This window comes from Vulpes lagopus, chromosome 6 (genome assembly GCF_018345385.1).
Source record: "Vulpes lagopus strain Blue_001 chromosome 6, ASM1834538v1, whole genome shotgun sequence".
Classification (NCBI taxonomy): domain Eukaryota; kingdom Metazoa; phylum Chordata; class Mammalia; order Carnivora; family Canidae; genus Vulpes; species Vulpes lagopus.
The window spans coordinates 130,667,254-130,911,541 of NC_054829.1; the positions used below are offsets into that span (position 1 = coordinate 130,667,254).

Genomic DNA, 244,288 nt, shown 5'->3' on the forward strand with positions numbered 1-244,288 from the left:
GCTATGTTTCTCTTTCTAATCCCCCCCTACGTTTCTTTCTAAACTCTGACTGGGAAACCCGCCCTAGGTCCTCAGCTAGCATGCAGCCCCTAGCTCTCCCACCCAACATTTTGTGAGCCCAAAGCCTTGGCCCTCCTCTACAGCCTGCTATTTTTCAGGTGGTTGCCACTGGTTCTCTCGAAGCATTAAAACAGTAACTAAAACATGATTTATGAGATGGATAGAGCATAGGTCCTGAAGCACGGCTGACATACAACACGTTCCCCTGTGTAGGGGGAGTTTTGGAGTTACTTTTGTTCCAGATTAAATTATGATCACATTCATGGTGAATGAACCCTGAAGCCACCTGACGGCCAGCAGACAACATTTCAAACCAAAAGCTACATAACTGCAATGTCCACAATAGCCAAACTGTGGAAAGAGCCATGATGCCCTTTGACAGATGAATGGATAAAGAAGACCTGGTCTATATACGCAATGGAATATTCCTCAGCCATGAGAGAGCACCCACTATTCACTTCGACATGGGTGGAAGTGGAGGGTATTATGCTGAGTGGAGTAAGTCAGTCGGAGAAAGACAAGCATCATATGGTTTCATTATATGGGGAATATAAGAAATAGTGAAAAGGATTATAAAGGAAAAGAGGGGAACTGAGTGGGAAAAATTAGAGAGACAAACTGTGAGAGACTCCTAACTCTGGGGAACGAACAAAGGGTTGCAGGAGGGGAGGTGGTTGGGGGGGTTGGGGTAACTGGGTGACAAGCACGGAGGAGGGCAATTGATGGGATGAGCACTGGGTGTTAAACTGTACGTTGGCAAATCGAACTTCGATAAAAAAAATTAAATAAAAAAAAGCTACATAACTGTTTGAAAAAACAAAAGGGGGAAGGAACTCCTCGTTATTGAGTGCCAGAATGTTCTGCTATGCATTTCACGTGTTTTTTAATTCTCTCGGCGAGGTAAGTACTATTTCCCCCATTTCCTAGATGGGGAAATTTAAGCTCAGATGGATCATGTGACTTCTCCAAAGGTCAGAGAGCCAGTAAACGTCAAAGGCAGCCTAACGACACAGGTCTACTCTGAGTGCCAGTGCCTTAGATATCAATAATCCCCATAAGCACTGGTCATCCCTTCATGACGACCTCCCAAACCCCCTGCTTAAATGCAAAACTATCTAAAGCTTATCAAGTGTTTGCTGCAGGCCAAGCTCTGTTCTAAGCACTGACACCCAACGTCCCACCTCATTTTCATCCCAGTACTATCGTCATCCCAGTTCACAGAAGAGGAAACAGTTGATAGCTTGTTTCATGTCACAGATCCTGGAGGTGGAGCCAAGTAATTTCAGAGCCTGTGACCTTAAGCAGCAGGCTAGGCTTTACCCATAGAAAGAGGTTATGAGGGGATCCCTGGGTGGCTCAGTGGTTTGGCGCCTGCCTTTGGCCCAGGGCACAATCCTGGGGTCCCGGGATCGAGTCCCTCGTTGGGCTCCCGGCATGGAGCCTGCTTCTCCCTCCTCCTGTGTCTCTGCCTCTCTCTCTCTCTATGTCTATCATAAATAAATAAATAAATAATCTTAAAAAAAAAAAAAGAGGTTATGAGCATGGAAAATAAACCGAGTATTCTTTCCATAGCAACATGCTAAACTGGAAAGAGCACTGGCCTACAGACAGCTGATCTGGGCTCTAACTGACTCTCTGGGCAGGTAAGCGCTCAATTTCCTTCTCAGTAAACTAGAAAGGTTGCACCTGTGTTTGCTCTGCTGCTAGAATCTACGATTTACAGTGCATCCGCATAAATGTCATAAGCAAATCGGTAGAGAAAATTTCACTTGGCCATAGGCACTCTTCCTCATGAAAGAGACCACCCAAGACTTTGTGGCCGTTTGTTAGCCTTCACCTGAGCTAGACACTTGCTTTCAAACTCTTATTTGACCACCCTAGAGAATGCACTAAATATATTAATTTAGAGTTGATGTGTCCCCCATGTGAAAGTGATAATTCAGCATATGCAACATGGATTTTTACTCTCTGGGATAGGTAGATAAATAGATGATTTTAGATAGACAGACTGGTGTGACACCAGGGCCACATAGACATGTGTCATTAAGCTGCCTCTGACACTACTTGCCTGTCTGATCTTTGGAGAAGTCACATAACCTGAGCTTGAATTTCCTCATCTAGGAACTGGGGGAAATAGTGACTACTCTGCCAGAAGAATTAAATAACGAATATAAAATGCTTAGCACAACATGTTGTCACTCAATAAACATGAGTTCCTTTCCCTTTTGCTTATCAAAACAAGCAAAAATATTTAATTTTAAAAATTCATATTTTAATGAATTTCATATATAACTCTGATATAATTCATATATAATTCATATATAATTTCATATATAATTCTGATAAAGAAAAAATTTTAAATTTAATTAATTTAAGTTAAATTCATATTTAATTTAAAATTTAAATTAAAAAATTTAATAAATTAATTTTAAAAATTCATATACCGATAGAAAAAGGACTACAAAGATGGATATCTTAGGGATAGCCATCTAAATTCAAATGTATTTAAAATAAATAAATAAATAAAAAATAAATTCAAATGTATTCTCTAGGGATGCCTGGGTGGCTTAGTTGGTTAAGCCTCTGCCATTGGCTCAGGTTGGGATCTCAAGGTCCTGGGATCCAGTTCCACACGGATGGGCTCCCTGTTCAGTGGGGCACCTGCTTCTCCCTCCCTTTCTGCCCCTCCTCCCTGGCTGGTTCCCTCTCTCTCTCAAATAAATAACTAATTTTTTAAAAAAAATTCATGAGAGACACAGAGAGAGAGGCAGAGACACAGGCAGAGGGAGAAGCAGGTTCCATGCAGGGAGCCCCATGTGGGACTTGATCCCTGGTCTCCAGGATCACACCCTGAGCCAAAGGCAGACACTCAACCCCTGAGCCACCCAGGCGTCCCAATAAATAAAATCGTCAAAAAAAAATTTTTTTAATGTATCCTCTAGGAGGCAGGGGCAAGGGAGAGGACAAAGAAGCCACAGTAAGGTTGCAAAATGCTGCAAATCCACTTAGAGTTGTTTACTGACTTCTTCCCCACTGGCTTCCTCTCAATCTTTAGGGAACATAACCGAGAGCTCTAAACTCTCATTGTTTCCCCTCGTTGTGTTTCCCAATGGGAATTAGCAATCCACTAATATCCCTGTTGCCAATTTTAGCCAGAGGAGCCCCAGAAATCTGCTAAGGAAACGTTCTTGCAACTTCCCCTACAGGCTGACGAAGTGCAGTCCTCTCTGACACATTTGGAAGAGTCATCAGAAACACTTTCTGGAGAACTGACCCAGTGCCCCGGGCAGGAAGACGGTAAGAACAAGGCTTCCAGAACAAGGCCTCCCTAAGAGGTCAAGGCAAATGCCGACAAAGGGGAGCCAGAGAACAGAACGAGCAGATTTTGTCTTTTTTTAGTCATTAAATTTTTTGAGGTAATTACAAATTTAGATGCAGTTGTAGGAAATGATAGGGAGAGGCCTTGCGTAGCCGTTACGCAGTCTCCCCCGTGGTAACATCTTGCCACACCATATCCAGTATCACAACCAGCGTCCTGGCAGTGACGCGGCCAGGACACAGCCCCACCGCCACGAGCGTCCCTCATGATGGCCTTTCCTAGTCACATCCCCCTGCCTCCTACCCTAACCCGGAGCCACCATTGATCTGTTCTTTTCTAGAAGTCTCAGAGTACAGAATGTGACTTAAATGGAATCATACAGTATATAATCTCTGGGCTGTTGGGTTGTTTTTTTTTTTTTTAAGATTTTATTTATTTATTTGAGGGAGGGTGGAGGCAGGCTCCCTGTTAAGGGGGGAGACCAACACAGGGCTCCATCCCAGGACACTGAGATCGTGACCTGAGCCAAAGGCAGATGCTTTACCGATGAGCCACCCGGGCACCCCAATCTTTGAGGATTTAATGCTCTAGAGATTCATCTAGGTTGTTGTGTGAATCCTTAGTTCTCTCTTTGCGCTGCTAAGTATTATTCCGTGGTGTGGATGTAGCACTGTGTGTTTAACTATTTACCTGTTGGAGAACATCTGTGTTGTCTCCAGGTTTGGGCTATTCCTAACAAAGCTGCTATGAACATTCATGCATAGATTCTTGTCCAATAAGTCTTCATTTCTCTAGAATAACTGCTCAGGAGTACTATGGCTGGTTTGTATGGCAGCTGCATGTTTAGTTTTATAAGAAACTACCAAACTACTTTCCAGAGTGGCTGTATTTTATATTCCCACCAACAATGTATGGGAAATCCAGTCTCTCCCCATCCTTGCCAACATTTGGTGTTCCCACTATTTTTTTATTTTAGCCATTCTGATGGGTATGTGATAACATTTCATTGTGATTTTAACTTGCATGTCCCTAGTAGCCAATGCCGATGAGCATATTTTCTCCTGCTCCTTTGCCATCTATGTATCTTCTTAGTGAGATGTTTCTTCATATCTTTTGCCCATATACTAACTGGATTGTTTACTTTTTTGCATTTGAATTTTGAGAGTTCTCTGTGTATACTATATACTAGTCCTTTGTAGGATATATAGTTTGCAAGTATTTTCTCCTACTCTAAGTGTGTCTTTCCATACTTTTTTTTTTTAAGATTTTTTATTTGTTTGTTCATGAGAAACACACAGAGAGAGGCAGAGACACAGGCAGAGGGAGAAGCAGGCTCCTTGCAGGGAGCCCGACATGGGACTCGATCCTGGGACTCCAGGACCACATCCTGGGCTAAACCACTGAGCCACCCGGGCTGCCCATGTCTTTCCAACCTCTTAACAGAGACTTTCATAGAACGAAAGTTTCCATTTTGATGAAGTCCAATTTATCAATTTTACATCCCTGGGATTGTGTTTTTAGTGTCCAGTCTAAGAACTCTTTGCCTAGCCATAGATCTTGAAGATTTTCTCCTTTTTTTTTCCAAAAATGTTATACTTGTTTATTTTATGCATAAGTCTGTGATCTATTCTGAGCTGATTTTTATATAAGGTGTAAGACTTAGGTGGAGGTTTATTTTTTTGCCTATGGGTATCCAGTTCCTCTATTACCATTTGTTGAAAAGACTACCTTTCCTCTATTGACTTGTTTTTGCATCTTTGTCAAAAATTAGTTGGCATATTTCTGTGGGGTTTATTCTGGTTCCCTCGTTTTGTTCCACTATTCAATTGTCTATCTTTCTACCAGTACTGCACACTCTTAACTACTACAGCTACAAGTAGCTTGAAATTGGGTCAACTGATTCCTTCCTCCCACTTTATTCTTTTTCAAAAATGTTTCAGTTAGGAGCACCTGGGTGCCCAGTCAGTTAAGTGTCACCTTTGGCTTGGGTTATGATCCTGGGATTTGGGGATTGAGTCCCATATTGGGCTTCCTGCTCAACGGAGAACCTGCTTCTCCCTCTCCCTCTACTTCTCCCTCTGCTTGTGTACTCTCTCTCTCTGTCAAATAAATATCTTCTAAAAAAAAGGTTTTAGTTATTCTAATTTCTTTACCTTTACTCATAAATTGTAATTTCATGTATAGCTAAAAAAGAAAATCTCACTGAGATTTTGATAGGAATTGCATTAAACTTTTCTGTGGGTTTAGGGAGAATTGCCATCTTTGCTATGCTGAATTCTCCAATCCATGAACATATGCCTCTCCATTTATTTTGGTTTGCTTTGATTTCTTTCACCAACTTTGTGTAGTTTTCAGCATACAAATTCTGTACATGTTTTGTGAGATTTACACTTGAGTATTACTTTTTTTAACCAACTGTAAATGGTATTGTATTTTTAACTTCAATGTCTGCATGCTTATTGCTGGAAAACAGAAGTACAATTGATTTTTGCATGTTTATACTGTAGCATGTGAATGTGCAGAACTCATTTATTAGTTCTAGGAGGTTTTTTTTTTTTTTAAGATTTTATTTATTTATTCATAGACACAGAGAGAAAGAGGCAGAGACACAGGCAGAGGGAGAAGCAGGCTCCATGCAGGGAGCCCGATGTGGGACTCGATCCTGGGTCCCCAGGATCACACCCCAGGCTGCAGGCGGCACCAAACCGCTGTGCCACTGGGGCTGCCCCTATAGGAGGTTTCTTGTAGATTTCTTAGGGTTTTCTACCAAGAAAATCATGTTATCTGCAAATAGGGACAATTTTATTTCTGCATGCCTTTAATTATTTTTCCTGTCATATTGTCCTGGCTGAAACTTCTAATACCATAATAAGAATGGTGAAAGTGAGTATCTTTGCCTTGTCCCTCGACCTGGGGAGTATGATGGGCTGAAATTGTGGCCCCCCCCTCCCATCTATATGCTAAAGTCTTGCCCTCAGAACCTCAGAATGTGACTTTATTTGAAGATAGGGTCTTTAAAGTTGTAAATAAATTAAATGATGTCTTTAGGGTGGGCCCTAATCCAGTATGACTGACATCCTTATGAGAAGAGATTAGGACACAAACTCACAGAGGGAAGACTCTGTGAAGACATCATAGAAGATGAACATCTACAAGCCAAGGAGGGAGGCCTCATAAGAAATCACCCCTATTCACACTTTGCTATACCTTCTAGAATTGTGAGAAAGTAAGTTTCAGTTGTTTAAGCCACTGAGTCTAGTACTTTGCTATGGCAGTTCTAACAAACTAATACAAAGCTAAAGGATGCATGCACCTTTTCTCCATTAAGTATAATGCTAGCAAAAAGAAGAAAAGTATAATGCTAGGTGTAGAGGGGTTTTATAGATGTTCTTTATCAACCTGAGGAAGTTCCCATGTATTCCTATTTTTCTGAGAATTTTTATCACGAATGGGTGTTAAAGTTTGTGAAATGCTCTCTCTACGTCAATTAATATAATCATGTGATTTTCTTCTTTAGCCTGTTAGCATGGTAGATTATACTTGATTCCTTTTCAAATATTGAACCAGCCTTATATCTCTAGAATAAGTCCAATCTGCTTACAGTATAGAAGTCTTTGTATATGTTGCTGAAATCTACTTGCTAATATTTTCTTAAGAAGTTTTGTATTTGGGATCCCTGGGTGGCGCAGCAGTTTGGCGCCTGCCTTTGGCGCAGGGCACGATCCTGGAGACCTGGGATCGAATCCCACGTCAGGCTCCCAGTGCATGGAGCCTGCTTCTCCCTCTGCCTATGTCTCTGCCTCTCTCTCTCTCTCTCTCTCTCTGTGTGTGACTATCAAAAATAAATAAAAATTTTTTAAAAAAAGAAGTTTTGCATTTGTATTCATGAAAGATATGGGTCTGTACTTTACTTTTTTATACTCTCTTTATCTGGTTTTGGTATAAGGTAATATTAGCTTCATAAAATGAATTGTGAAATGCTTCTTCCTTTTCTACTTTCAAAAGAAATTACATACAATAAAAAAAATTGCTGAAACTTGGTGTTCATTTTTTTTTAATGTTTGGTAGAAATCTCCAGTGAAATTATCCAAGTTTAGGGGCACCTGGGTAGCTCAGAGGTTGAGTGGTTGACCTTTGGCTCAGGTTGTGATCCCGAGGGTCCTGGGATCAAGTTCCACATCAGGCTCCACACAGGGATAAAACCTAGTTGGGGAGCAGCCCAGGTGGCTCAGTGGTTTAGTGCCACCTTCAGCCCAGGGCCTGATCCTGGAGACCTGGGATCGAGTCCCACATCAGGCTCCCTGCATAGAGTCTGCTTCTCCCTCTGCCTGTGTCTCTGCCTCTCTCCCTCTCTGTGTCTCTCATAAATAAATAAATAAATAAATAAATAAATAAATAAATAAATAAATATCTTTAAAAAAAAAAAACCTAGTTGGGGATTGATGGTGGTAATGGTTGCACAATAATACAAATATATTTAATGTCACTGAAATGTACACTTAAAAATGGCTAAAGTAAACTTTATGTTATGTATATTTTAACACAACTGAAACATAACCCAGTTGGGGATGATACATACAGACACACAGAGATAGAGACAGAGATGTTATATATACACATACATAACTATATAAGAATTTTTACTGGGCAGCCTGGGTGGCCCAGCAGTTTAAGCGCCTGCCTTCTGCCCAGGGCGTGATCCTGGAGTCCCGGGATTGAGTCCCACGTCAGACTCCCTGCATGGCGCCTGCTCCTCCCTCTGCCTGTGTCTCTGCCTCTCTCTCTCTCTCTATCATGAATAAATAAAATCTTAAAAAAAAAAAAGAATTTTTACTTTGTTAGTTTATAATGAAAGGGTTGGCTCTATATGTACTCTCCTCAAAAGAAAAAAAAATGAGTAAAGAAAATGTGTCTAATATCTCACTTTTGTTTTCAATACTCTAAGAAACATGAGCTTCTTAAAAGGTTAAATCTATCTTTATCTTGAGATTTATATAATAGAAAGTCATGTCATGAATAATCTGGACAGGATGTCAAGGCCGCATCAGAGCAACATAAATAAATTATATCCTCATCCTAAAGACTGCTTATACTGCTGCAAATTTACTTCTGTGAAGGAAGTTATTTTATATTTAGCTTCATTTACATATCAAACTTCTGGGATGACAAGACTTTTTAAGTTCCCTTTATGTTTCTTTTCTGGGTCAAAAGACTTAGAGGTCCTCTTCCTGCTACTTGCTGATTTTTTTTTTTTTTTGGTAATTTCTTCTGGTATTTTGTTCATATTTCATTATTCACTGTCATTTTCGTTATCACGGACTGGTATTACCCCAGTTCCTGTGACACAGGTCCTGTGGCCGGATCATTGAGTCACCACCCATGCAACTGGCACTTTCCATTAGTCCAGAGAACCACAGACAAAGTCCAAAAACGTCTGGAAAAGGAGTTGAGAAAAGACCTCTCCCAGCCCGCAGGCCCTGAAGTCCAAGTCTTGCTGTCAATGGTGTGCTCTCCCCACACATACACAGGTCTTTTCCATAATGCTGGAATCCAGGGGAAAGGACTCCTGTGGTTATGAAGAGGGGAATTGAAAGTGGAGTTTCCTGCTCTTGCTGTTTGCATAGCACTTGCCGTCTTCTGCTAGGAAGTCACCAGGGAGATAGCAGAATCGGATTCCATTGTTACTCTGCCCCCTGACAACGCCTTCTCCACCCCACAGCCAAATGTTTCATATGCTATGTTTTTAAATATGTTTTATATTTAAGAACATAAATCATGGGGCACCTGGGTGGCTCAGTCATTAAGCGTCTGCTTTCAGCTCAGGTCATGATCCCAGGGTCCTGGGATGGAGCCCCACATCCTCGTCCTCATCCTGTCCTCGCAGTTGGGCTCTCTGCCCAGTGGGGAGACCGCTTCTCCCTTTTCCTCTGCCTGCCTCTCCCCCTGTTTGTGCTTTCTCTCTCTCTCTCTAATAAACAAATAAATAAAATCTTAAAAAAAAAAAAAGAACATAATCAGATAGTTTCTTTGTTGCTTAGCCTCTAATGGTTTTCCAGTGCTCTTAGAATAATATCCAAACTCTATATGGCAGTGTGACCTGACTTCAATCACATTGGCTCCTGTCCCTCAAAGTCATTAAATGATTTTCCCACCCCAAAGCCATTACCCTGGCAGCTCCCTGCCTCAGCTCTTCCCATACAGGGGTTCATTCTCATCCTTCAGTTTCAATTCAAATATTACTTTCTATCACATCATCTGATTTAGTTCCTTCATAGCACTGACCACACTATAACTGTCCTATATATTTTGCTGGCTTATATATAAGCTGTGTCTTTTCCCTGAACTCAAACGTAAACTCTCTACAGCACTGTTGTCGGTCTTGTTTACTGTCGTGTGTGCAGTACCTGGCACTGCCTGAGTAAGGTGGGTGCTCTGTGTAAGTGTGGATAAACAAATGAAGGAGTGCGTAAAGATCCGTACCTTCTGCCTCAAATCCTAGTGGCCATAAAACAGCTCCCCAATGTATACCACATCGTGGGACGATTATCCCGCAATCCAAGAATTTATAGTCTGAAGTTTGTTCTTAAAGAAAAAGGCAAATACTTAATGTGCTAAGAATTATTAAGAAGGTGTCTCTATCCCACCCCCAAAAGAGATAAAATTTTGATAAATTTACCATTTGCAAAGAGAACACCCAATGGCTAGTACCCACATCTTCCAGACGTTAAAACGATCACGTGCTTGCTAAGTCGCCACCTAGGGTGTATCCTCAGGAAGACAGGACTGGAATACAGAGATGTTAAGAAACTTAAACTTTTGGGTGCCTGGGTGGCTAGGCTGGTTAACTGTCTGCCTTTGGCTCAGGTCATGATCCCAGGCTCCTGGGACTGAGTCCCCCATTGCACTCCGTGCTCAGTGGTGAGTCTACCTCTCCCTCTACCCCTCCACCCTGCTCATGTGGCTCTCGCTCTCTATCACTCTCTCCCAAATAAGATCTTTAAAAAAGAAAGAAAGAAAGAAAGAAAGAAAGAAAGAAAGAAAGAAAGAAAGAAAGAAAGAAAGAAACTTAAACTTCTTTCGAGTTACACACAGGGGGGTGTGGTTCATATGGAGTCTAAAAAAAATGAGCACCAGAAGGAAGAATCTGCTTGTGTTTCTCAAACACTGTGTATTCTAGGAAAAAGCATATTTGCTTCTAAATAGCCAGTCCTTCTCTAAACATAATCATGCTGCAAAAGTGAAAAGCAATCCTTTCGAAGCTAGCAAGCCGAAGGAGCAACTGAGAAAGAGACTCGGTTGCTCCAGTGCTATTCCGCTCAGGTACCCCGTCTCCTTTCCACCCTGGCGGCCCAGGAACTGCTTCTCCCAGTTGCCTTGGGTAGGCTCCTCCCCAGGAAACTGATGTGAGTTACCTGGGAGGGAAGGAGGAGTCACAAGTGAGGGTTGTCCTTCTGTTGTTTGAACGATTTAATGTCTTAAAGTGAGCCTGTATTCATGCATCATTTATAATAAAAACAGAAGGGACATCTGGGTGGCTCAGTGGTTGAGCGTCTGCCTTTGGCTCAGGGAGTGATCCCGGACATCAAGTCCCTCAACAAGCTCCCGGCAGGGAGCCTGCTTCTCCCTCCGCCTGTGTCTCTGCCCCTCTCTCTGTGTCTCTCAGGAATAAATAAATAAAATCTTTAAAAAATATATATATAATAAAAAGAGAAAATAAACTTACTTTAAGAATAAACCTCTAACTTATCTTCTTAGAATGAGACTGTCTTCCTGGGAAACAGCCACTTGAAAAGTAATTTGTCTTTTTTCATGAATGTACATTTATCACACAATTCAGCAACTCCACTCATAGGCATTTATCCAAAGGAAGTGAAGACATATGTCCACACAAAGACTAGCGCATGAACATCCATAGCACTTTATTCTTAAAAGCCAAAGCTGGACACAATGCAAATGTCCAAAAACCAGTGAGTGAATAAACAAATTGTAGTGCACACAGAATACTCTCCAGTAATAACATGAAGGGACCTGAAGAGACACACAACATGCATGAAGCACAAAAGCATTATGTTGAAGAGTGTATACTACATATTTCACTTAACTCTAGAAAAAACAAATTGAGTCTATAATAATAAATAGGAGATCATTGGTTGCCCGAGGTCAGGATTTGGGGGGTGAGTTTTTACTAGGAAAGAGCACAAGGGAACTTTCCAGGGGGTTGGAAATGTTGTCATCTTCATTGTGTCAGTGATGACAGAAGTGTATACATTCGACAAAACTCACTTAGAAATGGAGGCAAATTTTTAAGACACTGGATTGTGAGAAGCTTAAGGAATTTGAACTAAACTTGAAGCCATCAAGGAAGTATAAGAGATTTTTAAGGTAAATTGAAAGGCAAGGAAATCATTTAAGAGGTAACAAAATATGCCAAGTATAAGCTTATAAGCACCTGCGTGAAATACAGTGAAGGGCAGTGGTGTGCTGGTAAATGTTTAACAAACAGCTCTGGTAGGGATGGGGAGCCCTGATTTGGGGGTACCTGTCCATTTCCCTGGTGTAAATATTCCCAGCACGGCATTTTTCAAGCAACCAATGTGATGTTATTGAACAGGGTCTGAAAAGAGACGCTCCCCATTGGCTCTCACAAGCCAATACAAGCAGCCCCAGCACACAACAGGGTAGAGGGCATTTAGATTTGAGAAAAACAGTTAAAATGTGTGTGTGTTAGCTAGAGTAAGGCAAACTGTACTAACAAGTTTGAACCACTAAAACTTAGTGATTCAAAAACAGACTTCTTTCCTTTTCAAATAACATTCAGGGCCAGAGATCCCAAGTTGGTGAGGGCTCTGGTTCACATAGTCATTCAGGGACCCAGGCTGACTGAGACTCCACATCTTGAATAAATCACTCCCCAAGTCACTCTGGCCACTTCTATCATTGGAAATTCAGCCCCTGAGAGGAGGAAAGAAAGAATATAAAGGAAAGCACACACACACACACACACACACACACACACACACACACACAAAAGGAAAGCACAGGGGATATTTTATGGAGCAGGCTTAGAAGTAGCACATACCATAGCCTGCTTATATTTCTTTGGAAAACTTAATAACCTGGCTCTATCTAACTTCAAGGGAGACTGAGAAATATGAAGCTGGAAAGCCAAATGGGAGACAGAGCATTCTGGAGCTCAGATAGCAGTCTGTGCTATTTTGAGAGATTCTAAGAAGGTAGGGCTGTCCGATAAAATAGAGGATGTCTAGTTAAATTTGAATTTCAGACCCAAACAAATGAATCATTTTGTGGTATCCATATTCCCAAATATTACACAGCACATACTTATATTAAAAAAATTATTTTTGGGGCGCCTGAGTGGCTCAGTGCTTGAGCATCTGTCTTCAGTTCAGGGCGTGACCCCGGGGTCCTGGGATTGAGTCCCACATCGTGCTCCCCACAGGGAGCCTGCTTCTCCCTCTGCCTGTGTCTCTGCCTCTCTGTGTGTGTGTCTCATGAATAAATGAGTAAAATCTTAAAAAAAAAATTATTTTTAGTTTATCAGAAATTCAGATTTAACTGAACACTTGCAATTTTATTTACTAAATCCAGCAAGAGTAATTACCAGGTTTCAGAATTGGATGAGATAGTAATTGGTAATGCTATTATCTGGAGGAAAGATGACAAGTACAGGATAATCAAACACACAAGAGATCCACTATAAGCCACCATGGCAGTTCACTAACTTAAAAATGGGACATGTACTTGGTAGTTTTGACTAATATTTGCCATTGGTCAGATCAGTCTGGGTACTTTTGGGACAGTCCAGTCAAGATACAATAATCATAGACCAAGAAAGTAGGATGGAAACAATAGCATTAGGGCAAAATATGGAAAGATTTCCAAGCTACATAAAGTAAAAAAGGCTAGGTGCTGAGTAATGTGTACATGTGTGCGTGCACATGCAGGCATGTGTGCTTGTATATGTGTGGAGTATCTGGAAGGAAACAAGAAACTGGTAACAGAGATGGTCTCTAGAGGGGAACTGAATATATGAGTGAGGGAACAATGGAAGAGGCTAATTTTTCACAATATCACCTCTGTAGGGGCCAAAGGCAGACCATTCCAAGATGGGCCACTTTGGCATGAAGAGTATTTTGAGTTAAAAAGCAACCAAGACCCACCAGATTCAGGAAAATCTCTACTTTCTCTACAGCTGCCTAAAATAATTTAGAGAGAGAATCTGCTCCAGGAAGAGAGCTGTCACTATTGCTAACTACAGTACGGTATGAACTAGGGATGATGGACAGGGAGCAAGCTAGCAAGGCTTGTTTGATCAAAGTCCTCTCTTTGTCCCATTGTTTCTGAGTGGTCCACCAAACATTCAAGTACCAAACATTTACCCTTTGTCATCTTCCTGAGGATTGCTTCCTTCCCTTTGAAGTCCCAGACCTCTACCCCCTCTCCTTGGCTCAGGATGACATATATATCTCATTTTGCTTGACTGTCTTTGGAATTTCCATGTCTGTGTGGGTTCCCCAGACATACATTATTATATTTGATTTTCTCCTGTTAATTTGCCTCATGTCAATTTGATTCTTGGTTCAGCTAGAAGAATCTTGAAGGGGACAGGACATCTTTGTTCCCTGACACCTTTCATGCTTTTTTATTTTTTATCATATGAATATATTCATCATTCAAAAAGTCAATCATTTTTAAAGATTTATTTATTTTAAAGAGAGAGAAAGTGAGCAGAGGGAGGGGCAGAGGGAGAAGGAGAGAATCTCAAGCAGACTCCCCACGGAGCACAGAGCCTGAGGAGGGGTTCTATCCCATGACCCTGAGATCAAGATGTAAGCCAAAATTGAGAGTTGGATGCTTAACCGACTCAGCCACTCAGGCAACCAAAAAATATTAATCTTTAAAAACAAATAATCCCAGGGCACCTGGGTGGCTCAGTGGTTGAGCATCTGTCTTCAGCTCAGGATGTGACCTCGGGGTCCTGGGATTGAGTCCCACATCGTGCTCCCCACAGGGAGTTTGCTTCTCCCTCTGCCTATGTCTCTGCCTCTCTCTGTGTGTCTCTCATGAATAAATAAATAAAATCTTAAAAAAAGAAAAAGAAATGATACCACTTCCCACTGAAAAAAAAACAAGCTTCTTTAAAAAAAAAAAAAAAAAAAAAAAACAGGCCTCTTTAAAGAAATGGATGCTTCTGGGGTTAAGGTATTGTGCCAGAAAATGAAGGTAAGCCCCCAAAATGGTAGGAACATGTGAAAAGGACACAAGAGCTAGCCTACTGGCAAAATACACTACAATATAATTATGAAAATAAATAAATAATAAAATGGCATTTAACCTATAAGAGTAAAATAAGTATCCATGAGTTCATACATAGAAACACACATATTCACTTACATACATACATTCATTAGTGAGGGAAAAGGGAAGGCTCTTCTTTAAAATGGAATGCCAGTTAATAAATATAGACAGAATGATGGGTCAAATTTATTGTTTACAACAATCACAGTAATAATTGATTTAGGACAAAATCATCAATAGATTCTACTTTACAGAAGTTATTCATTGAGCTCCAGATCTTGCCTGGTCTAGATAATTTATCTCCTTTGATTAATACTATACATGTAATATACTAATATGTTACATATAATAATTTTGTATGGGTGTGTGTGTGTGTGTATATATATATACATAGAGAGAGAGAGAGAGAAACAGAGACAGAGAGAGAGTTATCTGTTAGGATTAGGTTCAACTGATATAAAAGAACCCTTTCTCCCTCCTGTTGTATTTCATAAATCTCATTTTCTCTCATGTAAGAGATGACCTGAGGTAGGCGGTTCTGGAGTAGTATGCCAGTGTGTAAAGTGGTCCTGGGATCCCTGGGTGGCTCCACGGTTTAGCCCCTGCCTTCAGCCCAGGGTGTGATCCTTAAGTCCCAGGTTCAAGTTCCATATCAGGCTCCTTGGATGGAGCCTGCTTCTCCCTCTGCCTGTGTCTCTGCTTCTCTTTCTCTCTCTCTGTGTGTCTGTCATGAGTAAATAAATAAAATCTTTAAAAAATAAAAATAAAAAAATAAAGTGGTCCTTTCAGTTCCATTCCACCATCTGTAGAGTGTTACCCTTCTTCTCATGATTCAAAAGGACTTCCAGAGACACCTGGATGAGCATCTGCCCTTGGTTCAGGGCGTGATCCCGGGGTCCCAGGATCGAGGCCCACATTGGGCTCCCTGCATGGAGCCTGCTTCTCCCTCTGCCTGTCTCTGTCTCTCATGATTAAATAAAAAACAATCTTTAAAAAAAAAAAAAAAAGACTTCCAGAGTTCCAGTGGTCATACCCACCTATCAGAAAACAACTGCACTCTAGTGCAGTCCCTTCCACACCTGCTAACTTCGACTTAGTTATATGGCCCCATCATCACGCAAAGGCAGCTGGGAAATGTAGTCTTTGAACCCTGTGCCCTGCTAAAACCCAGGGTGCTGTTACTTAAGAAGGGGAAAATGAATAGCCATTCTATGATAGGCAGTACTGAGACCATCTTAGAGCTGAGGAAGCTGAAGCGCAGAGCTCAGACTGCTTAAATAACTTGCCCACATTCACGCAGCTTGTAGGAGTTACAGCTGGGACTGTTGCACCTCAGCTCTCTTGCTCTCTCTCTCCCCAAAACCGGCAGACTTCCCAACACCCACCCCCAGCCCAGCTCACTGCACAACAGCTTAGAGCTCAGCACCATGCCAGCTTCTCTGAAGCTAATGCAGGAGAGCCAGAGGAGAGGCAGGCAGGGACAGGAGGCCCCACCCTAAGAGGGAAGGAGCACCCCCCCAACCTTTCCCACGTGGTAGGTAGATGACAAAAACCTGATTGGGTGGCCGGCCCAGAGAGGGTTAATCGGATTAAAACAGCCCACCAACAAACCCATAAAACGCCTAGAGGTAGAAACTCTCTCTACCCTCTTTGGGAGCTGTGTGCTGGGGCTCAATAAACCTTGCTCTGCTGCCCACCTCTCTGTCTGGTCCACTTCTCCATTTTTTGAAGCAGCGTGGCCAAGAACCTCAGGAACAGAAGGAAAAGAAATCCTGTAACAAAGCCACACCATACACACAGCATATTTATGTGCTACACATTTTGCTCCAGGATTTAGGAATAAAACGAGTTTACTTAACACAAACATAGCCATTTATGGTGTACAACAAGACCAGATTCACTTATTTTTATGATTAAACAAGAGACCTGAAGAAATTTGATCACGGGTTAGTCCCTGTGGACTGGCCAAGCTTGAGAAGCACCCCCTTTCCCCACTGCCCAGCACCGTTCCCACCACACACCTGTTTGTTGTTACTTGTTGGCTCTAGTTACAGCTGTCTGTTTTCTGACCTTATCACCAATTACAGAGTTTACTCTGCTTGGAGCCTATAGCCTCTACATCCCAATAGTACTCCTGTCTTACATAGTATTGATTTGTACCAGCTGCTGTTATAAAGAAAACTAGGCCCCAAATGGTGTCACTTGGGCCAGGCCAAGTCACCAAGCCAGGGCTTAATACCTAACCTAATTGCAGTTTCAACCTCCCCCAGAAACGAGAAACCTTAATGGGTGAGTCAGGCATTTTCCCATAAATACCCATAAGATAATCCATCCCCGGGGCCTTCTCCATCCCCCCAAGGGAGATGAGGTCATCTGCATAGTAAGACCCTCGTGCTCCCCTGTGAGGGAAGGTGGGTGATCTGGCCTGAAACAAGCCTTTCTTTTCTCTTGCTAATAGCTTGCCAGCCCCACCCTCCTTCCTATTAAAACCTTCGATTTTGTACAACTCAGGAGCTGTCCTCTCCTTACTGATGGGATGCTGCCCAATACACTTAATTTCATTAACCATTTAATAATGCCAATTAGATCTTCAAAATTACTTGATTCCATTTTGTTTTTTTAACACTGCCAATTGATTTTTTTAATGATGATTTTTAATAGAAATGTTCTGATGTTTTTAAAAGTTGGAAAATGACTGGTGATCCCATTTAAATAGTCCCTATGTAATAATAATATTGCTGCTACAAAATATAATTTCCCAGCCATTTCACACAGCTTTAGGAATATCAGCTGATTTGCAAGGAAGGGTCTTGATTCTGATAAATAATTCTATGTGGCCCTAAAAGCATACAGTCTTAACTCGTGATTATACTTCCAGCCTAGCAGTTCCTTTGATGCTAAAGGTCCCAGAGTTTTCTGCAGATAGATCTTTCATGGATGGAAGTTTTAATTGCAGAGCTTCATGCAGCTGATGAGATCCTATTATAGTGTCTGCTTAAAGGTCCTGGTTCAATTTTAAATAAAGCTCCCTAGAATACTACCAATTTTGGTGTTTGCTCCCTACAATTATTATACAAGCTAATGAAAAGTTTAGGAATACAATTTGGAGGACTATCAAATTAGTTCCAGACATCTGACAGGGAGATCTGCAAATGATATATATAAAAAACATTTCTTTTTTTAGGGCACAGATAGCAAAGAGCTTAGCAACATGTACCAAAGTTTGATTATAATGAGATAAATGGATTATAGTTTATATGGACAAGTAGCTCAGAGACTTTCTAATGTTAATAAAAACCAGCTCAATCAGTTTGCCTTAGTACTAACACAGTTTTTCAGGGTGTTTGGGTGGGGAAAATAGAGGACGGAACATCTGAAATATTATATATGGGAAACTACACTTCCTAATGCCTTGGGCTCTTACAAATAGATGACATTTAAGCCAAATAAAAAAGTAAGGTTGGGACCCTTGCATCTGCTGCACTGGAAGACACAATTTTTAGACATTGGGAAAAAAAGTCTAAGACATCCTGAAAATTATAGAAGTTCTGTCCTTTGGGATCCAAGACTCTGGGTTCTATGATGACCTTGTCATAGGGTTTCCCAACCAGGATTTAGCAAAAGGCAGGAAAACCATAAATTTCCCAGTCAGCATTAGGTGAACAAAACCAGATCTCAAAAAAGATCTGGGAAAAGATTGGTTATAATTATACCTCTGATGAATGTACATATCAAATTTCATTGGATTTAAGAAACCATCTCAAATTCCAAGGTATTAAAATGTGAGGAAAAAAATCAAATCTGTGCCTTAGAATTTATGATACATGGCGTGGGAGATGAGGACTGGGCTGAGGCACACGTTTCCTTAACTGGGAAAGAGGCCAAAGAGAAATATATGTAAAACATAATGACCATGAGGCAGAAATGTTGTTGGGGCAAGACTCAGAACTGGATATGTGCTCAGAACAAACTGCAGGCCAGATTAATTAGGAGCTCTGAGTGGGAGGACTATTTTTATACAAGAGTCCATTAGGAAGAGGATCTGTGTCAGTATGTAGGCCCTGTGAAGTCATTAGTTTGGACTGAAATAGTCACATCTACCTTTCCAAGCCCACTGCGATGTCTTACAAAGATAATCACAGAGAAACTTTTCAACTGGTCTCTTATTCCCAAAACAACACCTCCAAGGACGTGTGGAACCCACACTTCCAATCCTTAAACCAATTGGAATGTTATAGGGTTTTTCTGTTGTTTTTGTTTTATTGTTATAGGTTTCACTGATGGACACTGGGGATTTAAATAAATTTTGGTTGCCATGGTAGGCTTGAGATTCAGTCAGCTGGAGACTAATAACTAGTCAAAAGGATCTATCCTATCATGTTTATATTCATAACTGCAATGTAATATTTTCTCTGCTTATTTATTTACATTTTGTTTTGTTTTATTTACATTTTGAATGGCTGGTTTGGACTATCGGTTTTAACCTTCTAAATTTCCAATCTTGTCAATCGTCTGTATAACTGAGTCTCTATTTTGCTACTTCACGATCAATAAAGAGGAGTTCTGCTTAATAATAGAGCCATGCAACCTGAAGCCTACAAGACAGAACGCTCTTAACTGTCTAGCTGCCTACAATTGTCCAAACCTGGTTTGTTGCCCACATATTGTGGAGATGGAGGGACAGATGTCTGTGGCAGAAAGCCCAAGATGGCATCCCAACTCTCTTTGCTTTCCTATATGACATAGAATCTCTGGTCTAATTTCTAGAGAGAGAAAACTAACCTGAATAGAATGCTGACAGGGTAGTGTGAGACCTGGAAAGTTGGAGATGTTTAGACTCTATAGAGAAAGTACCAGGGCAAAACTGCAAGCTATTCAACAGAGTATAATATAATTGGAAACGGTATTGTAGGAAATTGGTCTGACTACCACGGTGCAGAAAACAGACAAGAGTAGACAGGCCACTTACACTTTAAAAACAGGTCCACACAAAAATAAAACAATGACATCGATCAATCAGAAAGTAGATCATGAGGGGTGCCTAGGTGGTTCAGTTGGTAGAGCATGGGACTCTTAATCCCAGGATAATGAGTTCAAGCCCAACATTGGACAAGGAGCCAAGGAAGGAAAGAAAGAAGGAGGAAGGAAGGAAGGAAGGAAGGAAGGAAGGAAGGAAGGAAGGAAGGAAGGAAGGAAGGGTAACACCATGACCTGATGTAATGCTATGAGGAATTTCCCAAAGGAATTAATAATTTTTTAAGTGATTTTTAATTTTTTTATTTTTTAGGACCTGCTTCCAAGCCACACAAAAGAATAAATAAAAAAATTTAAATCCATCCTTTGTTTTTTGTTTTTTTTTAATCAATTAATTAATTTATTTATTTATTTTTATTGGAGCTCAATTGGCCAACATATAGCATAACACCCAGTGCTCATCCCATCAAGTGACCCCCTCAGTGCCTGTCACCCAGTCACCCCCACCCTCCACCCACCTCCCTTTCCACCACCTCTAGTTCGTTTCCCAGAGTTAGGAGTCTCTTATGTTCTGTCTCCCTTTCTGATATTTCCCACTCATTTTCTCTCCTTTCCCCTTTATTCCCTTTCACTATTTTTTATATTCCCTTTCACTATTTTTTATATTCCCCAAATGAATGAGACCATATAATGTTCGTCCTTCTCCGATTGACTTATTTCACTCAGCATAATACCCTCCAGTTCCAACCACGTCGAAGCAAATGGTGGGTATTTGTCGTTTCTAATGGCTGAGTAATATTCCAAAGGAATTAATATTATTGAATACCTACTATGTGCTGGACTCAATTGCTAAGGGTATTTTCCTTATCTAACCCTAACTTTAATGTAAAATAGGTTTGGCCATTCTCATTATTCAGATGAAAAATGTACATCCATGAAATTATGTAACTTTCCAATGTCACTGTTTCTGGGTGGTAAAATTGGGATTAAAATCCAGACCTGGGGCACCTGGGTGGCTCAGAGATTGAGCTGCTGCCTCTGGTTCAGGGCATGATCCTGGAGTCCTGGGATTGAATCCTGCATCGGGCTCCCTACAGGGAGCCTGCTTCTCCCTCTGCCTGTGTCTCTACCTCTCTTTGTGCCTCTCATGAATAAATAAATAAAGTCTTTTAAAAAAATCCAGATCTGACTAATCCCAAACCTACTGCTCTTTCCACGAAATCAGGTGGTCCTTATACTCTAAAAACTGCAAAAATATTGCTGAAAAAAATTAGAGAATATTTAAATAAAGGAAAGACACCCATGTCTATGGATCAGAATATTTATTATTGTTAAAATGGTGATACTATCCAAATTGATCTACAGATTTACACATTTCTTATCGAAATCCTAACTGGCCTTTTTTGCAGAAATTAAGTTGATCCTAAAATTCACATAGAAATTCAAGGAACCAACAATAGCCAATACAATCTTGAAAAAGAACAAAGCTAAAAAAAAAAAAAGCAACAAAGCTGAAGGACTCACAACTTTCTAATTTCAAAACTTACCACAAATCTACAGTAGTCAAGGCAGTCTGAGGGTTCTGGGTGGTTCAGTTGGTTGAGTGTCCATCTCTTGATTTTGGCTGAGGTCATGAACTTGAAGTTATAATATTGAGCCCAGTGTTGGGCTCAAAACTGGGAGTAGGAGCCTACTTAAGAATCTCTCTTTTTCTTTCCTCCTCTCTCTGGCCCTCCCAGCTCCCTCTCTCAAAAAAAAAAAAGAGAGAGAGAGAGAGAAGAAAGAAGAAGAAAGAAAGAAAGAAAGAAAGAAAGAAAGAAAGAAAGAAAGAAAGAAAGAAAGAAAGAAAGAAAAAAAGAAAGTTTGGTACTAGCAAAAGGATAGATATAATTCAATAGAATAGAATAGAAAGTCTAGAAATAAACTCCTATGTTCATGGTCAAATGATTTTCTTTTTTTTTTTTTAAGATTTGTTTATTTATTCATAAGAGACAGAGAGAGAGAGAGGCAGAGGGAGAAGCAGGCTCCATGCAGGGAGCCTGATGTGGACCCGATGCGGACCCAGATCCGAGTATCATGCCCTGAGCCAAAGGCAAACGCTCAACCGCTGAGCCACCTGGGTGTCCCATGGTCAAATGATTTTCAAGAAAAGTGCCAAGACAATTCAAAGTTGGACCCTTACCTAACACCATATACAAAAATGAACTCAAAATGGGTCATAGAGGAGTACTTGGCTGGCTTGGTTGGAAGAGCATGTGACTCTTGATCTCAGGGTTGTGAGTGTTCAAACCCATGTAGAGTGTAGAGATTATTAAAAAAAAAAAAAAATCATAGATCCAAATGTAAAAGCTAAAACTACAGAGCTCTTAGAAAAAAGTATACGGGTAAATCTTTGTGACTTTGGGTTAGGCAATGGTTTCTTAGATACAAAACCACTTAGTAACAAGTGATAAAAACAAATACTTTTTCATTTCATCAAAATTCAAAACTTTTATGCTTTAAATAATAGCATCAAGAAACTGAAAAGACAGGGACGCACGTGGCTCAGCGGTTGAGCCTCTGCCTTTGGCTCAGGGCATGACCCCAGGGTCCTGGGATGGAGTCCCTCATTGGGCTCCCTGCATGGAGCCTGCTTCTCCCTCTCCCTGTGTCTCTGCCTCTCTGTGTCTCTCATGAATAAATGAATAAAATCTTAAAAAAAAAAAAAAAAAAAGTAAAACTTAAAAAAAAAGAAACTGAAAAGACACCCTAAAATATAGGAAAAAAGTTGTGAAAATTATATCTGATAAAGGCCTTCTATAGAATATAAGAATAAATCTTACAACTCAATAATAGGGGTGCTGGGTGGCTCAGTGGTTGAGTATCTGCCTTTGGCTCAGGGTGTCACCCTCGGGTCCTGGGATCGAGTCCCGCATCAGGCTCTCTGTGGGGAACCTGCTTCTTCCTCTACCTGTGTCTCTGCCTCTCTCTCTCTCTCTCATGAACAAATACATAAAATCTTAAAAAAAAAAAAAAAAACCCTCAATAATAAAAAGACAAATCATCCAAATTTTTTAAATGGGCACAAAAATATGAATAAACATTTCCCTGAACATCATCAATAATTAGGGAAATGCAAATCAAAAACAATAAAACATCAATTCATACCCGCTAGCTAAAATGGCTATAAACAAACAGTAACACTTGCTGCTAAGGGGGTGGGGTGGGCGGATAGGAACTCTCCTACATGGCTGGTAGGATGTAAAATGGTACAGCTGCTTTGGAAAATAGTCTGACAATCCCTCAGGAGGCTAAATATAGAGTTACCATATGGCTCAGCCATTCCATTCTAATGTATAAATCCAAGAGAAAGGAAAACATATGTCCACACAAAACTTGCACACACATGTTCACAACAGCATTATTCGTAATAGCCAAAAAATGGAAACAACTCAAATATACCAACCGAAATGGTACACAACATGCAGTATATCCTTACAATAGAACTTTTTTGGCCATGACAATGAATGAGTACCTGAATCTTGAAAAGATTATGCTAAGTGAAAGAAGCAGCCCCAAAAGACCACATATTGAATGGCTCCACTTACATGAACTGTCCATGATAGGGTAATCTATAGAGACAGACAGGAGATTCATGGTTGCCCGGGGATAGGCTTGTGGAGAAATGAAGAAGTAACTGCTAGTGTCTATGGGATTTCTTTTTAGGATCATCAGAATGTTTTAAAATTGAGTGCCATGATGGTTGCACAATTTTGCAAGTGTATTAAAAACCACTGCATTGTATACTTTAAACAGGTGAACTGTTATGGTATTTATCTCAAAAAAAAGCTGTTAAAACGAAAACCTTAAATCATCTGTTTCCATATTGAAGCAGATGTCCAAATATCGAGTTGACAGCTAGTTATTCTGCTTCCCCTTACCATCAGCATTCTCAGATAGCTTGTGTTTTTTTTTTTTTTTTTTTTCTTTTCTTTTTAAATTATAGCCAGTACTGGGGAATTGAATCATGAAGCTCTGGTTGGACTTTAGAGATTGGCTTGATTTTTCAGAAAGTCAGTAACCCTAACTCCCGTTTCCTGTTTAGCTATTATCAGCCTAACCTTATGGGCCTCTGTTTTTTCCTCATTTGTGAATAAAAAAGATTGCACAGATAATCTCTGAAAGTTCTTCCTGTGACACTGAAGGAGCTTGGACTACTCCATCAGTGGAAGTGCTGGTTTTCTTCTTCTCCTTAGAACCAGTCAAAATCTGATACGATTTCAATTTACCTAGATGATTAGCAGGGCCGATTATGAAAAACTTATAGCAGATCTTTGTATAGACAGAAAGACAACAGATGCATAACAATGTGAGGTCAACACTTGTGGAGGTCAATTACTTAGTACTCACCTTAGAACAATAAATCAGTCTCCAGTAATTGTGTTCATTTATTTTTACCTGTTTATAAATGACCAATCAAGAAAATAAGAAAAAAATGTATCCAAGTAGGGGGATAAGGACCCCAACCTTCAAAGATAATCACTATTAATATTTCAGTGTATTTTCTTCCAATAATTTTGCACTGTAGGTGTTTTGGGTTTTTGTCACTAAACACTAGAAGCATTTGTCCATGCCATTTTTTTTTCTCCATGCCATTAAGTAGTTTTCATAAATATCATTTAATGCCAATGGAGGTATCAGTTTATTCAACCATTATCTTATCACTGGACAGATAGATTGCTTCCAGTTTTTCCCTATCTGAAATAATGGGAAAAAAAAAAGATTATTATCTTTATGCAGGAAGCCTTTGGTGTCTAGGATTATTTCCTGGGATAGATTCTGATTCCTGAGAATTAAAATTAATGAATTAAAGGATATGACCATTTCATAGCATTTGTCAAGAAGTTGTACCAATTTACACTTATATGGAGTAGTGATATCATTAATTTACTTCATATAACTGGACCCACAAAATGAAGGTTACCCAGTGGCCCAGTCCAAGTCACAAATCTAAACTCAAGTCAGCCTGCATGGACCAGAAACACCTGTCACGGAATCCCACCGTACACCAATCATAACCATCCAACCCAGCTTATCTAGCTTACCTTACCCTAGAAGACCGAACCTGCTAGCCTTATAAGGAAATCCCTGATCTCCTAGCCAATCATGCTGTTTCTCAGTTGCTCCTTCTAAAGCTCTGTGAGACTTGTTCTTGCCCCAAATCCCTCGGGAAGAGCACTCCATTGCTCTTGAGGCACTGTACTTCCCTAGACGTACAGATTGGTTTCCCTTAAATAATGGACATCAAATTGGTTACTAAATTGTAGTTTTGTCATTTGATAGAGATGGTTAAGATAGACTTAGTGTCCTACAAAGTATAATTTAAGACCTGAAATTTCTAAGTTAGGTCTTCATCATTGAAATATTTAGTGGGGCATATGCCGGTGGCTCAGTCAGTTAAGTGCCTGACTCTTGATTTAGGCTCAAGTCATGATCTCAGGGTTGTGAGATGAGGTCCCATATAGGGCTTATGCTCAGCGTGGAGCCTGCCCTCACTACCTTGCTCTCAATTTTTTTTTTTTTTAAAGAAATAGTTACTTATTGTTTATTATCTATATACCCTTTTTAGAATCTAAGCTCTACAAGGGCAGGAATCTTGGTTTATTGGTAGATCTCAAGCATCTCGAACAGTGCCTGACAGATGGAAGACACTTATATATTTGTTTTAAGAACAAATGAAAAAAAAAAAAACAAATGAAATAGAGCAGCCCGGGTGGCTCAGCGGTTTAGTGCTGCTTTCAGCCCAGGGCCTGATCCTGGAGACCTGGGATCAAGTCCCATGTCGGGCTCCTTGCATGGAGCCTGCTTCTCCCTCTGCCTGTGTCTGCCTCTCTCTCTCTGTCTCTCACGAATAAATAAAAAAGCCTTTAAAAAAATAAATGAAATAGGGGTATTTGGGAACCCTGGGTGGTGCAGCAGTTTAGCGCCTGCCTTTGGCCCAGGGCGTGATCCTGGAGACCCAGGATCGAATCCCACGTCAGGCTCCCGGTGCATAGAGCCTGCTTCTCCCTCTGCCTGTGTCTCTGCCTCTCTCTCTCTCTCTCTCTGTGACTATCATAAATAAATAAAAATTAAAAAAAGAAATAGGAGTTTTTTTTTTGATCATTATTATTATCAGTTCTGACACTCAAGCAGCTAGATTCCATAGCAGATTGTAACAGCACGGGCAAATGAGGATGTTCCTATATTCATCCCATCCTCTGGTATTATTTACCGTGACACAATTTAAGCTTTGATGACTTATCACATGCTTACTCCAAATATAAAAGTTGCACTTCCTCGGTTCTCATATGTAGCAGAAACTACTAGTTGCCAATCTAATGTCAGGTTCTCTTGCTTGTTTGAAGACCGTGCGCTCCACTAGAAGCCCTCATTTCTACTCTTCTCTACAGGCCAACAGGTGTGGCCAAATGACTAATGAGATCTACATGGAACTTGTTGGAAGTCCTTTAAAGAAAGCTCTTTGAAAATGGGAATAGCTGGTGTGGTCCTTTGTTTTCCTTCTGCTTCCTGCCTACAGTGTGAACGTGATGGCTCCAACAGCCCTATCTTGAACAATGAGGTAAACTGAAGGCTGGAAACTCTGTTCAGTGGGTGATAGAGCAGAAAGATACAAGGAATCATTGTAGGATTTTTAAAAAAATATTTTATTTATTCATGAGAGACACAGAGAACGAGCATCCCATTGCCACCAGGCATCCCATTGCAGGATTTCGTTTCCTTCGATGCCCGTGCTTCTTGGTCACGCTGCTTCAAAGAATGAAGAGATGGGCCAGACGGAGTGTGGGCCCCAGAACAAAGTTTATTGAGTGATAGTACAAAGCTCCCAAGAAGGGATGGACCCAAGAACGTTGCCATGGGGAGTTTCTACTTTAGGGGTTTTTATGAGCTTGTGGGTGGGGTGTTTTAATCTGATCAAACATGTGCCTGTCATCTGATCAGGTCTTTGTCATCTATCACGTGGGAAAGGGTGGAGGGCTCCTTCCAGGGTGGTGTAAAATCTTTTAAAGGATGAGTTCCTCCAAAGGCGGGGATCCTTGTCTTCCAACTATCCATCATCAGAATCACAATCTCAGGTGATGTGGAGATGTAAAAGATTTCAAAATGGAGCAAGCAAGCCTCGCTAAGAGTTTCTTTTAAATAGGACCAGGAGGGGGGGACACCTGCGTGGCTCAGTGGTTGAGCATCTGCCTTTGGCTCAGGTCGTGACCCTGGGGTCCTGGGATTTAGTCCCTCATCGGGCTCCCCGCAGGGAGCTTGCTTCTCCCTCTGCCTGTGTCTCCGCCTCTCTTTCTCTCTCATGAATAAATAAATCTTAAAAAGAAAAAAAAAACTAAACTGTTTTCAGTTTCTTTAAATAGATTAGATAGGCCATAAGGGAGGACTTTTTGCAAATCATCACCTGAGAAACTATGAACCCTTTGCCAGGGGCAGGCTCTCAGCCTGGACTTAACTCTCTTCTCACCAGGACACCTGAATGACTTTTCACATTTCTCACTTCAAAAGGAGCCAACTCAATCTGAGGACAAGTTTCAATTCCTCTTTTGCATATTAACCCAACCAATCCCAGTTGACCGACTTTCACATCCCTGTTTGGCTCACTGATCCTAAATAAGGATTGCATTCGTGACCTTTCATCTTCATAACTCTGCCCATTCTTCCTCTTCCTGGGAACACAAGTCAGGTTTCTACCTGCTACCTGAATCTGTCTCTGAATCACAATTCTAATTGCCCAAAAAAATCCCCGTTTGCTTAAATGGTCAGTGAATTCTTTCTTGGTCAACCACACCAACCCCTGGACTGCCGGCTTCTATGCTATTTTAAATAAGAAAAAAAAGGAAGCACTATCTTTCTGTTTTAAGCCAGTTACTTCAGGTTTCTTATCAGCTAAACACAATCTCAAACGGATGAACTAAATAGACTGTCCTCTTTGTAAAGCTTTGGAGATTTCAGTCATACTATGAATGTTCTTTAAAAACAGAGAAAAAAGAGGAAAAAAAATAAAAACACAGAGAAAAAAATTAAAAAATAAAAATACAGAGAAATGGGGACACCTGGTTGAGCGTCTGCCTTTGGCTCAGGGCGTGACCCCAGGGTCCTGGAACCGAGTCCCACTTCGGGCTCCCCACAGAGAGCCTGCTTCTCCCTCTGCCTGTGTCTCTGCCTCTCTCTCATGAATAAATAGATGAAATCATTAAAAAAAAAAGGGGGGGGGAGAAATGGACCACGCTTCCAGCCGCACCAGTGTCTCTCAGCATTACCTGCTCTGGACCTCGATCCTCACTTTGGCTCAAAAGGGTCTCCAACTGCTCCCACTCCCCCCGTGGCTCCTGCATCTGTGCCCACTCGTGCACATGCTGTAAGCAGAGCTGCTGCCCCTGCTGCCCCATAGGGTGTGCCAAGCATGCCCAGGGCTGCATCTGCCAAGGAGGCATCAGGCAAGTGCAACTGCTGTGCCTGATGTGAGGGAGAACCTGTTCCAGATGTAAACAGAGCAGCATGTAAGAACCTGCTGCTGTAACATTTCTTCACGTTACCCTGTTTGCTACATTCCTTTTTCTATGATATACGTGAATTATAACAAAAGTTGGTGATTTGAAAAAAGAGATATTTTGCTTTATGTACTTATTTTTTAAAGAATAAGAAGAGCTTCTTATTGAGCTAATCGCCATGTTTTAATTTTAATCATGAAAAAGAATATTTGGCCCATAAATTGGAAGCAGGGAATAATAATTTCATATGGCATAATTGGACCTTACCTCGCAAGAATAAGACCATGAAATAGCTTTGGATGTACAATTACAATTCAGGAATAAAGAGGAAATCTGATGATTCCTTGAGGCCATGAAGAATAAAAGATTAAAATCTAATTTCTGGTCATGGACTGCTACAAGAGTTTGTCCATTACTGAGACAAAGAAAGCAAGGAAAGGTTTTTGAAATTTGCTTTAATATTTGTAGCTGTGTAAGTCTGTCCTCCAAGAAGTAGAGGCCAAGTAATTAACCTAAAATGAATGAATGTGAAACCTAAACCAGCCACCACCACCCCCCAACCCCCAGTCTACAGTAACCTGACTTACTGTTCCATTGTCTTCATTGGCATAACTGTACTATTCCAGAAGCCTCTTGTCCGGGCAAATGACTTTATTGTTCATTCAGGAACTTGTTTGAAAAATCATCAACTGGGGGTGCCTGGGTGGCTTAGTGGATTAAGCATCTGCCTTGGGCTCAGGTCATGATCCTGGGGTCCTGGGATGGAGCTCTGCATTGGGCTCCCCACTCAGCTGGGAGTCTGCTTCTCCCTCTCTGTGTCCCTACGTGCTCACTCGATTTCTCTCTCAAATAAACCTAAAAAAGAAGAAAAATCAACTCTTTAATAGAAACCGTTGACATTTTTCCTACCACCACTCTTCTCCCAGCCTCGCTAATCCTTCCCCGTTTCCACCAATCCTAAATCACTATCATATCACAAATTGAACCTGACTGATCTCCTCCTTGGTAGACCTGCCTTAAATCAAACTTCAAAATCTCCATAGAAACAGGCCTCACCCTTTCCCCTTTGGGACACAACAAAGCTCTCTGGAGGTGGTAACTCTCCTGTGCAACAGTGAGCAACAAACTCAGTTTCATCTTGTTGTTGAGATTTGGGAGCTGGCATTTAATACATGCAAAAGATTTGTTAGGGCAAGGTCTGTGAAGGGAACAGGAAGGACTTGGAGGAGGCTGAGAGAGCGGTCATCCTACAGCAGGTCTGAAGCAAGATGCAGAGAAAGTGGGCAGGGAGGAAAGGAGGAAGGGATGGCAGGCAGCAGTGCTGTTCTCAGAGAATTTATAAGGCCTGTGTGGAGTTACCGAGCCAAATTCAGTTACTCCTCAAAGTAGTCCTACATTTTGCAGGAACCTGATTCCTTTGACCTTGGCGCGCTCAGGGCACGTCAGCTGCGAGCTGGACGCATGTTATGGGAAGCAAGACCCCAGCCCCACAGCAGTTATGGGGTCCAGAGCAATCAAACCTGCTTGCAGTTACAGGAGATGTGAGACACATTCTCCTGACTCAGGATGCCTGATGATCCAGCCTCTGAAAAGACAATTTACAAAAAGTGTGACCTTCTGAGAAAAAAGCGTATAATGAATGATAAAACTCCAAAGGAGTCTAACATAGATATTCAAATGAATTTATTAACTATAAAAAATCTAGTCAAAACAATTGGGATTTTTCTGCATTTTTAAATATGCTCAAGATAATATCTGTTATTAAATTCAGTTTATTGGGGCACCTGGGTGTCTCAGTCGGTTGAGTGTCTTTCTCTTGATCTCAGCTCAGGTCTTGATCTCAGGGTTATAAGTTCGAGCTCTGCATTGGGCTCCACATTGGATGTGGAGGCCAGTTAAAAATAAATTAATGAACTCACTTTATTAACTGTTAATAAAAATGAAAGAATAACTTAAAGTGACAACTTGAGTGTTGTTTACTTTGTTTCAGTTTGTTTGATTACTAACCAACTGATGTATTTCCGATCTTTGACAGTGCTACCGACTGGGGACCCCAAAATTCATATGCTGAAGCCCTAACCCCCAACATGACTGTTATTTGGAGATAAAGCCTTTAGGAAGGTAATTAGGGTTAAATAAGGTCATAAGGATAGTGCCCTAATCCAAAAGGACTGATGATCTTATTAGAAAAAGGAGAGAGGATGCCTGGCTGGCTCAGTAGATAGAGCATGTGACTCTTGATCTTGGGGTTGTTTGAGCCCCATGTTGAGCATAGAGATTATCTGGAAAAGAAAAAAAAAGAGGAAGAGAGATTTCCCTTGCCCTCCAGCCTTCACGCGTGCTTTTTGTGTAGCTTTGCTTCAGCTGATGTTAGTAAACAGAGATTAGCTAGTAGACAGAGTCACAGAATTCCCAGGCCAACAATGGCGCTAAGCAGAAAGTCTCAACAGCAGAAAAACTACGTCTCCTATGTTTCGTGGGCACCTTCTCCTCAGCTTGTTTTGAGGTTGCTCCAATATTCAGAAACAAAGAAAACTCACTTGGGGCTTTATCCCATTGTTTTTCATGGACCTCCAGCCTTCCAGCCCCACTAATCCGTGCAATCTGATTTCCTCCACCACTCCCATGCCTGTCCACAACTATTCACAGTAGCTAAAGACCCGCCTTCTGTCAAAGGATTCAGTCCCCACCTTGATTTCTTGGGAGCGTTCATCATTACTATATCCTTCTAGAAACTTTTTTTAAGATTTCATTTGAAAGAGAGAGACCAAGAGCCTATAAGCTGGAGGGAGGGGCCGAGGGAGGAGAAACAGGCTCCCCACTGAGCAGGAAGGGACTGGATCCCAGTAGCCTGAGATCATGACAGGAGCTGAAGGCAGACACTTAACAGAGCCACCCAGGTGCCCCAAAGCTTTTTGCCCCCTTACTTTTAGACACCGACCCCTCCTTGTTCTCCTCTGACCAGGTGTCGAGTCTCCCTTCTAGCAATCCTTAAAGGTACGTGTTTCCAGGGATCTCCTCCTTAACGCTTTTCCTGTCTCACTCAAAAGACTTTTTGTGGATGACCTCACTACCCAAGGCTTCAGCTCCGGAGCTCTAGAAAGTGCTTGCCCCTGACCCTATGAACTCCAAGTCCATAGTTTTTGTCTACAAAGTGACTCCACCTGGGAGTTCCATGAGCACATCACAATTATATGTGCTGACGACCTTCAGTGCTCCCTGGAGAGCAGCATTTCCACCTCTTTTCCTTATCTGGTACTGCTATCCACCCTCACCCAGGTCAGACCTAGACTCTGTCCTTTCCTCCCTCGACCATTAGATTTAACTTGCCACTCAGCCCTGTGGTTTCTGTTTCCATCATAGTTCTTAAAACCCTTCTCTTTTCCACCATCACTCCCCCAATTTATTGGCTGAGAGAGGAAGAGAGATGTGCGTCAGAATCACCTGTGTGTTGTGTTTTGTTTTTTAAAAATAGGCATGCTTGCCCCGCCTCTCCTCCTGGGATTCCGACCCAGCACATGCTCTTCCTTACCTGCATTTTCTTACTCTTCCCTGGTCTCCAGTCCACCTTCCCACTGCTGACGACATGATCTTTAAAAAAAAAAAAAAAGCAACCAGGATAGTACAAACGATCTGCTTATTTTTTCAGAGGTTCTTCAGAACCTTCAGGATAAAGTCCAAACTCTTCTGAGAGCCCTTCACACTTTGGTTCTTGCTTCCACCTCATCTCTGCCACTCCCGTATGGGCACCCTGCACTCAAGCCTTATCAAAGCGTGGTACTTGCTGTTCCTGGAACATCCCTCCTTTCTTTGCCTCGCTCTTCTCAGGGGATATCATCCGTCATCCCTTTCTGCTTAGAAGTCACCTTGTTCCAAAAGCCTCCCTGACTTCTCCAGGCAACTAGGTTATTTCCTGTGTCTCCATGGTATCTTGCTCCTATCATAATTCTGTATTTACTATCGGGTAATTATATTCGTGTTTATACAATGTCTCACCCACTCAACAGTGAACAGACTGTTCAGTCCATTATTGCATGCCCTAACACAGAGCCTGGGGCATACCGTGCACTCAACAAATGTTTACTGGATGAATTTTTTTAAGTAGGTTTTATGTTTTTCTGATTGTTTAAAATAGACAGGTTTAGTATATCATAAAAATAATAGTACTGATGCACTCCCAGCGTAGAATTGTCCTTTGAAATCCTTTTAATGAGTTTATATTTGAACAGCACTTTTAACTTTTCAGAGCACTTTTCCGCACTTATGAGTATTTCCAAAAAAAAAAAATTATGAGTATTTCCAAACATAGGGAAAAGATAAAGAATTGTAAATGAACACCCACATACCCATTACCTAGATTCTAGTTCAACATATTGTTATATTGTTATATTAGCCCACTTTTTATGGGCTAATTTTCTTATCACCTTTTATCTCATGTAATGACTGAAGTATGTTTCTATGTTTTATAGATAAGGAAATGGAGACCAAGAGAACTTAAGGATTTGCTAAGGAGATTATGTCCTAGAGTTGTGATCAACTTGTGCCAGGTGACTCATCCATACCCTGTGGGTATTAGACATATAACCAGGGTCTGAAAAATGTTTTGAATATCCTTGCTAATGAAAGGCTTCCAATTCCACAAGATAGGAGAGATCAGGGAAATCATGGGAAAACCGAGAAAACATTTCTGGCTCATAACTCATTGAAAGAGGAATCCAGTCTTGGGTCACCGTCCCCCTCAATCCGCTTCCACTCCTGGTCAGCCATTTCCCGCCCAATGGGAGATGCTTCTTCCATCCATTCTTTTGCAATAACAGATGCTGATCTAGAAACATCTTTCATCTCAGCTGGTCTATTTTCTCCTGCCTTTTCATGTGGCAGAGACACAAGACCTCCATTTAAAACATGACCCTGGGATCCCTGGGTGGTGCAGCGGTTTGGCGCCTGCCTTTGGCCCAGGGCGCGATCCTGGAGACCCGGGATCGAATCCCACGTCGGGCTCCCGGTGCACGGAGCCTGCTTCTCCCTCTGCCTGTGTCTCTGCCTCTCTCTCTCTCTGTGTGTGACTATCATAAAATAAATAAATAAATAAATAAATAAATAAATAAATAAATAAATAAATAAATAAATAAATAAATAAATAAATAAATAAAAACATGACCCTTGGGCAGCCCGGGTGGCTCAGCTGTTGAGCATCTGCCTTCGGCCCAGGGCGTGACCCCGGGGTCCCGGGATCGAGTCCCACGTCGGGCTCCCTGCATGGAGCCTGCTTCTCCCTCTGCCTGGGTCTCTGCCTCTCTCTGTGTCTTTTTTTTTTTTTTTTTTTTTCCTCTCTCTGTGTCTGTCATGAGTAAATAAAATCTTTAAAAAAGTAAAAATAAATAAAACAAGACCCTCATATCTCTGCATAGCTCACAAAACATTAACAAGCCACGTTTCCTACCCAATTACGCCTGGTATCACCTGAGCCATCCACACTCCGGCTCCTCCGCTTCCATCCTACAGAACTAAGAGTCCGGTTTCCCCGACTCGGCCCCGGGCCCTCTGCTCCTCTCCTCCCCCCGCACCCCCGCTCCCGCCCGCCCTCCCTGTGCTGAAACCTACGCCCGGTCAAGGCCCCGCTTCCAGGAAACCCCCCCCGGAATCCTCGAGCCTGGTTTTCCCCTCTCTCTTGAACATGTTCTCACTTTCAGATTCTCCTTTCTTTACCCCAAGCCTGTTGTGACCTCTACTGCGAAGCTCCGGGATCTTCCAGCGCTGGTTTCCCCCAGAGCCTTGCGGCCTGATCTTTCTTGCCACCTTGTGCCCCTTTGCGTGAGTAAGACGCGGCCCAGGAGGGAAGCGCCGGCCCACGAGGCTCGGCCGCCGCACCCACGGGGCCGCACCCACGGGGCCGCACCCACGGGGCCGCACCCACCGGGCCTCACCGGCGGCTTTCGGGGACCGGGACCCCGCGGCCCCTCCGCCCGCAGCCGCACGCCCTCCCCGGCCCCTCCGCCGCACCCGCACCCGCACCTGCACCCGCACGCCCTCCCCGGCCCCTCCTCCCCGGCCCCTCCTCCACCCGCACCCGCACCCGCACGCCCTCCCCCGCCCGCACCCTCACGCCCTCCCCGCCCCGCCCCCGCCCCTGCCGCCCGCGCGGACGCGGCCCCCACCTGGACGCACACGTGTCCCGGGGCCTCCGCCGCGCGGCTCCCGACGCGGGCCTGTGGGCGGTCCCACTGCCGCCAGCGGAAGGGGAGGCGCGTCTCCTTAAAACCCTCCCGCCGCCCCCCGTCCGCCCGGGCCGCGCACAGCCTCCGCCGCACGCCGAGCCCGGGGCCCGCCCGCCCCCCGAGCACCGCCCCCGGCGTCCCGCAGCCGCAGCCGCGTCTTGCCGCCGCCCGGCCCCTCGGCGCCCCCCTCCCGGCTCGCGTGGTCGCGCCCGCTTTGTCAGCGCGCGGAGCTCGCCGGTTGCGCTCAGCCCTCGCCGCGCGGGAGCCGCTCCGCCGCCGTCGGGCCCGCCCGCCCCGCGCTGCGCCGAGGCCTGGGCCGGGCGGCCGGGAGCTGAGCGCCGCGGTCCGACCCCCCAGAGCCCGCGGGGCGCGCCCGCCCCGGCCCCGGCCCCGGCCCTGCGCGGCCCGGCCCGGCCCGCTGCTCCCCTCCCCTCCCCTCCCGCGCGGGGCCTCGGCGGCGGCGCCCGGCATGTATCAGAGCCCGCGGCGGCTCTGCTCCGCCCTGCTGCACCGAGACGCGCCCGGCCTGCGCCGCCTGCCCGCCCCCGGCCTGCGCCGCCGCTCGCCTCCGCCCGCGGCCCCCCGGCTCCCGGCGGCCTCGGCGCCCCCCGCCAGGTCGTGTCCCCGGACCGGTGAGTGCGCGGCGCGGGGCGGGGCGGGGGGGCGGGGGGGTCAGGCCCGGGAAGCGGAGCCCCCTCCCCGCGCCCCCCTTGCCCTCCCCGCGTTCCCCTCCCTGCGCCCTCTCCCCGCGCCCCTCCCCGCGTTCCCCTTGCCCTCCCCGCGTTCCCCTCCCCGCGCCCCCTCCCCCCGCCCCCCCCGCGTCCCCTTGGCCCTCGCCCGTGTTCCCCCTCCCCTCCCCCCCGCCCTCCCCCCTCCCCTCCCCGCCCCCCTCCCCGCGCCTCGCCCGCTCCCCTCCCCCCGCGTCCCCTCCCCGCGCCCCTCCCCGCGCCCCCCTTGCCCTCCCCGCGTTCCCTCCCCGCGCTCCCCCTTCCCCGCGCCCCTCCCCGCGCGCCCCTCCCCCCTCCCGCTTCCCCTCCCCCCCCCGCGTTCCCCTCCCCGCGCCCCCTCCCCCCCCCGCGCCCCTCCCCCCGCGCCCCCTCCCCCCGCGTCCCCTCCCCCTTCCCCCCTCGCCGTCCCGGTCCCTCCCCGCGCCCGTCCCGGGCGCCGCTTCCCCTTGCCCCTTGCCCTGCTTCCCATTGCGTTCCCCTTGCTCTCCGTTCTGCCTCCCGCCGCCCCCCCCTGCTCCCTCCTCCCGCCCCCTCCCCGCCCCCCTCCCCCGCCCCCCCCCGCGTTCCCTTGCCCTCCCCGGTCCCCTCCCCCGCCCCCCTGCCCCCCCGCGCCCCCCCCCGCGCCCCCTCCCCGCGTTCCCCTCCCCGCCCCCCCTCCCGCCCCCCCGCGCCCCTGCCCTCCCCGCGTTCCCCTCCCCGCGTTCCCCTCCTCGCGCGTCATCCGGGTCGCCTTGGGGCCCCGGACGCGGTGCCCAGGGCGCATCGCTTTCCCGACTTGGCCGCGGATTAGCGTCTGACTGTTTTCCTGCTTATTGTGCTAATCATGGGAATTTTGCGTACAAAAGTCATCTAAGGTGATACTCGTTTGGTCACGGAATTGCATGATTTAGATGATTTAGATGGTACGGATTTTTTTTTTTTTAATCGTGTTCGCCATATGGTAACGCACATTGACTCCTTTTACATTTATTTGGATTTTTCCCGGAGCCTTGCGCTCTCCCACCTAGTCCATCTGTGTCCTGTGTGCCTGGGTTGAGATCTTGTAAAGGTGATGCCTTCTGTTTGTCGGGAGCCAATTTCCGACATCACATCCCCTGGACTTGCCCTTTTTTGCTGCCTCCTCTTCCACCCGAGGATACAGTACTGTGGCCAAAGATTACATACAAATTAATGATACATTTTATTTTATTTTTTATTTTATTTATTCATTGATTCATTCATGACTCAGACATAGGCCGAGGGAAAAGCCGGCTCCCTGCGGGGAGCCCAATGCGGGATTTGACCTCAAGACCCCAGGATCACACCCTGAGCCCAAGGCAGTGCTCAACCACTGAGCCACCCAGGTGTCCCTAATGATACTTTTTTTTTTTTTTTTAAGATTTTTGTTTATTCATGAAAGACACACAGAGAGGCAGAGAGACAGAGGGAGAAGCAGGCTCCTTGCAGGGAGTCCCATGTGGGTCTCATCAGGGTCTCCGGGTCACACCCTGGCCCCAAGGCAGATGCTCAACCACTGAGCCACCCAGGGATCGCCCTCTAAGGATACTTTTTAATATGAGAAATGAAGATTCTCTTTCAAAACTGGCAATTCCCCGCACTAAAAAGCGTATTTTAGCTGTGCTTAAGTTAGGTTATTACCGTCCAGGACATTGGTCCAACCATCCTACATTATAAGTACATTTCACTCAAAAGTCTTGGATTAATGAGGGCAAACAGAGAGGTAGAATATGTCTAACGTGGCTTTAATTTTTTTTTTAACGAAAGTGATCATCTGAAATCTAAAAGCGATTGAAGCTAAGACTTTAAGCTCTTGGATTATTGGTGGCTGGTTAGGCTGAGACATACTTTTAAAATTAGAGTGGCTAACCTGGTTACTGTAGACTTTACACTCCGTATTATTCAGGTTTTATGCTTTTGGTTGTTTTTAATAGTGCAGTAAACACATTCATTACATGAAATCACCCTGATCCTATTCCCAGGATTTTGGGTCCCCCCTCCCCCGCCCCAAATAGGAATTCGGCAGGTTGTGAAATAGCTGTTAGAATGGGTGCCACCTAATGACTCTTAGCGTTCGTTCTTGCTGGAAATTTTTAGATGGAACGTTGTTAGGTTTGAGGTGGGAGAAATGAAAGAGAAAACGAGTTGGTGTCTCCTGCACCAGCTCGTATCTGAGTCCCTCAGGCCAGGTTCCTAGGTACATCTGCAATTACCGGTATCTTGTGTAACGCAGATACGGATAACTGGATAACTGTGCTATTAGCCGGATAACTGGATAACTGTGCTATTAGCCGGATAACTGTGCTATTAGCCGAGGGGAAAAAGAGCATTTGGAATGTTTGGCTTCTGACACAGAGAGGGTTTTTTGTTTTTTGTGTTTTGTTTGTTTGTTTTTTAAGATTTTATTTATCCATGAGAGACACAGGCAGAGGGAGAAGCAGGTTCCATACAGGGAGCCCGACGCGGGATTCAATCCCAGGACCCCAGGGTCACGCCCTGGACTGAAGGCAGGCGCCAAATGCTGAGCCACCCAGGGATCCCCACAGAGAGGTGTTTAATGAACTTTTAAAAAGTCTCTGAAACCCTAGTTTGACAAAGAAATTGAGAGACTTTTATGGTTCTTAGTTACTACAGAGTCTAGGCAGTTTTCCTTTTTCATGCATTTTTAGCTTCAGCCACTTGTTAGAAGAAACAACATTCATTCGCTCATTGGTTGATCACTCACTCATTCCAGAAGTCTGCAGGATGCCTCATACCCTGTACGTGCTTATTATCATAGGTGGTAAAACCGTGTGAACCTTAGTCTGCCTTTACAGAGTTTACTCCCTAGAGACAGAAGCGCTTGCACATGAAGTGTCTACCTTAAGGGAACACCTTTTACTCTTTTACAGTTGGCACAAGGGTACTGGAGGTTGGGAAGTCCCTTACAGCAAAGGTGATATTTTTTTTTTTTTTTTTAAGGCTTCAAGAACTGATAACTTGAGCTGGGCCTAGAAATATGGTTAGGTTTGAAAAAAAATTAAAACATTTTACTTAGGAAAAGGCAGGAGCAAAAAGGGAAACACATGCAGCATGGATGTGAGAGAAGAGCCTCCGTATAATGTTTTCCAAAGAGGCTTAGAACCAGCATTAGGTGCTTATAAAAATATAGACTAATGGATCCTACTCTAGACCTATGACCTAATGAGTTGTTATTGCTGGGCCCCAGAGTCCACATTACTTAAAAAACTAACAATAATAATGAAGCTCCAGATCATTCTTCTATGCCCAAAGTTTAGGCGTTTGGCAGTCTGGCAAGAGAAGTCTACAGGTACCTGATAGGTACTCTCCCTCGAGAGAGTACGTGGTTGAGGGCCTGGGGGACGTAATGAGTCCCAACTCTGGACTCCACTTGATAATCATTTCCTTCCTAACTTCTGCCCCTTGGCAATCAGAGATCACGAGGAAGATAAGTACAGCCATCCAGTCCTCGGATACTAGAATTTGAAGGGGAACTGGGAGACAGTCTCCGTGTTTTGCTGTCTTTTCTCACGCAAGGACAGCACCCCCACAAAGAAGCAGCGATTGCCACAGTTACTGTACTAGGTGAAAAGCAGTCCAGAGTCCTCTGTGGCTTTATAAGTGCTGTCTTCCAGAGTCCTCCTCAGATAATTAAGAGTTGGCTGAATTACTGTTCATCACACTGGAACACGTTGCATTTTTCTTGGTACAAGTTTAAAAGCAAATACCAGCTCATTTCAGGAGGCCGCTGTATTTAGTGTGTCCCTTAACTCCGAGTAAGCTGCTGATGAGAGAGGAGAAATGGGAAGCTTGTAATTATCAAGTTTCTACAGAAAAAATTGCTTTCCTTGTGGGAGAACTAAGGTATCATTTTCTTGTAGCATATCAATGCTAAAGAGTTTAGGAAACCATTGGGGGCGTTTGAGTTAATAAACATGGCTTCAGAAGCACATGCAACACACTTTATGAACATTTGCAAATCGTTTAATGTTGCTTGCTGTCTCAACACTGGACTTTACCTAGAGAAAATAAACAAGATAGATACCTTTCAATCCACAAGTTATACTGAATATAGTACACTTAAAAGTCAAATATTGTATCACAGGACTTATATGTGTCAGAAATTGAGAAGAATGAAAAATCCGTGTGGCTGGATTTGTTGGAGGAAAAAACTACTATGAATAGGTAAAAGGAAGGTGTATCCGTGGAAGGGAGCACGGTGGATGACAGGGAGGGAAGACCGCTTGAGAAGCTGGCAGGCACAGGAGCAGTGATACCATCAGAAAAAGATGTACTTCCAGAATCTGGGACACTTGTTAAAATACAGATTTCTTGTCTTTCACCTATGCACTTGAATCCGTTACTTCCGGGAGAAGCCTGTTTAAGCTGTATATTTAACAAGTGCCCCGGGTGTTTCTGGAACACTTGGGGAGTATTTTATAAGCTCCACTCCTTTCTAAAGATATTTATTTCTGGAAAGTTTGAGAAACCTGGGAGAGGATTCTGATAGTGTTAAAATCTTTGAGCTTGGGCCCCAAGGCAGTTTAGAAGGCCTCTGAGCAAGAACGAATAGTTGAACAAAGCAGGCTTTACGAAAAGGAAGGAATCGGTGTATTTGTGAAAGCTCAGTAAGGAAAAACTTGAGACTGACTTGTACAACCTCGGGCGTGGGTAGGTGGGTAAATATACCGTGTAAGTTCCGATGATGTCTGCTAATGGAGACGTGAAGCAGTTATTTTCTGATTTCGTGGAACTAGGCGGCGGAAGGGAGGAAGCATCTTTATTTGCTTAAATTCTCAGGATTTATATGCTTGAATAAATACTGGGAAATTCAAAGATGTGCACCGATATTTGGCTTCATACTTCTTTGTACTTTCGTGGAAAAACAGGTAAAACATTTTGGGTTTATTGTTAGGCCAAGTGGATAGCCACCTGGGTGGCTCATTCTGTTAAGCATCTGAGTCTTGACTTCAGCTGGAGTCATAATTTTAGGGTTGTGAGATCAACCCCAGACTCAGACGCCTTGTCTCCACCCCTCCCTACCTCTTATTTGCATGTTCGCTCTATCTCTAATAAGTAAATCTTTAAGAGAAAAAAAAAAAATAGGCAAAAGCCAGCCTTCCCACAGGGAGTAGGACCTCAAGTGGATAATTTTAGCTGTTCTCTTGTCTCTGCATGGTGTCAAAGGAACACTTAATATACCAGGTACCGTGAATTCTGTGTCAGGGATCTGGGCAGGCCTGCTTTGGAAAAAGAGGGATAAAGAAAATTATTATTGTCATATTTGAATGCCCCCCCCCCCCCAAAAAATAACTTTTTTCTCCTTCCAGCATCAAAAAATGCGTGGGCCTATTCTGATCTTCTCACGTGGGGCCTGAGCATCTGGTGATTCTGGTGTATAGCCTGGAGGACAGCCAGTTACAACACAGGTGGACACCCAGCCAGTGAGGACATCTGTTTTACTAAATGCACAAAAGCCTGCCAGAAGTTTCTTACTGATACATTGATTCTCATGCCTCCAAAAGTTAGATCGTGCTATTGGATTATGAGGGATTATGGAGGAAGGAGGATTATATATATGCGTATCCTATACAAATATATGTGTCATACAAACACACATATATGTGTTATACATACATGTATGTGTATATACTTTGAGAGAGAGAGGGAGCACAAGTGACCTCGGGAAGAGGGGGTACAGAGAGAGAATCTCAAGTAGGCTCCACACCCAGCTCAGAGCCCAGGGCTCAATCTCAGAACCCTCATCAGGGACGCCTGAGTGACTCAGTAATTGAGCTCTGCCCTTGGCTCAGGGCGTGATCCCAGAGTTGTGTGCCCAGTCCCTGTGTCCCTGCATCAGGCTCTTTCTGCAGGGGGCCTACTTCTCCCTCTACCTGGGTCTCTGCCTATGTCTCTCAAGAATAAATAAGAATTTTTTTGTTGTTGTTGTTTAAAGAAGAACCCTGAGATCATGACCTGAGCCAAAAACAGGAGTCAGGTGCTTAACCGACTGAGCCACTCAAGTACCCAGAAAGGAAAATTTTAAAGCCAGTTTTATTCCATCTTCAGAAAAGAGGTAGTATGAGAAGTCTAGGAAAGTAAAGTTACAATGCAGACAAAATTACAGCAGAGAACAGTTGCAGTAAGATGTTCAGGGAGTCCCTGTTGTGCCTCCTCCCACTGTCTTCCTTTCCCCCAGCTCTTTGAGCTTCTAGTCCTTGAGTAGGTGCGTTGCCAACCTGCAGATACACTTGTGGCAGGGTACAAAGTAAATTAATGTGCAGATTCTTTTTTCTTTTTAAAGATTGTATTTATTTGAAAGAGGAACAGTTAGCCAAAGTGCACAAGCAGGGAGAGGGAGAAGCAGACTCTTCACTGAGCCAGGAGCCGGATGTGGGGTGATCCAGGCATCATGACCTGAGCCGAAGGCAGACGCTTAACTGACTGAGCCATCTAGGCACCCCTAGTTTGCAGATTCTAAAGATACCTTTAATATAATAGTTTTATATTTTTTATGTTTTGTTATTGCGGATTATGGAGGGACTGCTGAAAGAACTTTGTCTTTGAAATCGTATATAGGTCAGATAGGTTTGCTGAGAGGTATTCTGGAATTAGTTTCTCTTTTAGGTGGTTCATTGTTCTGAATTTTATTTGGAAAAAAGTCATGATGATTTTTAAAATTCAGTTTAGAAAATTACGAGTAACAGATGCCCATTAATAAAAATCTTTCCTTCAAAACTTTAAATGTCTATTGAGTATTTCTAGAAGCTTACAGGATTTTTCTTAATCCTTTATGTTCCAAAATTCCATCAGGAAAAATGTCTCAGCATTGAGGGAGCCCATTTAATCTGAAAGCATACCTTTCTTTAGCAAAGGAAAAACTCTGTTAGTTTTTGGATCATTTTATCAGCCCTGTCATCTTATTTTCATGTTCTTAAACTCCTGTTAGACAGATCGGTAGCCATGTGGATCTGTCCTGTGTCTTCTCTCATTTTTTAATGTCTTTATCTCTTCTCCATTTTGTGAGGTTTCCTGAATATTTCTATTGCAGTCATTTAAAATTTCTAGACATTCTCTAGTTCTAGAATCCCATTCTTGTTTTGTGTCCACAGTACTCTCCTGTAGCTTTAAATATCTGTAGCTCTATATGCCTGTTCCTCCCACGGGTGTCTCCTACAGGGGAGAGCAGTTTCCGTGTCCTGTGAATGGGAAAGTCACGCGGTGGGTGGACAGGTTAGGCTCCCTGAAGAGGGAGCGGGCTGGAGGCCTCCACCTTTGCCAAAGCTAGGAAGGTTATTTCTGTGTGTGCTAATCTGCGTAAACTCCTTACTGCACTTCTAAAATTTTCTTGTGATCTGACTTAGACCTTGATCTTTTATGTATTTTTTTTAGTGATCTCTGCACCCAGCAGAGGGCTCAAACTCATGACCCCGAGATCAAGAGTCTCCTGCTCCTGTGCCTGAGCCTCTAGTCCGCCTTGCCTTTAGGTCTCTCACCCTTGATAGCCCTTCCAAGACATACCTACCTCCCACTTTTTTGGGACGCGTTCTCTGGTTCTGCCCCAGGTAGAAGCCACCTTTGGCAGCTTCTATCTAGGAGAGGGGAAAGTAGGGTAACCAGCACAGCTGCTTCAAAAGCCCCTGTTAAATGGACTTACCCTAACACTTGCCCCCCTGTCCCCCTGCCCTTTGTCTCTGTTGACTCAGCTTGGAGTTTCTTCAGAGGTCCCTTGGGAAGAACCATGTTTCATGTACTTTGGTAACTTGTGCTGGTTTTCCTCCACTCTGGCTTCTCTGCTAACGCCAGCCTGCCCTTTCTGCCTCCTGGAACTTTGGGCGCATTGGTGGCATCCTTTCTTGTCTATTTCATTCTTTTTAAAAATTTTGACACACATAGTTTATTCCTGAAAGCTCTTAGGAAGGAAAAGTGAATGTACTACTTCATGCCGAGTGACCTATTGAGTGAAACCTATCAATTCCCATTTTGTTTTATTTTTTTAATTATTTGTTTCAATTCCCATTTTAAAAATGAGTGGTAGGAATAGAGATTTTTAAAGCTGTTTACAGTTTTACTTCAGATTGTGGAAGATAATTCTTTTCTGTACATGTGCTTTAATTATTCAAGGGAGGCCATGGAATTTTTTTTTTAACTTAAAGATTTTGATTATTTTTGTAAGAGAGTGAGCATGAGCAGGGGGAGGGGGATGCAGGACTGATCCCAGGACCCCTGGATCCCGATCTGTGCTGAAGGCCGACGCTTCACCAGCTGGGCCACCCAGGCCCTCAGGCCGTGGAAATTCATACGTGAAGATTGTCTTCCCCTATTTCAAGTGACTGAAAATTTTTCATTGGTTTTGTGAAATATACAAACTGGCGATTGATTTCAGTGCAATATTATCTAGAACAGGGATCTGCAAACTTGTGCTGCAAGGTGGGAAATATTTTAGGCTTTGGGGCCCATTCATCTGCGTCCCAGCGAGTGTGGAAGCGGCCATGGACCACACGTCCGCTTTCAGACGCCGAAATTCCAGTTTCCTGTAGTTTTCCTTTGCCATGAAATAGTATCATGGTGATTTTTTTTCCCAAACATTAAAAGTGTGCACGATCCGCAGCAGCCAGGAGGGGCTGTGGCCGGCGGGCTCCATCCCGCACCCGCGCCCGCGCTGCCTGTGCATTCCCAGCTGTGCCAACGGCCGCTGCCCGGGGCGCCCTGTGGTAACGCCGGCTTCGCTTCTGAGCCAGATTCAGTCAGTTTCTGCCTTTTCACGTCTCACCTCAGGGGATGCCGCCGGCAGAGCCGGGCTTGTGGAGGCGGTGGGCCCCCTCCGGCGGGGCTGCATCGGCCACCACGGTGGCTCGCGGTCCTCGTGTTTGCAGACCCGGTCGATGAGGGTCCCGGATGAGGGTCCCGGCCGCCCCTCCCAGCATCCCCGGCAAGGCCACGCCCCCTCAGGCGCCCTCCAGGGCCGGGCCCCAGCTCTTGTGCCATCCGGAAACGGAAACGGAAACGCTGCGTGCCGACCCCTCGCGACCCCTCGCGTCCCTGCGTTTCTGTCAGACCGCGAATGGGAGGCCCCCGCTGGACGGGCGGAGGGAGGACGAGGACGAGGACGGAGGGCGCGGGAGCGTAGGCCTGTGCCCCCCCCCCCCCCCATCCTGACCCCGACCCGACCCCGGAAGTGCGCTCGCGGAATGGGACGGGGGAGCGGCCCTTCACTGACCTGAGGGTTCCCGGGTGCGTCCAGGGGAACTGCGGCCTCACGGCCCCCAGTGAAGTGAGCGTGACCCCCACATGAAGAAACAGGACTAAAGAGGCGAATAACTCGTCCGGACCCCGTTCGGAGGAGGAGGAGCTGGGAGCTGAACCCAGGCAGCCGGACCTGCGTGCCGGTCTAGGGCCGTGTTCGCGTCTGCTGAACTGTAGCCTCATCTGTTTTGTTTTGGGTTTTTTAAGATTATTTATTTATTTATTTATTTTTATTTTTATTTTTATTTATTTATTTATTTATGATAGTCACAGAGAGAGAGAGGCAGAGACACAGGCGGAGGGAGAAGCAGGCTCCATGCACCGGGAGCCCGACGTGGGATTCGATCCCGGGTCTCCAGGATCGCGCCCTGGGCCAAAGGCAGGCGCCAAACCGCTGCGCCACCCAGGGATCCCTTAAGATTATTTATTAATGATAGACACGGGTTGGGGGCGGGCAGAGGCCCAGGCAGAGGGAGAAGCAGGCTCCCTGCAGGGAGCCCGCCGCAGGACTCGATCCCGGGACCCCAGGGTCACGGCCTGGGCCGAAGGCGGGCGCTCGCTCACCCGCTGAGGCAGCCGGGCCTCCCTGTGCCTGATCTTACCTGAGAAGAGTTGGAGCTCGGGTCACGGGACTTTCCTGTACTCTGGGACTTGCCTGCTGAGTGTTCTGTGCGCCCGTCACGTTCAGTCAGCGGTGCTCGTAGATTCGAAGACTGGACACCGCCTACAGGGTTTAACTCCCACCGGAAAATATTATCTTCCTAAATTGGCCCTTAATCCACAGGATCCAGGAGTTAATGTGCTTCACGTCCACACTCCTACACAAAGTCTGAAGGTGACCCTGTGCCTGTACCAGGGGCCTACCTACTAACACGGAGAGGGCCCCAGCCACGATCTCACGAAATTCTAGAAAGAGAGCTCTCTTCCACAGGGTCTTGACACAAGTGACTTAAACTGGTGAGCCTTAGTGACCTCATCCCTGAAAGAGCCCCAGGAGTTCTTAAGACCGTAACAGGTATCAGGTCAAAGTACTCCGTGGACCACGGTCCTCCATCAGCGTGAGGCAGCTCCTCCGGCAGTGTTGACAGGACTCCGTGGCACTTTGCTGTCTCTTGGCATCTTTTCTTTTTTCTTTATTTTTAAAATTTTAAGTCCAGGATAGTTAGCACATAGTGGTGGTACTAGTTTCAGCATCTTTCCTTTTATGGGCCAGGTATTTGAGGTAAACGAGGTAGACACAGCCCCTTCCCTCTTGGAACTTAGAGTCTAATAGGTAAAGGACCAGGATTGTACAAAGACCAAGGACAACTAAATAAGCGAAGCTGACCAGGTGTAAGAAAGAGGGCTTGGGGGATCCCTGGGTGGCGCAGCGGTTTAGCGCCTGCCTTTGGCCCAGGGCACGATCTTGGAGTCCCAGGATCGAGTCCTGTGTCAGGCTTCTGGCATGGAGCCTGCTTCTCCCTCCTCCTGTGTCTCTGCCTCTCTCTCTCTCTCTCTATCTCTCTCTCTTTATCACAAGTAAGTAAGTAAGTAAATAAATAAATAAATAAATCTTAAAAATAAAAAGAGGGCTTGATTGATAAAGCTGCGCAGGCCGGGAGGCCATAAATCTTTATTGATTTCTTCAATAAGTATTAGATAAGCATCCAGGCTGGTCATGTTGCTCATCTTAGGGGTGTTAGCACTCAGTGGTCCTGAAGGCCACGTTTATCCGGGAAGCCTCCTGGGAGTCTGCTGCTGAGCCAGCTGGATTTTCTGGAATGGTTCAACAGTGGCCAGCAGATGGCAGCAGAAGTTTGCCGTTCCCCCAGCCTTCCTGACGTCGGTCCTTTACAGTTCCGTGTGCTCTGTCGTGTGAGGTTTTCTTGGGCCGAGGTTGGTCAGCTCCAGCAGCTTCCCAGGTGTGTATGCAGATTACCTTGGGGTTTGTTTGGTTTGGGTGTTGGATCTGTTTTTTTGGACCAAGTCACAGATTCAGGAGACAAAACTCTAATTGTGAGAGAAATTATTCACAGACTGAATTGTTCGTGCGAAGGCCAGGATATGCAACTGCTGGGTAACTCGAGACACGCTGCGTGGAGAGAGATCTTTCTGGTGTGATTTCTCGGTGCTGTTAGGATGCCTGGAACGGAAAGCCTGGTCAGTTGGGGGGTCTCAACTGTTAGGTTCTCATCCAGCGTCTTGATTATTGGTGTGAAAGTGTTTCATTGAACCCCGTTCATTTCCCTCTGATGGTTGACACCCGGGAGCTTGTGTTGCGCTCTGCCTATTGCTTCAGAAGCACGTATAGTTAGTTGGTGACATAAAGAGTAAACGTGTGTTCTGTATTTTACTGATTAGCGCACTTTTGCTTTGTTTTCTAGGAAAGAGATGAGTACACGGGCGTTGTTTACATACTGCCACTGTACTTCAGGAATCTAAATCTCAATTCTCTGGCAAATCTTTAAAGGCTATTATGAAAGAGGGAAGATTTATCTGTTCTATAAAATAAGATAGCGAGGCAGTATAGGGTCAAATAAAAAATACCCATCTCCACAAATACATGTAAAACCCACCTAGAAGGCAGTATGAGTGCCAAATAAAGTTTAACAGAGGTTTTGGCAAGATTTTGTACTTTTCAACATCTTAATTATCATAGGGATGAATTATTTGTGCTATCTCATCTGGGGAAATTGGCTTTGGATGTTGAGCTGTTCTGAACCTTGGACAGTTTTCACAGAGCTCCATATAGCAACCCCTATTATGGCATAAAGCTAAGTACAATGGCTTGAAATCTGGGAGTTGGACATTGTTTACGAATGGAAAGAATTTTTTTAAATTGGTTCATACTCTAAAAGAAAAATAAACATTATCTTTTTAAAAACAGGTAAGAAACAATGAGAACTGTTACTAAGTTACTTCCTTATTGTAAAAAGGGCATAATAAGAGCAGCTACCTCTTAGGATTTGTAATGAGATTTAATTGAAAATGCAATCAAAGCAGGCAGAAGAATTTGTAAATGGTGCATGTTAAGGATTCAGTAATCCTTATTAGCTGCTGCTGGCATTTTTAGGATGGGGGGAAGAGAGAAGTGCCCCATAATCTATAGCTTGCTTTTGTTTTCAAGATGACATAGCCTTATTACTACACTGCAGTCCTTATGTGGGTGGAAAGAGCACACGCACGGGCTCGCTCCCTCATGAGCAGTGGGGCTCAATCCCAGGACTCTGGGATCCTGGCCTGAGTGGAGGCAGATGCTTAGTGGACTGAGCCACCAGGCGTCCCTAAAACAAATTTAGATATGTGCTTTGTGTTCACCTGATTTAAGTGACATGTCTGCTTTCAATCTATTGCTTTTTTTTTTTTTTTTTAAGATAAAAAAAAAGTTTTCATTTTCTTCCCAGGAGATTGCCTTGTCCCCCAAAACAGGATGTCTGCACTTTAAGGTGGTTGATCTAGAATAGAAATTCTCACTTTTTACTTACTGAATCCTTTTTTTAGTCTTAAATTTTGAGGGCCTAAAGAACTTTTTTGTTTATGTGGGTTGTATTTGGTATACATATCGATAAATAGAACATGAGAAATGTAAAAATATTTATCAAGTCATTTAATAAAATCAGTATTAACATAAATAACTTTTTTTTGAAAGTTTTTATTTATTTATTCATGAGAGACACAGAAAGAGGCAGAGACACAGGCAGAGGGAGAAGCAGGCTCCATGCAGGGAGCCCGACGTGGGACTCCATCCCGAGTCTCCAGGATCACACCCTGGGCTGAAGGCAATTGCTAAACCACTGAGCCACCTGGGCTGCCCCCGTAAATAACATTTTTATGGAAAAGTAGCTATATTTTTCAAAGCAAAAAAATTAGAGTGGCACTGTTTTACATTTTTGAAAATCTCTTGAAGTCTGGCTTAATAGGAGACAGAAGTCATATCTGCTTCTACATTCAATATGTTGTGATAAGTTGTTTTGGTTAAAGTCAGTGAAGAAGGGCAGCTCCGGTGGCGCAGTGGTTTAGTGCCGCCTTCAGCCCAGGGCGTGATCCTGGGGTCCCGGGATCGAGTCTCACGTCGGGCTCCCTGCATGGAGCCTGCTTCTCCCTCTGCCTGGGTCTCTGCCTGTCTCTCTCTCTCTCTCTCTCTCTCTCTCTCTCTCTCTGAATGAATAAATAAATAAATAAATAAATAAATAAAAAAGTCAATGAAGAAAAGCCAGTCTCACAGGTATGTAGTTGGAAAAAAATTACTTTTAACAGCATTTTTAGATAATTTTGGTTACTCTTTGTGGTAGTTTCTATGTTAGTAGTCATTTGCTACATGGTGCCGTTATCAATGAACTTTTTGTATTGTTACATTAAAATCAATGATGTGTTGCTTTGAATTTTTTAATCCATGAGTGATTTTGTTATCTGTCATTTGGAAAATGTTGGTTACCTGGGTTATGCAGATCTTTCAAATATTATACAGTATCAGAAAATAGCATTAGTTAATATACTACCCATCTTCTCAGAAGTCTTTAAGTATTTTGAACCTGTCATGCCCCTGATGTCAGGTAAAAGTTTTCCAAAGTTTTCACTTGAAAAAAAAATTTTTTTTTAAGATTCTATTTATTTATTTGACAGCACGCATAAGCAGAGGGAACCGCAGGGAGAGGGAGAAACAGGCTTCCCGGTATGGGGCTTGATCCCAGGACCCTGGGATCACAATCTGAGCCAAAGGCAGCCTCTTAATCGACTGAGCCACCCAGGCACCCCTCACTTGAAAATTTTTATCATTGATGCAAATAACTATCTTTTATTTTCCTTAAAGTGACAGGCTCACTTACACATTTTTTTTTTAAAGATTTATTTATTCATGACACACACACAGAGGCAGAGACACAGGCAGAGGGAGAAGCAGGCTCCCCACAAGGAGCCCTATGTGGGACTCGATCCTGGGATCACGCCCTGGGCCAAAGGCAGACGCTCAACCGCCGAGCCACCCAGGCATCCCTCACACATTTTAGTGAAAATGCCTGATGTCCTTATCTGATTAACTATACTTGGTCAGGTTTACCTTCAGGTGAAAATGGTGCTCTGTGAAAAAGGGGGCTATTCATTTTGCAACTCAAGTACTTTTCTGTAACATTGAATTTTGGTATGCAGCAAAAGTGCTTTATATGTATTTTCCATTGTCACATATAAAAAGACACATGTTATCTGGATGCCTGGGTGGCTCAGTGGTTGAGCGCCTGCCCCTCTGCTCAGGGTGTGATCCTGGGGTCCTGGCGTGGGGTCCCACCGAGCTCCCTGCAGGGAGCCTGCTATCCCTGTCTCTCATGAATGAATGAATAAATAAATAACCTTAAAAAGACATGTTATCAAGGTTCCAGATTTAACAAAAATACTACTGCCTCATTAAGGATGTTTTTAAGTAAAACTGACTTTTTTTAAAAACTGAGAGTGTCTGGTGGTGAAGAATACTATGGCTATTGATGGTCTGATGCCAATGCTTGATTCATGTTAAGGCAAAAGCAGTTTTAACATGTTTGTGGATAAACAGAAAAATGGTATATTAGTATTATTATGAAAGTAAGGGCCACGCATACCTCTAAAAGGGTCTTAAAAAAAGGGATCTCAAACATCCCCAAGGGTCTATAGGGCACCCTTGGAGAACCGCTGCTAGAACAGCTTCATTAGTTAACTCAAGTTATACATATAAGTATATAAATATTCATATGCATTTATTATATATGCTCACAGAGTGACATGTGAAAAGGCTTTTTTTAAATGACATTTTTAACCTAATGTGTTCATCACCACAGAAATGTAGTATCTGCTGAGGAGTGATAAGGCATCGGGACCATCTCGGGCCACAAATAAATGCAGGGGTTCCCTGGGTGGCTCAGCGGTTTAGTGCCTGCCTTTGCCCCAGGGCGCGATCCTTGAGTCACTGGATTGAGTCCTGTGTCGGACCCCCGGCATGGAGCCTGCTTCTCCCTCCTCCTGTGTCTCTGCCCCTCTCTCTCTCTCTCTCTCTCTCTCTCTCTCTCTCACAAATAAGTAAATAAATAAATGCAAGCAGAATTCCTTAGATGTAATGTTATATTTTATTTAAAAATGCTTTAGAGTCCTGTCTTTATTTTATCCTCACAATAATTCTGGACATATGAAGATATAAAATATATGTTTGTAGCATGGGAAAAAAGCAGCTAGATGGCAGAGATAGCTAAATGGCAGACAGCAGGTGGAAAACCAGAGTCCTACAATATACGTGTCTGTAATTTATCTCTATCTGTACACCTGTGTGTATAGTCAGTGAAACGTGGATTCATCCTGAGACTTCTGACTCTAGCTCAGTACCGCGTAATTCATCCTGGATTATTTCCTTATTTCCTTTGTCTGTAACTTGCCTCTTTCAGTGAGAAATATGGTTCCCACCCTCCACTGTCCGCCCCTTGTTCAGCCCCAATGTGTATGCGAAGCAGTTCTGGAGCTGTTAACACCTGCCACCCCCGTGAGAAACTTTCCTCACTGGAGTACAGTTCCTTTAGGCTTGAGCTGGGTAGTTTCCCATTAAAACGCTGTTTCCCGAAATTACTCAGATCACAGCTCTTTTTTCACTTGAATCCCTTTTGTAAGATTGCCATACATTTGTACTACAGTTAGGTTCGTATGTCGAAATCTACATTCTGGCCTGATTGTTCCGTCTTCTGATTGGTATTTTCAATTTGTGCATGTTAAAGTTTCTTTTTTGATGGATGGTTGTATGGATTTTGACGAATGCATGGGGTTGTGTATATCCCAGCCTAGGGCTGTACAGAGCAGTTCCGTCACCCTCAAAATTCCCCTAGTCAGCCACCACTGTCCCCCACCCTCCCCCCCCCAACCTCTGGCAGCTACCAATCCATATAGTTTTTGCCTTTTCCAGAATGTCGTATGAACAAAACCATATCATATGTAAGTTTTAGGGTCTGGCTTCTTTGATTTACAAAATACATTTGAGATTCATCCATGTTGCATGCATGAATCTTGCAAATCAACAATTTATTCCTTTTCATTCCTGGATACTGTTTTATTATTAGCATGTGATGTGCTGCAGTAGTTTACCATTCCATGGTGAAGGGCATCTTGGTTGCTTCCAGTTTGGGGCAGTTATTAATAAAACTGCTTCCTAACGTTTTTGTACATATGTTTTTTGCATGAACATAAGTTTTCAGGTTACTGTAGGTAAAATACTTAGGGGCAGGAGTTCTGGGCCATATGGTTAGTCTTGTATTTAATTTATAAAAACCTTGGGGATCCTTGGGTGGCTCAGTGGTTTAGCCCCTGCCTTTGGCCTAGGGCACGATCCTGGAGTCCCGGGATCGAGTCCCACATAGGGCTCCCGGCATGGAGCCTGCTTCTCCCTCTGCCTGTATCTCTGCCTCTCTCTATGTCTATCATAAATAAATAAATCTTAAAAAAAAAATTTAAAAAAAAAACTGCCAAACTGTCTTCCAGAGGGGCTGTTCATGGGAAGCAATAAATGGCAGTTTGTGAAGGAGTGGTATCGTTTCTTATTTAAATATTTGGTAGACATACCAGTGAAGCATCAGAGCCTGGGCTTGATAATTCAGTCTCTTTGCTGCACTAATTGAACTACTCCCATAGAGCTTGAGGGGCTGGGGGGACTAGCTCTGGTGCAGGAGTATTGCAGATTATACTCTTCTTTCCTGAAGTCCAGAAGCTCCCATGAATATCAAAGCTCCTTTTTGCTGTATGCCTTTGATCCATATTCAGAGCATTGAAATGGTTGGTTTTGAGAGTTCTCCTTAGGTTTATAGAGCTTTGGGAGGAGAGGGATTTGTGGGCTCCCGCATGCCCATCAGGTCCAAAGTCTCCTGCTTCTGTGATTTTCCCTTTATTGTATCACCATTAGGAAACAAGCATGTATAATAATAGCCTCCAAAAATTCTCTTGCCTCCATCCCTAGCCACTGCTCATTTCTCTCGACTCTTTCAGGGCAAAATTTCCTCAGATTGGTTCTCTGCTCTGTCCTAGCTCCTCTTTTCCCCACAACTCCACCAAAAATTGAAAATTGCTCGTTAAAGCCACTGAAGTTTTCCATGCTGCTAAATCCAGATGGTCTCAGACTTCATTTTCCTGGAACTGTCAGTAGCGTTTGACACTGGTGGTAACTACTTCATGGATGAAACACTTTGTTTACTTTGTTTCCAGGAAGATCATGCTCCCCTTCCTCTTCTGCTTCTCTGGCATGTCATCCTCGGATTTTCACCACATCTTCCCCAGTTTGCCCCAGAGCTCAGCCCTTAGACGTGTTTTCTCTCAACTCACTTCAGTCTCCAGTGTCCATGGACTTCTCCCAACCATTTATTTCCAGTGTACTCCTCTCTCCTAAGCCTCAGTCCTGTCTAATTGCCAAACTCCTATTTGGCCAACCATCAAATCTTCCTGGCTGGTACTGGCAGCGTCATCTTTCTAGCTGCTCTGCTGGCAACCTTCGGGACCTTTTTGACTGTTTTCTCTCAGGCCACATCCAGGTTATCACTAAAACTTCATGGCTCAAATTAGATTTATTCAGAATCCAGCCACTTTAACGGCTATCATCACGACTCTAAGCCACCACTGTCTTTTACCTGGATGATTGTTAATTATCCTCTACTGGGTTTTCTATGTCTCCTCTTATTTTCCTGCAATGTAGTATATTTTTAATACATCAGCCAGTGAGGTGTTTTTTTTTTTTTTTTTAAATATATAGTGAGAGGAGGCATGGGGGAAGGGCAGAGGAAGAGAATCTTAAGCAGGCTCCCTGCCCAGTGTGAAGCCCAACTTGGGGCTTGATCTCACAACCCTGAGATCATGACCTGAGCCAAAATCAGGAGTCTGTCACCTAACAGATTGAGCCCCCCAAGCATCCCCAATGAGATTTTTTTTTTTTAAATGTAAATGAGATTCTTATTCCTGCTTACAGTTCTCCTGTGGCTTCCCATCTCAGATAAAAGCTCAGGTACATTGAATGACTTACAATGCCCTATAATCTGCCCTCCTGTCCTTACATCTCACTGACTTCCTCTCTCATTCATTCTGTAAATCATTTCAGCATGTTCCTGTTTATCAACCTTGCCAAACATGTTCCTTTCTCAGGGCTTTTGCATTTGCTTTTCCTTCTGTCCAGAAGGTTCTTCCTTTGGATCTCCATTAAGACTTCCAGATTTATTTCCTTACCACCTTCAGGTCTCTCTGCTCAAATTCCATCTTTTAGTGAGACCTCCTTGAGCATCCCGTGTAAATCAACAACTCCCCATTCGCCAGCATTCCCTATTTCTTCTTTTATTTTTCTCCATGGTACTTTTCACCATGTGACCATCGTCTTAAAGCTTATACTACAGTATAACCTCCGTGAGGACAGAGATTTTAGTCTTCAGTGATCCACCTGCAGTGGGCCAGAATGTGTCTGGTATCTAGTGTCTGTGTGTGTGTTTGGGAGAGTGAGGCAAGAAATTATGGTGGCGACCTATGATGGACCAAGTAAATGGCTTAGTCAGGAATTAAAGTTCCATATTTTAAGTCTTATTTTTTTACAGTGTTTTTCTGATTACTGTTACCTATTCTGTTTTAACCCTTATTATACCCTAGCCCATCCACATAGTAAGCACTCAGTTTTTCTCTCATTAGTTCATGTGTATTAACCTTTCCCCAAATTCTTGAGAGAAAAGATCAACATGTATCTTACTGGTTTGAAGTGCCCTTCCTGAAACTCAGCATAGGGAAATAAGATTGTAAAATTAATTTACTACCGGCCAATTGTCTCTAAGGACTGTGTGATTAGACTAGATTACGAAGATTAGAGTTTTGCTCCCGACCACACCCGAAAGAGGAAAAGGTAGAGGTGGTTAAATTGCAGAGTGTACTATGAGGACAGAACCTGACACACAGGGGGCCCTTGAGTGTGCAGAAGAGTGGACTGGCAGAGACATCTTTCAGATCATCTGGCGCTCTCTCTTCATTCAGGCTCACTCTGCAACAGGTTGATTCATTAATCAGCTTCCTAGGTACTTTAGTATTAGAAGGCATGTGCTGGGTCGCTTTGTTATTACATAAATTGATGTTCACATTTGCATCAGTCCACCTTAGGGACCATTCCTGAGTTTCCTATAAGATCTAAGGAGCAGAGACAGGACTATAATAAATACTTCCTAACAATACCCCTCCACCTAGTCTCTTATTTGAAATTTAGCCTAATGACCTCTTTCTCAGGCAAATGAAACTACAGTGAAATAACAGCAAAAGGTCTATGCTAGTAAAACATTTTTAAAGGTTATTTTCAGGTATTTCATACCCAAGTACAATTGACTGTTGAACAACACAAGGAAGGTGGGGGAACCAAACCCCTGCATGATCAAAAATTTGCATGTAATTTGATTCCTCCAAAACTGTACTAATATTCTGTTGACCAGAAGCCTTGCTGAACATAAGCAGTTGACTAGCACATATTTTGCTTTGTTTTAAGATTTTATGTATTTATTCATGAGAGACAGAGAGAGAGGCAGGGACACAGGCAGAGGGAGAAGCAGGCTCCATGCAGGGAGCCCGATGTGGGACGCGATCCGGGTCCCCAGGATCATGCCCTGGGCTGAAGGTGGCGCTAAACTACCGAGCCCCCGGGCTGCCCTAGCACATATTTTGTATGTTGTGTTATATACCGTATTCTTGAGAAAAGAAAGTGCTCTTTAAGAAAATCATAAGGAAGAGGAAATACACTTAGAGTGCTGTACTATAAAAAAATCCACATATAATTGGATCACATCTTCAAACTTGTGTTGTTCAGAGTCACCTGTACTGTTAACACATGAAAGTGTCCATTCTGGGTCTCAAATAGAGGAACAAAAGTCATTCTTAACAGTACATGCAAGTTTTCTTAATATAAATATGTGTCTGTAGTACAAATAACATGTTATTTTGAAGTCGTCACCTGTTCTAACCTGGATACGTTTTCCCAAAAAATCTTGAGGAAATTAGGATCCTTTAGAAAGCCCTGATTTGAAAGGTCTATAAGCAGGTCTAGAGAGTTGTGCACAGCTAACCCGCGATAGAACTGGATGGTAATTGGTCTGTGGATGCCTGTCCCTTTCAAGGCCTTACTACTTAGCCATGCTACAGTTCATCTTTTTTGCTGCAAAGCTTTGTCTTTTGAGGGTAGATTTAATTTTTGAAAACCACCAGAAGACTGAGAGGCCAAATAAGATAGATGATCAAACTTTAAATAATCTGCTGGTGGTCTCAAACCAGAGTTTGGTGGTCTTTACCAAGAGTATTCTCCTTGAGTGTTGTAGTTAATAGTTTTGAAAATGCATTTATAGGCTAAACCCCAAAAAAGACAATAGAGAATGATGGAATCAGAATATTCATTTGCTTCGTTTCACATCTACACAACAATGTCACAGTAACAATCAAATCCTGCCACTAATTATGATTACTGTAAATGCTTTACAATTTAAGTTTTTCAAATTTTTTTTTTTTTAGTAACCTCTATACTCACGTGGGGCTTGAACTCACAACCCTGAGATGAAGAACTGTATGCTCTTGCAACTAAATCAGGCACCCCCAGTTTAAATTTTTTTAATAAAATTTACAAAATTGAATATATTTTCCTTATTCTGGTCCCTGCCCTTCCCCCTTTTAGTTGTATAAGTTATCACAAGTTCGTTGTGGGATTAGACAGCCGTTATATATTGTACTCTTAACCTCATTTAGACTTGATTTTCTGACTAGCTGTAGGCTTATTTTTAATAAAGATTTTATTTATTTACTCATGAGAGACACAGAGAGAGAGAGAGAGAGAGAGAGAGAGGCAGAGACCCAGGCAGAGGGAGAAGCAGGCTCCCTGCAGGGCCTTGATCCCAGGACCCCCGGGGTCACACTTTGAGCCAAAGGCAGACACTCAACCACTGAGCCACCCACAGGTCCAGAGTCTTGCTTTTTAAAAAAAAATTTGACAGAGATGGGGGAGAGAGAGAGCACAAGCAAGGGGAGAGATCCTATTCCATACTGTGTGTATGTGTGTCTGTGTGTTTAACAACCCTTTAAAACCATTCTTAGCTAGAGGACTGTACAAAAATACTCCTGGCTACAGTTTGTCAGCCCTGTTCTATAGTTTCCTCAAGAAAGCCTCATGGAGTCAATTTTCCATGCTGGATATAAATTCTCTGCCCACATATGGAGGAGCTTTACATATAAAGTTTGAGTATAAATTTAAAATATGTAACTTCGTTTTCTCTTGGCATAAAACATTGCAGTTGCAGTCTGATGATACTCTTATTTTCCTTATAAGTTACTTAATGTTTCTGCCTGGATGCCCAAGGGATTTTTTTTTTCTCTTTACAGTCCATTTGGTGTTGGTCATTCTGGGTTGATATTCTCAGGTATGTGTTGTGTTTTTCAATACGTAGTTTCAAGTATTTTTTTCCAGTTCTTTTTTTCTTTTTTTCTTTTCTTTTTTTTTTAGATAAAAGACCTTTGTGTCTGTCTTTTTTAACCTTACATAATTTTTTTCTTTTAAACCATTAAAAAAAATTAAAAAATAAACCATTTTATTTTTTTTCCAGCTAATTGAAATTAATACAGATAAAAATAGTATATTTAAGATGTACTACATGATGTTTTGGTATACATATGCATTGTGAAATGATTACCTCAACTGAGCTAATTAACACATTTTCAACTTCACAGTTGCCGCGTCTGTGTCTGTGTGTGTGTCTTGAAATCACTTAAGATCTACTCTCTTAAAAGATTTCAAGAATACAGTACAGTTGTTAACTACAGTTTCATGCTGAAATTATATCTTCAGAAATTAATTCAACCCTGCATGATTGAAATTTTGTATTCTAACAACTTTCTTGATTTATAGTTTTTAAGTATTCGTTTCATTTCCTTGCATTGGTTTTCCTGCTACAAGAATTCATATTACCCATATACTGGATCTTTGCTTAAATTAGGCACATAATATTTGCCACTATCTCATTTTCTTATTACTTAATTCTCTTTTGTTGCTAATTTGAGTTTTCTAATTGACTTAGACTATCCTGTCATTTTCTTAGTGACTTTCAGGTCATTTGTATTAAGATATAGTTTTTATTTGCTTTCTGGGCATGTATATCTGGTACGCTTTCATTGGCTGAAATGGATGTTGCTCTTTATGTGAAGGTTTTTCTAACTTCAGAAGGAAGTGTGGTTCAGAATGGTTTATATTTATAAATTTATTTTTTATTGGTGTTCAATTTGCCAACATATAGAATAACACTCAGTGTTCATCCCATCAAGTGCCCCCCTCAGTGCCCGTCACCCAGTCACCCCCACCCTCCCTTCTCCCACCCCTAGTTTGTTTTCCAGAGTCAGGAGTCTCTCATGTTCTGTCTCCCTTTCTGATATTTCCCACTCATTTTTTCTCCTTTCCCCTTTATTCCCTTTCACTATTTTTTATATTCCCCAAATGAATGAGACCATATAATGTTTGTCCTTCTCCAATTGACTTATTCACTCAGCATAATACCCTCCAGTTCCATCCACATCAAAGATGGTTTAATCTGGCTTCACATAACTTGTCAAACCTTGGAGTCCTGTTGGACTGTCTTTTTCATGTTCAATTTTGCATACTTGCTTTTTATCACAATAACGACCCCACAACTCCGCTTGACAAAGATACGTCAAAAAGAGTGGAGCAAACCTGTTAACTGAACTACCACAATAGGCCGATAGTGTGCTTCGAGCCTGACGTATGTCAAACATTGCCATATGTTTCAAATGTAACCTGCCCCTTGGTGCCCCTGTGACATTTTGGTGTACAGTTTGGGTGGTGCTACTGTTCTGTAGACTACACTTGAGAAACCAGTAAGACCATTAACTTCTTTTTTTCTTAAAAACTAGAAGTACAGAAGAAAGATTTTCAAAGTTGTATTACCACTTGAGAAGAAAATTTCTTCCTCTGGACCCATGCACTCAGATAGGCAAGCAGATTGATTAAAAATAATTTAATATGCTCAAATCAAACAGACTGGAAACAATTGTGTGCATGCATTTGCGCATGTATGTGTGTGAGAGAACAAACAGGCTCGCTTGAGGCTGCACGTACACTTAAATGGTGTAATGCGTTTCTTTGCCTTAATCTAGTATTCTTACTGGGGAAAAAGACCACATCTACATTGAGTTGATGAAAAGAAACAACAGAGAGCATGCGTGCATGCTTATTGACCTTGATATTTAAGAACATTTGGTGGTAAATATTTGAATTTGCTTTTGTGACCTCTATCAGTGAACATGATTGACTGCTGGCTTCAGATACAGTCAACAGCCTGCCAGATTATGTATTTTACGAGAAAACTGTTTCTCTCGAGAGGCAAGGATATGGATGTGGTACAGAAATCCAGATTCCTCCCTACCACGGTTTGTCATATACAGAATCTTGGAGGTTATTCCAAGTAAAAACTTGACCCTAAGTTATACTGTAATGAGGAGCCAGAAAGAGCGGTCACTTGCTTCCAGGTGCCTCGAGCTAAATAGTGGGAGATCGTGCTCTCCTCTCCTCAGTGAATTATATATAATCTATCAGGATAAAGAGTGAAGCACTAGGAAATGCACTGAGCTCGGTGTGATCCTGCTCCTCTCCATATCATTTCTCTTTCCAGGATCCCAGGAAATGTGGGCAACCTTCTCTTACCCCTTCTACCTCCAACCCTTTTTCTGGATTCTTAAAACATCTGGCAATTGATATTATAGACTCTATTGCTCAGTGATGTTCAGAGTCCTGTAGAAAGCCAGAGCTCTGATGGATAATTAACATTTAAGAAAAAATGGATATGGATTTAACCCAGCTTTCACTTTCCATAACAGAGGGATCTGTATAGATAAGGTGGCCAGAGCAGCAGCCTGCTATCACCTGATCTTTTCTCCAGGATTATCATGGGTTTTCTAACATCTGGCTTTTTACAAACTGGCCTTCAAGTTTTTATTAAGACATGTAGAAAGACGAATGTGGATTTTTGTCAAGCCATGCTTTCGTAATAAGACTGGGTCTGTAAGTTACAAAGAAATCCTAAACTGGAAGAGGACATAAAGATCAAGGTATATCTCCCTTAAAAGATTTATCTTAATCAGAGGCCATTATGAACATAGTATTTCAGTTAACCTGCCCTAGTAGGAAGCTAGAACCTGGAAACCCCTGTAAGCCACCACTTCTGTGGAAATGCTTCATACATGAACCTGGCAACATTGCCCTCAGTTGAGTTCCTTTGGCTTCTGTGGAACAATAAATATTTTATCTTCTAGTTGAGCTGAGTGAAAATGGAAGAAGGGCAGAAAAAGGAGCTGAGTGTATGATTATGCCTTTCTTTTCTACAGTGTGTTCCATGGGAAACGGTACGAGCAGACTCTATAGTGCTCTTGCCAAGACACTGAACAGCAGTGCTGCCTCCCAGCACCCAGAATATTTGGTATCACCTGACTCTGAACATCTGGAGCCCATTGATCCCAAAGAACTCCTTGAGGAATGCAGGGCTGTCCTGCACACTCGACCTCCCCGGTTCCAGAGGGATTTTGTGGATCTGAGGACAGACTGCCCCAGTAGCCACCCACCTATTCGAGTCATGCAGTGGAACATTCTCGCCCAAGGTATGTCTGATGCGTTTGTGCCTGAGCAGTTAAGTTTGCTATGACTGCCTTTCCGTTTCTGTACGTGCCCGGAGCACTGATGTGTTATGTGGAGGGAAGAGGTGTGGGCAGGTAGAGGTGTAGGAGGATTGGGTGACTCAGGGTAGCCGTGAGGAGCTCCCAGAAGGGGAAGGTAAGAAAGAAGCCCATCCGGTTTGCACAAATAAATCTTGCACTCAAGATTTATACCTTACCTTCCATGTTTGCAGGCTATCCTAACAGTATCTACTTCCCAGCATGTCCGTATTTAAAGGAGCTTGTGTTTATTAGCCTCAAACTTCTGTTGCCTCTCTCATTCCTCAGCACCAAGACAGCACTTGCAAGGGAGAAACTAAACCTGCTGAAGGGGTAACATGTATAGCTTTCTTCAAGGAATGGGGGGGACTCTCTGGGGGTAGTGAGGTGGTGCGCGTGGAAGCCAGATTCCCACCCGTATGTGTCTCTGTAACTTGAAGCCAAAGAGATCATTGCTTTAGTTCTTTATTCGTTAAAATGTTACTTTGTTACAGTAGAAAGGACAACCTAGGTCTGCCAAATTTAAAAAAAAAAATGTATTAGTGAACTCTGTAGTATTACCCCCTTTCATGTAGCAGTTGAAATTTTAAGAAGCAAGGTAGCTTTTTAAAGAAGGGCATATACCCACTTTTCCATCTTAGATTTGTTTTTTTATCCTCCTAGGTGTTCGTCCATAAGTAGGAAAAGCTGCCTATTTAAGATAGGTTCCATCCACATTGGTTCATATGGCTCATTACATAGTGTTAAAATTATAGATGGGGCACCTGGCTGACTCTGTCAGTAGAGCATGCGACTCGATCTTGGGTTGTGAGTTCAAGCCCCATGTTTTGTGTAGGGATTACATAAAATAAAATCTTTTTTTTTTTAATTGGCATATAAAGTTAAATATGTTTATTTCATCTGACATGGTTTAGATCCCAGGGACTGTAAAGAACACTGTTTAAGGCTAAAATTTAAGCTCTTATGTCCTAGGTTACAGTTACATGAAATAGTTTTAATATGAAAGAAAATAAATAGCTTCCCTTATCTGAATAGTAAGAGGTTATTTAGTTTGGTAGCTTTTTTTGTTTGTTTGGTTTTGGGGGTTTTTTACTTTTTATTTTTTTAATTTTTTTCTAAAAAAAGATTTTATTTATTCATGAGAGACAGAGAGAGAAAGGCAGAGACACAGGCAGAGGGAGAAACAGACTCCATGCAGGGAGCTGGATGTGGGACTCGATCCTGGATATCCAGAATCATGCCCTGGGCTGAAGGCAGATGCTCAACCGCTGAGCACCCCAGGCGCCCCTGTTTTTTGTTTTTGTTTTGTTTTGTTTTTTGAGAGAGCGAGCACAGACATGTGCACGCATGAGCCTGGGGGACGGGCAGAAGGGGAGAGAGAATCTGAAGCAGGCTCCACGCAGAGCAGGGTTCAACGCAGGGCTTAGTCTCAGGACCCTGAGATTGTAACCTGAGCCAAAATCAAGAGGTACTGGATGGATGTTAACTGACTGAGCCACCCAGGCACCTCAGTTTGATAGATTAATACAGTTTAGACAGACAAGAATCGCCTAAAGCATCTGAAGTAGAGAAAGCATTCTAAGGGTCTTGAGTCCTGTCAAACCGAAGGAGACTTGAAGGTACTTAGCTACTATAGAACCATGACTTCTAAGTACCCTGTGACAACTGACTGGCTTTTTTATTTCAGCTCTTGGAGAAGGAAAAGACAACTTTGTACAATGCCCTGTGGAAGCCCTCAAATGGGAAGAAAGGAAATGTCTCATCCTAGAAGAAATTCTAGCCTACCAGCCCGATATATTATGTCTCCAAGAGGTGGACCACTATTTTGACACCTTTCAACCACTCCTCAGTAGATTGGGCTATCAGGGCACGTTTTTCCCAAAGCCCTGGTCACCTTGTCTAGATGTAGAACACAACAATGGACCAGATGGCTGTGCCTTGTTTTTTCTCCAGAACCGATTCAAGTTAGTCAATAGTGCCAATATTAGGCTGACGGCCATGACATTGAAAACCAATCAGGTGGCCATTGCACAAACTCTGGAGTGCAAGGAGTCCAGTCGACAGTTCTGTATTGCTGTCACTCACTTAAAAGCACGTACAGGCTGGGAACGATTTCGCTCAGCTCAAGGCTGTGACCTTCTCCAGAACCTGCAGAACATCACCCAAGGAGCCAAGATTCCCCTCATTGTTTGTGGGGACTTCAATGCAGAGCCAACAGAGGAGGTCTACAAGCACTTTGCTTCCTCCAGCCTCAACCTGAACAGTGCGTACAAGCTGCTTAGTGCTGATGGGCAGTCAGAACCTCCGTATACTACCTGGAAGATCCGGACCTCAGGGGAGTGCCGGCATACACTGGATTATATCTGGTATTCTAAACATGCTCTAAGTGTGAAGTCAGCTCTTGATTTGCTCACAGAAGAACAGATTGGACCCAACCGGCTACCATCTTTTAATTATCCTTCAGACCACCTGTCTCTAGTGTGTGACTTCAGCTTTAACGAGGAACCTGATGGACTTTTATAAATGCTTGTCTATGTCTCTTTAATCACCAGTCTTAACCAGGGATGTTTCAGGAAACTGAAATAGGATAAGTTGCTTGAGGAAGGATTCCCAGTTTCTCTTACATCATTTTCCATGTTTCCAGCATGCCCTTGGGAAGGAATCCCCATTAGTCTACAAACGTTTTCCATTAAAACCTATAGCAAAAAAGGTGTTTGCACTCCAGTTTTAGCTTGTAGGATTTTCTTTCCCTTAGCGTTACATTTTCATCATTTAAGGGCATTAAAAATTAGGTTTGTTTTGTAGCCTTTTCAGATTAAGGATAGACTTGCTTGAGCCCTCCATAATTAACAAGTATACAAGAACAATTCCTCTAGACAGCATTTCAGGTTATTTATTTGTGGTTGTTAAAATGTCAGCAAGGTATGCATGGCAATATTTATTTTTTTATATTTTCATGTAAGATTAAGTAATTAGAGCATTGTGAATGTTTTAAAACCACGCAGAACATAAGTTATATAGAGTAATTTATAGTGATTTTCTTAAATCTCTAAGATCTTTTTATTTGGGGGTCTAGTAGTATATAAAGGGACTAACTATGTAGCCTGACGGGGCTTTTTGTTTGTTCTATAAGTGGACGTATCAGGTGTCCTTGATACTTTCTTTATAAGTAATCCTTGCTATGCCTCCATGTTCCCATTGTTGGGTTTCTTAAAGAGATTCCTTGGCCAATCAGTCTTCATTATTATTGAATCAGTGTTATGCACTTAAGAGTTTTCCATTAGAATGCTATGGTATATACATTTGAGGTCACTCAATGTCTATTTGTATTGGACGTGCTTTTCACACTAGGTTATTTAGGAACTGCTATGTGGCAGTAGCTAAGAAAGTAAGTGGGGTCTTCATTTTAGAGATGGGAAACTAGGAAGCCTATTAACAAAGCTGTCCTTGAAATCTCCTAAGATAGCCAGGTGGCTAGTCCAAAACATCTAGAAGAGTGTAAAAACTTAGAAAGGTAACCTGGAATTCTGTTCCGATGAAATAAAAATGGTAAAGATAACAAGTGAAGCCCCTTTCAAACAAAATCCCAACAAATAACCTATTGGTGATAAATTGATAACCTGTGAGTTGTAAATATTTAAGAATAATAAATGGTCTTTTAAAGCTAGTGCTTTTAATATCTTGTCTTTTTAGTCCAAAAAGAACCTGGGAGTACACATGGTCTTTGAATACTGTTAACCTGGTGACCCACAGTAATGGATACTATTTACACACAGACCTTCATTTTTAAAGTGGACAAAGGTGGATTTGTAGCTGCACACTGAAGGCATCTATGCTTATGTAACATCTCTAGGCATCAAGGTTGGAATTCCCCAAAATGGTTCACCCAAATATCCTGCATCGGAACTACCTTTGAAACAAACGAGGTTTTCAGTACATTGTAATGTCAAGCAGGAAGAGCATCCGTACCAACTGTTATTTGGTTGAAATCCTAGCATGAGAATGGTACTCATATGCTGTTGAGAAACCAAAAGCTGATTGATACAGGCATTAGGTCTCATATACGGTCATTAGGTATTGTTTGCGTGCCCCAAAATACACCAACCTGAAGAGAAACTATCAATCACAACAGCCGTAAGATGAGCAAATCCAGATGAGTATGAAAGCCAAAATAATGTTTGAATTTCAAATGTTGTCCACCAGTGTATGAATTAACAGGCTATGGACTGAGGGTTAGACGAGGGGTGGCTAGTAATGCTAATGAGCAAAAAAGCTGGAAATGCCATGTGATTGTAATGTGCCTATAAATGAAGGAGCTAGGGGGAAAATTCTGATGGAACTCTCTCCTTATGACTGATCCTTTGGAGTTATTGCAGGAGGCTACACACTTCAGTATGCTTGTTTGCTGCTTTTGTATTTGTCTTTATTTAAAATGGAGTTATGTGAACATTTTGTGTGTAAGTAAACAATTTTTTAGTAGTATATTAAATCGTGTTGCATTGTACTTCATATTTTATTTTTCCTTTTAAGTCTTCGTAGACAGACACACCCTTGCCTTCTGGACTAGCAGTAACCGGAAGCAGAATGGTAAGTAACACATCTGTATTCTAAGTTTTTAGGCATGTTCCACTTAATGACTTTCTCTTATTCCATTGCCTGTACTTTTTTTGATTGTTTTTCCTTTTATATTATCACATAATATTTTAATCATGGTAGTAAGAGTCTTAAAAAGTAAACTGCAGATTTGAAGAGAGAATGGCAATGGATTTTTTCCTCCTCCATGCTGTATTTCAGTAGATTCCCTTCTACAAGGTGGCAGGAATACAATGACCTCTTCATTTATTTAAGCAGAGGATAATGGTGTATACTACGTAAGAAGTAACTAACATTTTGAGTTCCCTACCTTTGGCTCTAAGAGCTTTACATATAATCTTCCAACTACTCTCTTTTAATTTGTCTATACCTACTCTTAATTTAAAATGAGGTGTAAAACATCAAATCATTTTGACCAGTTTAATAGTAGTATAGCCAGTATTCAAACCCAGGTCTGTGTTGATTTCAGAGTGCTTCTTTCTTTCTTCACCAGCGTGCCCCCACCTTGGCCTTGAGGGAGTACAGTTGGAGAGAAAAGTGATACATGGGGGAGGAAGAGATCTGTTCAGTGAGAAATGACCAGACACCTGAAGCAAGTATTTTGTAGTACATGTGCACTACAGTATAGAAGCAAGATCCAGAGGCCAGCTCGTGGCTGCCAGAGCAGATCTCAGTTCCTCTGATGAAGGTAGTTCAAAAGTAGAACATCTAATACTGTTTGCATACTTTGGTTTCTTTTTTTTTTTTTTTTTTTTAAGATTTTATTTATTTATTCATGAGAGACCCAGAGAGAGAGAGAGAGAGAGGCAGAGACACAGGCAGAGGGAGAAGCGGGCTCCATGCAGGGAGCCCGAAATGGGACTTGATCCCAGGACCCCGGGGTCATGCCCTGGACTGAAGGCGGCGGCACTGAACTGCTGAGGCACCTGGGCTGCCCTGTTTGCTTACTTTGGTAGCTTTTTAGAAAGAAGCAAGAACAGTTACTCTAGGAAGTGTTTCAAACTAGAAGAAGAAATTGATGTAGATACTCTGTATCTGAGCCATTTTTTAAAACATCCAAGATTTTACGATAGTGAAGGGAATGTTGCATATAATTAGATAATGTGTTTTAGGCTTGAGGAAGTTTATATCCAAGATATAAATTCTGAGAAGGGATAAAAACACATGCTCATAATCGTAATTGATCTCAATTTTAGAAAAGGAAAGGCATCCAAAAAAACGAATGTACTTGCAGAAAGAGCTTTTTTTAATGCCATGTATAAAAATATGGCACAGGCAAGCTTCCATCTAGAGGAGAGAGATACCAGAATGGTAGAGGGCTGGCGCTTGGGCTTCTAAATCCAGGGGAGAGGAAAACAAGCAACATCAGGGAGAAGGGCCCCGGTTCTAGGTGAGGACAGCTCGGCCCAGTATGGCCTAGAACTGGGCTCCATCTCTCTAGGGCCTCCCGTTTTCTCATCCACAGACTATTGCGTCACACCTGCCCGGCCAACCCCATAGCTTTGTGAGATGTTTGTAAAATAATATTGCAAACTCTCGTGTAAAATATACACAGGATCCCTGAACTTCACTTCAAAAGTTCAGAGCAAGACAGGGAAGGGCATTGTACCTGATAAATACCATGGGTGTTCTAGCAGCCCACTCTTACTATTCCACAAATCATCATCTTTTAGTTTGAAAATGGAGAAATAACAGGGTTAAGAAAATTAAGCCCCAAGTAGGTGAGGAGCTGATAGAATGGCAAGACACTTTTTTTCCTACTTGTGCATACATGAGGTTGTAGGTGATCTGGTTCTTTAATCCCATGAGAGGTTGCCAACCCTACTTTGATTTGTAAAGTAAAAAATAGTGCCTTGAAACAGAATATTCAAAATTCCAGGCCCTTGCCTCCTGGATTTCTGTGGGAAGTTCAGGTCTAAGAAAACACTCACCTGAGGTTAGACGTGCGGACACAGCCAGTCCTCTTGACAGAAGACCAGGAAAAGCTTTGTTGCTGGTAAACTGGATCATATGATTCTCATTACTGATCAACGAACGTCTCTTTTGCTTTGTCTTCCAAGACCTTCAAAGCCAGACCCTACAGCTGAATCTTAATTACTCGGTAATATTTTACAATGTTGTGTTACCGTATGCGATCTGTAATGCTTTCATCTTTTTGCCATTCTTTTTTCTTTGCCTACTTTTACCTTTTTTATCATTTTGACTTTCACTTATTCTTAGGTGATGAAATTCTTTTGGAAATAAAGCAGAGTATAAAGTATCTTGCTAAGTTAAACAGTTTGAGGCCTCTAGATGGAGACAAATTGTGTACAAGAATGGCAGCGTAGGATTACGGAGCCTTCTCTCTAATATGGAGAAGCACCACTCAAGGACTGTGTCGGACTTCTCATTGTGGTTCCCACAGATTGGTACACCTGGAGAGAACACACAGCAAAATTCCGCGGCATTGTAAGATTTAGTTTGTGAGAAAGGATCATGACGTGGTAGGATAGGATAGACTTAACCCCTAAACTAACCTCTGCCCCCACCCCACCCAACCCCCCTCCCCCCCCCCCTTTTTTTTTAATGGGAGGGAATGTAGGTTGAGGCTAAGCCTAAACTAAATTGGGAGGCAGGGGAGTTCTGTTTTTAGGTCTGCCACTGACCAGCTGAACTGAGACCGAGGAGTCCCATTTTTTCCTGAACTTTAGTTTATTGTAAATACAGGCAATAGGTAAGAAAATCTCTAAGGGTTTTTGAAACATTAAACTGAGGCACTTCAACAAGATTTGCCACTGCTCAAAAATATCTTTGCAATTTTGTGGAACTGCTTCCGTATCCAGTTTGATGAAGGTCTCAAAACCAGTGTGAATTTAATAGCCACATAGGGCATCATCACCTAGCTTGATTCACATCAGTTTCTTAACCTCAAGTGATCTGGCTATTTCTAAAACTAAAATCTTCCTCAGCAGAGAACTTGCCTCTGTTATTTATGTTTTAAGTTTTAGGCACTGCTCCAGGAAGCAATTCAAAAGTATTTCTGAACAATGGTAACGTTGTTGGCATTAGTATGGCTTCCCAAAATAATTTGTTAAAGGGGCGAGGCACCTTCGCACGGTGTACTGTTGTGTAAGACTATTTCATTGTAATTACAGAGATGTTAAATAGGAGATAAAGGCCTAAGAATTGATGAAATCTACAGTTCGTAGGCTTTTCAAAAACTCCTTGTAATACTTAATAGATGTATCTCAAACTACCTTTTTCCACTGAACATTTTAGAAAAGCTTAGGTTAGGACACAGATCCTTGAACATAAAGCTTTCCTTGATTGTATCTGGATGGCAGTGTGGTTCCCAAACTTGAGGGCAACAATGAAGTTTCCTAGAGATATTTTTAAAATCCTGCTGCCTGGCTCCCACTCCCACACACTGTAATTTAATTAGTATGGAGTGTGACCTGGGCAACAGGATTGGTAATTCTTTCCGGGTGGTTCTAATGGGCAGCAACATTACCATTGTGTTACAGTGAACTAATTAATGTGCTACAGTAACTCGGAAATAATTTGCAGATAAGCAGTATTTCACCTGTTATGACAGCGATGGTATCACTTCATTAAGGAAAGCCTTCTAAAATAGACATTTTCTCAAAGTTAAACATTACAACGGGATGGGGAGAAACATCTTGGGAGAAGACAACTGTTGGTTTACAGCCTATTTATAGTTGTTTTGTTTTTGATATGGAGGGTTTTTTTGTTTGTTTTTGAGATGCATTTATTTGAGAGACTGAAAGAGAGCACGAGCAGGAGGGGCAGGAGGAGGGGAGGATCTCAAGTAGACTCCACTGAGCCACCGAGCCCGGAGCTGGATGCCAGGCTCAGACCCACAGCCCCGAGATCACGAACGGAGCTGAAGCCAAGAGTTGGACACTTAACCGGCTGAGCCACCCAGGCCCCCTGCAGTATTCTGCATTAAGCAGTCGTGTCCTGTCTTAGAAGTTCGCACTTTAGAAGTTGTGATATATTGTGCTTAATTAAGTCCTGAACTCCGCATTACTGCTGAGTCACAGTGTTCAAAAAACAGTTACAGTTGCTTAAAAAGTAAAATAGATGAGAATCCAGTCCATTTCCCTGCTGCCATTAAGGTTTCAAAGCCTCGGAAGGATGGTGCAGAAAGGCCAATCAGCACACCTGAAAGGGTGAATAGTAACCTCGTTCTCCTTTGGACGGGCATCACTGTGTGCCGCCTTCCTGCAGAATACGGTTGGTCTTAATAATGGGGGACGTGATCGTAACAGAGGGCTGAAGTCCAGATAAATCACAACTACAGAGGGGTTGTGTTAGGAGTGGGTCAAAGCTGTAGTAACGGGGAGAAGGTGCAGTGACACTTGTGGAACTAGGGTAGGGTTATTACTCCTGTTTGGAGCAGGCCAGGTGACTTCAAATAAGAGGAGCTTAGGATACTTCGTAAAGAACCCCAAAGCCCAAAGGTGGTCTTTGTGTAGAAGTTTAGCTGGTCGTAGCTTACACACGACTTTTTATATATACAGTGATCAGAGCTGCCTTCTCCATGGTGAAGTACTGCAAGGTGTGAGGCTAGCAAATGGGGATGTACCGGGTGCCCCTCCCCTACCTGTTGCCAAGGCCATCTCCGTACTGGGACTGCCCTTTTATTTTCATATCAACCTCTGGCTTTTTTTTTTTTTTTTTTTTTTTTAAACTCTTACTCACGTAGCCCTTCCTGCTATCCTTGATAGCGCCACCCACCCCATCTGGAAATGTTCCCTCCTTTGTGCTTTAATTCTCTGCCAACAGCCCTTCAATTCCCTGCAGGTTCCTGTTCCTCCCTCTAACCCTCATCTTCACATACTTTATACCTCTTAGTCACTAGATTCAGAATTCAAAGTGGACCACTCTGCAACCTGGGTGTTTTCAAGCCTATTTCAGAAATTTTTATTTTGATGTCTGTCACTTCTAACTCCGTAAGTCAAGTGAACTCCTATCTCAGTGAAAGCAGAATGGTCTAGAGAGTAGCTATCCATGGTAGGGCCCAGTGAGGTACAGGTGCCTGGAATGTCTGTAGGCCAGAGACGACTAAAAGAGCAGCAAGAGGGGCACCTGGGTGACCCAATTGGCTCAGGTCATGATTCTGAGATCCTGGGATCGAGTCCTACACTGGGCTCCCTGCTCCTCTGGGCTCTCCCCTGCTTGTATGCCCTTGCTCACTCGTTCTCAAATAAATAAGGCCTTTTTTTTTTTTTTTTTTTTTTTTTAATAAAGAGAATAAGGCTTGGGAAGGTGGGCAGAGGCCGGATCAAAGGACTTAGACTTTTTCAGGAAGAGATGCCATTGAAGGGTTTTTTTGTTTTTTTGGTTTTTTTTTAAGATTTATTTATTCATGAGACACACACACAGGCAGAGACACACGCAAAGGGAGAAGCAGGCTCCCTGTGAGGACCCCGATGCGGGACTCATCCCGGGACTCTGGGGTCACGCCCTGAGCCCAAGGCAGACACTCAAAACGGTTGAGCCACCCAGGCAGTCCCGCCATTGAAGAATGTAAAGCAATTGCAGGGGAGTGACAAAATCTGCATTTTAGAATGCGCTCAACTTGTAGCATGAGAAACGGATTAGAGGGAGGCTTCATAAGAGGACAGACAGCGAAGGTAGGGGGGATTGGGGAAGGAAGCTATGTAAACGTACCATCAGTAAGATTTGATGAATGACTGGAGGTAGGAAGTAAGTTGTCTAGAGTGGTACGGGTTTTTGTGTGTGGCGTGAGTAATGGGCTGCATGTAAAATTGTCATTTACTGAGGTAAGAACAGATTTTAGAACGGAGGTCATTCAGGAGGAAACAAAATCCTAGGCAATTAGATAAACCCATCTGAGCCTTAAAACCCTAGGCTAGAACACGTTTGGGAGTGGAAACCACAGGCATGGATGAAATTATCTAACCATTAAGTTGAAGTGAAATCATGATAGTAAACACTTTGAGTGCTTGCTATATGCCAGGCACTGGCTCTAAGTCCTCAATATATCCATTTAATTCTTGCAAGTACTCTCTGAAGAGACCCACAGACAGAATCTTGCAAAGCATTAACGCTAAATGGGAAGCTGAAGGGGAGAGCAAAGCAGACTCAGACGACTGAAGTAAACCAGGAGGAGGATGTCGTGGAAAACCAAAGGATTTTTAAGAAGTAGGCTGACACACAAGATCACATAAAAAAATGAAGCGTCTGTTTGATTTTACTACTGGATTGTTGGGCTTTAATGAGAACTGTTTCCCTGAGCCAGGATTCAGCTACCTGAAGAGAGAGTAATAGCTATAAAACTTGTTGGAACAAGGAGACCAAGAAGGTGTGAAAGGGAGAGGAAAGGCTGAGTACAGGAGGAAGACACGCCTGCCTCCTTCCTGAAACAGGTGGGTAAGGATGGATGCCAGAGTGAGTAGATGCTCTTAGGGCAAAGGGTCCAGAAGTGGGGGGAGTTCACAGCTCGTGACCGGTCATTTGGGTAAGGCCGGCGGTAAGGCCGGAGCTGTTGCTGGAAGAAGACCTAGGGAATAAACGAACAGACTGCTGGTGATGGTTCAAAGGCCCTAAGTGAGGCTGGAATACATAGTGGCATCAAGCTACTGTTTTTAGTTCTCTAAGATACTGGACAAAAAGCAAATGTAAGCTACAGTGGTTTACAGTTTGGACGGGTTAAGACCAAAAGCCTTACCACTGATAATCCGCAGAAATACTCCGATCCGTACGTACTGTTTACATCTGTTTCCAAATTTAGACCTCAGGTGTACTTAAAGAGACAGAAAAATGTCTAGGAAGAGAGGTGGAGATAACCTACCCCAGTTAGAACCGACTAGAAATACATTGCGGATGGGCATTATTCACACAGTATTGAGTCCCGTTAGCTGTCCTCCACGGCAACGGACTTAGATTCTTAGCAGATGTGTTACCAAAACCAGGACACGTCTGAGCGTTCAGTCCGGTCAGCATTTGGGGAGAGGTGTAGGTATGGTGTAAGCTATTTACTCTTTGCCCTCTAAAAATATGGGAGACAGGAGGACTAGAGAAGAGAAAACTGAAATAAATATTTAGGAAATGTTTTAAAAGTAGGTAGAATTTGAGCTTAATTCCCAAATGGGATAAGAATGGAGTTTTTCTTTGAGCTTTTATTGAAAAGTACCATCAGGTATGTTTATGGAAAAGACAAGTACAGAGGGTGCTGTCATAAAAAAATCTCTGTCGACCTAAGTATTAGTATCTGATCAAATGCACAACTGAAGGCCACAAAACATTAAGTATCAGTTTATTTAATTTCTAAAAGATGTAAAAATAGACAACTTTTCTTTGTAGTAGAAAGAGCATTAAGATGTAGAGTCACAGGCCCTAATTTGGTGTGAAATTAGGAAGTTCGTGTAATCCCTCCGGTACCTCCATTTGCTAAGTTTGTAAAAGGGCTAGGGTATTACTTGATCTTCTTAACCCTCCAGAGGTCTGGTTGAGGAGTAACTGGTCTGATTTGAAATACAGATTCTTTAAGTGTGGCCAACATTAAAATAATAAGCTCATTATGGTAAATAGAACAGTATAGTTCATGATAGAAAATAAGTGGCAACATGCAAATATTTGCCAGATATTGATGTAATGGAACAAAACAAGGAAAATTTCTTCACACAGTAGGGAAGGAGAAATAAGGCTTCTTAACTAAAACGGTGTCTCTATACTACTTTTGAGTATTGTTATAAATACCAGAGACCAAAACACAACATAAATTTCGTTTCTATATTTCAGAAAACCTACTTGAATACACTTTGAAACAAGAGTACAACAAAATAGAATATACTTCAAATGTTGAATATACAAACTATTATAGTTCAAATCTGAACACTGGTACTTTCCCTCTTAAACTTCAACTAAAAAAAAAAAAAAAAAGGGAAGGAAGGAAAACAAAAAACAAACAAAAACACCAGGTATTAGAGCTACCTGACAAAAATTCATGCTGAGCCTGAACGTCCAAGTGACAGAAGAACTGAAACTGATATGTCTGCACAGATGCCAGGGCTAAGTGAGTGACACAGGCAGGTTACAGCAAAAGGCCAGAGCCAACTGTTAATTTGTCCACAATTAAGAAACTGACAGACTTAAAACTACCATATAAAATGTTACATGTAAATTCTATAACAATACTGTGCTAGGTACAAGATTTTTAAATTTTTTCTTTTAATAAAAAAGCTTTACACAAACAAGCCATTAGCTTATTTCAATAAAGAAAACTGAAAATTAGTCTAAGGCCTTTGTTTTAAATCAGCTTAAGCTATATGATATAAAAAAAAATCGCACTAGATCTTTTTTTGCTATCCTCTTTCTGAAAAGCTTTTGGATCCATTTTCAATTCACATTCTAAAATACCTATATTAGCAGTCTTCACATAGCACCAGTTAAGTGAGTTCTGTGTGAACACAGTAATAATTGCTGGTATGCATATAAAATGCATCAAAAATTGCTATATGTAACAACGAGATCACCCATCCCAACCCCTCCCCGCTGAAAACTATAGAACCTCTTACAGAATGTTAGTGTTCCAAGTCTTAGTGTAACTTGCTATTGTAGTGAGTTGCTTGGTCCCTTTCAATCCTCCTCCTCCTCCTCGACAGGATTCAGTTGTTTCCTACTACTGTAAGAGGCAGTTTTCTGTCAGCATCTCCGTATGTACGTTCATTTCCCACTGAAACATGGGATAGGTAATTTATTTCCAGTAAGTCTGATTGTTTTCTTATATGCATTAAAAATGTTTTAAAGTCTTTTGACTTTTCTTGATGACCTCCCTTGGGAACATTTATGTTAGTACTCCCACTAACAGTCTAAAGCCCACGGCAGAGCTGCTCTTTCATTTCTCACATGTCACCAGTCCTTCCGTTTTCATAGTTACAGGAAGGGCAATAGCTGAAGGCGCACTGACAACCACTACGTGGGTCACTGTCTTATTTCCATCTGCCGGTTTTTCTTCTTGTACCAGCTGCAAAGTTTTCACGTCATGTTCTTGCTTTTTTGCCACCGCTTCTGATTTTACCTCTGGCCCTTTTATGACCGCACTGATAACTCGCGGGGGAGTCTGGCCAGATGCCTGCTGGGTAGGCACTGAGAGTCTCATTACAGGTGTACCGTGGGCTATTGAAACAGGGGTAAGTGCTCTCACAGCCAGCGGGGTTCCGACAATGTTAATGCTTCCTGACCCAGTCAGATTGGACTTTGTCTGCAGTTGACACTGTGCAAGTTGTGTAGCTGGGATGGTGATAATTTTGGCAGGCTGCATGGTGATTTTGTCTCCATTTTCAGAAGAGGCTGGCATCACAGTAGGGATTGTCTGAATAACTACCTTTGGAGAGGTTGCTGTTGTGGGACTAGTGCTGGTTATCAATGGTGCACCTGCATTAACTGACTGAACTGCCACAGTCGAGATTTTCTGACCCAACGATGTCATTACAACAGGTACTTGCATTGCCACACGAACTGTCCTGGTAGATTCAAAAAAGTGGATTTAATGTTAAACAATAGGTTTTTTGAGCAAAAAGATGATGCAAATCTAATGTACAGAAGGAATGTTCCCAAATTTTACAGGTATATGACCATTTAGAATATGAGATATATGAAATATATTTTCATGAAAAATGAAATGAAATATATTTTTAAAATGCTGCCCATATTAAGTTCCATCTGTAAAACCATAAAAAACCAATTCAAGTTAGTTGAGACCTCTACTTTAACAAAATAAAATACATTTAAAAGATCAAGCACTTTTCAAAGTCTTGACGACAGTAGATTCTTACACTGCTAACGGTAAAAAAGGAACATAATCGTTTTTTGCTAAAGAACTTGCTAAGAAATAAACACAAGTAGTTTCCTTCACTGACCTTGGAGCTGTTGTTGCTGACACAGATGCGGTGGTAGTAGGACACCTGGATGGAGTATCATGACCAGGGGAAGTGATATTCACAACTCTAGCTACACCTTTCTCTGCTCTGGAGCAGTTTAGAGATGAGTTTTTGCCACCACGAACAGAAGCTGCTTTCAGGAGACTCTCTGCAGACAGTGATACTCGTTCTAATGACTTTTCATCAGTAGCTGCTGCTAAATCTTCATTACAAGTTTCACTTTTGTCATCATCTATGACCACTATGTTTTTGGGCATATCCTTGAACTGATAGACAAGCCTCTGTCCTTCGACCTTTGCAAGAATACCCCTTTGGTAATAATACCTGTAATGGAGACAGTACTAAATGAATCTAGTGTATTATATTTTACACACACCGCCCAAAAAAAAAAAAAAAAAAAAACCACCATGTAGAAACATTCGCTTATTCCTGTTAGAGATGAGAAGGAGCTCTTATTGGCTGGGTTGTTTAAAAGGCTAAGAATCTGGCTAGGAATGCAGGTGGAACCTGGTACCAAAGGTCCTTTAAAACTTTAGCTTTATAAAGTAGCTAAAAAGTTCTCTTTCTTAAAGGAAATAATTCAAACTAAATACTGAATATTTTATTGTACCTTACAGCATCAGCAAAAATTCAACTCTATTTATACAGGTTATAAGAATAATCTGACATTATATAGAAAAATTAAGCTCTGCTTAAACAGGTAAATCTAAAAAAAATAAAAAAAAAAATAAACAGGTAAATCTGTGGGACATGTGAATACTGTCCTATAAACTATGTGTCCATTTACAAACATCCCTAATTAGAAGCCATCTACACTGCAGTTTTGTGGGTTTCTCAAAAACTGACAAAACTTCAGAGAAATTTTCCTATTAAGATAAGTCCACAAGAACTGAAAAGCTGTATTGGAAACTATTATTTCATCTGGGTTTAATTTTCTTAAAGGCCTTCCAACTTCTTAAGGAACAGTCCTAAGTGTTAAGACACATTTTTCCAATGATGGCTGAGATTTCAGACATCTAGACCAAAATCTTTATCTCCATCTACCTCCAAGTCCAAGAACTCCTCTAGAATATCCCCCAAAATTCAAAGTTAGAAAAAGGTTAGGTTTTCAGAGCTTTTCTATTAAACAATTAATAGATAATACAGAGGCAAGTAGGTTTTGTTTAAAAATTCATTTCCTTGTATTCCTACCTCAGAGCTCGTCCCATAGTTTCATAGTTCATATCTGGCTTGTTCTTATGCTTTCCCCAAAGTTTAGAGACGGCCTTTGAATCCACAAGCTTGAATATGCCTTTTTCTCTTTGGGTCCACTTAATATACCGAGGACAAGTATTTTTATCCTGGAGTAGATCTAAAAGAAACTCCCACAGATAGGTTGTGTTTCCTTTGAAGAAATGAAAAGACATTGGTTAAAAATTCATTAATATAATTAAAAGCAAATATTCAGGGACACTTGGATAGTTCAGTTAAGCATCCAACTCTTGTTTTCTGCAGATCATGACCTCAGAGTTCTGAGATTAAGCCCCATGTCAGGCTCTGCACTGGGTGTGCAGCCTGCTTAAGATTCTCCCCCCACCCCCCACCCCACCTCCACTTGTCCTCTCTCTCAACAACAACAAAAAGCAAGTATTTATAGTCACTAATAGTTATGATACTAATATAATAGAGGTCCTGGATTTTGTACTATTATGCATCACCTTATCCTATTAATTTACACAGATATAAACCATGAATTAAATTTGCACCAGTATGTTTGTTATATAAGCCCCAATTCCATGATCAAAATTCATCAAAAAGCACTTATTTGCTGAAAAGGCAAGCAATACACAGTGAAATCTGCAAAACTTGTAGACATCAGTCCTAGTGTCTTTAAAAGAAACCTATTTTAATTTTCTTTCAGGTTTTAAGTAATCTCCACACTCAACATGGGGCTGGAACCCCAAGATCAAGAGTCACATGCCCCACCAAATGAGATAACCAGGTACCCCAAAACATATTTTTCTTTGATTCACCATTATGCAGGAACTCTGAAGTGCCTAGCGTACAAATTAGTACAAATTACCCATGACTCTTTAAACAGCTTTCCATTACCCTCTGGACTACTAGTTAATTTGGATTTGATTATCACGGAGACCTCCCACCTCTAAAAATTGGCGGGTTCTTTTTTTTATTGCTAATCTCTTTCTACTGGTCACAATGCAGACCAGCAATATATATTAGGATTTCATCATATATATATATGAACAGTTGAGTAAATACGTTTGTGCTTCAGCATTAAAGTAACACAGCAACTCCTTTAACTAGTCGAGCATTCATCAAATGCTAACTATAACATTTGATCACATGACTATCCAAATCTGAAAATGAGGTATTTCTGCAAAATAACATACTTATTCATCATACACTATATGCTTAAGTGTAGTAGAGGATACAGAAAAGCATTTAAAACTTGGCCCCAGGGTGCCTGGGTGGTGGCTCAGTCGGTTAAGCATCTGCCTTTACGTTCAGGTGGTGATCCCAGAGTCCTGGGATGGAGCTTCACATCAGCAGGGAGCCTGCTTCTCCCTCTCCCAACACCCCCTGCCCACTCCCCACCCCCTGCTTGTGCTCTCTTGCACTCTCTCAAATAAATGGAATCTTAAAAAAACAGACAAAAAAAAAAAAAAACCCTCAACAACACTCCTCCGGTTCTCTTTGGATACTCACTCCACCCCAGTTCCCACCCTCAAGTTAAAACTCAAAGTTCTCTATCTCATTTTAAGGAGAACATTATCAGCATTTAGATTGATATTTTACAGAAGAAACACTGGATCTTTTTTCCTTAAGATTTTTAAGTACTCCTATACTCAACAAGGGGCTTGAACTTACAACCCTCATGATCAAGAGTCGCATGTTCTACTGACTGAACCAGCCAGATGCCCCCTATTAGATTTTTAATTTTTAATCGCCTCAAGTTTGATGATACAAGACTGAAACTTTGGCAAAAACAGTTCATCACAATATGTTTCTCCAGTGTTAAGCAACACAATAAAATAACTACAGACTTACAGTTTATCTAATATTTAATACTATTATGCAAGTTTTAAAGTTTTCAACATAAAAGACAAAACCTAAGATGTTAGAAATGTAAAATGACCAAAGACAGAAAAATATCCTAAATTTATCCTATGTTGAATTTTATTAGTTCCTGAATAAGTAACAGTTAAATGTAACTGTATTTTTTTTGTTCTAAATTTCTCGATAGACTTAATAGAACTTTTTTTTTCTCCCCCAGAGATTTAATTTTTTATTTAATTATTTAAGAGTAGATATAAGACCATCTGTTGAGGATAGAATAAACCTGAATATATTAATCCAAAATCTATCTATTAAATATTAGTCTAAAAACATTCACAGAAATGATAAATTCTGATTATCAGAACATACCTAAAACCATGATTAAAACACTACCTTAAATCATCTAACAAATTAAGAGTGCAGAATGTGGGAGGCTTGTCATTAATTTGATTTTAATGAAAATAAAATAAATTCTAAAGCCAAAATATGGTAAGGTTTTTTTTCTGATTCCCGGTATGACTGAAATTGGTTGACTAGGAGACTGAATTCAACTTGCCTTGAGAATTCTTGCATTACTTCTATCAGTGAAAAAATAAGGTATTAGAAATCACTCTTAGTTATAAACCTACAATTCCAAGTGGCTCTATGTGAAGAGGAGTGCTGTTATACACATGTACCTCCCATTGTTCTTAGAACAATGGCTCTTAAGAAGGCTGTGCATCAGTCTGCTATCTATCTATCTATCTATTTATTTATTTATTTACAAAGATTTTGTTTATTCACAAGAGACGCAGGCAGAGGGAGAAACAGGCTCCCCTTTGGGAGCCCCATGTGGGACTTGATCCCAGGGCCCAGGGATCACAACCAGGGCCAAAGGCAGACGCTCCAACCACTGGGCCACCCGGCCATCCCCAGACTGCATGTTAGATGGCCTTTTCCAAACACAAATGCCTACTACCTTTTATTCCCCTGCAGTGTATATCTATGGCTATAGAATCTCAGTGGGGTAGGAACTGGGAAAAAGCTCCCCGAGGCAATGCTCATATATATCTCTGATTAAGGATACTACTACTACCAAAGACAGTACTTCACCTGTACATGTACTGGAAATAATGGTCTTCACAAAGTTTCTTACAAATGCAAAAAATGTCAACTGAAAAAAAAACGATCATCTCAACCTCCAAAACAGCCCTCCCCAAATTACCTTTTCCTTCTCTGGGTTTCTTCTTTATACCTAACTCAGGAGACCCATTGGAAATTGGTGATTGCTGGGTCTTTGGTTTACGGCCAACTGAAAAAATAAGATTGAAACCACACATTGAAAACGGGAAAAATAATAGAAGCATGATTAGCAGACTCTTTGATAACACATTACTCCTGAAATTGGACACTAATTTGTGGATTAATATGCTCAGTGTGTATACAAAAAGTTGCATTTAAAAGGAGCATTAAAAGCACTTCTGTAATTTTAGATTACAGCAGTTAGTTGGCAGTAATTTCAGTGTATATGGCAAGTCAGGTGCTACCAACCTATTATTTACTCGGTCAGAGCCTCAATTTGCTAAACCTCTTCCAATAATGTATAGCAAGGGAAACAAATTCTAGAACAAAACTTTTTTCTTTTCTGTTCTACAGGATTGTTAGAAAAAGCTTTACCTACCTATTGCAGAGGATCTGATAATCTGCGAGGCCCTTTGAGCTCAAACGAGGAAAAGTAAAAAATATTATTTTAAACACTCAACTGCTCTGAGCCAATCAATTCACCAGAATTTAAGCATAAGTGTTCAAATTTCCCCACCTTGATATGCAGGTACATTATACGGATAAAAAAAATTATCTCCCATATTTAATAAGTGTGCCCTTTTATAAAACTTGACTTATTCACGAGAGACCCACAGAGAGAGGCAGAGAAGCAGGCTCCTCGCGGGGAGCCCGATGTGTGGGACTCGATCCCAGGACCCCGGCCGGGATCACGCCCTGAGCCCAAGGCAGATGCTCAACCACCAAGCCATGTAGGCGTCCCAAGTGTGCCCTTCCTTTCGCTTCTCTTCACTTCTACCGTAAGGTTCTCTCAGACAGACTAGCATCCACAATGAAAGGAAAAGCAAAAGCTATAATTATACCAAAGAAGGCATAAGGCTGAAAATGCCTTGTTTTCAATCCTCAGCACTGGTAAAAGAATGCTGGCTGACGAGGGGAAGCCTCCAGAAAGGCTGGGAATAGTCGAGTTTATTATAATTTGCAGATTGAGTATATTATTACTAATTTGGTGACTGTCATACATCTGGGATTTCTGATGTCACTCTGCTCTTCATTAGCCGAGTGTATTTACAGCTAAATAAATACCTAAAAATCAAAGTGTTTTAATCTATTTCAAAATACACAGCTATTATATTCTTGGATTTCATTATGGTAACTAATCAGTAAGAAGTGTGCTTTGGCAAAAATAAAAATGGAAAGTTTCTCTGGTCTCCTTTATTAGAACAGAAATTAATTTCTTAATTTACAGAGTATAAATCAATCAGTGATAAGACTCAAGCAAAAAAAAAAAAAAAAAAAGAACAAAAAAACCCTTCAACTTCTTTCATCAAAACGTTAGCCCTAAAAGGCCTAATTTATTTTCATATAAAGCAGTATTTCCTAAATCATACTTCTTAAGATCTGGTTTATTCATGAGTAAGAAACAAGGTTCTACAGTCAAATGACTTTAGAACACTGCATGTTATCTTCTCTCGCAGAGTCACAACACACATTAGTATATCAGAAGCTCTAAAATTGAGTTTAAATAAAAAGTTTAAAAAGTAACCTAACTTTGCATGTCCCAAATGAACTTAAGCACAAATAAATACATAATATATGTATATTTATATGTACATTATAAATAATTTCTAAATGATCATTAAGATCATCTATTTTCAAATAAATAAAATTAATATTAAATTGGCAAATCATTTCCTGGTTTATATCAGACCACATAGGCAGATCAATTTATTTATCTAGAGGTTTTGGTTCCCAGCTTTTTATGGTCTTGATTTCATCTTCTTTTAAATCTAAAAATTTCCTGGGGCACATGGATGGGTCATTCAGCTAAGTGTCCAACTCTGGATTTCGGCCAGGGTCCTGATTTCAGAGTCTTGAGACCAAGGCCTGCCTCGGGCATGGAGCCTGCTTGAGATTCTCTCTCTGTGTGTCCCCCACCCCCTAAAAAAAATAATTTTTAGATTTTTCTAAATATTTTTTAATAGCTCCTATCAAATACAACCAGCCAAAGGTGATAGTGAGGAAGTGGGTAAACAGGACTATTAATATGTTTGCCCTTTTTTTTTTTTTAAACATTTACAGCAGCAAGTAATCCTTCCTTCAAAATTCTCTCGGTCATACCTCTCACAAAATACATGTAATCTCACAAAATACAGGAGGGAAGAGACTCAAACCTTATTCTTCACTCTGTCCCTCACAATAACGAGCACAGACCCAACACCACCACCACAATTTGAAATACCTCTAACAAATGAAAGAAAATACCATTATTTCTAACACAAGTTTTTTTACTTTTGCCTTTGATTTCTAACATGTGAAATAAAGATACAGAAGACAGTGGAATTAGAGGAGTACTCATTTATACATAATTTTATTTCTTTCAAGTTTTACTTCTGATTCAGACAGGAAAAGGACCCACTTGCTGCCCATCTCCTAGTGCTGTTGGAGGTGTGAGGGGCCTTCGGCCTCACCCTTCAGGATCGAGTGAGGAGAAGTTTCAGCAGGAGTCAAACAGTAAGTGGAAATGAAATGCTCTTTACCCACTGGTGAGTTTATTCCACTTAAAAGTCCTTGTTGGCGACCTTGGGTGTTTTAATTAAGACAGAAGGTACAGGGGAGAAAACAGCATTGGGCTTTTTATTGTAAAGCCCACAAAAAGAGTGGGAAGATAAGATGAAAAATAGAAAAAGTTAAAAAATAAAATGTTTTTAAAAAAATAACCAAGTACCCTAAAAAGATCAGAAAGCAGACAAGCAGTGAATCTCTCTGATCTTCCTTCTGCTTGTCCAACACTCGTTAGAATTCTATTTGCAGGCAACTTGCTTTAGAGCTCAAATACTAACTCCTTTAAACAGTATGAACATCTTAACACAAAATTAAAATCTCAATTGATTGATACTTTGAGAATACCTAGGTAAAGATAACATCAATCATAAATCTACAGCATATATTTCCTAAGTCCCCCGATGGGGGGAAAGATATTTCACCCACTTTTCTGGAAATCTGTAAATATACTCTACCTTTTTTCTTTTTCATTGGTTCATGGCTATCTGGTGATGTAGGAATAGGAGAGGTATCCATTGGTTCAGATTCTTCAGTTGACACCTCCACTACGGTTTCTGTAATGACATCTGGCCTCATAGCAGCATGGATAAATTCTGGAGTTGATACACAAGGAGGGACAAACACTTCCACTATAAAAAAAAGTTGAAATATTAAAATTTCCCACCCCCATTAGTACTTTTTCTCATGTGGACAATTCAGTATTTAATAGAGGTGAGGCTTATTTAACAATTCATCAAAGTAGGGTAAGAGCCTGAAGTTACTTTGCTGAACATGTAATACAGTTTAAAGTATGTTAGGAAATAAATGCAAAGAAAATCACCTTGAAGGAAAATGTTAATCCCATAGGTAAGGTAGGGGTCATGAGGAATCACCCCCTTTCTTCACATTTTTACATACTTTCAAGCTTACTGTAGAAGACTTCTGAGTTATTCTTACAATTGGGAAAACATTTGGAAATAAAATAATGGAATAATAGTGAGTTCTTTAACAGTCACTTTCCTTCCCACTACTGCCCACCATTATTCTCTAACTAGGTAACACATGCACATGGTATACAATTAAAAACATTCTTATGTGTCTCCAGTGAAAAGAAAGCACTTACAAGATCATTTCAAAATATGAAGAAAAGAAAAACCTGCTCATCAAAGCCCAAGGAATATCATCTTTCAATATCTAAAATTTTATCAAATATAACAGTCCTGATGTCTTAGGTCACTAAAACAGTACATAGAGACTGCCATTTGGTGTTCTGTTAGATACAACAGTGTTGCTCCAGCTTCCTTCCAAAGTGCCTGAATAGTCATGATATGTCATTACTATTTCAAATAAGAGACAGTTAATACTACTACTGTGGACTAATACATTGACTGCGCTCGCTTCAGCAGCACATGTGCTAAAACTGGATTAATACACTGACCAATATGCCCTGATTTTCTTCTCACATCACTGAATAATACATGGCATTCCTATTCTAATTGAAAAGTACACTTGTTCTTGGTAGTTATTATAAATCCCTCTAATAAGAAGGGCCAATATTATTGAATTAAGTCAAATTAACACTCGGGCATTAAAATTAGAGGGCAAAATGGCTCTCAAAGGCACTCTTAAGGAAAAAGAGACCAAAAGAGAAGGAAACTCTCAGCCTGAGAGAGAGTATGAGGAAATGGTGGAAGCTATCTCCTCTCTCCACCATGGAAGGTTCCCTGGAGCTACTGCCTACTTACCACTGAATACAAGATAGAAAAGTAGTTACGGGACACAACTCCCCCACCCCCACCTGCCACTCCCTTAAGGACTGACTACAAAGGTTATATAATTACTACAAAATTATAAATTTACCCAGAGTTAAGGAAATAAGACATAACGGCATAAAAAAATAGCAATTTAACAAACATTTATCTGTCTATGGTGGGCATTTTCTGTATCCTTTATCATAAAAAAAAAATTAAGTATATCAAGTATGTGAGACTCGGGAACTTTGACAAAGATCATTTACTGCTGCTACGGGTATTCATGAATAATAAACCTTGAGAACAACGATAATCCCCGCGTATTTAAGAAAAAAACCCACTGTAGATATGCGAAGTGATGTGACGTGTTTAATATGAAAAAGAACAAGTCACATACCAGGACTTCTTGAATCCCTTAAGCAGGTAGGAGATTCCATATGAAGCAGGGCTTCAGCAGCTTCAATTGTCTTATCTGTACAGTGTGCATTACTGCTATGAACTGATGCTTCCACTGGGGGGGGGAAAAGAAGTTCTACTCAATTAAAAATGCACTGAATACATGACTACATTAAAACGTATTACTCTATGAAAAACAAATTAGTTCTTGTGTGGATAACTCTAAATTAAGTCACTGACACATATCAGTCCATATAAATTATTTACAGAAATAATTATAAAAACGAAATCACTAGTATCTATACTTTGCAAAATGGATGTTGATTATCAAGCAATGATTACTGAGAAACTTCTGAATCTTATCCAAAGAAAGACCCTTGAAATCTGAACCCTGTATCAATTTTAGAGCAAAACTAACTTGGAGGTGGTGGGAGGATGGCTGGCGATGAACAATCCCAGGAGGTCAATGATGTATCGTGATATACATACAGCCACTGAAATCAGGGGCAGGAACTTGCAGAATCAGTCAGAAACATGCATTTCCTCAGTTAAACGAATTACTCGGATTCTTACAGACCTTCAGAGGTGAGTGCACCAGCACAGCGCCAGATACCCAGGAACTCAATTCCCAATAACTTTGTCTCTTCTTCTTCAAGACTTCACTCAATTTTTTTCTGGTTTTACCCAATAAATTTGCTTTTAATTTGCAATGTCTGTTAAATTTGCTTTTAATTTGCTATGTCTGTTTTCCTTGAAGCCTTTTCCAATCCTGCCACCTTCTGTAACTCCCTTTTAGCACTTACCCTATTATGCTGTGCTGCTTGAATAACTAGTGAAAAAGTCAAGTATACAGCGATCTTTGGCTTTTCAAGTCCAAGGTTGGGTCCTAGACTCTGCTACTTACAGGTTACCCTAGACCAGCAATTTAATTTCTTGTAAGGCTCAGTTTCCTCTTTCCCAAAACGGAGCAGTATCACTTAACCTCATACAGTTGTGAGAATTAAGTGAGGTAATACTCATAAAAAAAAAACATGTACAATGCCTGGCAGATGGATAAGAATTCAATAAATGGTGATAATTTCTTATCATTTCTGTTAAGATTCTAAGTTTCTTGAGGTTGTGGGGGCTATCTTACTTCATCTTTATTATCTGCTACAATTCCCAATGTAGATTTTTAATACAACAGGCACGCAAGGATTTCTTTTATATATTAAGGTTAAGAACAACCCAGGGAAACTGGCCATTCAAACACAAACTTATATAAATGATATTACCTTTAAAATATTGGATATTCTACTTGGTTCTGAAACATGAATATGTAAGTTTTTAATTTGATAGATTTTTCTCAAGATGTCCTCTAAAAAGACTAAAAGGAAGTATTTGTACATATCTTATAAACTGTATCACAAATTCACAAGTTCTATACACTAACGATACAAATTTTTAGAAACTGCTTCCAGCAAACTTTAAATTGAAAAAGAAAATTTACTTAATCATAAAATTCACCAAATGCTAATATAAAGCCTTAAACAGCAGTCAGTTGGAGAGCATTTATTAAAAGAAAAGAAAAGAAAAAAAAAAAAATCCAGCGACTGTTTTACCACCTGTTGCACATCATCCACACTCTCAACCAAGGTACTGGGTCTCTCCAGTTGCTCTTTCCATTTATGGAAATCTGCTCAAAGCTAAACAGTTCCAGAGAGGCAGCCAAACCTCTAAGTAAATCTATCTTTAGGTGACCCTGCTTACTCTTATCTGCAGCTTCACTGAAGCAAAGGATTCAATCAGTCCTTCTAGCTCAACTTTAAGAAACTTAGTAAGTATAAAATATATTACCATTCTCAAGAATTTTTTTCAGTGCTTCCCACAATACTCACATATACTAAAGAACCCTGGAAAGCAAATTCTCAGGGTTTTATAGGAACTTCATTCTCTTTAAAGTCTGCTTGTGTTGCAATTTAGGTGTTGTCTTAGGTGCTATTAATAAACTATCCCGGGTAAACTAATTCCTTATGTAATTGTATTAAGACACACCCTAAAAAACCTTGCCATATTAAAATAAGTGCTTCAAAGACTTGATAATACAGCAACAGAATTTTACCCAGGTTTTTTAGTGTTTTCAGTTATAAGCAAAATGAAGCATGCCTAACAATTACAAGTAATGGTGCCCCAGGTTTTTATGTAGTTTGAGGCCCATTCATAAAACCATGATTCCATGTTAGTCATGTCCTTGGAAGTCATTTCTTAAAAAGTGTATTTTCTTGCTCCTATCTCTGACCTCAAATTCCCCTTCCCCCTAAATTCAACATATTATTTCCCAGAGATATTTTACATTTACAGAGTAAAACAGGACACATACAAACTTAAGAACGCAGTTTATTAATTCGTATTTTAAATTTAGGGTGAGAATATCAAAAATGCATACGTTCTCTGTGAATATTATCAATCAGATCTAGTACTCTATGTACAGTCAACATTTGGGTGTTGAGCATTTACCACATATGCCAGACCCTGTGTTATAAATGTGAAAGATAAATGTGTGAATGGATCTCTGGCCTTGTGAGGCTTGTACTAATAGTTCAGAAACAAACAGTAGTATCAAAAACACAAATGGAAATAAAGCAGTTCAAAACTAACGAAAGGTATAAAATAATTTACTCTGTAAGCTAACAGCTTGTTAAGTAGAGCACTGATTTTTGTTTCTGATGCTTTCTAATTCTACTTTTTGTCATTTTTTTTTTTTTTTTTTACTTTTTGTCATTTTTATCAAGTAACTCTGAGCACATGCGAATAAAATAAATACCTAACAGCTCATACTTAGATCAATTTACAATAGTGTACCTACCAGTTTCCAAGAATACTTCACCATTTGAAAAAGAAAGCACTTTAAAAAAATTCTTGTTGATATGTCAATAGTTTTTGATAATTTTTGAGAATTTTTCAATTAGTTTCATTTAACTCAGTAATTAAAGTACAATTTAAACTAGAATTATGCACAATTCTTAAGGATAAACATGAATTTAACAGTGTTGTACAATCCAAGGAAGCAAATAAGCACACTATAGGCAAGGCCTGAAAAATCCTTATCTCTTACTTAAAACTTGATTCACTAGTATCTTTTTAGACCTGTGTATGAAATTAATGGGGGGGGGGGGAGCAATTCCTTTTAAAAATAGAAACAATGAAGCTAAAAGTAATCTGACAGGTATCATTTTCTACTTAAAGAGTAGTACTTGGTGTTGCTGGTCAATTCCTCTTGAAGAAATAAAGGTATCAAATAAATTTCAAAAGAATTTTAACTTTAATCATAGTGCCAAAAATCAAATTTGCTCATGTCCTCCTTTACTATTGGTAAAAGTCTTCTTGTTCCATTTCCAGCTTTCTAATCAACTGGTGTTTGTATGGTAGACTATTCCAGACTCACTCAACAGCTGTTACAAAATACCAAACTTGGTAATTAAGTCTGACAAGAGACATACCTCTCAGCTTTGCAGAAGAGAATACTGGCCATGGATCTAGCTCATAACAAAGTTCTTAAAGTCAAAAATAAAAATTAATAGCAATTTAATTTGAGAGCAATGGGAAAAAATCAGAAAACCCTTCCTTAAATGATAGTAGTATGTCCCTACAAGCAAAAGACCATAAACTAATAATACAAGGTCATCCCTCAAGCAGGCAGAAGCAGGCACCTGACTTACCACAGCTTATCTTCTAATGCCCAAGGCATATAGGTGAGTGAAAAATACAAATGAATGTAATAAAAGGGGGGGGGGGGAAGGAAAGGTGAAATTCTGGGACACTCCATCTTTTCTGGTTTCTCTGACTTTCTAATCAATATAGTTACAATTTAAAAGTTTAAAAGGAAAAAGGAACTAAAATTATTTTCTAAAACAGAGCTGCCTGATGAAAATACGTGAGCCACATATAATTTTCAAATATCCAACAGCCAGATTTTAAAAAGTGGAAACTGAAATTAATGCCTTTCCTTTAACCCAGGATAGCCAAACTATTGTCACTTCAAGATGTAATCAATATAAAAGTTTACCACAGCTTGTTTTTAAGTTTACATTTTAAAATTTTTTAAAATTAAAAATTCAGTTTTTCAGCCACACATACAATAGCTACTGGCTATGGTACTGAAAAGTGCAGACCCAAAAAACAAACAAACAAGACTGCAATACAGCTACTCTCAAACTTTTTTGGTCAAAAGAAACCTTCACACTCAAACTAATGAGGACCACAAAGAGATTCTGTTTATGTAAGTCCTGATTTTAGACATTATTCTATTCGGAATTGAAATTAAGAAGACATTAAAATATTTATCAACTCATTTAAGATAATAAACCCAACACTTTTAAGTAATTTAATGAAAAGATAGCTTTTCTATAATAAAATTAGTGAGTAGCTTTGTTGTACATTTTGGTAAATCTTTTTAATACATGGTAGAAAGCAGTTGGATTCCTACTTGCTTCTTCACTGAATTTCCTGTAAAATCAAATCACGTCGCCTCTAGAAAACTCTGAAAGTGAAAAGGCAAATAATGTCTTAGAATTATTATGAAGACAATTCTGACTTTACAGACTCCCTGAAAGAGTCTGGGGACTCCCCAGATCCTCAGATCAGAGATTTTATTTTAGTCTTTAAGAACTGCAGCTATAATTTATTACCAAACATAGTAGTAACACCCAATTCTATCCTCATGTTTCTATAAGCTTTAGCTTCTAAACAAGTGTACAGATGAAAAATGATGACTCTGTTTTCCGTTAAGTACAGCAGCACTTTGTCCACTTACACATAAAGGATTTTTTGTCAAGTTTTTCATAAATACTTTCTTTGCATCCCTTTGAACATTTAAGCTATAGATAACACAAGGTATCTAAATAATTATCAAGAACATGCTCCTGCCTGCCCTTCTCCACTAGCCACATGTTTCTAAAGGAAATTGTTTTATGTTGAATTATCCTGATTGAGTCCTTAAATACTGATGTTACTCTTTGACTCATTTTTTTCATGAATTTTACTAATAAGACTGCAATGACTTCTGAAAAGTAATTTCTTAAACACATTTTTAAATAATTTATTTTTTATTTCTTTCTTTCCTTTTTTTTTTATTGGGGGCCTGGGTGGCACAGTCAGTTCAACCTCCGACTCTTGGTTTCAGCTCAAGTCCTTCCTGTGAGATTGAGCCCCGCGTTGGGCTCCGTTGGAGTCCAAGCTCACTCAGCACAGAGTCTGCTGAAGTTTCTCTCCCTCTCTCTGCCCCTCCCAGCTGTGTTCACGCTCACTCTCTAAAATAAATAGATCTTGAAAAATAAAGAGTGCCATTCTTCCAGTTTTATTTCAACACATGCTTCATCTTTTCACACCCTAAATTGTTTTCAAATTTAACTTTTCAAGATTGATACCAGATATTTCCATTTACAGTAAACTGGAAATAAGATTTTCAAGTTCAAATTTCACAATGAACTTTGACAAACTAGACAGATTTGTCTTATCAGTTAAAATACTTAAGCTAAATTTCCAGAAAACTCCCTCCCTCCCATTTAATAACAGCGACCTAATAGAACAAAAGTTGGGTGACCGTATCTCTCAACTCTCAAATTCTCCAATTTAATTCTCAGTTTCTCAAAAAAAAGAAGAAACAAGTCAAAGAAAGTATACTTGAAAACAAGAAGGCATAACATTTTAAACTGAAAATCTTCCAGGAAATCTAGATCATAGGTACACAATACTGTCACATAAAGACTTTTTCCCTATAGGCATGTTTTTCCTGTAATCTGTTATATATGAAAGATTAACTATGTGTTTGTATACATACATATATGAGATATATATATATATATAACTTTTATGTATACATATATGAAGATGATCCAAAACTGTATCCTAGTCTCACTCAATGTAAGACCGACCTGGCTGCAAGTTCCAATTTGGCACAAACACTGGCTAGCAGAAACGAACCTCCCAATTATGTAATGACCTTACAGACACACCTCATTCACACCGTGTAATGTAAAAAATCCAGAAAGAAAAAAGAAGCCTTCACTTTCCATTAAATTATTGAAATGACTTATAATTTTAGAGCCTTAAAAGTCATGTAGAGATCACCTAGCCAATCTTGACCTTTTACCAAAATATGAAGCGTTAAAGAAGTTAAGTCACTAGCACGGAGCTAGTTCCGTGACAGTGAGATGCGATCCTCCTCTCCTGACTTCAGGTCAAGGCTCTTTCTCATACATCACGGTATAAGTCAAAGTTTCACAAAATGTGTCAAGTCTTCACCACAAAAGTATTTTGTATGTTGAAATAAATGATCTTTAATGAACAAGCTTATTTATTTCATTCTTAACTCAGACTCTTCTGACAGCAAAAAAAAATAAAATAAAATGCTGGTAACTAAAGCTGAAGCTGATGACTAAAGGTGATCGTTAAGCCTCAAAAGAAGGGAAATTAACAGCAAGAGTATATCCCCTGGTACCCTAATGTAACAATACAGCACTGGTAATACTAAGTGCTTTGTAATTGCTTAGAAGCAACAGTTATGCTGCCAATATCAACCTAAAGCTTACGGCCTCTGTAAGTCTTCATTAACGTCAGTCATCGGAGCACTAGGAATCAAGCCATTACAGCAGTCACTGTAGTGATACCAGCATTTCCGTGCTAGGGAGATTCACAGCCGTCCCCTCACTCAGACTGTACAGCTCTGTAAGGAAGAACCAAGCCTAACACACAGCCCCTGGGGGGGGGGGGGGCACCATTCTATCTCACACGTGCAACCTTCACAGACATGCGTCTCCCGACATCCCGGACACTGGCGGCAACACGAACTTTTACTGAGTGAGATCGTGGTTCTCCTTCTCGGCCACCTTCCTTCCCCAGCACGGGCCGTCAGCACACCTGCCTCAGGGTCCTCCTACGGCAGGGGCTTGTAAAGAGCTTCAGGCCACATGGATGGGGGAGGAAGCAATCTGAGCACGACGGTGTAAGGCGTCCCTCACAGGGCACTTCAGCTGCTGAGGTCCCCAGCCACTGAGGCGGTGCGCCAGGGCCGGACCACGACGCTCAACCTCAGAAGCCAGCAGCCGCCCTCCCCGGACGGGAGACACAGGCTGCGCTCCCCGCAGGCACCTGCGGCCGCTCCGCTTCCCGATTCCGGATTCCGACGCTCGCCGAAGCGGCATCTTCGCTGGCAACGTCAGCCGGAACCTGCCGAGGCTCGGGGCTCCCCGGGGCGACCCACGGGCGCAGGCACCTCCACCGGCCCTGGAGCCATGTGCCCGCGTTAACCGACCCAACGTACACGCAGGACCCCAAGGTCTTCCTTCCCGATCCTTGAGTTCCTGCTCGTGCCCGAAATAACCGGGAAACGTGCTGTAGGGGCCGCGCCGCGCACTGTGACTTTCTTTTCCTTGGGGCCTTCCGAGTCGTGGGATGGGACGCGCTACAGGGTGCGAGGCCGGCCGCTGCGCGCCCCACCCCGCCCCGCCCGGCCGCGGCACGGACGCCCCGCGCTCGGCTCAAAGTCCTGCTGCGAGGCCGCCCCCCCCGACGGTGCAGGGGTCCCCCCGGCGCGGGCCCTTCCGCCGCCGCCGCCGCCGCACATCCCCCACGGCGGCCACTTCCGTGTTTACACTGCTCTTCCCTCCAATTCCAGGCGAGCATTGTCAGCCTCGCTCCCGCCCCGCCGCCATTGGCCGGCGAGCGCCCGGGCCCGCCCCCCGCGGCCAGCGTTCTCGCCTGGAACCTGTCGGCGAGCAGATTGGGACCCGCGGCCCGTCAATCGGCGCCGGGCCGTCCTCTGCGCGGCGCTTCCGCTGCGGTGGGAGGCCTGGGGGAGGGGAGGGGAGCGGAGGGGAGCGGAGGGCAGCGGGGCCGCGCGGGGCCGCTCGGGGCCGCTCGGCGCCCCGGCTCCCCGGCTCCCCGGCTCCCCGCGCCGCCGCCGCCGCCGCCGCCCGCCCGCGCCCCCGTGCGCCCCGGTCAACGTGCCGCCCCGCGCCGTCGTCCGCGTCCTCCCCCGGGACCGCCGCCCCCGAGGGCCGGGCAGCAGCCCGCGGGCGGGGACCGGGCAGGGACGGGGCAGGGGCGGGAGGCGGGCCCCGAGGCACCCCCGGCTCCCCGCGGGGGACCGTTACCCCGGGCCCCGCGGCAGCCCCGGGCGGGCGGGCGGGCGGAGGCGGAGGGGCGGACAGCGTGGCAGGCGCCGCGGCGGACAACGGGCTCGCTCACTTCCTGGTTGCCGGCGCCGGGCTCCGGCGCTCGCGCCGCGCGCCCCGGGCCCCGGGTCGGCTGCGGCGGGTCGCGGCCGCCGCCCGCCGAGCGCAGCCCGCGGCGACAGCGCCCCTCGGCCGCAGGCGCCCCCGCCGCGCTCACTTCCTGATCCGCCGCCTCCATGGCCGCGCTCGCCGCCCCCTCCCCGGCCGCCCCGTGACGGCGCCCGCCGCCGCCGCCGACCCCGGCCCCCCCGGCCCCCGCCCCCGCCCCCCGCCGGCCGCCGCGGCGCGCGGGGCGCACTTCCCGCGTCCCTACCGGCGCGGATGAGCAGATCCAGCTGGTTCGTGGGCCCCTCCTGCAGCGACGTCGCCATGTTTACCCGGGGCTGGAGCTGCCGCCTCGCATTGGCTTCCACCGCGAGCCGCGGCGGCGGGGGAGGAGGCGGAACCCGCGGCCGGGCCACGCCGTGCGCCCCACACACTCACGCACTCGCACACACTCGCACGCCCGGATCCTTGCGCGCCGACAGGAAGCCGCGGCCGGCCCGCCTCCCGCCTCCCGCCTCCCGCCCGCCGCCCGCCTCCCGCCTCCCGCCCGCCTCCCGCCGCGGGGCTCAGCGGCCCAGCACCAACGGCAGGGGCGGCGGCGGCGGCGGCGGGCGGGCGGCGCGATCCTTCCGCCCCGCGCCCACACAGGAAGTCCCGACGCCCGCCCGCCCGCCGGCGCCGCCCCGGCCGCACGCACCTGAGGGGGACCCGGCCCGGCCCGGCCCGGCCCGGCCCGCGGGGGAGGCGGCGGCGGACGACGAGGAGGAGGAGGAGGACGACGAGGAGGACGACGACGAGGCCCGCGCCCGGACAGGGCCCAGGGCCCAGGGGCCGGGCGCGCCTCCCGGAAGAGCCACCTCGGGCCGCGGCGGCGGACGAGGACGAGGACGATGAGGAGGGAGACGGCGGGGCCGCCGCCGCGGAAGCCTCACTGAAATGACCCCGAGGGCCGAAGCCGCGCCGCAGCGCCGTCCGCACCGTGAGTCGCCGGGAGCCCCCGGGACCGTCCCCCCCGCCCCGCCCCGCCCCGCCGCAGCGGCCGGAGGCCACCGCCCGGCCACGGCCCCGAACCCGGGGAGCCCCTCACCTGTTGGGCCGGAGGCGCCTCGCGGCCGGGAGCTCCGTCGCCCCCCGCACCTCCCCAGAAGTGCCGGACGCGGAGTCTGCCCCGCCAGCCGCCGCCGCCGCACCCTTGAAGGCGGCCTGACTTTTCCGGCGGCCGCGGGGCAGCGGGGCTCAAGGAGGAACACGCAGAACACGACTCGGCCTGCGGCCGGACGGGCCCCTGCCACCCCACAGTCGGCTTCGTGAGACGGACCCTCGCAGGTCGGCGGTATGTGACGCTTTGACCCTATGTGCCCCCCCCCCCGCCTTGCCCTCTGAGCGCCAGAGGGGCTGCATCCACCCCTGATCCTGCAGTGTGGGCTCAGAAAGGCCGGAAAATACGCCTATGAACGTACGGCCCTTGTGAAAACCCAACTCCCCGGGCTCTCTGCGGTCCCGCCTTGCTACCGGACCAGGCTTTCGAGGGCCACCAACGCTTCCTAGAAACCGAGAACACTGTATTGGGAACAGCAAGTAAGGGGCGGCGGCGGCGGCGGCGGCGGCTGAGGCCCACCGGCGCGGACTCTCGGGAAAGCAGCGTGGCCCTATATGTCAAGGGCCTCAAAGAAGCTCACACACTCTGACCCCAGGAGTTTCACTTCCTGGACCTTGCCTGAGGAAGTAAGACACTCAATGGGTTGTTCCATTAAAAAGAGTTTGAAAGATCTTTAACAACACAGTAAGATAGTGAAAATACACATGTGCCAAGATTTAAATACGTATTTCTACCACCATCATGACTCAAAGTCTGTAGGACATGTGAATAGGTGAATGTAATCTACTGTATGCACGTGTGCACACTCCTCTGCATTTCTCAAGTCTTCAAGAGTAAGCAGGTGTTAATAAGCAGAACAAAAAACCGAGTAAGGACAGCTTATCATGGTAGACACGAGAGAAATTCATACTCTACTAATGACATTACAGAAAGATCTCTCCTACATCAAAATCCCAGCTATGTCCTACGAGGGCAAATAAATAAATAAATAAATAAATAGCTACCTCTTCCTGAAACAAAAGCCACTATGCTGCATGCTTTACCTTCACTTTTTTCACATAGTCCTCTCCATGTTCCTGTGAAATATATATTACTGTTGTCCTCATTTTACACATGTGCAATCTACGGTTCCTTGACTAAGGTCATACAGTGCATGGAAGGCTGGTCCAGGATCTGAACTCAAGTACCAACTCCAGAGCCCTTAACCTCAAACACCACTGAAGCACCAAAGCAACAAGACCTTTCTATTAATTATAATGCATTTAGTACCTGTCCATTTTCTCATCTAAAATTACTCTTTTTTCTTTTCTTTTGTAGAGAGCGAGCAAGCAGGGGAAGGGCAGGAGGAGAGGGAGAGAGAAAGTTTGAAGCAGGCTCCACACTCAGTGTGGAGCTCAACATGGGCCTCCATCTCACAATCCTGAGATGGTAACCTGAGTCGAAATTGAGAGTCAGATGCTTAACCGACTGAGCCACCCAGGCATCCCTGAAAATTCTTTTATATTCCTTCCTTCAAGACATAGAACCTAATGCCCCTTCTCCCTTTGAGTGTGGGCTGGACTTAATGACTCACTTCTAACCAACAGTATAAAGCTGAAGTGATGGTGTGGGGCTTCAGAAACAGTCCGCTTGATCCCTTCCTTTTGGGTCACTCTACGAGGAAGCCAACTGCCGTGTCATGAGTACACTCAGGTAACTTTGGAGAGGCCCTTTAGGCAAGAAACAACGGTATCTTGCCGACAGCCTTACTTACATCTGAGCTAATTAGAAGACCGGCCCGTCAGCCCTAACCAAGCTTTCAGAGGACTGCAGCCTCAGGAAACACCCTGAGCTACAGCCAGCAAGTAAGCTACTCCCCAGTCCTTACCCATAAAAACTACCATAAATGGCTGCTGCTTTAAGCTGCTAAATTTGGGGTAATTTGTTAGCAAAGGAAAATTAATACAGAAGGAAGGCATTTAAACTCTTGTTACATTTCACAGCTTAGGCTTTTAAAAAAGGGTAAAGTTTATAAATAACTTTAACTTTCAACTACAGAATCCTGAGCAGTTCTTCCCATTTCTTAATTCTTTATAGTCTGGGCATCAACTCTTAACCTCCAACCTCTCCATTTTAAAAATAAGTCTTTATAATATAATCATTATCATTACAGTCTAATATAACAAAAAAAAATAGATTCTTTTGGCTTTTTGATTTTACGGTCCCATAGTAACCAAAATGGAAAACATTCTTGAGAGAGATATAAATATATAATTGTTTCCAGTACCATATAAGTTTCAGATGTTTTTATTTTTAGATTACCTTGATGATTTCATTTGTGCTTTGCATTTAACTAGTATAAAGAATCATAAAATGTTACAGATTGAAAAAATCCTAGAGGAAACATCACCTAGAGGTTTTCAAAAAATAAAGAACCTGAATATCATGATCTCTCTTCCTCACTACCATAAGTTAGATACATTACATTTTAAAAACCAAATATATAATTATGTGCTCTATTAGATACTAATAAAAACAAAAGGCACAGACTTTAAAGTTTAAAAAGAATTATGGGTTGGAATCTAAGGGAGTAGACATTCCATGCATTAATGTTATCTTCCTACAATTCGGAAGAAGGATGCCAATTTCCTGTGTTAGTAATAACAACTCTCTAACAATGAGAGAGTTATTTAAGAATCACCTATTTAGGGCAGCCCAGATGGCTCAGCGGTTTAGCGCCTGCCTTTGGCCTGGGGCATGATCCTGGAGACTTGGGATCAAGTCCCACATCAGGCTTCCTGCAGGGAGCCTGCTTCTCCCTCTCCCACTGCCTGTGTCTGCCAGGAAAAACTGAGGGCCCAAGAAATTAAATAATTTGATCAGTCATGTAGTATCTTATGATTTCAAGGTCAAAAATTCTAAAGAGCAATCTTCTATAAAACTTAGAAATTAAAAAACAGATGAAAAGGGTTTGTTTTTTTTTTTAAAGATTTTATTTATTTATTCATGATAGTCACAGAGAGAGAGAGAGAGAGAGAGAGGCAGAGACAGGCAGAGGGCGAAACAGGCTCCATGCACCGGGAGCCTGACGTGGGATTCGATCCCGGGTCTCCAGGATCGCGCCCCGGGCCAAAGGCAGGCGCCAAACCGCTGCGCCACCCAGGGATCCCGAAAAGGGTTTTTTTTTAAGATTTTATTTATTTAGGGACGCCTGGGTGGCTCAGCCATTAAGCATCTGCCTTTGGCTCAGAAGGTGATCTTGGAATCCCAGGATCGAGTCCCACATCGGGCTCCCTGCATGGAGTCTGCTTCGCCCTCTGCCTCTGTCTCTGCCTCTCTCTGTGTGTCTCTCATGAATAAATAAAATCCTTAAAAAAAAAAAAAAGATTTTATTTATTTATTCATGAGTGAGACAGAGGCAGAGGGAGAAGCAGGCTCCTTGCTGTGGCGGGGTGGGGGGCGGGGCGGGGCGTGGACTCAATCCCAAGACCACAGGATCACCACCTGAGTCGAAGCCAGACACTCAACCACTGAGCCACCCAGGTACCCCAAAATAGATTAAAAGTTAAATCCCTTTTACTGCTACTGTATTTATGAACTACAAGTTGCAAAATGATTGAAGTTTTGCTTTTTAATGTCAAAAGTTAAAGCAACGGTTAATGTCTTTCTGACAAATTGAGAAAAAGAATGGAAAAAAAAATTTGCTTAATTTTTGAATGGTAGGAGAGTGAATGGTAGGAGAGTAAGAAGAGGCCAGATGGTCTAAGCTTTCTGATACAACTGAATCACTAACAAAATTTAAAGCTGGGATATGATGTGTTGGCCATGTTTAGGAGAAAAAAAGTCAAGAAAACTACACTATAAGAAAAATATGCTTATCAAGGACAAACTGGAAATCAAGTGATTTAGGACCACTCAGCAAAGCTTAATTCATCAGCCTTGACAACTGATGTAGAAGTAGTCTACAGATTTACAGAGAAAAAAATGAATTATTTCACATTTTATGCTATTATCTATTTGCAGTTTTTTATACTGCTGATTTGTTTTACTTAATAGTCAGTTTTTATAAAGTATTATTAAAATGAAGGTGTTTGAACCCATAGTCGCATATTCATCCATTTATTCAACAAGTAATTATCTAGCACTTGCTTTGAGCAAGTTTCTGTCCTAGGCATCTATTATTACACCTGGTAGCACTAAGTTATATAACGAAAGAAAAAAACTAAGCCTTCCTAATTCACACAGACCTCCCACTAAGGGTCGAATCCTTAAAGACAGTATGATATATGAAATTGATTATACATGAAATTAGAGAAATAGTGAGTATATACTACATTTAGACTATGACCCTGGAAAGTTAAAGTATTTATATGTATAAAAAGCCTTTATAAAGGATAGATTTTTAATGAGGGGTTCACAAAGCCAACGTTTTGTTAGTACAATGAGCATTTTTCTAAAGAGAAGGGCCATGGCTTGTTTTAGATTCTCAAAGAGATCCATGATTACTAAAAGTTATTTTATCATAAGCTACCTTGCCATATGCATTTATGGACTACAAACACTCTACACTGAGTAAAGATTCATTATGTACCATTTTTAAGATGGATAGTTTGGGGGCACTTGGGTGGCTCAGTCCAATTCCCGGTTTCAGCTCAGGTCATGATCTCCCGGCAGTGAGATGGAGCCACAAGTGGGGCTCTGCACTCAGCGCAGCACAGAGTCTGCTCCAGATTCTCTGTCCCCACCCCCCTTGCTCCCTCATGTTCTACCTCTCTTTCTAAAATAAATAAATAAAAGCCTTAAGAAAAAAACCTGATGGTTTGGTTTAGATTCATGTTTTCTGCATTTTACTTATTAAGTTATCCTGGGCGAGACCCTCCTTGAGCTTGTTGACTCTTCACTCTATGGTTTACGCTAGGTAGACACACTGCTTCTGATTCTTAGCAGCCACTCCTAGAAGACTGATATTGTAGCTAGTCTTTTCTTTTTTTTTTCTTTTTTTTTAATTTTTATTTATTTATGATAGTCACACAGAGAGAGAGAGAGGCAGAGGGAGAAGCAGGCTCCATGCACCGGGACCCCGAGGTGGGATTCGATCCCGGGTCTCCAGGATCGCGCCCTGGGTCAGGCAGGCGCCAAACCGCTGCGCCACCCAGGGATCCCTGTAGCTAGTCTTTTCTAACAGATATTAGACAAACGGCTCTTTCCAAATAGCATTTATTAAGCACCCATATGTACAAGACCTCCTGCAAAATGAGTTTAAATAATTAATGATCTCTATATTATAGATAACATTTATGACAAGTGATTTCAAGGGCTTGGGTTTGTTATCATTAGAGAATAAGGAGTATCTTGAATACTCTGGAAATTTTTTTCAATTCCTGTGAAACTGTAAGAGCTAACACACATTCTCATTTAGCCTGTTCATGAAAAAAAATTATAATGGAGTTAAATACTATTTTGGTTGATTCCTAAAGGAATATTCAGAACAACTAATTTCTTCACTCTTACAAGAGAGCTTCTGCACTCTACCCACCCAAAAGTTCCTCAGAGGTCATCACTGAGCTTTGAATTGCTAAATCCATCTATCTCCACTTAGTCTTCACCTGACTCTACTTCTCTGAACAAGTGACATTATTAATCACCTGCTACTGAAAACCTTTCCTTCATTTAATTTTCATGAGAATAAACTGTCCGCCTTTGTTTTGTTCTGTTTTGCTTCCTATTTCAATTGATTTCATCCACTTTCGCACAACCCTTAAATGTGGTTTTCTCCCAAAGTGGGATCCTTAACCACCTCTCTTCATCCTTCACTCTCCCAAGAATTGTATTTATTGTCCAGTGACTGCCAGGGTTTTCAATATTATTTCTTTACTGATTCAAAAATCACTGACTCCAGGCTTGACTTATTTTTTTGGATCTAGGTTCTAATCTCCAATTATATAGCAAACATCTTTATTTGGCTAACCCACTGGTACTTAAAGGTCTTTTATCTACAAATCTCCTTTGTTTCTTCTATCAATAACATTACCATCATCCCAGGTTACAAATCTGAGTCACTTATGATCCTAGTTTAGGAACATGTCTACTATACAACTTTTGAGGAGGATTTAAAAGATACATGAAATTATAAAAAATAACAGTCACCTTCCCAACACCCAGAACCAACAACTGTTAACATTTTGTTATTTATGCCTAAAAATGTTTTATTCTCCCTAAGAAATAACACATTACAGGGGAAGATAGCATCTTTGAATACTACCACCCCCAGTTCTCATTCACCATCCCATCTCTCTGAAGAAACTACTACCATTAAGTTTTATCTCTAGTCTATTTTTTACACTTTTATGTTTTTGTGTATGTGTGTGTGTGTGTGTGTGAATCCCAGAGTAATATACATACTATTTTTCATGCTTTGGGTACATAAATGACATTATTCTATATATGCCATGCTAAAATTTTCTTTCTTTCCATTCAAGATTTACATTCTATCCATGTTGGTATAAATAAATATAGCTACGCTTTTTAGATGCTACACATTATTCCACTGCATGAGTTTATCCCACTTTATTCATCAAATTATCTACTGGTCAGCAAATAAATTTATTTCCACTTTGAACTTTTATGAACAATGCTGCAAAAAACTCCTCCGTGTTTTCTTAAACATGCGTGCTAGATTGTCTCCACAGTATATAATATAAATTTTTACATACAAATAGAATTTTTACATAATAGAGTAAGTGCATTTTTAATTTTATGTCACTCACACAAAGTAGCTGTGAAAGCCTAAAATTCCACATGTTTTTAAGAGTATCCACTTCTCTCAAATTCTTGTCAATATAATCAGACTTTAAAATTTTTTCCATCTGTTGGCTGACAAAAAAACTGTCGTATTAATTTGCCCGTACTTAAGTACTGAGGTTACTTTTTCACGTACTTATTGGCTATTAATACTTCCCTTTAAACTGCCTACTCACATCCTTTGTCATTTTTCTGTGATACTTTTTGTCTTATTGATCTATAGAATGCTAACATATTCTAGATGATAATTCAGATATGTGTTGCAAATACCTTCTGCCAAACTGCTGTTTGACTTTTAATTTGGTTGGTCTATAGTATCCTTTGTCCTACAAAAATTTAGACTTTGATGCAGTCAAATTAATACACATTTTACCTTCCAATGTATGTTAAATAGTCCCTGGAATAAAAAGGAAATCATAAAGAAACTAAGAAATATGTAGAAATGAATTATGATTAAAATATAGTATGTCAAATAGGTGTGACACAAAAGAGAACTCAGAGGTCAGGAGACGAAAAGTTCTTAAACAAGCTAAGCATTTGATTCATAAAGATGGACAAATCAACAGAACAAAACCAAAGAAATAGAAGGAAAGAATAAAGAATAGGAAAAATGAATAGAAAACAATAATTTTTTTTAGAGAGGGTGCAGGAAGGGGCAGATGGAGAGAGAGATGATTTTAAGCAGGCTCCATACCCGGCACAGAACCTAATGGGAACTTGATCGCACAACCCTGAGATCATGAAGAGTCAGATGCTTAACAAACCAAGTCACCCAGGTGTCCCAAGAACAGTGATTTTTAAAAATAGTACAGATTCACAAAATCAAAAGATGATTCTGAAGAGATTAATAAAACAGACCTTGGCAAGAATTATCAAAAACAAAGAAAGCGCAAATATAAAGCTAAAGGGGGAGAAATAACCACAGAGATGATACATATAAAAAATAAGTCAGTATTATGAACAATTATATGTTAAGTTTAAATGTGGATGACTTGTATAAACTGTGTAAATTATATAAAGAAAAAATAAGTACTAAGTAGTAAAGAAATTAAAATGTAGTCCAAAACCTCCTTTCCATATTACTTATGAAAGGTCCTAAACTTAAAGGAAAACAAAGCAAAATGATGAGCAACATGTATCTTTAAATGCAAGGAGAGTTCAACATCTGAGAATCCATAAATTAACTGGCCCCATTAATAGATTTAAAGGAGAAAAATTATGATCTACCCAAAAAATGCAGAAAAACCATCTTTAACACAAAACCAAAACCAAAGGCATAGATGGGAATTCCCTATACGCTAAGACCTACAACAAACATTAAACTTCAAATTGAAATTTGAAATACACTACAAGATTAGGAACAAAATAGTGATGCCAATTATTATCACCACTCCTCATCATATTAGAGTTCTTGACCAACATTGTAAGAAAAAGATGTAAGATAACTGGAAAGAAGAGAGGAGGGCTCAGTTGTACCAGGTGAAGCCCTCCTAGACTGGTGAGCTCCCAACTGATCCACAGATGACCACAGATAGGGAAATCAGCGCAGCTCATCTCAGCAGAACCAAATGGCTAATCCACAGTCTCAGGAAAACCAAGAACTAGTTCTCGTTTTAAGCCAATAAACTTTAGGGAGGTGGTGGTTGTTATGCAACAATAGCTGACACAAGTAAGGAGTTATGGGTATCCATTACTGGGCGACTACAAAAATAAAATGTGATGGATATCTACAGTGGAGTATTGTGCGGCAATAAGCAGCAACACATGAGATACATATAAAGCAACATGCATGGATGTTAAAAACAGTAGTTACCAAAAAGAGTAGGAAACAGTAGGATACATAAGACCATTTATATAAATGTTAAATATATACAACAGCATATACACAATATGTTAAAAATATGTATTAATCAAATTACATTGGATGCTTATGAGCGAGGGAGATGACTGCTGCATAAATAAAAAAAGGGTAGAAAGGAATACATCAACTGAAATAAATAAAACAAGAGGGTATGAAATAGAGAGCTAAACCTTTTTCTTTATATAAAAAGTCAATTATCTTAATATAACTTATTAAATAGTCCATCCTTTCCCACTGACTTATAAATCTATGTCTATTATAGAGGTATAATGCCAGGTATAAATACATTCTTACTCCGTTTCTGGGGTCTCTAGTCTATCCTCATAAACTGTCTGCAGGCCAACAACACATTTAAATTTTTTCTAGGGGGATCCCTGGGTGGCTCAGCAGTTTAGCACCTGCCTTCGGCCCAGCGCATGATCCTAGAGTCCTGGGATCGAGTCCCACATCAGGCTTCCTACATAGAGCCTGCTTCTCCCTCTGCCTGTGTCTCTGCCTCTCTCTCTCTCTCTCTCTCTCTCATGAATAAATAAAATCTTTAAATAAAATAAAATTTTTCTAGGGCCTTAGAATCATTCCTTGTAGGAAGGAGGGCAAGCACCCTATAATTTGTTCTTTTGCATAATTGTCTAGATTTTTGGATCTTTACCTAAGAGTTTATCAAATTCCTCCAAAACCAAGTCCTCTCGAGATTTTGACTGGAATTGTTCTGAATCTATAGATGCAGAAGAATCAACAGCTCTATCTTGTCCATCTTTCCATGTGTGTTTGTGGGTTAAGGATTAAAGGAAATCAAATGGTTTTGGTCTATTTTAAGTGTTTATCTCTTCACTTATTTATGCCCCTCAATAAAGTTAAATTATTATTTTCATAAAGGCATTGTATATTATTGTTAGATTTATTCCTAGATATCTATTTAAGTTTTTTTTTACCGTTGTGAATGGGATCTTTTTTTAAAAATTTTTTTATTTTTAAATTTTCATTACTGAAGCATAGCTGACAACTAACACTTTGTCCTGTATTAATGGACCTGTTTGTGGTTTTTGTTTGTTTTGTTTTCTTTTAGATTCCACATATATTAAATGAAACTGTATGATATTTGTCTTTCTCTGACTTACTTCACTTAGCATATTATATCCTCTGGGTCCATCCATGTTGTCACAGATGGCAAGATTTCATTCTATTTTTATGACTGAGTAATATTCCATTGTGTGTGCGTGTGTGTGTGTACACACCACATCTTCTTTATCATTTTCTGATTATTGTTCCTGTATACAGTAACCCTGATTAACTCTCTAAGCAGGTTTAAAATCTATACAGTTTCTTGGAATTTTTGTGTTAGTTAAAACATTGTGAATACCAATTTTGTTTCTTCCCTTCTGATCTTCATGACTTTTAGTTGTTTTTCTTACTCCCATTCGCTAGAATCCCTGGAAATTATGCTTGTTAGAAAGATGGGAGCTGACACCCTGTTTCCCTATTATAATTAATATGATATTATTTAATAAATATATCAATAATAAATGATATTTGCTATAAATCTTTAATATAGATACCTTATCAAGTCCCAATCCAGATTAAGAGTCTCAGAAGATGGTGAATTTTAACAAATGCTTTTTGGATCTACTGGGATGATTATATGGGTTTTCTCTTTTAATCTATTCATACGGCAAATTATATTAACAGATTTTCCAATGGCCTTCTTTGCCTTACTAGTATGTATTTAGTCATCATGTTTTTTTTTTAAGAGTTTATTTGAGAGAGATAGAGAAGGTATGCGCATGAGCAGGAGGGAGGGGTGGAGGGAGAGGGAGAAGCAGACTCCCCGCTGAGCTGAGAGCCCAATGCAGGACTGGATCCCAGGACCCTGGGATCATGACCTGAGCCAAAGGCAGAGCCACCCAAGGACCCCATTTTGTGTTTTTTAAACCTGTGCTAGATTTACTATTATTTATTTAGAATATTTGTAGCTATTATGATACATAAATTCAGCAAGAAACTTACTTTTTTTAAATGCTGGGTCCATTTTAAAGTTAAGGTTTACTACCTCCATAAAATAAGTTGGGAAAGCTTTCTCTCTTTTACTGTTTCCATAATAGTTTGTATAATAAGGCTTATGTATTCCTTGAAATTTTAGTAATAGGCCTGGGTCTGATGGATTTTATTTGAATGAGGAAATGCATATGTAAAATTAAAGAACTTAAAAGCCTGACTTGAACGTTTTCTATTTCTTCTTGAGTCAGTTGTAATTTACATACATTTATATTTTTTTAATTGTCCACAGGTTTTCAAAGTCCTTAGCAACAGGTTGTTCATGGTATTTTCTTATGATTTTCAAACTATTCTATTGGTCATATTTCTTGTTCTTCATAGTGTTCATTTTTCTTTGATCTGTCTTCTCAGAGGTTCATCTATTTTTTTAAACTTTGTGGTTTTACTATTTTCTTTTATATTTCATTAATATTTATTTTTTTTTAATTTATTTTTTTTTTAATTTTTATTTATTTATTATAGTCACAGAGAGAGAGAGAGGCAGAGACATAGGCAGAGGGAGAGAAGCAGGCTCCATGCACCGGGAGCCTGACGTGGGATTCGATCCCGGGTCTCCAGGATCGCGCCCTGGGCCAAAGGCAGGCGCCAAACCGCTGCGCCACCCAGGGATCCCCTATTTATTTTTTATCTTTATAATTTCTTCTATTTAATTTGGATTTATTCTGTTGGACGTTTATTACCATCTAGATGAACATATGCTCACTATATCTTTCATATTTTCCAATAAGTGCATTTAGAGCTACTAAATTTTCCAGTGGGTTCTATTTAAATCACATCTCAAATTTTTATATGCAATGCTTTCATTGTTATTTAGTTGCAAATATTTTATAGTGTTCATTTCTCTTTCATCCATTAATTAGTGAGCCAATATAAAATATTTTGATTTTCACCTCATTTTCTAATTTTATTGTATTATGATGAACTGATACATTTTGAATGATACAGATTTTCTGGACTTTGTTGAGATTCGTCTATAACCTAGTACACAGTTAAAAGCTGACCTACATATAACTGAAAAAAAGCATATAACACTGTACAACATTTTATTAGGTTAGTTACAATGTTCCACATATCTCTAGTTTATGAGGTTTGTCAATCCTGTGGTTCAATTCTTTGATCTCATTTTTCATTTTTTATCTGTTTCATTTTTCAATTTCGGCAGAGGTGTGTTAAAGTCTCATGTTTTGTAGGCATGTCCACTACTTGCAATTCTAAAAGTTTTTACTTTAGGGGATCCCTGGGTGGCTCAGCGGTTTAGCGCCTGCCTTTGGCCCAGGGCATGATCCTGGAGTCCCATGTCGGGCTCCCAGTAGGGAGCCTGCTTCTCCCTCCTGTGTCTCTGCCCCTCTCCCTCCCTCTCTCTCTCTATTAAAAAAAAAAAAAAAAAAAGTTTTTACTTTAAATGATATCTCAAGGCTATGTTGTTAGATGCATATAAGTTTATGATGATTCTATTTTCTGGGTTGTTCCTTTTAGCAGTTTGAAGAGTCTCTGTCCCAATTAAAACTTTTTTTAAGATTTTATGTTATTTTATTAGTGAGAGACACAGACAGAGAGAGAGAGAGAGGCAGAGCCACAGGCAGAGGGAGAAGCAGGCTCTATGCAGGGAGCCTGACATGGGACTCGATCCTTGGTCTCCAGGATCACACCCCGGGCTGAAGGCGGCGCTAAACCACTGAGCCACCAGGGCTGCCCCCAATTAAAACTTTTTTACACTAGGGATCCCTGGGTGGCGCAGCGGTTTGGCACCTGCCTTTGGCCCCGGGGCACGATCCTGGAGTCCCGGGACTGAATCCCACGTCGGGCTCCCTGCATGGAGCCTGCTTCTGCCTGTGTCTCTGCCTCTCTGTCTCTCTCTGTGTGACTATCATGAATAAATAAATAAAATCTTAAAAAAAAAAAACTTTTTTACACTAAATTCTATTTTATTACACCAGCTTCCATTGGTTAGTATTTTTTGGATGAAGATATTGTTCTATCCTTTTTATAACATTTTGTTTTGTGTATCTGTTAAAAATAACACAGACTCATGTTAAGATCACAATAGATTATTTTAATATAATTTCTGGTGTTTTGGACTTATTTCTACCATCTTGATTTATGATTTGTATTTCCATTTTTTTCTCCTTTGTTGCCTTTTATTAGATTGGTCAAGTTTACTTTATTTACTACCCCCAACTTAGTATTTTAGAAGCTATACCTTCTATTTCTATTATGTTAGTATGTGCTAGTTGCTTAAAATAAATGTCCTTTTCACTTCTCATCTTCTCCAGATCACATTTCACACAGTTCCTAATAACTATTTTATTCAAAGGCCACCACAGTCTGGTTCCACTCTATCTTTCTAGCCTTACTTCTCTCTCTACCATATGCCTCTACAAAGCCATACATCTAGTTAAACCATATTGCTTGTCAATCTCTAAATAAAATACAAAATTCCTGGCATTCTCTTCTGGTTCGTGATGTCTTCTCATTTACTCTCTCATTCAATCAACAAATAATTTATTGAAAACTTACTTGGTGCCTAACTCTGAGCAATACGAGTAAATGCAAAGGATAAGGTCCCTGGTTTTATGAAGCATCATGTGTAAACATTAAATAAACATAAATAGAACAGAATAGAACACCATGAATACATGAATTCAGCTAAGTTAACTGGTGGTAATTGGCTCCCGTCTTCCACTCTACCCTCAAACAACTGTCACTGGAATACACAACTACCCACCAGGTGGCACCAAACCACAACCGGACCTTTGACTGACTGGGAGGTCTTTATCTGAGTCCTGGAACCCCTTCCACACATCTTCCTCAACACACTGTGTTGGGTCGTTTTATTAAACTCACAATAAGGCCATATTTTATGTGATCTAAGGTTTTTAGAATTATTTAATCACCTCATCGTGGGAGTTTACTATATCACAAGTTGTAGATACTAACCAAAAAAGAAAAATGGGGGCCTAGGACAAAAATAACAGAACAGTCTCTAGTTGAGATTGATGAGTACCAGCTAAAGGCAATCTCTCTCTGAGAAAGTGACATTCAAACTGAGATCTAAAGAATGACCAGGAGTATGAAACCGAAAAACTGGAAAGTAAACAGTGTAGCACCCTATGAAGGTCAAGTTTGGATTTGTGGAACTCCAAAAAGATAACAGTGTGTGTGTGTGTGAGAGAGAGAGAGAGTACTGGCGTGAAAGGGGTGGAATATAATTCATCAGAGTATAATGCTTCAGAGCTTGGACTCTGGAGCCCTACTTACTATCTGAATTTAAATCCTTGCTCTACCACTTAAAGAGCTGTCTAACCTTGGAAGGGTTACTCAGACTAAGGTTGTTTAGAATATTAATATATTAATATGTCAAGCCCTAAGAACTATTCCTGACAATATAGTAAAGAAATTTTAAACATTAGGGTTTTGGGGTTTTGTTTTTGTTTTTTAGGGTTTTGGTTTTGTTGCTATTATTGTTTCCAAATGAGTGAGAGGAGCCAAATTATTCAGTGTCTTGAAGGCCATGTTGAAATTTCTGAATATTATCCTAAGTGCAATTAGAACCTACTGAAAGGGAAAAAAAAGAAAAAAGAAAAAAAAACCTACTGAAAGGTTTTAGGGCAGGGAGTGCAATGATTAAATTTATAAATATATTTTAAAAATCATTTTGGCTAATATGTAGAGAATACATTGCTTGGAGTAAAAGGGAGAAAGGCCAAGAATGAAGACAAGAAATTAGAAGGCCAATGGCCATGGTAGTAACCTATATAATAACAAATAACTACAGATTGGTCTAAGCTAGTAGCAACAAAGATGGAAAGAAATTGGTAGATCCAGCAGGGAGTCTGCTTGAAAGATTCTCTTCCTCTACTACCCCTCACTCCCAGGAGCTCTTTCTCTCAAATAAATAATTAAATCTTTAAGAAACAAAGTGGAAAGAACTCAAACATCCAATTACGATCAGGCATTGACCTTAATTTAGGAGAATATGGGATATCTATTATAAAAACTGGCACTCTGTCTTAAAAATGCCTAAGTGAAAGAGAAGAAATGGGTTATATTTTCTTCTCTGACATATCCAATGAAAAAAATTATAGAAACACAATTTTAAAAATAACAATTAGTCCCATCTCATTTCCTACCCACTCCCAAGTTGTAACTAAACACTGCAAACAATTTGTGTTTTTTCATTGTCCTGATTTTGTGAATGGGAAAAAGAAGTTGCTCATGGGTTTCATGGTCTCATTTCCACACATAAAAAAATTAAAATGGTGACATTTAGAAATGCTTAATTCCATTTGACTTGCTCCTCTGCCCCTAAACCCAGAGGCCCTAACTGTCAACTATGCCCTCACGATGAAACTTAAAATGTCCCACCACATAGCAATAATGCAATAATGTGGAACCTTTAAATTAGCTACCCTATTTGGCAATTCTTTGTCTTTCCTCAACTTTCCCCAACCCTCCCTACTCCATAGTATTATTTCCTTGAATGCTTGTGTATCTTAATTTAGTTGGTAAGCTTGAGGCCAGGCCCCATGCCTTATTCAACTTTGAATCACTTACTCCCTAGAAGTCACGACGCTGTTTGAATATAAGTACTTTGTACATGATAAATGTGAAGCCTACCAGTATCTCAACTGTACTTAATGAGTATCATATGACAGAAGAAGAGGGAGAATTTCTGCTGCTTCAAAATGTTCGAAAAGAAATGGTCTTAGCTTAATTGCAAATATTAACTCTAAAGAACAATTTCAGGAGGTGTTCATTTATGTGATCTGAGCTGTGACAGAACAGTTCTATAGTATGGCAAATGTACATGCTTTCTCCGCTAGATTCTAAGATTCTAAGCACCTTGAATGCAGGTATGTTGCCTGTCTGGTCTGCCCCTCTAGTCCATGCTTAGAATAGTGCCTGGCATATAGTAGATGCTCAATTAATATTTACTGATAAATTAATTCATAGGAATTCATTACATTATCTCATATAAACCTAAAAGAATTTTAGTATCCCCACCCCCACCCCAATAACAATCTTTGGTGATAGGTCTAACACAGTATCATAAAAGCTACTACATTAACTGAGTTTTCACAATGGCAGCAGCTCTCTTCCAGCACTATCATTCCTAATAGTCTAGGCAATGGTTCTCAAAGTATGACCCCTCGGCCAACATCAGCATCAGCATCACCCACCGAGGGACTTGTTAAAAATGTAAATTCTCAAGTCCCATCCCAGATCCACTGGAGGTGCAGCTCGCAATCTGTATTTTAACAAGTGCTCCAGAGGATTCTGATGTGTGGTCAAATTTGAGAACCACCGGCCACAGAAATTTTTGTCTGGAAATAGAGGGATCTCAAAACACAGACAGGTCATAAAATATTACATGAGGCTTTAAAGAAATATACTACATGTTCAAAAATTAGAATGTCCTACAATAAGTTAAATGAGGTCAATCAATTTAAGAGACATAGAAAGAAAATTACGACCACATAGTTGAGGGCCATTTTTTTTCCTTAGCAAGGATCATAAAAGTGTATTCAATTCAAGCGACATTTAAAATGGCTTTCAGATCCCTACTATGAGTTATTAGGGAAAAAACAACAGCGGTTTTTTTTTTTTACAGAGCAGGAAAGTATGAGAAAATAGTACATGGATGAGACCTAGAAAAACTGCTTCTCATATTCTAATTGAAAGTAAGCACTTTCATTTCAAATAAAGGCACAATCACAATAGTTCTGGCAATATCTGTGACTTTATAACCAACAGAAATCATAAATATTCTCATATTTATAGTTATTACAGATATCTCAAAATATAATTTATGGTCATCACTAGTTTGAAATTACAGGCATAAATTAGATCTGCCACTAGCTCTCATTATTTAATGCATTAGTAACGAGGTAAGTGCATTAATATATCACAATTAAAAATAGTCTGAAAGCTACATTTTACTGTATTTGGTTCCTTGGTAATCCTAGATATTATATTTTATATATTTTTAAAAATTGTTCTGTGAGAAGGCCCAGAGGCTGGAATTCACCACATGATCAAAGAGGTCTGACACAAAAAAAGATGAAAAAAACTCTAGAAAAGTTAATCGCTATGTTGAAAATGTTCTTTGACCCCCTTTAAGTGATGCCCTTTCATGAACCTGAGAAAACCCACAAGCCTCTTTCCCAGTTTACAAGTGGGCATGAAGGACGCATAAGGGACAACGACTCCCTTTCCTGAAACAACATTGTACCAAGACACGCAGCTTTGCATTCTGGAAAGAAAGGCAAGCTGCGACTACCTTAATCTCTATCATTTTTAGTTTAGCTTAAACGATGGGCATACCTATAGCTCCGATCTAGAGGCAGACCATTTAGTGGAAGGTGAATAAAAATAGTTAACCAACTAGTAGGGAGTTCTGAATAAGAAGCTAAGGAGTTCAGACTTTATTTTAGGTAATGCCTTGATTGTCTTGTTTTACTTTTCATTTACAGTACTATTTGGGAAGCAACTAAATTTGTATAAGAAACAGACTTTGTTTTTTAAAACTCTTAAGAGGCTTTGCATTGCCTTTTAGATAAAGCCCAACAAAGAGACACAAACCTTACAAAGTCGTCAGCAATAAGACTCTCTTACCTCTTCAGCTTCATTTTAATCCCCTTTCCTTCCCATAACCCATATTCTAGCCATATTCAATTCCTTCTATAATTCAAATAGTCCATGTTTTTCTTCCTCCAGACTTCCAACCATGCTAGTCTCTGCTTGGCTAATGACTTCAAACCCTTCAAATATGCTCAAATGTCACTTCCTCAGGGAGGCACTCTCTGCCCTCCTAGGCATTCCCCAGTGGTATACTCCCTAAACCTTTCATTAATCCTTTCATAACGCTCATCACATTTGATTATAATAACATGTTTAATTGTTCATTCCTCCATATAGCTGAAAGCCTGGTGAGAGCAAAGACAGGGTCTTGTTTACCACAAGACACTCAGCTCTGAGCCTGACAGCTACAGCCCTCAGTAACAGCTGGTAGAGGATGAATAGATGGATACTTTGCCTACAGATAGGTTTTAAGGCATTCCTACATTTAAGAACCTTTAACTATCCCTACTTGACATTTATAAACCTTGTGTACTCATTTAAAATTCTATATAATCCATATTTAGCCTTCTCCTCTGTCTAAATGAGTAAAAAATTATTATTTAGACACATTGTTATATATAGTGAAATTGAGAATTAACTAGTGTTTTAAAAATTAAAATGTCTGGGGATCCCTGGGTGGCGCAGCGGTTTGGCGCCTGCCTTTGGCCCAGGGCGCGATCCTGGAGACCCGGGATCGAATCCCACGTCGGGCTCCCTGCATGGAGCCTGCTTCTCCCTCTGCCTGTGTCTCTGCCTCTCTCTCTCTGTGACTATCATGAATGAATAAATAAAATCTTTTAAAAAAAAAAAATTAAAATGTCTGGTATCTCAGTTGGTTGAGCAACCAACACTTGATTTCGGCTCAGGGCATGATCTCGGGGTTATGAGGTCAAGATTCTCTACCTCTCTCTCTGCCCCTCCCCTTGCTTGCTCGTTCACTCTCTCTCTCTCTCAAATAAATAAATAAAATCTTTTTAAAAAATAAATAAAAATAAAAACTAAAAGTCTGAGCACAAAAGAATGAGTGCTACTAGTTTCCAAAAGCAAACACCCTTTAATGATCTGTTTTCTAGCTATATATACTTCTCTTCCCTTCTATATAAAACATGATTCTTAGAGCATACAAATACCATTTTAAACCATTCCTTTTCGTTTCTGCTTTATTAACTGACAAGGTAGTTCTTTACTTTTGGCCACTATTTTTTTCCTTCACATAACAACCTGTAAAACATATATTCAAGTGCACTAAGAATCAGTTGTTATTTTAAAGAGCCCTTAAAGGATCCTGTTTTTCAATTATAGGTGACAAAGCAGAAGCTTTGTTTCATTTTCTTTTTGGATCGCAAAATCTGTATAAAAAGTAACAACTACAATAAAACTCTACTGATTTAAGTAAATGTGTCATATTAAAACACTCATCTTCTACACTCTTCATAATTTAATACCTTATAGCTACTTTGTATACTTTTAAACACTATGGTTAAATGATTTTTCACTTAAACACCCTCTATTAAAAGACAAGTAAAGAATTTAGTGACCTTGTACTCAGCATATTCGAGCTTCCACAAACACAACTCACCTCCATTTTTTATAAACTTGATACTCGTAATGTCCGATTCCCAGTAAATAGGGATTTTCAGGAATATTCCTAATTGCATGATACCGTATTTCATTAATTCTAAGATGTACTTTTTTTTCACATTTTAACACCTCTGAAATCAAGATGTGTCTTACAACTGATGGTATCCTAAAATTTATAATTGACAGCATTTACTTCTTTTATTGATCTAAAAATGTATCTTACAATAGATTGTATCTTGGCTAAATGAAACACAGTTATTAAAATATTTTAAACTTTTCTCTAATAATGCTTTCTAACTGGTCTAAATCACAGTACAATTATAATTCAAACAGTTCTAGAATCAAAACTAAATAAACTTAAGATTCATGTTTTACCTTTTTAGAAAACTAGTGACTAGGCTAAACTCAAAAAGTAGATAATTGAAAGAAAATGCTTCTTTAAATAAAAATGCAGGATAAGTTAGATTTAAGAAGCAGAAATAACAGAAATGAAAAAAAAAAAAGACTTGAAGATGTTCAGTCAGTAGTAGCTTCCAAGGAAGTGGAGGCATGAAATAGCCCTAGAGCTTAATCTATAAAAAGAAACAAATATTAGGAACATGGCAGGGGTTAGCAAAGATAACAAATTATTAAGGAGGAAAGATACTGTTGTATTATTTTTCTCTCCTTAAGGAGGAATCATTGTCACCCTTTAAACAAAAATATGGTAGAAGTAGTTGAAATAATTGTAATTAAATGTAAAATTGTAAACATTCTTAGTAAATGAAAAACCAACCTACCAGCATTGTCTTCCTTCTGGCTCAATCTGTTTCACCTTCAGGTAATCCTAGGATAGGGGCTCCTTTTCAGATCCCCAGTTTTTCATGTCGATCTTCTACCTCCCTGTGGCAACAATATGTTCTAATTAAAAGAGTCCTTTTGTGCCACAGGGAGGATTTCTGATGGTATAACAAATACAAAAGTTATCACAGCTCATCATGAAGTCAAATTAATCTTGAGATTTTTCAAGAAAGAAATTTGGCTCCTGAACTTATTTTTCAAGACAGAAATCTCGTTTTATTTTTTAAAACTGCACTTTAAAAAGCTAAGCTTTCATTTACTTTAAAAAAAAAAAAGCAGTTCTTTCTTGTTGAATTATGTAAAAATTCTTATCATTTGTCTACCTTTTCAACTAGTCTCTAAACACAATTTTGTTGATCACAAAAAAGTTTTCTTGAATTATTTAACTATTAACACCAAATTTTTATGTTTTGCTACCTGGTTAAAAACCAAAGTCCTGGTCCTAAGGATCAGAAAAGAGAAGTAAGAGGCTACCAGACTGCTTTCAGCCATGTCTTTTGTAAAGATTAATAAATCTACTTGTATTACAGAACATGATGTTAATTTTGCTTAAAATATACATTTTTAAAAGACCAGCAGGAAATATAAAAAGCAGTACTTGCTGGTACTGTTCCCTTGCTGGTAAGATTATGAGTGATTTTCACTGTTTTTCTTTTTAATACTTCCCAATTTCTCCAATGAGCATGTATTGATTTTATTATAAGAAAAAAATCAAATTTAGGTATAAGAATGAATGATTAAAACCTGTTGTGACCTTCAGATGAAGTTAATCTAATATGACATTATGGCTCTGATATATTTTGGATGGTCATATTTATGTTTTTGGATGACTACCTTTTTATATTTTAAATAACACTGAAGTATTCAAGGTTTAGCATATAAACCTTTTCAAAAAAGAAAATATATTTAAGATTTTATATAGATGGTTCTCAGTTATCTGCAATACTGAGGCAAAAATCAATTTATTTCAATCTTTATTTCCTAAGAGCTATGTGTTAAACACTATATACTATATTCAACAAAATTTAAATATATGGTCTCTGTCTTCAAGAGACTTATATATCCACTTTGAAAACAAAAGGAGTAGGTATACACACAAGAACAGTATAAGAAAGTAAATGATCAAGTGCTTTAGTCCAAATGGTCTAACACAAGATCAGGAAAGAACATCCTTAATGTAGGCCATAACCACTGTGGAAAGCTTCATGTAGCTGGGCCTTGAAGAAATGGATAATACCTAATCACAGTATTGATAGAAAACTATACTTGCACAAAAGCTCAGAAGCATAAATAGCACAGTCCATGCAAGGGGTAATAAGGAAACCTAGAATACAATGTTTCAGTAGATAAGAAGGCCAGATTAAGAAGGATCTACTTCTGGATGATTCTGTGGGTGACTGATCTTGGCAGAGGAGTGGCTTTTGAAATCTAATAGGGAGCTTCAGAAGAATGATAAATGTAGGTGCCAAAGCACAGTAACTTAAGGAAGGAATAACAAGGAAAAAGCACAGACTGAAGGTAGAGAGCATTTGTTTTTTTTTAAAAAAAGTGAAGTGAAAGGAAAAAGAAAAATAAAACAGAGAAGTAAACAAATGTTCTGTTTTAATGTATAAAAGACCTTCTCCATATTTGAAGACATAAGCAAAGGTCCTAATGAAGTTAAGGAAATACTTATGGAGCACTTACTACATCACAAGCACTGTGCTTTGTATATTTATTTTATATAGTCCTCACAATCTTGAATTACTATTTTATGACTGAAACAGAGTCAAAAAAGTTAAACACTGACAGGTAAGTAATAACGTAGGAATCTGAAACCAAGACTAACCATCAATATTCTTCCCTTTCCTTCTAAAGACAACCACTTAAAAAGGCTTTAAAAGAAAAAAATATTAACCTCCGGAATAGGACTTTCTATCGTATCTGACTATTCTTGGCTCTTCTGCATGTTCCTCAAAATGTAAACATTCCCTAAGGTTACTTCCTTAATCGTGTGTCCTTTGTTCTTGATCACAGAGAGTCAAACACAGAATTTAAATATCTTTACCTTGGAGAAATCTCTCAAATACCTTTGCTTTTGGGGATTCCATTTATTTCCATGGCATCAATTACTGATTTCCAAAACCATCTCTCCTTGACCTTTCTTTACTAAGCTTCAGTTGTACTAGATAACTTCTATTTGCCCCTCCAGATCTATTCTCCACCCTTGATGCTGCTCTCTGTCCCAGAAGGCTGACTTCAACATCCTATTGCTTTAGATTGCACTTGGTCAGTGGAGAGCCTTGGCAGGGGATTAGAGGGAAGAAGGAGAAGAAAATCAGATCCTTATTTCCTGGCTCCCTCTCTGTGCCATCACCCTCAAGCCAGCTGTATCCCTGACCAAAGGTTCCAGATTCTCCCAAGGTGATCCTCGTTCTCCAGGGCTCTCTCCTTCTGGGTTCCAGCAATCATTCCCTCCCTATGGGAAGAAACAACTCTGCTACTGCCACCTCTGAACTACAGTTCTATTTTTTATGGTCACCCTATACTTGCTCATATATTTATGACTAGTCATTTATTAAATATTTTTAAATTCTTCTAATTTGAGTATGACATCTCCCTTGTGATAGGGCCCTGACTATACATTTGTGCACCTTTAAATACCTAAATATTTCTCCTTAGAAGCTCTGCTTCAACTCAAAATCAACACTACTACCAGACTTATATGGTTCCCAAAACAGTCTTGCCTTCCTCAAATCCCTATAAGATACTATGGCCATCACGTAGGGTTAAAAAACTGAGTAATATCTACCTAACTGTGCCTGTCCCCCTAATTTGTCATGTCAAGTATTGCTAGATCTGGGCAGCCCGGGTGGCTCAGGGGTTTAGCGCCCCCTTTGGCCCAGGGCCTGATCCTGGAGACCAGGGATTGAGTCCCACATCAGGCTCCCTGCATGGGGCCTGCTTCTTCCTCTGCCTGTGTCTCTGCCTCTCTCTCCCTATGTCTCTCATGAATAAATAAATAAAATCTAAAAAAAAAAAAAAAAAGTATTGCTAGATCTTATGTAGTAGTATTACTTAGATAAGCCCTTTCTGTTCCTGTGGTTTCTACCTTGTTTAACTCAAGTCATCCCTTAACTCATATTACGACAGCTAGTCTTCCTGCTTCATCCCTTCCCCTACAATCATCCTGTATCTCCTGAGATACTAATTACATAGTACTTTCTACTCAAAACCAAGTCCAAGTCTTTCTCCTTCTTACATGCCTTATCACTAACTCTTGGATTCAAATGGTATTTTAGTCACAACTCTTAGTGGAACTCCCTGTCATGGTCTCATTTACTCAGTAACTTCTAAACATGCCTTAAACTTTAATATTCCACCCATTATTAATTATATTTCCCTCTGCCTTTCACTAACCTCCTATCTTGTCCCATCCAAATCCCACCATCTGTCCTCCTTTACTTTCTCTAACCATTCCCTAATTCTGTAAATTGAACTTTCTTCTGAAAATTTCTTTAACTTCGTAAATAGCACTCAGTTGATTCTATACTGCCTTATATTTTCAATATAATATATATTATATATTATTTACTTATATATATGTAAATTATTAACCCCTTGAGGGAAAGAAACATGTTGAAGATAGTACCCTCGTACATAAGAAATGCAAACTATTTACTGATATATTATTGTAAATTAAAGTAGAAGTTTAAGGGGATAAATACAGTAAGTTAAAGTGCAAAATGAAGAAACAGATCCTAAATAGGTCAATCTTCTCAGCTAAGCCTTGAAAGATTTCTTTTTTTTTTCTTTTTTTTTAAATTTTTATTTATTTTATTTATGATAGTCACACACAGAGAGAGAGAGAGAGAGAGAGAGAGAGAGAGAGGCAGAGACATAGGCAGAGGGAGAAGCAGGCTCCATGCACTGGGAGCCCGACGTGGGATTCGATCCCAGGTCTCCAGGATCGCGCCCTGGGCCAAAGGCAGGTGCTAAACCACTGCGCCACCCAGGGATCCCGCCTTGAAAGATTTCTATCAACATTTAGCTACTATTGGTTGCATTGGCATAAACTTACTACTTGTTAAATGGTAATCTGTCAATAACCTTTAAAATTTGTATGTATTTTATACATATGTGTGTATGTGTGTATATATATATATATATATATATATATATATATATACACATATATAATTTTTTGAGAGTGAACATAAAAGCTACATCTTCAAATCTTAGTAGGGAATCCCAGAGACTCCTCTCCATCCCCAACTCACCACCTCAGTCTATCTAGCAGGCCTCCAGAGCTGGTGGGGTCTGCAGCCACTGGCAAAGGTACTTTCAGCCTGCCAGTCAAGACCACCCTTCACTCATACTCCATTACCATTCCTTAAAGACACTTTATGATTATTGATCTCCAGTAATCATCAAAAAACAATTTTATTTTTTAAAAAGGCAATTTATAGATGAATACGCTTATTTTTAAAGTCTCAAACATGTTTGGTTTTTCCTATAAAATTTGAGAGGATTACTATTACATATAAGCTCTGTGAGGAAAATGTACATTTTCTTTGTCTATACAAAAGGTGAAGCAAAATAGCCTACAGTTACAACTAACAAAATGAGAAACCATTTTATACATAAAATAATTAGGATGGCTAAATGTACATCACTATATAATTTTAGTACTCCTGCCTGGATTTCATCATGAACATTATTTCTGTTGGAGACATATACATATGGGTATATAGGAATAAAAGAAGAAAAACTTCAGTGTAAACATGCAGGAAACGAATATAACAGGTCAGTAAGTGTAATTATGAACATTTTTAGACTAATATAATTCAAGTTATAATACAGGAGCATTCCAGGAAGTAGTTCCTAGATATACAAAAGGAAATCTTGTTCTATACGATCTCATTTCCACCAATTCACCAAATAAAAACTGCTGTAGACATCTTATAAATACTCCTTTTCCTTTTCTCCCCAGTCAGCTTCTTTTCCAAAGCCTATACATATCTGGAATTTAGGTTAAAAATGTCTAGCACCACAAGAAATGAACCTGATCCTAATCAACTACCTAAAAGGAAACATACATTAGGATAAGTCATAACAGCTTTATTTATCTGTATATGTTCTAGATATCAGAAGAATGAAAAAATATTTATTCAGATTTTAACTTGTTTAAAAATGCATTTTATTCTTTATGGGGTGCCTGGCTGGCTCAGTCATTAGAGCATGGGACTCTTGATCTCGGGATTGTTAAATTCAAGCCTCATGCTGGGTGTAGAGATTATGTGAAAATAAAATCTTTTTTAAAATGCATTTTATTCTTTAAATTAAAAAATTAAGTTTAGATTTGCTGATTCTAATGTATACATATTAACAATCCTTAGAAAGTTACATTAGCCACATGTATTTTCAAGTAAGTCCGTATATTGTAGTCTCAAGTTCTGCATGCCTTATGATGAATAAATGGGAGTATTTTAAATTGTTCTAATTATACATTTATGAGATGTATGAGCCAGCAGATTTCAGTCTGAATTTGGCATTGCCTTTAAAAGAGCTGTAAATGAATTCTAAGTTTCACAGTGTTATTCTATAAAGAGAGACAAGAATAGCTATACTATACTATTCTTTATTTTTTGAAATAATAAATCAAACATACATTTTTAAAAAAATGTTTAAGATAAACTTCTCAAGTACTTTTAGACTATTTTAGAATAATGTAAGTTATTTACTAACATTTCCTTTTAGTGTTGAAGAAAAACCAATCTAAAACATATTACCAACCAGTCAAAAACCACTTTTAAAATATCACAAAAGTAACGGTTCTTTTTAGCCAGATGATGTATATTCCGTTTTTCAATATCACAATCATTCATACCTGTGCCCAGCAAATGACTGTCATCACCCTTAGAGTTCAAGATAACTAAGAAAGTAAAATCCTTTGAACAGATGATATTCGCTTCCTATTTGAAATTGTTTTTACCTAAGTAATTCAAAGAAGCACTGATCATCAATTTATACAACCAATAAGATTTGGCTGATCTGCTCTGGCATTTTATTTTATTTTTTTTTTTAAGATTTTATTATTCATTCATGAGAGACACAGAGAGAGAGAGAGAGAGAGAGAGAGAGAGAGAGAGGCAGAGACACAGGCAGAGGGAGAAGCAGGCTCCACGCAGGGAGCCGAACATGGGACTTGATCCTGGATCACGCCCTGGGCTGAAGGCAGCACTAAACTGCTGAGCTACCGGGGCTCAGCCCTGCTCTGGTATTTTAATGTGATAAGTATCCATAATTTAAAATTTTTTTAACTTTTTAATGGGAATTTGGTATTGTAGTTTTCATATTTTAAAAAGTTTCCCATTTGTTACCAAAATAATAGTCTTTTTTATTTTTTTGATCAAAACATTTTCCAGGGGATGCCTGGGTGGCTCATTGGTTGAGCATCTGCCTTCAGCCCAGGGCGTGACCCCAGGGTCCTGGGATCGAGTCCCACATCAGGCTCCCCACACAGAGCCTGCTTCTCCCTCTGCCTGTGTTCTGCCTCTCTCTGTGGGTCTCTCATGAATAAATAAAATTTGAAAACAAACAAACAAAAAACAAACAAAACACTTTCAAGAAATTTCAAACCGGCTCTTTTTTTTTCAATCAATTTAAACTATCATGCTTTTTTTTCTTGTGCTACTAGTTTTGTTTAGTTACACTCTAGTTATACTTCCATAATAAAATCAGTTACAAAATCTACTTCAAAATATCATCCTGCATAACACTTTTAACTGTTCTCACAATTTTTTTCCTCAAGAAGAAAATTCATCTCTGCCATGATGCTTCTGGCTTCAGACTGGAAAACTCTTCAAAACCCTCAAAAAAACATACATATATCTTCCTGCCACTTCCATTATCTACTGTCCATCACGTACCACTCCAGTCCAGTCACAAAGTCTCTATAAAGTGTGTAGCTACCTATTTTGAGAAAATGAACTGATTATCCCTTCACATGGGGTTTGCAGGCACTGCTGTAATCATTGCTCTGCACAGCAAGGTAACTTTTAATCCCTTAGCTCAATAAAAAATAAAACTGGAGAGAAAAAACAAAATAAAAGTGAAACTGGAGGAAGGGCAGCATTAAGCCATTAAGCTAGACTAAGTTAATAGTCTTAGGGTGTGCTACTGGGCCTCCACAAGCAGAAAAACATCAAATATTCAAAATTTTTAACCATGAGACTTTGCTACATTTATAGAAATTTATCTAAATACTTAAGAACGCTGGGGCAACTGGGTGGCTCAGTTGGTTAACTCTTAATCTCAGCTCAGGTCTTGATCTCCTGGTCATGAGTTCAAGTCCCATGTCAGGCTTCACGCTGGGCATGGAGCCTACATAAATACATACGTACGTACGTACATACATACATACATACTTAAGGGTGTTCATTAGAATTATAAACCAAGTATAAGGATTCTTTTTCTCCATTAAGAGCTAAAGATAAATTTTAATGTTTATTATTATAAAAATAGTCATTACAGTCTTTCTGGTAAAATACTCTATTTTCTTTATGGTCAGTGGCAAAAATGAAATGGTTTCCAAGAATTATATAGATTAACCTCCAATTAAACATAATAGTTATCTCACCACAGACAGACTGAAATACCAAAATTTCTCAGAAGACAAAAAGGGAAGAAGACTCTGATAGACTGTTAGAAAGATGCTCCTGATCTAAGAAAAAAGGAATCATGCTGCTCCACCAATACTGATTCAAAGAAATTCTTAATTGGTTATAGAATGAGAATACTGTGTTTGTTTTTGAATTAGTTACCCTCCTATACTAGCCTAAAGACTTCTATAAGTAACTAGTCAATACACTCTTAGAAAAAAAATGATAAAGATAATTTTATTATTATGGGCCTATAAACTTGTCCTTAGGGTCCATGATTTGAAACCTGTTATACTTCAAAGAATTGTAATGTTGAACTTTATAAAAAATTCCCTTCAATGAAAGATTTGCCACCAGTTTCCAAGCAGAAAGAGGTTCTGTGGTATATTACTCATTTAGCAATAGTAATGTGGACACATCAAATAAGAACTCACAAGTAATGAACATTTTATGAGACATCTACCTGTTTCCACATTTTCGGTCTCGACTTCTTGTTCCTCGGCCACATCTTGCATCATGTAAGTCTCATCATCATAAACCAGGACCTGGGCTGCATAGCCCTGCTCTAATCTGGCACTCGGAACTGGCTCCACAATCACTGCTGGATATTCAGAAACCTTTTCACTTTCCTGCAAGAGCAAATTTAGAAAACAACCTTTTAATTCACAAATTCTGGATTTACTTATAAATACTTGAGTTCACATAGTGTCAAGGGGGCTACACAACAAGTTTCATGTATTACGAGTATGAATGTAAAAACCAAAACGAGATGAAAAGGGAACTTTAATCATCTTTTCAAATCTCAGGAGGTAAGACATAATAAGCAGGGCTTCAGAATTAAGATGACAAAATTAAAAACATGCATGTAACTGCACTGTCTCACAAAACCCACAAAAACAAAGTAAAAGACTTTTTAACACAAATCCATAAAGAGAAGAGATAAGAGCAACAAAGGAGAAGAAATAAGAGCAACAAAATCTTGGAAGATTGAAAGTGGATGGGTAAGTGTTATGAAATGGTTTAGCAGACCCGGGAAAGCCAAATCACAGTCTGGCAGCAAAAAGAAGCTGAGAAATGACACACTTTACAGTGGAGAACCCACAGAAGGCAGTACCCATTACTCCTGGAAGTGGAGCAGCAGGTGGTAGAGAAAGGAGGGGTTCAAACAGGAAGGTTCCATTAAAGCTGTTTGAAAAGCACTTTAATTCCTAGACCTGTTCCCTCCTCCATGATGCTGGGCAACTGGCCCTCATCTCAGCAGAAGATTGGAGAATTAACTTTCTGGTGAGGGAAAAACAAGAGCATCTTTGAGGTATATTAGGCACATTTGTTAGCATTGATCCTGCATTAAAAAGAGAATTTTCAATCAGCTTTTTAGTCCTCCACTTTTAATCATGACCAGACAGCCAAGTATTATTAACCATCTAAGGAAAAGCCTCTACCACAGAATACACACACACACACACACACACACACACACACAGTCATATTCCTCAGACAGATATTATATCCATAAAACAAGAACAGAATACAATTTAATAAAGATATTTAAAAAGAAAGAGTTCCCAGAAGTTAAAAACACAATGACTGAAATAAAAAAGACAGAGGGTTGGAAGATAAAATTGAGGCAGTCTTCCAGAAATCAGAGAAAAAAGATAAAGTTTTGAAAAACAGGACAGAAGACAGAACAGTATTAGAGGACCAGTCCAGGAGGTCCAATAGTCCAATATCTGAATAGAGTTCCAGAAGGAGAAAATAGAGGAGGGGGGGAAAAAAAGGTTGGAAAGAAATGAAAAGAATTCCAGAAAATTTCCTAGAGCTGAAAGATACAAGCTGCCCATTTGAAAGGACCCACCAGATACTTAATATAAAAAGTTAAGGGAGAACTACACTGAAGCATGCCACTGTGAAACATCACAACGCTGGGGACAGAAAGGAAGATTTTAAAGTTTCTAGAGAGAAAATACAGGTCACATGCAAAGAATATGGACTCAGACTTCTGTCTTCTCAACAGTCATATTAGAAGGAAATGACAGTGAAACAATTTCTTCAAATTGTAAAGGAACATTATTTCTAACCTAGAATTCTTCAGCCAGTCAAATCACCTTATGAAAATAAGATACTTTCTCAGATACAAAAGATCTCAAAACATTTACCTTCCATACATCCTTTCTCAAGAAGCAAGCGGAGAGTATATTTCATCAAAACAAAAGTAAAATTTTAATAAAGACAACAACTCAAGATAGAGAATACAGGAGATCCAAAATGGGAGAGATGACAGTAATCTTCAAGAGAATCTTGTGAAGAGAGATTCCGGGATGCCCGCTATGCACTAGATTTATAGGGCCACGAGTCTGGATTGTAGGAACATGATTCTGGAGACAGCATTGTAAACTGTCATCACCAAGATAACCACTGGCATTGCTCCTAAGGACAGAGTGTCCAGATAAGCCTATTCCTGGTTTTCACTCATGTTTGGTTTGCTTTATCTATTCACTCTACCTTGTATTGCTACCTGGGTCAGTTAAGACTCATTTCACCTCCAAGATGTGTTCTGCTTTGATCTACCCTTAAGTGCTGGAAGAAGACCACAAAGCCTAGAAACAAAACAAAACAAAACAAAAACCAACCAACCAGCATTCTTCCCCTGTGACTGCACGTATACCTGCTGAACAAACCTTCAACACCAGATCATACTATTGCCTGAAACCTGACCAAGGCGGCCCTACGTTTCTAAGAACTAACTCATAACACTGCTTGCTGATCTCCTGAGTAGAACCTCTTGAAGCTCAGTGAACCTGGTGCCAGACTACTCCTCCTTTTCCTGGAAACTGTAATCTAACTGTGGTAATACTATCCTTTCCTAACTCAGCTTGGAACATTAATCATTTTTTCAAAGTAAACAACATGTTGTTTAGGAATATATACAAAAAAAAAGGAATATATACAAAGACAAAACTATAATGGAAAGTAAAGGAATATTACCATTTATTAAGTCAGGATAATGGCATCTCTGGGGTTATTAAGAAAGGGGACACATTTAATATTCTAAAATACTACTAATTTCTATTTTTTAACCTGATTGATACGTACTATTTTTTGCTCTTAAACATATATTTTATACACTTCATTTTGCATCAAATATTTCACAATAAATTTTAAACATATTAAAAACAAATGTATAATAAATTAAAAATAAGCAAGCATATGCTGAATATTAACATTGAATTTCCTACTCTATAAGACAAAAAAATGTTAACATTAAAAAAAAACATCCTGGGGCGTCTGGGTGGCTCACTTGGTTAAGCGACTGACTCTTGGTTTCGGCTCAGGTCACTATCTCAGGGTCCTGGGATCAAGCTCTGAGCCCCCTGTCAGGCTCTGTGTTCATAGGGAGTCGGCTTCCCCTCTCCCTCTGTCCTACCCCCTACTCAAGTACTTTCTGTCTCTCAAATAAATAAGCCTTTAAAAAATAAAAAAAATAAAAAATAAACCTTTTTCCACAAACTGGATATACTAACAGTTGAATCTCTATGCTGCTTGCTCAGCTTTATAACCAACCTACAGGCAGCGTCACCCTAGCTGTAATAGCTGTTAATGAGAAGCGCGGGGTAAGAAAAGACTGATGAGATCTACACTCATCAAAAACTCAGAAAGCAACAACATAAGTAGCATTTGAGGCTAGGACTGACCCACCCAGTAAATATTTATATATAACCTAAGAGATTTATAACTTCTCTCATTCCTCTGAAATCTAAGAGTATTATTAATAGTAACATTAACCTGAAATCATTTTATATTGTGAACTCTCCACCTCCACCTTACCAGCAGGAAATAAATTTCTAAACTATGAAATACTTGAGGTCTAGAAGTCTGTATAAAGCCAATTCCCCCATCTATACTCTCTTCTCCACCAATTAGGATTCTAGACCCACTCTTCTCTCTTATACATGTTAGTTGGGTTTTAAGATCTCAATGGTTCCTTCTCATTAACTTTTTAAAAAAGATTTTATTTCTTTGAGAGACAGAGAGAGAGCACAAGGAGGGAGGAGAGGGAGAAGCAGGCTCCCCGATGAGAGGGAGCCCCCTATGGGGCTCCATCCCAGGACCCTGAGATCATGACCTGAGCAGAGGGCAGATGCTTACCCGACTGAGACGCCCCATCCTTTTCCTTAATTTTTATAAAAAAGAAAAAAAATCTTTATTAAAAATTTTCAATTCTTCTTTCAACTGAACTCCAGATCTTTGCTTCTTTTACCTGTATACCCTCTCAAAAGACAGTTTAACTCCCTGACTAGTTATCTACGCCTACCTTGTGATCTGGATTCCACCACCACACTGACACTATTCTCTTAAATGTCAAGAAGGACAAAATTCTATTCCAGCTTTCATCCTCCTTTCCCTTTCTGCAGACTCTTACATTCTTACCTCATTTTAAAAACTGTCGCTTCCGTCATTTTTGTTCTCTTTCTACCACTCTGCTTTTAAGCATCATTGATTCTTCTTCCGTATCCAGTGACTAAAACATAGCCAACCTTCTATGGTTCTGTCTTCAGCATTTCCCTTTTACTCTCTTCTACCTTCCCTGGCAAGGCCACCCATTCTTAGGGCTTATTTTAAAAATAGCACCTCTATACTAATGATTACTAAATATTTGTCTTCTCCTCAGACTCATCACCAAAACTCCCGAACCAGATTTTCAACTACCATCCTAACATCAATACAAGAATAATCAGCTAATACTCTAAGCTTAACATGTTTAAATGTTAAGACTAACTAACTAAATAAATACATAAACAAATATTAAAACAAATTGTCAACATCTGTACCTGTTTCCCTGTCCTGTGTTCTTCTCTCAACCTATTTCTTCACATTTAAAAAAATTATAATATTCATACCTCTCAAAGTCCCTTGAGAATTAAATATCCACAAAGTACATATTACTTAGCACAGCGCTTAGAACAAAGTAATTACTCGATTAGTGACAGCTAATCATCATATTGTAACATTAGCAATAGTATTCAAACCTACTATTTGCCCTCAACTTTGGAAGGCATCTCTTCACACTACAATCAGAATTGTCTGTATTACTTCTTTGTACAAAAAGCTTTCATGACTCCTCATTTGTCTAAAACGAAGGTTGAACACACAAAACAATGCTTTTTTTAACACTCTGAAATATAACCCTCAACCCACTTGTTAGGTGTTGAATTGATTCAGATTGGGGGATGATAGAAGACTTCCTAGAACTGGGTCATGAATGGATGAAAAGGATTTGGACAGATGTGGAAGGCAATTGTAGGCTACCAGATGAACACGAGCAAGTCAGAGAGGCTTTCACATTTGGGAATTAGGGGCAAAGCAAGTAATCAAAGAGCTATGAGAAGTAATGCAGGAAATAAGGCTGCAGAGGTGGGTATATTAATTTTTGGAGCTACTATAACAAATTATCATAACTTGGGCTGTAATGCTCCTGTGAACATCCCTGCTCTTCCCCACCCTTCTGTTCCATTCTATTCCATACTCAACTATGAGTCAATTTACCACATCATACAGTAATTGTACACTTCATTTTAAAAGAATACTCAAATTGTATTATTTTATATTTGCACTATAAATGAGAGTTCCAGTGCTCTACAACCTTTCCAACACACGGTATCCCTCTGTTATTTTTGCCATTCTGCGTAAGTATGTAGTAGTATCTCCCTCTGGTTTTTGTTTTTAAGATTTTATTTACTTATTTGACAAAGAGAGAAAGCACAAGCAGGGGGAGTGGCAGGCAGAGGGAAAGGGAGAACAGACTTCCTGCTGAGCAAGGAGCTGGATAAGGGGCTTAGTCTTGGGACCATGGGATCATGATCTGAGCTGAAGGCAGACACTTAACTGAGCCACTCAGGCACCCTTGCCTGTGGTTTTATTTTGTGTTTCCCTGACAGTGAATAATATTGGGCATTTTTATATGCACTTATTGGCCAGTCATATTATTATCCTTTCAAATCTTTCCCCCATTTTAATGTATTATCTCCAACTTATTATGTATTCTGAATATAAATCCTTTGTCAGTATATTTAGTATTTTTCCAAATTTTGCTTCACCTTTTTAAAGATTTTTTTTAAAGAACATTCGTTTTAATTTAAATAAAATACATCACTTTTTTCTTTTCAAGTTTTTGTGTTCAATCTAAAGAAACCACTGATTCAAAAAAATTTTCTCCTGTGTTTTCTTCCAGAAGTTTTTATAGTTTAAACATTTAATTCCAGGATCAATTTTGAGCTATTCATGGTGTATGATGTCAGAAAGAATGGAGTTCATTCTTTTGCATATGGATATCCAAAAGTTTCATCATTGTTTAAAAGACTATCCTTTCTCCACCAAATTACATTGCCACCATTATTGAAAAATAAATCAGTCTTATGTGGCTCCATATTATGTCAACTGATTTACATGTCTATTGACATATCAAACTACACTGTCTCAATTACTGGAATGTCAAGGGAAATCTTTAAAGCCTTCTGACTTTCTTTGACGTAAGTCTTCCAATCTATAAACATGGTATAACTCTTCATTTATTCAGGTTTAATTTCTCTCAACATTATGTTGTGGTTGTCTCCATACAAATCTTTTAGTTACTTCCTTAAACATATCCCTATGTTACTTTTATGCTGCTAACCAGTACTTTTTTTCCCCTAAGATTTTATTTATTATTTATTTATTTAATTATTTTTTTTTTGGAGAGGGAGAGAGGGTAAGCAAGAGCTAGAGACAGCACAAGCAGGGAGAGGGACCGAGGGAGTGGGAGAAGCAGGCCTCTGCTTGCTTAGCAGGGAGACTGACTCCGGGCTCCTGGGATCATGACCTGAGCCGAAGACAGATGCTTTAACTGACTGAGCCACCCACGTGCCCCAAAAGCACTGCTTCTTAAATTTCATTTTCCAGTTGTATTTCGCAAAGACATATGAACGTAGTTGAATTTTACATATTCACATGTTCTAAATTTATTACTTCTAACAGTTGTATAGATTTCTTATGAAATTTTTTTGAAGATTTTATTCATTTATTCATGAGAGACACAGAGAAAGAGGCAGAGACACAGGCAGAGGGAGGAGCAGGCTCCATGCAGGGAGCCGGATGTGGGACTCGATCCCAGGACCCCGGGGTCACAGCCTGAGCCAAAGGCAGAAAGTCAACAACTGAGCCACCCAGGTGTTCCTTCTTAGGAATTTCTAGACACATGACTGTATCATTGAGAAACACAGACACTTCTACTCTTCTCTTCCAATCTATACGTCTTTTATTTTTCTTACCCTGCAGCAAGGTAAGAATAGAAGTGATTAGAGCAGACATCTTTGCTTTACTATCAACCTCACAAGGAAAACATTCCCTTTTCACCTTTAAGCATGATGTGGCTGTGGGTTTTTCACAGATGCACTTATAGGGTTGAAGAAGTTGCCTAAAGGGTTTTTTGTGCCTACAGATATGATCACATGATTTTTTTTCTTTTTGTTAATGTGATAAACTGAACTGATTGATTAAACCTACCTTATTGGGACATAGATCCCTTTTATATGTTACTGGGTTTAAATGCTAGTATTTTATCAAGAATGTTTTTGAATGTGCCCATGAAGGACATTGTACTTTTCTTTGCCTGTGTATTTTTTATCTTGGTATCAGGATAATGCTGGACTCAAAATGAGTTAGGAAATGCTGTGATGTCTATTTTCTAAAAGAGTTCTATAAGATTGTTATTATTTCTTCCCTAAATGCTTAAATCATCAACAAAGCCAGAGCACCTGGGTGGTTCTGTCAGTTGAATGTCTGACTCTTGATCTCAGCTCAGGTCCTGATCTCAGGGCTCTGATCTCAAGGTTTTGAGTTCAAGCCCTGCCGTGGGCTTCATACTGGGCCTGGAGACTACTTTAAAAAAAAAAAAAAAAAAAAAAAGCAGGCCCAGATGATTAATAAAGCCACTTTGCCATGGAAATTTCTTTGTGTAAAAGGTTTTTACTAGAATTTTAATTTATTTTAAGATAGAGGGCTAGTCAGACTTTCTATTCCTGTTGGAATGACTTTCAAGGATTTTGTCCATTTATCTGGGTTAAGAAGCTTATTGGAATAAAATTGTTCATAATATTTAGTATCTATACTAATGGCTCTTTCATTCCTTATACTAGTAATTTTTGACTTGTTTTTCCCCCCCTTTGGCTGTCTGCTTAGAGATTTATTAATTTTATTAATCTTTTCTTTTTTTAAATAAAGATTTTATTCATTTATTCATGAGAGACACAGAGAGAGGAGCAGAGACATAGGCAGAGGGAGAAGAAGGCTCCATGCAGGGAGCCCAATGCCGAACTCAATCCCAGGACTCCAGGATCATGCCCTGGGCCGAAGGCAGGTGTTCAAATGCTGAGCCACCCAGGTGTCCCTTATTAATCTTTTCAAAGGACCAGCTGTTAATTTCCCTAATGTTTGTCCATTTTCTACTTACTGACCTTTATCTTGGTTATTTCCTCCCTTCTACTTTGGGTTTAATTTGATCCTCATATTCTAGCTGATTGAGATAAAAGCTTAAATGATTTTAGGCTACACTCTTTCTAATATAAGTATTTGAAGCTATAAATTGGGATGCCTGGGTGGCTCAGCGATTGAATGTCTGCCTTTGGCTCGGGGCATGATCCCTCAGGCCTGGGATCGAGTCCCACATCAGTCCCTCTGCCTCTGTCTTTGCCTCTCTCTGTCTCTCATGAATAATAAATAAATAATCTTTATTTAAAAAAAAAAAAAGAAGCTATAAATTTCCCTCTCTGTACTGCTTTACCTACATTCCTCAAATTTTAATATATTGTGTTCTCATTTTCATTCCATTAGGATATTCTCTAATTTCTCTTGTGATTTCTTTTAAACCATGAGTTCTATAAAAGTGGGCTGTTTAGTATCCAAATATCTAAAGATTTTGCAAACGTTTTTGTTAATTTCTAACATAATTATGCTTTGGTCAAACAACTTTCTCTGTATGATTTCAATCCTTTAAAAATTATTGAATGTGGGGCACCTAGGTGGCTAAGTCAGTTAAGCATCCGACTTTTTTTTAAACATGGACTATTTTATTTTATTTTGGTAGAAGGATTTTTAAAAATTTAAATTCAATTAATAACATATAGTGTATTATTAGTTTCAGAAGTATAGATTTCAGTGATTCATCAGTTGTGTGCCCAGTGCTCATTACATCACATGCCTTAATGCCAGTCACCCAGTTACACCATCTCCTCACCCCTATCAACATCAGCAACCCTGTTTGTTTCCTAAGATTAAGAGTCTCTATGGTTTGTCTTCCTCTCTGATTTAGTCTTGCTTTATTTTTCCCTCCCTTCCCCTATGATCCTCTGTTTTGTTCCTTAAATTCCACGAGTGAATCATGTAACTTTCTTGGCTTGATTCTGCTCAGCATAATACCCTCTAGTTCTATCCACATTGTTGAAAATGGCAAGATTTCTTTTTTTTAATAACTGAGCAGTAGTCCATTGTGTATATGTACCACATCTTCTTTATCCATTCACTTTTCGGTGGACATCTGGGCTCTTTCCATAGTTTGGCTACTGCAGACACTGCCGCTATAAACATTGGGGTGCAGGTGCCCCTTTAGGTGACTTCACTTGTATCTTTGAGGTAAATACCTAGTAGTCCAATTGCTGGGTTGTAGGGCAGCTCTATTTTCAACTTTTTGAGGAACCTCCACACGGTTTTCCAGGGAGGCCGTACCGCCTTGTATTCCATCAACAGTGTAAGACGGTTCCCCTTTCTCCACATCTCCACCAACATCTCATTTACTGATTTGTTCATTTTAGCCATTCTGACTGGCATGAGGTGGTATCTCATTGTGGTTTTGGTTTGTAAGTGTTCAATGTGTCTCTGATGCTGAGAGATGTTGGGCATTTTTTCATGTGTCTCTTGGCCATCTGTATGTCTTCTTTGGAGAAATGTCTGTTCATGTCTTCTGCCCATTTCTTGATTGGACAGTTTGTTCTTCAGGTGTTGAATTTGGTACATTCTTTATAGATTTTGGATAATAGCCCTTTATCTGATAAGATATTTGCAGGATCTTCTCCAATTCTGTAGGTTGTCTTTTGGCTTTGTCAACTGTTTCCTTTGCTGTGCAAACACTTTTTATCTTGATGAAGTCCCAATAGTTCATTTTTGCCTTTGTTTCCCTTGCCTTTGGGAGCTTTTCCAGAAGTTGCTGTGGCCAAGGTCAAAGAGGTTGTTGCCTGTGTTCTCCTCTAGGATTCTGATGGATTCCTGTTTCACATTTAGGTCTTTCATCCATTTCGAGTCTACTTTTGTGTATGGTGTGAGGAAATGGTCCAGGTTCATTCTTCTGCACGTGGCTGTCCACTTTTCCCAACACCACTTGTTGAAGAGACTCTTTTTTCCAGTGGATATTCTTTCCTGCTTTGTCGAAGATTAGTTGATCAAAGAGTAGAGGGTCCATTCCTGGGTTCTCTCTTCTGTTCCATCGACCTATATGTCTGTTCTTGTGCCAGGACCACACTGTCTTGATGATCACAGCTTTGTAATAGGGCTTGAGGTCCGGAATTGAGATGCCCCCGGCTTTGGTTTTCTTTTTCAACGACCATTTGGCTATTCCGTGTCTCTTCTAGTTCTATACACATTTTAGGATTATTTGTTCCAGCTCAGTGAAAAATGTTGATGATATTTTGATAGGGATCGCACTGAAGGTATAGATTGTTCTAGGTAGCATAGACATTTTAACAATATTTTTCTTCCAATGCATGAGCATAGAACATCTTTCCATTTCTTTGTCTTCCTCAATTTCTTTCATGAGTGTTCTATTATTTTCAGAGTGCAGATCCCTTGCCTCTTTGGTTATTCCTAGGTATCTTATGGGTTTTGGTGCAGTTGTAAACGGGATCCACTACTTAATTTCTCTTCCTTGTCTCATTGTTAGTGTATAGAAATGCAACTGATTTCTGTGCACTGATTTTATACCCTGCCACTTTGCTGAATTTCTGTATGAGTTCTAGCAATATTGCAGTGGAATCTTTTGGGTTTTCCACATAGAGTATCATGTCATTTGTGAAGAGTGAGAATTTGACTTCTTATTGCCCACCCCAGTGCCTTTTATTTCTATGTGTGTCTGATTAGTGAGGCTAGGATTTCTAATACTATTTTGAGCAAAAGTGGTGAGAGTAGTAATCCCTGCCGTGTTCCTGACTTTAGGGAGAAAGCTCTCAGTTTTTCCCTGTTGAGAATGATATTCACTGTGGGCTTTTTGTAAATGGCTTTTATGATACCTCAGTATCGATCCCTACAGTGTGGAAAGTTTTAATCAAGGAAGGAAAGCATCCAACTTTTTATTTCATTTCAGGTTGCTCAGGTTGATCTCAGAGTTGTGGGATCGAGCCCCATGTCAGGCTCCTCACTCAGCAGGTAATCTGCTTGTCTCCCTCTCCCTCTCTCTCTGCCCCTCTCCCTGCTTGCCCTTTCTTTCTCTAAAATAAATATATAAATATATTTTTAAAGTATTGAGATGTATGGGACATCTTTGTGGCTCAGTTGGTGGAGCATGTGACTCTTGATCTCAAGGTTGAGTTTGAACCCCATGTTGAGTGTAGAGATTACTTAAAAATAAAAAAAAATAATAAAAAACTATTGAGATATATAGCCCAGAATATTCTCTATTTTGGTTCACTGTCTATGTGCACTCAAAATAAATGTGTATTCTGGTACTACTGGGTAGAGAGCTTCTGAGAGGATTGCAGCTTCTGAGAAGAATGCAGCAATCTCCAGCTAATACTGTGGATTTATCTATGTTTTCTTTCACTTCTGTCACTTTATGCTTTATGTATTTTGAAGCTCTAATATTGAATGCATACCTATTTCTTGACAAATGGTCCTTTTATCATATAGAAAATATCTATCTTTATCCCTGGTAATATTTTTGTCCTGAAGCCACTTCAGCTTTTTTATGATTAATGTTTGTAGTGTATTCTTATACTCTTACTTTTATGCTATGTTGTTATACTTAGAATGAGTTGTTTGTATGAAACATAAATAGATTTGGTTTTTAACCCAATCTGACAAGATCTGCATTTTAATTGCACTGTTTAGAATATTTACATTTAATATTATCAATAAAATGGGATTTAAATCCACCCCCTTGCTCTCTTTGTTGTTTCATTTATTCCTCTCTTTACTCTGTCATCTTTTGAACGGAGTCTTTTAGAACTGAGTTAATCTTTTTGAACTAATTTTTGAATTAAAAATTGCTAGCTATCCATAGTTCTTTGCTTTATTTCCTAGTGGTTCTCTAAATTTTACAATACGCTTACCACAGTTTATATACACGTAATGTTACTTCATGTATAATGTACAAGCTTACAATAGTATTCCTACAGTTCTCTCCTATCCTTTGCTTACTGTTGTCATACCTTTACTTCTTCACGTTGTAAACCCCACAAGACACTGTTATTGTCTTAAACAAATATCTTTTTTTAAAATTTAAGAACTGATCTTTAATTTTATGTTTATATAAATATAAATTTTATATTTACACATTTCCAGGGCTTTTCATTCCTTTATGTAGATCTATACCATTCGGTATCATCTACCTTCTGCCTATAGAACTTTTTTTTTTTTTAAGATTTTATTTACTTATTCATGAGAATACACAGAGAAAGAGGCAGAGACACAGGCAGAGGGTGAAGCAGGCTCCATGCAGGGAGCCCGACATGGGACTCAATCCCAGTCTCCAGGATCACACCCTGGGCTGAAGGCAACACCAAACCGCTGAGCCACCCAGGCTGCCCTGCCTATAGAACTTCTTGTAACAATTCTTATTAACAAAAGTTTGCTGATGACAAATTCACTTTTCACTTCACTTTTGAGAGATATTCTCACTGGCTATATCCTTATAGGCTGACAAGTTTTAGTCTTGCTACGTTTTAAAGAAGTCATTATCTTCTCACTTGCATACTTATCAGTATCAAGATGTCTGTTGTCACTACATTTGTTTTTCTGTTTGTAGGATTTTTTTTCTCTGCATGCTTTCAGGATTTTCTTTCTGAAATTTGCTTTCAGCATTTTTGTTATAATGTGGCCCAGTGTCAAAAAATAATAATAATGTGCCTCAGTGCCTCTGCTTTATCCTGCTTGAGGTTAAGATTCTCATATCTATGGGTTTTTATTTTTCATCAAAATTTTCAATTTTGATGGCCATTATTTCATTTATTTTTTTCTGTTTCCCTCCACTCCTCTCATTCTGGGACTCAAATTACATGTTATTTAGACAAGTTGGTATTTCCCACAGATAACTACATCTTTTTTCATGTTTTTTTTTTTTTCAGTTTTTCTTTGTGCTTCATAATGCAGTTTCTATTGCTCTCTTCAAATTTATTTGTCTTTTCATCTGTAGTACTTAATCTATTTTTAATTTTATTCAGTGAAATTTTCTTTACAAAGTATATATTTCATCTCTGGAATTTTTTTTAATGTCTTTTATGCCTCTCCTCTGAGGTGCATATTTTCTAACATCTTGACCATATTTATAATGGCTGTTTTTAAGTCTTATCTGCTCATTTCGTCATCTCTATCATTTGTTTTTGTCTTGATATATTTTTTCTTCAGGTTATAGGTTACATTATTCCTGCTTCTTCGCATTTAACATGGTTAGGTGTTAGATATGTAAATTTTACACTGCTGGGTACAATTTACATACTGTTGTCATATCTTAATAATGTTTAAGTTCTTTATGGATCAAGGGGCACCTGGCTGGCTCAGTCAGAAGAGCATGCAACTCTTAATCTCTGCATTGTGAGTTCAAGCCCCATGTTGGGTGTAGAGATTCCTTAAAAATAAAATCCTAAAAAAAAAAAAAAATCTCGTTACTTATGATCAACTTCTTCAAGGCCTCTTTTTTAACTTTTTAGGTCAAGTTTGAACTACCCTTTATTCTACGGCTACTACAGCCCTACTGGAAGGCATAACACTTCTGGAGTCTGTAGGAATGTCCTGAGCATTTAATAAGGACGCTCTTCTAGCTGCTTAGGACTGAACTCTAGATTTTTCGGTATATTATTGAATTTATACCTTTCTGGTCATTCTTTGCCTGGTTTCATGGAGTTTCATATTATATCTGAGCGGCTTATTCAGCTAAAGATCAGGTTACTTGAGGCTGAATTCTGGTATTCTTCCTCTGAGCAGCTTCATCCTCTCAGATACTTTGCACTTCAAATTAGTCATGTTTGTCTCTCCATATTCCAAATATTACTTCCTCAATTCAGTGAGACTATCACTCTTTGCTTGGGTTCCTCCCCACTATGCCAGATCCAGAAAGTTGCTCCAAGCAATGAGTCAGTACAGAGATTATCTGCTCTTCTCCTCTTAAGAAACACACTGCTGTGCTTCCTGATGTCCAATTGTCTTAGTCCATTCAGGGTGCTACAACAAAATAACACTGATGTGGCTTATGAACAGTAGAAATTTATCGTTCATAGTTGTGGGAGCTGTAAGTCCAAAATCAAGGTGCCAGCATGACTGGATGAGGGTCTTTTTCCAGGTCAAGGACCTTATTGTATATCCTTACACAGCAGAAGGAACAAGGGATCTCCATGGAACCTTTTAAAAGAGCACTAATCCCATGCATGACAGTTCCTCCCTCATGACTTAATTACCTCCCAAAGGCCCTAGTTTCCAATACCATTATGTTTGGAGGGTAGTGTTCAACATATGAATTTGGGAGGGGGGAGTCACAAACATTCAGGCCATAGCACCAATGTTTCAGAACTGTGCTTTCACATGTTTGTTCATTTTCCTAGTTGTTTATGGTGGGAATAAAAATCTGGTCTCAGTTATTCCACAGAACTCCCAATCTTATTTGTCTGAAAGTAGATGCTTCTCTAGAATTATATTTACTATGTTTTTAAAAATGTATGTAAATCCTCATATTTTTTCAACATTAACTCTGACTTTTATGAAACTTACCTGCTATACATTTCCTTTTCAAAAACTGATCTGGTTATTCCTGCCTATCTATTCTTCCATACAATCTATACATCCATTATCAATTTCCCCCAAACTTGCCCTAACATTTGATAGAGATGGAATAAAATACATAAACTGCAGGAAATTGACATCCTCCACAATATTTACTCCTTCCATCTCTCCTATCCAAGTACAAAGTATATCTCTTTATTTATGAGTCTTCTTTCATGTACCTTCTTTCATGTACTTCAACGTCTTCAAAGAAGCCCCATATGTCTTTTACACTTATTCCTCAATATTTTATATTTTTTGTTAATTTCTGAAAGGAATCTTATTTTCCATGATCTCTTCTATTTCCTTACAATGGATAGCTAGATATTTTTTAAGTTAATTAAATCAGTGTACCCACCAAACTACCAAGCACTGTTATTAGTTCTAATTGGTTTTCATGGATTTCCTCTGGTTTTCCCAGGTAGAGAATCATATTATCTGAAAATAATAATTTGGTCTTCTAACATTTATATATTTTTTCATTATCTTATCTGATTACAGGAAAATATTAAATAATAGTTATGGTACTGCCCACACTTTAGAGGAAATACTCTAGTACTTCACCATTAAACAGGATTCTGGCTACTGATTTGTAACAGTTATTTTTTTACAATGTTACAGAAATATATATTTATATTATTAAGAGTTTTTATCAGAAATAGATATTTAATTTCATAAAATCTCATTTCATCAGTTATTTTATCCCTATTAACATGTCACAGATCATGTATCTTATTATTAGGGCATATATATATATATATATTAACTAGGGTTTTTCTTTTTTGATATTGAAATATCCTTGTGTATCTAAAATCCTATTTGGCACTGGACTCCATTTTATATATTTATTTCTATTCTATTTTTTATTTTTGTATCTATACTCCGATAAGTAAGTAGGTATCTTTGGTTTTTGGTCTCTGTCAGAAATAAAGTGATTCTAATTTTATAAAATGCATTACTTTTATAATCAGGTCTCTGTCAGAAATATAATTATTCTAATTTTATAAAATTATTACTTTTATAATCAGTAATATAATTATTCTAATTTTATAAAACTATTACTTTTATAATAAGGAATAAAGTTAAAAAAAATAAAGCCTAAAAATCAATAACTCTTCAAATGCCCACAACTTTTTAAACATTTATTTTTTTTCTTCAGATTCTAGAGCTGTGATTATAAAATTTTAACAGGTCATTTTTTTCACCCCACCCCACATTCTAGAGTATAGATATTAAATCTATCTTTCCATACACTATCCTCAAAATTTCCTCTGTAATATTAGGAGATATTTCAGATACTAGTGGCTTTTCAATTTCTTCCTGGAATTCTCTTCCCCTAGATGTTCCTATTTCTATAGCCCAAGCTGTTACTTTGTTTAGATCTAAACTAAAATGCTACTCTTTCAGAAACTGTTTCCCTGACCACCCTAACTAAAATATCCCCTACCACCTCTCTATTTCTAGCCCTGATTTATTTTTCATAGCCAAATATTTTTATTCCCAATGCCTTAAAAAGTACTTGACACACAGAAAGTGGTCAATTAATATCTGCTGAAGGGACAAATAAGTGAAAGTTAAGTGGGTACCTATATTGTATAATTTGAAGAAAGAGTTCCCCAAGACCATTCTAGTGCCATACTACCTAAAATGCCTGTGACTATCTACCACATAAATCATTAGTCAACAATGCCTTGGTGAAATGATTTCATTTATCAGATTCATTCTTATATAATAATCAGCTCTCCAGACCATGAACACTGGGTTCCATATAAAGAAAGAAAAATATAGTGTTCTTCCAGAAACTGTTGTATTCTTTTTCCCATATTAATGATACCAAACCAGTACAAGGTAAATATACTCTGCCTATTACTCCTGGTGGTTCCCTTCTTAGGGTTAAATACTACAGAGTAAAATTATATAACAAAGAGGAAGCACTGGAAAAAGAAATAATAATTGGTCTGGGTGATGTGAAGGAGATAGTAAGTCCCCTGAGTCCCTGATCTCCTTGGTGAGTCATACCTAGAAGTGATTATATAGAAAGCGAATCTTCAAGGAACAAGTAGAAATCGATGAAGAGAATTAAGTATGTTCTCTGGCTGTGGCTCCTCTTAACGGACTTTGAACCAGTTTTAGATTCAAATACAATAAGAACATTCTGGTTACCAAGTCCACTGAGAACAAAGAAAAAGTAATATCTTCAGTTTATCTCCTTCCCACTGAATTTAACCATAGTTATCTTGGAAGACTGAAGAGACACAAACAAGCAAGAAAAAGAAGCAGACTCCAAAAACAGCCTAAATCCTAACTTATTTCTTGGTTTTGTCACAGTATCATATGCTGGTACTAAGGACCAGTAACAGCAATATCTTTCACAGAATATAGAGAAAACAGATTTTTGAAATACAGCCAACTCTCCATTTGTCCCTCTCATCTCTGACCAAGTATCTGTCTATTATTGTAACAGCGTTACCATATTTTAATTTAGATACTTCCCAATATTCAGTCTTTAGTGAATGGTGGGAACAGAAGTCAGGCCCTGGAAGTCCATATGTTTCTGGTACTGTTATTTTTCTACTCTATCTCCTATTCTTTAATGTTATCAATAACAAAAAAATAACCAGATATGTTAATGATGCAGAGATCTATATGTATAAAATTTCAAAACTTTTCTGATTTACAAACCATCCAAATTCTTAAGTATATACACATAGGATTAAAATATGACAGATCTTCACAGTGAATCAGATAGAATAACAAAAAAGTATAGATGACAACTAAAGGAGATACAGAATTCTAATTTAAGATGAATATAATTTATATATTTAGATACAGTATATACCTATAAACACTTTAATCCAAAACAATGGATTTTTATCAGGAATTAAAAATCTATCTCAACTAATACTTTCTGTGTTCTTTCTTTCAATTTTTCCTCCAGTTCATTCCAACATATACATGCTCCAACAACTCAGATGAGCCTGGTAATACCTACATCACATCAACCTTCTAAATTTTATGAGGGCACATGACATGTACAATTTCATGCATCATACATTTAACTCTACTCAAAAATACCTATTTCCCATTAATTTCAAAATTAGTTCGTATAATGATTTCTATGAACAAAACAGAAATGTAATACATTGGATGCCTAACCTCTTGATTTTCTACTCCATTGCTGGAAAGCTCCAAAATAGAACCTCCATTGTCAACCACTGCTGATGTCATTGTTACTCCCTGAGGAAGCTTCAAACACTAAATCAGTGTAATTTAAAGGTTCATGGATGATTGCCAGCAGTACAGGTTTGCATTATGTTTTAAAAGTCAATAGACATGGAGTGAAGGAGATATCCAGAAATCCAGTCTTCTAAAGATGATTAGCCAGAGAGCCTAAAAAGAGGAAGAATTTGAAAAGTTATTAAAAATATACAGGAAGGATATAAAGTACAACCTATTTTACAATCTAATCTTTGACATTTTTGTAAACCAAGAAAAAGGAGCTTAGGCTTTTAAAGCCAGCGTCTAGGGGATCCCTGGGTGGCTCAGCGGTTTAGCACCTGCCTTTGGCCCAGGGTGCAATCCTGGAGTCCCGGGATCGAGTCCCGCATTGGGCTTCCGGCATGGAGCCTGCTTCTCCCTCTGCCTGTGTCTCTCTCTTGCTCTCTCTCTCTATGTCTATCATGAATAAATAAATAAATCTTTTTTAAAAAATAAAATAAAATAAAAAATAAAGCCAGCAGACACTTTAGACAAGAGGGCACTAATGAGCATTCTACTTCTTAGAGCTGTCAAGTTCATAAACAATTTATTGCAACCAAGCTATTGCACATGGATGACCTTATGACATTGACATTCCAAGAGATAAAATGTTATAACTTTGTCCTTTTATGAAGATGTACTTTTATTCTCAAAATATTTTGGTAGAAATTTTAAAAATCTTTTATGCATTGATAACAAAATATGCTAAATCAAGACAACTTCTAAAACTATTTGCCTATTTTAGCAAATTAAAAGATTTATTGGTTTGTAAATATTTCACTATTCTTTGGCTCATTTGGTTTCTTTATTTGAATAATATAATTACACTTGTCTTTTGCTTATAGTAGCAATCTCATTTTGTGTTCACATTTTGAATACCATATACGGCATATAAAATGGATTAATCTGAGTTGTATATTTATAATTTCAAATAGAGTAGTTTAAAAATAAAGTAGCAAAATCACTTGGAATGCCTTTAGTATTACTTTAACATTCTTAACTTCTCTATAGTTTTTTTGCTACAAATGATGTGATGAGCCTTAGGTGTTACATGTTGGCAAATTGAATTAAAATAAAATAAAATAAAGTAGAAGTATCCTGATTTAGAAAAAAAAAACTAGTTTTTTTGCTCTTGGTTAAAAATTCATTATAGCAGAGGTGCCTGGGTGGCTCAGTAGGCTAAAGAGTCTGCCTTCAGCTCAGGTCATGATCCCATGGTCTGGGATCAAGCCCCCCAACAGGCTCCCTGCTCAGTGGGGAGCCTGCTTCTCCCTCTGCTGCTCCCCCTGCTTGTTTTTTCTCTCTCTCTTTCTCACTCTCTCTCTCCCTCCGCTCTTCCTCTCTCTCTCTCTCTCTCTGTCAAATAAATCAATAAAAATCTTTAAAAAAAATTCACTATAGTAGCAGCACCTAGATAGCTCAGTCAGTTAAGAGTCTGACTCTCAGTTTCCACTCAGGTCATGACCTCAGGGTCATGGGATCAAGCCCCGTGTAGGGCTCCGCTCTCAGCAAGGAAGCCCTCTCCCTCCGCCCATCCCCACCATTTGTGCTCACTCTCTCTAAAATAAATAAATCTAAAAATAAATAAATAAATAAATAAAATAAAATAAATAAATCTTTAAAAAAAATTTCAACATAGCAAATGGTTTCAAGTAAATATAATTCAAACCTTTTCTCCTAGCAGAGATGAATATTGATATATACATATATCATCTAGATTTATGCATTAGATTATTCCTAAAAAGTTATATTTTATTTGATTTTATATAGGTTAAATTTTTCATGGAGGAATTAAAGATTTATTTCTTGCAGATGTTCATATAAAAATCATATAATGTAGAAGAAGTAAGCATATTTAAAGAGAAATAAACATATATTTCTAATAAATCATTTCATTAATATTATATCCTACATTAAGTTTGACCACTGGCACTATACAGATATGAAATAAAATAATAAAGAATTTCCATAAATTTATACAATAAAATACCTGGGGAAAAAAAGCAGAAATTTCATACCTACTATATAAGATTCATTCATAACTATAAGTATTCTTTTTGATCTCATCACAGAAAATGGGATAGGATGTATTAATATCTTAACAACAAAAATTAGTAAAAATCCATAATCCACATCACACTAAGCTCACTATTATCATATTAGGGTAATGACTATTTTCAATTTCTGTTTTCTTAACATAAAGGTAATAATAGCAGAAATAAAGTTTACTTACAATTTGAATGTTAAGTAGTGTAAGCATCCTTCACTATTTCACAACTTGGCAAGAGCTAAAATATGAACCAGCAGTTCTTTGGAACTACTGTTGGGAGGAGGAAAAAGACAGTATTAATATAATTCTATTTAAAAATATTTTGCCCAAAATAGGTATGACTCAGACAATATGTACTTCTTATAACAAACCATCTCCAAATCCTGAGCATACATTATATAATATACATATATAATATGCATATAATATACATATACATAATAAGCATAATAAAAAATTATTTCTAGGCTACTGGAGGAATCAGAAATTTTAAGTCACCACTAAATTGCCAAGTTTATATATTTGTTATACTGGATCTTTTGAATAATGATAGATCCAAAATGCTACAGGCTATGCCTCATAGTATGGCTATATTTCCATCAACCGACAGGAGTGGTTGCAGGTATAATAACCCCTGATGCCTAGAAATATAAAATCATGTTTAAAAACACTAACTCACAAAACCACTGTAAAACAAAATCAATATTCTATTGCCTATTAAGTCACTTTCCGACTCTCTAATCCTCCAAACTTAGCTTCCATATATGTCCAAACATCCCAAGCTTCCTCAAATAGCCCTCATCCCTACAAAGGCTAATCTAATGACCCATGTACTGGATGTAAGGTCTTGCTCCATCAATCATTCCCTCCTTTTCCTTAATCTTCTCTTACTTGACATTGGGTCCTCTCCATTAACATCTCAGCATTTGTAAGACATTTTCATCTTAAACACAGAAAAGTCTTCCTCCATGACCCTACAAACCAATCCAGCTACTCTTCTAGTTTCTTCCTTTCTCAGAGACAGATATAAAAAAAAACAAACTTCTATATTCAATATCCACTTCCAAATTCTTCAGGTGTTCTCCCTTTTATGGGAGTTTGGCAACCATCACCACCAGCTAAATTTTTACTAAATTCTGATTGTCAGTAAAATCCAATGGATACATCTGTTTTCATAGGACTTAATGTCTCTGAAGTATTTGACACTATTTTTCATCCCTCCTTGAAACTCTATCTTGAATTTATCCTCTCCCTCTCTAGCTACTCCTTTTCAGTTCCCTCCTGTAAGCCAACCCCTAATTTTCAAGGGGTTTAGATCAAGAGTACAAATGGAAGCCTACATTCCATATGTCTAAATATTTTAAAATTCTACATCAAGCTAACAAGTTGTTAAATTATTATTCTATCCTCCTATCTTGATATGTATACTTTGATAACAATCTAAAAGGCTAAGTTCTGATTGGAATTCTCAAACCTCCTCAAGTTCTATAGGAGCATGGGAGTCACTCAAGTTCTTTGGGAGCCTGCCCCTTTTTCTATTCCCACCTTTAGCTCTACTCCATACTATAAGGAGCCTCATATGTATACATGTAGACATCCCATCCTACATGTCCAAGTTCTGGCCACATGCCTGCAAACAGCAGCTTCTTGGTCACTCCTTACACCAAGAGAAGCCCATACATGTGTTCAGTCAAGAGAGAAGAGAACCAGAGAAGCGGCTTTAGAAGGGCCACGTGGGCAGGGAATTCTGGGGTTCAAATACCCAGAACTCAAGTCTAGAAATGGGTACCAAATGGACTAGTTCCCTTGTGCTTCCCTCTCTCGCCACACACACATACACACATACATGCCTCATCCCATCAGGAGGGGTATAGCTCCACGAAGGTCAGGATGAGGACCTTCACAAGGTCCTAAACCACAAGGCCTAAAGCAGGTTCCTGCTTGGCAAAGTCAAAGAACAACGTTACTCTCTGGTCAGCCCTTACATGGAGGTGTTTCCAGAATCCCATCCCTAATCCTCTTCTGACTCTTTACACTCTCTCTAAGCTATCTTATGTATTGCCATGGCTTCATGCAAATCTCTCTTCCAATCTAAACCATTTTAATGGGCTCCAGTTTGTCTACTAGACACATTCCTTTTTTAAAAATATTTTATTTATTTGAGAGAAAGAGAGGACATGAGCAGGGGGAAGGCCAGAGGGAGAAGCAGGTTTCCTGCTGAGCAGGGAGCCTGATACAGGCTCAATCCCAAAACACTGAGATCATGACCTGAGCTGAAGATAGACACCTAACTGAGCTATCCAGGCATACCTGTCTGTTAGACACTTCCTTGCGAAATTAAAAAGGGTATAAATAAATAGTAAGCATCTATCCCAGGATATCCCAAACTTCCATTAATTAATTTAGTCATTCAATGAATATTGAGCACCCATTATATGCTAACAGTTTTCAGTGTTAAAGGTACAGTAGCAAATAAAGCAAAACTCCTCATTCTTATGGATCTTAAATTCCAGTAGGAAGAGATGAAAATAAATAAAATATGTTTGGCATACACGTAGATAGTGATAAAGGCTAAGGAGACAAATGAACCAAAGGGAAAGAATATTCCAGTGAAGAGAACTATAATTTCAAACTGGATGGTCAGTGAAGGATTCACTAAAAAAGTAACGAATGAGTAAAAACCTGAAAGTAGGGAGTGAACTCAGTGACTGAGGGAGGAGCCCTCTAGTCAAAGGAAAGGGAAATGCATATCTTCAGAATGGCATATGTCAGATTAGTTCAAGGATCAGCAAGGAGGCCAATGTGGCTGGAGTGAAGTAAGAAAAAAAAAGTGTAAAAAAAGATGAGAGTGAATAAGGAGAAAGGATCATGTAGGCCCTCCTTGAAGTCTGTGACATTTACTCCAAGGAAAGGAGAGTTTTATGCAAAGAGATGATTGATTATTATAAGAATCATTCAGGGATCCCTGGGTGGTGCAGCGGTTTAGCACCTGCCTTTGGCCCAGGGCGTGATCCTGGAGACCCAGGATCGAATCCCACGTCGGGCTCCCGGTGCATGGAGCCTGCTTCTCCCTCTGCCTGTGTCTCTGCCTCTCTCTCTCTCTCTGTGTGACTATCATAAATAAATAAAAATTAAAAAAAAAAAAAAGAATCATTCAAAGCTGGGTTGAAAGCCGACAAAGGCATAAACAAGGAAATCAGTTAGGAAGCTACTATAATAATTAAGTGAGAAATGATAGTGGTTAAGATCAGGGTGGTAGGTTCTGGAGAAAGTAAAAAGTCATCAACTGTTAGATATAGTTTGAAGGTAAATGGACAAATTTTATAGCAATCTGGATGTGGATAGGAGATAAAAAGAAGAATCAAGAATGAATCCAAAGGAAAAAGAATGAATCCAAAGACAACAAAGCACGTTGGAATAGCCATTCAATGGGATAGAGGAAAGTGTGGGAAGAGAAGTCCAATGTGTCCCAAACTAAACCCACTTCTTCCTCTGCTAGGAAACATATTACCTCTCCTGCTGTGCTAGCTCAGTAAGCTGCCTTAACAGCCACACAAGTTGTCTAAAAAGTAAAGTTCCTGAAGTTCAGAGTTCCTGAAAAACAGAGTTCATCAACACTATCATACTCTCTCACTCTTGACCCCATTTCTATAATCCTATATCCTCCCTTAGCCAAGGTCTTATTATCATTTCTCTAAATTGTTTTAACGGGCCCCGAATTTGCCTCCTTATCTCTCATCTTCCCATCCTTCAACTCTACCTTCTGCAATATCAGGATGATCCAAGATGCAATAATGTTAGGCCACTCTCAAAATTCTTCAATAGTTCCTCATTACCTGTGCAATGAAATCTCAACCTCTTTGCAAGGGGAGTGCAAATCTTAACTTAGTAGGAACAAGCAAGGGGATAGGTCAACTTTTCTCAAGTTATGAAATGTTCATTCTGATATGCTCAGGTACAAAAATCACAAATCCAAACCATGCTCACTTGTCCAGTCTCATCTTCCTTTATTCCCTTTACCTAATGTTAAACCACATTGTTCATAGTTCTGTATGTCCTTCTCTCTCTCTTATCGTAAATATCCTTCCTTTGCTTGCTCATTTGGCCAATTCCCAGCTGTCTTTACAGGTCTCAGGCTGTAAGGTAACCTGATCCCCTCAGGCTTAATATCATCTTCTAGGACTCTCTTCCCCCAGCCACACGTGTACCTCCCTCATAAAAACATCAGAGAAATAACAACTTCCAGCAGATCCTTCACTTGCCACCTCTTACCATTCTTCAAGCCCAACTTCCTTCCAGCCCCTCTAAAATCCTGCTCCTCTTTACCTTCCTGATCTTACATCTACTTTCCCAAAGTACCAAGTTTTAAAAATCTGTGGTTTATATCATCTAAACTAGTGCCTTTCATACGGCAGATACACAATAAAGACGAGTACAAGAATAAACAAACATGTTCCAATCAGACAAGTATCTTCACTGTTCACTTACATACCATGCTCATCCCCATCCCTATTCCCTTTGCTAGTGCTCTTCTCTCACCAGGAATGCCCTCTTCTTTGGTTATTCAAATTTTTTCCCTACAATTATGTCACCCCCTTCCCACCTCTTATTACACCAGTTCTTTTAATAATCTTTATTTTTAAAAGGTTTTATTTATTCATTTACTTATGAGAGAGAGAGAGAGAGAGGCAGAGACATAGGCAGAGGGAGAAGCAGGATCCATGCAGGGAGCCCAATGTGGGACTTGATCCTGGGACTTCGGGATCATACCCTGAGCCAAAGGCAGACGCTCAACTGCTGAGCCATCCAGGCATCCCAAATAATCTTTATCGAGCACTTAGTATTTACCAAACACAGAACTATGCCAGGAACACAAAAGTGAAATCAGAACTTAGCCTTCAAACAGCTTAAAGTCTAGTAAAAAAAAACTATATAAAAGCAATTACAACCAGGTAAATCCCATTAAAGAAATTACAAAGTATAGAATATAAATAAAGGAACATCTGAGTCAACCTCAGGGAGTTCTAGAAAAACTTCAGAAAGGAGCCATCATTTGCTCTGGGACTAGGAGACAGGATAGAAATTGGCATAGAAATGAGAACTTTGAATAATAAATGCTATCCTCAGGACTGAAAAAAACTGCAAAATGATAAAAACGTAAGTATCACTCAGAAGTAAATTCTGCTCAGACTATAATTTAGGTGCTTAGAATACAAATCACACTCTCATCAAAAACAGTTTGTGTAGGGCAGCCCCAGTGGCACAGTGGTTTAGCGCCGCCTGCAGCCCAGGGCGTGATACTGGAGACGCTGGATCGAGTCCCGCGTCGGACTCCCTGCATGGAGCCTGCTTCTCCCTCTGCCTGTGTCTCTGCCTCTCATTCTCTGTGTTTCTATGAATAAATAAAATCTTAAAAAAAATTTTTGTGTATAACTTTATTTATATAAAGTGCAAAAGCAAGGAAAACTCAAACTATGATATTAGAAATGGGATACTATATTTCAAAGGGCTAAATATCACTAATACATAAAGAACACTTAAAATAGAGGAATAAAGGACCAAAAAACCTAAGAGAAAAATACAGAAAACACATACAATTCACAATAGCAGATATAAAAATGGCCCTTAAACATATGAAAAGATGTTCAAATTCACTCACAGAGAAATGCAAATATTTTAAAATTTTTCTTAAAAATAAGAAACCATTTCTCTCATCTATCAAGTTGGTGAAAAATTAAAGTGAAAAATTAAAATGTATATTGTGTCGGTAAAACTGTGCACCCTTATACATTGCTGGTGGGAATGCAAACTGATACAATTTGGCAATATCTAAGTAAAGTATATACACACCCTTTTTTAAAGAACGTGTTTTTAAAAATATTTTTATTTAATTTAGAGAAGCAGAGGAAGGAGCAAAGGGAGAGGGAGCAAGAATGAATCTCAAGCAGACTCCCCACTGAGCATGGAGCTGAAATTATGACCGGAGCCAAAACCAAGTGGGATACTAGCCCACGGAGCCACCCAGGAGCCCCTTAAAGAACTCGACTGAGATACAACTGACATACCACTTAGAGCATCTAACTCAAGGAACCTGGGTGGCTCAGTTGGTTAAGTGTCTGCCTTTGGCTCAGGTCATGATTCCAGGGTCCTGGGATCCAGCCCTGCGACAGGCTCCCTGCTCAATAATGAGTCTGTTTCTCCATCTTTCTCTGCCTGCTTGTGCTCACTCTCTCTTTCAAAAAATAAGTAAAATCTTTAAAAAATAAAGTATATAACTAAATGACCTTTAGCATATTAATGGAGTACAATCAATCAATCAATCAATGGGATAACATAATCACAAAAACTAGAAGACACCTAGTTTCTAGGTAAGATTCAATTTAACAAAAAATGTACAAAGACCTCTATGGAGAAAATCATAAAATTTATTGAAAGGAATTTAAAAAGTCTTATGTATTTGTAGAGATACTCATGCTCATGGAAAGGAAAGCTCAATATCTTAGAGATGTAAATTCTCACCAAATTCATCTAACAAATTTAATGTATTTCCAGCCAAAAATCCCAAAAGTGTTTAACAAAAAACTTAATAGTGAAAAAAAAATAAAAGTATGTAAAAGAGTACAGGGCAAAAGTCAGCTAAGACCCTCCTGAAGAACTGCCCTAGTCTATACAGTTAGGCAGTAAGTAAAATAAGTAGCGGTTTATATACAGTCAAATATGCTAATGGAACAGAATATAAAGGCCAGAAAAAGACTCAGGTATATTGGAAACAATATATGACAGGAGTGTATTAAAATCAATGAAAAAATGTAATAAATGACACTGAGACAAGTAATTATCCATACAAGATAAGAAATTAAATCATTACACCTCACACCATTCACAAAACAAATTACAGGTATGCTAACAACCTAAATATACAAAATATTTTGCAAAATTAGAAGAAAATATACAATACCTTGATGAACTCAGAGTTAAGGAAAAATTACTAGTAAGACATGGAAAGCAAAAAACAAAGAATTAATGAACTTGACTACGCCAACTTTTTTTTTTTTAATGCATAACAACAGAAACCAAAAACAAAATTGAAGGACAAGAGACTGGGAACATTTTTTTCCCTTCCTCCCCCTCCCAGAAAAGGGAGGGGAAAATACACCTACTAATTAATAAGAAATATATATAATCAAAATTCTATTAAAAGATTTTTATATAGGGGATCCCTGGGTGGCTCAGCAGTTTAGTGCCTGCCTTTGGCCAAGGGCGCGATCCTGGAGTCCCGGGATCGAGTCCCACATCGGGCTCCGGGCATGGAGCCTGCTTCTCCCTCCTCCTGTGTCTCTGCCTCTCTCTATGATAAATAAATAAATAAATCTTTAAAAAAAAAGATTTTTATATAATCAAGATACACATGGGTAAATGTAAAGTGAATTCTTGATGAGGTTCTAGTTCTCATGTTGAATGATGGATTAATGTGTGTTAGATTATTAAAAAATAAAAAAAAATTAAAAAAAAATAAAAAAAAGATTATTAAAAAATAAATAAACAGCCATTCTTGGGCTAAGTATTTAAGTGTTTCATGGATCAAGGATTATGACTCACCTAATTTTGTATAACTGGGGCCCAAGGTAGGAGGTTCAAAACCATTTTGATTTTATTAGTTTCCCATCTGAAGTATGAAAACCTAAATCGGTTCTTTTTAAATACGTCATATACACTGAAAAATACTAACCCTTTGACAAACTGTCTTTTTTACAATTTAACAAGCCATGTGTTTCTCATCGAATTGCTTCTTACTACAATTCCTAATTCGTGAGAAAGCTCTATCAGCATAGAGGTTAGTCACCTTGTTTACTACTGCAGCAACCATATCTAAACAACTCCAAGGAAGGAAGAAGGGCAATTCCATTTATATGATATTCAAGCAAAGGTAGAACTATAGGAACAGAAAATCAGTGGGAAGGAGCTGACCTCCAAGAGCACCAGGAAACTTTCTGGAGGTGATAGAAATGTTCTTTAAAAAAAAAAAAAAAAGATTTTAAAGATTTATATATTTGAGAGAGAGATAGAGCACAAGTGGGAGGGAGCCTCAAGCAAACTCTGTGCTGAGCGCAGAGCCCAACCCAGGGCTCCATCCCACGACCCTGAGATCTGCACCTGAACCAAAACCAAGAGTTGGATGCTCAATCGAATGCACCATTCAGGCACCCCTTGGGGTGATAGAAATATTCTATATCTTGATTGTGGTAATGATTGCACAATGCTAAGCATCTGTCAAACTCATGGAAATGCAAAAAAAAAAAACTCATGGAAATGTAAGGATGAATTTCACTATATATAAACTTCAAAAAACTTGACTTTAAAAGAGGGGGAGGACAGTGTTGAAAATTAGAATTTAACTTATTAGAGACACTCTTATTCAATATTAACAATATTATGATGTTAAGAACTATAGCTTATAATCTAAATCCATACGCAATTAATTCACAACTGATCCTTGCCTGTAGAATCAGTAAATTCTCAAATACTCTCCCCTCAAATCCTTATTATTCTTAGCCATTTTATTGGTAAAATTAAATGTTTTTAATATGGAACTCAATTCCTGAAATACTTTTGATTTATATATTCATTGTCCCATTTTTTAAAATTATCTACAAAGTCTGACAGGAATTATATAGTTTATAATGCTAATAGTCTCAACATAATAGTCTCACCATGTATTTTTCTAGTTACTGAACCACACAATTGTATGCATTGTCTATTCATCCTTGGACCCTAAGAAGTAGGTATAATTGTCCCCCTTATTACATGAAGATTATTTTGACAGTATGCTTTATATTTAAGAGCTACTATGATTTAACAGGTAAGAGCCTGTTGGCCACCGCATCCCCAGAACACAGTAGGCACTCAGCAAATATTTGCTGAATGTTGGCTTTACCTCTGACTACATAATCTTGGACAATTATTTATCTCTTTAAACTTCAATGTCTTCATCCAAAATAAGATAGTAAAACAACTCTGGGAAGTAGGTGTGTTTAGTTTTTTTCATTCTTCACATAAAGCGCCTGGCACATTATGAGCACTGAATATCATTGAATTTATTATTATCATCTCTTTGGTAGAATGTTGGAACTGTATCATATTTCTAAAGCTTGATGTAAAAATAAAGCAGTAGCAGAATAGATTATGCCTAAAACCTAACCTAACTATTCTTCACACAAAATTGAGCTGTTCATTCTTATAATTTAAGACAAAAATAAGCACAACTTTTTTTTTTTCCATGTACAACATTTTAAAGGTATAAAAAGCAGGGGCACCTGGTTGGCTCAGTCAGAAGACCATGCAACTCTTGATCTCAGGGTTTTGAGTTTGAGCCTCATGTTGGATATAGGGATTACTTAAAAATAAATAAATAAGCAAACAAACAAATACACTTTTAAAAACAAATAAATAAGGGGCACCTGGGTGGCTCAGTTAAGCATCTGACTCATGATTTTGGCTCAGGTCATGATCTCAAGGTCCTGGGATTGACCCCACGTTGGGCTCCAACTCTGAGTCGGCTTAGGATTCTCTCTCTCCCTCTTTTGCCCTTCTCCCCCACCTCATTCTCTATCCTGCTCTAAAATAAATACAGTAAAATCTTTTTAAAAAATTTTAAATATGGGGGATCCCTGGGTGGCACAGCGGTTTGGCGCCTGCCTTTGGCCCAGGGCGCGATCCTGGAGACCCGGGATCGAATCCCATATCAGGTTCCCGGTGCATGGAGCCTGCTTCTCCCTCCGCCTGTGTCTCTGCCTCTCTCTCTCTCTCTGTGACTATCATAAATAAATAAAAATTAAAAAAAAAATTTTAAATATGGGATGCCTAGATGGCTCACTGGTTGAGCGTCTGCCTTTGGCTTAGGGTGTGATCCCGGTCCTGGGATCGAGTCCTACACCGGGCTCCTTGCCAGGAGCCTGCTTCTCCCTCTGCCTGTGTCTCTGCCCCTCTCTGTGTGTCTCTCATGAATAAATAAATAAAAATCTTTTAAAAAAATAAACAAAACTAAAAATCTTAAATAAATAAAAGGATAAAAAGTTAGTTAATGAAGCTTTTAAAAAAAGATTCCTTTGAAATGGGAGTGAAGCCATTCACTAAGTCTAAGGAGTATACAGTTTAGAAATATTTGGGCCCATAAGTCAGGACTGGAAATAAATCTGGCAACAAGAGTTCATGTCAGGAGACCTACTTTAGGGCAAGGTGATTGATCCAGATATTTAAAATTGGATGCTAGAAATTTATACAATAAGAGAAATTTATACGATAAATGCAGTTGTAGAAATTGCACAGGATAAAAGAAAATGAGCTCATTTTATAAAAGAAAACATTAGATGGAAGAGAATAATCAGAAAATTGAGTGAAATAGCTTACCAACCGTAAAAAGTTTTGCATTTCAAGAGTCCCATACCATGGATAACAGTATTTTTAACATCCTTATTTACTCATGGCCCTGACATTGTTATCCAATTAAGATACATTTTCTTAATCCAATTAAGATATATTTTCTTAACTTTATATATTCTTATGCACAATACGTATGAATGACATATAAGGAGTGAATTTATATAATCTCTGACTTCATCTAAATTGTCTACAATATTTTGATGCTTTCCTTGAAAGCATGCTTTGGTTGGTTTCTTCAACCTAAGAACTACAATGGCCAGGTTCCCAGGTATAACCTAATCAACGATAACTTATTCAAAATATTTTAGTATGATTATTAAAATCTAAAGAGATGTATCATATAAAAATACTCTGGGGATACCTGGGTGGCTCAGTGGTTAGGCGTCCAATTTGATTTTAGCTCAGGTCTTGATCTCAGGGTTGTGAGATTAAGCCCAGCATCAGGCTCTGTGCTGGGCATGGAGCCTGCTTAAGATTTTCTCTCTCCCTCTGTCTCCCCCTCCACTTGCACATATGCCCAAAGGCACTTGCTCTCTCTTAAAACAACAACATTTAAAAATACTCCAAATACTCAAACTTTACAGTTATTTAAAGAACTGATGACGGTGTCTGGGTGCTCAGTCAGTTAAGCAGCTGCTTTCAGCTCAGGTCATGATCCCAGGGTCCTGGGATGGAGCCCCACGTCAGGCTCCCTGCTCATTGGGAGTCGGCTTCTCCCTCTGCCTCTCCCCCTGCTCATGCTCTCTTTCTCACTCACTCTTTTCTTTCTCAAATAAATAAAATCTTGAAGCAGCAGCAGCAGCAGCAACAGCAACTGAGGAGCAAAGAGACAGCAAGGCAAAATCAACCTGACCTGGCTGCCTAAGCCTAAAGTCACCACTGAAGCTAAAAAATTATACTGTTGCCTAGTTATACTCCTTTAATATTATTATCTTCCTAATCTCTGTTACCAGTTCACCTAATGCTCAAGGTCTAGGGCAGCGATAATAAGGGTCAGAATAAGTATATGGAGGAAGGACTCACATCAAGTGCAGTTTAGAATCCAACTATCTCAGGGAGCCTGGATGGCCCAGCTGGATTAAGTCTCTGGCTCAGATTGTGATCTCAGGGTCCTGCGACTGAGCCCCACATTGGTTCTGTGCTCTGCACGAGTCTGTTTGGGTTTCTTATTCCCTCTCCCTCTATTCCTACCCCCATCAAAATAAATAAATAAATCTTCAACAAAAGCTATAGAATCCAACCTATCTTGAGGCTGAAGCAACAAAGTTTTGATTATTTATCAATAACCCCAAATTTATGGGACTATTCATTCCCTGACTTCATGAACTATTTGTAAGAAATACTAAATTGTGGGAATAAATATGCTTAGCCATGCATATTCTGCAAACAAGCAAATTTCCAAATCAATTCAGAACCAGATAAAAGGACAAATACTCTAAGGTTTAGTTAGGGAAAAAGTAACAAAGTAAAGGCTTATTCCCTAACTATTGCTCAGAGATTTGAAAAGTCTAAAGTCTGGTTACAATAGCCTCTCGTTTATACAAAAAGAGATTCATAGGTCAGCCTGGGTGGCTCAGCGGTTTAGCACCGCCTTCAGCCCAGGGCCTGATCCTGGGGTCCCGGGATCGAGTCCCATGTCGGGCTCCCTGCATGGGGCCTGCTTCTCCCTCTGCCTGTGTCTCTGCCTCTCTCTCTCTCTCTCTCTCATGAATAAATAAAATTTTTTAAAAAAGAGAGAGAGAGAGATACATAAAAGCTTAGAAGTCTTGTTTCAACTGCATCATGGTAGCCAAGCAAGTCCTTTACAAGACAGAGGTGGTTGGGATACATGGCAGGTTCCCAGTCATTAAGAAAGCCTAACATCTAGTTAAGTTCTATTCCAAAAAGCAAACTGGAAGAAATTTTCTTTCTTAAAGAGGGATAAATTGCCAGTCCAGGAACTGACATTCTAACATCTTGGTATATTTAATTCTAAAACCTTAACCAACTTCCTTACTTTCAGGATTAAAAAAAAAAAAAAAAAAAAGAAAGAAAAACTGCCTTATATTAGAATCATTTTAATATTCTAGTATATGTGCTGCTGAAATGAGCACAAACTGTTTAAATATTCTGATTTGATAGGACATGAATCCATTAAAGTGAATTTATCCTAGAGGACAGTCAATAATTAGCTTAGTTTACAATATTTTTCCTTCTTTTCTCAAACAAAAGAGGGATAATAATAGGTAACATTCATACAGCACTTGCTCTGTGCCAGGCATTGGTTTAAATTCATTATATGTGTTAACTACTTAATCTCCACAATCCTACAAAACAGGCATTATCATTCCTATTTTATATTTGGGAAAACCTGAGGCATGGGGAGATTCAAATAATTTACCCAAGGTTAAGCAACAGACAAGTGACAGAGTCACAATTTCAACTCAAGCAGTCTGGCTCCACAGTCCATTTATGCTCTCAATCTTTAAGTTTTTCTGTCTCTTGGTTATACAGGTGTCTTTGTTTTTGTTTTATTAAAACTGTGAAAGAAATGCATAGAATATCTCCCACCCCACCATGGGAGATTTTTCTCCTTATTTCTAATTGGCTCATAACATAGTTTAATTAGAAGGCTTAAAACGTTTTAAGTGGAAATTATATATATCTTATCTACATTAAGTATATAGATCTTTCATCTCTTTCAAAAAAAGTGGGGGAGGGGCATGGATGGGGGGTTGAATTCTTCAACTCACAGATTCTCTCATATAATTTCTATAGGCCTTAGGAAGAAAGTGAAAGCATTAGAAATTCTTTCTACTTCGCTCTCTTCAGCGTTGAGTTTGTTTTTTAGAAAGAAATTTTGGTGTGGAATTCTGTATTAGCAGCAAGCGAATATTCTCAGATATAGGGCGTATATAGTTCAAGTTTACCCATTATTTCAAATAAAAGAACTATCTAAAACCAAAATATAAACGTTTTCATAGTGCTAAACAAAAAGGTCCCCTGCAGGGGTGCCTGGCTGGCTCCCCTGGTGGAGCATGCAACTCATGATCTCAGGATGGTTAAGTTTGAGTCCAAGTTGGGTATGGAGATTACCTAAAAATAAAAATCTTGATAGATGATAGATGATAGATAGATAAATAGGCAGGCCCCCTGCAGAAGCAACAAGACCTAGGCCACTTTGAGGCCTAAACTATTTACAAGGTGACTCTCTTTACCTAATGAAGCCAAGGTTTACAGCTCCCCCGTCAGGGCCTGGAACATGGGCACATATGGGCCCATAGAATGTATAATGAAGGGATGACTGACGAATGCAGGCTTATTTTTATTTGAAGGACGAAATAGTATCTTCTCCATTGTATCTAGGTTTCTAATTGACAGGCAAAGGTAAATAAACTGCTTCCCCAGAGGTTAAAACACCAATCTTCGGGGCACCTGGGTAGCTCAGTCAGTTAAGCGCCTGCCGTCAGCTTGGATCATCATCTCAGGGTCCTGGGCTGGAGTCCCACTTCCAGCTCCCTGCTCAGCAGGGAATCTGCTTCTCCCTCTGCCCCCCTTGTAATCTCTCGCTCTCTCTCTCTCTCTCTCTCAAATAAATAAAACCTTTAACACACACACACACACACACACGAATCCTCAGCTTCAGCAGGGCTGAATCTTAGTCTTGAAAAAGTGTGTCAGGAGTCTCACAGATCTCAGCATACAGTTGCATTCATGGACACAGTAAGATATGCAGCAGGCAATAAAGGAGAGAGACAGGTATAAAATGGAGGAGTCCACCAGCAGGCTTCCTTATACTCTCTCCTTCCCATGAGAGGAGGGCATGCAGAACTTACTCGAAGCCCATCAACAAAAAAAACACCAACGTATGTGCAATGTTTCTGCCCAGGGAAGCCCATCAGAGAGGAGGCACCCAAAGTTTTATTGAGGGCTGCTCACATGGTACCCTCTGCCACGTGTATGCCAAAATTCCAGACCCCCAGAAAGAAAGCAGGTGTTCAACATAAACCACATTGTTTGCACAGTCTAGGCACAGTGAATCAACCTCATCAGTTACTGGAAACACTCTGAGAGCGGAGTTCCCAGATGCCAACCATGGGCCAACCCTGCAAACAGGCCTTTCCAAGGAGAGCAGTCTCAGACCTACTATCTTAACTCTTCCATGCAGCAAGTTATTTAACTTCTTGAGGTCTCAGATTCATCTGTGAAAAGGAAAAAACAACAGAAACTACCTCACAGCTACTATGATTATTATAATGTAACTATCATAGTATTGTTATCCAGTGTGATGGCAAGACTTCATAAAGATCACTTCATGATAATGATGAGAGCTACAGAAAGTTGCAGATAATGTAAAACTTCAAACTTTATCTTCAACCCAACAGCAACTTTTAGAGGATAAAAATCATAAGGATCTGGAATGAAGAAGACACAGACCCCCACCTTCTCCTATAAAAGATATGTGAAGATTAAGATGCTTTATCATTAAGGGCACCCGGGTGGCTCAGTGGTTGAGAGTCGGCCTTTCCCTCAGGGCGTGATCCAAAGGTCCCGGGACAAAGCCGCATGGGGCTACTTGCAGGGAGCCTGCTTCTCCCTCTGCCTACATCTCTGCCCCTCTCTCTGCCTCTCATGAATAAATGGATAAATCTTGTAAAAAGGAAAGAAAGAGAGAGAAAGAGAGAAAAGAAAGGAAAGAGAAAGAAAGAGAGAAAGAAGAAAAGAAAGAAAGAAGAAAGAAAAAAAAAGAAAAGAAAAGAAAAGAAAAGAAAGAAAAAAGAAAAGAAAGAAAATAAAAGAAAAGAAAAGAAAAGAAAAAAGAAAAGAAAAGAAAAGATGGAAACTTTGGCCTTCCCTACGACCCAGCAATTGCACTGTTGGGGATTTACCCCAAAGATACAGATGCAATGAAACGCCGGGACACCTGCACCCCGATGTTCATAGCAGCAATGTCCACAATAGCCAAACTGTGGAAGGAGCCTCGGTGTCCATCGAAAGATGATGGATAAAGAAGCTGTGGTCTATGTATACACTGGAATATTCCTCAGCCGTTAGAAACGACAAATACCCACCATTTGCTTCAACGTGGATGGACCTGGAGGGTATGATGCTGAGTGAAGTAAGTCAATCGGAGAAGGACAAACAGTGTATGTTCTCATTCATTTGGGGGATATAAAAAATAGTGAAAGGGAATAAAGGGGAAAGGAGAGAAAATGAGTGGGAAATATCAGGAAGGGAGACAGAACATGAAAGACTCCTAACTCTGGGAAACGAACTAGGGGTGGTGGAAGGGGAGGTGGGCGGGGGATGGGGGTGACTGGGTGGCGGGCACTGAGGGGGCACTTGACGGGATGAGCACTGGGTGTTATTCTGTATGTTGGCAAATTGAACACCAACAGAAAATAAATGTATTATTAAAAAAAAAGAAACTTTGGCCTTCAAGTATAGATAAGAAACCAAAGGACTCTGCAATTTAATATTTATTCTGAGATTAGTATATTATTTGCTTGTTTTATCCCAACTCATAAATTTAACTTATTTTCTTACATTATTTATATAGCTTAGCCCTATAATCAATCTACAACAATGTCCCTCTAAGCTTCCTTATCATCTCTGATTATGGCTGAGTAGAAACCTATAGACCATATAAATTATCAGATTAGATAAATTTTTTGGTTTTGTCTTTTTGGCCAAATTTATAATCCAGTAATGTAAATTAACATATGCTAGCATGGGAACCAAAACAAATTAGCTTTATTCTATCTTAAGTGAATCATATCAAGGATATTAAAGGCATTAGACAATAGAATTTTTTTAGTTGTCTGGATTTTATGCTGCCCCAAATCATCATTCCTCTGTCATTCCTCTGGAATGAAGTAAAAGGTGAAGGTTTTTTTTCTTACATGCTTAATGCAAATCGTTCTATCACCCCACCAACACAAACTAGAATATAAGCTCCATTAGAGCTGAGCCATAGCTATTTTAATCACCATTGTATACACACCTCTCAGAACAGTGTCTGGCACATAATAGACAACAATTTTAACTCCTGACTCAAGTTTTCTTGTTCTTGGCTTCCTTCCTCTATTTTACTATCACTAATATATATCCCTGTGTGTCCTTCGTTAAGGCTCTTTAAATCATTTGGGGTGGGGGGCAGCCCTGGTGGCTCAGCGGTTTGGGGCCGCCTTCGGCCCAGGGCATGATCCTGGAGACCCAGGATCGAATCCCACATCGGGCTCAGTGCATGGGGCCTGCTTCTCCCTCTGCCTGTTTCTCTGCCTCGCTCTCTCTCTCTCTCTGTGTGTGTCTCTTATGAATAAATAAAATATTTTAAAAAATAAAAAAATAAATCATTTGGGGGGAAAAGGAAGCACCTTTTAACAACTATATATACAATACTGAATATAGTCAGATTAAATGTTAGTGAATAAAAACAGCAAAGAAATATATTCAGATACACACTGCAAACCAATATTAACACAGAATTAGAGTAATTTAAAAGTACCCTCCAAATTATGATATTATACCTGAGTTGGTTTGATATAGCTAGCTTACCTGAAATTTTCAATATATTTCTAATACCAAAAATGTATATTTTAAATATTATAGAAAAGCAGTTTGAGAGGGAGAGAGAGAGAGAGAAGGCACAAAAGGGGGGCAGGCACAGAGGAAAGGGAGAAGCAGACTCCCCACTGAACAGGGAACCCAACACAGAACTTAATCCCAGGACCCTAGGATCATGACCTGAGCCAAAGGCAGCCATTTAACCAAGGGAGCCACCCAGGCACCTCTAGAAAAGTACATATTAAATATTAAAAATATACATGACATTATAAAGGGAAATACTGGAGGTTACTATTCACTTCACAAAAACCATAGTTTACTGTCGTTTAACAAACAATAGTAATATTTTGAAAAAGTAGTTTATCTTCACAAATTTTATTCACATAAAGCTTTAGAGGACTATATTCCACTTTGTCTAATCTGAAGTGACTTGAAGTCATATTTATTTTATGTTAATATTAGTCAAACAAAAATAACTGTGAGTGGGGCGCCTGGGTGGCTCACTTGGTTGAGTGTTTGCCTTCAGCTCAGATCATAATCTCGGGATCCTGGGATGGATCCTGAATGGAGCCCCCCATTCAGCTCCCTGCTCAGCAGGGAGTCCAGTTGTCCCTCTGGCTCCCACCCCTGTCCACCAGGCTCCTTCATTCTCTGTCTCAAATAAAAGCTAAAATCTTGGCGGGCGGGGGGGGGGGGGGGGGGGGGACGGGGGAGGGGGAGGGGCCAAAGAAAAAAAAAAGAAAAAAAAAACTAAAATCTTTAAAAATATTAAAAAAAAAAAAAACCGGGGGATCCCTGGGTGGCGCAGTGGTTTGGCGCCTGCCTTTGGCCCAGGGCGCGATCCTGGAGACCCGGGATCGAATCCCACGTCGGGCTCCCGGTGCATGGAGCCTGCTTCTCCCTCTGCCTGTGTCTCTGCCTCTCTCTCTCTGTATGACTATCATAGATAAATAAAAATTAAAAAAAAAAAAAAAAAAAAACCTGTGACTGTTTTTGCTAGTGAAATAGAAAGGAAAAATAGTTCTATTTAGAAAGTCACCATACAACTAACTACATCATGTTATCTGTAAATTTTAGCTCATAATTATGAATAGTTGAGAGTATAATTTTATAATATTAACATAAATTGGTTAAAATTGTTATCAGGGCAGCCCCAGTAGCTCAGCAGTTCAGTGCCTGCCTTTGGCCTGGGGCGTGATCCTGGAGTCCTGGGATTGAGTCCCACGTTGGGCTCCCTGCATGGGGCCTGCTTCTCCCTCTGCCTGTGTCTCTGCCTCTCTCTGTGTCTATGAATAAATAAATAAAATCTTTAAAATAAATAAATAAATAAAATAAAATTGTTATAAGAATCTCTGTCATTGTTATAACTGTATAACAAATTTAAAGTTTTGTAGATATTGACATTTTATTTCATTTTTAGGTAGCTAATTTTCAAATTAGAAACATTAGGAAAAGTGATTTTCCCTATTGCTCTTTATAAAGCTAAAATCGTTTAGAGAAAAATCTGACATACATTTATTCATACTCAAAAATCATTACAGAATAAAATTACAAACTGAGTTAACTCTTTAGTCAAGAATGAAGGTCACTAAAAAATAAAATAAAAATTAAAAATAAATAAATAAATAAATAAATAAATAAATAAATAAAAAGAATGAAGGTCACTATAATATTTTTCCAGTGGGTTCCCACCACATTTAGAAAAAAAAAATCTGAAGTCTTAAACATGGTCTATATAAAGAGCATCTCAGGTTAGCCCACCCCACTTCTCTGACCTCAGCTCCTTCACTGGCTTCCTGAGCTGCAACTACGGTGGCCCTATTCTGCAACAAAATAAGCTTATTCTGGACCTCCCATTCCCTAGGCTACAGGCTCTACAGGTCATCCACAGACTGAATCCTCCTCACCCACTACACAAATATCACCTCAAGAACCATCCCTTTAAAGGACAAACATTATATGTTCTCATTCATTTGGGGAATATAAATAATAGTGAAAGGGAGTAAAGGGAAGGGAGAAGAAATGGGTAGGAAATATCAGAAAGGGAGACAGAACATAAAGACTCCTAACTCTGGGAAACAAACTAGGGGTGGTGGAAGGGGAGGAGGGCGGGGGGTGGGGGTGACTGGGTGGCGGGCACTGAGGGGGGCACTTGACTGGATGAGCACTGGGTGTTATTCTGTATGTTGGCAAATTGAACACCAATAAAAAATAAATTTATTATTAAGAAAAAAAATAAAAAATAAATAAAGAGCCATTTCTATCACGGCTCCCCAGTTCCAATCATCCATTGCCATGTAGCTCCCTCATCAGTCTCTACCTGATATCACAATAACCTATTTTATTTCATTATATTTATCACTAAAATTATCTTACTCATTTATGTTTAATGTTTGTCTTCTCTACCAGAATGTAAGTTCCATAAGAGCAAGTACTGCATTTATCTTGTTTACTACAATCTCTCAAGAACCTAAAATGAATTAATGCTCTACTATTAAATGTAAAGGCTAATATGAAGATTTCTGGGGTTTCTTAAAAGATTTTTATTTATTTATTCATGAGAGACACACAGAGAGGCAGAAACACAGACAGAGGGAGAAGCAGGCTCCATACAGGGAGCCCGACATGGGACTTGATTGCCCGGATTTGGGACCATGCCCTGAGCCAAAGGCAGATGCTCAACCGCTGAGCCACCTGGGCTGCCCTCAAGTTTCTTCTATCTTTATCACTATTTTACACCTCCTTTTGAGATCTTTGTTCATGTTAGTATGTAACCATGGTTTGTTAGCATCCAAGTTGCTTAACTCCGGCAAGAGACAAACCATCCTTGATGGAACCATCTTTAGTGGCAAAATGATCAGAAGTCAGGCAGATTTTGATACTTTTTGGCAAAATTAATATCAGGTTTTTATATCAAAACTAAGTGAGTCCCTAATATGAAGATTTCGATATTTTATAACCATTCTCACACATATTGCTCTCTTAGGCATCTTCCGTTTTTTTCTATGCATTAACACTTACAGTAAGAGAACTGGTTAACTAAAAAAATATGTACAGCAAGAAGATGGTATACTGTATAAGCAGCTCAGAAACTGACTCCAAGTTTCAGAATTAATGGTATATCTTTCAAGTTATACACTGATCCTACATATCAGTAAACATTAGAAATTATAAGTAAATTGTTAATTATGTCTAAATAAAAACTATCAGATAAAATTTAGCATTTATGAGTAATATACACTCCTGTCTATCATAAGATAGATAAAAATTATTGAACATAATTAAGAAATAAAACAAGCAACATTTTAGAATTTAACATAGTTTAGATATCATCTTCTACCTAAAATGTAATTTTATCTGCAATTAAAGAGATCATGTTTAAAGAATTAAAGGAAAGCATGACAACTATAACTCAAAAAAATGGGCAATCTTAACAAAGATACATTACTACTACATTAAAAATATAGGAAAAAATGGAAATTCTGGAGGTGAAAATACAATTCAAGAGTTAAAAAGTAAAAAAAAAAAAAAAAAAAAAGAGTTAAAAAGTAATCAACCAAAATTTAAGATTCTCTAGCAGAGTTCAATAGCTGATTTGAGATGACACAAGAGTCAGTGAACTTGGAGATCCACCAACAGAAATTATCAATTCTGGAGAAGAGAAAAAAAGAATTTTAAAAAATGAACACAGCCTCAGAGACTTATGGGATACCATCAAACAACCAAAGTACATTTACTGAAAGTTTCAAAAGGAACAAAGAGGGAGAAAAGGACAGAAAAAATATTTGAAGATTATGGTTAGAACTTGCCAAACTGTTGAAATCTAGATTCAAGTTTAATGAATCCAAAGTAGGATAAACACAAAGAGATCAACACCTAGACATATCATTATTGAAAGCCAAAGGCAAGAAAATCTTGAAAGCACAGAGAAAAACAACTGATCAGAAACAATGGAGGTCAGAAAGCAGGAAACAACACAGTCAAGGTGCTGAAAGAAAAAAAATCTGTAACAAAGAACTCTATATCCAGCAAAACTATTCTTCAAAAATAAAAGCAAAATAAAAGCAATCCCAAAAAACAAAGATTGAAGTAGTTCATTGATAACAGACCTGCCACACGAGAAATCTTACAGGAAGTCCATTAGACTGAAAGAAAATAACCAGTCCAAAAGTCAAATTCACAAAAAGAAATAAGGAGTGGGATGCTTGGGTGGCTCAGCAGGTTAAGCATCTGCCTTCGGCTTACATCATGATCCTGAAGTCCCTCGATTCAGCCCTGCATCAGGCTCCCTGCTCGTGGGGAGCCTGCTCTTCCCTCTGCCCCTCATCCTACTCATGCGCCCTCTCTCAAATAAAATTTAAAAAAAAAAAAAAGAGGAGGGACATCACTACCTACACTAGTAAAATTAAAAGTACATCCAAGAACACTCTGAACTATGTGCCAAAAATATTAAATAGCTTAGAAGAAACAAACAAATCCCAAGAAACACAATTACAGAAACTACCTCAAAAATAAGCAGAAAATTTGAACAGACCTGTGACCAATAAAGAATCTGAATTAGCAGTTTAAAGTTTTTCCAAAAGAAGAAAATCCAGGCCCAGATGCTTTCAGTAGTAAATTCTATCAGATGTATTCCAATAGATAATAATAACAACTATTCACAAACTCTTATAGAAAATAAAAGAGGAAATACTTCTCAATTCATTCTATGAGGCTAGTATTACTATGTTACAAAATCCAAAAATATATTAAAAAAAAAAACCTACAGACCAGTATCTTTCATAAACACAGACACAAAAATGTTCAACTAAACATTGGCAAAGGAAAGCCAGCAACTATAGTAAGAATTATATGCCATGACAAAGTGAGATTTATCCTAGGACTAAGGCTAAATTTAATATCTGAGAATCAATTAATATAACGTACAATATTAATGGAATAAAGGACAGGAACCACATGATCATTTAAGATACTGAGGTGACCAACCATACTGGTTTGTTCAGGGCAGAAGAGTTTCCCAAAATGCAGGAATTTCAGTGCTAAAACCACAACAGTCTTGGGCAAACTGTGACAGTTGGTCAAGCTAACAGATGCAGAAAAAGCATTTGACAAAACCTAATACTCATTCATGATAAAAACTCAGGAACAAACTAGAACTTAAAAGGAATCCTCGGGATCCCTGGGTGGCGCAGTGGTTTGGCGCCTGCCTTTGGCCCAGGGCGCGATCCTGGAGACCCGGGATCGAATCCCACGTCGGGCTCCCGGTGCATGGAGCCTGCTTCTCCCTCCGCCTGTGTCTCTGCCTCTCTCTCTCTCTCTCTCTGTGACTATCATAAATAAATAAAAAAAAATTTAAAAAAAAATTTAATAAAAGGAATCCTCTACCAAATATAGAGATGTTCTATACAACACCTGTGCCTATAATAAATAATATTGCATTAAATACTTAAAAAGTTCAGGAAGTAGATTTTGTGTTGTGTTCTTACCACAATAAAATTTAAAAAATTAAGTATAAGATTTATACACTGAAATTACAAAACATCACTGAGAAAATTAAAGGTCAATAAATCAAGAGAAATTTTCATGTTCCTGTATCAGAAAAGTAAATATTCCAAGATTTATAATTCTCCCCAAACTGACTTACAGATTCAATGCTTACCCATAAAAACCCCAAGACTGTTTTGCAGACATTAATAAGCTAATCCTAAAATTCTTACATTGGGCCCAGAAGAGCTATAACTTTTAAAAACAAAAACAAAACCAGAGGCTTACACTACCTGGTTTTATAAGTTACCACTGGGCAAAATAACAAAGACGGAGTTAGTCTCAGCTAGCGTAAAGATAGATATATAGATAATACAACTGAGTCCAGAAATAAATATTTATGTTTATAATCAATGGAGAAATGGTATCTTTTCAACAAATTGTTCTAACACGATCCATATTGCAAAAGATGAATTTAGACCCTTACTTCACACCATACATAAAAATTAACTCAAAAAACCAAAACAAAAAAACAACAAAAATTAACTCAAAATAGATCCTAAATCTAAGAGCAAAAACATCTAGAAGAAAACAAAGGAGAAAATCTTCGAGACCCTGGATTATGCAGAGAGTTCTTACAACAAAAGCATGATCTATGAAAGAAAAAGCTGGGAAATTAAACTCCATAAATATTAAAATTTGCGGGGGGGTGCACCTGGCTGGCTCAGTGGAGCATATGACTCCTGGGGTTATGATTTCGAGCCCCACATTGAGCCTAGAGCATACTTTAAAAAATAAAAACTCTAAAAATACATGTATTTTAAAACTTTTTGCATCTCAAAGGGCTCCAATAAAAAAATGTCAAGACAAGCCACAGACTAGGAGAAAATATTTGCAAATCACGTATCTAATAACGGGCTTACGTCCAGAACACATAAGGAACTTTTACAACTCAGGAGGCCTGGGTGGCTCAGTCGGTTAGGCATCTGACTCTTGATTTCAGCTCAGGGCATGATCTCAGGGTTGTGAGACTGAGCCCCAGGTCAGGCTTCCCACTCATCGGGGAATCTGCTTGATTCTCTCTCTCTCTCCCTCTTCCTCTGCCCCTCCCTCTTCTCTCTCTCAGGTAAATAATTTTTTTAAAAGAAGAACTTTTAGAACTCAATAATAAAACAAAAATGGGCAAAGATTTGGATGGCTACTTCAACAAAAAGGATCTATTAATGGCTAATAATTATATGAAAAAATAGCCAATGCCGGGCAGCCTGGGTGGCTCAGCGGTTTAGCGCCGCCTTCAGGCCAGAGCCTGATCCTGGAGACCCGGGATCGAGTCCCACATCCGGCTCCCTGCATGGAGCCTGCTTCTCCCTCTGCCTGTGTCTCTACCTCTCTCTCTCTCTGTCTCTCTCATGAATGAATAAATAAAATCTTAAAAAAAAAAAAAAAAAAAGAAAGTCTAGGGGCACCTGTCTGGCTCAATCTGTGGAGTACTTGGCTCTTGATCTTGGGGTCATAAGTTCAGGTCCTACACTGGGCAGAGAGATTACTTCCAAAATAAATAAATAAAAACTTAAAAATAAAACAATAAAGTGGTCCAGTTTCATTATTTTGCAATGTAACTGTCCAGTTTTCCCAGCACCATTTATTGAAGAGACGTTTCTTCCGTTGTAACTTCCTGCCTCCTCTGTCAAACATTATTTGACCTTATAAGAATGGGTTTATTTCCTCGGCTGTATCCTGTGCTATTGATTTATGTCTGTTTTGGGGGAGGTACCATACTGCTTTAACTATATAGCTTTGTAGTATAGTTTGAAATCAGGGAGATTAGTATCTTCAGCTTCATTCTTCCTTCTCAAGATTGCTTTGGCTATACGGTCTTTTGTATACAAATAAACTTCTATACAAATTTTAGGATTATTTTTCCTACTTCTGTGAAAAATGCGATTGAAATTTTGATAGAGGTTGCAATGAATTTGTAGATTGCTTCAGATAGTACGGATATTTTAACAATATTAATTTCTCTAATCCATGAGTATGGTTTATCTTTCCATTTATTTGTATCATCTTTCAACTTCTTTCATCAATGTTTTATAGTTTTCAGAGTAAGGTCTATTAACTCCTTGGTTAAATTTACTCCTCAGTATTTTATGCAATTGTGAATGGGATTGTTTTCTGAATCTCTCTGATAGTTCAGATTTGGGTACAGAAATGCCATAGACTTATGCACATTAACTTTCTATGCTAGGTACATACCCAAGAGAAATGAAAACATAACCACAAAAAAGTGTACAAAAATGTTTAAAGCAGCATTGTTCATAATAACAAGAAAGTGAAAACTCAAACGTCCACTGTCTAATAAGTAACGTAGTATATCCATACAATAGAATATTAGTCAGCTATAAAAAGAAACAATGACATATGCTACAACATGGGCTTTTAAAACAGTATGCTAAAACAAACTAGTCATGAAAAATTACATATTATATGATTCTTTTATTTTTTGAGTGTGTGTGTGCTGTAAGCAAGGGCGGGGCGGCCAAGCAGGGGAGAGAATCTTAAGAAGGCTCCACCCCCAACTCCATCTTCCCACCCTAAGATCAGGACCTGAGCCAAAATCATGAGTCGGAGCTCAACCCACTGAGCCACCCAGGGCTCCTGATTCTACTTATAAAAAAAATGTCCACAATAGGCAAATCTATAGAGACAGATCAGTGGTTGCCTAGAGCTAGGGATTTTAGGGGAAAAAGAAGAGTAACCATTAATGGGTATAGGATTCCTTTTTGGGATGATGAAAATGTCTTAAAATCGATTATGGTGATAGTGCAAGAACTCTGTGAATACAGTGAAAAACCGCTTAATTTTACACGTTAAATTTAAACTGGTGAATTGAATGGTACATGAATTATATCTCAATAAAACTGCTACCAAGACAAACAAACAAACAAACAAAAAACCCCACCTTGGTGTATGACCTGTGAGTAGGTCAAGCCATCAACACTGGTTAGGCCTACCACATCCAAAGTTAACATCCTAATATCTAGGACAGAAAAATCTCGAAGTTATAAATACCTTCCAATCACACTCTGGTAATCTTGTAAATTAGTGTGTCCGTATACATACGTATATATCTACACGTACATATGTGTGTGTATATGTGTATATATATCTGAAATGGGAAGCAATGATTAATCAATGTGACTAGTTCAGTCACTAACCTTTAAACATAGGTTGACAGTAAATATTCAAACTTCATACGCCCGAGGTATTTCAGTTTTCCACTTAATGTGCGCACTAGGAGAGAGCTCGGGGACATTCGAAAGAGCAGACTGCACGAGCCCTGTCGCACGACCTACAGACTTTAATCGTCCCTAAATTCCTTCCGTGGAGTCTGGTGATTCCCAGGCTTGCATAAAGTCGTTTCTCCCTCTTAAAGAGAGGAAGAAACTCTGAAACGCGAGGGCCCCATCCTACCTTGGCACAGCGGCCGTCCCTCCTCCCTCCGCCGTCCTGGCCCTGCTCTGGGTCGCGGCCCGAGGGAAAGTGCGCATTTCCCTGTCTACGGTGACTCACAGGTAAAAAGGAAAGCAAATCTGATTACCGAACCCGGGTTCCTGTTGTATCATCTCCGGATTAAAATGTAGACCACGCAGCTGAGACTAGATGGCCACGAAGGGGGGGTATTTCACAGGTCTTCTGATGAAGTGTCCCCCACCCCCACCCCCACCCCCACCCCCACCCCCGGTTAAACGAGGACTGAGCCCTAAGCCCTCGGGCTGCCCCGCGGCGAGTCCGGGTCCTGGAAGGGAGCGCGGGGGGCGGGCGCGGGAGACGCGGGGAACGGTGCAATCGGCTGCTCTCGGCCCTTGGGGGGTTTCTCCGTCCTTTACCGACATGGAGTAAAGATGTCCCAGCCGAGCGGGGCTGCGGGGGCTCAGCGGGTGGGGGGCCCGGGGGGCTCGGGGGTGCGGGGCTGCGGGGGCGCGGGGGGCGCGGGGGGCGCGGGGGGCGCGGGCGCTCGGCTCGCGAAGGCGCTGGGGAGTCGGCAGCAGCCGCCCCTGCGGAGCCCCGGGCCCCTCCCGCGCGGTCCCGGGGGGCAGCCTCGCCCGGCGGGGACCCCAGGGCGGCCGCGGGACGCGCGCCACACAGCCCGTTTTTGTTTGGTTTCCAGCCCAGCCTGCGCGCAGCGCCGAGCCTCGAGCCTCCGGCCCCCGGGGGCAGCGGGCGGGCGGGCGGCGCGGAGCCGAGAATAAAGAAGAACCGCGCACAACCTGCCACGCGAGCCGCCGGGCGGGCACGGGAGCGGCGGCCGGGGGCCCGACGGGGAAGCAGCGCGCGCCCGGGCCCCCGCCGCCCCGGGCCCGCCCGGTCCCGCCCCGGCCCCCCCGGCCCCCCCGCCCCGGACGCGCGTCCCGCGGGCCGCCCCCCGCCCCCGCCCCCGGCCCGGCCCGGCCTCCCCGCGGGGCAGCGGCTCAGCTCCGTCCCGGCCGCACGGGCGACTCGCGGACTGTAAACACGGCGGCCGGCCGCGGCCCATCCCCCGCCCCGCGCCCGAGCCCCGCCGCCCGGCCGCTGCCCCGCGGCGCCCGGCCGTTGTCACCGCCGCAGCCTCCGGGGAGCCGCCGGCAGCGCCCGGGGCGGGGACCCGGACGGCGAGGCCCCGGCGGCCCGCGCTCTTACCTGCTCTCCGCCGCGCCGCTCTCCGCCCGGCCCGGCCGCGACTCGCCCCGAGGGGCCCGGGGCCTCCCCGGCAGCCCGAGCCGCTCCGCCGGGAGACACCGAACAAAACAGCGGCGGCCGCCCCGCGCAGCGCCCCGCCCCGCCCGCGCCGCCCCGCGATGCCCAACCGCCGAGGCGACGGCGGCGACACAGAGCCCGGCGCGGGGAGCAGGGGGGGCCGCCCCGCCCCCACCCCCCGCCTCGGCTCCTCCCCCTCGGCCTCCCGCCGCCGCCACCAGGACACTCGCGTCCGCCTCCCCCGCCCGCCCCGCGCGCCCCTCCCCGCCCCGCCCCGCCCCGCCCCGCCCCTCCCCGCGCGGCGCGGGGGGGACCCGCCCGTCGCCGCCGCGCCTGTCACCGGGGCCGGCGGTTCGTGCCCCGCGGGGCCCCGCGCCCCCGCCCGCCCCGGCCCCCAACTTCTCCCGAGCCCGCTCGCCCCGGTCCCGGCGGGCCACCTGTCCCGTCCCCGCTCGGGGTCCCGCAGCCGCCGCTGCCACCCCAGCCTCCGCGGGGTCCCGCCGTGCGCCGGGCGGGGGGAGCGCGTGCACCTGCAGCGCCCGCTCCCCGCCCCCGCCCCCGCTCCCCGCCGCCCGGGCCGCACGGCACAGCCCCCCGCGCCCCGCTGTCACTCCGGCCCCTCCCGGGCTCAGCTCCGCGCTCGGCCACTGCGGCCGGTACCGGGGGCCGGGGTCGGGAAAACTCCCCGCGCAGGTCCCCCCCGCCCCGGCTCCACTCCTCGGCCGCCGCCAGGGACCGGCGGGGGCGGGGGCGCGGGCGGGGGCGCGGGCGCGGGCGGACCGAGCGCGCCGCGGCCCCGCCCCCTCCGGGCCCCGCCCCCTCCAGGCCCCGCCCCGCCCGTGACGCTCCGGCCGCCCCGCCCCCCCGCCTCGCGCCCTCGGCGCCGCCCGCTCCTCCTCCGCCGCCGCCGCCGCGCTCGCCCGCGACCCCGCCCCGTTCCCAGAAATGACCCCGCCCAACGGCCCGGCGGCGCGGCGGTTGGTGCCCGCGGGAGCGGCGGGCCCCGCACCGAGCCTTTGTGGCGCCCCGCTCGGCCCGCGGCGGGAAGGCGGCGGGAAGGCGGCGGGGGCGTCCCGGGCGGGGGAGCCCGGCAGCGAGACCCGGCGGCAGCCGCACGCCCCGGACCCCCTTGGGCACCGAGGGGCCCCGGTGCGCGGACGCCGGCGGCGAGGAGCTCCCGCGCGCCGGTGCGGACGGACGGACGGACGGACGCGAAGTTGCGCCTCGGCCGGTTCCCGCGCCGCCACGCCCGGCCGCCGCCCGCTCCCTGCCGCCGCTCCCGGAACAAAGCGACGGGCGCCCCGGGGCGCGGACCCACCGGCCGCGTGCGCTCCCGCCTCCTGCACCCGCCCGCGCCCTCCCGGCCCGCGCCCCGCCCTGCCCCGCCCCCCCCCGCCCGGGCTCCCCGCGGCTCCTCGACCAGCCGCGAGGCCGGAGAAGCCCCTGAAGGCAGGGGGGGCCCGAATGCCCCCGGGGGCCCGTGGGGGTGCCGGTGGGATTCCTCTTTCCCCGCCTGGAAGAGCCACTCTGGAGACTCCTCAAGAGAGTTGTTTTTTGGGTTTCCTTAAGACCATTTATTTATTCATGAGAGACTGAGAGGCCGAGGCGCAGGCGGAGGCAGCAGCAGGCTCCGCGCAGGGAGCCCGACGCGGGACTCGATCCGGGACCCCGGGGTCACGCCCTGGGCCGAAGGCGGCGCCCACCGCTGCGCCCCCCGGGCCTCCCCTTTCGTTTTTACTCTTAAACGTGGGGCGAGGCCGGACCGCCGCGAGGAGAGCCGCTTAACTCCGATGAAGTTTCGCGGGCCCCGGAGCTGGAAGACACGGCGAGCCCGGGCGTTGCCCTGAACGAGGAACACGAGGGACCGGCCCGCGAGCGCCGCCGCCTCCAGGCCGGGTGGTGTCCGCTCCCCGCGGGTCCGGGGGCCGCTGCGCCCTCGCGGCCCCGGGGTGACCCCGCGCATCCCCCGCGTCTCCCCTGGCGGGGCCTCCCCGTCCTGCCGCCACCTGCGAGGCGCCTGGAGAGGCCCCGGTGGCTAAGGGCGGCGCGGCGCGGCGCTTGGTCGGTCCCGCTCTTCCGCGCTGCCCCCCGGCGTGCCCCGTGCGACGCGGCTCTGCGGCTCCCAGTAGCGGCGGGAGGCGCCTGCAGCCCGCGGGTGGCCGTGCGGGGCCGGGGCCTGCGCCGCCGGGGCCGGGCGGGGGACGCCGCGGTTCCGGGCCCGCCCGGGGGGCCCCTGCGTGCTTCCGCCGCCGGCCTCGCTCCCAGCCTGCGCTCCACGGCGGAGAACCGGCCCGGTAGTCCGCCTGCGGGTACAGGGAGGAGAGCCTGCAGGCGGCCCTGCAACAGCCCCCCCGCCCCAGCTTGCAGCCAGCGACCTGCAGGGGGAACAGGAGCGGTATTGGGGGGCGGTCTGCTCCCCGGGAGCCGTGTGCGCGCTGCTGGCGGGAACCACAGGAGATGGAGCCACCTGCTCCCTTGGTCCTGGCCTTGGAGGCGCCAAACTGATGCCCGTGGCTCTTGGAAAGGCGCGTCTCGTGGAAGCCGAGTGCAGACCGGGAAGTTGGTAGCGAAGCACTGAGACCTCAGACTCCGTGGGAAGGGGTGACGCGCCCCGTGGTCCTGGCTGCGGAATACAGACGTGAGGTCTGCGGGGGTCGCTCGCCTGCTCTTGCCTCCCGCGTGCCTGGGCCGCTCCTCGGTGTGTTGAGTGGATTAAGCCCCTGACTCAGGTCATGATCTCAGGGGTCACGGGGTCCAGCACCTCCTCACGGGGCTCCCCGGCTCAGGGCAGAGTCAGCCTGTCTCTGCTCCTGCCCCTCCTCATACTCTCCCTCTCTAAGATAAATCTTTTTTTAAGTTGCTCTTCTGTTTTTAATAGCAGACTATTTATTTTGTAATCACGCAGGTGCTTCATTAATACAGTCTCACCGCCAATTTTCAAGTAATACAAAACATGTTTTAGAGAGTCGGGTCTCCTTACCTGCTTCCCTTTCCACTCCTCACCCTGCATCCATGCTGGTCTGCTCTTTCCACACCTCCACTCTTCCATAGGTAACCATGAAGGATAATTTAGCATTTCAGCTTCCTGACATTATTCTGTGCGTTTATATACATACACATGTGATTATGTAGACTAAATGAAATGGTATAATATGTGTATTAAACAGGACACTAAACAGGACACTTTTATACTCCTTTTCTCCATTTATTACCCTTTGTTTTCTTTTTACCTAACAAAGTCTTTAAAATTTCAGCCTGTCTTCAGTATAGTGGGTTAACTAAGAGAAGAGGTTTTTCCTGCTTTTATACCAGAATCTTAAATGGGGAGCCCCTGGGTGGCTCAGTCGTTAAGCGTCTGCCTTCAGCTCAGGTCATAATCCCAGGGTCCTGGGACCAAGTCCGTAGTAGTTGACCCGGGCGCCCTGCTTGGTGGGGAGCCAGCTTCTCCCTCTGCCACTCCCCCTGCTTGGCCTTGCTCTCACCCTGTCTCTTTCCCTCTCTCACTCTCTCTCTGTCTCTCTCTCAAAATCTTTTTTTTTTTTTATTTTTTCAAAATCTTTTTTTTTTTTAATGTTAAATGGGAAAAGGAGTTTTTAGAGCCATTTTAGGGATGGAAGTGATAATCAACATAAGGAACACAAAAGACTACCTTCTTCTAGTGCTAGCCAGTAAATCATTTTCCTCTCCCAAACTGGAAATTCTCTTGCTTGGGGTAATCCTTGGATACTTTGAGTTAGGGTAGATTAAATAAGACTATATTCCCTTACAACATTCCAGAGCGAGTAGTCCAAGAGAAGGGAATGATGTGCTACCTTTCCTGACTTAGCCTCAGGAATCTCACGCACACACACACACACACACGCACACACACACACACGCCAGTGAGGATTGTTGGAAGCTGGCTACCACAAGGACATTGTGCAGTAGTGAACTTTGAATTACTGACACAGTCTTTTATTTTTTTTTTTAAGATTTATTTATTTATGATAGACATAGAGAGAGAGAGAGGCAGAGACACAGGAGGAGGAAGAAGCATGCTCCATGCTGGGAGCCCGACATGGGACTCGAACCCGGGACTCCAGGATTGCGCCCTGGGCCAAAGGCAGGCGCTAAACCGCTGAGCCACCCAGGGATCCCCACTGTCACAGTCTTAAAACCTGTTGGATTCCATCATTGCAGGTGGGCAAATCCCTAGGTTTACCAACAACTGTACAACTGTGTAGACTTTATAAGAACAGCCAGAAAAATCTCTTCTTCTCCCTACAGAATAAGTAGTTCTGGGTGCTATTGTCCAGTTATATCCTGGTATTAACCTACATTATTTAGAAGCCACTATGTCCATCCCTTCCACTACCCCTTTCTGGGCTTCTGCAAAGCTGACTACTATTCCTAACTCTCCCATACTCTGGTTCTGCAAAGGAACCCAGTCTCCACTCACTTTTGTTTTAGGCATCATTTTGCCTTGTATGAATCAGAATCTCTTACACATTATGTAGTAAACAAGTTATGAGGCTTTCCTCAGAGAATGGCCAAAACCAAAATAATAGGGGGTGGGGAACCTATTATGTTTCTAGAATCCAATGAAACAATTCTTGAGGATGAAATTTGTGCCATCAAATGCAATCAGATAAAATAAGGAAGTACAAACTTTTGAGTATAGAAGAGAAGCTAAATCCTCAAGAAGTACACATGTGATTTTACCATGTAATGTTTTCTAGTAAAATAAGCCCTTAAAATCATTTCATACTTTGAGTTCATGATATATTTTTAAAGTGGTTTTTTCTTCAAGATAGTGCTTTAGTTGGAAGCATTTTATTCTATCAGCAAATTACTTTTAGCATACATTTTATTGCTCTGTTAAAATATTTGAAGGGTTAGGATAGACAATATTTTATTGTAGTTATAATTTCTAATATTTTCAATGATAAAACCAATTTTTGTAAGCAGATTTGCCTCCTTGTTTTTATTTTCTTTTTATGATTTTATTTATCCATGAGAGAGAGAGAGAGAGGCAGAGACACAGGCAGAGGGAGAAGCAGGCCCCATGCAGGGAGTCGGACACGGGACTCGGGACTAGATCCCTAGTCTCCAGGATCACACCCTGAGCTGAAGGCAGCACTAAACCACTGAGCCACCGGGGCTGCCCTCCTTGTCTTTATCATAAAAATTAAAAATCCAAATGAAATGTACATAAAAGTTATTAGTGATTTAAGATCATATTAATCTTTAGGGTTTCTGAATGAAATCGGTTTCTTAATAAAATTCAGGATAAATGCCATAGTACTTAATTAAAATACAAAGATAAATATAGTCCATGGGGAAAATTCTGAAATAAATTTCCATATTTGTGAGCTGACCAGTTTTCAAGGGCGTATAACTGTTTCTTCCATGCTACTAAGTTAAAATGAATTAATAGAAATTTTTCTTTCCATTCATTTCCTGGATCACTCTAAAGATTAGAAAGGCAAACTAATCATTCTGTTTTTTTCCACGATTTATTTGCCTTCCCCTCTGCAGTTTCTTCTTACTGGTCAACTAACCAGAGTGAGTGGCAATATTTTAGTAAGAGGAAATAATAATGACAATAATAACTAATATTGACCACAATTAGTATAGTGCTAAATACTTTGTATTCTTAATCTTATGAATTACCTACAAGTATCTCCATCTTACAGGTCACATTGAAGGGTCAAGCCACTCATTCACAGTTACACAGTTGACAATAGAGTTGGATACTGGATCCTTCAGAGCTCATGCTTTAACCACCAGTACTTCTAAAGCGCAGGCGTGTTTTAATGGTTCATGACCAAACATCAAGGACAAAAAGTATTGCCCTCTTCCTCAGCTTTGACACCAGCCTCATGTCTTACTCCCCCAGTTTTGGGGGGCTTGGATGCCACCTTGCAGCTCTACTTCACCTCAGTTTGGGTCCCTGTTCTGCCTAACGTAGAAGACGCTGCTGCAGATGACGGTTGAGTGTTTCTGGCCACCTTCCCTATCTCCCTCTCTCCAGACACTCCTTCGTCCGCGGGTTGCCAGCATATTCCCTCTACTCCAGTTCCTGTTTCATGTCCTTCCTGTCTGCTTTTTTGTGTCTGAGTAGACCTCCCACATCTGCTGATGACACTGGCTGCTATGCAAAGAAGAGAGAAATTAGGGTCAGGAGAAGGAGCCAATCAATATGGAGGATGAAGGGGTCACTATGATTAAGAAGAACCATAATTAAAATGTGAATACCAGGCAGAAAAAGAATGGGATAAATGGGAAGATGGGTTGAGAGTTTTAAAATACTGTGAATCTCGAGATGCCTGGGTGATTCAGTCAGTTAGGCCTCTGACTTTGGCTCAGGTCATAATCTCAGGGTTGTGACATCCAGCCTGGCCAGGAGCTGCATGCTCAGCAAGAATCTGCTGGAGATTCTCAACCTCTCCCTCTACCCCCACCCCCACCCCCACCCCCACTCTGGCATGCTCTCTCTCTGTCTCTCTAAAATAAATAATATAAATAAATAAATAAATAAATCCTTAAAATACTGTGAATTTATACGAGTGACTAGAAACTCCTATAATGTGAAGGAGAGAGGGAAATACTAATAGTTCTATAGTTAAAGTTAATATTCAAGAGCTCATGATAGGTATTGTAATTGATAATGTCTGTCCTTACGTGCGATCAGAGTCCTAAATACTAACAAAATACTTGTGAAATTTAGCATCATCTTACCAGTGCTGATTGAATGTATACTTTCTTTTCATCTTTTTTTTTTTTTTTAAATCGTCCTAACAACCCAATCAGGAAAGTAACCGTTGTCATTTGCAGATTATGACACCGAGGTCTTGAGAAAGACCACCAGCAAGTGAGTAGTGGAGCCAGGCAGGAAACCCAAGCAGGCTGGCTCCACGCTCCCAACATTCTGCTCAGCTTCCTCCTCCTCTGCATTGTCCTCCCCAGGGTTAAAGGCGAGACCAGGCCAGCTTCTCCCTACCCAGTGCTCTCCTTATGAATAAGCCAATACCTCTGACCTGTGATTTGAAGCAAGTGAATTCACAATTCAGCAAGTCTACAAAGCGTCTTATAATCTACTAGCAGAGAATTTTCAGAGCCCACCTACTAAGTTTGCACTTTTGGTTGGTTACCTGGGTGGAGAAAGAAAATTAGTATGTTAACAAGGATTAATTATGTTGCTACTCAGTGTGTCTGAGGAGAAAGTAGGTCCCTTTGTGATCAGTATAAGCTAGAGAAGTAAGCTTTAAAACGAAAAAGATTTTATTAATTTGAGACAGAGAGAGAACACAAGTTGGGAGGAGGGGCAGAGGGAAAGGGAGAAGCAGATTGTCCACTGAGCAGGGAGCCGGGTGCGGGGGCCCAATCCCAGGACCCCTGCTGGAAGGCAGGCACCCAACCGACTGGGCCACCCAGGCTCCCCAAGAAGTACACTTTGACAGATGGAAGAGGCAAGGTTGGCGTCTCCAACCTCCAGCTTTTAGTCTTTCAGATCTGTCAGGAATATTATATATTTACTCTAACCCAATTGTTGTGCTGTTAAGAACACTGAGGCCTGAAAATAAGTGACTTGCTTTTGTCAATGCGGGCAAGCAGAGTCGGAATTTGAATCCAGCTTTTATTTTTACAAGCTCCCTTTTTGAGGTCACTGAGGTGAAGGTTGGGGAAGAGGAAGGTCTTTGGAAATGTTGACACCCTTGAGCCTGGTGGGGAAAGTTGAGCAATAACAGCCTCCCTCTCACTGACCGGGTCGGGCAGGGCAGGAAAGGGAAGGATGGAGTAAGATGATGAGGGGCAAGAAGCCAGGGGTAGGACGACTGAGATAGGCTCGGACCTGGTGAGCCCGAGAGAGAAAGCTGGGACATTAAGGAGCCAAGGCAAATCTCAGGAAGGAGCTAAAGTTGATTAGGCAAACTGGGAACTCAAATGTAGGCAGTTATCGACGTTACAATTGTGTCTAGAGCCAGCTATACCCACATGTTCAAAATTATTTTGCTTCTCAGTTTTTCCTCAGGGTACCCAGTATATTTTTATAAGGTACTTTACACCTATTATAAGCCAATTTTGGTGGTTTTCCAACATTTGTATGATGGAAAACTTAATCCTTTTTATATTGTTCTATTGAAATTTCGGTCTTTAATTTTCTTTTTATTTTATTTTTTTTTTACCATTAACTTGCAGAGCCCTTTATTTATTTATTTTTAAGATTTTATTTATTTGAGAGAGAGATAGAGATAGCAAGAGCACGAGCAGAAATGAGAGGGAGAAGCAGGCTCCCCAGAACAGCGAGCCCCATGTGGGGCTGGATCCCAGGACCTTGGGATCATGACTTGAACCGAAGGCAGACACCCAACCGACTGAGCCACCCAGCCATGCCCCCACCCAAGAGCCCTTGAATCACTACTGTAGTACCTGTTGAATTAGGCAGGAACTGGATATACTGAACTCCCAGGTGATGGGCTGAGAAGCACAAGGGACAAATTTGTATTGAAGTAAGATACAATCCTGGTTATCAGACCAAATGAGTAGCACTGAGTCTTTTTGAGTATAAAATTTTTTAAAAGACAACAGCAGGTGCTTCTGTAAATGGTCTAGATACTTTGAAAGGAGATTAATGATTAGTTCACAGGACCATGGTGCATGTAATTGGCTTTCTGAAACCCTCTCCCCACAAAAATATATTAACTGGGATCCTGCTTTCCAGTAGCAGGTTTTTGGGGTGGAATGAATGAATGGGGCGAAGGAATGAAAAAGTAAGATAAGACAACAAGAGTCTTTTGTGTACCCCAGGTTGTTTCTAGTTGTTTCTATAATTACAGCAAAACATTTCAATGATCTAATGCAAGAGCCGGGGCGGCTCAGTCACTTGAGCATGTGACTCTTGATCTTGGGGTTGTAAGTTTGAGCCTCACACTGGGTGTAGAGATAACCTAAAAATAAAATCTGATTTAAAAAAAATAATAGGGCAGCCCCGGTGGCCCAGTGGTTTGGTGCCGCCTTCAGCCTGGGGTGTGATCCTGGAGACCCAGGATCGAGTCCCACGTCAGGCTCCCTGCATGGAGCCTGCTTCTCCCTCTGCTTGTGGCTCTGCCTCTCTCTCTCTTTCTCTGTGTCTATCATGAATAAATAAATAAAATCTTAAAATAATAATAATAATAATAACAATGCAAGAAAAAAAGAGAACACAAGTTATGGTAAATCCAGGGTCTAAGGTCATTCAGTTTGCTAGGTAAAAACATTTCACATTTGGTTACCTGGCTGGCTCAGTTGATAGGAGCATGTGATTCTTGATCTTCGGCTTATGAGTTCAAGCCCCACATTGAGTATAGAGATTACTTAAATAAATCATCTTTTTTAAAAAAAGACTTCATGTTTGGGTTTTTTTTTTTTTAATTGTTAGAACTTATAAAGTTCACATCAATCTGAAATGATTATTATGAGGGTAGGGTATGAAAAATCTTGGTGAGCTATAAAGAGAGGAAATGTTTATTTAAAAATATTCTCGGGGATCCCTGGGTAGCTCAGCGGTTTCGCACCTGCCTTTGGCCCAGGGCGCGATCCTGGAGTCCCGGGATCAAGTCCCGCGTCGGGCTCCTGGCATGGAGCCTGCTTCTCCCTCTCCTCTGCCTGTGTCTCTGCCTCTCTCTCTATCTATGTCTATCATAAATAAATAAAAATAAGTAAAAAATAAAGTAAATTAAATTAAAAAAAAATATTCTCACAGGAGACTCCTAACTCTGGGACACGAACAAGGGGTGGTGGAAAGGGAGGTGGGCAGGGGGTGGGGGCACTGAGGAGAGGCACTTGATGGGATGAGCACTGGGTATTATGCTATATGTTGGCAGATTGAACTCCAATTTAAAAATATGTAAAAAATTAAATTGAAAAATAAAAATATTCTCATGGGACACCTGGATGGCTCAGTGGTTGAGCATCTGCCTTTGGCTCAGGGCGTGATCCGGGGTCCCGGGATCAAGTCCCACATCGGGCTCCCTGCATGGAGCCTGCTTCTCCCTCTGCCTGTGTCTCTGCCTCTCTCTGTGTGTCTCTCATGAATAAGTAAATAAAGCCATTTAAAAAATAAGTAAGTAAACAATATCCTCGCAGTTGAGCTTTGAAATGTTATAAAGGAATAAGGTCTTGCTTAATCAAATATAACTCAAAGCCTCCAAGAATTAGCCCAAGAACGTGTATTTCCAGATTGAAAGGGACAGCAGATTACCTGCGCCACTCTGAGAATTGAGTCTTCCCTGTGACCCTCCCTTTGATTATCACTTCCAGTCCTATACCGAGCTGTAAAAGATGCGCCTCCCAATTAACATTTTGTTGTACTCTCTGCTCTAATCTCATTAGTTGTGGTGATCTCTAGCTTTCCCATCCTTCTTCTATACTTTCATTCTTACTCAGAACCCCTGTAATTCAACACCAAGGGGGTACCTTTGGGTTTTGACCCACTCGCTTGAGAGCTAACCCCATTTTCTGAAAACCAGGCCTTGGTTCTTTCCCTACGTAGCCATGCTATGCCATGTGACTTTGCTCTCTTTGGCTAAAATGGACTGATTGAACCAGCAAGGTGTACCTCATCTAAACTAGGCCTATCATATTTTGTCCTTTTAGGAATTTGGAATTGGGACCAACAGGCCATCTACAGTCTCTTAATGTGTCTGGAACCTTGTGTATATGTAGGTTGGTAGTTGTGGGAGAGCCATAATCTACCATATGAAAACTAAGAACAGGGAAAGCTAAGCCTGTGGCTCAGCCCCAGCAGAAGCAGACAACAGAAAGCAAGACAGAAGTGTGTGGGTTCCTGGTAGCCTTAGGGATCCAATCCATTCCACTGGCTGGAGATGAATCCAACTTGTGTAGTGCCTAATGCTTATATAACTGCAGGACCCCTGTGAAAAAAATTAAAATTATGAATATAAAATTAGGTGTGAATATGTGTACTTATTTAGAATGGGAAATAAATCACCAAAAATGACAGTTTTTAAAATTTTTTATTTAAATTCAATTAGGTAACATATAATTTATTATTGGTTTCAGAGTAGAAGTCAGTGATTCATGAGCTTATATCATACTCAGTGCTCATTACATCATCACATGCCCTCCTTAATGTTCATCACTCAATTACCCCATTCCCTCACCCCTTCCTCTCCAGCAACCCTCCGTTGATTTCCTATGATTAAGAGTTTCTTTCTTTTTAAAGATTTTATTTATTTATTCATGAGAAACACAGAAAGAGGCAGAAACACAGGCTGAGGGAAAAGCAGGCTTCTTGTACGGAGCTGGATGCCGGACTTGATCCCAGGACCGCGGGATCACACCCCGAGCCAAAGGCAGACGTTCAACCACTGATTAAGAGTTTCTTACGGTTTGTCTCTCCTTCTGATTTCATCATGTTTTATTTTTTCCTCTCTTCCCTTTAACCCTCTGATTTTCTTCTTGAATTCCACATATGCGTGAACTCATATATTGTCTTTCTTTGCTTGATTCTGCTCAGCATAATACCCTCTAGTTCTATCCACATTGTTGAAAATGGCAAGATTTCTTTTTTTTTTAATAACTGAGCAGTAGTCCATTGTGTATATGTACCACATCTTCTTTATCCATTCACTTGTCGATGGACATCTGGGCTCTTTCCATAGTTTGGCTACTGCAGACACTGCCGCTATAAACATTGGGGTGCAGGTGCCCCTTCAGGTCACTTCACTTGTATCTTTAAGGTAAATACCTAGTAGTCCAATTGCTGGGTCGTAGGGCAGCTCTATTTTCAACTTTTTGAGGAACCTCCACACGGTTTTCCAGGGAGGCCAAACCGCCTTGTATTCCCATCAACAGTGTAAGACGGTTCCCCTTTCTCCACATCTCCACCAGCATCTCATTTACTAATTTGTTCATTTTAGCCATTCTGACTGGTATGAGGCGGTATCTCATTTGATTTGTAAGTGTTCAATGTGTCTCTGATGCTGAGAGATGTTGGGCATTTTTTCATGTGTCTCTTGGCCATCTGTATGTCTTCTTTGGAGAAATGTCTGTTCATGTCTTCTGCCCATTTCTTGATTGGACAGTTTGTTCTTCAGGTGTTGAATTTGGTACATTCTTTATAGATTTTGGATAATAGCCCTTTATCTGATAAGATATTTGCAGGATCTTCTCCAATTCTGTAGGTTGTCTTTTGGCTTTGTCAACTGTTTCCTTTGCTGTGCAAACACTTTTTATCTTGATGAAGTCCCAATAGTTCATTTTTGCCTTTGTTTCCCTTGCCTTTGGGAGCTTTTCTAGAAGTTGCTGTGGCCAAGGTCAAAGAGGTTGTTGCCTGTGTTCTCCTCTAGGATTCTGATGGATTCCTGTTTCACATTTAGGTCTTTCATCCATTTCGAGTCTACTTTTGTGTATGGTGTGAGGAAATGGTCCAGGTTCATTCTTCTGCACGTGGCTGTCCACTTTTCCCAACACCACTTGTTGAAGAGACTCTTTTTTCCAGTGGATATTCTTTCCTGCTTTGTCGAAGATTAGTTGATCAAAGAGTGGAGGGTCCATTCCTGGGTTCTCTCTTCTGTTCCATCGACCTATATGTCTGTTCTTGTGCCAGGACCACACTGTCTTGATGATCACAGCTTTGTAATAGGGCTTGAAGGTCCGGAATTGAGATGCCCCCGGCTTTGGTTTTCTTTTTCAACGACCGTTTGGCTATTCCGTGTCTTTTCTAGTTCTATACACATTTTAGGATTATTTGTTCCAGCTCAGTGAAAAATGTTGATGATATTTTGATAGGGATCGCACTGAAGGTATAGATTGCTCTAGGTAACATACAAATTTTAACAATATTTGTTCTTCCGGGCAGCCCCGGTGGTGCAGCAGTTTAGCACCGCCTGCAGCCTGGGGTGTGATCCTGGAGACCTGGGATCGAGTCCCACCTCGGGCTCCTTGCATGGAGCCTGCTTCTCCCTCTGCCTGTGTCTCTGCCTCTCTCTGTGTCTATGAATAAATAAATAAAATCTTAAAAAAACAACAACAACAGGGATCCCTGGGTGGCGCAGCGGTTTGGCGCCTGCCTTTGGCCCAGGGCGCGATCCTGGAGACCCGGGATCGAATCCCACATCGGGCTCCCGGTGCATGGAGCCTGCTTCTCCCTCCGCCTGTGTCTCTGCCTCTCTCTCTCTCTCTGTGACTATCATAAATAAATAAAAAATTTAAAAAAAAAAAAAAAAAAAAACAACAACAACAATATTTTTCTTCCAATGCATGAGCATGGAACATCTTTCCATTTCTTTGTGTCTTCCTCAGTTTCTTTCATGAGTGTTCTATTATTTTCAGAGTGCAGATCCCTTGCCTCTTTGGTTATTCCTAGGTATCTTATGGGTTTAGGTGCAGTTGTAAATGGGATCCACTACTTAATTTCTCTTCCTTCTGTCTCATTGTTAGTGTATAGAAATGCAACTGATTTCTGTGCATTGATTTTATATCTTGCCACTTTGCTGAATTCCTGTATGAGTTATAGCAAAATGACAGATTTTTAAAAATTTTTTATTTATTTGTGATAGTCATACAGAGAGAGAGAGAGAGGCAGAGACACAGGCAGAGGGAGAAGCAGGCTCCATGCACCAGGAGCCCGATGTGGGATTCGATCCTGGGTTTCCAGGATCATGCCCTGGGCCAAAGGCAGGCGCCAAACCGCTGCGCCACCCGGGGATCCCAAAATGGCAGATTTTTAAGAGCTGGTCAATATCTCATATATTGGGGACACCTGCGTGGCTCAGCAGTTGAGCCTCTACCTTTGGCTCAAGGCGTGACCCCGGGGTCCTGGGATCGGGTCCCACATAGGGCTCCCTGCATGGAGCCTGCTTCTCCCTCTGCCTATGTCTCTGCCTCTCTTTATATTTGTCTCTCATGAATAAATAAATAAAATATTTTTTTAAAAATCTCAAATATTATAAAACCCAGAAAAATGAAATACATACTATTTTATTTTACTATTTTATTTATTTTATTAATCAACTGCCTGACATGCCTCTTACTTTATATTATTACATTCACTGTCTACATATTCTTTCATTGCTTCTCCATGTGATGAATTTGCAAATATTTTCTATAGAAAGAATACAAAGATAATAAAGTTTTTTTGTCTGAGAATATTAAAATTTGTCTTTTTAAATGTTTAAAAAGATCTTATTTATTTATTTATTTATTTGAGAGATTGAGAGCAGAGGAAGAAAGAGAGCCTGAGCTGAGGGGAAGGGGCAGAGGGAGAGGCAGATTTCCTGCTGAGCAGGGAGCCCAACATGGGGCTCAATCCTTGGACCCCAAGATCATGACTTGAGCCAAAGGCAGACACTTAACCGACTGAACCACCAGGCGCCCCTAAAATTTGTCTTTTATTGCTAATAAATTAGAAAACTTTCTATCTGCCTCATATCTTGTTATTAATTATGTCATATGAGTTATTAAGATAGTTTCCAATTTAAGGGAACTTCCATCACGTATTCTTCATAAACAATTAAGATTTCAGCACATTCCACTTTTCTTATGCAGTAAGTAATCTTAAATATTCTTTCAATTGAAAACACTCATTAATAGCTGCTATTTGAGGTTCAGTGATTTGTGATTGAGTTTTATGTTATCTCTGTAGATGTCACTATTTATTGTCAAGTCAGCCATGTGTTTATATCTTTTGCAAATGTGTTTCACTCCTTTGTCAACTGTGGTATGAAGTAATCCAAAGCTTATTCATTACTTATTTGCAGATTTGCCTTTTCCTGTGAATGACTGCTTTGGTATTATCCGAAATTATGATATTGAATTTCACTATGTAGTATGACTATCATCTTTTTCACTTTTGTTTCATAGTCCTTTAATTTGTATCTAAATTTAAATTTAAATGTTCAAAAATAAATACATTTTTAAATGACAAAAGAAGGTACTCCTCATATCTGTCCATAACTGGGCATCGGAAGTGATGTGGTTCAGGACACACTGCCCCAAAATTTGGCGCTTTGGCATATTAAATATATTTTTTTGGCATGTTAAATATTTTAAGCTGAAGGAGTTTGATAAAATGGCAGAAGCAGGAGGGTCACTCTGACCTCCTACCCCGTGTCCCATAAAACCCTCCTGTGAGAAGCGCCCTTTCTATACCCAGAGGAAAGGAACATCCTTATCTCTGAGGACAAAGGAAGGCCAAGAAAAATCCTAACAAAGAGGGCCTGCTAAGTTTCCCCACTTTATTACAATTACATCATACTCCTTAACCTATCATATTCTTACATGACTGTCATCTCTTCATCAAAGCTAGCATAAGAGAACATAGGTCTGATTGTTTCTTTGACTCTTCAATTCTGTATGAAGATTCTCGTGTTATGTAAAACTTGAATTAAATAAATGTGTATGCTTTTCTCCTGTTAATCAGTTTTTGCCCTTTTACTTTTCAGACTCAGCCAGAAACCCTAAGGGGAGAAAAGAAAACTCTCTCCTCCCCTACAAAGGCCTCTGTAAAATGGCCCACTGCCTATCTCAGGTTTACTTTCTAGTACTTTCCCTGATAGAGTCTTGGCAACAGCCACAGTGGCTTTCACTCATCAGGCCCTGAGCTCTCCCACCACGTGCTTTTGCTCACGCTCCCCCCTACATAGAACTCTCTCTCTTGCTCTGCGTGTCAGAGTCTATCTCAGATATCCTCTCCTTCAAAAACTCTTCCCTAATTTTCCAACAAACTTCCTATGCCCTACCCTAAATGCGATTTTTTCCCTGCTCTTGACTCATCGTAGCTTTTGTTCCCTACCAACATTCGCTAATGACATTATATTTTGCCTTAGTTTGGAATCATTGTATACAGCGGCCTCACATCTTACGTAAGGACTAGGCCTCAAAGTCAGTGAGCAACAGAAAAAAAGTTATAGTCTAGAAAATTCCTGGGAATTTCTTACAAGGTGCCAATTAGAGAGCAACTTACTGCTCTCCCTAGGTCAGCGGCACTCTGCTTCATCATTGAAAGACATCACTGTTGCAGCCCAGATGAAATGAGGTGGCCTTCATGGAGAGACCCTTGTATATAAATACTACCAAGTCTTCAAGGCTAAAATCACTCACAGCTTGGTGACAGATCTGCGCTAGGAGTGTTACAGGATCTGAGCAGGACAGTTGTTCATTTTCCATAGCCCATTCCCTCCGAAGCACATGCCCACCGATGAGAGTGAGAGGAGTGACCGTCCTCCCCGTCTGATTTTTCTCTCATTCTCTCAATGCAATTGTTGAAGTCATGTAAATTAAATGTGCATTAAAATGGGATTTTATAGTAGAGAAAGTACTGAAGAGTGGTTAGGGTAGAGACTCTGGCACTAGACTAAGTGTGTTTGATTCCTGGTTCCACCACTTAATAGACATGTAACTCAGCCAAAGTATATAATCACTTATTTTCTTACACCCTACTTTACATCTGCAGAAAGGAACAATTATGGGGCCTAATTAATAAACTTGTATGGATTAGATTAATTGATCTCTGAAGTAATACTATGTACCATCTGGGTTTTACACGAAAATTAAATGAGCTGATATAAATAAAGGACTTAGAACAGTGCCTTGGCATACATTAGTACTCAGTGTCACCAATTAGGATTACTTGTCTATCTCACTTTCCCCATATGTTCCCTAAATGAGAAGCATTTAGAACAGTGCCTTTCACAGAATAAGTACTCTGTAAACCTTGGCTATTATTATTATTATTATTATTATTATTATTATTTCACTAATATTCCACCATTATTATTCCAGTGGAATTATAAATAATTCCACTATTATTCCATTATTATTCCTGTGTCCTCCCTATGCAAGTTTCCTGGGGACGGGGACATCATCTTTCACAATTTTACATCCTTGCCATAACTCCTGGGATATGTGAGTCATTCAAAAAATAGTTGAAAATCAGATAATGTTTTCCTCCCCCCCAAGATCTTGAATTACATTGGTTTTATTATTTTTTTATTTTGTTTAAAGAAATCATTTCAAGGCATCAGGGCACTGAGATTATTTTATTTCATTTACTTAAAAAAAATAATCTCTCTGCCCAATGTAGGGCTCAAACCCACGACCCTGAGATCAGGAGTCACATGTTCTACCGACTGGGCCAGCCAGGCGCCCTGAATCACATTGATCTTAATTTTTACAAGCTTTTCTAAAGAAATAAATCTATTCATGAATACCTGAGTGACTTTCCTTCCCTCTTAAGCTGTCTTTACCATCTTCTGCAAAATTCTTCCCAGCAAGAACTCCCCCAGATGGCACTGAGTAACTTACTGAGTAAGGGGTTATTCAGGTACCAGAGTTGGACTGTTAATTACTTGGGGATAAATGTTGATTTTGGCTTCCCCGGGTTTTACTAAGGATATTTGTGCTATAGAAACTGATCTTGAAAGCTGGCGATTCATCATCTGTGGTATGAAATCACCTTAGAAATAAAGCTAGGATACCAAGAAATATATAATTTTAGATCTGTAACTGGGTACAAATCTTTTTGTGTCTTAGATGTTTTTGTATCTCTTATTTTTTTATTATGTATTTTAAGTAATCTCTACATCCAGTGTTGGGCTCAAACTCATGACCCTGAGATCGAGTTTCTTGCTTTCCTGACAGACGCCCTCTTTTTGTATCTTTTTTTTTTTTTAAGATTTTATTTATTTATTTGAGAGAAAGTGATTGAGTGGAAAGGCAGAGAGCACAAGCTGGGGGGAGAAGGGCATGGGGAGAGGGAGAAGCAGACTGTCCGCTGAGTAGGGAGCCCCACCTGGAGCTCCATCCCAGGACGCGGGGATCATGACCTGAGCCAAAGGCAGATTCTTAACCAACTGAGCCACCCAGGTGCCCCCCATTTTTGTATCTTTTAAGTAAAAATAATAATACCAACTGATCCTCCCCCAAATGTGATGACAAATAGAGTAATAAACACAATGCTTAGAAAGTTAATAGGACTACAAGTCTCTTAGTTAAAAGCCTCCATTGTCAGAGACATTTTTCTCCTCTTTCACGGCTCCTGTCTTTCAAAGGGACCACATGGAGAGATAGTGAAAAGGAGACTCTCAAACAGCATCATCATTGAAACAGCCTTTCCAATCAATGGGATGACGGAGGTGTCAGCCAGATAGAGCTTTGTTAACCCAAGTAGGGGTCAAATGCTCCTCTTTCTTGGTTTAACAAACGGAGAGATCTTATTCTTCTAGCAACTGGTGTGATCATTTCTCTTAGGAATGAGACCTACCTGTTGGGAAAGTTCCAGGTTTAGCCAGCAGAGAAGCTGAGATTTAAGTGTGAAGAGCTATTCATCAAAAAAGAAGAATAAGGGGAGGAATTTGTTGATTGCACTGAAGAGGTAGGGGGTGGAGTTGGAGCCATAGAGATGATAAAAAGTTAGCTGTGCCCTATGAGATGCATTCGTTCAGCAACGCCACAAACCCGGGGCAAAACCTCACAAAGTTCATGGTGGGTATGGAATTCCAGTGCAAAAACAGTGAAGAGCATGCTTTTAAACATCCATCTTAGTCTAAGGTCCAGAGAACCCCAAGGAAGCAAGCTTTAGGGGATCTTAGCACAAGAGAGCATTTTGCTTACAAAACCAAGCAGACCACATTCACTAGTAGAGCAGAAATAAATTATAAGAAGGAAACTTCCTCACCGTATTAATAATTTTGAGCAAATGTGGGAAAGTACTTTAAAACAGAGATTCCTCTACTTTATTGTAGCACCTACCCTTATCCTGTCTAGAAATTAAGACCCCTCAGACAGAGATAAGAATTTTGTCCTTTCTTATCTGAAGATTTAATTTTTTAAGAATAAAGTTGGCCAAAAAAAAAATAATAATAAAGTTGGCCTTGGGGTGCCTGGGTGATTCGGTCAGTTGAGTGATGGACCCTTGGTTTCGGCTCAGGTCCTGATCTCAGGATCATGATTTCAGGGTAGTGAGATTGAGCTCCACACTGGCTCCAGGCTCAGGACCAAGTCTGCTAAAGACTTTCTCTCCCTCTCCCTCTGCCTCTCCGCCCACACACACTTGCTCTCTCAAATAAATAATAATAATAAATAAATCTTTAAAAAAAAGAAAAAAGTTGGCCTTTTTTTTTTAATTTTTATTTATTTATGATAGTCACAGAGAGAGAGAGAGAGAGAGGCAGAGACACAGGCAGAGGGAGAAGCAGGCTCCATGCACCGGGAACCCGACGTGGGACTCAATCCCGGGTCTCCAGGATCACGCCCTGGGCCAAAGGCAGGTGCCAAACCGCTGCGCCACCCAGGGATCCCAAAAGTTGGCCTTTAAAAAAAAAAAAGTTGGCCTTTATTCTCAGTAATAGTAGCATATGGCTATTTGGGAAAAGTTTAAAAATTTGAAAGAGTAGATCCACGCCTTTCATAAAAATATAATTTATTTTATTTTTAGAGTAATGTCTACCCTCAATGTGGGGCTCAAACTCACAATCCCAGGATCAAGAGTCGCACACGCCACTGACTGAGCCAGCCGAGCAACCTTTTTAAATTATAAAATAAATTGATGTCTAGCTTTCTGAAAAATGCAAAGATCATTTTCAGTAGTATCCCTGGAGTGAATAGCATATGCTAAGAGTGAATTAATGGTAGAAGTTATAAACTGTCATTGTATCTTCAAGATAAAAGATAAAAAGAGAAAGAACTTTGAATTTTATCCATTGAATTATCGGGACTCTTGATGGCACATGACAAAGTGAAAATTTATAATAAGAAACCTTGGGGATCCCTGGGTGGCTCAGCAGTTTGGCACCTGCCTTCAGCCCAGGGCGTGATCCTGGAGACCCAGGGATCGAGTCCCACATCAGGCTCCCTCCATGGGGCCTGCTTCTCCTCTGTCTGTATCTCTGTCTCTCTCTCTCTTTCTGTGTCTCTCATGAATATATAAATACAATCTTTAAAAAAACAATAATGAGAAACCTCATGGGTGCTTGGCTGTCTCAGTCAGAGGAGCTTGCAGCTCTTGATCTCACATTCATGAGTTCAAGCCCTATGTTGGGTGTAGAGATTACTAAAAAATACAAATAAATAAACTTAGAAGAAAAAAAAAGAAACCTCACTAAAATGGAATCAGGAGGTTTCAGTAGGGGGACTTCTCCCATCCTATCATTTCTAGTAAATTGAAGACCCAACAGGAAGACATGGACTTGACCTTGCACATGGATACTATTTGGCTCCTCTCCCCCCAACAGCTAAGCCAATGAAAAGCCATTACATTTCAAACTCTCGGTTTTCTCCAGTGGACTTTTAGTATATAATGGTCTTCCAAACTTGCTCCTTTTCTCCATTTAAAAAAAGCATATCTTTCCTTTGTTCTCCAGACTCAACTATAGTTTTGCCAGCTGTTTATTTGCCCCAGATTGCAATTCTCTTTTATTCCTGAATAAACCTATTTTTGCCGGTAAAGTAACTGGTAGTTTGTATTTTTAAGATTAACAACAAAAACTGACTTGAGCCAGCTAAGCCAAATACAGCAATAAACTTATTGGCTCACGTACCCAGACCACCGGACAGGCAAGGACAATTGTAACAAAGCCACTCACTTTAGGATGCTCACTCTCCATCTTCCTTCTCTGCTGCTTTTAGTAGTTTGGCTTTTTCCCTAAGCCAGCTTGCAACATTAGAGATATTGGCTCATATCTTCAGTGTCCCTGAGCATCAAGGGCAAATTCTTACCAAAAACAAGAATCCTATTTCCATAAGAATAGAAAAATGTTGGGAGAAAAAAAAATTTCAATATCCTTCTTTCTTTGGCTGCCACCACCTCCACCGCAACTTTAGAAAGTTAATAGGACATACACGTACACTTCTTCCCATACATACAATTCTAAACATGTCCTTGCACACCCACCAGGCACCCTTGTCCCACCTACAGAATCTTCATGCCATGTCAATTCATGATCAGGATGTTGAAGCATTTCATTTCCTTACAACTCACAAATAAACAATAAATCTGGATATCCTTGATACCCCTAAGTAAAAAATAAGACAAACATTCCTTTCAAAGTAATGTTCAAAGGAGGGTAAATGGAAAAAGCAATACATACACAGAACATAGGCCCCTTCTCCCTGGAGAGGCATAGCAAGTCTTTTGTGCCTCAAGCAGTGAAGCTTGGAAGGGGTTTTACTGAGGGCATTAGTAGGACTCTACATGTCTATATGTCTTAGCCGAATGGGAAGAATTACAAATTTATCAGTAGGGTGCAACTGATGTAGTTTTCATGTGATGACATTTTGAACCCAAATTTTTTTAGAAGCTGCTTGGACATAACTAAACCCACTGGCACTTAAATTACATGGAGATTAGAAAAAGGAAGAGAGATGCCATGAATACAGATATCAAACCATTACCCTGACTACCCTGTATACTTTATTAATGGCTTTTTTATTCCTTTTTCTTTTTCAAAGTCAGCTCTCTACCCAACGTGGGGCTTGATCTCAAGATCCAAGATCAAGAGTAGTATGTGCTCCCAACTGAGCCGGCCAGGAGCTCCTACCCTATAGGCTTTAAACTTACACAATGTTACCTGTCAGGTTTGGCTCAGTAAGAGTGGGGGAAAAAATTGAAATAAAAAATAAATCAAAAGGGGCACCTGGGTGGTTCAGTCTGTTGGGTATGTCTGTCTTTGGCTCTGAGTCGGGCTCCCTGCTCAGTGGGGAATCCGCTTCTCCCTCTCCCTCTGTGCCCCTCACTCCGCCTAGTGTTCTCTCTGTCTCTCAAATAAATAAATAAAATCTTTAAAAAAATTAAAAAAAAAAAAAGAAAAGAAAAAAAGGAAAGAAGGAAAGACCTAAACAAGGAAACGTATACTTGATTTCTTTCACAATAGACATTTGCACCTTAATTGTTGTATTGTGCTCAGGATTTTAGGCAGATTTGAGTAGAAGATAAAGAAACTCCTTGGAATCCCTGGGTGGCGCAGCGGTTTGGCGCCTGCCTTTGGCCCAGGGCGCGATCCTGGAGACCCGGGATCGAATCCCACGTCGGGCTCCCGGTGCATGGAGCCTGCTTCTCCCTCTGCCTGTGTCTCTGCCTCTCTCTCTCTGTGACTATTATAAATAAATAAATAAAATTTAAAAAAGAAAAAAGAAACTCCTAAGGCAGAGAAGGATAATCTTCCCTTTATTGAGAAGAATATGTAGAATATTATAAGAAATATTATAATTTCCTTATTTTTATGAAGTAACAAACATATTAGCAAGTATGAATACTGACAAAAAAAGTAAATCCATGAAACAGCCAGTACCTAAAGAACATCTTGGAAAAAAAAAAAAAACCTGTTTACAAGACATCAAAGACAAGCAAATGAACAACAGTACAGTAAATTATTTGGTTCTAGATTGTCCCTTTTTAGTATTTAGATTTAAGTTCATTGGGTCGATTTGAAGCCGGCTGAGGTGGTGCTGGACCATATTGAACCCAGATATCCCTGCTGTGGGGCAACCATGGGAGAAGAGTCTGATACTGAGCCTGACTTCTAGGTGTGCCCCCAACTGAAGGGTTGGGGTGGAGACAGTGGAGCTGGGGGGGGGGGGGGAACCAGCTGCCTTAGGATCCTCAGTGAACAAGCCCGCTAAATAATTCCTTATTTTACTTCAGAGTTCTAGGTTCAGTGGATCTGTAAAAATGTAGTCATGAACTACAAAATTTACTGTAGATGTTTCAAAACTATAAAAGTTTTATGACAGTTTAGTTCACACAACTAAGCAAATACAAAAGTTAAGTTTTTGAAATAAGAATTAATACCCCATCACTCACATACAATTCTGTAATTCTGAATGTAAAGCTGTTGTTTAAATAAAAAATAGAATGGAATTTACAAAGAAATAGATTATTTGAGTTAATTTTTTTTTATTCTGAATCTTCCAGTTCCATTTGTATTTATTTATTTAAGAAGAAAAAAAACAGAGAAAACTATGTCAGGCTAAAAAAAAAATTGCAACATTACGTTGATCTTAATTTATAGAGATATATAAAATCCATAATAGCATCATCAGTATAACTAAAATATTATTTCAACATTCACAAAATTAATATAAATCACAAATTTCTTCCTTAACTTCTTTTTTTGTGCTATAAAGCAGCTCATGTTCCTTTCTCCTAGTCTTTTCCCATAGTGTTTTTGAGTTTTGTGTCTATGAGATTCTTAGATGGTGGAAAAATGACTCCTCAAATATACACTTCAAAATTAAATTAATAATTTTGCTGAAAATGAAAAACATTACCTTCATATTGAAACTTTCCTTTCTTGTTCTTTTATCTACAGGAGGAAAAAATATGTAAACATTCTAAGTGAAAAGGATATTCAATATTTCAGTAACTTTATTTTTTTAATTTAATTTTTTTAAGATTTTATTTATCCATGAGAGACACACAGAGAGAGGCAGAGACACAGGCAGAGGGAGAAGCAGGCTCTCAGCGGGGAGCCCGATGTGGGACTCGATCCCAGGACCCCAGGATCACGCCCTGAGCCAAAGGTAGATGCTCAACAGCTGAGCCACCCAGGTGCCTCTTTTTAACTTGATTTAATTTTTAAATAAACTCTACACCCAAAGTGGGACTCGGACTCATGACCCCAAGATCAAAAGTCCCAGTTGCACCAACTGAGCCAGCGAGGCATCCCTCAATATTTCAGTAACTTTAATGAATTATTTTAAAAGTTAAGTAAACTGTACATTCAAAAACGGTTAAGATGGTAAATTTTGCATTGTATGTATTTTACTGCAATAAAAACAATTGAAAAAGAAAACAGAATTAGACTGATAGAAGACAGTGCCTCGTAGGTACATCATTAAATTTGCTACCTAACTGATTAGTTGCGTATTTTTTCATGACCAAAAATTAGTATGTTCCAGACCTGCACTGTCCAATATGGTAGGCACTAGCCACATATGGCTTTTAAGCACTTTTGTTGTAGTTTGTCCAAATTGACATGTGGTGTAAGTATAAAATACCCCAGGTTTCAAAGACTTAGTAGGCCCTCCTCCCCCCCAAAGGTAAAATAGCTCAGGTATAATTTTTTTTATTGATAACGTGTTGATAATATTTTAGATATAAAAAAAAAAAAAAGTTGGCCTTTATTCTCAGTAATAGTAGCATATGGCTATTTGGGAAAAGTTTAAAAATTTGAAAAGTAGATCCACGCCTTTCATAAAAATATAATTTATTTTATTTTTAGAGTAATGTCTACCCTCAATGTGGGGCTCAAACTCACAATCCCAGGATCAAGAGTCGCACACGCCACTGACTGAGCCAGCCGAGCAACCTTTTTAAATTATAAAATAAATTGATGTCTAGCTTTCTGAAAAATGCAAAGATCATTTTCAGTAGTATCCCTGGAGTGAATAGCATATGCTAAGAGTGAATTAATGGTAGAAGTTATAAACTGTCATTGTATCTTCAAGATAAAAGATAAAAAGAGAAAGAACTTTGAATTTTATCCATTGAATTATCGGGACTCTTGATGGCACATGACAAAGTGAAATTTTATAATAAGAAACCTTGGGGATCCCTGGGTGGCTCAGCAGTTTGGCACCTGCCTTCAGCCCAGGGCGTGATCCTGGAGACCCAGGGATCGAGTCCCACATCAGGCTCCCTCCATGGGGCCTGCTTCTCCTGTGTCTGTATCTCTCTCTCTCTCTCTTTCTGTGTCTCTCATGAATATATAAATACAATCTTTAAAAAAATAATAATGAGAAACCTCATGGGTGCTTGGCTGTCTCAGTCAGAGGAGCTTGCAGCTCTTGATCTCAAATCCATGAGTTCAAGCCCTATGTTGGGTGTAGAGATTACTAAAAAATACAAATAAATAAACTTAGAAGAAAAAAAAAGAAATAAACCTCACTAAAATGGAATCAGGAGATTTCAGTAGGGGGACTTCTCCCATCCTATCATTTCTAGTAAATTGAAGACCCAGCAGGAAGACATGGACTTGACCTTGCACATGGATACTATTTGGCTCCCCTCCCCCCAACAGCTAAGCCAATGAAAAGCCATTACATTTCGAACTCTCGGTTTTCTCCAGTGGACTTTTAGTATATAATGGTCTTCCAAACTTGCTCCCTTTCTCCATTAAAAAAAAGCATATCTTTCCTTTGTTCTCCAGACTCAACTATAGTTTTGCCAGCTGTTTATTTGCCCCAGATTGCAATTCTCTTTTATTCCTGAATAAACCTATTTTTGCCGGTAAAGTAACTGGTAGTTTGTATTTTTAAGATTAACAACAAAAACTGACTTGAGCCAGCTAAGCCAAATACAGCAATAAACTTATTGGCTCACGTACCCAGACCACCGGACAGGCAAGGACAATTGTAACAAAGCCACTCACTGGGATCCCTGGGTGGCGCAGCGGTTTGGCGCCTGCCTTTGGCCCAGGGCGCGATCCTGGAGACCTGGGATCGAATCCCACGTCGGGCTCCCGGTGCATGGAGCCTGCTTCTCCCTCTGCCTGTGTCTCTGCTTCTCTCTCTCTCTCACTGTGTGCCTATCATAAATAAATAAAAAAATTAAAAAAAAAAAAAAAACAAAAAAAAAAACAAAAAAACAAAGCCACTCACTTTAGGATGCTCACTCTCCATCTTCCTTCTCTGCTGCTTTTAGTAGTTTGGCTTTTTCCCTAAGCCAGCTTGCAACATTAGAGATATTGGCTCATATCTTCAGTGTCCCTGAGCATCAAGGGCAAATTCTTACCAAAAACAAGAATCCTATTTCCATAAGAATAGAAAAATGTTGGGAGAAAAAAAAATTTCAATATCCTTCTTTCTTTGGCTGCCACCACCTCCACCGCAACTTTAGAAAGTTAATAGGACATACACGTACACTTCTTCCCATACATACAATTCTAAACATGTCCTTGCACACCCACCAGGCACCCTTGTCCCACCTACAGAATCTTCATGCCATGTCAATTCATGATCAGGATGTTGAAGCATTTCATTTCCTTACAACTCACAAATAAACAATAAATCTGGATATCCTTGATACCCCTAAGTAAAAAATAAGACAAACATTCCTTTCAAAGTAATGTTCAAAGGAGGGTAAATGGAAAAAGCAATACATACACAGAACATAGGCCCCTTCTCCCTGGAGAGGCATAGCAAGTCTTTTGTGCCTCAAGCAGTGAAGCTTGGAAGGGGTTTTACTGAGGGCATTAGTAGGACTCTACATGTCTATATGTCTTAGCCGAATGGGAAGAATTACAAATTTATCAGTAGGGTGCAACTGATGTAGTTTTCATGTGATGACATTTTGAACCCAAATTTTTTTAGAAGCTGCTTGGACATAACTAAACCCACTGGCACTTAAATTACATGGAGATTAGAAAAAGGAAGAGAGATGCCATGAATACAGATATCAAACCATTACCCTGACTACCCTGTATACTTTATTAATGGCTTTTTTATTCCTTTTTCTTTTTCAAAGTCAGCTCTCTACCCAACGTGGGGCTTGATCTCAAGATCCAAGATCAAGAGTAGTATGTGCTCCCAACTGAGCCGGCCAGGAGCTCCTACCCTATAGGCTTTAAACTTACACAATGTTACCTGTCAGGTTTGGCTCAGTAAGAGTGGGGGAAAAAATTGAAATAAAAAATAAATCAAAAGGGGCACCTGGGTGGTTCAGTCTGTTGGGTATGTCTGTCTTTGGCTCTGAGTCGGGCTCCCTGCTCAGTGGGGAATCCACTTCTCCCTCTCCCTCTGTGCCCCTCACTCCGCCTAGTGTTCTCTCTGTCTCTCAAATAAATAAATAAAATCTTTAAAAAAAAATTTTAAAAAAAAAGGAAAGAAGGAAAGACCTAAACAAGGAAACGTATACTTGATTTCTTTCACAATAGACATTTGCACCTTAATTGTTGTATTGTGCTCAGGATTTTAGGCAGATTTGAGTAGAAGATAAAGAAACTCCTTGGAATCCCTGGGTGGCGCAGCGGTTTGGCGCCTGCCTTTGGCCCAGGGCGCGATCCTGGAGACCCGGGATCGAATCCCACGTCGGGCTCCCGGTGCATGGAGCCTGCTTCTCCCTCTGCCTGTGTCTCTGCCTCTCTCTCTCTGTGACTATTATAAATAAATAAATAAAATTTAAAAAAGAAAAAAGAAACTCCTAAGGCAGAGAAGGATAATCTTCCCTTTATTGAGAAGAATATGTAGAATATTATAAGAAATATTATAATTTCCTTATTTTTATGAAGTAACAAACATATTAGCAAGTATGAATACTGACAAAAAAAGTAAATCCATGAAACAGCCAGTACCTAAAGAACATCTTGGAAAAAAAAAAAAAACCTGTTTACAAGACATCAAAGACAAGCAAATGAACAACAGTACAGTAAATTATTTGGTTCTAGATTGTCCCTTTTTAGTATTTAGATTTAAGTTCATTGGGTCGATTTGAAGCCGGCTGAGGTGGTGCTGGACCATATTGAACCCAGATATCCCTGCTGTGGGGCAACCATGGGAGAAGAGTCTGATACTGAGCCTGACTTCTAGGTGTGCCCCCAACTGAAGGGTTGGGGTGGAGACAGTGGAGCTGGGGGGGGGGGGGGAACCAGCTGCCTTAGGATCCTCAGTGAACAAGCCCGCTAAATAATTCCTTATTTTACTTCAGAGTTCTAGGTTCAGTGGATCTGTAAAAATGTAGTCATGAACTACAAAATTTACTGTAGATGTTTCAAAACTATAAAAGTTTTATGACAGTTTAGTTCACACAACTAAGCAAATACAAAAGTTAAGTTTTTGAAATAAGAATTAATACCCCATCACTCACATACAATTCTGTAATTCTGAATGTAAAGCTGTTGTTTAAATAAAAAATAGAATGGAATTTACAAAGAAATAGATTATTTGAGTTAATTTTTTTTTATTCTGAATCTTCCAGTTCCATTTGTATTTATTTATTTAAGAAGAAAAAAAACAGAGAAAACTATGTCAGGCTAAAAAAAAAATTGCAACATTACGTTGATCTTAATTTATAGAGATATATAAAATCCATAATAGCATCATCAGTATAACTAAAATATTATTTCAACATTCACAAAATTAATATAAATCACAAATTTCTTCCTTAACTTCTTTTTTTGTGCTATAAAGCAGCTCATGTTCCTTTCTCCTAGTCTTTTCCCATAGTGTTTTTGAGTTTTGTGTCTATGAGATTCTTAGATGGTGGAAAAATGACTCCTCAAATATACACTTCAAAATTAAATTAATAATTTTGCTGAAAATGAAAAACATTACCTTCATATTGAAACTTTCCTTTCTTGTTCTTTTATCTACAGGAGGAAAAAATATGTAAACATTCTAAGTGAAAAGGATATTCAATATTTCAGTAACTTTATTTTTTTAATTTAATTTTTTTAAGATTTTATTTATCCATGAGAGACACACAGAGAGAGGCAGAGACACAGGCAGAGGGAGAAGCAGGCTCTCAGCGGGGAGCCCGATGTGGGACTCGATCCCAGGACCCCAGGATCACGCCCTGAGCCAAAGGTAGATGCTCAACAGCTGAGCCACCCAGGTGCCTCTTTTTAACTTGATTTAATTTTTAAATAAACTCTACACCCAAAGTGGGACTCGGACTCATGACCCCAAGATCAAAAGTCCCAGTTGCACCAACTGAGCCAGCGAGGCATCCCTCAATATTTCAGTAACTTTAATGAATTATTTTAAAAGTTAAGTAAACTGTACATTCAAAAACGGTTAAGATGGTAAATTTTGCATTGTATGTATTTTACTGCAATAAAAACAATTGAAAAAGAAAACAGAATTAGACTGATAGAAGACAGTGCCTCGTAGGTACATCATTAAATTTGCTACCTAACTGATTAGTTGCGTATTTTTTCATGACCAAAAATTAGTATGTTCCAGACCTGCACTGTCCAATATGGTAGGCACTAGCCACATATGGCTTTTAAGCACTTTTGTTGTAGTTTGTCCAAATTGACATGTGGTGTAAGTATAAAATACCCCAGGTTTCAAAGACTTAGTAGGCCCTCCTCCCCCCCCCCCAAAGGTAAAATAGCTCAGGTATAATTTTTTTTATTGATAATGTGTTGATAATATTTTAGATATACTGAGTTAAACTATTAAAATTAGTTTCACCATTATTTTTTACTTTTTAAAAATGTGGATACTAAAACATGGAAAATCATACACATAGCTGGCACTCTATTTTCGATGAACAGTGCTGTTCTGCACAGACTTTCTGACAGCAGGAAGAGCTTAGCCCTTGTCTGCACATCCTGGAAAAAGGGAGGTGAGGAACAGTGTGGGCAGTTCTCCCAGAAAAGGAAAACCTCAAATACAAAAAAAAACATTATTCCTACAGTGGGATATTGAAACATTTGTTTTGAACTATAGGAGCCTAAAATCTATTCAAAATCGTCATTTTAGGAAGTTTTGCTTCATAGTTTTAAACAGAAAGGCTAAATTCTCTGACAATCTACCAACAATATTTGAAAAGGAAATTTTCCAGGGTGGATTAAAACAGTCACCTATAGTATTTTTCCTTCTAGAATAGGATTTTAAAGCATTTACTGCAAGATTTCCATGTTAAAAAAATGTTTTTTTAATAGAACTAGGTGGCAGTAAGACCAAAACTATTTGTTTCATTCTAATCTAGTCTTTCTTGGTCCACATATTTAGAAAATGAATGCACAGACGGGGTCTTTTCGATGATTTCCTTTATTTACATGTAGCATTTAGATTCAGTGTGCAGTCGACCTCAGTCAACCCTCTCAAGTCAAGCTCTTCTTCAAAGCATCACTCACAAAATCTCAAACCCGATGCTTTGCCCCAAATCCCAAGTGCTTTCTAGCTTGAAAGAAAACTCACACAAATACTCATTTCCTGACTGCCCTTGTGGTTGAGTTGGATTAGGAATCCCTCTCAGTCAAGTGTCCCTCCAGCCTTCTGCTCTCCCAGCCCCCACCCTGCACCCTCACCCCGCACCCCCCAACCCCTGCCGCCTTTCCCTGTAGAGCCTGGTGTTTGAAGCTCTCAGATTTAGTGCCCTCTTCTGTCTAAAACTTTCACGTGCATCCAGGCAATTGGCCTTGTTCTCAAGCAGCCTGAAAAAAACCTGCAACTATTGGGAGCAGACCTAGTAGGTTTGTAGGCAGGTTGAAAATTGTGTAAATGGAAGCTTCTAAGAAATGTGGGAACAAGCAAAGGGTCTCAAAAGGACTTTGTTTTCAGATCTTAAGAACAATATGGCTGAAAATTAGATTTGTCTCACTTTCCTTTTCCAAAACTATGCCTGATATTTTTGCACTCACGGTGTTTCTGATTTAGTGACTATCAACACACTTTTATGCATCAACAACACCCAGTCTGCTTGCTTTCTTGTGAGACAGGGTATATTATCTGTTTCATTACACTAATGTTGAAATCTTTTTAAGTTGTTCTGACAAAAGTGAATGTTTGTTTTAATTTATGCCACGTTCTTGATGACAGTCCCATTGCCTTCCCCTTTACCTGCTAGAGAGGCAGAGGGGGACACAGGACAATATTCCCCATTCTAATCAGATTGGAACTGGCATGTAGGAGGAAAATACTCACTTTGGGGGCATCTGGGACAGACATTCATAGAATAGAAAATAGGAGTTCCATGAAGGACACCCTACGGGTGGCCACTCGGGATTCTTTCCCCAGCATGGCCCTTGCCTTTGCTCCTGTCCCCAGTGACCCAACCTCCCAGAACTGCATGTCCCGCACTGCAAGAAGTGAGAGTACACTAGCCATCACTTTACAAAGCTTTGAGTTTGGAAAGTGTCCTTGACCTTGACCACAATTAAATTACGTTGCCGCCAATGGCACCAGGTGTCCTGGTTATATCTCTTTGTCCAAAAAAGTGATAATTTTCACAGATAATGATTCTCACAGTCAAGAGATAAATTTACTTCCCTCATGAAATATTGATTCTTACCACAGTATAAACTTTAAGGTCGTTGACCTGCATGTACCATATTCCTCACTCTCTCAGTGGGGGAACTCTCTCCTGGGAGTTAGGGGACCTATCTAAGTTTCAATACTTGTATTTGCTGCTAACTGAATGTGTGACTTACGAACAGTCACATTATAAATACTCTCTAAGCCTCGGTTTTCTCATCTGTGTTCTTGCGAGGATCAGATGAGCTGACATGCAAAAATCCTTTTGAACCTATAAGACCAAAGGTGTTGCTAACTAGACATAAAATTAAACAACCCCTTTGGGATTTGAAAACGAAACCATTTGGGAATCCAATGTGATGTTTTGCTTAGTAAAAGGGTTCTGTTTGCTATAAAACTTTAGCAGCAATATTCCTGTCCTCGAGGGCTTACGGAGGCCTTATAAACCATCATGACTGAGATGCATCCGGAGAGGAGTTTCCGCTCTAGTGAATCACACGCTCCCCAGATCTGAATGGTCAGTGTAAGATTTTTTTCTGAATATAATTTTGATTTTTAAATTGCAGTATTAAACACATATTATGTATTATAAAATTTTACCATCTTAACTATTTTTAAGTGTACAGCTCAGTAGGGTTAAGTACATTCCCATTGTTGTGCACAGATTTCCAGAACTTTTACAGTTTGCAGCACTGAAACTCTCTACCCATTAAACAGCTCCCTATCTTCTCCTAGCCCCTGACAACTATCATTCCACTCTCTGTTTCCATGGATTTGGCTACTTTACATACTCCAAAAAGGCGAAATTATATAGCATTTGTCTTTCTGTGACCAGCTTATTTCACATAGCAGGGTGTCCTTAAGTTTCACCTGTTGTTGGATACTGTGGACAAGGTTTCCCCCCTTTTTAAAGCTGAATATTCTATGTGTATATACCACATTTCGTTTATCCGTTCGTCAGTCGATGGACATTTGGGTCACTTTCACTTGGTCTATGTAATATTTTTGTCAAAATGACATTATGTTCCGAGTCACTTAGCTCGTTTAAGATCAAAGGGACACGCACACATCACCTTCAGTCATAGGATGGGGGTTGCCAGAAAGAATGTTAGCTCTCGAGATTGCCTCATCCGGCTGCCCATACTTCAGGAGATTGTGTAAAGCAAACCAGAGGAACCAGGACATTTATTCACAGCAACGATCTTAGCTAAAACGACTTCCCCTCTTTTTGGGATACCCAGCATTTATACTTCCCAAAAGAGATATTTCATTTGAGTCAGTTCATCACCATCTATTGTAGAGTGTTATCCTGGGGGGCAAACTGCTAGCCAGACACCCTTAGAGGCAGCTAGCCCACCTCATGCCTTGTTGTCGCCTTGACCTCGGGCTCTAGGCCTCAAGCCAGTTTTCTATGAGGACCAGGACAGCAGGCTTAGTTTCAGCTTACTGCATACCCCAAGGAGACTAGCTCAGATAGGAAGCAACCATTCAGACTCCCTCTTTAGGACGGGGCTCCTAGTATATACCTAGGAGAATGTATATTGCCTAATAGAATATATATTGAGATATATATATATATATATATATATATATATATATATATATTTGAGTTACATGTCCCTTCCATTCTTTCCCTTAGCATATTTATTCATTCATTCACCCATTTATTTGTACTATCACTCAACAAAAATATATCAAGTCCTCTGGTGTCTAATGCTTTCATTACCCCCTCCCTCCTACCCTCTCGAAGGCCCTCAAGGTACCCTGTATTCATGCTCCAGACCTCTTCAAGCTGCCTTTAAAAAAAAAAAAAAGATTTTATTTATTTGACAGAGAGTGAGAGAACACAAGCAGGGGGAGCAGCAGAGAGAGGAGGAGAAGCAGCTCCTTGCTGAGCAGGGAGCTCAATCCCAGGACCCTGGGATCATGACCCAAGCCGAAGGCAGACACGTAACCGACTGAGATACCCAGGGTCCATCAAAATGCTTCTTTACATAAAAAATTATAGGGTCAGTGTTTTGATCCTTCAGATATCTGTTTTTAATGAATTAATTAACACATTAATCAATGTGGAAAAAATGGTGTTAACTGGTGTCAATGTGGTAAGTCTTTTGAGTAAATTATTTGCTCATAAAATAAGGACTTTCTGAAGACAATGCTTTCACCCAAAGGAGCAGGACCACATAACCTGCTACATAATTTGTGGGACCCAATGCAAAATGAAAATGCAGGGCTTCCTGTTCAAAAATTAAGAATTTCAATATAGCAGCAAGCAACAGAATATTAAACCAAGCACAGGGCCCTTCTAAGTGTGAGGACTTCTGTATCTGCACAGGTTTCACACTTGTGAAGCCAGCTCTACGGAGCAGTGATGTCAAGTAGGCATTTGAAGCCACATAGCAGGCCATTAGGGAAGATGATCTAGATGGGCAGTCCTTTGAATTATACCATGTAGGCAAGTTTGTTGAAATAACTTATAAAACCATATCTATAGGGGTAGGGAAAAGAGTCAATCTTTTTTTTTTTTTTTGTTTTAGATTTTATTTATTTATTCGTGAGAGACAGAAACACAGGCAGAGGGAGAAGCTGGCTCCCTACAGGGAGCCCAATGTGGGACTTGATCCCAGGGCCCTGGGATCACGATCTGAGCCAAAGGGAGACTCTGAACCACTGAGCCACCCAGGCCTCCCGAAAAAAGTCAATCTCTCTGGAGGTCACTGGACTGTAAAAAACAGAAAGAACAAACAATAATAGAGTAATAAGTTAAATAATGTGCCCAAGGTCACATATTCAGTAGGATTTGAGCCAAGACTACAAAAATCCCGTTCACCCGTCTACCTCTTTGCCTGCCTATATAATGTCCACATTATAGTGTCTGCAACATGGTGTCCACAAGACTTGGAAACATAAGTAAAATAGCATATTTAGTTTGTTCACATTGACACTTGGACCCATTGCTTTAAACATACCTGAAAAGGCATCTAATGGTCGAAAACAACATATTGGGTGTATTTTTTGAAAATGTAACTCACATATACTATTTATTTTATTTTTTTTTTTTTAGGATTTTATTTATTTATTCATGAGAGACGAGAGAGAGAGAGAGAGAGGCAGAGGGAGAAGCAGGCTCCATGCCGGGAGCCTGATGTGGGACTCTATCCCGGGTATCCAGGATCACACCCTGGGCCAAAGGTGGCGCTAAACCGCTGAGCCACCCAAGCTGCCCTCACATACTGTTTAAAAATAAATTTATCTTAGTGGACACAGTTGTACAACATTGTGAATATACTTCATGCCAAAGAATCACACACGAACAAATGGTTAAAATGGCAAATTTTGTTATGTTTGTTTTAGCACAATAAACTTTAAGGTTTTGTGCTAATACAGGTCCCTGTACACCTAAAATGGTTAAAATCATACACCTAAAAATGGTTAAAATGATAAATTTTGTTATGTATGTTTTAGCATAATAAACTTTAAAGTATTGTGCTATATAGTTACCTGTATAAGTCTGTTTGCGCCACTGTAAGAAACTACTACAGATGGAGTGGCCTAAACAACAGAACATTCTGGAAATTTGAAGTCCATAGTGAAAGTGCCAGCAAATTTGATTCCTTTTTTTTTTTTTTAAGATTTTATTTATTTATTCATGAGAGACACAGAGAGAGGCAGAGACACGGGCAGAGGGAGAAGCAGGCTCCCTGCGGGGAGCCCGATGAGGGACTCCATCCAGGGACTCCAGGGTCACACCCTGGGCTGAAGGTAGCGCTCAACCGCTGAGCCACCTGCCCAGCAAATTTGATTTCCGATAAGAAGTTTCTTCCTGTCTTGCAAATAGCCACCTTCTCCCTGCATCCTCACATGGCCTTTCCTTTGTGCATGCGTGTGTGTGTGTGTGTGTGTGTGTGTGTGTGTGAGATCCATCGAGCACTGTGGTATCTCTTCCTCTTCTAAGGAAACCACTCTTATGGGACAGATTAAGGCCTCACCCTGATGACCTCATTTAACCTTAGTTACTTCTCCGAAGGTCCTAACTCCAAGTATAGTCACATTGAGGTTAAAGTGTCAGAATATACATTTGGGCAGACACAACTCAATACCTTTGGTCACCATGTCTTTCAACATGCCAACATAGATGGCACGAATTTATAGTCCTGCCCTCTGTGTTTGCAAATGCCCCCACATTCTCCCCAAAAGTTTCATATTAACAAACCCAAACTGTTTCGAAAATGGATCTTTTGGACCTTCAGAGTTGGACAAATGTTCATTATTGCACAAATAGGAGCTTCGACTAAAGGACTTATGGCTCAGACTCCGGACACCTCGGTGGCTCAGCAGTTGAGGGTCTCCCCTTCAGGCCCCCCACAGGGAGCCTGCTTCGCCCTCTGCCTGTGTCTCTGCCTCTCTCTTTCTCTCTGTCTCTCATGAATAAATAAAGAAAATCTTTTTTAAAAATTCTAAATAAATAAATGCTTCAGACTCTCAGATTCATCTTCTTGCTGTGAGCTCCACGCCCCCTGCAAATCGTGATGCGTCTTTGGGCCTAGGAGGGACCCGCGGCTCATCCCTTGGAAGAAGCTTTCGCCAGCACCGAGCACCGACGTACTTGGCCAAAACCCTGATGGAAGAGGGGCCGGGGTGCAAGATTTAGAAAAGATGGGAATGCACTGCTGAGAAGGAACCCAAAAAGTGTTCTAGTAGATGAATTAGGTGAAATATTGAAAGAATGTGGAGGGAGGGGTCATCCTGAGCAATGGGATTGAGAATTCTTTGATTCTGAGTTCCACAGCCTTGGGGTGCGGATTTGATCACAGCTGCTTCTCTAATCCCTAGCGGCAGCTGAGCCTTCCAGAGCCCTTTTTTCATTCAAATTGGTCAGGGAATCGATGCCCCTTTCTCTGTGTGGATCTCCTTGCTAGACAGGAGGAGGCCGTCTAGTCCTACCTGCCAGGTGAGAATCCAGTAGACGTCTCTATAGTGAAGTCCTCCTTCAGGCTGCAAAAGCTCCCCTGCTTACAAGAGAGGAGAAAGTGCAGCTGTGGTCACTTCTTTGCTCACTTCTCCTTCCTAGGTACAGTGATCTCAGACTTCTTTCCTGATGGACAGAGCCCCGGTGAAAATGCAAGAGCAAAATACTTGACAATTATTTTATTGCTTACATTTAAGAACAGCTTTGCTGCTTTTATTATTATTATTATTTTTTAAATAATACATGTCCATTTTAACACATTCAAGCCCAGGAAAGTGTAAAGCACAAAGTAAAAAGTCACCTAGATACTTTTTGTTAAAAGATTTATTTTTAAATAATCTCTGCACTCTGGGACGCCTGGGTGGCTCAGTGGTTGAGCACCTGCCTTTTTGGCTCAGACCATGATCCTGGGGTCCGGGATCAAATCCCACGTCAGGCTCCTTGTGGGGAGCCTGCTTCTCCCTCTACCTGTGTCTCTGCCTCTCTCTCTCTCTCTCTCTCTCTCTCTCCCTCTCTCTCTCTCTCTCTCCGTCTCTCATGAATAAATAAATAAAACCTTTAAAAATAAATAAATGAATAAATAATCTCTACACTCAAGTCGGTCTTGAGCCCACAACCCTGAGATCAATTGTTGCATGCTCTACATGCCCTTCACCCACAGACTTATCATGAAGACCCCCAATGTCATAATTACAGATGTATAAAATAATTTTATGTAAATAAGCTCATACATGCATTCTGTGACCTATTTTATTCAACCATAAGCATGAAATCTTTTCAAGTCAGTAAATATGGAATAACATCATCACTACTCAGGAATGCATAGTATTATTCTAAATATATATATCATAGTTCACTTAACCAGTTCTCAACTAGGCCGTTTCCAACTTGTGAGGCTACTATAACAAAAACAAAGCTTGATTCTTTATTTCTTTTCTTTTTTTAAGATTTATTGGGCAGCCCCGGTGGCCCAACGGTTTAGGGCCGCCTTTGGCCCGGGGTGTGATCCTGGAGACCTCGGATCGAGTCCCACGTTGGACTCCCTGCATGGGGCCTGCTTCTCCCTCTGCCTGTGTCTCTGCCTCTCTCTCTCTCTCTCTGTGTCTGTCATGAATAAATAAATAATTTTTTAAAAAAATATTTTATTTATTTATTTATTTATTTATTTATTTATTTATTTAAGAGAGAGAGAGAGAGGACTGCCAGGACTCCCAGGACCCTGAGATCCTGACCTGAGCCAAAGGCAGACACTTAACCAACTGAGCCACCCAGGCACCCCTGATTCTTTGTTTCTAAAAAAGAAAAAGGAAAAGAAACCATGATGAGATCAATGCCCTTGTACATTCCTTTCACTACTTTCAGGGGCATTTAAACGAGCATGTCTGATGCCTTTGGGATAGACAGCATGTTACGGATTATGAAGTCGTGGGTAGGAGGAATTGCAAACATGCACAGCTTTTTTATTCTCTATTTACATCCGTAGAAGACAGTTCTCTCTACCCTCCTGTAGAGCACAAGGGGCTTGACGTGCTTTCATTTCGATCACCCCTCATCCTCTTTCTTGTCTCATGTGATATTGTGTTCAGAATTTGGGCTCTATTTTGTTATTTTTGTCATTGCCTTACTTTAATTTTTTTAACTCCAGAAATTTCAAGCACAGAGAAAAATGGGGAAAAAAAAAAAAAAAAGGGACGCCTGAGTAGCTCAGTGGTTGAGCATCTGCCTTTGGCTCAGGGTGTGATCCTGGGGTCCCAGGATTGAGTCCCATGTCAGGTTCCCTGCGGGAGCCTGATTCTCGCTCTGCCTGTGTCTCTGCCTCTCTCTGTATATCTCTCATGAATAAATAAATAAGCCTTGAAAAAAAAAAAAGAAAAAAGAAAAAAAAACAGTAGTTCAAGGAACACCTGTAAGCACGCCGCCTATCTTAATCAGTTGTTAACATCTCTCTCCCTCTTCCATTTCTCCCTCTCACTTTTTCTCTTAGAGATATTTCTTACTCTTAGGCAAGCAAGCTCAGCCATGCACTTAAAAGAACATTTATTATATCTCATCCGAAATTTCTAGATATTCTCTGGCAAGAAGTTTTTCAGGCTATCCAGTCACCTGTACTTCGAGAAATGGACGTCCTACGTTTATCAGTTTGTATTCTACTTGTTTTTCAGACAACATCACACAGTTCTTTTATGGTTCCACAAAAATAATCGGCTGCAAATTTATTCTTTATAGTCCTCTGAAAAATAATTTAATTAATATATTATTTCTGCAAAAGCAACCATTGCAGTCAACTCCTTCTACCTGTGACTTGTGTGGTAACACGCTTCTTCAGTCTCTTACATGTCTGTTTAAACCCTCTCTATATATTTAATTGTATTTTCACGAAAACCTTGCCCTCATTTTGCTTAATTTGAAAAAAGACTTCTAGAGGGGCACCTGGGTGGCTCAGTCGGTTAAGCATCTGTCTTCAGCTCAGGTCATGGTACTCTTGGGCTGTACAGGGAGGGAGCCTGCTTCTCCCTCTCCCTCTCCCCTCCCCCTCCCTTCCCACCCCCCAACTGGCCTGGCCCATCTCTCCATCAAATAAATAAATACAACCTTAAAAAAAAAAAGACATTAAGAGTATCTACAATAGGTAATAAAATAAACCCCAAACTGCATCGTGCTGTATTTCTGACATGGAAAAGAAGCAAGAAGCATCCCAGGCAGAGGGATTCGCATATACAAAAGCCTTGTGAAAGGAAGAGGCGGGGGCATATTCTCTCCGAATAGAAAGAAGGATGTGTACTGGAGGGATGAGGTAGGTGGGCTGACCCTCAGGACCTTGAGGATAGTGTTAAGTTGCTAAGCTACTAAGGGTTTAATTAGATTTGTATTTGAAAAGACGGCTGCAGTGGGAAGAGCAGTCTGGAAGGCACAGGAGTAGGTAGGGGGAGAGCAATAGAGATTACTGGAACAGCCCTAGCAAGGAGTAGTGGTGAGGAAGGGGGTGCTGGCGGGAGTGATGGGGAAAAAAAAGCAAAAGAGAAAGAGAATAATAGGTGGGTAACGGTCTTGCTAGAGTGAGGAGCAAGACATTTTCAAGGGTTCACTTGGGCCTATCCGGGGATGGAAAATCAGCTGACAAATCAAGGCCTCCCTGCTGTGGAGGCCATGGAGGCTCCATGCTTGGATCTCTCGTCAAGGAAGAACTTGCTGTGCAGTTGCAAGGGAATTACTCACCTAAGCAACCCTCTTGCTGGGCAGCCCCAGCCCGCTGGCGGTCCTGGCAGGGGTCCCAGCGCTGACCAGCCTGCCCAGAGCTGGACCCCCCTTACGGCCAGTCGGCTCTGTGTGGGTTGGCTGAGACTTTGTGGGGTCTGCTTAGGCCTGGGGCTCTCTCTGCCCTCTCCCGCATCCTCCCTCTTTATGGTTCACAATAGATCTCAGTCTCCTTCTCTGACCCCACTGACACATCTGCTAAATAATGAGGTGAGGGATATCCGATGAAGGACATCGGACCCCACTATGACGGTATCTCCGCAAAAGCCCTCACTAGGCCACGGTTCACTAATTGCTAAATTTTCTCAGAGTATTAGGCAACCAGATTCTCCCAGGCTTCTGAGGAGTCCTGCGTGTTGTTTTGGAACAGCTGCCTGGAGATGCAGAACGCAGAGGGAGCAGAGCACAGAAGGGACAGTCAGGCCTTATCGTCCCTTCAGGCGGAAGGACAGGCTATGGAAAGAACTAGGCTCGGCCTCTTCTAGTTCACTGGGAACTACGATTCATTGCTTGCCCGCCCATAATGTTATTTAACACTACAAAACCCAGACTTCAGAAACTGTACTTTTGAGCCAAAGGCCAGAATTCACACCTATACAAAATTTTTTCCCTGAATGTATGAATTTTTCCCTGAAAGAAAACTATGTTCCCACTGCCACTAAGCTTAGGAAAAAGTTGGTTCAGGGACAGAAGGAAGCTAAGGATTTCAAGAGGGGGGCTGTGGCTCACAGGAGGAAAGATCTTCCTTCCTCTTCTCTTTGGGATTTAGCAGGGGTTGAGAATTGTTGTGTCTGGATTCTGAGGCAGAGATCTGGGGATCAGAGCCGTGTAAGCAGGTTTGGTGGGGACACAGCGAGCTGTCCCAGATTAATTACCACAGGGTGGGAACCTAACAGGGAGCTAATGTAGCCAGGGCCCCCAGGGCAGATCTGGGATGAGCTGTAGTCATGAGGAAGGGTAGACTGAAGGCCGAAGGCCGGCAAGCAGGGACAAGGGGCTCTTGCCCTAAGAAACCACCCTTAAGGAGTTTTTACACCACCCTGGAAAGAGCCCTCCACTCTCTCCCGTGAGAAAGAGAGATGACAAAAACCTGATTGGAAAACAGGCATATGGAGGGTTAATCAGATTAAAACAGGCCGCCAACAAGCCCATAAAACCCCCTCGACTTAGTCCCCATGGCAGGCACCTGGGGGGCTCAGTGGTTGAGCATCTGCCTTGGGCCCAGGGCATGACTCTGGGGTCCTGGGATCCCCAGTCCTGCATCCACTCCCTGCAGGGAGCCTGTGTCTCTGGCTCTCTGTGTGTCTCATGAATAAGTAAGTAAATAAATAATATTAATTAATTAATTAATTTAAGAAAAGAAACCTATCCCCCATGGACAGGAGGGAACTACTGTAATTTTATTTTAATTTTTTTTCTTTCTCTTTTTTTGTTTAGTTTTATTTTTCTACAGATATTTAATACCACTTCATTAATTTTTTTTTATTTAAAATTTTTTTATTGGTGTTCAATTTGCCAACATATAGAATAACACCCAGTGTTCATCCTGTCAAGTGGCCCCCTCAGTGCCCGTCACCCATTCACCCCCACCCCCCGCCCTCCTCCCCTTCCCTAACCCCTAGTTCCTTTCCTAGAGTTAGGGGTCTCTCATGTTCTGTCTCCCTTTCTGATATTTCCCACTCATTTTCTCTCCTTTCCCCTTTATTCCCTTTCACTATTTTTTTTATTCCCCAAATGAATGAGACCATATAATGTTTGTCCTTCTTCGATTGACTTATTTCACTCAGCATAATCCCCTCCAGTTCTATCCATGTCGAAGCAAATGGTGGGTACTTGTTGTTTCTAATGGCTGAGGAATATTCCATCACTTCATTAAATTTTTTAAAGTAATATTAAAACTTTACTTTTAAAAAATCATTGAACTTTTATTTTTCTAAAGATTTTATTTATTTAAATTTTAAAATTTAGGGGCACCTGGGTGGCTTAGTTAAGCATCTGCCCTCGGCTGGGGTCATGATGCTCAGGCCCTGGGATCGAGTCCCACATCAGGCTCCCTGTTCAGTGGGGAGTCTGCTTCTCCCTCTCTTTCTGCCCCTCTCTTCACTCATGTTCTCTTTGTCTCTCTCTCTCTTTCAAATAAATAAATAAAATCTTTTAAAAAAATAATTAGATTTTGCTTTAATTTATTATTTTTAGAGACACTCAAACTTCGTATATTTTTAATGTAGTTACATTTTATTTTTTAATCTTTTAGATCATAGGCACTATTTTCACAAGCTTTGTGAAAATCTTGATTATAATGGCATAATTAGTGATTTGCTGAAACAAACACAAGGGAAATAAATATACAAAAATGTATGCATTATGATTGCCTTTATTTTATACTCACAAGAGAACACACAGATGTGCAAAAATTAATTCACTCATATTTAAGATTTTGCCTGTTTTTAGTTATATTAAAAAACAGCTTTACACATAATTCATTTTTATCACTCTGAAGGGATATTTTTCAAGGCAGAAGGATAAAATAGATTTTATTAAACAGCTTTTCTGCTTGATTTATAACCTATGCATATGTAGACATTTGGTATGTGGGCCTCCGTTTAAATTCTTGCCCTACTCTCATGACTTAGCCTAGGAAACCTGGAGTCCTGTTGTGGTCAGGGATAGAGGGACAGACCCTGTCCATATCGGTATATCATGAGGAGTGCTTTTGCCTGACAGGTCTAAGAGAGGGAATAGATCTATTCCTTGCTTTTGTAGCAAAATAAGCAAAATCTGCTACACGGAACTTGGTCAATCATATGTGTCAGAAGTGGGGGGACATAAGCATCTCCACCCCCACAATATCCGAGGAGTTCTAATCTGGCAGCTCAGGCATGTCAGCAGGAGTCTGACCACCATGAGTGGTGGTGTTGTGGATCCATCTAGCCTCCAGCAGGACCCCAGATAAGCTATAGGGGATGGAGGTCCAGTCCAATCTCTTGAAAAGAAAAATGGCAGCATACCCGGGTAGCCCAGTCAGTTAAGAGTCTGACTCTTGATTTTGGCTCAGGTCATGATCTCAGAGTCATGAGATAGAGCCCTGTGTCGGCCTCGCTCTGGATGTGGACACTGCTTAAGGTTCTCTCTCTCCCCCTCCTTCTGCCCCTCTCCCCCACTCAAGTGCTCCCTCTCTCTCTCTTTCTCTAAAAAAAGAGAAAAAATAAAAGAAAAAATGACAAAACTTAAGCATATTTTGAGTATCCCAATCCAATAAATTCATAGTAAGGAAAGATTCTACTTCTGGCAGAGGATCTTGGTGTCTAAAACATATACTACAGCAAAAGTTTAGGCCCATACGTCCTAGGGAAGCATAGTGAGTGATTGGGAAAAGGGCTGCTTGCTTAAAGGACACACACTAGGGCACCAGAGTTCACTCTGGAAGTGTGAAAGTGACAGAAGCGTAAAGCTGATAATAAAATTAAGCCCAAACACCACCTATGGATAAAAATAAGCTCTATTTTATTTTATTTTTAACATCTATTAACCACCTTTTTTTTTTTTTAAGTAATCTCTACTCCCAATGTGGGGCTTGAACTCAGGACCCCAAGACCAAGGGTCACATGCTCTACACAGTGAGCCAGCCAGACACCCCCCAAATCAACTCTGGATATATTGCCTGCCTGGGTCAGGACTGTCCCCAGAACTGGAAAGCCCATGGTGATGGCATTGGACCTGGAAAGGCAAGGACTATGGAGCATCGGTATAGTTGGCTGCAGGGGAGCTATTTCTGAAAGGCTTTCTGCACCCATCACATACGGCATTCAGATCACCCAACTCCCACAAAGCATCAAGTAGATAAATTCTGGTTGCTGAGCCATGACAGGATGCTGCCCAGCAGGGCAGCTGGTGGGAGAACTTGAGCAACAGCCTCCCTCAGATCAGGGCACGATGGTGTCGTGAACTAGAGGCCGTAGTGGAGATAGAAGGAGGTGGGATGAGCTGGTAAAGAAGAGAAAGCTGCCGAAAGAGAAAGATTAAAACAACTTGCCAAAGCGGACTACGTGGGAAGAAAGGTGAGGCCAACAGCAGAGCACAGGGAGAACTGGCTTGGGCATTTATTTTAGGAGGACAGAAGCAGAAAACCTGGGACAGAGAAGATTTATTCAACTTCTACTATATCCCAGGACTGTTCAAAGGAGTTCCATGATCTTAAGTCATTTAATCCTCCCAACAGCTCTATGAGACAGGCACTATTACCATCCTCATCTTACAGAAGAAGAAATTGAGCCTTGGGGGGGTTGGGGGAGGCTGGGGCAACTTGGGGTTGCCCCCAGTGCCCATAACTAGTTAAGTGGAAGCGTTGAGATTCGAACTCAGGCTATTGGCTTCCCACTTTGAACTCTTCACACCAATAGTAAATCCCTGCACGTGGGGAAGCTGGTAGGTTTGATGGTGGGAAAAGCTGTGAATGAATACTTAGGAGCGTTTGGAGGATCTAGGATGTGTCTAGACTAACAAACACAATAGCCTTTTTTCATCTTGGCCACTAGAGGGAAGAGTGGAATATCAAAAAATTAGTTATCTTCATGGATTCTCAAAGGCTGATAATTGGTATTAGTTCTTTCCCTAACATTAGCACTATATAAATCTTTAAGATTTTTTTTATTTATGGAGATCATTTTCAGATAAGACTCATTAAAGCATCCATAAATGTTTTTCTATTACATATACATATGTTTTATATATACATATAAAATTAAAGAGTATAAATATATATAAATATATATATACACATATCTATTTATACTAAGTGAAAGAAAATAGACACAAGAGACCACATAGTATATGATTCCATTTAAATGAAATGTCCAGAGAAGGGCAAAGCCCTATAGACTAACATAGATTAGTAGCTGCCCGGATATGGGCTCAGGGGAATGGGGATGACAGTGAATGTACATGAGGGATCTTAGTGAGAGATGAAAATGTTCTCAATTGATATGGTGATGGTCACATAAATAAAACAGTAAAATGTCTGTACAAAAAAAAAATCATTGAATTGTACACCTGAAAGGAGTGATTATATGATACGTAAAATACGCCTTGAAAAACTGTTGGAAAAAAATAAATGTAATTTTTTTTTATAAATTTATTTTTTATTGGTGTTCAATTTGCCAATATTTAATGAATCAAAAAACAACAAAAAAACCCCTGGATTCAAAAAGATTAAAAATATAGGTTTAGGGCAGCCTGGGTGGCTCAGAGCACCTGCCTTCAGCCCAAGGCCTGATCCTGGAGTCCTGGGATCAAGTCCCGCGTCAGACTCCCTGCATGGGGCCTGCTTCTCCCGCTGCCTGTGTCTCTGCCTCTCTCTCTCTCTGTCTCTCATGAATAAATAAATAAAATCTTTAAAATATATATAGGTTTATATACACAGAGAAATTTCTAGAGTCACTGTTAGTAGTGATTAACTCTCAGAGATGCTATGGTAGCAGTGCCCGGGTGGCTCAGTCAGTTGAGTGTCCAGCTTGATTTCCGGTCAGTTCATAATCTCCAGGTTGTGAGATAGAGCCCCGAGCTAGTGGCGATTCTCTCCCTCTCCCTCTGCCCCTCCTCACCACTTGCTTTCTCTCTCTCTCTCATAAATACATAAATCTTAAAAAAAAAAAAATGCTATTGTAGGGGAAAACTGGGAACTGTTTTATATACTCTGTCTTCCTGTATGATTTGAGGGGAAATAATTAAAAACCTAAAAACTAATTTTTAAGAGATAGGAAGTTAAGATGCATGAAATGCAATGGAGTTATAATTTCATATCTAATTATCATGAACTTTAGATAGTAAAATATGACTCCTTTTTATCCATTTATTTTCTAATTAAAAATGAATGTATTTTCCCTTTACAGTAAATACTGCAAAGAGCTTAATTCAAAAAGAAAATACTGGGTGGCCCTGGTGGCCCAGCAGTTTAGTGCTGCCTGCAGCCCAGGGCGTGATCCTGGAGACCCGGGATCAAGTCCCACACTGGGCTCCCTGCGTGGAGCCTGCTTCTCCCTCTGCCTGTGTCTCTGCCTCTCTCTCTCTCTCTCTCTCTGTGTCTCTATGAATAAATAAATAAAATCTTAAAAAAAAAAAAAAAGAAAATACTCAGATAGCTTTTTTTTTGTTGTTAATTTCAGCACAATGTTTATTGTATTTTATAGATAACGGGGCATTTTTTTTTAGCTCAACAAAGGCCTGGGGCTTAGTTACATCAAAGGCTTTTGAGCTTGGACCCTATGGAGTGAAGCTGAAAGATATTCTCTTCTCATCTTTATTTGCATCTGCAGGTTGGTGTGGGGATGGTAGGAAGTAACTTTTGTGAGAGCCGAGGTTGGGATGTGGAGCCTTTCTTTGAAGGTTCGCGTGCATCCCTACGTGCCCGACGGCAGAGAGGGCTGTGGGGAGCCACACAGGGATCAGTTAAAGGGACTATGAGTTGAGATAGGAGAGGAGGGTCCTTGCGAGGACATTTCCTAGAGAGAGGGACAGTCTGGACTGAGGACCCAGACCTGACTCCCTGGAGGCAGATGCTCACCTGGGGCCCAGGGTGCAGGGGAGGCAGGAACTTGTCCCGGCCTAGACGCTGTTGGGGGGCCTTGAAGAACACGTCAGCCTGTGCTCAACTGGAAGAGCTGTGCCAGGAAGGCCACTTCTGAGAGGGACACTGGCCTGGAAGAAACACAGGCCCGGCCATGGTGACGGAGACGGGAACAGAGCCCTGCAAACCGGGCCCGGGGCTGACAGGAATACACCTCAGAGCACAGGCCTCTCCAGGATGAGGAGCTTTGTCTGTCTTGGTGCCACGTAGTGGGCACGTCGGAGCTGAGCAGAGGAACGAGGCCATGAGGGGGCCCAGACGGGCCTCAGGCCACGACAGCTGTCCTGGCAGCAGGCAGGCCCCGGAGGCCGCGGGCAAGGGCAGCGAGGCCTGGAAGCCAGTGATGCATGTGTCCTGCACGACTTACACGTAAAAGGGGGACATTTCACTAGCTCGTTTTTTTAAAAGTCTAGGGGGAGGGGGCCCCGCCATCCCTCAGATTGAACTCCCCCTCCTTGCTGGCCTGTGCTCTCCTGGAGCCGGGTCCCCTACCCGAGCCAGCCACCTTGCAGCACGCGACAGACACGTTTCTACACATAGCATGTGCCAAGTTTCTTTTTATTTATTTATTTATTTATTTATTTATTTATTTATTTATTCATGAGAGACACAGAGAGTGGCAGAGACACAGAAAGACAGAGAAGCAGGGTCCTCACAGGGAGCCAGATGTGGGACTCGATCCCCCGACTTGGGATCAGGACCTGAGCTGAAGGCAGATGCTCAACTGATGGGCTACCCAGGCGTCCCATGTGCCAAGTTTCTGAAACAGAAATGGTAACTTTGGGGAAAAAAAAAAAAGAACAAAAAGAAATGGCACCTTTGTGTGGTTCACAAACACGGTTGGAATCTAGCTTAGAGTTTGGGGAGATTTTGGGGGGGGGGAGGGGAGAAAAGGTGGACAAAAATGTCAGGAAATACGCCTTAAAATAATGATAGTAAAATACGTTCTCTCTGAAGCGGATCACACTTAGAAGGTAATGCTTAGGCTGTAGCTGTATGTGTTATTCATCCTGAAAAATGAAGATTTACATTCAAAAAGTCTAATACAACGCCTTATTGTTTTGTCTCTTTTGAACCAAGAAATTCCCAAGAATGTCATAATCATCACAACGTTTTATTGCCTTCAAAGAAAGGGAACCTTCTTCTGGTGGGAAAGTGAAGCAACACAATCCAGCTGGCGTAGCTGAGACAGAAGAGCCAATAACACACCTCACTAGTGGCAAGAAGAGTTGCCCGTAGGTGCTGCTGTTCTGGTTACACAACATCTATATTTAAAAAAAAAATATATATATATATATATAAGGGATCCCTGGGTGGCGCAGCGGTTTAGCACCTGCCTTTGGCCCAGGGAGCGATCCTGGAGACCCGGGATCGAATCCCACGTCGGGCTCCCGGTGCATGGAGCCTGCTTCTCCCTCTGCCTGTGTCTCTGCCTCTCTCTCTCTCTCTCTCTGTGTGACTATCATAAATAAATAAAAATTTTTAAAAAATGAAAAAATATATATATATATTAATTCGCGTGAAAGCATGGAAATGCTTCAGGCATGAATACAGCAGTAACAGTGCAAAAGGACCAGAAAGGCCATGGAATGGCCAAAAATGTCCCTAGTCTGTGATTATCTGGTTATATTCCAAGATGTTAGAGCTGCACGTAGCACGGACTGTCACTCGCAGCTGCTCTGGCCTACGCTCTGATGAACAGTGGTGGTGCCAACGGGAATGGCCTACAGACCCCCAACACCTTAGCCTCTGAATGGTCACCTCGACTTCTCCCTTCACCTGGAATGCCCGCTGACCCAAGTCCCCACTTCTTCATCTGGCCGGTGCTCCCCATCCTTGAAAACTCAGGTGAGTGATTGTCTTTGCCCGGAAGCACTCTGTGACCCCAGTTCCCTTCCCACTTTCATAGGCCCCGTAGCTACTCCAACATTACTGTCATCTCAATTTTATAGCACACTTTGCCTGTGTCTCTCTCTGCCTGGAATGTAAGCTTCGCCATCTATCCAGGCACCTAAATGTCCACTAATAAATGTTATTCCGGGTCTTGAAAAGTGGTGAATTGATTTGACTAAATAAAAGTAGTTGCTTAGAGAGCTCTACCAACAGCAAGCCTTGATGCTACAACGCTTTTCAGTGGTCATTAAAAGAGGAAAAAATTAAGAAGCACTGTTGAGTTTTCTTTCAGATTCTTCTCTCCAAAAGCACCATTAAGAACTCACTCTTGCTTGCTCCTTAAACTCAGAAAAATCTAAAAATGAGGATAATCACCTTTCTTGCCATTTCAGCAAGGGCTCTTGCTGTGCGGCAAAGAAAATGACTGGCAGAGATGGCTCTGGAGAACCTGGACCCTTTCCTTCTCGTCCAGGTTCAAGATGGCAGTTTTCAATCCCCCCCCCCACACACACACACCACAAAAAAATAAGAATCTAGCCTCAAATCTGCAACACCTGTGGTTAATGAGAAAACTCGTTCTTGAATTTTCATTTGACAGAGAAATACAGATGTAGAGCTGCAAAACCACCAGGCTTTGATCCCTTGGCCAATCACAGAACCTATAACACATCCCAGAAGGGAATCATAGAATATTTGGCCTTACAGGCCAAGCAACCTCAAAGTGGAGCTGGAAGCTTTACCATACAATCAAGGGACAAATTTTTTAGTTTTTAGTCCAATCTTTTAAATCATTTGTAAAAGATGGCATGTACTTTTCTCAGAATATTTTAGACAGGGCCATTATTTATTTATTTATTTATTTATTTTTAATAATAAATTTATTTTTTATTGGTGTTCAATTTGCCAACATACAGAATAACACCCAGTGCTCATCCCGTTAAGTGCCCCCCTCAGTGCCCGTCACCCAGTCACCCCCACCCCCCGCCCTCCTCCCCTTCCACCACCCCTTCGTTTCCCAGTGTTAGGAGTCTTCCATGTTCTAGACCGGGCCTTTTATAAGCATTATGTGTCCTAAAGTCAGGTAGATCTTTCTTTATCCCTAACCCACATTTTATATTTCTGAAAATAAAGCAGGAAATTACTTCAAGAAAATCCTTGGCAGAAAATCAAATATTTTCAAACCATTCAGAGGAAAGGAATTTTTTTTTAAATTAAAACTTACCAAAGGGGGGAGGGAAGCAAGTAATGTCTCATTCTCAGTATCCCAAAGGACGGGGGTGGCTATCATTCGGCTACCTATCCATCGTGATTAGACGCGATTTATCATTTGCAGCTGGGAACATGTTGAGACCCACTCTTACCTCCTATGTCCCAGCAGTCCAAAGGATACGAAAAAGCAGTTTTTTGTCTGCATTTTCTGGCCATGGAGAACACTTTGGCTGTCACCTTCAGCTCTGCTTCCAAGTCTTTAGTGACTGGGGAAGTGCTTAGCTGGTTTCATCTTTTCTGAGTGTGGAGGATGCAGTAGAAAACCTGAAACACCCTCCAGAAAATGCCATTTATTTGTGCGGTCAGTCTGGGTATCTCTTTTCTGGTGGCAGAAAAGAATTCTATGACTTTTACTAAATCCTAAGATTTTGAGAGGTAGTGAATCTTAATTTAATTGAATTAATTCTCATTACCATATTTCTTATCTATGTTAAGTATATTCATGCTCCTTTAAAATTAAAATTACAACTGAAGTCAGTGTAGTGAGTGGTTAACTTTGAGGAAGGATTAAAGTACTAGTAGAGGGATTCCCGGGTGGCTCAGCAGTTTGGCGCCTGCCTTAGGCCCAGGGCGTGGTCCTGGCATCCCGAGATCGAGTCCTGTGTCAGGCTCCCTGCATGGAGCCTGCTTCTCCCTCTGCCTGTGTCTCTGCCTCTCTCTCTGTGTCTCTCATGAATAAATAAATAAAATCTTTTAAAAAAATAATAAAGTACTAGTAGAGTTTATATTTAATAAAATTACTCATGAATCTATAATCATTTTGCCTCTTCTTTCTACCTGGTTTTACATTTCTCTATTAATTTTCACAGAGAATGGACGTGATTTCATTGCAGGTCATTGTATCTTTTGAAGTCCATATGGACAAATATTATAAGCAAATAACAACTATAAAACTATACTTCCTTCAGAAAAAAAAAATAAAACTATACTTCCTTAATCATCCATAACTGACTTGGGGTGCACATGTATCTTGGCCCCATTCTGTGTGCCGTGGAGGAAGGCTAATGACACATTTTGTATCCTTATGTAGATTGTAACCCAAATACTCAGACAGTGATATCTTCTCATATTTTTTATCTACCATAAATAGAGCATTACCTTTGTGATGTTTTCCCAGTAGTATCCATGAGTTTGTGTTATACCAACAACCTTTTCCTATGTGGCCCTTTCTTTGATTAATGGCATACATTTTCTTGAAGTCCTATAGTTGAGAATGTGGGTTTTGTTCTTTAAGCAGAGCAAACCAGAATACAAGGGGTATTAATTCATAAGCCTGGCCTGATTTCATCCTCTATGTGCTAATTACATCTACATAAATAGGGAGCCAAATGCAGAGAGGAACACGTTTTCCAGTTTTAATCATGACAATCATACTAAGCTCGAATGCATTCAAAGAATAAATCAACAAATACATAGTGCAATATATGATGATAGATGATAAATATTTAATGCAAGTTTATTTTATTTCTTATGGGGATAATATTGAAAGGAAGAACAGAGGTAGATCAAAGGGAGAAAATAATTTATTTTCAAATGTACAGATGTCCTCTGAAAAGACCTAGAGACAGGGAAAGGAAATGGAGACTGAGGAAATGATTTTTTTTTTTTTAATAAGGAAACAAAAGTACCTGGTGGAATCATGGACTGTGAATCAGCACAGAAATGGTAGATAATGAAGGCCATGAGGACAGAGCCTTCTGGGAGAAAATGCTAGAGCCTGTAGTCAACACCTTTAACTTTATTTAGAAGACTGTTGTAGAATTTTTAAGGCCTAAAAGACAATAGATGTGACACATTTAAGGGAAGGATTTTAAGATCAGTAAGAAAATAAACTTAGAATCAATTAAATTGATAAAGAAGGGTCATACCATGTTTATGGAAGAAGAGCTGTGAGAAGTTCAGAGGAAGAAACAGTATTATTTACTTATTAACTGTAAGGTCAGAAAATGGTCAAAATTCCTCAGAGGTTTAGTCCACAATGCACATTGCTTTTGAGTAGGACTCACGGACACTGTAATACTACACGGTCCTTGGCTCAGACGCCACATCTGCTGTAAGACAGGATATGCCTAGAAGTTTTCAGTCTCCGGGCAGCCATTTAGCTTCAGAACAGGCCCCTGTGACATCAAGGAGTCTTTCTCCCAACCATTCTCACAGGTACAGTGATGTCAACTTTTTTAGATTCAGAGGAAAAACCTAGAGGACATTCTAGTTCAATCTTCTCATTTAACAGGTTAGGAAACCAAGGTCCAGGGAGGATGTAAGATTTATTCAAGGCCACACAGTTTGATGCTCAAGGACCATAAAACATAGGCTTCCAAGCTCATGATAGTGCTCTATGCCCCAAGTATTCTTTTTCCTTTCTTCCTTTTCTAAAAAAAAATTGATTTATTTGAGAGACAGAGAGATAGAGAGAGAGCTCATGCCCATGCAAGCAGAGGGTAGGGCAGAGGGAGAGAGAGAATCTCAGGCCAACTCCCTGCTGAGCACCAAGCTCAGCACAGGGCTGAACCCCAAGACCCTGAGATCATGACCTGAGCCAAAATCTAAAGTGAGTTGATTAACCGACTGAGCCACCCAAGTGCCTCTATGTTCTTTGATAAAGTGCAGTGTTGAACACAAAGCAGTGAGGTTTTCTTCCTCTTATCTAGCATTTTGATTTCAAAATATTTCAAACATATAAAAAAAGGACGGCAAAAAGTATGATGAATACACATCTACCCACTAACTTGCTTTGAAGTATAACATTTTGCCATTTTTGCTTTCCATCTTTTTAAAGTCATCAAGCAATAAAAATATAAAATTCTCCTATATGTCTTTTTCCTATTTCACTCCTCTCCCTCCCACCTCAGAGGTAACCATTATTCTAAAATTACATGCATCATGTGTATGCATAAATTCATACTTTTATACATAGGTATCTATAATTAACAATGTTTTTCTTATTTTTAAGTATATGGTATCATACGCTACGTACCACTTGCATTTTCCACTCTACGTAATTTTGAGATTTATCCATATTGATACAAGTAATTCTATTTTCTTCATTTTCACTGTTATATACTGTTCCCATTCTTTTTTTTTTTTTTTTTTTTTTTAGGATTTTATTTATTCATGACACACGAGAGGTAGAGACACAGGCAGAGGGAGAAGCAGGCTACCTGCAGGGAGCCTGATGCAGGACTTGACCCCAGGACCCGGGATCACAACTTGAGCCAGAGGCAGACGCTCAACCACTGAGCCGCCTAGGCTTCCCTACTGTTCCCATTCTTGACTCCCCCACTGCTTTTCTGCTTATACAAATACAAATATATAAACCTTCAATTTTTTTAATTCATTGTTGATCACGAGAAAACTTGAAATAACAGGCCCTAAATTTCTTTTTTTTTAAAGAGTATTTATTTATTTATTTAGAGAGAAAGAGAAAAAGTGAATGTATGTGAGCAAGGGGGCACAGAGAGAGAGAAAGAGAGAGAGAATCCCAAGCAGGCTTCCCAAGCAGTGCGAAACCTGAAGTGGACTCTGATTTGGGGCTCAATCTCAGAACTCCCAGATCGTGACTTTTGCCAAAATCAAAACTCCAACACTTTGCCAACAGAGCCGCCCAGGTGCCCCTAGGTCCTAAATTTCAATAGCACTTAATGGAAAATATGAATAAGCTATTGAAACAAGTGATTTTGAGAACTTCAAGCACAATTATCTTTCATTTAGAAAGAAATATAAGGGTGAATATTATATTTGCATATCAGTTACCAAAAATTCAAAGAAATCATGTATCTTTTTCTGTCCTGACAATAGAAAATGGCTTTTCTAAGTTTGTTTACTGAAAATGGCAAGAAAAAAATACCAACCCAGAAACCACCTTTTCTGTAACATTTAAAGTTTTATTTTAATAGGTAATTGCGTTGGTTAAAATATGAGGTGTAGAGAACTAAAGTTTGTTCACTTTAAATTATAAAATATGTTTGCATAAGAGGCTGATTTTGTTCAATGATTTTGTCATATTTAACCAACTATCACCTCACTGATAATGTAAAATAAATTTTTCTTATTAATATATCTACCTATATACATATATATATATACAATATAGGGATAGCCCTCTTTATAAATAAGTTGTTTTCCTAGAATAGTAAACAGATTAATTTTAATATCCATACAGAATCTCAATTTTCCAGGATAAAATTGTATCAACAAATCATAAATTATTTTTTCATTTTCTTTTTTTTAATTTTCAGATTTTTTTAGATTTTTTTTTAAAAAGTAGTGTGGGGGGAATCCCTGGGTGGCTCAGCAGTTTAGCGCCTGCCTTCGGCCTAGGGTGTGATCCTGGAGTCCCGGGATCGAGTCCCACATCAGGCTCATTGCATGGAGCTTGCTTCTCCTTTTGCCTGTGTCTCTGCCCCTCTCTCTCTCTCTGTGTCTCTTATGAATAAATAAATAAAATCTTAAAAAAAAAAAAAGTAGTGTGGGGCCTGAATTCCTGACCACGAGATCAAGAGTCACATGCTTTTTTTTTTTTTAATAATAATTTTTTTATTGGTGTTCAATTTGCCAACATACAGAATAACACCCAGTGCTCATCCCGTCAAGTGCCCCCCTCGGTGCCCGCCACCCAGTCACCCCCACCCCCCGCCCACCTCCCCTTCTACCACCCCCGTTCGTTTCCCAGAGTCAGGAGTCTTTATATTCTGTCTCCCTTTCTGATATTTCCTACCCATTTCTTCTCCCTTCCCTTTTATTCCCTTTCACTATTATTTATATTCCCCAAATGAATGAGAACATATAATGTTCGTCCTTCTCCAATAAGAGTCACATGCTTTTACCAACTGAGCCAGCCAGGAACCCCAAATTAATCAGTCTTTTTATCCTGTTTTGCAATTTTGTGTCTGAGGTATCCTTCCCTGTTTTAAAGTTAAAGAAATATTTTCTTCCAAAAATGTTAAATTTTTTCTTTTCACTTCAAATTTGTTATTGCAATTTTTTGATTGTGTATTATAATGTAATGGGTTAATTTTGTTTTATTTTTCCATTTGGATACCCAATAATCCTTGCACCACTTACTAAAGAGTTCATTATTGCTTCACTGATTTCTTTTTATTTTTTTTTAAGATTTTTTTTTTTTTAAAGTGGGCATCTGGGTGGCTCAATGGTTGAGCATCTGCCTTTGGCTCAGGGCATGATCCTGGGATCCCGCAGGGAGCCTGCTTCTCCCTCTGCCTGTGTCTCTGCCTCTCTGTGTGTCTCATGAATAAATAAATACAATTTTTTAAAAAAGATTTTTTTAAAGTAATCTCCACACCCTATGTGGGGCTCAAACTCACAACCCCGAGATCAAGAGTTGCATGCTCCACCAGCTGAGCCAGCCAGGCCCCCCTCACTGGTTTCTAATCAATCATAATTCTCCTTTCCATCTATGCATAGGCTTGTTTCTCAGCTCCCTATTCTTTTCCATTGGCTGTTTATCCATTCACCTCACCATCTTAATTCCTATAGCTTTACAGCTCTTTATATCTAGTAGAATAAGTTCCCAGACACTCACTATTCTCCATGTTTTAAACATATATTTTTAGCCACATATTTATGTAAGGTCACAAACAAAGGGAATTGGACTCATCCACATGATGACATTCCACACAGTCCGGATGATGGCCAACTGTGCACACTGACAAGAATATGAGAAATTCTGCTTCCAATTAATCCTGGGTTAGGAGGAAACAGGAAATTGACTTTTAGAGAGAAGCAGAAAATATTACTGTAACCAAAATAGCCAATAGGAAAAAAAAGAGTTAAGGTGGTACTGGGAACACTGCTTCATTACTGCTATGTTCACGGGTAAATTGTTTTAAGTGTGTTATCATTGCACAAGAAATGTCTGCAAGAATTTATATATAAACTTTCGTGTCAATTTCATTATATTGATTTGATTTTTGAATGATTTTTAAGGAATAATGCGAAGATACTTCTGGGTATTTCTGTTCAGCTTTCAGCTTAGGAGGAAGCCAGTCATTGTCAAGAAGAGTCATGTCTAAATACTTGGGAAACAATCTCTTCAGGAACAGTGAAGCTAAAATAATGTGAGGTGGCACATGAATTGCACTGGAATCTGCCTGCAGCCACAGTTCTCATGTAAATTGATTAGTGTGGTGATGCTTGTCCTGGAGCTGAAAAGGCTTCCCAGAGCACCGTTGAACCAAACCCCTATGCTCATTCTCTCTGGACTATTTACAAAGATATGATGGGAAATGGTCTACGTAGAAACCTCTGCAAGATATCTATGAATGTAAGGCTTTGGGGGAAAAATACAAATGAAATGAAAATTCCATTAGAATAACGAATGGGCTTTGTACTATGAGAAGAAATATATAGGCTGATTTCTTTACGTAAAGAAATGACATTTGCATTTGAGACTATCTCCTTTCGGGTTTCTATACAATCTGACAAAATTCGTATTTACCTTAGAAGCTGTAAATACTTTAGTGAAATAACCATCTGAACTTTTCTCAAGATTTACCTCATGGAACGTATTTACGAAATTGCTGTTTTAGGGGGCACTTGGGTGGCTCGTTTGGAATCGGGCTCTTTGCTTTGCACAGTGGCAGGCTCGTAGCCAGTGAGGTTTATCCGAGGCCCGATTATTGCTAATTGGAATCAGGCTCTTGATTTTGGCTCAAATCGTGATCTCAGGGTCTTGGGATCAAGCCCCGCCTCGGGGTCCACACTTAGCAAGGAGTCTGCTTTCCCCCTGCCTCTCCCCTTGCTCTCCTCTCTCTCAAGTAACTAAGTGAATTTAAAAAGAGAAGGGAGTTGCTGGTTTTGTAGGTCAAAATGGCCAAATATCAGCAATTGGTAGAGGTCAATTCTCTCCTGAACCTCATAATTTCATTCAACAAATATTTATTGAGGCCCCTAATATGGTGTTCTTTGGCAACTCCCATTCTATATGGAGACTCTAAAATAGAAATAAGCAATTAAAAAACAGAACAATAGAAACAATGATAGAGAAGGTACAGAATGACACAAAGGAAGGTGTGAAAGGTTCAGCACAGCCCAGTGAGGAAAGGTGTTGCGAAGCAGATGGTGCTGGAGCTGAGTAACCAGAAAGCAGTGGAGCCAGTTGAGAGTTGGGAGTGTCTTCCCGGGTGGAGGAAACTACATGCACCCATCTTTGAGGCATAACACAGGATGACAAGTTCAAGTAATGACACTGTTTCATCGTTTAGGCCTTTTGGATCCTGGGTAAGGAAAAGTGGCTGGAGGCTGCAGGAAAATAGGAGCAAGGACAGAAAATAAAAATGGAGAGAGGTTGAACAGGTGTGCTTTGTGTCACACTATAGAGTAAGAATTTTGACTGTAGAATGGTGACGAATTTAAATGTCCTCAACTGGATATTGGTGGGCTAGTGAAAAGCTTTAAACTGGGAGGCAACATGTTCAACGTATGTTTTTCGAAGGCTAACTCTGTCAGTGGAATGGTAGGGAGACTCGCCAAGCAGCCACAGGTGAGGAACTGAGCTAAGGTAACATTTTGCAGCCGGTATGGGGATAGAGAGGACCGGGGGGAGTGAGAGGTGTGATGGTAGTAAATGCAAAAGAGCTTAGTTCCAGAATATTCTCTACCATTTGAGTTCTTTTGAAGAATGTTACATTTTCCTTATTGAAAATTTTATATGGGGTGCCTGGCTCAGTGTTTCCTTATTGAAAATTTTATATGGGGTGTTCAGCTCAGTTGGCTGAACATCGGCCCTCTGTTCAGTGAGGAGTTGCTTCTCCCTCTCCCTCTGCTGCTCTCCCTGCTTGTGCTCTCTTGTACTCTCTCTCTCAAATAAATAAAATATTTAAAAGAAAAAAGAAAGTTTTATATGAGTATAATAACTGGGTTAAGTCTTTGTAAAATGTGTTTAATAAATATCCTATTAATAGAAAATCATTGCATGATTAATTCAACTATCACTTAATCAAAAAATGAATTTTCTTTCTTTTTTTTAAAGATAGAAAGAAAGTGTGTACAAGCCGGGGGTGGGGGCAGAGAGAGAGGAAGAAGAAGATAATCTTAAGCAGGCTTCACACTCAGCGCAGCGCCCCATTTGGGACTCAATCTCATTGCCCTGAGATCATGACCTGAGCACGAACCAAGAGTTGGGTGCCCAACTGACTGAGCCACCCAGATGCTGCTCGAAAGATGAATTTTAAAAATCAGTTTAGAGGTCCCTGGGTGGCTCTGTTGGTTAAGCATCTGACTTTGGGGCAGGTCATGATCTCAGGGCCATGCGATCAAGCCCCGAATAGGGCTCTGCTCCATGCTCAGGGTGGAGTCAGCTTGTCCCTCTCCCTCTGCCCCTCCTCCAGCTCATACATGCATTTGCACACACACTCTCTCTTTCTCTTGATCTCTCTCTCTCAAATAAAATATTTTTAAAAAATCAGTTTAATTGGTCATTCTATGTGGTTTCTGCTTGAGACATAATAGATATAACCACAGTCCATGAATCTTCCACTCCAAAGGAACATTTTTTCCCTAATTCTGAAGGAAAGTATTTCTTATATGTGAAAAGGGATTCTAATCTTAAATAGGAGTAATAATGTCCACAATGTTCTCATCTGGTAAAGGAAAAAGCTAATTTTGTCTTCAGTCTCTTCTTCCCCCCCAGAAATCACTATCCATAAGAAATAGTCTCAGAAAATAAGTTCTTACATTAATTATTATTTTAGGCAACGACTATTTAAAATTATGTATCTATGTGAAAAATTAAAATAATAATACTTAACTGGCCAAATTCTTCCCATTATTGCCCCAAAAGTTAAATAAAATAAAGAAATCTTTTTCTAGAAATTTCTTTAGAGAGGTGTTTAACAGAGGACAAACATTATATAATGTGCCTTATTGTAATGGACAGTGTTGCTTCTGGTCAACAGATGTTATCTGACAGGACAAATACTTGGCACAGAAATTACTAACACATTCAGAAACTAATCTTCCCTGAATTCAGCTTTGACTCAAAAGCTGGCTGTGGAATACACTGCATTGGAAAATTCACATTTTAAAAAAATGGACAGAGTAGTTAGCTCACATTATTCAAGACTGACCCATACATTTCTTTCAATAGTGAAAGTAACTGTTTAAATTTCAGGGGCATGTCACTGATTAAAACATCTATTGTGTTTTTATAAATTTAGTCCTCCTTTATATCCCTGTCTTCATCAAACAGAACTTGGTTATCTGATTCTGCTGCCATTTTTAATCCTTTGTAATTGATTTCATATTCTAAGCCCCACACTATATCCCATTTTGACTTTTTAAAGATATATATTTTTAATTTTTAAAAAATCAGCCAATGTCTAATAATAAAAATGCTGTTTATGAAATACTGTTAAACTTTCATTACATTTCTTGTTAAAGTCTAGAAAAGGTTAGTGAAATATAGGTTGCTTTGGACTTAAAAGCTGCTGCTTTAGAGATCGTAGCATGATCTCTAAATAAATACTGGATTTTAAAAGGAAAAAAATCCTTCTGTATGCAGTCACATGTGGCATTTAGTACTAGAAATTTTTTTCAGAAAAGGCAAAAATTGGCCAGACAAATTCTGGATCTGCAGAGTACAACTCATTCTTTCTTCATCCCCGTTGAGGAATGTTGACAGGTGACAATACAAAAGCTAGTCTGCACCAAATTCAAAGTTACGTTTTATTTCCTAATTATGTTCACTATATATTGCTGCTTACACTCCCTCACCTTCCTTGCTTAGTACACAACCCTCTTATCTACTCGTAATGTTGTGGCTCAGCAATCTGGTCTATGTTCAGCTGAATGGTTCTTCTCTGGTCTTGCCTGGGATCACTCAGTTGCAGTCATCTGGCAAGGACGCTGGAGCTGGAGGGTCTAAGAGGCCTCACTCACATATGTGGGGTTAGTGTTAGCTATAGATGGGGCCTCTCTCTCCATAAGGTCTCTCATTCTCATGGAGCCCACATCCTGGTCTCCAGGTTCCAAGAAAGTGAGAACTCTCACAAAGTCACTTCCACAGCATTCCATCAAAGCAAAATACAATGGAAGCTCAAATCCAAGATGGAACAATAGTCTCCATCTCTCTTTCTCTCTTTTTAAGAGTATTTTTATTTATTTGTTTGAGAGAAAGAGAGAGAGAGAGAGAGAGAGAGCATGGGGGGGGGGCAAAGGGAGATAGAGATACAGACTTTTTCCCGCTAAGCGGGAAACCCAATGTGGGACTCCATCCTAGGACCTGGGATTATGAACTGAGCTGAAGGCAGATGCTTAACCAACTGAGCCACCCAAGTACCCAAGAGTCTCCATCTCTTGATGGGAAGAGATATAAAGGCACACTTCACGGGAGTGTACGCGGAAAGAATATGTGACTGTTTTTTTCCCCAGTCTACCACACTAACAATGGCTCAAAATTCACAATGTGGAAAAGATTGATCAGTTTAATTATGTAAAAATTCAAAAAAATCTCTCGTGCTACAAAAACACCATAAGTATGGTAAGAAGATGAACAACAAACATGGAAAATATTTATATCAGACAAAAGTGTGTTATCTCTAGTACATAGAGAGTTTCTAAAAAAAAATAGACAACTAAAGAACTAACAAGGATCTTGGAGGGGACCTCTTGGAGGGGAGCCTGGGTGGCTCAGTTAGTTAAGCATTGGATTCTTGATTTCAGGTCACGTCATGATCCCAGGATCATGGGATTAAGCCCCATGACAGACCCCAAGCTCGGTGTGGAGTCTGCTGAAGATTCTTTCCCCCCTCCTCCCTTCTCCTCTAATCCTCATTATCCCAGGTCAGCTCTTTCTGTCTCTAAAATAAATAAATAAATAAATAAATAAATAAATAAATAAATAAATAAATAAAATCTTAAAAAAAAAAAAAGAACATAAGCATATACTGACCAACTTCAATTTGTGGACTTTAATTGGGTTCTAATTCAAAGAACAAACTGAAGGAGGGAAAAACCCTTTGAGGCAGTTGAAGAAATTGGATCACTGACTAGATAATTAGTAATAGAAGGAATTATTATTGCTATCATATTATTATTTTACATACATATTATTATTTTACATTCCAGGTGGTGGAAGATAAGTGGGTGGGACTAAAAATATAGTATTTGCCAAGATTGATAATTGGTGATTGGGATGTAGGGCACGTGAAGATTCCCTTATACTGTCCTCACTACTTTTATTTGAAAATTTCCACAATAAAATATTAAAAAGAAAAAAAATGCATTTAAACTATTTACTTAAGACGAGGAAATTCTTTTTGAAAGACTTCTGGTGGACATTATTGTGTCTGAATAAAATACTTAGAATTGTGGTGATTCATCCTGTGACTATGAAGAAAGCCTACCAAGGACAAAGCCAAGACATTCTTGATAGTAGAGCAGAATAAGACAAACAACCTGATTCTTGATGACTGAGCCACAGGATAAAGCAACCTTGGAGCAGCTCAACCTCTGGATACCTAGAGAGATAATAACTGTCTTTGTCATTTAACCCATTTTGAGTTTATTTCTGTTATTTGCAGCAGAAACCATCCTAAGCAAAACAGTGGAAAAGAATGTATTTTTGTGTGTATGTTGAAGTCATAAGTGTGGTACTGGGTAGTGTTTCCACCTCATCTTACAGACTATTTGGCAAAACAGCATCCCCTTCTTTAAAAAAGGGGCGGGGGGCAGCCCGGGTGGCTCAGCGGTTTAGTGCCGCCTTCGGCCCAGGGCATGATCCTGGAGACCTGGGATCGAGTCCCACGTCCGGCTCCTTGCATGGAGCCTGCTTCTCCCTCTGCCTGTGTCTCTCTGCCTCTTTCTCTCTCCCTGTGTCTCGTGAATAAATAAATAAATAAATAAATAAATAAATAAATAATCTTCAAATAAAATAAAACAGCATCTCTTAATTGTGCCATAGGCCTTGGACTTGTGAGTCTAATACAGAGTTGACACTGAGACAAATTCCAAACACACCCAAGGTACCATCCTAATTATGGAGTTAAACATTGTTCTGTAATGATCCAGTCCTTAAAGTTACTGCTTCTTTGTACTTCTCAAATTCCATAGGCATCGAGCCAATAGTAGTAGATCACCTTCGACTTAAAGACATACTTCTTTTAGTTGTGCTTCATGGATATTACATTTTTTACAAAATGAAGGTTTATTGGCTTCCCTGCATGGAGCAAGTCTATTGCTGCCACCGACATGGGGCTTGAACTCACGATTCCAAGGTCAAGAGTCACACACTCTACCAACTAAGCCAGCTCGATCTCATGACCCTGAGATCACTACCTGAGCTGAAACCAAGAATCGGATGCTTAACCGACTGAGCCTCCCAGGTGTCCCTAAATATAACTTTTATATGCACTGAGAAACCGAAACATCCCTTTAACTTACTTTATTGCAGTACCCGCTTTATCGCAGCGCTCCAGAACCAATCCTGCAATACCTCTGAGGTATGTCTATATATTCCATCCTAGTTTACCACGGGTGAAAATCTCAGCGATCACATTGCTACAGAACGCCAGGAACTAGCAATCTTCCATCTACCAGCAGTGATGAGGTCCTCGTTACCATCTAGCTGGAGAGTGACACAATTCCAGAATCCTACTCTTAGTGTCTGCGTCCTAGGACCACATCTAGTGCCAATTATCTTAGGTGGAGATCCCTAGAAACAGAGCTTGAAACAGCAGGAATCTGGGGGCAAGTGATCTATGGAAGAGGTGCTGTTGGGAGAATAGTAGGGAGGAAAGCAAGATAGGACAGGAGAGGAAAGCGAAGCAAAGATGTAATCTAGATGGGAAACCAGCTTCAAGCTGAGCCCTCGAGCATGAGTTGTCTCACAGAGTTGGCCCTGCCTTTTTTGGACCAGTATGGCAGTCAGTTACTGGTTTTGAGCAGCTTGGGGCTAGGGCAGGGTGTGTGTGTGTGTGTGTGTGTGTGTGTGTGTGTGTGTGTGTGTGTGTGTGCGTACCTCTCACAGAGGCTGGGAGTAAACGTACTGGTCCAGGTGAGGGGATCTAGGCAAAGCATCAGCAGCATCCACTACAACACCCCAACTTGCCCCAAGTAACAGCCCAAATCCTACAAGACCCTGCAGGATACCGCCCATCCCTGCATAACCTTGCACTCTTTCTGAAATCATCTCCAACTACTCTCCCTCCTTTTCACTCCACTTTAGCCACTTGGCCACCTTGCAATTCCTCAAATTCTCTAGCATGTTCATGCTTCAGATCCTTTGCACTTCTCGGTTCCCTCATCTGGAATGTCTCTTCTTCCTCTATCCCCTCTTGTCTTCACCACTAGGTTCCTGTACATCCTTCATGTGTTTACTCACTAGACAGCTTCTTAGTGAGGCTGTCTCAGGCCATGCCATCTAAAATGACAACTTCCACTCCCAACCAACACTTATAAACCCCTTCCCTTTCACTGCTTTTCTTTTAAAATACCTATCAGGGGCAGCCCGGGTGGCTCACTGCCTTCAGCTCAGGGTGTGATCCTGGAGATCCAGGATCGAGTCCCACATCAGGCTCCCTGCATGGAGCCTGCTTCTCTCTCTGCCTGTGTCTCTGCCTCTCTTCCTCTCTGTGTGTCTCTCATAAATAAATAAATTTTAAAAATCTTTAAAAATAAAATACCTATCAGTATCTAGCATACTATATAATTTTATTATGTATCTTATTTATTATTTGATCATTTTCTAGAATATAAGCTGCGAAGGAATTTTTGTCTTTTTTTTTTTTTTAACCTCAGCACTTAAAACAGTGCCTAGTCCATTACAGGTGCTCACTTAGGATTTGTTGAATATGTGAACGAATGAATGATTCCTGGCACAAAGTATAAATCCTCACTAAATATTGTTTGAACTGAAATGAAAAATGTTGGCACAGCCTCCCACGTAATACAGATGGGAGAACAGGTATGTACATTGCTATATGCAGAGTTCTCTGTAGATTTTTTTTTCACATCATCCTATTTTTTTAAAAAGATTTTATTTATTTATTTATAGAGACACAGAGAGAGAATGAGAGGCAGAGACACAGGCAGAGGGAGAAGCAGGCTCCATGCAGGGAGCCTGACGTGGGGCTCGATCCAGGGTCTCCAGGATCATGCCCCGGGCTGCAGGCGGCGCCAAACCGCTGCGCCACCGGGGCTGCCCCCATCCTATGTTTTTAATGAATATATTTCTTTCATAAGACATCCACTAAGAGTTCTCTGTAGATTATATGTTTTCTTTGATTGTTCATGTGAAGCTATATGTGTGTACGGTAATCTACAATTCATAATATAACATTTTATTATATTATACATAATCTTTAATATTATAGACTATTTATACATATAAATATTAGCAAATAAAAACAGAGGCACTAAAGATTTTCCAATTTTATTTAAATGAGTTCAAATCAAAACTCGAGAATCTAGGTTAACATACATTGAAGTAAGGTACAGGAATAGCAAAATTAAAGTGAATGCAGATTATATGGATAGCTCGATTCCTGTAACATAAAACTCAAATGCAAAGATGGAATTCCTTAAGCTCTTTACCCCAACGGCATATTCTGATCTCCGAATATGATCTCAGTAGGAAACTATTCAGATGTGCAAAATCTCAAGTCTCTCAATCCTGAAATCTGTCAGTAGACACCAAAAATCTTCAAGGCACATTAAAGCGTTCTAGAAAAGAAGCCTGTTTTAGAGCTACGGTTACTGAAACTACAAAAGCACCCACCAGACCCTCTCTGGCATTTTTCTGCTGAGGCGTCAATCAGCCTGGGATCAGCCTTGGGCCGGGGCTGCGGCAGCACCAGCGCGGGCTTCCTCCTGTAAATCATCCCCTGCACAGGCTTCGGATTCAACCGGAGGACTCTCTTCTAGTTCAGCATTTCCACCAAAGCTTTCCCCCTCTGCTGTCTCTTTATCGTGACTTCTGGCAACAGCTTCATCTGAAGCTGCACTGTGACCCTCGGGGGGCATTTCAGGGCCCGAGCCCAGCGCTGCCTTTGTACCCTCGGCCCTAAGCGCAGCGGCCTCCGTGTCACCTGCACAGGCCGAGGCCTCTGGGGCTGCACCTGCAGCATCCGGACCGTCTTCTGCATCCACCTCCGGAACTTCCACTAACGATACTGCATGGACTTCAGAACCTGCTTTCTCAGCTCCCAAAACGTTCTCTTTTTCACCTTTAAGATTTAGTCCATTAAACAAAGTGTTAAACAGCACGGGAATACGGGGGAACTCTGCACAGTCATTGTTAAAAATGAGACAAATCTGTATGTACTGATAGGACATGGTCTTCAAGGTGGCCTCTTAAGTGAAAAAAGGAGCAACGTGTATTGTATGGCACCATATGCGCTAGGGCAAGAGGAGGGAAGATATACCCAGGTGGTTTTTTTTTAAGGTTTATTTATTTATTCATGATAGACATAGAGAGAGAGGCAGACACAGTAGGAGGGAGAAGCAGGCTCCATGCAGGGAGCCCAACACGGGACTCGATCCCGGGACTCCAGGACCGCACCCTGGGCCAAAGGCAGGCGCCAAACCGCTGAGCCCCCCAGGGATCCCCACCCAGGTGGTTTTTATTTGCAAAGACTCTCTCCAGGAGGCTACGGAGAAGCTGGTATTATTGCCTGCCTCTGGGAGGGAAAATGGGGACCTGCTTTTTCATAAACCCTTTGAACCTGATAAACCTTAAAAAATTTTTTTAATAAATATTATTTATTTTAATACAAGGAACGTGAAGATAATCCTGTCTCAACCTCAGTTTTATCATCTGTAAAATGAGGATATTGATAATATCTACCTCACAGAGCTACTGTGAGGGTTGATTAAAATAATGTGTACGATTTATCATACATTTTTTATCATTTTGGTTTAAAACCAAAAGTGCAGGGCGCCTGGGTCACTTGTAGGTTAAATACCCGACTCTTGAGTTTGGCTCAGGTCATGATTTCAGGATCTGGAGATCCAGCCCCTGTGGGGTTCCGCTCTCAGCAGGGAGTCTGCTTGGGATTCTTTCTCCCTTCTGTCCCTCCCCACCCCAGTAACAAAGAAGTGCTATGGAAATGCTGTTATTTCATTATTATTACAATCAGCCTTCTCATAATCGTATTCAGTGGTATTTATTGATGATATTCCATTTCTTACTGTTGTCATGACTAAAAGGCTAAAACTGGCTCATAAGTAGCTTTTTTTTTTAAGATTTTATTTATTAATGAAAGACACACAGAGAAAAAAAAGAGAGACACACAGAGAGAGGCAGAGACCCAGGCAGAGGGAGAAGCAGGCTCCATGCAGGGAGCCCGATGTGAGACTTGATCCCGGGACTCCAGGATCATGTCCTGGACCCAAGGCAGCGCTAAACTGCTGAGCCACCCGGGCTGCCCGGAAGAAAAAGTATTTAAAGCAGCAGTTTAAGGCAAAAAATACACATTACAGTGAAAATATAAAGTTTCTGTTCCAGTAGTTGCTATTTTATCAATCAGATCACCTGAGGGACTTAAAAGACATGATTGACTGTCCTAATGTCAAGTGTACTTTGGGTAGGCACCCAAAACTGAAACGAAAATTAGTTTTGTGATTCAAAAAAAAAAAAAAAAGAGGGAAATGAAAGGTGAAGCTGCTGAGAGAGACAGATACTAAAATTATGCCTGCATGAATGGAAGCCTGAGTAGGGGAAAAGGAACATCACCACACAAAGAATTCAAAGTCACTGGTCAGCAGTACAAAACGTCTCATTTATCTGATGCACTCATCCAAAACATAACAATATTCTTTAGGTTTTGGTCGGGCTTTCCCTTTCTCAATGAACTCCCCGCCCAGAGCCATTCTATCAAGTTGGTAAAGAAGCCAAAAACCAATAGTGTTCCATTGCTAGGCTAGGGTGATGGAAGTCAGTGCCTCAAGGGAAAAAAATAATAAATTCACTTTACCTTGCGGTGGATGTAACTCTGCTTTGGTTTTTTCTTTCAAATTTGTTATATGTTCCGTGGGTTTGGCGTGCTCTGATGTGACCATCTTATAAGTCTGAAAACAAATGTGTGCTTAAGGTTAATTCTGGAGTTCAAGGATTCATCAGGCCAAATTCAAAGGTATCTACAATTCAAAGAAGAGAAACCAATGCGCACCCTCTACTCTTCTGCTTCCCCTTTGGAACGTTCGCTATGAAACAGAACACTTTATTTTTATTTTTATTTTAATATTTTATTTACTTATTCATAAGAGACAGAGAGAGAGAGAGAGAGAGGGAGAGGGAGAGAGAGAGGCAGAGACATTTTGCCATTTATCCCCGAGAAATGGAGCCTGATGTGCACACAAAAACCCATATACAAGTGTTCGTGATTGTTTATTTGTAATAGCCAAAAGCAGGAATCTGTCTGGGTGTCCAACAGCAGGTGAATGGTTAAATAAACTGGTACACGCATCACGTGGAACAGTATTCAGGATTAGAAAGCAATGAGCTGTCAATACAGGTATAACCATTTGGATGAGTCTCCAGGGAAGTATGCTGAAGGGAAAAAGCCAGTCTCAAAAGGTTATGTACTTTATGATTCCATTTATGTAGCATTCTTGCAGTGGAAAGTGATAGAACTAGAGAACGGATTAGTGGTGAGGGCCAGGAAGAAGGGAGGGGAGGGGCAAAAAGAGACTGAGGGCAATTATAAAGGGCTACACGAGGGAGCCTGTATCCTCACAGTGGTGGTGAATACACGAATCTCCATGTGACCGACTTGCCCAGAACTAAATACACACACATATACACACAATGTGCATGTAAAAGTGGTAAAATCTGAATAAGGACAATGGATTTTTATCCACGTCCATTTCCTGGTGTGATATTGTATTGGAGCTTTCAGGAACGTTAATCACGGGGGGAAATGAGGCAAAGAGGATATGAGATCCTCTCGGTATGAGCTCTTATCACTGCATGTGAAACTCGATCATCCCACAATAAAAAGTATGAAAAAAGTCTTCCAAAATAGCTTATTTGTAGACCCTCATGAAGACTCCTTATGTAAGCTGGTGTTATTCCTTAAAAGCAGCACTATGACCTGACCATGGTTATTTTCAGAAATAGAACTGGGAATAACACCATCTGAAGCATAGAGCCAATGTGCAGGCTTCCTTTCATTTCATATTCAAGTAGTCGTCTCTGGCCTGTATTCATATTAGCCAATGATATTTCAAAAATGAAAATCCCACTAGTCAGATAATATTGTTTGTATTATCTCAGCTTTAAAGAAACGTTGGTAGTGATTTATCACTCGGTAGTAGGATGACAGATTTTCAGAATCTGTATATTTGTATATAGTATTCTCAAAATTTCTCATAATGAAAGACCAAGCACCTATTAAAAATTATGCTTTGTGGGCAGCCCGGGTGGCTCAGCGGTTTAGTGCTGCCTTCAGCCCAGGGCCTAGTCTTGGAGACCCAGGATCGAGTCCCACATCGGGCTCCCTGCATGGAGTCTGCTTCTCCCTCTGCCTGTGTCTCTGCCTCTCTCTCTCTCTCTCTCTCTGTGTCTCTCATAAATAAATAAATAAATAAATAAATAAATAAATAAATAAATAAATAAAATCTTTAAAAAAATAAAAATAAATAAAAATTATGCTTTGCAAATCACAAACCATTTGATAGCATGTTAAAATTAGACTGTGGAAATGGAAAATCTATAACCTCAAGGGTGGAAGTGATATGGAAGTGGCCCTATCAAATCCCACAGGGTTTGGTGAATTCTGACGTGAACCATTGGGGTTTGAAACAGGCAGAGGAAACAGGATCAGCAGGAGTGATGGTCATGGTTTCTGAGTAAGAGCAGGGACTACTCTTCTAGTCGGGTGGGAGCTCCTCATAGCTTATAAAGCCACTCTGCTAACTTGGCACCCTCCGTCCTCAGTACACAGAGCTGAGCCCGTGTAGGGGTTCACAGTCCTGAAATCACCAGCCCAACAATGAATGACATCCCAAGGAATGTTACCTTTTTGTTGTTGTTCAAGGGGCTAAAACACAAGGTGAGAAGAAAGACTAGTTTAGACAGAATCAAAGAGATGATGGTATTAGACTGATTCATACCCCCGTGGCCAAGAGAACCTACCTTTTCCAAATCTAACATGGTCAAACGCAGGGTGGAAAGAAGGCCTACCAGAAGAGGCCTTTGGAAGGCCTCCAATCTAGACTCTGGAATTTATTTCCAAATGATATTATTTATATTACATTATTGTATTATAATATAATAATAATAATATATAATATAATGATAATGATATTATTTCATTATATTATTTATGAAATGTTAGTATTTAAAATATCCCACAAATAGCTCAGACCCTCAAAAAATTGACGTGACCTGTGCCTCTCCCAGATTCTAGGATGTCCTCGTAGTAAAAGATTTTACTTGGAAATGAAAAACTGGCTAGTGAGCATCTGTGGATTCAATTCAGATAAATCTAGGACAGCACTTATTTTAGTATAGGACAAGGAAGGGGACTTGAATACAGGTTTTCAAGTGCCTCGTATTCTGTATTTCCTGCTGACAAAAGCCTAAGATTCTTAGGAATTAAGGCTTCCACTATTCAAGAGTAAAAATACATATTCCTAGAGGTGGAAAGGGACTTGGAGAGTATCACCTTGTCCAACCTCCACTTCCACTGTGAGAGAACAAGGCTAGAAAGGACTGAAAAGCTCAGTCAGTTTACAACCTTCCAGTTTACGATAGAGAAAGAATTCGTGGACTGGAGCGGTTCATGTCTGGCACTAATAAACATAATTATGGGTACAGTTAGTTCCAGATGAAATTCCATCTTCCAGCTTCCCATATAATCACAAGGCTTAGTCCACTCTGTTTCTTCAATGGCCTACATCCAACAACAGTAGCCCTGGGCAGTTGAAAGATGGTAGAAGAAACAAATCTAGGTATGAGTGAAAGCTGATAGATGAGGGGCCACTGGGTGGCTCAGTGGTTGAATGCCTGCCTTCAGCTCAGGGCATGACCCCAGTGTCCTGGGATCGAGTCCCGCATCAGGGTCCCTGTGGGGAGCCTGCCTCTCCCTCTGCTTGCGTCTCTGCCTCTCTCTTTGTGGCTCTCATGAATAAATTTTAAAAATCTTTAAAAAAAAGTTTATGACAAAATGATGAATGATTCAATAGACTCATCTTATTTAGTGCGCAAATATTCCATCATTTTAAGTTCAAAATTATGTCATCAAAAGCTTTTTTTTAAAAGATTTTATGTATCTATTCATGAGAGACATAGAGAGAGAGGTAGAGACACAGGCAGAGGGAGAAGCAGTCTCCATGCAGGGAGCCCGATGTGGGATTTGATCCCGGGACCCCAGGATCACGCCCTGGCCTGAAGGCAGGCGCTAAACCACTGAGCCACCCAGGGATCCCAAAAGCTTTGTGTTGCAGTGATTACCTGGGAGGAGTGGGTAAAGGGACCAGGGAAGAAAACACTTTTAATTTTCCATGTATATTTTGAATTTTTAAAAAAATGTATGGATTAATATTACCTTTGTAAAATAATGAAGGTATATAAAGATATATAAAATTAATAAAAACTATGAAGACAATAAAAAGATTCAGGGAGGAAAGAATGAATAGATATAACACAGAATTTTTAGGGCAGTAAAACTATTCTGTACAATACTATAATGGATATATCATTATACATTTGTCCAGACCCATAGAATGTACAATACCAAGACTAATGTTTAGACTTTAGTTAATAATAATGTATAAATATTGATTCATCAGTTGTAACAAATGTACCACACTGATACAAGATTGTTAATGGAGGGAGTGCTGAGAGGAGGTATGAAAACTCTGTACTTTCTGCTCATTTTTCTGCAAACGTAAAATGCTCTAGAAAAAAATAGTCTATTAATTTAAGTTAATCTTTCCAAATAGTTCTTGTTAAATGTTAATAATAGTATCTACCTAATAAAATTGGTGTAATCATTAAATGAGCCATAAGTCTGTCATTTGATAGACGGATACTCAAATGTCAACTAGTGTTATTAGTATTTAGAATAACATCTTTTTTTTTTTAAGATTGTTAAGGGGAGGAGGGCGGGTATTGGAGGGGAATGGGTGACGGGCACTGAGGTGGTAACTTGATGGGATGAGCACTGGGTGTTTTTCTGTATGTTGGTAAATTGAACACCAATAAAAATTAATTAAAAAAAAAGATTGTATTTATTTATTCATGAGAGACACAGAGAGAAAGAGAGGCAGAGACACAGGCAGAGGGAGAAGCAGGCTCCATGCAGGAAGCCCCGTGCAGGACTCGATCCCAGGACTCCAGGATCACACCCTGAGCCAAAGGCAGACGCTCAGCCGCTGAGCCACCTGGGCGTCCCTATAATAACATCATTTTTACTGAAAGTCACCCATACTTGGCAGTGTATGATGTATAAGAAATGTTGATTTATACTTTAAAAAAATCTCCATAATCTCATATATTTAATTAATCCCATGTCCTGACTTTAGCAATGCTTTGAGTTTTACCATACGTTGTAAAATATATGAATTCCTGAACATTATGGTTATTTAAACACTTACATAATATCCACCAGCACTGACTGTGACACCTACAACCAGATAATAGATCATATTTGATCCAGATGGTCCAGGCAATTTGTTAGACGTCATCCAGCGAAGAGATGCTAGGAAAACAAGTTGAAACGCAGTTAGCTCCACCACTTAAGCAAAACTATTTAAAATAATTATATCTTAAAAAACGTTTCCCCTTCAGTGAACCTAGAATCTATTAACATCAAGCGCTTTTGGCTTAAGGGAATACAGTATTACAAGGTAGGGTAATAATTCCATTTGACATTTTCCCAATCTAATTTGACAAGTGCTCATGAAACCTGTCACCTTCATGCTTAGCATCATGCTTTTCTTGGAAGGAGTGCAGGCGTGGGTAAGGAGAAATGACAAAAGCACTGAACAATTTTAACAGTCAAACAAGATGCAAAAGAAATCCACTTGCTGTATGTACTCCACCACAGGATTCAATGGAAACGATTATTTTTCCAAAAAGTGAATTAAATATATTTATACTTAAAACTTACATGTTAAATAAAACATGTTGAAACCCAACACATTTCTATAAATCTATAATACAAATTCATTATATATATAAATCTACATACAAGTGTAGGCAGAAATCTTATTTTTTCTAGCAAAAGCCTCTAAATATGGGTAGATAAAAGCTTAAGACAAATGTTACAAGGTCATGTTTGAAATAGAAGTACAATTCTGTACAAACTAATAGAAATAGATAAGAGTGCTATATTATTACATTTAAATATATAAACCTTACCTATACCATATGCCCTGGAAGTGAAATTTTGATGATAAACTCAGAGCTAGAAATAACTGAAAGTTCATACAGCTCAAATTCTTTATTTTAAAGATTAAAAAGTAGAGGCACTTATATATTTGTTCATTCATTAAATACAGCCGAGCACCTCCTGTGTGCTTGGCATGTTAGAATCATTAAGGATATAACTGTGAACAAGACATACTGGGTCCCTAGCCTCAAGTAGGCTACAGACAAATAATTGTAGACAAATAACTGCAATGCAGTAGGACGAATGCAGGAACAGATGTAAGTAGAAGTTGCAACAACAGCATGGAAATTCAGTGAAAAATCTCAGCTAGTTGGCTCAAGGTACCTGTCACAATTGAAGAGATGTGACCTGGGTTTTGAAGGAACAGTAGAGGACATTGTCAGATAAATAAGGCAAGAGAAATTGCACTGGAGGCAGAAGGCACAGTACATGCAAGAGCAGGAGGGCCGTGTGACGGGGAAAGTGCAAAGAAATCGGACGTGGCCTGACACAGATTATGGGTGTGAGGATTAGTAAGAAGTTGTGATTTGCACACGGCAAATATTAAGACATTTGCACTGTAGTAGCAATACTAGAGAGATTTCTTGTATGTGTTTTTAGTTTGGATACAAATGACCGTCTCTTGCAAAAAAATATTTTCCCCCACAAATGTACCCAAAGAAACCAGCATAAGAGGTAATGGCTTTGACTTGTGTGTATGTGTGTGTGGGGGGGGCTTTTGTTGGTTTAAAAATACATTTGTTATTAAATAGGGAATATGTAGCTTCCATAGTTGTCAACCAGCCATAGATATCAAAAAGATTATTTTAAGTAGGAAGCAATAAAAAACTCATCAGAGATTTAGGTAAAGACAAACACAAATACACTTATGTCTGTTATTTAAAAGAGCAATGAAATGAAAAATAAAGATTAATTAGTTTAATTTGAGCATATCCATATAATGTGAACTAGATATTTGAAATTTTGCAGAAGAATATTTACTTACATGAGAAAATATTTACAATATATTAAACGCAAAGCTATAGCAGAATAATCTATACAGGGCTATCTCACTTTGTGGAAGCCAAGTGCATAAGAATAAAATGCAAGAGGAAAAAAGGTCTGGAGCATTATATACACTAGAACGTAGATGGTGGCTTTCACTTAGGATTACAGGTGACTTCTATTTTGCCTTTTTGCATCCCTTCCAAATGATCGATTACAAACCCAAATTCTTTACTCATTAAAAAGTCATCTTTTTAAAAGCAAAACACAGAAAACACAATTTGACCAGGCACAGCTAACATCTTGCCCTTCGATAAAACTGAAAGTTTTATTTCTCATCAACAGAGAAAGTACCAGGAAAAAGGTCAATGAACGTCCCTGACTGAAGCCGGGTTTGCAGTAAATAATGGTTCTTAAACTACTTACACAAATCAGGGCTACGAGGAAAAACAATCAGACGAGGATTAGGGACAGATCAGTGCTGCCACAGCCCGAACTGCTACCCACCGATTTAGGATTTTTAACCTACTTTCCCCTTATCCCAAGTTGGGAAAGAAATCCTCTGAAACCGTCGTTACAATAGGGGTGTGTGTGTGTGTTTGCGCCTGACGAGGGTGGGGGTGGGGGTGCAGGCGGGTCCCCAGGCCGCGGTCGGGTCAGGTGGGGGATGCAGGCCGGTCCCCAGGTCGGGGGTGGGTGCAGGCGGGTCCCCAGGCCGCGGTCGGGGCGGGTGCGGGGCAGGGGGCGCAGGCGGGTCGGGTCAGGTGGGGGGGTGCAGGCCGGTTCCCAGGTCGGGGTCGGTGCAGGCGGTCGGGGCGGGCGCTCCTCTCTCCGCACCCCCCCCCCCCAGTCACCACCGCCTGGTCACCTGCCTGGGTTCAGTTCGGCACCAACCGCTTCTCCCTGTTTCGCCTGCGAGAACCTGGCTCTAACTCACTGCGCGCAAAGATCAAAGGAAACGAAGATGCCTTCTTCTGTGACCTGCCAGGCAACTTATTCCCGGTGTTTTAAGAGAAAAATAAAGCTAGCGGGACAGACCTTCCTTCTGGCCCACCACCAGCATCACCACCACAGGCCTAATGAATGTGAAAAGAAAAGGGGAAAAAAGGTCCACAGAATTTTCTGCAGGAGTGTTTCTCTGTCTCTGTCTCTCTGTCTCTCTCTCTCTGGGTCTCTCTGTGTGTGTCTCTCTCTGTCTTTCTTTATCTCTCTGTCTGTTTCTATCTCTGTCTCCATCTCTCTGTCTCTCTCTCTATATATATCTCTGTCTCTCTGTCTCTCTATGTATCTCTCTCTGTGTGTCTCTGTCTCTCTGTCTCTGTCTCTCTCTATCTCTCCCCGTCTCTGTCTCTGTCTCTGTCTCTCTGTCTCTGTCTCTCTGTCTCTCTCGGCTCGGATGCACGCTCTGGGCTAAACCACCCGGGGCCTCCGGAAGGGAGCAGCGCGCAGGAGGAGCGCGCCCTTCCCAGGCGGCGTCCCGGGGGGCTCCAGGGTAGAGCCGCGGGCGGCCGGGTGGAGGGGGGCGGAGGGGGGCGGGGGGCGGACACGCGCGCTCGCACCCGCGGGCCGCACCGCGCTCCAGGCGCTAGAGCCGGCGCCCCCGCGCTCCTCGAGGTTCAGCTCGGAAGCCTCAGCTCGCCCCGCGGCCGCCCCTTAGGACACCTCTGCGCACCCCGTCTTCCCTGGCAGCCCCAGGTGGAGGGGTGGCAGGTCCGGGGACGGCGGGGCCCAGCCGCTGGAACGGGGGACCGCTCCCGGTTCCCGGGCAGCCCCAGGGAAGGGGCTTCGAAGGCCCGTGGAGCCCCGGCTGCCCGAGCCCTGGACGAGCCTCGGCTGCCCTCGCTCGGGGGCATTTACCCGACGTCTGCGGGGCCGCGGGGTCCCTCGCCCTCCTGGGCGCGATGCGCGTCCCCCCCCGCCCCCGCCGCCCTCCGCCGTCCGCCCTCCCGCAGCTGCAGCCCCTGATCCCTAACGTCTGTGCGGCCCGCGGGGCCCCTCGCCCTCCTGGCCGCGATGCGCGTCCCACCCCCCGCCGCCCTCCGCCCTCCCGCAGCTGCAGCGCCTGGTCCCTAACGTCTGTGCGGCCCGCGGGGTCCCTCGCCCTCCTGGCCGCGATGCGCGTCCCCCCCCCCCCCGCCCTCCGCCCTCCGCCCTCCCGCAGCTGCAGCGCCTGGTCCCTAACGTCTGTGCGGCCCGCGGGGTCCCTCGCCCTCCTGGCCGCGATGCGCGTCCCCCCCGCCCTCCGCCCTCCCGCAGCTGCAACGCCTGGTCCCTAACGTCTGTGCGGCCCGCGGGGTCCCTCGCCCTCCTGGCCGCGATGCGCGTCCCCCCCGCCCTCCGCCCTCCCGCAGCTGCAGCGCCTGGTCCCTAACGTCTGTGCGGCCCGCGGGGTCCCTCGCCCTCCTGGCCGCGATGCGCGTCCCCCCCCCCCCCGCCCTCCGCCCTCCCGCAGCTGCAGCGCCTGGTCCCTAACGTCTGTGCGGCCCGCGGACCCCCTCGCCCTCCTGGCCACGATGCGCGTCCCCCGCCGCCCTCTCGGGCAGCTGCAGCCCCTGGTCCCTAACCTCATAGAGGTGCTAAGCTACGCAGCCGTCAGCCAGGCGCCCTTCTAAGCGCTTTAACCGCATGGTGACTCCTTCCGACTCACCACTGCTGTCCCCATCTCAGAGATGAGGAAACTGAGGTTAACTCGCTTGCCCCGGGTCAGGATTCGGACCCGGGAAGCCCGGCCGGGATTCCGAAGGGCGCGGGAGAGGCTCCCTGCTTCCGAGGTCTTCCCGACCTTCGGGGCGCCCCCCCCGGGGCTCGGCCCCCCCGCCCCCCGCAGCCCCGGCCGCGCTCGGCGGGTCCCAGGGCCGCGCGACACTCACCGTCCTTGCGCAGCGGCGCGGGCCCGGGGGGCGCCCTGAGGGGCAGCGCCAGCGTCCGGGAGACCGCCCTGCGGAGGTACATCGCGCCCCGCGCCCGCCGCGCTGCACACTCGGGGCCGCGTGGGCCGGGCCTGGGAGCCGGAGCGGGGAGCCCCGCCCCGGGGAGGAGCTCCCGCCGCGGCCCAGCCCCGCGCGGCCCGGGGTGGGGTGGGGGTGGGGGTGGGGTGGGGGCGGGGCGGGGATGGGGGCGGGGGCGCCCGCTGCAAGCGCTCCGCGATTCGGGTGACAAACACGCGGTTTACCAGCCGGGTGAAATCCTGACCCCGTTTTTTGTTTGTTTGGGGTTTTTAAATTATCTTTTTAAAATATTTATTTATTTACTTATGATAGACATAGAGAGAGTGTGTTGTTGTTGTTGTTGTTTTTTAAGATTTTATTTATTTATGCCTGAGACACAGAGAGAGGCAGAGGCCCAGGCAGAGGGAGACGCAGGCTCCCCGCGGGGACTCGATCCCGGGACCCCGGGGTCACGACCTGAGCCGGAGGCAGACGCTCAACCACTGAGCCACCTCCTGAACCCATTAAGTCACCCAGCCCTTAGCCTTCCTAGAGGTGGAAAGGGTAGCGGGAAGTTTCGGAGTATTCAAAGCCCCAGGAATACTTGGATCTCTAGGCAATTCACCGTTACGAAGAATTTTAACTATAAACTTCTAAAATGCTGTAGATACCTCCACTGGTTGTGAAATTTAGGATCTCCACACGGACTAAAAACGCTGAATTATTAGTTTGTAACCTCAGATTTTAATTTATAGCTTCGTTGTGGCTACAAGAATTTGTCATGATTCAAAATGGAAACCAATAATTGATGCTTATGATATTTCTTTTTTTTTTTTAAAGACTTTATTTAATCATGAGAGACATAGAGAGAGAGAGGCAGAGACTCTCTTTCAGGCAGAGGGAGAAGCAGGCCCCATGCAGGGAGCCCCAGGTAGGACTCAATCCCGGGACCCCAGGATCACAACCTGGGCTGAAGGCCGCACTAAACCGCTGAAGCCACCACGGCTGCCCGCTTATAGTATTTCTAAATGATTCATTTTTGGAAGGCACGTTTCCTCCTATAATAATCCCTCCTGTGTGTTTGCAACTTGATAGTTTATAAAGCACTTGCACCTTTATTATCTCTTTTAATTCTCATTTCAACATTCTCGCCTTTAGCAAATGGCTTGGTGGTAGGAAGGAATGTCCAGGGGCTGATGACCATGAATTAAAAAATAAAGGACGTGATCATAGT

The 244,288-nt window shown here is 41.1% G+C and overlaps 5 protein-coding genes and 1 pseudogene across 23 annotated transcripts; 2 read left to right on the forward strand and 4 right to left on the reverse strand.

The window, feature by feature from the left end:
* Nucleotides 1-28,839: 28,839 nt before the first annotated feature.
* On the reverse strand, nt 28,840-34,892 carry LOC121492748 (myosin heavy chain IB-like). The gene is made up of 4 exons (XM_041757901.1): nt 34,362-34,892; nt 31,736-31,794; nt 29,724-29,788; nt 28,840-29,058 (listed from the first exon to the last, which is right to left on the reverse strand). The coding sequence occupies exons 1-3, from the start codon at nt 34,890-34,892 to the stop codon at nt 29,734-29,736; spliced, it is 645 nt and encodes a 214-aa protein (XP_041613835.1). The 3' UTR covers nt 28,840-29,058; nt 29,724-29,733.
* Nucleotides 34,788-63,737, forward strand: NOCT (nocturnin). Of its 5 annotated transcripts, none has more exons than XM_041758755.1 (4): nt 35,002-35,053; nt 56,738-56,775; nt 59,747-60,016; nt 61,758-63,737. In XM_041758755.1, the coding sequence occupies exons 3-4, from the start codon at nt 59,755-59,757 to the stop codon at nt 62,591-62,593; spliced, it is 1,098 nt and encodes a 365-aa protein (XP_041614689.1). In that variant the 5' UTR covers nt 35,002-35,053; nt 56,738-56,775; nt 59,747-59,754; the 3' UTR covers nt 62,594-63,737. The 5 variants fall into 5 exon arrangements, with proteins under 5 accessions (XP_041614687.1, XP_041614689.1, XP_041614688.1 ...); XM_041758754.1 differs by lacking the exon at nt 35,002-35,053 and adding an exon at nt 45,947-46,293; XM_041758753.1 differs by lacking the exon at nt 56,738-56,775 and having other exon boundaries at nt 34,788-35,053.
* Nucleotides 63,738-72,410: 8,673 nt separating this feature from the next.
* Nucleotides 72,411-168,059, reverse strand: ELF2 (E74 like ETS transcription factor 2). Of its 15 annotated transcripts, XM_041758739.1 has the most exons (12): nt 166,742-166,862; nt 166,359-166,569; nt 140,857-140,943; nt 138,522-138,755; nt 120,781-120,946; nt 83,584-83,697; nt 81,912-82,085; nt 79,292-79,330; nt 78,836-78,922; nt 75,766-75,958; nt 74,554-74,898; nt 72,411-74,157 (listed from the first exon to the last, which is right to left on the reverse strand). In XM_041758739.1, the coding sequence occupies exons 4-12, from the start codon at nt 138,591-138,593 to the stop codon at nt 73,530-73,532; spliced, it is 1,818 nt and encodes a 605-aa protein (XP_041614673.1). In that variant the 5' UTR covers nt 138,594-138,755; nt 140,857-140,943; nt 166,359-166,569; nt 166,742-166,862; the 3' UTR covers nt 72,411-73,529. The 15 variants fall into 15 exon arrangements, with proteins under 15 accessions (XP_041614673.1, XP_041614675.1, XP_041614670.1 ...); XM_041758741.1 differs by lacking the exons at nt 166,359-166,569; nt 166,742-166,862 and adding an exon at nt 167,821-168,059 and having other exon boundaries at nt 81,912-82,049; XM_041758736.1 differs by lacking the exons at nt 166,359-166,569; nt 166,742-166,862 and adding an exon at nt 167,821-168,059.
* LOC121493120 (translation initiation factor IF-2-like) lies at nt 88,789-91,185 on the reverse strand. The gene is made up of 2 exons (XM_041758758.1): nt 91,049-91,185; nt 88,789-91,004 (listed from the first exon to the last, which is right to left on the reverse strand). Exons 1-2 carry the CDS (start codon nt 91,183-91,185, stop codon nt 90,521-90,523), a joined length of 621 nt encoding a protein of 206 aa, XP_041614692.1. The 3' UTR covers nt 88,789-90,520.
* Nucleotides 168,060-223,372: 55,313 nt separating the features above from the next.
* LOC121493947 lies at nt 223,373-223,502 on the forward strand (annotated as a pseudogene).
* A 7,708-nt stretch (nt 223,503-231,210) lies between these two features.
* On the reverse strand, nt 231,211-243,123 carry LOC121493680 (mitochondria localized glutamic acid rich protein). Its single transcript, XM_041759797.1, has 4 exons — nt 242,998-243,123; nt 238,347-238,450; nt 233,720-233,813; nt 231,211-231,970 (listed from the first exon to the last, which is right to left on the reverse strand). The coding sequence occupies exons 1-4, from the start codon at nt 243,077-243,079 to the stop codon at nt 231,570-231,572; spliced, it is 681 nt and encodes a 226-aa protein (XP_041615731.1). The 5' UTR covers nt 243,080-243,123; the 3' UTR covers nt 231,211-231,569.
* Between the last annotated feature and the right edge of the window lie 1,165 nt (nt 243,124-244,288).

Excerpts from the sequence above, each read along its gene's own strand:
- ELF2 (XM_041758736.1), bottom strand. The coding sequence starts at position 138,593 with ATGACATCAGCAGTGGTTGACAATGGAGGTTCTATTTTGGAGCTTTCC. Across the intron at positions 83,698-120,780 it reads GACCGAAAATGTGGAAACAG|TGGAAGCATCAGTTCATAGC; the intron begins GTAGATGTCTCA and ends TCCCCCCCCCAG. Across the intron at positions 78,923-79,291 it reads TATCAGATCCTCTGCAATAG|TTGGCCGTAAACCAAAGACC; the intron begins GTAGGTAAAGCT and ends TTATTTTTTCAG.
- NOCT (XM_041758753.1), top strand. The coding sequence starts at position 34,891 with ATGTATCAGAGCCCGCGGCGGCTCTGCTCCGCCCTGCTGCACCGAGAC. Across the intron at positions 35,054-59,746 it reads CAGGTCGTGTCCCCGGACCG|TGTGTTCCATGGGAAACGGT; the intron begins GTGAGTGCGCGG and ends TCTTTTCTACAG. Across the intron at positions 60,017-61,757 it reads GTGGAACATTCTCGCCCAAG|CTCTTGGAGAAGGAAAAGAC; the intron begins GTATGTCTGATG and ends TTTTTATTTCAG.
- LOC121492748 (XM_041757901.1), bottom strand. The coding sequence starts at position 34,892 with ATGCCGGGCGCCGCCGCCGAGGCCCCGCGCGGGAGGGGAGGGGAGGGG. Across the intron at positions 31,795-34,361 it reads CGGGACACGTGTGCGTCCAG|ATCATGTCGTCAGCAGTGGG; the intron begins GTGGGGGCCGCG and ends TTTTTTTTAAAG. Across the intron at positions 29,789-31,735 it reads GGAAGAGTAAGAAAATGCAG|AGGCTGGATCATCAGGCATC; the intron begins GTAAGGAAGAGC and ends TTGTCTTTTCAG.
- LOC121493680 (XM_041759797.1), bottom strand. The coding sequence starts at position 243,079 with ATGTACCTCCGCAGGGCGGTCTCCCGGACGCTGGCGCTGCCCCTCAGG. Across the intron at positions 238,451-242,997 it reads CGCGCCGCTGCGCAAGGACG|CATCTCTTCGCTGGATGACG; the intron begins GTGAGTGTCGCG and ends TTGTTTTCCTAG. Across the intron at positions 231,971-233,719 it reads AGAGTTACATCCACCGCAAG|GTGAAAAAGAGAACGTTTTG; the intron begins GTAAAGTGAATT and ends TAAATCTTAAAG.
- LOC121493120 (XM_041758758.1), bottom strand. The coding sequence starts at position 91,185 with ATGTGCGGCGGCGGCGGCGGCGGAAGGGCCCGCGCCGGGGGGACCCCT. Across the intron at positions 91,005-91,048 it reads GCGGGGCGGGGTGGGGCGCG|CGGAAGGCCCCAAGGAAAAG; the intron begins CAGCGGCCGGCC and ends CATCCCACGACT.